The 279,396-nt window shown below is 44.4% G+C and overlaps 1 protein-coding gene across 2 annotated transcripts; it reads right to left on the reverse strand.

Annotated features, from left to right (window-relative positions):
- Positions 1–11,996: 11,996 nt before the first annotated feature.
- ARNT2 (aryl hydrocarbon receptor nuclear translocator 2) lies at positions 11,997–222,882 on the reverse strand. 2 transcript variants are annotated; one of them, XM_033189223.1, is made up of 19 exons: positions 222,555–222,879; positions 174,486–174,600; positions 167,613–167,660; positions 154,517–154,730; positions 149,707–149,920; positions 115,359–115,461; positions 109,638–109,703; positions 109,209–109,294; positions 63,262–63,338; positions 61,746–61,880; positions 59,379–59,453; positions 51,554–51,705; positions 40,225–40,297; positions 39,340–39,463; positions 34,001–34,100; positions 30,394–30,532; positions 29,545–29,710; positions 17,619–17,755; positions 11,997–15,706 (listed from the first exon to the last, which is right to left on the reverse strand). In XM_033189223.1, the coding sequence occupies exons 1-19, from the start codon at positions 222,583–222,585 to the stop codon at positions 15,608–15,610; spliced, it is 2,154 nt and encodes a 717-aa protein (XP_033045114.1). In that variant the 5' UTR covers positions 222,586–222,879; the 3' UTR covers positions 11,997–15,607. The 2 variants fall into 2 exon arrangements, with proteins under 2 accessions (XP_033045114.1, XP_033045115.1); XM_033189224.1 differs by lacking the exons at positions 11,997–15,706; positions 17,619–17,755 and adding an exon at positions 24,897–27,093 and having other exon boundaries at positions 222,555–222,882.
- Positions 222,883–279,396: the final 56,514 nt, after the last annotated feature.

Consider the following 279,396-nt stretch of genomic DNA (forward strand, 5'->3'; position numbering starts at 1 on the left):
CTCAACCCTCAACAAGGCTATGCTCTCTCAACCCTCAACAAGGCTATGCTCCTCTCTCAACCCTCAACAGGCTATGCTCTCTCAACCCTCAACAAGGCTATGCTCTCTCAACCCTCAACAAGGCTATGCTCTCTCAACCCAACAAGGCTATGCTCTCTCAACCCTCAACAAGGCTATGCTCTCTCAACCCTCAACAAGGCTATGCTCTCTCACCCTCAACAAGGCTATGCTCTCTCACCCTCAACAAGGCTATGCTCTCTCAACCCTCAACAAGGCTATGCTCTCTCAACCCTCAACAAGGCTATGCTCCTCTCTCAACCCTCACAAGGCTATGCTCTCTCTCAACCCTCAACAAGGCTATGCTCCTCTCTCAACCCTCAACAAGGCTATGCTCCTCTCTCAACCTCAACAAGGCTATGCTCTCTCAACCCTCAACAAGGCTATGCTCTCTCAACCCTCAACAAGGCTATCTCTCAACCCTCAACAAGGCTATGCTCTCTCAACCCTCAACAAGGCTATGCTCTCTCAACCCTCCAAGGCTATGCTCCTCTCTTAACCCTCAACAAGGCTATGCTCTCTCAACCCTCAACAAGGCTATGCTCTCTCAACCCTCAACAAGGCTATGCTCTCTCAACCCTCAACAAGGCTATGCTCTCTCAACCCTCAACAAGGCTATGCTCTCTCAACCCTCAACAAGGCTATGCTCTCTCAACCCTCAACAAGGCTATGCTCTCTCACCCTCAACAAGGCTATGCTCTCTCAACCCTCAACAAGGCTATGCTCTCTCAACCCTCAACAAGGCTATGCTCTCTCAACCCTCAACAAGGCTATGCTCCTCTGTCAACCCTCAACAAGGCTATGCTCTCTCAACCCTCAACAAGGCTATGCTCTCTCAACCCTCAACAAGGCTATGCTCTCTCAACCCTCAACAAGGCTATGCTCCTCTCTCAACCCTCAACAAGGCTATGCTCTCTCAACCCTCAACAAGGCTATGCTCTCTCACCCTCAACAAGGCTATGCTCCTCTCTCAACCCTCAACAAGGCTATGCTCTCTCAACCCTCAACAAGGCTATGCTCTCTCAACCCTCAACAAGGCTATGCTCTCTCAACCCTCAACAAGGCTATGCTCTCTCAACCCTCAACAAGGCTATGCTCTCTCAACCCTCAACAAGGCTATGCTCCTCTCTCAACCCTCAACAAGGCTATGCTCTCTCAACCCTCAACAAGGCTATGCTCTCTCAACCCTCAACAAGGCTATGCTCTCTCAACCCTCAACAAGGCTATGCTCTCTCAACCCTCAACAAGGCTATGCTCTCTCAACCCTCAACAAGGCTATGCTCTCTCAACCCTCAACAAGGCTATGCTCTCTCAACCTTCCCTGTGTCCTTAACCTCCTCATTAACGTTCAAGGAGGCCCAGGTCCCTTGGATCCTGGATCTGTGGCATCTACAGAATCCTTGGGCCCGATGCAGTGAGAAACCTGTGTTTCCATGTTGGTCCCGGCCATGAAGCCCAGTCCCCTACCTCTCTTCCATTTTTTCTTTATCTACAGGCCATCTGCCTGAGACATGCCATGTTCCCATCAGATGACCCCAGGCATCATACAGGGTCCACTTGCGTGACAGGAATCAGTACTTTACTCATTGCTTTTCAATTCTTCCCATCTGTCATTCATTAGGAATCCTTTTAGAATCCGAGGATTCAAATTAGATGAGATGCCACCTCTCTCTCACTACTCCTGCCAGCCTGTCCCCTTGAGGTCAGCCAATTTTTGTCACAATGAGATGCCAACTGTGTCTCCATCCCAGCTCTCTGCTTCCTTACCATAGACTTGAAATAGACCAGGAATGAAAATACAAGTTTGCATGCTCATAGCCAGCATAGAGTGGGGGTTCTGAGACCTATCTGAAAACTTTTCTGAAGCTGCAACCAGTCTTTGTGAATTCATTATAGATAAAGGCAATTGAGGAATGATGGTGTGACCCAGAGTAAGACGAATTCCTTGGAATTTATTGAACATTAATAGAGTGTCATGTACTGTACAGGGCATAAACCAATGAACAAAAAACCTGAAGTAGCCTTCACTGAACACTTTCTCAGCATCACACTCTAAATCATTTCTCTTTTCTTCTGTCCTGTCTCCAGGGGAGCCAGCACATCTCTTTGTGCTAGCATCCAGGCTTGGACAAAAGTCTTTCCCACCCCAATCTGATGACTAGGAAGAGAACCTACTGTTCTTGAATTAACACTTCATTCTGCCCGTAGATAGTGAGTCTAGGATGACACCAAGCTTCCCGGCATCTTCTTAGCATCTGGGGTCCTGGTTCCTCACAGAGTTGGTAACTAGGCAGCTCTGCGTGCTCTACCACAGGAAGCTCTCAAAACCATGCTTTCCCTAGGAGTAGGTGGGGTCTGAGAGATCACGAGGGTTTCCAGGGACCCCATGTAACATCATCCCTGACACGGCTCTATTCCATGGGCCCAAATGAAACTCATCCTGGCTGCAATGGAAACATGGCTGCCAGTTAAAGGCGTGGAGATTCTGTGAGAAAAATGAGTGGGCACATCTGCACTCAACGAGCCTTGTGAATGAGAAATGCTCACACTCTGATAAATCACTGCGATGAAATGTTGTTTTCTGGCCTCATCAGCCTCAGGCCACGTTCCTTTATTCTTGGCATATATGTTTGACGCTGAGTAAAATGTGTTGAAAGAATTAGTAATTTGGAGGTTGTGGCTGTAGAACTAGAGGCAAGCTGCATTCCAGGCATTTTAATCTGGTGTCCTGCTGAGAGGCTATACCCATTTCATGACTTATAGGGGTCTCGGGCTTGGATTTGGGGGCCTGTTAAGTGATTTCTGCAAAAGCTGAGCCAACAAGTTGTGCGCCCAGTGGGTAGACTCCATCTTCGATGGGCCCCATCTGGGACCTCTTGCTTAAGTCATGCTAGTCACAAACGCATGAGATACTCAGCCCTTCCCGGACTCTCCCTTCCCTCTTTTGTGTTGGTGCAGAATGGGTGACCTCTATCGAAATCCTTAGTACATTCCAGAACATCATATTGCTTGCCTCTCCCCTCAGGATGAGGCAGTCCTCATGAGTGGGGCCTGGGTCTTCCCTGTGTAGCCTCAACCCCAGCACTGTTCATGGAGCTGGTGGTGGGGGCCACACAAATGCTTACTGAGAGAACATGCTTGAGAGGATTTACAGGAGAAAGACGCTCATGATTGTCAGGCTTCAACATGGTAACAGGGGGATAAGCTTATTTTTCTCAGTGGAAAAATAAGTTCTCTCTGGGAGTGGAGGCTGAGAGGGAAGTAAAGTCTAGGTGGCATCATGAGAATGAGTACTAGTTCTTCCGGTGGCTTTGTCCCACTCCCTGAATTCTGAGCAGACATGGTGCTTCCCTCACCCCTGCTCTTGACCTTCTCACCTCTCCCTACTCACTTTTCCCAATCATCAAGAAGAGTGAATTGGGGCCAAATGGGGTGGCTCATGCTTGTAATCACAGTACTTTGGGAGGCCGAGGCAGGAGGATCACCTGAACCCAGGAGATTGAGCCTGCAGTGGGCTGTGATTGTGCTACTGCAGTCTAGCGTGGGCCACAGAGGGAGACCATGTCTCCAAAACAAAAACGGGGCTGGACACAGTGACTCATGCCTGTAATCCCAGCACTTTGGGAGACTGAGGCAGGTGGATCACCTGAGGTCAGGAGTTCGAGACCAGCCTGGCCACCGTGGTGAAACCCCGTCTCTACTAAACAAATGCAAAAATTAGCTGGGCATTGAGGTGAGCACCTGTAATCCCAGCTACTCAGGAGGCTGAGGCAGGAGAATTGCTTGAACCTGGGAGGAGGAGTTTGCAGTGAGCTGAAATCATACCACTGCCCTCCAGCCTGGGCGACAGAGTGAGACTCTATCCAAAAAAAAAAAGAGCAAATTGGAATACAATATTATTGTTCTTCATACTTTTCTATACTCTTCAAAAAGCAATGAGTGTATATCATCAGAAAAATCAGAAGAATAATTATATTGTTCCATCTATGTAAAGGGTCTATTTTTGTTAGCTGTTTTTTGAGGATTGAAAGAGGGACTACAGGGAAAGCACTAGCCTAGGTCGTGGCAGGTCCTTTGGCCTTCATTCAGTGTTTCTTCTCCCCATTGTGCCCTGCAGTCCACTTAGCTTCCCATCTGCCACAGGTGTCTCCAGCTAGAGTGTGTTCTACCATCGCACACGTGCATCCTTCTCTTTCCCACTCCTTGGCATCAAAATTCTGTAGTGGTTCAAGATTTCAAGCTACTGTGGGTAATCATTTATTCTTTTTTTTTTTTCTTTTTTTCTTTTATTTATTTATTTATTTATTTTTTATTTATTATACTTTAAGTTCTAGGGTACATGTGTATAACGTGCAGGTTTGTTACATATGTATACTTATGCCATGTTGGTGTGCTGCACCCATCAACTCATCAGCATCCATCAATTCATCATTTATATCATGTATAACTCCCCAATGCAATCCCTCCCTCCTCCCCCTCCCCATGATAGGCCCCAGTATGTGATGTTCCCCTTCCCGAGTCCAAGTGATCTCATTGTTCAGTTCCCACCTATGAGTGAGAACATGCGGTGTTTGGTTTTCTGTTCTTGTGATAGTTTGCTAAGAATGATGGTTTCCAGCTGCATCCATGTCCCTACAAAGGACGCAAACTCATCCTTTTTTATGGCTGCATAGTATTCCATGGTGTATATGTGCCACATTTTCTTAATCCAGTCTGTCACAGATGGACATTTGGGTTGATTCCAAGTCTTTGCTATTGTGAATAGTGCCGCAATAAACATACGTGTGCATGTGTCTTTGTAGTAGAATAATTTATAATCCTTTGGGTATATACCCAGTAGTGGGATGGCTGGGTCATATGGTACATTTAGTTCTAGATCCTTGAGGAATTGCCATACTGTTTTCCATAATGGTTGAACTAGTTTACAATCCCACCAACAGTGTAAAAGTGTTCCTATTTCTCCACATCCTCTCCAACACCTTTTGTTTCCTGACTTCTTAATGATTGCCATTCTAACTGGTGTGAGATGGTATCTCATTGTGGTTTTGATTTGCATTTCTCTGATGGCAAGTGGTGATGAGCATTTTTTCATGTGTCTGTTGGCTGTATGAATGTCTTCTTTTGAGAAATGTCTGTTCATATCCTTTGCCCACTTTTTGATGGGGTTGTTTGTTTTTTTCTTGTATATTTGTTTGAGTTCTTTGTAGATTCTGGATATTAGCCCTTTGTCAGATGAGTAGGTTGCAAAAATTTTCTCCCATTCTGTAGGTTGCCTGTTCACTCTGATGGTAGTTTCTTTTGCTGTGCAAAAGCTCTTTAGTTTAATTAGATCCCATGTGTCAATTTTGGCTTTTGCTGCTGTTGCTTTTGGTGTTTTAGACATGAAGTCCTTGCCCATGCCTATGTCCTGAATGGTACTACCTAGATTTTCTTCTAGGGTTTTTATGGTATTAGGTCTAACATTTAAGTCTCTAATCCATCTTGAATTAATCTTCGTATAAGGGGTAAGGAAAGGATCCAGTTTCAGCTTTCTACTTATGGCTAGCCAATTTTCCCAGCACCATTTATTGAATAGGGAATCCTTTCCCCATTTCTTGTTTCTCTCAGGTTTGTCAAAGATCAGATGGCTGTAGATGTGTGGTATTATTTCTGAGGACTCTGTTCTGTTCCATTGGTCTATATCTCTGTTTTGGTACCAGTACCATGCTGTTTTGGTTACTGTAGCCTTGTAGTATAGTTTGAAGTCAGGTAGCATGACGCCTCCAGCTTTGTCCTTTTGACTTAGGATTGTCTTGGCAATGCGGGCTCCTTTTTGGTTCCATATGAACTTTAAAGCAGTTTTTTCCAATTCTGTGAAGAAACTCATTGGTAGCTTGATGGGGATGGCATTGAATCTATAAATAACCTTGGGCAGTGGCCATTTTCACGATATTGATTCTTCCTATCCATGAGCATGGTATGTTCTTCCATTTGTTTGTGTCCTCTTTTATTTCACTGAGCAGTGGTTTGTAGTTCTCCTTGAAGAGGTCCTTTACATCCCTTGTAAGCTGGATTCCTAGGTATTTTATTCTCTTTGAAGCAATTGTGAATGGAAGTTCATTCCTGATTTGGCTCTCTGCTTGTCTGTTACTGGTGTATAAGAATGCTTGTGATTTTTGCACATTAATTTTGTATCCTGAGACTTTGCTGAAGTTTCTTATCAGCTTAAGGAGCTTTTGGGCTGAGAGAATGGGGTTTTCTAAATATACAATCATGTCATCTGCAAACAGGGACAGTTTGACTTCTTCTTTTCCTAACTGGATACCCTTGATTTCTTTTTCTTGCCTGATTGCCCTAGCCAGAACTTCCAACACTATGTTGAAAAGGAGTGGTGAGAGAGGGCATCCCTGTCTTGTGCCAGTTTTCAAAGGGAATTTTTCCAGTTTTTGCCCATTCAGTATGATATTAGCTGTGGGTTTGTCATAAATAGCTCTTATTATTTTGAGGTACGTTCCATCAATACCGAATTTATTGAGCGTTTTTAGCATGAAGGGCTGTTGAATTTTGTCAACATTCGCAAATCAATAAACGTAATCCAGCATATAAACAGAACCAAAGACAAGAACCACATGATTATCTCAATAGATGCAGAAAAGGCTTTTGACAAAATCATTTATTCTTTTCTTGTTCTGGCAGGCAATTTGCTTTAGATTACTTTTAATGATTTTATAAGTAATATATATTCTCTGTAGAACAAGTCACATTAAAAGTTACAAGGATGTAAGGGAAATTCACCTCAGATCCCACTAGGTTGAGACTATCATGAAGGGATTTTTATCCATCTGTTACACATATAAAGGCACATGCCTTTTTTTCTTGAGAAATACACAAAATAAATGAATAAATCCATGTGTAAATAGTTTCACATAAATGCAATGTTATTACACTTAACACATTTACTTTAAGTTTTACTTACTTTCTCTGCTTCCTCAATCCTTCCAAATGCAGCTTATTGATGTGAATACAGTATTTTATATTGTATTTCATATTTTCTTTTTTCTGAGACAAGGTTTCACTCTGTCACCTAGACTGTAGAGTGCTGTGGCATGATTATGGCTTATTGCAGTCTCAAACTCCAGGGCTCAAGTGATCCTCCTACCTCAGCCTCCTGAGTACCTAAGATTACTAGGTATGTGCCACCACACCTGGCTAATTACATTTTTTTTTTTTTTTCGTAGAGACAGAGTCTTGCAATGTTGCCCAGGCTGAATATTTTAGACATTTTCTACATGTACATATGTATGTATATATACAACCATGTACTCACACATGAACCTAACTAATGTGCTTTTGGTCATGTTTGTTTTATCAACATGGATCAATTTCATTTATAATTTTCTGATTATTTATTTTATGTACTAATATATTGAAATAATGCTATCTGATAGTTCATGAGATAGGTATTCTCCAATGTAGTCATCCATTCTTCTATCAGTGAGCTTTGCCTTAATTTACAGTTTTCCCCCACTACACAATATGGTGGCAATAAACATTCCTATAAGTATATCTCTCTTCAGCACTCTTATTTCGCTAAGATGGATTATTAGAAGTGGGATAGCTGAGTCAAAGATATAGTTTTGTTTAATAGATATTGTCACACCACTCTCAAAATAAATTGCAAAAATTTCTATTTCTACCAAAAATAACTAAGACAGTCGTTTCACATTCACTCCCACTTTTGTCAGTCCATTGGGGTGAAAAATGTCATGCCATTGTTACTTTAATTTGCATTTCTCTGACTATTTGTGAGATTTAAGTATCTGCTTTTTATGTTTAATTATTAAATATTTCCATTATATATCATTTTGAGAAAAGTATTACAGAATTTTACATGCTCATTACCAAAACGAAACAGCTGCTTAACATTTTGCCATAATTGCCTCAGCTACTTTTCTGTTCCTTTTTAGTCAATACCTCTTTTTCTTTCTCTTTCTTAATCTGTTTTAAGGAATTCAATCATACAAATCATTCTATGTCTTTCTTCCCTCTAAGGATAAACATTATCCAGAATTGTTTTTATCATCGATGAGGTTATTTTTCTTTTATTTCTTTGACTATTATCTACTTATTCACAAAATATGTTAATGTGTTGAGTTATAAAAATATGCACAGCAGTTAAATTCAATGTTATATTTTTACAATTTTTGCACATGCAACAAGATATTTAAGTGCTGCAATATATTCCTTTGTATAACTAAATCACAGTTTATTCATTTATCTACTAAAGGATAGATTATCTTCTTCCACTTTTTCACTCTTACACACAGAGCAATAAATATCTTTTTATCTGTCTTCTTGTGTGTATGTGAGACGTTTTGTAGAATAGAAAGTTGGAATTAGAATCACTGCCATGGGTTTGTACATTTTTACCATTCCAACATGCTGTTGGAAAAATGGCACTGATAAACATCACCTTTTTCAGAGCAAGTATGCTATTTTCTACTAGCTAGGAAATACAATTCCTGTTTCCCCACATCCTCCGTAACAATCATGTTATCAGACTTAGTAAATCTGAGTGACATAAGCATTTATTTTGTTTTAATTTTACCTTTCCCTTAATTACAATGAAGTTCAGCCTCTTCTAATAGATTTAATGCCATTTGAGTTTCTATGAACTCACAACTCAAACTCTGACCATTTTTCTATTGAGTTCTGTTTTTTTAAACTGACTTTTAGGAATCTTTCATATATTCTGAATACTACATTATTGGGTATACAAATTGCAAATATTTTCTACCAGTTAATGGACTGTTAGATTTTTTGAGGCTGATTTTTTAAATTGAGTTAAAATTTATCAAGATTTTACTTCATGGTTTGTTGTCTTTGTGCCAGGTTTAAGAAGTCCTTCCAAGACTTGATTTTTAAAATATATTCTCCTAGACTTTTTCTAAATGTTTTACGAATATTTCCTTTAACATTGCGATGTTTTCATCTGTGTAGAGTTTATTATTTCTATGGGGTGTGAGATGAGAGTATCAAGATTTCTTTTCCTACATGCTTCCCTCAAGCACCATTTATTGGAAGTCCAGCTGGTCCCTGTGATTTGTAATGCTGACTCTTTCAATCTCCTTTCTGAATGTCTGTGAATTTCTAGGTTATTTGTTGTGTTCTATGATCTACTTTTCCATCTCCATGCTAACCTTATACTTTTGTTTTTTTAGACAGAGGGGGTCTCACTCTGTCACTCAGGCAGGAGTGCAGTGGTGCAATCATAGCTCACTGTAGCCTCGAACTCCTGGGCTCAAGCCATCCATCCCCTTTTTTGTAGGGATGGGGCCTCACTATGATGCTGGTTTAGAACTCCTGGGTTCAAGGGATCCTTACCCCTCGGCTTCTCAAAGTGCTGGGATTAGAGGTGTGAGCCACCATGCCCGGCCCAACACCACACTTCTAATGATAATGCTTCCCACTGTCTGATAGGATAAAGACTGGCTCTTTTTTCTCCTTTTCTTCCTCTTTCTCCCTCTTTCTCTTCTTTTTTAGCTCTTATTCAACAAAATTTACTGCCTCTCATTTTTTCTTCCATAGAAACTTTGAAATCAACTTGATAAATTCCACAAGAAACTGCTGTGATTATTTTTACATCAACTTTATTTAAAAACAACCTATGCACAACAGAATTGAATGTACCCATCTTAAATGAAGGATTTGATGAGTTTTGTGATTTGTATACACCTTTGTGACCATCACACAAGAAAGATACAGAACCTTTTCATCATCTCACAAGCTTCCCTTGTGCCTCCTCGCACTTACTCCTCTGGCCAGCAACCAATGATCTGCTTTCTGATTGGGTAAGTCTTATCTAGAGTTTCATATAAGTTCAATCATTGTGTATGTTTGTGCCTGGCTTTTTTTGCTCTGCATAATGTTTTCGAGTTCTGTTCATACTGTTGCTTGTATCTGTGCTTTGTTCTTTTATTGCTGAGTAGTATTCCATTGTGTGTTGGTACCACAATTTGTTTATCCACTCACCTGTTGATGGACATTTAGGTTGTTTTTCCCTCGTGGCTATTACACATGAAACTGCAATGAATATTCCTATTCAAGTCTTTGTTTGGAAATATGTTTTTATTTCTCCAGGACAAATAGCTAGGTATGAAAAAGCTAGGTCATAAGGTGAGTGGATGGATGATTGACTTCCTAAGAAACTGTTACTCAAAGTGGTTATACCATTTTGCCTAAATGAGGGTTCTAGTTGCTCCATATCCTGGGCAACACTTGCTATCATCACCTTTTTACATTTTAGCCAAATATTAGAGTCATTGTGTATTTTAATTTACAGTTCCTTGATGACTACTGATGGTAATCAGTTTTTTCCACATGCTTATTTGCCATCTGTATATTTTCTGTGGTGACGTGCCTGTTCAGATTTTTTGCCTGTTTTGTACTGAGCCATTTGTCTTATTCCATTGTAAGAGTTCTCTACATATTCTAGGTACTAGTCCTTGGTCAGATACATGACTTGTGAATGTTTTCTCCCATCAGTGGCTTATCTTTTCATGCTCTTAGCAGTGTCTTTTGAAAAGCAAATGCCTTTAATATTTATGTAGTCTAATTTGTCAATTTATTCTTTGATGGATCATGCTTTTGGTGTAGTATCTAAGAAGTCTATGTTTAACTCAGGGTCACAGAATTTTATGTATACTTTAAATATGTGCAGTCTACTTTATGTCAATAAGAGATCAATAAAGCTGTAAAAACTAGCAATGCTAGGTGTTTGATGGAAGGGTTTTAAAATGATTTTACTCTGCCATTTTGCTAGAATCCAGAAAGTTCTCTTTAGGCAGAGGAAAAAATAGAATTTGTAAGTAAGTTGACCCTTGAACATCATAGGGATTGGGGATGCCTACTCTTCATGCAGTTGAAAGTCCATGTATAACTTTTGACTCCCCTAAAACTTAGCAACTAATAACCTACCATTGATCAGAATATAAATAACATAAAGATAATTAACACATATTTTATGTTATATGTGTTATACACTGTATTCTTAGAATTAAGTAAGCTAGAGAAAAGGAAATGTTAAGAAAATCATAAGGAAGAGACAATATATTTACCATTCATTAAGTGGAAGTGGCTCTTCACAAAGGTCTCCATCCTCGTCATCTTCAGGTTGAGTAGGCTGAGGAGGAGGAGGAAGAGGAGGTCTTCGTGTCTCAGGGGTGGCAGAGGTGGATGGAAGAAAATCCACATGTAAGTGGACCCGCACAGTTCAAACCCACACTGTTCAAAAGTCAATTTCATTTACTAGAGACATCAGCATATTAAAACACTAACTTAATTTTGTGAGGATTAAAACATAATAGTAAGAGTGTTTAAAGAGGACAATATATACAGGTTTTGGATTGAGACCTGAGTTCAATATGCTGGTTCTGCCATTTCCTTCCTGTGTTTTCTTAACTTTTCTGAGTTCCAGCTTCTCCATCTGTAAACCAGGGAGAGCAACCACATATCAGATTTGTATTAACAAAAATACCATTTGTAAGGAAGCTTCTAGAGAGCCTTGCCTAACACAGATGGTCATGAGTCTCCTTCTATTATTTGTTTATTTATTTTCTGTTGGTTCTAATGCAATATGACTGATACGCCAGTTTCCTTTGTTAGTTTTGTTTTGAGACAGGGTCTTGGTTTGTTGCTAAAGCTCTTCTCAAACCCCTGGGCTCCAGTGATCTTCCCACCTCAGCCTCCCAAAGTGCTGGGATTATAGGCCTGAGCCGTAGCACCCAGCCCTAGTTTACTTTTCTATCCTAAGAAGCTAAACCTCCAAAAGGGTCACTCTTTAGTATAATGTATGTCACATCCTTTACAGATTATGACACAATACAGCCCATAGGAGGGAGTGTAATACAAAGGGCAAGTTCCAAGGATGGTTCAATTACAAACTTGGCCTGGGCCATTCGTTGTTCAGAGCAAAGTCATTTTTATTGTAATGAAATTTTAAAAGGCAGTTACATTAGTTACACATATACACAACCGACTTAATAACTGTTAATCATAGAGAACATTTAAGAAATACAAATGATTTATCCACAGCACAGTTCACATCCATAAGAAGAAAGAGAAATGGTTAAGTGCTTAAACTGTCCACTGACACCAGCTTATGAAATATTTTTCTTTTCTTTTTTTTTTTTTTTTAAAGGAAACAGATTGTTAAGATGAAGCGAGCTGTCCTGTTCCCGCACAGCCTGTGAAAACTCCATTTTGCCACTTTCAAAGTCAGTGCCCCGCAGGCCCTGGCCCGTTGCTGACCATAACACCAGCTTTGGCCACAAAAGCCAGGGACACCAACATGTGGAAATGTGCCTACACCACTGTGTAGTGCCTCCTTAAGTTGCCCCAGACTCCAGACGGTCAAGGAAAAGGTGAATGTCCAAAAGGCTCATGGCTCCTTAGTACAGGGGTTTGGTGGGGAATGACCCCTGGCAGGTTAGGACACAGCAACTTAGGCCAAGCCCATGTATTCTGGTAATATAAAGAACATTTCTATTCTGACTTGTTATTGGCTAGAGCTGTTCCGGTCACTGGCTTCTTCCTGTTTATGTGGCAGGTGAGAACCGTGATGGAGCAAGGTGAGCCCAGAGAGGTGAGTGTTCACGTTCTCGCATAGCTTATGGGCTGCCCAAAGTGCTGCCGGGAGTGGGGAGACCACCATTCATTCCCTGGGACTGGTTTCTCTCTTGGCTAAAGCTAGAAGGACACTGATGTTTGCACGTGTGGCTAATCTGGAGAACACGTAGTCACGTTATTGACACAGAAGAGTAAAGCTCCCCAGTGTAAGTTCCTTAACAACCAGAATCCCCCCAATCTGCAATATTCACTTCTCATTGAAATAACAACAGTGTAGAATTTGGTATGTTGGAGAGGAGAGCAGAATATGGCTATTTGTGATGGCTGTCACTCCCTGAAGCCAAAGCTAAAAATAAAACTGGGGGGAATGACGCATGGGCAGAGTGTTCTAGAGCCATCCTTGGCCATCCTGTTGCCATCACTGACCCAGTCCTGATGGAGCCTTACTGTGGCTGCATCTGTGTCTTTGCTGTGGCCCGGGTTGTCACTGTACAGACCTCTTCTGTAGGAAGCTGTCTGCTTGTCTGGCCTAAGGAAAGTCAGTTGAAAGTCTAGTAGTTCAGACGAAGTGTTCACCTGGGTCTGTGTATGCGCCTAAGAAAAACCCCCAACTCTCCTCCAAGAAACAGAAGGCAAAAACAAACATAAGACTCCCCGCCAAACTTCCAAACCCACAAGCTAAAGGCTATAAAAAGTCTGTTTTCATTTCACTGAGAAACACTTCTTTGATCCTAAACCTATTTCTGTGCCTTTTTTGGGGGAAATTATTATGCCTATGGCCTGGGGCAAGCTCAAGGCTGCTGGAGGCAGAGGTGGCCCCAAGGGCAGGGCAGGCAGAGAAAGGCCCATTCTGGGGCTGGCCCTGGGAAGATGTGCAGGGTTTCAACCATCTGCCATTTCCCAGAAGTAAGAAAGCCTGTGAGGTTGGAGTGAACACTGCATGCATCTACAATGGAGACCCAATCACCATTATGGACAAAAAGCTCTAGAAAATGCAAAGCTGGGATTAATTTAGAGTCTAGGAACTGCAGTCATGCACAGCTGATGACCAGTCAAAGGCGTTTTACTGAGCAGTGTTTGACTTTTGTAGATTCCCCAGCAACACTGAGCACACGGACCTCCCTGGCCAGACAGGGCTGGGGTTTAATGTGGAGCTTTCAATGGATCACAGCAAATACTCGCTCCAAACTCCTTCCTGCAAGCTAGGTTCACTCCATTCTCAGGTTTCTAGAACCAATGCCACTCTTCCTGGTCCCGCAGAATCCATAGGTAGGGATGCACAGGTTGTTTCTGAGTATTTGTACTACCAACCAGCATCTGCGAGGAGCTACCTGAAGGACTCTGGGAGGAACATAAGGGCTTTCCCAGAGGGTGGGTCCCTTCACCTGCCCTGCGGCAGGCACAGTACCTTTTCTACCATATGGGAGTCAGTGGGCTAATGGGCTGGTCATGAGAAACAGGGAGGGGGCATAATGGTCACAAAAGGAAGAAAACACAAGAGGCTGAAGGAGTCCTTACTAGTGTAAGGGGTGTGGGAGAAGGCAGAGGTCCCTGAAAACACGGGGATGGATTCTCACATACTCTTCAAATCCAAGAGAAGCAAAGCAAGCCAGGGATCATGGGCTCAGAGGTCAGCCAGGCAGAAGCTTCTAGAGTCAGCTCTTGTTCCTGTCTTGAGACCACCAGAGAAATATGTGGCAGAACCAGAACTGGAACCCAAGTCTTCTGCCCCTGAGACCTGCACTCTGTGCCTCCCAGAGCTGCTGTTCCTCCAGTCGGGCTGAAGAACAAAGGCTCAGGTGGCCAGGAGGAAAGTGTTTCACAGTGCCCATGTGAGGACACCTGGACATCCTACCCTGCTGTCTACATCTGTAGAGAAGGGACTGGCCTCTGACCTCAAGGCATGCTGTCCTACAGGCTCTGGGCAGCCACAAGGTCTTCCTCTCACCAGTGGGGCAAGGATGAGACATGCTTATGTGGGACCAGGAACACAGCTGTTCAGATCCAATTGGGAGGAGGGTGAGTGCTCCCATGGGGCTCCTGTGAGAGGAAGGGGGTGCTTCCTCTAAGAGGAGGAGCTTGAATCTGCACCAGGGGCTTGGACCAAAGGACTGACCTACCCATGTGAGCACACCCCTAGCTGTGCCTCCCGGTGACCCTGTTGAAGTGCCAGCCTGTTAGCCTAGCTCCCAGACCCTGGGCCGAGCATCCTCTGGTCATGGCCGGCGCTGCTGAGCTTGGGGACAGGGCCACACATTTTGGCTCTCTACATACTCTGGATTCTATACACTCACGCTGGCCACACATGACAGACACAAGGCACAACACATCCATCAGGACAGCAAGTTCATGTCACACAGCACAAATTATATATGTCCCACGGCGCGATGGATGCACAGATAGACCAGTGGAGCTGAGGGGCAGATGCCTCTGTGTCTCTGTGCTTCTTGGTTCCAGCTGGTGGAACAAGGGCTGTGCACTCTGCTTGCCTATTTTTCCAGCATTTCCCCAGAGCCCCACGCATCCATCAGAAGGGAAAAGCAAGACGAAATCTGCTTTCAGCATCCTGGGCAGGCCTACTGGTGCTGCTTGGTCACTCTGGGCACCAGCTGAACTTTCATGGGTATAAATTGTCTATTAAGAGATTATTCACAACCAAATTTAAGGACCCACTAGGCTCACCTCCTGAGCACACACAGATAAAATACAATAAATACAACTGATCCCCTAATGTCTGCCAGGGCCCCTGGTCAGTGGCCGAGCAGCCACGGCTGCAGGGGAGAGTGGAGCAATGACGCGCCTGGGGACACACAGCGGGGGAGATGGCTTCTGGTTTGGGGGGCCCGCAGCAGGGCAAGCAGGGTGAGGGTTAGCCTCGTTCACACGGGCGTCGACATCACAGTATGGGTGGCACTGTACAACAGGAGCCTTGCTCTGCCTGCAGCTACTCAGAAAACGGTGGAAACATGCCCAGGTCGGCAAAGTCTTCGATGTTATAGTTGCCAGTCCCCTGGCTTGGATCTCCCGGCATGGGCAGCATGTCCTGCAGAGGAGAGGAAAAGAGAGCCACAGGGGAGTCAGCTCCTCTGTCCGTACACTGGGCATGTCCCAGAAGCCCCACCTGCACTCACCCTCATGGCCATCCCTAAAGGGGCAGCCCAGAGGTCCTCCCCAGCCTTCTGCAGGATGCTTTGGAGGGGTCCTCAAATGTCTGAGATGCTGGGAAACTGTTCTCCCCAAGGAGCTGTTGTGACAGCAGGTAAATGGCATTAGGACACACCCTTTGTCTATCTAAGGTTGAGTCAGGGACCCAGGGTAGACGAGAGCCTCATTGGCAGGGAGACCCCAGGCTGGCCCCAAGCAAGGTGCACATAGCAGATAGCAGATGGCCAAAATGCAAGAGAAATCCAACGCAGAGTGGAGTGGAAGCAGGATGTGTGTGGAGACCTGGGTGGCCTGTCTTCCATGTTTATCTTAGTGCAGGGACAAATCCCTGAATGGTTAGATTTCAGTTTCAACACATCTTTCAAGTTCTCTGGGCCTCAGATGACCCATCCAGAAAACGGGAATAGCACTATTTCAATGTCTTACAGTCAATTCCTCAATATGTGTTCTGTTGAATTCTCAGCCCATGTGATGCTCTGTGAGAAAAGAATTCTGTGGACAAATAAGTTTGGGAAACAAGGCACACTTTGCCTACCTCCTAGGCATCCATAGTCCTCATTGGTGTAATAAAAGTTCTGATATGTCCTGCAATAAAGAAACTTAATAACTTTGTTTAACCAGTGTTTCTTAAGCTTATTTGGCCAAGAATTCTTTTTAGCATCGTGACTATGAAGATCCATGTCAGGAAATTCTGCCTTACAGGGTTACTGTGGGGCCTCAGAATGGGCAAGGAACAATGCCTTACAGAAGGAGGAAGGAGGAGAGAAGGCTGCAGTCAAGGGAGGCAGGCGAAGGCCTGGGTGAGCGGTTCCCCTGCACATTCACAGAATGCTACGCTGAGTGACATCTGAGTCCCAGGACTTTGTCTGTGAAGACACAGCTGACCCTGGCAGGAGAGGGGCTTGGGATGAGGGTAGGGTCAATGGAGCACTGATTCTTGAGAAGGAGGGGTTGCGATCCTGGGAGTCTCAGAACCCTCCCACAACATGGTTCCTGCCCCCATCATTGCTTTGCAGGGCAGGGCTGGTGCATGCAGGAGGTGCCTGGGTTCCTGTTACAAGGACCTGGAGGGATGAGCTGAGCTCTTGGCTGAGGGGGAGTTAATGGGCTCGTACCTCCATTTGAAGCCTTCCAGTAGGAATGTTTCTGGCTGAAAGTTGAGCCAAGGAAGCCCACAAGGGGCAGGGCCCTGCTCTGTGGGGCTGCAGCGGTGCCATCCCCAGCCACACAGTCTGCCTTAGGCACACGGGATGGTCTAGAAATGTCTCAAATAATGGAGAGTTTCTAGGTGCCCAGGTATCCTCAACCAGGGACTCTCCCTGAGCTTAACCACAGAGGAGAGCAGAGCCAGGGCAAGGCTGGCACTGAGCAAGGGACTGGGTGGGGATGTCCTCCACATCCTGGGGGCTATGGTGGGGAAAAAGAGGGTCAGCAAGTGACAGACAGCCAAGCCTGGGAGTACCTGCAGCTCTGAGGAGAGACCCCCTTCGGCCTTGGTTTTGTGCCTCTCCCTTGGATAGCTCTGGAGTCTGAGAAGCATGTCCAACTGCAGCCTGCCCTATTGTTTGGCTTAGCTCAAAGGCTACCTCGGCCCCTTCTCCTTCCCACATGCACCTGACGTTTCTGGCTGAGTAGGATGGGGCCTTCTACTCCTGGACTCCCTCTAGCCCAGGCTGGGCCAGAACTCACGATGGCTATCGGGCAGGCGGTGGTGCGGCAGAGCCCGAGGGGGAAAGGAAGCAGAGAGAAGGCGCCGGTACCTACGAGAAGGCGGTGCTCGCTCGATTTACCTGGAACACTTCAGTCTGACCGGGCTGCTGGTGGGAGTGCTGCTCACCGCTCTGCTGGCCATGGTGCTGGCTTTGCCACTGCGACCAGACTTCTGAGGGCCGCCCTTGGAACTGCCCGCTACTTTGTCCACTTTCAGCTGAAAGATCCAACATACAGGACACTTCCTTTAAAAGCCATCCCTTGGTTCTGTGAGACCTAAGAACCACTGCGGCTGGAGGGCCTCCTGCTTCTGAAAGGCATGTTCCATCCAGAGCTGGAGGAATGCATTTGCTATCCTCGTCTTTCTCACTGACTGACAGATCATAAATTGAGGGGGATAAGAGACACAGGAGCCCTTTGCCCAATGTGCAGGTACTTGGCCAGAGAGGGTGGCTCTTCCTGAGGTCACCTGCCAGATGACTAGGTGCTTTAAGCCTTGGAGCGCTCCTTGCACTTGGTGACTGTGCACAAAGGCCTCCTGCGGGCATCTGGGGACAAGGGGCATGTCTGTGGCATGCAGAGCGTAGGCTGACAGAGGCTCTGTCCTCGGCAGTATGGTGTTGGCATGAGAAAGAAGACACACCTGCCCCTGCTCCTGACTCCCTCTTGGTCCATCGAATGCTCTTGAAAGGCATCTGGCCCCGCTAGAGGAAAAGCCTCACCTTGGCATTCCCCTGAGAACTGCCAACCTCAGCCTCTGCCTCCTGAGCAACTCCTCGGAAGCCACACACGCATGATACAAGGTCCTCCTACAGGGCCAAGCACCACAGTCTTTTCCGGCCTGGCTCTTTGGCAGAGTGGTTTTTTATTTGCATCAGTTTGTTTGAGGGGGAAGAAATTTGGGCACTGGTCAGAAAAGATAAGGTTCCTCTGTGGGAATCAGCAAATTCATTTATAAATGAGAGCCACTTTGCTTCTGTCTACAGTTTATACAAAAAAATAGCCAATGGAAAAAACAAAAAACAGGAAACATAGGTGGAATTTTTTTTTTTTTTTTTACATATGAGAAAGTCTTACTCCACTGCCCTGGCTGGAGTGCAGTGGTGCAATCATAGCTCACTTCAGCCTTGAAATCCTGGGCTCAAGAAATCCTCCAGCCTCAGCCTTCCAAGTAGCTGGGACCACAGGCTCATGCCACAATGCCTGGCTAATTAAAAAACTTTTTTTTTTTTTTTAGAGATGGGGTCTGGCTATGTTGCCCAGGCTGGTCTCAAACTCCTGGCCTCATGCAATCCCCCTGCTCTGGCCTCCCAAAGCCCTGGGATTACATGAGTGAGCCACTGTGCCTATCCAATAAGTGCAATTTTGTCTAAAAACATTTTTGAGATTCAACCAAAGAGGAGGCTTAAAAAATACCCTTCAAAGAGGATACCTTTAAGGAACATCAAAAATCTTAGAAACTTTTTTTCTTGTTTCAAATCATTCAGTACCATTTTGGAAACAATGGACTCTCTATCAAACTCTGAGTGGCAAGACAAGCTCCATCTTGTCACATACTACTCTTTCCAAAAGTCATGCTGGTCACAGGCAAGACTCAGGCCCTACCCAACCCCCAACCTGGGCACTGCATTAATGAGAGGCCAGGTTAGAAAGCGTTCAGGGAGAAGAATCTCTCTCTTTCCCTCTCTCTCTCTCACCCATCCACCCATATATAATGCCTGAGATGTAAAGGGCTTTAATAAAACACATAAGGTCCCTTTAATGCCTTACCATTGGTGCTTTTCAAACTCTACATGATGACAATAGTTGGTAAAGAATTCTATAAAATTGAGGCAGGGTACAACTCCCTTCCTTAGCGTAAGAGAGATTTAAATCTATTGTGCACACGGGATTCTGTTACGGAAAATTCATCCGCTAATGTGAAATGTCTTCTCCTAATAATCCCACACAAGACCCCGAGGGCCAGGAGGAACTCTTTCATAGAAGCGTGTCCACGGGCCTCATTAACTGGCTTAGCAGAGGGAAGGCTGGGTCCACAACTGTGGCAAAGTTGAAACAGCAGCATCGCCAGCTGGAGCCACAAGGAAATTTCCACCTGACAGGCACCTGTCCCATTCTGGAAGCCTGCAGAGGCTGGGCACAATATTGGGCCTTCAGCGGGTCCATGTTGCTTGGCAGGAGGGTGGAGGGACATAGCCACCGGTGCCGAAGGAAGGGCATGATAGACTGGGGCAATGTCCTAACACATTCAGGGAGCTGACTGCCATGCAGGGTCATCCAGGATGCTGCTGCAATGACGGCTTCCTTGGGGCTTGCCCATCACAAATCAATGCCCTCAGTCCTTCCTCTTTAAGGCACATACCTACCTCTCCTTCCCTTTGCCATCAACATTTACAGCCACCCACACACACAGCATCTTCTCTTTTCCCTCCCTTCTCAACCCTGTGCAATTACTCTACTGCCAGGCCCCATCCAACAGGCATTTGAAGAGTGCCCATTCTTCTCAATCTCTCTTGAGTATCCAACACTCTTTCTCATTCTGTTTGAAACTATCTTGTTGACTTCCAGGACTGAAGTTGATTTTGGTTCTGCTACTTCTTACACTACTCTTTCTCAAGTGCCTCCTGGTCCTTACTTTAAGTGACCCTGTCTCTTAATATATGTTGAAAGCAGGGGTCTGAGTCAGGCCTTCCCTCTCATCAACAAACAAGAAGGAAATAACCTCTTCTAGTCTCATGAACTGACTCATTCATTTATTCACTTGGCAAATATTTCCTTAGCTCCTGCTCTGACGTGAGCTCCATGCTGGTACTGTACATACACTGGAGAATGAGATCGTTTCTCTCTCAACAAGCATACAGCATGGTTGGGAAAGGGAGCAAACAGATGATTCTGCACAGGTGAGAGCTGCTCTAAGAGTCAGAAGAACTAGAATAAAAACGCTTACGAAGGATACCTAACTAATCATGACAAGTAGAAAAGGTTTTTCAGAGATCTCAGATGACACTAGAAGGGGAATTAGTAATTAATCGGGTATAGGGCTTGGAGGTGAGGTTGAAAATAATTCTAGAGGAAAGGGTCAATCTGTTCAAAGGCCTGATGGTGAAAGAGGTCTTGGTTCATCCGGGCATCTACAGGTGGCTCAGGCTGGAAGAGGAACAGAGTGAGATCAGGCAAGTCATAAGAGATAAGGCTGGAGGGTAAGCCAAGGGTCAGGTTCCACACTATCAGTATGACCAACTTTGGGGACAACAGAGAAACACTGAAGGTTTTTAAGCAGAAACAGAAAGCATACAGATGTGGATGGTCCATGGGTAGGTGGACAAAAAGAGAGGGAAAGAGGCCAACTGAGAAAGGAATGGGGTAGACAGGAGGAGAGGGAAGGAGCCAGATAGGAGGAGGCTGCTGTAGCAATCCTTGCAAGAGATGACAGTGGCTCAAAACACGGAACAAAAGCCAGCTACAGAGCAGTGGGTGGATTTGAGATGTGATGGAGAAGGAGGTGCCTAGGCTTGTTGATTGATTACTGGCTGTGCTGAAGGGCGTGAGTGGGAAGAGCTAGGGATGATAAACTCGTGTTTCTGGTGGTATTGACAGTCCCAGCTTCCTAAGCTTTGGCTCCATCCATCCCTGCCATGCCTAAGCAGTATGAAAGACACCTTAAGCTCTCCATGCCTAAAGCAATATCTCACCTCCTCACATAGTCTGGAGGGGAAGAACACAAGCATAGGCTCTTTCCCCTCACTCCCACATCACGTCTAATCAGTGGCTGGGATTGGCTGAGTTCCCACTCCCCTAAATACCATCTCTCAACTCCTACCTGCTTTCCTCTATTCTCACTGCCCCAACCAGTGCTGTGAGTCATGGCCACACCCAATGCCCCCATAACCACACAGCTACTGGTGTGATCTCCCTCCAACAGTAGTCCACTGCTTACAGACTGCTTAGTGGCTGACCACGGTCTATGCAGTAACATTCATGTTCTGGATGTTGGCATAAAGATCCTTCGCAATCTCGATCTATTTTTAGCCTCATCTCCCACTTCATATCTAACTCCAGCCCCTCTTGCCCTAGTCACATGACAATACTTGCATGTCCCCCATGATGCCACACGCAGTTATATCTCTGTGCTACTGCACATGTGTTCTCTCTGTCATGTACATCCTTCCCTTTCTCTGTGCCTAGATAATTCTAGTCAGGTTCAAAGCCCTAATCAAGGTGACCTTGTGTGGCTGACTTCCTCAGTCACTGTCTCCTTTTAGCTTGCCTGTGGCCCATCACACTATATTGATTTACTCCAAATTGTGAGGACTTGAGGCCAAGGACCATATCTATGTCTACCCCAGGCTTTACTGAAAATAGTGCTTGGAATATAGGGGAGTCTTCAACAAGAACTTGCTGAGGGAAGAAGGAAGGAAGGGAGGGAGGGAGGGAGAGAGGGAGGGGAGTGAGAAGGAAGAACATGAACATTCCGTGAAGTTTTATTTCTATTTGCATTTGAGGTTTTCTGGGTATAATGAAATAAGCACACATTCTCTCACCAGTCTTACCTCAGGGATAGCCATAGATGAGGAAGGGTGGAGGGGAATAATGATTAGAGGAAGATTAGCTCTCTATTCATATTTTGGGTACTTGATTCTATTAATTACATACGCCAGATTTCAGAATAAAAATTCTTAATTTCTGCAAGGGGAAAAAAATCAGTTAACAGGATTGCTTTGGAAATAGTCAAGGAAGAATTTTGGGAGTACTGACCATGTGCACATCCTATGACTATATGTTATGAATCATGCTAGGTATTTTACATTATTTCAATTCATCTTTTCTTCACTCTGACTCTAAGAACCATGAGCCCATTATCCACATTTTTCAGATAAGGAAACGGAGACTCAAAGACATCAAGAAATTAGCCCAACTCATTTAGCCTACAAATGCCAGACCCAGGGTTTGAACCTAGATCTTTCTGACACTGATGGCCACGTGCATTCATTTGATACAGTGTTTAAATCGAAGGCCTACTTTATACCTAATACTGAGTAGCATGTTGGTAATGCAGTGATGGTCAAACCTGGCCACTGAGAATGTTACTAGGCAAGCAGAATTGCTATGAGCTCTTACAAGGGAAGTCCAGGCTACCATAGGAGGACCTGGGACTGGGCCCTCACTCAGATTTGAGTCTTTCTAGAGGAAGTTACATCCAAACAGATGACCTGAAGAATGAGTTCACTGGCCATGTGCTGGAAGAGATAAGCGGAAAGTCCTCTTTTCAGCCTCTGCTACTGAAAGTATATTTATTTTTTCTCCTGAACTGTATTGACCACTCTGACCAGATAGTTAGCAAGAACTTCAACGTAATCTCTCCTGGATAACAGAGGATTGTGGGTTCTTAACCTAAATCTGACTGACCTGCTCTGCATATAAATGGCGAGAAGGGGCTTCCCATGGCTCACCCCACAGTGTACCTACAAGCCTCTTTCTGGAAAAACAAACAAACAAACAAACAAACAAACAAAAAAACCCAGTGGTCACCAAAATCCTTGTATTACTTTATTGTTCTAAAGCCACCTACATAGTTACAAACTATGAGCTGAGTTCTAGCCATGCTGTGTTTCTTTCACTCTGGTGGCTTCCTGAGCATGGGCTGGGCTGCTACAGCCCTGGCTGGTGCATGGGCCACCTCTCAGCCCAGAGAGACTGTGTTATGGGCTGATAACACCTGGGCCAGCTGCTTCCAGACCACAGGTCAGAGTCTTGAGGAGCTTGTGGGTTCCTAGGTCATAGAGGAAGGGATGACATTCCTCCTTTTTTAAAAATGTGAAGCTCACTGCTATCATTCTCTTCTCATTAACATTTTTCCTTGTGAGGTTCAGCTGATTTGGAAATTGCCCTAAGACTTAAGGCTCACTCGAAGTCCTCCTTGGAGGTCCTATGTCGTTGGGTTTAGCTCGGTGGTTCCCAATCGAGTGATTTTGCGCAACCCCACCCTGCCACCAAACCAAGGGGGACATTTGGCAATGTCTGGAGACATTTGTCATTATCATAAACAGAGAAATCCTAGTAGGTAGAGGCAGGGAGATGCTGCTGAACCCCCTATAAGGAACAGACAGCTCCCCCCACATCAAAAATTATCCAGCCTAAAATGTCAATAGTGCTGACACTGAGAAACCCTGCTGGATAAAGGAACAAAGTGCACCAAAAGGGCAGCTCATTCTCTTACAAATTGCCTTCTAGGCAGAAGAAAAATGCACCTCACAGCAAGGATTACAGTCTTTCTGAGCCTTCTAGCAAAGGCCTCACCTTTTCAACACTAACTAGTATTAGGGATGGGGAGGTCTACAATTCCCCACAATTCACTAGTAAAAATGTCCGGGACCGAGCTTTGTGGGCAGGAGCTGAGGAGGAAGAGGGTGCATGGTGTCTGCAAACATTTTAGATCAGCGAAATCCTACCGGCTCCCTGCCTGTGCTTAGCCTACCCTGTTCCCCTATTTCAAATTATGCCTTTCGTTTCTTACTCCAGATATTTTTGGAATAATAAATTCTTTTTGTTTGTTTGTTTGTTTGTTTGTTTTAGATGGAGTCTTGCTCTGTCATCCAGGCTGGAGTGCAGTGGTGCAATCTCGGCTGACTGCAACCTCCACCTCCCAGGTTCAAGCAATTCTTCTGCCTCAGTGTGTACCACCATGCCCGGCTAAGTTTTGTATTTTTAGTGGAGACAAGGTTTCCCCATGTTGGCCAGGCTGGTCTCGAACTCCTGGCCTCAAGGGATCAACCTGCCTCGGCCTCCCAAAGTGCTGGGATTACAGGTGTGAGTCACCACACCCAGCCTGGAATAACAAATTCTTTCAATTCCCCTCTCCAAAGTGAATATAGGCTGGGTGGAGCAGGCTGGGATGGACATGGCTCTTTTACGAAAGGGCAATGTGTTCTGGATGTGTTTCTCGATCTTTGTAAAAGACGTTCATCCCCAGAGTTGTTAGTTTATTTACTGTGACCTGATTTAATCTTTATCGACCTGATCTGACTTGTGTCATGCGTGGATGAATTGCTTTAGAGAAGCTGGGAAGCATGTAGGGAACAAGGAGCTATGGACACGCTGGTGCTTGCCAAGACATTGTATCTGGAAGCATGCTGCTAAGAAAATAATGTAACTTAGATCCTATATATGTGTATGCCACACCTGAAGCAAGTCAGGGAATTAAAACCTGATCTGCTACAGCACCTTTGAGCCATTTCTCTTTGAGCAACCTGTGCCTTGGCTCCCTGCATTTCTCCAAGAAACAAGGTAATATCAACAAGCAGATGCCTGGCAGTAGTTGAAATGAAAAGAAACTGAGCAATTTGAGGATTCAGGTCATATACATTCTTGTCAGTTATCAATTTATTGCCTCTTAGCTCTAAATCCATCCTTCTTTGCCCTGTTTTATGATACTGAAACTACACCCTGCAAACAGTTCTCCTTTGTCAGTGAGTGCAGCATTAGGCTTTCTTAACAGAGGACGCTGGAGAGACAAGCAAGGTGTTGCAGCGAAGTGTCTTCTCTTCCTGGATCAGGTGTTTCTTTCCTCCTGCAGTGTGTCTAGCAGCAGTGTGCAGGATGTCAGGGTGCTCCCTCTTCAGCACATTTCTCTACTACCCAGAGGCTGCTTCCTGTGAATCAGTTTTACCTGCGGTCACTCCCTGCGGAAATTCTTGGCCATCTGGTAGGTGGGTGTGTAGAGCATTTCTGGTCCATCTGCACCCCCTACTGAGTGTCTCAGTCAGCTGGCAGGCTGCTTTTACAGACCCACTGCAGTCCAGAGCCTCTGTAGTGTGTTACCAAGACAGATGCACATTCTCCAATAAGGGCTGAACCTCAGGATTTGTGGGGTGGGTTCTCCTCTTCCACGTTCTCAGTTCCTGTCTTGTCTACTTTCCCTTAGCCTTAGAGGTGGAAGTTGCTGCCCACGTTTATTATTCCTGTATTCCTCAGGGTCCTTCTTAATCATCTTTTATTAGTCACAAAATCTTTAAATTTTTCCTGTTCAAATCACTGGCATGGTTTCTGTCTCCTGACTGGGCCCTACAGGCACAACACTTTCCCCACTTACTTTGTTAAGGGAATAAATGCTTGGATTTTTCAGGGCTTACGTAAATGGATTGTGTCGTTTCCTAGTGGATGCTACATTTCAAATGGCTAGGTTTTTGCTGGGACTGGACTCAAAATGAAAATGAAACTAAGACTGGAAACACAAGTATGACAGCAGTAAAGCGCAAGATAACTTGAAAGGCCTGAAATGGAAGAAATGCTTTGACTTGACTCCTGAAGTCTTGTGGAACAAAACCAGCATGTGTTTCACAGAAACGGCTGAGACAGAGGCAGGGCTGTTTTTTCTCATTCAATGTATAAATAGTCTACAAAGCTATCCTGAGGAGTCTGAAACAGTTGAAGAACTGTTCAGAAGTGACATGCTATGCTTGTCACAACTCGATGTCTGCCCCTGGTCCACCAATGGGTGATGTCCGGCAAGTCTGCTCAGCAGGCATTTCAAACCTCTTGCCTGCTCCAGCCAGCCGGAAGCGGGAAGTTGGGATCGACTGTGCTATCTCTCTGGGCTCTGGCCATGGATAATGATCTGAGGCCAGGTACTGTGGGGTGTTGCCATGCCTGGGAACCCATTCGTGTCACACCAATAGGCCCCAGGGCTGCACAGAAGGCACTGGGAAGCCACTCAGATGTGCCCATGCTGGGCTAGGGTGTGTGTCCATTGCAAATGTAAACACTGCCTGTTTTTTAAGCCTGTTTTGTGCTTAATAATTAATGAAACTGACCATTAATGAGGCAGACTGCTCTGTTCCTTCTCCACTCACCGATTCTTACCTGCTTTGTTCTTTCTCCACTCACCCACACTTACCTGCTCTGTTCTCTGCACCCTTTCCCACTGTGCCCTCAGGAGTAACCATCCTCACTAACGAACAACCCTTGGGTCCTCTTCCTAACCACACATCCTCTTTCTTCTGTCCTTAACCAAAGCCTGCCCTCTTCTCCCAGCCAGGACTCCACTTCTTTGAAGCCCTGTGGAGTAAAGGCTGACCCTGTGGTCAGAAGGGGGTCTGGTGTCCACCCATTTTCCAGGGCCCCCCTACACCTCTGATGTGAACCCCAACACCTTATCCTGGGTTCCCTCTGCCTGCACTGGGAGCTTTCCTCCAGCAGCGTACTCATCACAGATGATGACAGCAACCCCTCACCTCGAGGTCTCCCTCTCTCTCCCAAGACTGAGCCTCCCTTCCTGCTCTCCTGCTCAGCTTCATCCCCACTCCATCACCTGCTCACTCCACCACAGCCTGGCTTTCAACACATTCTCCCTGCATCCTATTCCATGCAAACAGCTGTGGCCAAAGGTAACACGTGATGCACTGATGGCAAGGCCATAGGAAACTTCTCAGTCCTTCATTTCTTGATTTTATACTCTTTTTTCATGCTGTCATTGGAAGGGTTCCAGCCCCTTTCTCATGAATGTACATCAAGGGACATCTGCTGGGACATCCAATTCTTGCTTAATTCTGAGGTCCCCTGTGAATGGATTTGAAAATGATGGTAAGCACAGAGTAGTGATGGGAGCACAGTCTCAGACGTACTGCCCAGCTTTGATTCTTGGCTCCAAAGGCATGATTCTGCTATTATCAGCTACAGTAAGTTAGCCTGGGTAAGTTTTCTGACCTCAGTGTGCCTTAGTTTACTTATCTGTGAGATGGGAATAATAATGATATCTCCTTCTTAGGGCTATTGTGGGTACTGAATGAATGCTACATGCTAGCGTATAATAAAATAAGCACCCAGTACGGGCAGGCTGCTATCATTACTATTATTATCACCCGAGTGTGAGATAGCTTGAAGGCAAAGGTAAAAAAATGGTCACCGAACCTGGAGCCCCATCTGTGTTGAGCCTGTTCTTGGCTATCAGTGGTGCAGTATCCTCAGCCCAGGGCTTTGTCCTTCCTGTGTCCCATCTCAATTCATACTTCAGGGCCTGGCATTTGTTTAGTGGAGACTAGACAGAGGCATGGAGCTAAAGGCACTGGATGGTTGGGGCAGGGAAGTGGCCTGCCCACCTGTCTTGTCACGGCCACAGTGGGATGCTCCGAGACCTTGCCAGGGTTACGTGTTAGCTCTGCTCCGAAGCCTCTCTTCACCCCATCAGACATAATGACTCTCCTGGCCTGCAGCCACAAGGGCCCCCACACAGACCATGGCTGCTGCAACTGCAGACTGTCCTGCCTGCCTCCCTTTACCTGTCTATCTCCCCTGCCCCAGTCTCTGGACTGTGTCTTTCTCTGGGTGGGGACCAGGTCTCCTGTCTTCTGCTTTCCAGTGCTGATTTGGGGCCTGACAATGAAGGTTTTTTTGAGTAGATCAGTGCCAGATAGTCCCTGCGCTTCCAGGAAGGACTAGATACCCAGGGGGACTTGAGTCTACGAGGCCCACCTTCAGGAGGAGATGAAGGGGTCTCTCCACACCCAGGTGAGGAACCAGATGTGGAGAAGGATCTCATGTGTGACTGCAGGAAGATGGATGCTGTCCTGAGAAACAGGATTCTGGGCTCAAGATGGTAATTGTGCTGAGTGCCTGGATGACTCGAAAGCAACTGCCATGGGGTTTCTCCTTCCTCAAACGGGGTGCTGTGCTTCTAAACTTGGTTCCAGTGAATTGTGTGGCAAGAATGCTTAACAGGTGAACAGGAGAACACACTGCAAGTAAATGTGACTAAGGCTGGAGGGACAAGCATGGCCTCAGGAAATGCTGTGCCCCAAGACCTTGGGCTGAGTGTGGCAGACATGCTGCTATTAGCAGAGGAGGTGGGGAGGGGTGGGCAGCAGATGACAACTCCCCATTGTGTGCTAGGGGCTCTGCACAGCATTTTTCTTTCTTTTGTCTTTTCAGACAGGGTCTCATTGTGTTGCCCAGGCTGGAGTGCAGGGATGTGATCATGGCTCACTGCAGCCTCAACCTCCTGGGCTCAAAGGATCCTCCTACCTCAGCCTCCTGAGTAGCTAGAACTACAGGCATGCACCACACCTAATTTTTTTTTTTTTTTTTGTAGAGACGGGGTTTTGCTATGTTACCCCGGCTAGTCTCGAACTCCTGGGCTCAGGTGATCTGCCACCTCGACCTTCCAAAGTGCTGGGGTACAGATGTGAGTCACCACGCTCTGCCTGCACAGAATTGTTCATAAGGCTGACAGGCAAGCAGTTCTAATGGAAGCTTTTAACTTGCCACATGGAAATTCAGATGTTTGGGCTCGGCTTCATGCTCATCTGAAGAATCAATTCTGTAGAGAAAAGCTCTACGAGCTGCACTGCTGGGTGTCACCCGGTGACCTCACTGTGAGAAAGCAGGCACCAGCTCGGACTTCTTACAAGGACCATGGGTCTCTTATGAGCCTGTCTTGACGTGGAGCGGAGCCCCAGCCCTGGGAGACATGCTGAGGAGGTTCCTTAAACACGTGGAGAGTGGGCAAGGCCCAGGATCCTGAGAGATGCACAGGACACAGCGGTTCCTTAACCCTCTATGGCCTGAGGTTTTGTTAACAAAGTAAGATACGTGTTTTTAATATTTAAAAGAAAGAGAAAACTTTGCAGGATTATTTATGCAATTGATTGTCTCTATAGCTATTCTCTAGTGTCTTTAAACAAGACTATAAGGTTTTTGAGTTGGGGGACCTGAAAATCCTTGCTAGGGCCATAATGGGTTAAAATGGTATTTAGATCACATCACAGCACAGGAACATCATCCCAGTGCCTTGAAAATGATAAAGCCAAATCACAAAGCCAAGGCCTAAGCATCCAGTCTCTTAGGAACACCATAGGCCTCCTCATAGCCAGAGAGAGAGGAGGTGCTTGGAAACCTCCGGGCCTTGTTTTGGTAGCTGGGAGCCTGGAGCTCAGCCTCCTGAATTCAAGATGTTCAGAAAGCATTTTTGCTTTCTGGCTTTCCCAGAATCTCATTCCCTCATTCCCCACCTACCGAACCCTGGAGTCCTGTTGGCAAGGCTGGAGTAGGCATTCCCACTTGGTGAGGAGGTAGCTGGGCTGGAGAGGGGGCTGTAGGAAGAGGGGTCTGCCGGGTAGGTGTGGCTCGTTCCAATCCCAAAGGGAGATGACTGAGTCTTGCTGGACTGAGATGGGATTTGCTATAATCAGGACAAAGCAAAGAGATGGAAAGCATCAGCAGCAGGCCCCTAACCCCAACCCATGCCCCAGGCTGGTCACAGAGGCAGTGTCTGCTCTGGGTTGATAGTGACTCCCCATGGCCCTCTTGTCTGGCTAGGCACAGGCTTGGGATCAGCATGGTGTGTGAGGGCCCAGAAGCTGCAGAATCTTTGGAGCATGTCTGGTTAAAGTTACTCCTCAGGGCTACAAGGATCCGGGCCCTCTGGCGTCCGGTTACTAAGGCCTTGGCATTATGAACACCCAGAACTCCCTAGGCAACACCCACCCTCACAGTGACTATAAGGGGTCTGGGGGTGTCACAAGGGTGGGTGTTTTAATGTCCTCCTGGCACAGGAACAGCCAGAGGTCCAGAGTAGTGAGGGGCTCATTCTTGATGGGGTGTCTCCACCTGCCCAGCCTTTTTCTGCCAGCTGCCCCAGGGCATGGCTGTAAGGAGAAAAGGCTGCTGAAGTTGCAGGCTGGGCACCGGGCTCTCCAAGGGCCCTGAGGGTGGCCGGTGCTCCTGAGGAGCCAGCTGCCGTGAGGGTGGTTGATTCCAGCTAGGGGCCGACCCATCCTCAGAGCCGCAGTCCGAAGAAAGCACTTCCCAGAATGCTCTGCCTCTCTGGGCACCCAGGGGAGACGCTCTTGCAGACACCCATACCTGTCCTGGAAAGGGCGGACGACTCCCTGTCCACGCCACCTGACTCTGGTTTAGCTGCCGGGAGATTTGGGACATGTTCTGGCCGGTGGAAGAGGAGGACTGAATGTCATTCACTCCAGGCACATGAACCACTGAAGAGCTAGAAAATAGGAAAATGCATTTATCCTGAGGACACACCTGGTTTGCATGAGTCTACCCGCCCAGCCAACCACACAATCCACCCTGGGCCACCTTCCTGGCTCTCTCTCCATGCAGCATGTCACTCGAGAAAATGACTAACACATCACGAGCCTCAAAGCCCCTTGGCTGTCCTCCTCTCCCTTCAGGGCTTTCTCCACACTGCTGAGTAGTCCTGCCATGTCTGGTAGTCTGGTACTTCCTCTCCTCATCCTCCCCAGGGTCTCCCACACACTCCTCGGCCCCTATCCTACGCCTGTACATCCTCTGCTCTCAACAGATGATTTGGATCCCACAAAGAGAGAAGCTTCTTAGAATAAAAATCAGTCCCGGTGTTCACTCACTCTTCTGTGCTCTGGTTAATTTGTTCCTTTGGGGCACCTATGAGGCTTAAGGATTCAGGAAATAGGCTGCAGGCTGTCAGTTTTAAATGAAAAGAAAAGCTTCTCAATGAAAACCTGCTGGATGGGGCCTAGTCCTGCTACCCCGAGTTTATCCCTCCCGCCTTCAGTTCAGCCTTCGAGTTAAGCCTTCGACTTAACTCAATTCATCTTTATTAGGTCCCTGCTGTGTGCTGTGCTCTCTGCATGTCCTTTGCAGGCTAAATCTCTGACCCTGCTTAGCTCCTTGGCAGGCACTGTCTGTATGTATCACCAGGTGCTTCTTCCAGGAGATTTTCCGGGCTATGTCGATTACATGAGAAGCTCATCAAAGACTAAAAGGCTGGGGGCAGACTTTTACTTTGTTTCAGGCCCCTCGTCCTGCCTCCCTGGGACTAGCTCAGCATGCAGGGCAGTGCACTGGGTGCCCATGAATCAGTCAAGTAGGGCAGAATGGGGCTCATCACAGAAGGCTTTTGGTAGAGGTGGATTTTCAGCTCCATGTTAAAAGAAAAGCAGGCTAGAGATCAGTAGAGACTGGGTAAAATTTTACTATTCTATTCTAATAAGTTTCCTATGCTATTTGATCCCTTTTAAAATAGGGAGAAACCAAGAATGTCAGAGACATTCTTGCAATGATCATTGTAAAACAAGTTCAGTCACTTATATAAAGGGGATATCATTCCCATCTTTGTACAATCAATTTCTCATTTAACATAAGGGCTTCTTTCCCATTCTCCTTCCTGATGGAAGTATTGCTTCAGAGGACATTTTCTGGTCACTATGGTCTAGTAGGGCCCTCTCCCACAGACCCTAAGCCCTTGGTGTCCTCCCCAAAACACTGATTGATGAGGGCCGCTATAGCGTAGAAGCCCTCGGAAAGGCACCTTGACTGAAAGGGATGGGCTTCTTGGGGCAAAGAGCCAGCCCTTGTGCACAGTCCTCCCTGGGGGCCTCTGAGCTACAGCTGCCTGCCTTGGTATGGACAGGCAGGGACCAAAACTGGCGGGACCAGAGCGGGAGGACTGCGGGTGAGGATGTACTTCAGGTGCCAGCAACACCATTCTGCAAGAGGCCCAGGGTTCCCTATGGCTGTATTGGGCCCCAGAGTCCTTCATCCCACAGCCTACCCCAACCCAAACCAGTTCAGACCCTTCTGATATATAGGAAATTCTGCACATTCCACAGGCTTTGGCCCCAACAGGCATCCTTTAATTAACTCAGTCATTTATTCATTCATTTTACAGACTAGTACTCAGCAATTGCCTTTTCTATGCCAGGCTCTGCACAGGTGTTCGGACACTCCCTGGATTCCTTCCCCACTGCCAGCTGCCCCAAGCCTGCTTTTCCTTCCCCATCACTCATCACTGCCCTGTGCACCCTACATTTTTGGTTCTATGACAATGGCCTCACCCAGGCTGTGCGCCTCATGTTGGCACTGTCTGCCCCGGGCACTGTCTGCAGCTTCACTCTCCTCCCAAAGGCCATCAGTGACGATGTCCTCCTCCTCACATGGCTCCCACGGCTGCGGCTGCATACAGGGCTCAGGGCAGACAGTCCAGTGTTTGAGGTGCAGAGCCTGGGTGAGGCCACTGTCATAGAACAACGTGGTCATCCTCTGTTTCTCCCATTAGTGAGGCCTCCTTCAACAATGCCTCCTCCGAGGCTTCACTCAGCACACTCCTCAGGCCCTTGCACCACTGCCCTGGTCAGGAGGCAGAACCTGACTTTTGCTTTCAGACCTAGCTGAAGAGTCCGCCAGACCTTCTCTGGCCATGCCACCTTGGGCTATCCTCTTGCCTTTGAACTGCCCCCTCCTTGCCTCCTGCTGCTGTACCCTCCCTGATCCCCTTTGTCCAGAGTGAAGGACAAGCAGCAAGTGTCACAAGGACCCAATGAACATGAGCACCCGGGCAGGGCTGGCACAGGGCTTGGCATAGACCAAGATCAATGCATGCTGAGTAGCTGAGTAACTCAGCCGCCAAGAGAAGTCTGGAGGGCTTGACTATTGCTCAGCAGAGCCGCATGACCTGCAGTGATGATGGTTAGGTACTGCTCACAGAGGACTGCCATCTTGTCTGCTGTCCCCAGACCAGAGCCCCTGCCTGCAGCCAGAGCTCCTCAGAGCCTCAGAGCAGTGTGCAATTCAGCGAGACTCAGCTGCAGGCATGGCCAGAGCCACTGCAGTGTTGCTAATCTGTCTCCAGGAGTTCTGTCCACGAACCAGTGTGGAAGCAAGATCCTCATTCCTTGTGTCTAGGGCAGTCACTTGGCAGGGCCCTCTCTCTGAGTGGCCAGCCCCACCTACCCTCCTGGTCTCTGCCTACATCTGGAAGCTCTGCTTAGGCTCTGGCTAACCTTGCTGGAGGAGCCCTGTCCTGCTGGGCATGAGGAACTTAGGGTGGCCGGTAGGCACAGGTGAGTGCCCACACACCCTCCCCAAGAGCTGCCAGCTGCTTCTCTGACTGTTCTTCCCAGTTTATGCTTCTGTCTCCCCAGAAGTCAGTGGAGCCAAGCCTTGCCTCCAGTGATGATGTCAGGGCTTCCTCAATGACCTACCAGATGCCCTTGATGCTAAGACCAAGCCTTGGGAAGGTTGGACACCCTGCCTGAAGCCTGGAGTGCCCTTTAGGATGAGGCTCAGACATGATGTGCTGAGCTGTCCAGTCTTCCTTGGATTTGGCTGTAGCCTCTGGGTACCAGATGACAGGATACTTCCTGCTACCTTGTCAGCTGTTCCCAGCTCCAGCTTACTTGGGTCCTGGCTAGAGGGAACTCACTCCCTTCTCGCTGGCAATCACTGCTACAGAACACAGTGGCTGGTGCTGTTCACATCCAAGAAAGAGTAACTGACACCAGGAATCTATGGCAACTCATGGAGGGCTCACAGAGCAGAAGCAGAGCCACCAGAATCCTCAGTTTAGCCCAAGGCTGGAGCGCCGGTAACCACTAACTCATGATTACAGCCCACAGAGCTGTGCTCTGAAACTCAGGACTTTCTTGGTGAGGGAGCATCTTCCCAAGCCATTGTCCCCCTCACTGGCACATACCTGAAGGCCTTCCCGGAGTGTCCGGAGGGAAATGGGCTTCCTTGGGAGTAGATCTGCTGGGTTCCTGCAGCAGAGGCTGAGCTCATCATCTTCTTCTCCGCTGGGAAAAGCAGAGCAGGAGTCACACGCGAAGGTTCCCTGCTCTGCAGACCACAGAGGAGGCTGCCCCAAGAACAGGTGCAGGGGTGGGCGCAGGAATGGCAGGATGCGAGTCGGGGCAGCCCACCTGCATGCAATCTCCTCAGCCTTGCCTCTGCCTCCTCATCTCCCCTGGAGCCTCCCTGGCATATGAGGGCACTAGGCTGTTGTTCTTGACCCCTAGGCTAGGCCACAGGCTGCTTGATGGCAAGGCTTTTTTGGAGAGTGGGGAAGATTAAAAGAATGAATGAGGCCAAGTGCGGTGGCTCACACCTGTAATCCCAGCACTTTGGGAGGCTGAGGCAGGCAGATCACTTGAGGTCTGGAGTGCAAAACCAGCCTAGCCAACATGGTGAAACCTTGTCTCCACTAAAAATACAAAAATTAGCCAGGCGTGGTGGCAGCCATCTGTAGTTCCAGCTACTCGGCAGGCTGAGGCAGGAGAATTGCTTGAGCCCAGGAGGCAGAGGCTGCAGTGAGCTGAGATCACGCCACTGCACTCTAGCCTGGGCGACAGAGCAAGACTCTGCCTCAAAAAAAAAAAAAAATTAATGAGACTTCTTTCTCAGACATTATTTTATCCAGTCTTTTCAACCCTGTGGGGTAGGGATTCCAAGTCCTCTGGTTCTGGATGAGGAAGCACAGGGTAACAGTGAAGAGGATGGGCTCTGATCTCAGCTCTCTGGGTCTGAATCCTAGCTCCAAGGTAAGAGGTGCAACCTTGGACTGTTACTTAATCATCCCCTGCCTCAGTTTCCCAACAGAAAAAAGGCGAGAATAAAAGTATCTTCCTCAGAGGGCTGTAGGGGGAATTCAGTGAGTTAACCTAAGTGCTTACGACAGTGCCTGATAACACAGCAAACAGAAACTAAAGTTTGCTATTGTTTGTTACAGATGAAAAAAGTGAGGTGTGGCTTGTCCGAAGTCACCAGCCAGCGAGGGAGGGCCCAGGGCATGAATGCAAGCCCAGTGCTCTCCTACTGCCCTGGAACTCAGCTACCCCTGCCACCCTCGCCCAGCAGGTGCCACAGCCGGTGATGTCCAGGGAACAGCCCCGGACCCGTGTGCCTTGACCTTCCACTAAGGTTTCTTTGAGAGACTGAGCTCCTCTAACACTGAAAACACTCAGCTCCTGGCCAGGAGGTGCAATAATGCATGATTTTCTGCCACCACAGAATGGTGAGCAGAGTTGGCTCACCCACAGGCTCACCCAAAGCTACATGGCTGAAGAAACGGGCTCAAGACCCAGCTGGCTGTTTAGGTCTTACACGAGGGAGAAGGTGCTTTGCATCGTGGTTTGAGAAACAGGAGTGGGAACACGAATGGTGGCAGGGTGCTAGACAGCAGGCTCCAGTTCTCCCTCCTTCGGTCATCGAGGGTGCCCAGGGCTCTCTGAAATGCCCTCCCAGTGCCCCAGAATCTTCAAATGTCTACCTGTCTCATTCCTACAGTCCCTAACATGTTCGCCCACAGAGAGATACTGGAATAATGGAAATAAAGGTTAGTTACATGGTGATTATTTTGTGCCTAGACAGCCCCCACATCTGCTCCCATCTCTGGCTTGCTGGTGGTGATTGGGGGCAGAGTGTGTAGGTCCCTCCGAGTGGCTGTGAGCAGTGATGCGGTGATGGACATTCAGGCTCATGGGCTTGGGGCCCAGAGACCAGGCTGCAGGGACCACATGCTGACTCTCGCACCCATGGAAACAACTTCTGTGAGGCTTTAATAAAAAGGGGCCACTGAGCAGTTTTTATGGTTCACTGCAGTGACAGTTGTAAGACAGTGGGAAATCCTTAAAGGATGGAAGGAGCTCAGGCTCCTGGGTATGTACTTTTAACCTCATCATAACATCTTGAATCTTGGGAATAAAGAGCAAGATTGGTGTGGGAGAGAGATAAGGCTCAAACTTGCAGGAAGAAGGTAGACTTAGGTAGTTCTCTTGACTCTAAACTTAATGCAGGCCAGGCACGGTGGCTCACACCCGTGATCCCAGCACTTTGGGAGGCCAAGGCAGGCAGATCACCTGCGGTCAGAAGTTTGAGACCAGCCTGGCCAACATGGCAAAACCCTGTCTCTACTAAAAATTACAAAAGTTCGCTTGGCATGGTGGCACACACCCGTAATCCCAGCTACTCGGGAGGCTGAAGCAGGGACAATCGTTTGAACCGGGGAGGTGGAGGTTGCAGTGAGCTGAGATCACGCCACTGCACTCCAGCTTGAGTGACAGAGCAAGACACCATCTCAAAACTACAAACAAACAAAATAAAAATATAAATAAAAATAAGATAATAAACTTAATGCAACCCATTTTTTTCCCTCCTGTGTTTAAGGTTTTTGTGGTTTGGGTAAATAAGAAACACATTTTCTTTGTAACTGCTCCAGGACATTTGAAGGGTATAACATTATATATAACAATATGTATTATAATATTATATATAATTGTATTTAAAGATATTTGACTCTAGTTTTCAGTCTTCTATATTTTTCTCCATTTTATTATTTTGATCTATGTGATCTGTTAAAGATGGAGAAAGGCCTACTGAGATCTTCCACTATAATGTGGCTTTATCAGCATCTTCCTGTGATTCTAATTATTTTGGCTTTCACATATTTCAATGCTTATGGCATCTGTGTCTTCATTTTAGGTTACATCTTGTATCTGAATAAATTAAGCCTCTCTGCTCACTGGACAGTTTGAATTTTTCTTTGGCGACACTGATGACCCTACTTTCCTTCTTGGGTTTGCAGAGCATCTCCACCACCCCTTCTTTCAGGTTAAATCATTAATTTCAGTTTGTTTTTGTTATATCATATTTTGGCAGCATATTATTCAGGAGCTATTGATTGGGAGTCAACATATTTAATTATTCTTGATATTCACTGATGATAAATCTGTACCTATTTATAAATACTACACCCATTCCAAAATGAGTCTGGATCTTTGGTGAGGAAATCTTTAAATTTCTTGATTTGAGGTTTTAGACTCTAAGTTTTATTTATTGTTTCTGTCTTTCGTATCTTCTAATAATTTTTACGTTAATTTTCAGTGTTATTAGTTTCGTTTTTCATCCTTACTGCTTTTCCAACCTATCATTTCTGTTCTCATGTTCTATATTTTGATTCATTTCATAAACAAGTACAATTTTACAAGTAGTTTTTTTGCAAGCAGAATATGTAGATAGTGCATGTTTGTGAACGTCTTTCTGTTGTCCTCCAAATAGGAAAGCAGCTTGGCTGGTGGAAAATTTCAGGGTCACACATTCTTCCAAACTCTCTATTTATTCCTGTGTCCACCCTGCCCCCGCTGCCCCCCACCGTGCCACCACCGCCACTTTCCTAAGTCTTCTGGCATTTAATATCTTGGGGAAGGCTAACAAAAGATTTCTCTTTGTAGGTAAGGTAATTTTTTAAATCTCAACATTTGCAGGATTTTTTCTTCCTTTCTTCAAATTTAAAAAAGTAAATACAACAGATCATGTGTAGGTGTGAGTTTCTTTGAAATCTTTGTTTAGTATTCATTGACCTCTTTCACTTGGAAAACCTAAGTTTTTGTATTTTGGGAAAATTCGTGTTTCTTTCTAATTCACTGACTTGGATTTCTGCAACATTAGCCTGTTTTGTACTGATCCAATTTATTAAACATCACTTTCCCCACCTCAAATAACTCATTTTCAGACATGCAGGATGGCCTAGAATCACCTAGAGAAGAGATACTGAAGATTCTCTGAACCTTCTCCTCTTTATCAGAAAAATTCATTTCCAAAGGAGGACATTTGTTCTCGTTCCTTCCCTTGGACCCTTCCCCCCTCTTCTTTTTTCTTATCTGTCTTTTTTTTTTTCTGTTTTGTTAACTTGATGGGAAAGTGTCTATGTTTGGATTTCTCTGGGACGCTGTGGGTCTCTGGTCAAATATTTCAGGCTTATCTGGAGAGAAAAAAACCTTTTAGATGTGCTGTTGTCTCTTCTTACTGGATGAAATGATATTTCTCTAGAAAAGTCGAGGAAATACTGATGTGGGTGGGTGGCCATGGGAACCAAGAGCCGGGAGCTCCCCTGTTGTGCTGAGGGGTCTGGTTTTTGTTGTGTGTTGACAATGGGTCTTGGTGCTGTACTGGCACCTGTTGCCCTAACGGGAGGCAGCTCCAGCACCCAGAGGCTCTGACTTTCCACCAACATGCTGGCATCAGGAGGGCTGAGGTGTGCTCCCTCACCACCTTCCACAGGCCTGTCTGTCCTCGCCTCGGGCCTCACTGTCTTCAGCTTGTTAGCCCCAAGGGGATAGGATTGGGCTTCTCTTCCAGTGACGGAGTTCCCCATGTTTCCTCTTCACAAGCCAACTGGTTTCTCCCTTCAACTCATCCCGACTCCGTTGTATCTTGTGAAAATTCCTTGACCACATGAAAATAGAATCCTTTTTCTGATTTTGGAACCAACAAAGATCTTTCCAAATTTTACATTTTGTTAATCTCAGTGATAATCTGAGTGGGAGGGCGAGGCAGCTGGACTTGCTGGCCCCATGTGATGCCTTAAGTTATAACTGCACCATCTCCTCTAATGGCAGTGCTGACATAGGTAGACAGCCTAATGACTGCCACAAAGGATTAATCACGTGAACTCTACACAACTGACAAAAAAAGATTGTCTAATAATCTGGAAATATGTTCATAATAAACTGTCATGTGAAAAAACTAAGCTACTGTGAGCTCAATTTCCTGTAAAAAAAAAGAATATATATGTGTAGAAAAAGATAGAAAAAACATATTTTAAAAAGTTAAACATGGTTATATTCAGGTGGTAGGATAGAGGATCATTTTTGTTTTTCTTTTTTACTGCGTATTTTGATGTTCAAATGTGGTCCTCTGTGTGTTAGGGATTGAATTTCAACTTTTTACAGAGACATGTCTTTGGCTTAACAAAACTAAACAGCACAATGGAACAATAGAGCTCATTTGTTCCAACTCCTCAAATTTTAATGATGAGATGCCAGACCCCAGGTTGGTTACCCTGGGTAACTGGTATACAAGAGGCAAGGCCAGGAGTAGAGAGAATCCATTCCAACTCATGTATTTTTATACCCTGCAATGGTTACTCTAAACTCACCTTCTGTGGCCCCCTCTTACTAAGAGTAGCTGTCTGTAGATGGCCTGAAAGCAACTGTAAACCCCACACTCTCAAAACCTCAGTGCCATTTGGAAACTTACATGCACTGATTCCTGCAAACATTTCAGCAAACCGAGGATCTCTTTCCTGGGAGAAGATTGCATCCGCCTTTTCCACGGACTTCCCGGCCTCATGAACACCAGCTGATAGGTTGGGGACGGGGACCTGTTTGCACATTAAATAAAACACAAGAGCAACTCATGCGTAAGGCACAGAGTGTGTGTCCCCAGAAGCCACCAGCTGTCCTTCATCAGAGCCCCTCCCTCTGGAATCACTGGCATTTGGGGCTGGAACATTTTATCAGGTGGGAAGCTTTTCTATATGTGAAAGCCAAGAACAGCCGGTGAGGGGGTTGGGGGCAGTGAACTGAAGGTCACAGGAAGGATAACAGAGTCACACTGATTACTTTCTTAGAGTGAGAAATGAACAACAATCAACTTACTCTAAACATCAGGAAAAGTGGACATCATGTGGAGATAGGAGAAGGAAAGGAGACAGAGCCGGTGAAGAGGGAGGTTCAGAGCATGACAGGAAGAGGCACATTGAAGAAGAATGGGACACAGGCAGTGGCAGGGAAATGGCCAAGAAGCCAGGGGGCCCAAGGGGATCAGAAGCTGCTCTTGTTGGTCTCTGAGTACACTCATACTAGAGTTCATGCATGGTCCTCAGAAATGTCCTTCAGCCCTTGGGTTGACTATGGCCCCTGTTTCTTCACCTGGTACTCACACATTCTTCATGGCTCAGTTCTGTAGGGAGGAGTGACAGCAGCAGACCCCCAGGGGACCTGTAGGTCTGCTCTTTCCATTGTAGCGTGTGGAAGGGGCAATCCTTTGGGCTGAGGGGCTCAAGCTCAGGGCTGAATTGAGTCCCCCAGTCCATTGGGCTGGAGACAATTCCAACAGGGAAAGGGTTTTCCAGAAACTCACCTGGGATAAGTCGTATGATGACAATCCATCTCTCTGGTGCACTTCTAATTCTGCCTGCTGTTGCTGAAGTTGCCTGTGAAACAAGAAGACAACAAAGAGGGTCATGAAGAACAGAAGGGTGACAATAGGGCTAAGCCAGGATCCCCACACCTCAGAGGCAGAGTGGGTGATGCCCGATGGATCTCTACATTGTTTTCCATTTTAAATTATTTTATTTTATTTTTAATGCCCTAAATCAAGACTCCAGACATTGCATTTCATGTTTAGGCTACCACACTCAACTATTTAAGAAATCAATTTTGATGTGTGACTTCATTTTATGCAGAGTCAAAAGATACCACAGAACAAATATTTTAAGGCAAATTCAGAAAAGCAGTTGGGTTTAATGCCGAAGGAAGCAGTTGGCTTCCGCTAACACTCAGCCGTAAACGGGCGGGTGTTTACATTATCTCATCCAATCCTCGCACTATGCTTTCACAGTGGTTATTCTACCCTCATATTAAAATTAAGAAACTGAAGTTCAAAGAGGTTAAGTGGTTGTCAAGGTCAGCCAACTGGCAAATGGCTATGACAGAACAGAGCCAGGGTCTGACCTGACACTTCTGACTCCAAGGGACTTTGCTGCCTGCTCCATTTGGGGAAGAAAAAGATTTGCGGCCGGGCGCGGTGGCTCAAGCCTGTAATCCCAGCACTTTGGGAGGCCGAGACGGGCGGATCACGAGGTCAGGAGATCGAGACCATCCTGGCTAACACAGTGAAACCCCGTCTCTACTAAAAATACAAAAACTAGCCGGGCGAGGTGGCGGGCGCCTGTAGTCCCAGCTACTCGGGAGGCTGAGGCAGGAGAATGGCGTAAACCCGGGAGGCGGAGCTTGCAGTGAGCTGAGATCCGGCCACTGCACTCCAGTCCGGGCGACAGAGCGAGACTCTGCCTCAAAAAAAAAAAAAAAGAAAAGAAAAAGATTTGCTGGAGGAAATGGTGGCTTTAAGTTTAAAAACTGGGTTGTTTTCAAGAGAAAGTGAACTCTATAGCTCAGAGCCTAAAAATGGGGCAAATGACCGGATCCTCTTCAATTGTAAATACCATTAAGAAGGACAGGCAAAAAATTATTAGTGGTACTATGCAATTCAAATTACTAACAGACATTACTCCCAGCCCAGCAATCAGTTTAAAGCATATGAACAGACAATTCAAGCAAAATAAATAAATAAATAAAAGGACAAATATATATGTACTATATGTACATATAATAACATATATATAATAGATATAATAAGCAAGTTAGGGAAACATTTTGCCATTAAAATAATCAAAATAAATGTAAATTAAAACACCTTTGAAGTATAATTTTTCAACTGCTAAGTCAATAAAAATATGTTTCACATGGTGGCTTTGCATTGAAACTACCACGGTCACATGGTGTTGGGGAAGTGTTCATGGCACGACCTTTTCGGAAAACTATGGTGACACAGATGAGGGACTGTGGACTTGCTCACACTTTCACACTCTCCCAGGTGGTCATCCTGCTGCTGGTCTGTAGTAAGGAAATTATTCAGTGGAAGGAAGTAAGAGCTACCCATGCAAAGTTGGCAGTAATCGGGAATGACTTTGTAAATCCTGCATATTCATTTCCTGAGTGACTATTCCACAGCACTGACAGCAACCACTGTGAAGATCGTCTAGAAACACAGGAAGGTATGATGAAAGGTATGGAAAAGTTCAAGTGCAGCACAATATATTATGCATGCTGCAAATATGGCCACAAATATTATGTGGTTGAGCAAAATTTAACACCAAGAAAAACAATCTCTCAAGTGTCTGCATTAATTAGGAAGGTTATGTATGGATTTCCGTTGTTTACTTCCAGTGTCTATTTTGAAATAAGAACGATCACAGGGGGTCTCCTCTGACATGTTCATGGTCCCACTTTTATCACCCATGGCTGTGTCCCGGACTGGGTCGTGGGGAACCCCCTGGAGGAACTGCAGACAGGCCACCTCCCTTCATCTGGGTCTGGGATGCAAGGAGGGCTGGCTAGATATTCTGTGGATAGGAAGTGAGGGGAGAGTGGGAAAGGAAGCCTTTGTTATCTATGATGAGGAAGTGGCTGGTGGGGAGGGGCAGGTGTGGAAGGTGCTCCAGCTTCCTGGGGAGGAACCACCAGGAATGCATGGCTAGAACATTGTAACAAAACTGTAAACAAACTGTAACAAAAGCTCTAACAAAATTGTAACTGTCAGCAAAAGCACAGGCTTGGTGAGAATGTGGAGGCCCCCACCCAGGAAGAGGTGGTGTGTTTGGCGACTGTGGACAGAAGGCAGGGGTAACACCTGCACCCGCCCCTGTGCATTTGCCCCGGCCTCCTGCTAGATGCCTGCATTCATCCCAACTCACCTTAGGCTCACAGTCACCTTGGAAGTGGGTTTTCTGTTTTTTTAATTCCCTTTCCGCATGAGGAAACTGAGGCCCAGAGATGCTAGAGGTTTGCAGAAAATAGATGGCACCCTCAAAAGGGATGATTAAAGAAGGTTTAGGGAAGGGGCTACTTAACAGGTATGGCCATAAACGGACAGGTGTTTACATTATCTCATCCAATACCCACACTAAACTTTCAGAGTGGTTACTTTACTCTCATGTTAAAGTTAAGAAACTGAAGTTTAAAGAGGTTAAGCGGTTGTCAAGGTTGGCCAACTGGCAAGGGGCTATCACAGAACGGAGCCAAGTACTGATCTGATACTTCTGATTTCAAGGTGCTTTGCTGTCTGCCCCATTTGGGAAAGAAAAAGCTTTCATAGATGTTATACTAGGATGGTGAAGAGCCCCTAGGCTAGCAACAACAGGAAGCCATCATCATCCCTACGGCCAAAGGGACAGAAGGAGTGAGCAGCTATCAGACCTGTGAGAGCCGTGGTGAGCAAGGCTGCCTAATACCTTTTCCTCTTCTGCTCTTGTTCCTTTGTCTCCAGTCAGTCCCTCCACTGGCCAAACTTAACCAGAACAGAGATCAAGGGATCCCATTTGGCTCTTTCCACAATGGTTAACTTCAATCTTCCTCCCAGGCAAACAGGCAAGGCAGAGGGTGTACCAATTGTGTGTGGTAGAAACACAACCACCAGGCTGGTAAGTGGTGAAGACTGAGCAAGACTAGATTTTCTCATTCCAAGTGTAGGCTGGATTACATAAAAGATGCATTGCTATTTGCTGACTCTTCTCAGCTCCTAAGAAACAAATGCACACAAGTGATCTGGTCCACAGCTCCTCTGATAACAGCAACCCCCGGTACATCATTTCTTTTGACAGGCAACTGGTCAGTCTCTGCTTGACTTTCTCTGCTAGAGAGCTCACTGCATTTGGGGCAGCCTGCTCCATTTGCAGACAAAACTACTTATAAAAAGCATGACCCCTAAAGAACCCAAATGCACCTCCCTATAACTTTCATCTGGGGAACAACTTCTGCCCCTGGAGAAACATAAAATAAGTTGGATTCTGTTTCTAAAGTCTTTTTCTCAGCATTACAAAAGATGTATGATCTGAACACCACTTCCTCCTCTGGCCATGCCTTCTGTGCTGATGGCCCTGGTGTGTGTGTGTCCCCACCATAAAGGAAGGTCTCCTCGATGGGAACCCCAATTGGAGGACCTGGCGAACATTCTGTTTCGAGTCCAGCCCAGAGGAGTCATTCATTCAGTGAACCGTACGGAACTCTATTGCCAGGCACCGGGACAGACCAACGACTTAGAACCCACAAGATCCCTGCCCTCATGGAACTGACAGTCTCCAGGGAAAGACACGCGTAGGCAAGCAATTACAGTGTGGTGAGTTAAGATGACGCCTCAGGACGAACAAGATTCTATCGAAGAGTACAGTCTGCCTCCTAATGTCAGTGTGGGAGCCCAGATAAAAGGAAAAGGATAAAAGCAGAAGCACGTGATCTCCTACCAGGCAGTCTCAGCCCATGCTTGTTAGACCAGCAAAGTGGGAGCACTAGAAATAATTTTCCAAACAAATTGGCATTCCAGAAATTGAAAAAGGAAACAATATTCAACAGAAAAAAAAGCATTCCTTTCTATACCTCCTTATTCTTACTTTATGACTTTTGTTTTGTTTTGCTTTGATTCACACCTTGGGGACACCATCACCTTCCACTGAATGTAGGGCTGATGGCCAGCACTTTGTCAACCTTTTCACATCTCTGCAGTATCCTCATTTCAGAGATAAAGCAACTCAGATGTAACGATGAAAGTGTAGATGTAAGTGTCCAGGGTGTGAACTAAGTGTCCAGAGTAACACGGTTAGAATGTAAATGATGCATCCAGGGTGACATGGCTAGAATGTAATTGATGTGTAAAGGATGGGTGGCATGGCACGAATATGGAACACATAGGACTCAAACCCAAGTCTGTCTGGCTGGAGACCTTGCACAGTTTTTCCTCTGTCCTAAGCTGCTGCCCTAGCCCAAGAGACATACCCATGGCTATAACACAGACAATTATTCCACGTCTCCTATTCCAGTACCTTGGGCATCTTGAGCCATAGGAAAGAGAAAAATCTGTTCCTTGGGACTTTGGTGGGGTTGAAGCAGTGAACTCCCCATTATGGCAGCAATCCATGAACCATTTTCTAACCCTTTCCCAGAGCCCTACCTTCAACTCACAAACATTTTTCCAGGAAATGACAACCACTCCTACCTGCAACTCAGGCTGTGCCCAGCCCAGGCCCAGAATCTCGGAGACAGGATAGGATCACTGTGTGGAGTTGTGTAGCTGTACCGCAGGTGCCTGGCTAAGGGGCAAAGTGGGGCACAAACCCAGCCCTCTCCATTCACACACCTTGGTGCAGGTCTGTGTTTGGGGAGGGCCCATGTTTCTAATGTGCATAAAGGCCGTGATAAGGGGTCTTGGTATTAGGCTGGGGGATTGCTTTCAGTTCTGTTCCTCTTTGGGCTCCTAGACCAGAAAAAGCTCCTTTCACTGGGAAGCAGAAAATCAGGTCACAGGTATGGCTGGCAAATCCCCAGGACCCTAACCACACTGGCTCTGTGGTCGGAACATCAGCATCTCCATCCCACAGCCTTTGGGTTTCTTCTTCCATAGCTGAGCATGTGTGGAAGAGAAAGTGCTGACCTGCAGGCTGCCCCATCCTGAGAAGAGCCCTGGGGAGTTTTCTCAGACATTTCACAGCAATGGTATAAAAATAAACCTTGGTGTGCTTGCAAATTCCAGAGAAGGAGAAAGCAGGGCTGCTCAGAAGAAAACTGACTGACAGCACATGCGAGGGAAGTGGGTTCCTACTGCAGCCAGTGCTGCCCTCCATTAGCTGGGCTACAATGGCTGAGGAGTAGAAAGTGAATGCTTCAAGCTCGGCTTCCTGTCGGCGAGGTGCAAGAGGCTGGGCAGATGCTGTCAATTTTCCCTCATGCTCCCTGGACAGGGGTTTTTACTCAGCCTAAGTGAGTAAGAAGGCATGAAGTGGGCATTCCGAGGTCGCTGGAATCATGTCCCTGGGAGTAACCGGAAGCACGCTGGGAGGCGTCTGGGGATGGAGGCTAATATCCATCCTGGTTGGGCACCATCTGCATGTCTATTGTGAAGCATTCAAAATGCTTATTACAGGGTTTGGAACTGATTTGATCAGGGCCAGAGAGCAGCATGGTCCAGTCATGCATGTGTGTGCATGCACACGTGTGTGTGTTAGAGCTTGCTTCCTGGCCATGTGGATTGGCTCAGCAGGGGCCTGATGGAAGGCAGGGGAGATGGTCAGTAAGACCGATGATCACTTGTGAGGGGGCAAAGGCCTCAACCAAAGCAGTGCCAAAGAGGCAGAGAAGGATATGCGCTAGAGAGAATCCCAGTTGGAACCAGGGGCTCTGGTTCTGTGCCAGGTTGCCTGTTGAGGTGAATGAGAGGGAGGGATCCAGGATAGCTCCCAGATCTAGGGTTTGGTGACTGGGTGTTTCAGGCCCTTACTGCCTCTGTGCTCTGCAGAGAACAGGAATGCAGTCTTTCCTTTGATTTCTTTTGTACCCACCCCTATGCTCCACCACCTGCCTAGGACCAACCAGGTGGCCACTGCTAAGCATGACAAAGGAGACATGATGGTCGGTCGGCTCAAGAGAGACTGAATCGTGATTCTGGGCATGGTGGGGTTTTAAAAACACATGCACGCACACACACACACACACACACGAGCCAACAGGTGTGGTTATGACAACATTGGAACAATGCTATGACAGGAAAGAGAACTTGGCCTGAACAGACGCAAAGAGATAACTTCAGATCACTTCCCTAAAAAGATGTCAGAAATGAAGAAAGCACAGCAGCTAGGTTGTGCCTAAGTAAAAGCACTGAAATGACTCAAGCTAAGAAACAGCCCCAAAAGAGTGTTGGCCCCCAGTGCCAAGGCACATTTCAAAACTGTGGTATGTGACCAGTATGTTAAATCAGTCTGGGTTTTTCTGGACTTTATTCCATATTTGATGGAACAGGAGAAAATGCAAGGGTGATAAAGAGGTCTTCTTTGTAGTAACTTTACACAAATGTTCGACATTAAACACTCAATTTCTCCAGGAAGTTTCTTTTGGATGCTTTTGACTGAAAGCAACCAAGCTTGCAAATTGTCCACACTTCACCCTCGCCATCCCCTTCCCTCAGCACAGAGCATTTAAGGATCTTTCCATAACAAGTCTGCCTACTGCTGGCAAAGTCTCGCCTCACAAATTGGAAAATAGCTAGCCAGTTCACATTCATGGTTGTCACTGCCCTCTACCGTCCACAGTAAACTTTTTCAACCAACTTCACCAATGCAGGACCTTTCAGTTCAGAGACACAGACTGAGGATTCTGGTGTAACTATGTCCTGAGGGGGCATCCTGATCCATGTAACCTCACAAGCTGCAACAGCAACTTTCCGGAGGAACTACGTAGGCCAAACCCTATACAAGATGGCTTTTCTGTTTTCTCAGTGCTGCCCGACTTTCAGGAAAAGAAAGCAAAACCTCAGCCCCAAGGGTGGTTTTCACAGGGGGATATTTACTTTTCTTGCAAGCCCCACTGCAGTGCTACCTCCTGGGGATGCTTTCTCCGAGGCCCGAGGGGAAGTATTTATTCTTTGCCCCCACTGCATTTTACCTGTCCCTCCCGTCTGCCCCTTCTTACGTTCTCCATGTTATTGGAGCTCAAGTCTTAGCTTGGAGTGGCTGGAGCAAAGGGCCATGACAGGAGGCATGAGCCTGGGACAAAGCTGTGGCTTGAACAGATGCTAAGCAGATCCAGGCTGGCATTTAAAGCTATGGCTTGAACAGATGCTAAGCAGATCCAGGCTGGCATTTTCCTCCTCCTCTCCCTTTGGGGCTCCCACTGTCCTGCACCTGGCTCCTTCAGGTCAGTGGGCACACGCTGTTACCCTGTGTCAAGAGCTCCTGAAAGGCCCTTGCCCAGCACCCTCCATAACCCACCTGTTGAACAAAGAAAGCACCATGGAATCCTGAGCCCTGCTTACTTTTACTCCCATTTCTCAAGCGTCCCTATTTTCTTCAAGGCTGGGCCACATATGAGCCTGGCACTGGTGGTACCTCTCTGCTTCCTAAGTAAAGAAGAACCACCCTTTTCCCATGTTGGGAGAAGTGAGGCAATAAAACATCCTTAATTTGGCCAAGCTAACTGAGTTTCACCAGATAAAATCAGAATAGAAAATAGTAAAATAGTATTATCTTTTTGCATACCTGGAACTATGATTTAGTACATTTGTTCCTGCTCTACTTACAACCAAGAAAGTCTTGACTAGAAGGCAAAGGTAAAAAAAAGAATCAGAGCATCAAGTCAGCCAAGGGTGACATTAAGAAAGAGGAGCTGGTTGGACAGAGTTTGGGGAGAATGACCAGTGAGAACAGGTTATTTCATGTGGGTTATCAGAGGCTTCTGGGAAAACAATTTCAACACCTTCAGGGCAAAAGCAAGGCTGTAAGGGGCTAAGAACAGATGAATGGTGAAGAAGGAGGTTCCCACAGACACGTCTGGCAGGGCCAGGTGGGAGGGGAGCTTTGGTGGGTTGGCCTGACAGGGATTCTCCAAGATCAGCAAGTCAGGTGTCTATGTGAAGGCCCGAGAAGGAGCCAACAAGGAGGATGAGACAAGAAGGGAGAGTCATGGGAGTCCAGGGACGTGCAGGGAGATGAAGAAGGTGCAGGGTTTGGCCCTGGAAGGAGGAGGCTTTGCCCCTGCTAGGAGCCGGAAATGGAGGAGGGCATTGAGATAGATACACTCATGAACAGGAAGAGAATCACCAGGAGGGTCCTGGTGTCTCTGGTTGTTGGAAGGCAAGGTGATCTGCCCGGAGTTAGAGGAAGAAGGCAGGCAGGGCATTTAGGAGACCAAACATAATCAAGGGCTGCAGGCAAGAACTGGCCCAAGAAACTGCCAAGCCACTGCAAAGGGTGGCAGGGTTGCGTTGCTGCTGCTGCTGCTGACAATCACAGTGATAGCTACTGCAGACCACATTTACCAGGGCCAACTCAGTCTGCTATCATAGTAGAGTGCTTCATATGCAGTAGCTCCATGCAGAATCTGCAGAATAATTCTATGATTCTGGGCCAGTAGTTCTGTCATTCTCCCCATTTTACAGATGAAGAACTGAGGCTTAGAAAGAGTAGGTGACTTTCCCAGTTGGGAGCTGGGGTTGGAATCCAAGTCATCATCTAATTAAACTAAAGAGCTTCTGCACAGAAAAACAAACAAACACAACAACAACAAAACTATCACTAGAGTAAACAGATAACCTACAGAATGGGAGAAAATATTTGCCAACTATGCATTTGACAAAGAAATAATATCCAGAATCCACAAGGAATTTAAATTAATCAATGAGAAAACAACAAACCCCATTAAAAAGTGGGCAAAAGGCATGAACAAGATACTTCTCAAAAGAAGTCATAGAAGCAGCCAACAAACAGATGAAAAAAATACTCATTGCTAATCACCAGAGAAATGCAAATCAAAACCACAATGAGATACCATCTCACACCAGTTACAATGGCTATTATTAAAAAGTCAAAAAATAACAGATGTTGGCGAGGTTGCAGAGAAAAGAGAATGCTTACACACTGATAATAGGAATGTAAATTAGTTCAGCCACTGTGGAAAGCAGTCTGGAGATTTCTCAAGGAACTAAAAACAGAATTACCAGTCAATCCAGCAATCCCATTACTGCATTGCTGGGTATATACTCAAAGGAAAATAAATTGTTCTACCAAAAAGACGCTTGGACTTGCAGGTTCATTGCAACACTATTCATAATAGCAAAGACAAGGAATAAACCCAGGTGCTCATCAATGGTGGGCTGAATAAAGAAAATGTGGGCTGGGCACGGTGGCTCACACATGTAATCCCAGCACTTTGGGAGGCCAAAGCAGGCAGATTGCCTGATTCCAGGAGTTTGAGACCAGCCTGGGAAACACGGCAAAACCCCATCTCTGCTAAAAATACAAGAAATCAGCTGGGCGTGGTGGTGCGTGCCTATAGTCCCAGCTACTCGGGAGGCTGAGGTGGGAGAATCACCTGAGCTCAGGAAGTTAAGGCTGTAATGAGCCCAGATAGTGCCACTGCACTCCAGCCTAGGTGATGGAGTGAGATTCTGTTTCAAAAAAAAAGAGAAGAAGAAAATGTGGTATATAAATGCCACAAAATATGCAGCCATTAAAAAGAATAAAACCATGTCCTTTGCAGCAACATGGATGCAGCTGGAATCCATTATCCTAAGTGAATTAATGCCGAATCAAAAAACCAAATATCATGTGTTCTCACCTGTAAGTGGGAACTAAACATTGGGTACTCACAGACATAAAGATGGGAATGATAGACACTGGGGGGACTACTAGAGAAGGAGGGTGAGAGGGAGGCAAGGGTTGAAAAACCACCTGTTGGGAACTATGTTCACTCCTTGGGTGATGGATTCAACTGAAGTCCAAGCCTCAGCATCATGCAATATATCCATGTAACAAACCTGCATATGTACCCCCTGAATCTAAAATTTAAAAAAAATTCCAGGTCATTGGCCCCCTGAGGCATCTTGCATGGACTCGTCTGTCCAGCTCTGTGACTGTGACTACCCAGGAGCAGGGTAGAAGCTGAGGACTCAGAGGGTGGTGTTGCCTGGAAAGAAGTTTACTTTGTGGGGCCCAGATGGGAACTCCCAAATCCAAGGGGCTCAGGGACAGCAACAGAGGGCAGAGCCAGGCAAGTTCTGAGAGTGCCAGCAGGCGGTGGTGACCACCTGGAGGCTTCAGAATTCCGGGGAGGCTACCAAGAAGGGATGTCAGCAGATGAGGAAGAGGAGGTGGTAGGGTTGGAAACAGGTCCCCCACCCGAGTGCTGAACCAGGGAAAATGGTGGATGCTGGTGCCACTGACTATGATGGCAAGACATGGGGACAGTTTTCCAGATGCCAGCCTCATCTCACACCCTTGCATGCTACAGTCCTCCCGACACACTGGCCATGGCTTCCACATGCTTGCATTTGCTTGGACATCCTTTTGTCCAAATGCCTTTGTGTTGGTTTCTTGGCCTTGTATATCCTTGAGATTAAATGCAGAGGAGGTATGACCTGTTCAAGGTCATGCTCACTGTGCTGGAAGTTGAACCCAGTGTCTGGCCTGTAGCTTGACTTCATTTAATCTTTACAGCAACCTTAGAGGGAGGTGAAGTGAGGAAGTGACTTGTTCAAGGTTGCACAGCCAGGAAGTGGTGGGGTCAAGGTCTGCTAACATGTATGGAACACAGAAGTGATGACTCCAGCAGAGATCTTGGGCTCCTCAGGCCCTGGGCAGGGAGGAATGCTTCCACAGCTGGGCAGCAGGGAAATCATGTGTCCTTGAGGTGCCTACACCCGGGCCACCTGTCCCATTCCCTAGAGCTGTCAAGAGGCTCAGCCTCACTTCCTCCACCCCCGGCTGCAGCAGGACCAAGAAACCAGGCACAAGCAGGTGCTGCAACAGGGAGCAACACGGGAGGGCCCAGCAGAGCTCCATTTGGCTGGGTTCCATGCTCAGGGGCAAGAAAAGAGGAACAGAAACTGGAGCACCTTGCACTGAAGGGAGGAGAGTGTCATGATCATCACTCATTCTTTTGTTTCTCACAAATCAGGAGGGAAATGAGAAGGAGGAACATGGGAGGGAGACAGTGATGGGGACCTACAGTCTCCTCTGTTCTTAATCCTGCAGGGATTTCCAGCTGCAGGGAGAGCTGGCAGGGAGAAAAGAGCTCCAAATAAAATTGCCAGCTCTGGACCCAAGCAAGCGCATGTGGATTCCAGGAGAGGGAAACAGTGGAGTACATACTTGACGTTGGTGTTGGTGCAGATGATGTACTCAATCTCATCAGAATAGGGATTCTGGAATGTGAAGCTGCTGGTGCGGATCAACATCCACTCCCGGTTCTTGGTGCGAAATCGATACATGACCGACAGTACTTGGCCTTTCAGCTTAACCACCTGAGAAAACATTTGGAGAAGGAAGTCAGCAGGAGGAAGGATGGTGCCAAACGGGAGGAGGGAGAGGCTGCAGGCAGTGGGGTTGTGGCGGGGGACAGCAGGATCTCAGAATAGGGGCATTGTGGCTAAAAGACAGTAAGAGAGGGAGAGCAGTTTTGCAATGGGAACTCCTCCGCCTACCTCCTGGTGAAATGGGGTGCTGCATTTGGGTCATTCTGTAACCACAGTATGAGAAAGCAACCATTCAATTCCTGCTTTATAGTAGGACTTTTAATTTAGCTTTTACAAATCAGATCATGAAAACTCTGCAAGCCAGAGCGTTTTTCTTTTTGCCTTGGTTGCTAGGGTACTCTGGATTTGGTGCTCTCCACTCACCCTCAAGTTATCTCACTCAGGTATGTAGCTACATTGTATTCACGGATTTATTTCTTGCTACCACAACATACGAGATCCTTAACCTCTGCTTAACATTGTAAAATGGAATCAATAGACTCTCTGATAGGAGACATAATGAAATGATCACTTTCTATGGATTATTTATTTATTTATAAGTTTCTATGTATTACACTTTGATGTTGTAATATGATTTCAAATGTATTGCTTCAGAAATAGCCTCACAAGAGTTTGGTAAGATGAGTTTTATTATTTACAGCTGATAATACTGAGACTCAGGGAAATTAAACAAGTCATCCAAGATCAGATAACTTTGGTGGAAAAGCTGGGACAGGAAGCAAGATCTTACTTCCACATCACAAGATTGTCCCTCTGGCTACACAGATCTCCCCTTTTTCTACTGAAAATATGCTCCAGCCTGGCCATCATGGCGAAACCCCGTCTCTACTAAAAATATGAAAACTAGCCACACCCCATGCCTGTAATCCCAGCTACTTGGGAGGCTAAGGCATGAGAATCGCTTGAACCCAGGAGGCAGAGGTTACAGTGAGCAGACATCGTGCCACTGCTGGCCCCTGCCACAACCCCACTGCCTGCAGTCTCCTTATCCAAGGGGGCTACAATCCAAAACCCCCAGTGGATGCCTGAAATTGTGAATAGTACGAAACTCTATGGATGCTATGCTGTTTCCTACATATACATACCTATGATAAAGTTTACAAATTAGAAACAGTAAGAGATTAACAACAACTCATAATAAAATAGAACAATTATACCAATATGCCAGCATCACTATTCTTGCACTTGTTTGGTAACGAACACAATGTGGAAACACTGGCCAAAGGAAGGAATCACGTCCTAAGCTGGACAGAGGGGGAAGGCACAAGATTTCATCATGCTACTCAGAACAGCACACAATATAAAACTGATGAGTTATTTCTGGAATTTTCCATTTAATATTTTTGGACTGTGTTTGACTGCTGGTAACTGCAATTGTTGAAAGCAACACGGCAGCTCTGTACATCATAGGCACATGCAGCAAACCAGACACCAGAATACGCATGCATATGTGCAGAAGGTAGCATTTGGGTGCGGTTCTCATGGTTGAAGCACAAATGGAAGAAGGGATATAAATGACTGGTGGGACTAGGCCTGGGTGTGATTACACCCCCAGCACAAAATATGGCGAGCAGGAGTTCTCCCCTCCACAGGCATGTGCAGACCCCAGATTAGGGCTGGCAAATCTCTGGGCCATGGTAGTCGGGCTTGCTGACTGAGAGATTAGAATGACCACAGATTAGAATGGGGATTTGGTCCCTGCGATCAGGGAAGGCCTGACTCACCCATTCCTCACACCCACCAACTTGTGGTCTATTCTTCGGTGGTGTCTGTCATCTTGGCCAGACTGCACTCAGCATGGGGACAGGGACGTCTTGGTCACCTGTGTCTACTCCATGTCTACCCTCAAGCCCTACAAGGAGCAGGCTCTCAGAGCACACTTCCCACAGGGACTCAATGGTGTGCTGGCCCCATGGCTGGGGATAGCCATCCCTCTTCCACACTGTCCCCGGGGGAAGCCAGACAAGATCTGGGCCTGCGGATGTCAGGTAAGGCTCCCTGCTGGGAAATCCCTGAGTGATAAATAAACTAAACCAAGAGCTCTGGGAGGGTGGGCGGCTGTCCCTGACACCACAGGGGAGGAGGCTGAGCTGTGCAGTAAGTAAGGCCGGGCACGTCTGCGGCCCCAACAGCAACCTGGCTCTTTCCTCGCGGGGCTGGAGGTCAAGGCCATGTGCCTCTCAGGTCAGCATCCAACGGGGACTTCTCTGTGTCTGCTCCAAAAACAGGGGACATAGGGAGTCACTGTCCACATTTTGAAACCCACATCTTCTGCAGTCTGAGGAAGCACAGGAAGGGCGGTCCCTTTTTTTGTTTGTTTCTTCTAACTAGAATGCCTGAGATAGTGTGAAATTTGTTAGCTCCACGCAACTAGCACACAGAAGGCACCACCTTAGGAGCTGTGTAAAGGGAAGCTCAGCCTTAGGAGCTGTGGAAAGAGAACAGAAGAAGGGAGCCGGCAGTTCTGCACCCTCCTGGTTCCAAGTTATAGGCCAAGCACCTTAGACATGTTAGCTCAAGCAGTCCTCACAACAGCATTTCGTGAACCTGGAAACTGAGCCTCAAAGGAGTTGAATACCTTGCCTAAAGCCTTATACCTTAAGCCTAGATCTACCTGGCTCCAAAGCCCTTTACATAAATTCCTATTGCCAATGCACATTCTCTGTCCCCAAAGAGCCTCTCAGCCAGCAGGTGAAGGATCAGTGTGTAGATAACTGTAACCCAGAGAGAGTATGCTTGATGCCACTACAGAAACACAGATGAAATGCCATGGCGTTACCAGGAGGGCGAGGAGAGATGGCCTTCGGTCAGGATCTGAAGACAGCTCCTGGAGAGAAATGGGGTTTCTCTCCAGTTGGAAGAGGGTAAAGTGTTGGCAAGTGAAGATGTGTGGGGAGGGCTCTCCTGGCAGAAGGTACAGCATGGGCAAATGTTGGGAGGCTGGGAAACCTGACATGTGATGGGGGATTGGCTATGCATGGTGCAGGCGCCATGGTCCAGGCCCTCAGACCAGGGCGACGCACGTGGCTGTGCTTAACTCAGGTGCAATGCAGGAGATGGCCAAGGCCAAGCATAAAACCTGGCTTAGCCTGGCTCTTCATGGAAACAGCCCCCTTCATCATCCTCCTAATCATGGAAGGTGCCTGAGCGGAAAGGAGACAGGCGAGACGGGAGCCCGCTTTCACTTTCACGGAGTTCAGCTCTTTTTGACTTATAGGTAAACTGTACTCGGAGAGGGAAACCAAGAGCAGATGCAAGTTTCCTGGTCCCTGGCTGGCTCCCTGTCACCCCCCTCAAACTCAAATTCCTCACAAACAGTCATGTTCTAAGGGCCTCCTGTCCAGACTATTCAAGTACTTTTGTTTAAATCCAGAGTTCAAGAGCTGGCTCTTAGCTGACGTAGCCACCTCCCTGCTTCTGCAAGAAGAAGCCACTTCCCTTTATCAACATTTGACCCTCACCTCAGCTATCAGTGGGGAGACCAAAGAACACAAGCACGGGGCCAAGGCATGGTGTGCTCCAGCATGTCCCTGCAGCTGCTTGGCTGCTGCCCACTGTGCCCTGTGGCCGGGGCTGGGGCTGGGGCTGCCGGCATTACTGTCTCAGCCTCCCCTCCTGCTGGAGGAATGTGGTGGCTGCTCACTGAGTGAGAATTACTTAAGCTGGATATCAGGGTGGGATCAGATGTTAAATTCCTTCTTTGTCTTTTCAAAACCCACCGGGTTCTGACAGTGTCAGCAGTCTGAAGCCTTGGGTGTGCTGTTGGATGGAGAGGCCTGTGTGTGGGGTATGGTGCTGTGATTGGATGCATTGGAGGCAGGCAGGCCTGGGCTCTGCGACCTGGGGCAGGCAACTGCACCTCCCAGTGTCTACTGTGAAAAAAATGAGGAAGACAACACTTACTGTGTAGGTTTGAGGATTACATAAGATAATGAAATGGGTCTGGCCAGTTACTGGGCACAGAATGGAGACCCCCATCACTGTTAAAGCTCCATTTCCATTAACCCAGAAAAATGAAGCCCACCCAACCCAAACCTGACTATGCTAAATGATGCAAAGTTTATCATAATTTCCACATAGTTAGCAAACATATGGCATAAAAAGGCATCCTCTTACAATGTTTAACCATTCCAATTCCACATTTTTCCAAAATGAAAATCAATTGCTATGGGTTTTGATCCATTTAGATTCCTTTGTTAAGAGCCACCCTTGTACAGGGCTCTACACTCAGTGGTGAAGATGAGGATCAAATGCACAGATGAAGGCTGGGCACAGTGGCTCACGCCTGTAATCCTAGCACTTTGGGAGGCCGAGGCAGGCGGATCACTTGGGGTCGGGAGTTTGAGACCAGCCTGGCCAACATGGTGAAACCCCATCTCCACTAAAAATACAAAACCTAGCCAGGCATGATGGCATATGCCTGTAATCTCGGCTACTCAGGAGGCTGAGGCACGAGTATCACTTGAACCCAGAAGGTGGAGGTTGCAGTGAGCTGAGATTGTGCCACTGCACTCCAGCCTGGGTGACAGAGTAAGACCCCATCTCAAAAAAAAAAAAAAAAAAGCACAGACGTAATGAAGTCTGCCCATAGGGAGGTCAGGTTCTGGTAAGGAAGACAAAAAAATAATCCCCCAAACAAGCCAATGGACAAATAAATAAAACTGAAATAGCTGCTGTGAAGGAAAACAAAGGACTTAGAAAGAGGCTGGGGTGACTTTCCTAGGTAGGGTGACCACTGAGGGCATCCCTGAGACAACATGAGTGGAAAGCTGAAGGATAAGATGTCAGTCACGTGAAGAGTGAAGGAAAGGCATTCCCTCAGGGGAACAGCACGTGCAAAGGCCCTGAGGTGGGGAAAAGCATGTTCAAGGAACCAGAAGAAGGCCAGCGTAACTCAAGAGTAGTGTCCACATGAGGATGAGATGGGGCCAGGTATATAGATAGCATGAAGCTATTTATGTCTTCAGAATGGCTTGGAGTAAAGTTAAGAGTAAAAGCAGAGACCAGCAAGAAAATGACTGCAATGGTCAGAATGGGAGATGGGGTGACCTAGTTCAGGGGGAAAGGAAAGAAGAGAGAAAGGAGGGGCTGAATGTATGGAGTTGGACTGAGGGAAGAGCTAAGGATGTTTCTTGGTTTCTGGCCTGGGCAAACAGGTGGATGGTGACGTCAGGAGAACTGGGGGCTGGGAAAGGAGAATCAGGCATTCTGCATTTGAGGGCTGTGGGGCACTGATGTGGCAGTGTGGCATAGCTGCTGGTTGTTACATAGGTGTTTAGCCCAGTACCCAATAGTTATATTTCCCTCCTCCCACTGTCCACCCTCAAGTAGACCCCAGTGGGCTACTACCCCAGCGGGGTAAAAGCAAGTGTGGAGCAGGATGGACGGTGTGGAGCAGGATGGACAGTCTGGGCTGGAGTCGTCCCATGGGTAGGATTATCCAGGCAGACATCACAGGGAGGAGAGAAGGCAGCCAAGGGGAGGGGGGCCTGGGGCATCATCCATGGTGGCTTGTAGAAGAAGGCAGAAGAGGAGAAACCAGCAGAGGAGGCCAGAAATGGGAAGAAAGCCAGGAGTAGGTGATGTTCTGAAAGGAACGAGGAGAGTGTGAAGGAAGGAGCGGAGGTTAAGAGTTCTATCCACATACGTGGCATAAATTTGGAGTCCTATGTCTATTTGCACAAACATAGCAATGCCTTCAATAGGAAGGTTCGGCGGTCAGAGAGGCCCCACTCTTAGATACTTGAAAGGCAGAATGTCAGGCACATGTTTTCTCAGAGGCATGACAAACTATTATTCCCTCTTGAAAAGTAACTCAGGGGCCTCTTTCCTTGAATAGAACACTGCCTGCTCTATTCTTTCCTAGGGCTGAAGCAAGATATGAGAGCCCTGTGGAGAGAGGAGGTGTGTTCTCTCTCTCACCTCAGCTGAACCTGAGTTCAGGAAGCCGCGACTCCTCCATGTGAATCCCGGTTCTCTCATTCATCGCCTGTGTGGCAGGGAGGTACCAAGCCTCACTACACTCACCTGTAACATGAAGATGATGATGCCTACCTCCTCCGACTACTATGCAGATTCAATAGTGCATGGGACAAGGCTTCCCATATGTTTGGCACACAGTAGGTGCTCAATACACAGCAGCTAACAGTCACGATGTGCATGACACTGTTACTAGGGTGGCCACCCTCTCGGGCTCCCGGGTCACCCTAAATCCCTCTCTCCTCACCATGTCTATCCAAAGCATCGGCACTCGTCAAACAACTGTCTCCTCAAGTTGCCCCCTATTTTAAATTTCCACTGCTCCTGCCCACATTCTGGCCACATCACCTCTTACTTGGACAATTTTAAAAGCCTCTTGTCTTTGTTTCCAGTTATTTCCCCCATCTGTCTCTTCTGCATACCTGGGCTACTAAAGTGGTTTTTTGAAACACTGCTCTGCCTAAAATCCTCAAAGTCATCCTTGCTTACCTTTCTTTTTACTGTATGTATGTATGTATGTATGTATGTATGTATGTATGTATGTATTTGAGACAGAGTCTTGCTCTTGTTGCCCAGGCTGGAGTACAATGGCACGATCTTGGCTCACTGCAACCTCTGCCTCCCGGGTTCAAGTGATTCTCTTGCCTCAGTCTCCAGAGTAGCTGGGATTACAGGCACCTGCCCCCACACCTGGCTAATTTTTGTATTTTTAGTAGAGATGGAGTTTTGCCATGTTGGCTAGGCTGGTCTTGAACTCCTGACCTCATGAGCGGCCCACCTTGGCCTCCCAAAGTGCTGGATTATGGGCATGAGCCACCCCACCCGACCGCTTACCTTTTTATTGGTTGATTGATTGATTGAGACAGAGTCTCACTCTGTCACCCAGACCGAAGTGCAGTGGTGCAATCTTCGCACACTGCAACCTCTACCTCCCAGGTTCAAGCTATTCCCCTGCCTCCCAAGTAGCTGGGACTACAGGTGCGTGCCACCATGCCTGGCTAATTTTTGTATTTTTAGTAGAGGCAAGGTTTTGCCACATTGGCCAGGCTGGTCTTGAATTCCTGGCCTCAAGTGATCTGCCCACCTTGGCCTCCCAAAGTGCTGGGATTATAGGAATGAGCTACCGCACCTGGTCTTCATTTACCTTTAAATGACTGAGGAGAGAATCTACGTTCTTTAGCATGGGTTAAGAGGCCTTTCATAACTTGGCTGTACCAGGCTCATTTATCACCACTGCCCACCTCCTCCAAGTCAGCCAGTGCCACTCCAGCCACTAGCAACTGCTTAGGATTCTCCCTTTTGTAACTCTAGGGCTGCCCCTTCAGTCTAGAATGTTCACTTATTTATTCTATGCTCGTCCTTTAAGACCCATCCCAGTTGTTCTCTCCCCCGGAACAATTCCTACCTCTTCCCCATGCAGTTATCCTCTCCAGCCTCTGTGCTCTGCAATCTTTTTCTTCATGACCCTTTAGAGTTCTTCTCCTATTACATAGTACTTATTTACTGATGCGTGTCTGTCTTCCCTACTAGACTGTGAGCGACTTCCTAGCAGGGGCCCTGAGTGAGGCCACAGGTAGCACCTTGCAGCCTGCCTGGCATATAGTAGGACTAATGTCCTGCCAGCCACATCCACAGGTGCCCAGACTATGCACCAGCTTTAAGTGGGCACTGGCAGTATGTACCTGCTGGAAGCTCTCACGCAGATGGCTCTGATCCTCAGGGTGGCAGAATTCCAAAATGTCCTTTCCCAGAAGATCCTAAATAAAAGAGACAAGCTTTAGTAATCCCAGATCCATTTGTAATTATTTGCATACTTACTGTGAGACAACTGTTCATTTCCATCTCCTTTAACATCTCCTTTAACTCATCTCCTTTAGCCTGTCCCACCCAAGATTTGAAAAAAAAGTGAATGCAAAATTTCCCTGGGAGCCATCAAGGAATTGGCTTCTTGGTATTCATTCTAAGTTCCTTTGGCATGATCAATATCAATTTCTAATTTTGCTAAGGCACAATCAGTAGCTTCAGAATGCAATTTTATTTTTGTTTGTCTTGGAGAGGCAAACTGCAATAAACATATTTTAATAACATAAAAAGAAAGCAAAATAATAGCCTGAGGACAGATGTGTTGCTTATGAAAACTGGAATTGTTTAAATGTGGAAATTGTAGCTCTCCTGTGGCTAAAGAAATGAGGTTATCATAAAATAACTGTACTTGTTAAAAGCCTGTTTACTATCTACCATCATTAGTCTATGCTACATTCAAAGGACATAGCATTAGTCCAAAAAAAAGTGTGTTTCACAATGAAACTGATCAGAATAAGATAAACTGTTTACAGAAAACTTCAAAAGTGTTGTAGTAAAGTGGTCCAGTTAAAAGTGTATTTTAAAAATTTATTTTATGTTTTTTATTTTTCGAGATGGAGTTTCACTCTTGTGCCCCAGGCTGGAGTGCAATGGCGTGATCTCGGCTCACTGCAACCTCTGCCTCCCGGGTTCAAGCAATTCTCCTGCCTCAGCCTCCTGAGTAGCTGGGATTACAAGCACCTGCCACCGTGCACAGCTAATTTTTGTATTTTTAGTACAGACAGGGTTTCACCTGTTGGTCAGGCTGGTCTCTAACTCCTGACCTCAAGTGATCCACCCGCCTCAGCCTCCCAAAGTGCTGGGATTACAGGCATGAGCCACCATGCCTGGTCAGGAAGTGTTTTAAACAGCAAAAGATTTAAACTAACTCATTGATCACAATCCAAATCGGCAAATGGCCTAAGTGAATGCTGACACTGGCAGTGGAGGGGAAGTCCTATCTGCGTGCCAAGGAGCAACTGGATGCCCATGGGAGGTGCCACTGGATAAATGGGTCTGGCTGCCATCAGAGGTTGGGGTGAACCTGGAAACAAATCCATTTCTCCCTTTATTCCATCCAAGAATCCCGAGGTTTACATAAATCTAGACATGCAGAATCATATGCAGGGTCTTAATAGTTCTAGTTTGAACTGCTTCTAATCCTAAAATACACATGCCATTAAAATACTCATATATACATATCTCAAAACTTTGTTCCTCAGAATAAACATCTTTTTTCTTTATAAAAAAGCTTTTTTATTTTTAAATAAATTTAAATCTACAAAAAGTTGATATACAACACACTGCTATATATCCTTTATGTATATTCAATAATTATCAATATATTGTCGCATTTGCATTTTTCTTTCTTCATATATATGTATATGTTCATACATAGGCATGTATATACTTAATTTCTTACTGAACCATTTGAAATTAAGTTGTAGACATCATGGCACTTCTCCTCAAAGTACTTTAGCATGTATCTCATAAAAATGAGATTATCTTACAGAACGACAATGTGCTATCATGTGCTATACCAAACCTAAGAAAATCAATAATTATTCAATGACATCACCCAATATTCTGTACATATTAACATTTCAATTGTCTCCCAAATGAATTTTCTATCAATCTGTCTTCAGGCCCAGGACACAATTAAGGCCCTTATGTGGCATATTATTATTTTATCTATTTGGTCTATTTTAATCTGGGACAATTGCTCCTGCCTTTTTGTTCCTCATGACATTGACTTTTTAAAAGAGTCTAGAACACAGACCTAAAGACGTGTCACCTATATAAAAAAAGGTTTCCAAATGCACTTGAGAAACAAGAGGTTAGGCAAAATTAGGCAGGCATCTTTACCAGGCTTTGCAGAGTCTTCCACATTAATGAGCTTTGTAATGAACATTAATTAATAAGAAAGCCCCTTTTAATAGAACATCTTAACTCCAGTTTGTGAAAAATCAACTAGAGAAACATAACAGTGAGGGCAAAGAAGAAAGAGTCCATGTTAAGTGGCACAGGTGTTTACAATGTCCTTTCTTGCCTTGGAAGGATATCTATCATTCTATGCAGGCAGGGTATATCGGTCTTTATGATGTTTCTCCACATGGCCATTGTGTTGTATCTCAAATGAGGTAAGAATGTTTTTAAAGCAATTAAATCTCTAGTCAATTGCCATGAGCTCAAAACTATCTACTGACCTGGGGTTGGTAGCCAATCACACTGATACATCTTGGATCCACAAATGTGATTATTCCATCAGAGTTATGCCGGGATAAGAACTCTGTGGGCACTGACATCCCATTCATGTCCATGCATACAGGAGAGCTGGTCACCTGGGATGGGGAAAATCCACAGTTGAGGTGGTGTTGACAGAGATGAGTTGGAGATGGTGACAGAGACGAGAAGAGTAATCCATGTGCATTTCACTTCAAAGATCTTTCCATGTCAATCAGTACAACGACCCTAAAGTGTTCAAATATCTATCCCTGATCACATCTTTAACTGTAACAGTTGGCCACTTTCTTTACATTTCTGAACTTCAGTTGTCTTATCAACCAATGGGAATAATAAAACCTATAATCTCATAGGGTGTTTGTGAGCCTTAAAAGGGATATTGCATGTTAAACCTTGGCAATTGCTCAAGTTGGTGCTCAATAAATGTTAATCCCCTTCTCTTCCCCCACCTTCCCTTTACTAAGGATGACAAACAAGCCTAAGGAACTAGTTACAATACTTGGAGCATATATATTTGTGAATTGAATTTACCCAAATATTTTCTTCGCCCATGTGCAAGCAATACCCAGCATAGGTCATACATGGATGAAATTGCCTATTCATTTGTCTGAAAATGGTCAGAACTAGGAAACCAGTGACATGAGAGATTAGTGTATCTGAACCAGGTCTAGTATGTCTCTCCTCTTCAGGATGGGGAAGACCCTCAATGTCCTAGGGAGAATAAACAGTCCAGTTGAATGAGTAGTTACTGTGTGTGCCAGACATTGAGCAAATTTAACTTTCACACAATAAAAGACACATTCCCTGGCCTTGAGGAGCTTGCAGGGATGAGCATGCACTCAACTTACTACCTGCAACAGACAGTGAAAGAAGAGTAACTGAGGGTAGAGCTCAGTTCTATGAGAGTAGGGAGGAGAGAAGGATTGATTTAGACTAAGATCAGGGAGACATTTTAGTTGGGTCTTGAAAGAGGAGCAGATAAGGAGGGTAAGGAATATTGAAAGGAGAAGAAGGGGAACAAGGAAATACTAGGCAGAAGAAACAGCCTGTGAACACCCCCAGAGGTGGGGGTTTATGGAAAGGGGAATGGTGCTGTGTGGGAACAAGATGTGAGAGAGGAAGAAGGGAAGGAGATGAGGTTGTAATGATGAGCTTGGACTTTATCCCACAGACCTTGGGGAAACAGTCAAGGGGGTTAAGCAGGGATGTGATGTGAGCAGAATGCAAGTTCATGGCAACTGGCACAAGCATGGGGGATGAACTGATGTGACCCCTCAACTCAGCAAGAACTCTGCTTGCAGCTCACAGTCCCCTTCTCTTCTAGATTTGGCCTCAGCCTCGTCCCACAGAGTGAGACACGAAACCCAACAAATATCAAGAACACAGGTGATCAGAAGAGGCATCCAAACCAACCGTCTTCTGCACTTTGTGGCAATAAGCCTTCATTTAAGATTAAAAAGACTATGAATTTTTTCTTACCTGGAGTCTCCCAATTGCCACGAGGCAATATTTACTGCCTTGTCCCACATCAGCGTCTTCTTCAGGTATGGTCATTCCTGAAATGGGAAATACCAGTGTCATCAACAATATGCCCAAGCTGAATGGGAAAGAAGAAAAGTGTCCACAATTTTATTTAAGCAATCGAAAATACAGTGAGTGTTGGCCATGCAGGGCTGGGAAGCCAGCCAATGAATTAACCAGTTCCTCACGCAGTTCCTGCTTCTCTCTCCGCCTGATGTCTTTTGACAATTTTACGGTACATTATCATCTCCATCTGTGGATGATGCAGAGGAAATTAAGGAAGATGAAATAGAAATAATTCTTCTGTACATCTGTACAACTTGGACAAAACGTTTATTTAGGATATTTCAGTAAGAAGCCGAAATGGGTCTTTCAGCTTATGTAAATATCTCTCTTATCTGCTGACAAAGAATGAAACAAAGACCATCACAGGCAAAAGAAACACAAGTAAAAACCACTGAAGCTGGTTACTAACTTGTCAGGCAAGGGAGCACAACCAGTGTTTCCCCTTGTAGGGGAAAGTCGGGGTTGTTTAAGGGCTAGAAAGGAGACACTGGTGATGGTTATGCTAAGCACTGAAAGCTAGTGCTCCAGATAGAAAGGAACTGGTTAAAACAATCCTCATTGTTCACTGGGGTTAATAAACAGTCGTCTGTTTTGTCCAATGTGGGTCTGGTATCTGGGGTCCCTCACAGTGCAAGGTTCTTGAACATCTGTAGCTGGTTAGAACTGTTGTAGTGAAAACAAGCATTCCTTTTTGATACCTCATAGGCAAATGCTGTTAAGTAGAAAATTTCCTTTTACACTGCATGACACTTAAAGCAAATATTTCCACACTGGGTCGGACCAAGGGTTCACAGTGATAGAGTCACACAAGTACAGTGACAGCCCCTCACTCCAGACACTGATAAAGGCATGTTAAACATTACTATGGTTTTGTGAGCCAGAGAAATGCCACCCTCACTACACTACATTCCTGTCTTCTTTCCATCCTTGTTCCATCCACCCTCTGTAGGTGACCAGTCTCTTTTCATTTCTGGTTTATCCTTACTGCATTTCTTTTGCACAAATGTGCAGATACATGTACATTTTCTCATGTCCTCTTCTTTCTTCTCTGAAGAGCTGTGTACTGTAAATACTCTTGGACTTTGCTTACTTCACTGAACAGTATGTCCTGGAATTCACTCCATATGCATTCATACAGCTCTTCCTTAATTCTTTCTTATAACTGCACAGTGCTTCATCTTATTGAAGTGCCATGGTTTATTCAACCACTAAACACTGGACATTTAGGTGTTCCCAATATTTTGCAATGAGAAACAATGCTGCAATGAATAACCTTGGGCATATGTGTTTTATTATCATCAGAAGTGTATCTTTGGAATGGATCCCTTGAAGTGGGATTGCTGGGTCAAAAGGTAAGCTCATATGTAGTTTTGTTTTGACAAACTTTCTTCCAGAAGGGTTGCACCAATTTGCATTCCCACCAGGAATGTATAGGAAGTCTGCTTCCCCAAAGTCTTGGCCAACATAATGTGCTGTCACGTTATTTAATGTTTGTCAGTCTGACAGGTGATAAATGATTTCTTAGTGTTGTCCTAATTTGCATTTCTCTAATTATGAGTGAGTTTGAACATGACTTCGTATGTTTGAGGACCATTTTTTTATATCTGGTTTTTTAGTGAATTCTCTGCTACTGTCTCTTTCCCATTTTTCTATTTAGATCTTTTGCCTGTCCATTTTTAAGAGTTTCCTGTATTTGGGATATTAAATCCTTGTGGTATATGTTATGAATATGTTATTCCAGATGGTCTCCTGTCTTTTAACTTTGTGGTGATTTAAAAATTTCAAAAATTTTATGTGGTAAGATTTATCAACCTTTTATTACTTCTGGAGTCTGAGTCATAGCTAGAAAGCTATTTCTTACACAAAGCTTAAGGAAAAATTCACCCTTGCTTTCCTCTGACACTTTTATGGTTTTATTTTTCACATTTGGATCCCTAAACCATTTGGAGTTATTCTTTTGGGAGTTATGGGATAGCAATCTAATTTTATCTTTCTTTAAATGGATATCCAGTTGCCCCCTCAACATTTTCTTAAATTGCAGTGATTTGAGATGCTAACTTTATCAAATAATTCCCACACATGTTTGGGTCTAATTTTGGACTGTCTCTTCTATTCCACTGGCCAGTTGTCTGTTCAGGCACTAGTACCATACTATTTTAATTATAGAGGCTTTATTGTATGTTTTAATGTCTGGAAGGACTATTCCTTGTATTTTTTCTTGGCTATTCTTGAAGGTATATTTTTCCACAGGAACTTTGGTAGTACCAACTTATCTGACTCCATAAAACAGCTTGATGATATTTTTATTAGGATTACATTACATTTGTAAATTAACTTCAGGAGAACTGACATCTCCTGAAGTTATAATGTTGAGTTATCCTCCCAAGAACAAAGGATGTTTTCTCATTTGTTTAAACCTACTTTTGTGTCTTTCAGGAGTGTTTTCAAATTTTCCTCATATATACTTGTACTTTGTGTACTTATTAAAATTATTCCTAATTATTTAATCCTCTTTTTACTATTGTCAATGTGGCTTTCTCTACCATTATATCCTCTGCTTATTGTTTATGTATATGAAGGCTATTTTCATATATTAACTTAAATTATTTGTTTCAGTTTTATCACTGATTCACTAGGTTTTTCCAGGTGTACTATTATATAATCTAAAAATAGAGATAGTTTTCCTTTTCCTTTGTGCATTCTTTTGCCTCTAATTTCTCTTATTTAGTTGCATGGGATAATAAGTCTATTATAATTTTGAATAGTAGTAGAGATAGTGGGCATTATTGCCTTGTTTCTGATCTTAGTGGAAATGTCTCAGGGCTTTCTCCATTAAATAGCACCTTTTGGACTAAGATACAACACGCATGCACACACATTTATCACATTAAGTAATCATCCCTCAATTATTGTTTAGCATTTTTCAAATCTCTTTAATGCCTTGGTTAATAATGGACAGCTTGATTCTAGTATCTGCTCTGCACTCAATCTGTTACAATATGTTGTTTTAGTTGAGGTATATGAAGAAAATAGGGCCTCACATAGATATGGAAAAAGGAGAAAAGGGGGAAGCTTTTTCAGAATACTGAGTATATTCTCCTTTGGTATTTTTCCAAGTCTTAAGGGGTAGTTTCCTAAAGGCTAATTGTAATATAAAATCCAAAACTATATGAATGAATTTTTCATACTGTCATATTGTAACATTCAATACAATATTAAAATAGGCTAGTTTGTCTAACACTTTGGATGGATCTTTTACCCATCACATAATTTTACATATTATATATTGGTCATTTGGAAAATAATAGTTCACCATATTATACAGACCTTCTAAATGTTGACACATTGCATTACACAACATTAAAATATTGCGCTCGTTAATACCACTATGTATCTCATCAGAAACATCTCTAGATACTGGTCAACATTATGGTGGTAGACACAAGCTTTCCAAAACTCAAATTTTTATTAGAAAACCTGAATTTTACCACTGACAACAAATACTGTCAACTGTTTTCCTTGAAGTGACAAGTTCAATTTGTTTTTTTTTTGAGAAAATATCTGCCAAATACGTAAGTTGTAATAACCTCCATTTGTTTGTTAGTCATTCTTTCAAGCAAAAACTATGTTCCATGGAAAAAACACCTAGTTCAGCTCACGGCCCAAAGGAAGCCTATGTGCTTTCCCCGACACAATCCCCATGCTTTGGTATGTGAAGAAGTCGCTTTATGCATGTTTTCCATTCAGGGCTTAATACAACTCATAAATTTACTGTCTCAACAGGGACATTCTTAAGTGAAGGTGGCATTTAAACATTTTAAAATTATTTTTTAATTGCAAGTGTGTAGTGATAAAGAGTACAACGACCACCAGGACAACGTGTCTCACTGCCTTGATTCACGCTAAGGCCCAGCAAGTTTACCCACCAATGCTTTTTACGCCATCAGTGCAAATGTTGACACACAGAAAGGGGCAAAAACATCTCAGTGTTATTATGAGAACAGTTTTAACTTTGTGTTCCCTTGAAGACATTTCAGAGATTCCCAGGGTCCATGCACCACACCTTGAGAACTGCTGCTGCTCTACGCATTGCCATTCTCCAGAGTTTTATACCTCATCTCATCTTGTCTCTTTTTATATCGTTTTTCCATCGCCTCTATTTTTTTTTTTTTTTCTGAGACGGTGTTTCAGTTTGTGACCCAGGCTGGAGTGCAATGGTGTGATCTCTGCTCACTGCAACCTCCGCCTCCTGGGTTCAAGCGATTCTCCTGCCTCAACCTCCTGAGTAGCTGGGATTATAGGCACCTGCCACCACACATGTCTAATTTTTGTACTTTTAGTAGAGACAGGGTTCACCATCTTGTTCAGGCTGGTCTTGAGCTCCTGGCCTCGTGATTCACCTGCCTCAGCCTCCCAAAGTGCTGGGATTACAGTCATGAGCCACCGCGCCCAGCCATTGCCTCTATTTCTAACCATACATTTATAAGACCCCAGACTACATCTCCAGTCAAGATGTTCCTTTGTAGCTCTTGCCTTCACTTACCTACTGAAAATGTGTACCTCAGTCTCACAGGTCTTTCAAAATCGTGCCCAAATCTTTCTACCAAAACATCCTCCTCTTTCTACTCTCCATGGAAAAGACCACTAGTGACCCATCTCATTTACATTCTCTCCTTCCATGCTAAGGAACCTTGATTCATTCAGAGTGGCAATGTGCCTGCTCCATTAGAGTTAGAAGGTGTTCAGCTGACATGGCTCTGTCCTATCAGATGGATGCAGAAGTCATGAGCATGACTTTTGGGAACACTCCTTTCCATATGAAACACAGGTATGACCGGGGAGCACTAGCAGCCATCTCGAAAGGCAGGAAAGCCAGGGCCACACAATAAGGATTGTGGAGTGAAAGCTGGCAGAACGAGTCCTTGGTTACATCACAGAGCCATTGTACTAAATCTAGACTGTCTACCTTTGGATATAAAATAGATTTATTTAAGGCCCTGATATTTGGGATTTTCTGTTATATGCAGCAAAACTCAATCATTTACTGGTATGCATCCTAATCTCTATTAGAAGCATCACTACCAGCAGTAACATTTGTCATTTAATTAGACTGACCAGCAGCCAAACCTATGTCTTACTTGAAAGAAATCCTCCTTTGTGAGTGATTATGGTGGAGACAATATACTAGCTTCCACTCTGGAAGTCAAAGAAGCTAGATTTTACCTCCCTGCATCCTTCTGGGGTGAAGGGATGGTTCAAATTCAACAGCAGAACAAAGCACAGTGTCCTGAGCAGGCTGCTGCTACTAACAGATATTCCCTGGGCTTCATGCTTCTTTAACCCATGGACGCTGCCTAGGTTTCTGTTCGTTTTCCAAAGCCGGTCCCCTTTGACTGATGGGAGTCATTAACATTTATCTAAGAATTCTCTTTTTGCTTATGACTTCTAGAGTTGTCTTCTGTTATGTATTAGTGACTGCATATCTCAGGTTAGAAATCTTAGAATCATCCTGCCCTATTCCTTCCTCTCACCAGTTACACATCAATGGACACCAAACCTGTCTGCTTCAACTTCACAGTTAGCTCTCCAATCATCTGCTCTCTGCCCCGTTGTCTATATCACTCCTAGAAGTTGGCCACACCATTTCTCTGCAGGAAATAAACATAAATCAAAAGTCTTCATTCCGGCACACATGGCTCTTCATGACACTTACCGTGTACCTAAAGTTCCTCCAAACACCAAATACCAGTCAGGACTTACATGAACAGCATGCATGTGCCTTTAAGGATGTCCAGTTTCTTGCTCCTCAGGAATTTAAAGAAATCTGCCCTCTTTCAAGAGGACCAGCTGATTCTAGAATGATGAGTTGGGCTTGGCAGCAGCACACTCAGCTGACTAAAGAGCTGGCTCTGAAAGCACAGAACTAACTTACAGTAGCAGCAGCAAAGCAATAAGGAAGCAGGTGTTCTCCTGCTCAGTAGGTGGACAAGGGTCACTGCCCCAAGGTCTGAGATAAAGGAAGATAGGATTCCACATGGCAATGGAGTTTCAGGGTAGGAAGTGTCCTTAGAGGACACTGAGCCCAACACCCTCATGAGACTTCAATCCCATGTCCATCTATTGCTGCTTGAACTCTTCCAGTGCTGGGGTGGTCACTACACCCCCAGACAACTCAGTCTATCTGTCTCCTTGAAGATTTCACCTGCTGGTCCTGGACTTGCCCTTAGAGTCATACATTCTTCTGCTGTGTAGCCCTTTAGACAAGTGAAGAGTATGACTGAGTTTCTGAGTCTTTTCCGTTCTTGGACAAACATCCTTTCATCATTTAAACTGTTCCTCCTACAAAAATAGTCTGCTTCTCTATATTCTTGTCACATTTCTGAATATGTTTCTAATTGCCTCTATTTCCCTAAAATGTGGTGCCCACAATTAGGTATGATAATTACAGAGGTCTTTCACATCCTCTGGTCTGTCAGCCTGGCTTACTGACAGCAAATGAAGTGCATTCAGGAAGCAAGGTGTGAGTTATGCTGACAGTTCCCCATAACCAGAGCACTTTTATTTAGTTGTTGCTTTTTAAATCACAGTGGAGTTATGCTTCTAGCCAAGATGAAATAGCAGATCAGATTTACCTTCTTGTCAGAAACAAACACACAAAAACAAAAGAAAAAAACAAAACAAATACAAGAAATGATGGTTTAGAAGACACTAGAGATCAGGCAATGAACCACAGCAATCCCTGAGAAATGGATAACAAATAAGACAAGCCGGTGACTGCCCCCAGCTCACAGCCGTAAGAGAGTTCTCCATTGTGGTTTTGATTTGCATTTCTCTGATGGCCAGTGATGATGAGCATTTTTTCATGTGTCTGTTGGCTGTATGGATGTCTTCTTTTGAGAAATGTCTGTTCATATCCTTTCCCCACTTTTTGATGGGGTTGTTTGCTTTTTTCTTGTATATTTGTTTGAGTTCTTGGTAGATTCTGGATATTAGCCCTTTGTCAGATGAGTAGGTTGCAAAAATTTTTTCCCATTCTGTAGGTTGCCTGTTCACTCTGATGGTAGTTTCTTTGGCTGTGCAAAAGCTCTTTAGTTAATTAGATCCCATGTGTCAATTTTTGCTTTTGCTGCCGTTGCTTTTGGTGTTTTAGACATGAAGTCCTTGCCCATGCCTATGTCCTGAATGGTACTACCTAGATTTTCTTCTAGGGTTTTTATGGTATTAGGTCTAACATTTAAGTCTCTAATCCATCTTGAATTAATTTTCGTATAAGGGGTAAGGAAAGGATCCAGTTTCAGCTTTCTACTTATGGCTAGCCAATTTTCCCAGCACCATTTATTAAATAGGGAATCCTTTCCCCATTTCTTGTTTCTCTCAGGTTTGTCAAAGATCAGATGGCTGTAGATGTGTGGTATTATTTCTGAGGACTCTGTTCTGTTCCATTGGTCTATATCTCTGTTGTGGTACCAGTACCATGCTGTTTTGGTTACTGTAGCCTTGTAGTATAGTTTGAAGTCAGGTAGCGTGACGCCTCCAGCTTTGTCCTTTTGACTTAGGATTGTCTTGGCAATGCGGGCTCTTTTTAGAATGGCAATCATTAAGAAGTCAGGAAACAACAGGTGTTGGAGAGGATGTGGAGAAATAGGAACACTTTTACACTGTTGGTGGGATTGTAAACTAGTTCAACCATTATGGAAAACAGTATGGCGATTCCTCAAGGATCTAGAACTAGATGTACCATATGACCCAGCCATCCCACTACTGGGTATATACCCAAAGGATATAAATTACTCTACTACAAAGACACATGCACACGTTTGTTTATTGCGGCACTATTCACAATAGCAAAGACTTGGAATCAACCCAAATGTCCATCTGTGACAGACTGGATTAAGAAAATGTGGCACATATACACCATGGAATACTATGCAGCCATCAAAAAGGATGAGTTTGCGTCCTTTGTAGGGACATGGATGCAGCTGGAAACCATCATTCTTAGCAAACTATCACAAGAAGAGAAAACCAAACACCGCATGTTCTCACTCATAGGTGGGAACTGAACAATGAGATCACTTGGACTCAGGAAGGGGAACATCAGACACTGGGGCCTATCATGGGGAGGGGGGAGGAGGGAGGGATTGCATTGGGGAGTTATACATGATATAAACGTCATGCACATGTACCCTAGAACTTAAAGTATAATAAAAAAAAAAAAAATAAAAAATAAAAAAAAAAAAAAAAAAAAAGAAAGTAAAAAAAAAAAAAAAAAAAAAAAAAAAAAAAAAAAGAGAGTTCTCCAGCCAGCAACTTAAATTTCACAATGTCTGGCATCAAATAAAAATTACCAGGCATGCAACAAAGCTGGAAAATACAACCCATAATGAAGAAAAACAGACCAAGCTGCCAAAACATGATGCAGAACTGACACAGATTTTAGAATTAGCAAACAAACACATTAATACAGTTAATATAACTGTATTCCATATGTTCTAACAGTTAAGTAGAGCTATGGAAGAGGCAAAAAGACCCAAAGCAAACTTCTGGAGATGAAAACTACAATGTCTGACATTTAAAAAATGTACTAGATGGGGCTGGGTGTGGTGGCTCACGTCTGTAATTCCAGCACTTTGGGAGGCCGAAGTGGGCAGATCACTTGAGGTCACGAGTTCGAGACTAGCCTGGCCAACATGGTGAAACTCCATTTCTACTAAAAATACAAAAATTAGCTGGGCATGGTGGCACGTGCCTGTAATCCCAGCTACTCAGGAGGCTGAGGCAGGAGAATTGCTTAAACCTGGGAGGCGGAGATTGCAGTGAGCTAAGATCAGGCCACTGTACTCCAGCCTGGGCAGCAAAGCAAGACTCCATCTCAAAAATAAAATAAAATAATAAAAAATTAAAATGTACTAGAGGGTATTAATTGCATATTAGACAAGGTAGATGACATAGTAAACTTGACATAACAATGGAAACAATCCAAAATGAACCATAGAAAGTAGTAAAAAGTTCTTTTTCAATAAAATGAGTATCAGTGATCTCATTGGAAAACTTGAAGTGGCCTAATACACTTAAAGTGTGTGAAGGAGGAGGGGAGGAACATGGAAAAACATTTGAAGAAATAATGGTTGAAAATTTTCCAAATTTGATACAAAGTATAAATCTTTGATAGAAAGTATAAAGTGGACTGACATCCCATCATGATGTGGGATACTGTCAGCTTGAAATGAGAGTGAGCTCACACAGAAATGCCCACTGTGGCAGGGGCTGAAATGAGTTGGGCCACATGGATATGAAAGTGGAAGTGGACACCACAAGGACTTGTTAGAGGGATCTAATCTCTCTGACCCTCTGTTACCTTATACATAAAATGGATATCAGAATGCTCACCTTATGGGATGCTAGAAAGATGTGTGTGGAGCACCCTCCCGAGCCCTGAATGTCAGCTTCCTTCTCATTTACCTGATCTGCTTCCCCAGTTGCTGGTAAACATGTATGTTTATGGGCAAAGAAGGCAAGAGGCACAAATGCACTTTTCTTTTCTTTCTTTCTTTTTTTTTTTTTTTTGACCGGATCTGGCTCTGTTACCCAGGCTGGAGTGCAGTGGCGCGATCTTGGTTCACTGCAGTCTTGACATCCCAGGCTCAAGCCATCCTCCTATGTCTGCCTCCTGAGTAGCTGGGACCACAGGCACGTGCCACTACACTGGCTAATCTTTTTGTATTTGTAGAGATGGGGTTTCACCATGTTGCCCAGGCTGGCACAAATGCACTTTTGCCATACTTAGGAATCAGAAATCAATGCCACAGGTCAGACAGGAAGCAGAGAAAACAGCATAAAGAACCCTCTAATCTAGCTGGCATAAAGAAAATGATGTTCTTCTCAGTCCTATCCTTTGGAGGGATCTTTCAGTATTAGGGTCCAGTTGGCTAAAACTTGAGACCATCTACCTAGAGATAACAAACTCCAGTTCCTTCATTTATTCCTCATTCAGTGAGCATCGATGGAGAACTTCCACAGACTTTTTAAAAATACCCACACATTTTCTTTATATTCCTTCAATCAAGGGTTTAAGTTAGATTCCTTTGCAAATATTTTGTCCAAAAAAATACAGTGGAAGTGACACTATGTGACTTCTAGACTAGCAGCTCAGATATTGAGGAGCAGAAATATGCCATCCTACTGCACCCTGTCTAATTCCTAACACACAAAATCTATGAATATAATAAAATAGTGATGGTTTTATGCAGATCAATAAAAACATAATTCTCAATTGTAAGGTTCATCAGCCTAGAAGTGGATAGAAAGAGACTTGATGGGGGCCCTAAGATACCAGTCCTTTAAGCACATAAGGGAGCTCATTTGTAAGAATGCATTTTAATCAACCCAGTAGAATAATGTTAAAATAACAAGTTGGCTTTACTGAAGTGTAGTGGGAAAGCGGCAACTTATTAAAAAGTTTTGTTTAGTTGTGAATGAGATTCAAGTGTGTGTATGTAAAATTTCCAGAATATCTTCAGTAAATCCAAATTCATTAAAGGAATGAATGCTTTACATGCCTAAATATGATGTTCTCAGGACACCGGGCTCAGCTTCCCTATGGAAGGGATGTCATCTAAGTTAGAACGGCCAGCATTTGTAAAGGAGGCCCTGACACCAACCCTCACCAGCAGCCACAGAGATCCAACTGCCAGTGAACCTGTGGCCATTGCCACTCATGTGACCAGGATCTTGACGGATGACTGCAGGAAGGCAGTAGGGGAGGGCTCTGGCATTAGCAGGTGGAAAAGATTTAGGATTAAGTTCACACATTCTACTTGTGTCAAAATGCCTCTATGACAGGGCAGGACTGTGCAATCTCCATGTTGTCATCTGGATATTGGATGTTTTTCTATCTTCCAAGCATTGCTTGCACAATACCCTCAAACAGTAATGACCTTTAAAAATGGTTTGTACTCTTACTACTCTCAATAATAAAAACACAAATATCCTCAATTTAAAAATGGTCAAGATGGATTAAAGATTTAAATGTAAGACCTAGAAGAAAATCCTAGGAAACACCACTCTGGACATCAGCCTTGGGAAAGAATTTATGACTAAGTTCCAAAAAGCAATTGCAACAAACAAGTTAATAAGTAGGACCTAATTAAAAGAAAGAGTTTTTGCAAAGAAAATGAAACTATCAAGAGTAGGCAGACAGCCTACAGAATGAGAGAAAATATTTGCAAACTATGCATCTAACAAAGGTCTAAGATCCAGAATCTATAAGGAACTTAAACAGTTCAACAAGTAAACACCAAATAACCCCATTAAAAAGTGAGTAAAATATATGAGCAGACATTTCTCAAAAGAAGACATCAAGTGGCCAACAGACACATGAAAAAACACCCAACATCACTAATCATCAGAGAAATACCAAACAAAACCACAGAGATACCATCTCACACCAGTCAGAATGGGTATTATTAAAAAGTCAATAAACAACAGATCCTGGCAAAGCTACAGAGAAAAGGGAATGCTTATACACTGTTGGTGGGAATGTAAATTAGTTCAGCCACTGTGGAAAGCAGCAGTTTGGAGAGTTCTCAAAAAACTTAGAACTACCGTTTGACCCAGCAATCCCATTACTGGGTATATATCCAAAGGAAAATGTAAATGTTCTACCAAAAAGACATGTGCCCTCATCACAGCACTATTCACAATAACAAAGACATAAAATCAATCTAGGTGCCCATCTACAGTGGACCAGACAAAGAAAATGTGGTACATATACACCATGGAATACTACACGGCCATAAAAAAGAATGACATCATGTCCCCTGCAGCAACATGGATGCAACCGAAGGCCATTATTGTAAATGAATTAATGCAGAAACAGAAAGTCGTATACCACATGTTCTCACTTATAACTGGGAACTAAACACTGGGTACTCATGGATATAAAGATGGCAACAATAGACACTGGGATTACTAGATGGGGGAGGGAGGAGGGCAAAGGTTTCAAAACTACCTATTGGGTACTATACTCACTATATGGGTGATGGGATCAACCATACCCTAAACCTCAGCATCAGCAACATACCCAGGCAATAAACTTGCACATGTACCTACTGAACCTAAAATAAAAATTGAAATTACAAAAAAATACAATGAGCAAAGGATCTGAATATTACTCCAAAGGGACATACAGGTGGCTAATAAGCACATGAAAAGATGCTCAATATCATTCGTCGTTAAGGAAACAGAAACCAAAACCACACTGAGATATCCCTTCACGCCCATTAGTATGGCTATCATAATTTACAAAAATGCAATAATGTGTTAGTGAAGATACAAGAAACTGGAACACGGTGGGAATGTAAAATGGTGCGGCTACTTCAGAAAACAGTATAGCAGTTTCTCATGAGGTTAAATGTGGAGCTACCACATGACCCAGCAATTCCATTCCTAGGTCACATCCAAGGGAAATAAAGCTATATGTCTGCATAAAAACTGGACTCTTGACTATTGTGAATTGTGCTGCAATAAACACGGGGGCATAGATGTCTCTTTGATATACTGATTTCCTTTCCTTCGGATAAATACCCAGTAGTGGGATTGCTGGATCATGTGATAGTTCTATTTGTGGTTTTCTGAGGAATTTTCATACTGTTCTCCTTAGTGGTTGTACCAATTTACATTCCCAACAACAGTGTATAAGAGTTTCCTTTTCTCCACATCCTTGCCAACATTTATTATTAATATTTTTTGCCTTTTTGATAACAGCAATCCTAGAAGGGGTGAGATAATACCTCATTGTGATTTTGGTTTGCATTTCCCTGAGGATTAGCAGCACTAAGATAATTTTTTTCATATACTTGAGCATTTTGTTCATACATTTGTTGGCCATTTCATACTCAATCTTTGAAGATATTTTCCAGTGACTGGATTTGGTTTTTCATGTAGATAATCATGATATCTCCAACAATGTAAATTCTGTCTTTCATTTCTTTTCTACCTCTTAAGTAATTATATTTTATTTCCTTACCTTATTGCCTTGGAAATTCCAAAACATTGTTGAATAACAATGAGCATTCCTCTCAGATTCTTCACTTTTCTGAGAACCCTTCTAATATTAGTCACTCTGCATAAGATTTTAATTATGGTTTCAACTGTGTGTTTTATCTATGTTAAGAATATACATTTCTATTATTAGTTTAGAAAGATATTTCTCCATTAAAAATTAATACCTAAACTTATATTTTGTCAATAGTTTTTTTTCTTGAATTATTTACATCAGCAGATTTCCTAATGGCAAACCACCCAAGCATTTTTGTCATTAGTATGTGTTTCTATAACTATTAATTTGATTTGCTAGTATTGTATTTAATATATTTATCCTAATACATGAACCTGGGTTCATAGTTTGTATGTTTTTGTTTCAAAGTTGTGCTAACTTCACAAATGAGTCCACTTTCTAACTTTTCTCATGCTCTGGAAGTGTTTAAATAATTTGCCCATAAAGCTTTCAAGGCCTGGAACCATTTGGGGTGTAGTTCTTTGTCAGTTTTCTCAATTTCTTGCCTAGCTTTGATCTTTTCTCATTAAAAAAAACAAAGAAAAAAAATTTTTAAATTCAAATTTGGTTACATACTTCCTTCCAGGAATTAACTTTCTTTTGAAACGTTTTAACACATAAAAATCTAAGTTACGCACACTATTTGTTCATAAATTTTTAAACTTTGTTAAATTTATTTATTCTTAATATTCATTCTTAACTTTCATTCTTTTCATTCTTAACTTTCATTCTTTTTAAAATTACAATTAAACTTGTCAGGGATTTTCTCTTTTACCAGTCTTGATGAAGAATTATTTATCCATTGGATAATACTTTGGTTTTCTAATTTAATTTTTCTTATTTTTACTTTTTTTATTTTTACTTCTTTCATTAATTCCTTTCTCTCAGTTTGCCTATGGCATTCTATTATTCTTTTTCTATTTTCATTGGTTAATAATTCATAAGTAAAATTTTTAGTTTTCCCACATTTAATAATGAAAACATTTTAAGCCACAGCTTTCCTCTAAACATTGTTTTTGGTCACATCCCGTTGATATGGAGTGGGGCCATGGTTTTAATTACAAAATAGTCCATATTTAGTGTTTTGATTCCCTTCCTTCATCAGAAGTTAGTTGGGACAGTTTCCTTTGTACAACAAATAACTGATTTTTTAAAGTGTAACTTTTTGGTAAGAATTTTTGTATTTATTGCATTGTGATTTCAAAAAATGGGCTTTCCAAGTTCTATAAGTTTGAGATTTATTAAAATTTTGAAAATCCATTATTAAAATGTTAAAATTTGACATTGAATATCTATGCATGTGGAATCAAGATTATTAGCTATATTATACAATCCTCTAAATCCTTATTTACATTTCAATGGCTTCATTTGTCAAAATCTTTAAAAAGTACATTAAAGGTGTAATGCAAAAGGTGGCTTATTTAATTTCTTCTTGTATGTCTAATAGTTTTGCTTCATATATTTAAATATTATACAATTTCATGACTTCTCTGTTTTACTATGAACTCTTTTTGGCAATATAAATATACCTTTCCATTTCCATTAAACACATTCTGTTTCAAATTTACTTAGCTCAACATAAATATTCCTTCATCTTCACATAGTATTCTCCTTGTGTCCCATGTCTGTGTCCAAATTCCCCCTTTTATAAGGACATCAGTCATACCGGATTAGAGACCCACTCTAATAGGTAGGTATGATCTCATCTTAACTAACTATATGCGAAAAGACACTATTTCCAAATATGGTCATATTTTGAAGCACTGATATAGATAATTAGACAGGTATGAGGGGGGAAGGCGAGGAGGGCTCCCCCTACAACCCCTCCTGCCAGGGATGTCAGTGGTAACTCGGGTACCTTCCACCAGTAACCGTACTGGAGATTGGGACTTCAACATAGGAATTTTTGGAGGTACACAAATACTTTATATGTTTATTCTTGCCCTTTTCTCTACCAGGTCAGGCATGGCATGCGTACAGCACAGGAGCTGAGAGAACCTGCGCCTGTATCCATAGCAGGCATCGCGGATTGATCATGGACCTTTTCCCACTAGTTACAGAAGCAGATCCTAAACAATTAATCAAAACATATCATGAAATCAAACCTACTTGTCATTAAAAATATTTAGTGTTTTAATATAAAGTTATATAAATTCTCTCAATAATAATTAGATTAAAATTTTAAGTAGTGAGATTGGTAAACCTGGGTACCTTCTGGTGAGGTACTACAGGGGGTATAACTGGGAGATGCCAAGAGGAATTTAGTTGCCATTCACCAAAATTCCTGCTGTGTTCTAAGCTCTGTGTTCAGGAGTTTAAATAATATGGTCCTTGTCCTCTTGGACTGCCAGGTAAGCAGGGGAGACAAATAGATGCAAAAATGGCCATAATACAAAGTAGGAAGTGAGAAAGTCCATACAAACCAAGTGGCTGGGAAGCTGGTAGCAGAACTGGTGAAGGTTCCTTGGAGCAGGACTCATCAGAATTGGCCTTTGTACACTTGGTGGGACCAGCAGAGCCTGCGGAAAGAGTGCTCTGGGCTGTGGATGAAAGAGTGCTCTAGGTTTAAGGGAGAGGGAGGGGCAGTGTCATGTGATGATGGCTCTGGCACAGTTACAATGAACATCACCCTGAGGCCACCAGCTTGAGACTTTGAGCACCCCTGCAGTCGGGTCAGGGCAGAGGCTCCTCCATAGCCTGTCATGTAAGATAAATGCCCACAAAAGCACTTCATTCATCGGGAAATTACCCCTTTACCAATCTCAGCTGACGAGAACAAGGTCTCTGTGCAGCAGTGACAGATGTCCCAGAGGCCAAGCACTAAAACCTAGATGCTTCACTCAGGAAAGTCTGCTGGTTCCTGACTCACAGCCTGTTTTGCTTCCTTTTACCCATGATGCTGATATAGGAGTTAAGAAGAAATTATTTAGGCAGGTAGCGTGGGTAAGGAAGTCCTCAGTAAGGTTTTCCTTTTAATGAAAAGCAGCTCCCAAATCATTTTCTTTTCTAACAAAGAACAGCCTGTAAAATTGAGCTGCAGACATAGACAAGGAAGCTGGAGGCTTGCACAGGTGAATGCCAGCAGCTGTGTCAATAGGAAACGTGTACCTGGGGGCTAGACATGTCCAATATGGTGGCTCCATCTTCCCTTTTCCTTGTCAACCAGGTGCACAGTAAGGGGCAGGCAACATGGCACTGGCCAAGTAGAGATCCCATTTGCATAATAAAAGATTACAGTGGGGTAGTCATCTTCCTGGCAAGCTATGTAAATGTCACACCTGATCCAATCAATCTTTAGGCCTTGTGTAAAACAGACACTGGCTCCTCAAGCCTGTCTATAAAACCCTGTGCACTCTGCCAGTCCCACTCGGGTGTCCCTCTCTCTCACAGGAGACAGAACTATTCTCCTTTCTCTTTCTTTTGCCTATTAAACCTCTGCTCTTAACCTGACTCCACAGGCCTGTGACCTTGATTTCCTCGGCATGAGACAACAAACCTTGGGTATGTACCCCAGACAACCACGCTGCTTCAATGCCAGCGAGTTGTGCTGTTTGGTTTTCTAGACTATAAAAGGATGTGATTGGATTGAGTCAGTGTAAAAGCAGACACACAGAGAGAAACAAGAAGTGTCAGCTACCAGCAGGAGGTAGGACAGCGAATCCCTACATAGAAAGATATACAAATAACTGAAAAACAAACAACAAACAAAACAACAAACACCACAGGGACATGGCTGAAAAGCTTTATGTACTTGGAAAAACCCCGAGGACATCTCTGAATGGAGAGCTCTGCGTTTGTAATGAGCGCCCTGAGTAAGCAGGGAAAGAGGAAGACGTGTCCAGGGTCTTTTATTTAAGCAGACAAAAAAAATCCTGTGTGATGCAAGACAACATAAGCAAAATTAAAAGACAAAGACAGGTTGAATGAATATCTTTGTAGCACATACAGTAATCAGACAGCTAACCTTCATAATGTTTTAAAGACCTCATAGGAGAAAATCAGAAAAGCACAAATCACACAGTAGGAAAATGGGCACACAGCATGAACAGGCAATTCACTAGGAAATACAAACAGCAAATATATCCAGGGAAGATGCTCAATTTCACTAATGAAGAAAATCTAACTTAAAATATGTCATTCCTCTCCCCCACAAACTATCAGACTGGCAAAACTGACAAAAGAATAAAAACATCTAGAGTTAGTATTGTAACAGTGAAACAGCAAAATAATGAACATAACTGACTCCATTTTTGCTTAAGAGGCCTTTAGCCATTCCTGCCGGTAGGCTAGGAAGATTTTAGAACACTGACATAATGATTGCTTGGTAATCATGTGTTTTATAAAACTAACTCTGGGATTAAAGGAGAAATATGCAAACAACTATGTTTTTGTTAAAGATCTGTAAGAGCACTGTGACCTGATCAAGGACAAAGAAGTTCCCAGATCCTTGCTCCCAGATGTCTGTGGTAGTCCTTTACCTCTTGATCCTACCCACCTCCTCTTCCTCCTGCTCTGAATGTAGAAAGAGCCTAAAATTTGTACTGTCTTCAGATGATACTTTAGGATGCTGATCCACCATCTTCCTGATTTGTTGGCTCTCTTAATAAACCTGCTTTTCCTCCCACTAAATCTTGTCTCTCCTGTATGGCTTTTGAGCAGAGAACAGCTGAACCTGGGTTCAGGTACAGTAGGAGTGTGGGAAAAAAGGTATACCTATCCTGTTTGGCATTTAACTACCAAACTTAACTACATTTAACTACCAAAACTTAAATGTATCATTCCTATAGCCCTTCTTAGCTATCTTCGGAAATACCAGTATTCATGGATAAATATTCACATGTGAGGACGTCCACTGCAGTATCTTTTGCAAGAGCTGCAGACTGAAAACAACATTCATGTTCCCAGTGGAGAATGGTTGGCAGAATATTATGCAGCCATTTAAAGGAACAAGGTAGAATGAATTAATACAAATCTGTATTCATTTGGAAAGGTATTTATGACATCCACAATAAGCTAAAAGACCATGTAATAAAATATATATGAGCTCTATTTTTTAAATACAAAAGTCTAGAATGAGAAGCACTAGGATATTGCCAATTGGTTTTTAAGGGTTGGACTAGGGTAGGAAGGGGGACTATTCATAACCTTTTAAAAATTTAAAAGCAAGTTTACAAGTAATTTTTACTTTATTTTGCACAGTTTTCTATATCTTTCAAGTTTCATTAATGAACATGAACCATATTTGTAATCATTTTCTTAAAAAGACAAAAAAATAAAAGAAGGTAAGCAATGATGTTTTGGTACTTAAAAAGTTACGCTTTGCAGAGCTGGGAAATTTTCTCACGTTGTACCACATTCTCAAACAATGCCAGAAACACGAGTGTGGTGTGCTATTCCGACTCTAGAACCCTGCCCCTCAATGATCAAATTAAGAGATAACATGCCTGATGATGGCAGGAGTTTAATTCTAAAACATTTGGCAGAGTTGCAACATTTCTTTCGAAATTTACTGCCACTAAATCATGGAAATGAACAAGCATCTTCCTTTGCCTAAAGGGGAAGTTGCAAATGAGTATTTTCTGTACAAACTTGGACTTACAAGACACAGCTTCATTTCCAATAAATCAGAATCTGTAAACACAGTGTTTGCTACAGGGCCACAAAAATAAAGACACAGTGAGGTGAAAAGAGAACGTCAGGAAAATGGAATGAGGGGGCACAACAACTGTCCCTTCTGGGGCCTCTTCAGTAAAGACAGAAGTGGGTCAGGAGGCCCCCAGGCTCCTGCCCACTATGTGCTTCTGAGTTAGCTTCATCTTCACTGGCACAGGAGCAGTGGGATTCAGTGGGAACACAGCTGGTCATTTCTTTTTTTTTTTTTTTGAGACGGAGTCTCGCTCTGTCGCCCAGGCTGGAGTGCAGTGGCCCGATCTCAGCTCACTGCAAGCTCCGCCTCCCGGGTTTATGCCATTCTCCTGCCTCAGCCTTCCGAGTAGCTGGGACTACAGGTGCCTGCTACCTCGCCCAGCTAGTTTTTTGTATTTTTTTTAGTAGAGACGGGGTTTCACCGTGTTAGCCAGGCTGGTCTCGATCTCTTGACCTCGTGATCCGCCTGTCTCGGCCTCCCAAAGTGCTGGATTACAGGCTTGAGCCACTGCGCCCGCCTAGCTGGTCATTTCTTTTTTTTTTTTTTTTTTGAGACAGAGTCTCACTCTGTCGCCCAGGCTGGAGTGCAGTGGCCGGATCTCAGCTCACTGCAAGCTCCGCCTCCCGGGTTTACGCCATTCTCCTGCCTCAGCCTCCCAAGTAGCTGGGATTACAGGCGCCCGCCACCTCGCCCAGCTAGTTTTTTGTATTTTTTTTTTTTAGTAGAGACGGGGTTTCACCATGTTCGCCAGGATGGTCTCGATCTCCTGACCTCGTGATCCGCCCGTCTCGGCCTCCCAAAGTGCTGGGATTACAGGCTTGAGCCACCGTGCCCGGCGCTGGTCATTTCTTAAGGGAGGCAGAGGAACCTAGAACCTTGAATGCTTTCCATGCCATGCCTTAGCTGTGGAACTTATTGTTAATTTCAACTTTCAGTTGTAAAAAATTCACAGAAACCATGACATGCTTCATTGGCTGACTTCTCCTCCATGTCCCACTTGTTTGGACAAACGGAGGCAAGATGAGGCAGTTCCGGGTTCTTCACTGTCAACTTTCCCGCGCCTGGGAGAGACACGGGTCAACTGCGCAGGCGTAACCCGACCTCTGACAGAGAGAAACCGGAACCCGCCTAGCCACGCCTATCGACCAGCCCCCGACCCGCCTATGTCCCACCCACTGCCCTCCCACTCCCGGGCCCAGGACATAAAAGCCGCTCCCCCGGGCGCCCGGAGCGAACTTCTTGGGCCCCTCCTCCTGCGTGGGACCCAGGAACCTCGCCCTAGAGCGCCTGAGCGAGCTTCCTTGGCCCCTGCTCCTGTGCGGACCTAGGAACCTCGCCCCAGAACGCCGGAGTGACTTCGTTGGCCTCCACAGCCGGAGGCCGGTGAACCTCGCCCCTCCCTCACATTTGGTTTGTAAATAAAGGTTTTTTTTGCCTTGCCTACTTGCCTTTTCTCTGGCATTTGCTCTGGGGGTCGCATTAAAGCAAATCAGCTGGTGCCGAAACCCGGGAGGAGACCCCTCCTCAGGGCCCCCCCAAGGTCCGAGGAGCCTCCTCCTTCCACACCCCAGACGGACCAGGACCTGGACATCGCTTTCCCCACCTCCAAGTCTCCTAGGGGTGAGTACCTTCTGCCTCCCTCTCATATCCCTTGGCCAGAAGTCCTGCGCAGGCCCAAAGCTTTTTTTCCGGTCACCAGGTGACCCAGGGGAGTTCCCAAAGGCAGAGACGTCTGCCCAAAGGAACTCCATTCCGTTCCGTGGGATACCCGTCCAGGACGGAGACGTCCACCTGGAGGTAATCTCCATTCCAGCTCCAGGAGCCTCTCACTGGTCTCTGGTGGCTCCAAAGGATGCTTTGTAGCCAGGTAGAGTTCGGTTTCCGTTTCCGCCTATTGGCGAGAGGAAGGCAATGGGAAACCCCCAATCCAAAATACCTAGAGACTCCCCTTTAGGGTGTCTTCTAAAAAACCTCAAAACTTTGCAATTAGAACAAGATCTCAGGTGAAAGCGACTGGTGTTCCTCTCCACTGTGGCGTGGCCACAATATAAATTAGACAATCAGTCTCAATGGCCGCCTGAGGGCACTCTAGACCGTAACATTTTAACCGACCTCAGTAGTTTTTGTCAGCACTTAGGCAAGTGGTCCGAAATTAATTATATACAAGGATTTTGGGCCTTGCATTCTCGTCCGGACCTGTGTGGCCGGTGTTCCTTGGCTCAAGTCATGTTGGCTAGGGACGCAGGCCTAACAAAGTCCAAAAAAGAGGAGTCATCTTTCCTGTCTGAGTTGCCCGAAGACCTTACTTCCCCACCCTCCCTTCCACTCCCGCCGTATACCCCACCTCACCCTCCCGCTTCGGCCCTACCTTCTCTTTCTGCTCCACCTCTCCCTCCCGCTCTGGCGGTTGTTCCACCTCCCTCCTCAGCCCCTCCCACTATTGTTGAGGCTACACTTCCCTCCAACCCCTCGGCACTTCCGCCTGATCATCTTAGCTCGCCTATCTCTGCCCATACCCGCTCTAAAGATTGCCTAACTGCCCCCGCTCCTACTCCCACCCTATCCAACAACCCCCCCGCGGTCTTAGCACCCTTGCGTGAGGTGGCCGGAGCAGAGGGCGTAGTTAGAGTTCATGTTCCCTTCTCACTAGCAGATCTTTCAAAGATTGAAAAACGCTTAGGAGATTTTTCTGCCAACCCCACAATTTATACCAAAGAATTTGGATACCTTTGCCAGGCCTACGATTTAACCTGGCATGATCTCCAGGTTATTCTTACCTCTACTCTAAACCCTGAGGAGCAAGAGCGCATCCTAGTGGCCGCCAGGCAGCATGCCAACCAATTACACTTAACAGACCCTGAGTTCCCACTAGGGGAACAAGCAGTCCCCTCTATAGACCCAGACTGGAACTATCAAGTAGGCCAGCCAGGCCGCCGAAAACGAGATATGATGACTCAATGTCTTCTGGCTGGTATGCAGACGGCCTCAAATAAGGTAGTAAATTTCAATAAACTAAAAGAAATTATTCAAGGTCCAGATGAGAACCCAGCCACATTTTTAAACAGGCTAACTGAGGCTTTAATTCAATACACTCGGTTAGACCCAGCTTCCCCAGCTGGGGCCACTATTCTAGCATCATATTTTATTTCACAATCGGCCTCGGATATTCGGAAAAAACTCCAAAAGGCAGAGGATGGACCTCAAACTCCTATTCAAGACCTAGTCAAGTCGGCCTTAAGGTCTATAATTCAAGGGAGGAAACGGCTGAGGCCCAACGACAGGCCCGCCTAAGGCAGAAGGTACAGCTCCAGACTCAAGCCTTAGTTGCTGCTTTGCAGCCTAGCCGTAACCCAAAACTGGAGAGCAAAATCCCCGGAGGCTCAAAGACAATGAAAGGGGCTTGCTATAAATGCGGTAACCCAGGGCATTGGGCTAATAGATGTCCCCAGAGTCCCCAACCGTCTGAGCCAGTGCGGCCGTGCTACAAGTGCGGAGTAGCTGGACACTGGACTAAAAAGTGTCCTAACCCTCGTCTGCCAACAACTCCTTGTCCAGCATGCCATGAAGAAGGGCGCTGGAAGTCTGACTGCCCCACCCTGAGAACGGGCATGGCGCCTCAACGTGATGTCCCTTCTCAGGACCCTGGGAGCTCCTTCCAGCTCTTACATCTGGATGACGCCTGAAGGTGCCGGGACTCGGGGACCCCCATCACCCTCGCCGAGCCGCGGGTAGCTCTCCTGGTAGCGGGTAAGACAATTAATTTTTTAATCGACAGCGGGGCTACCTACTCTGTTTTGCCGTCTTTCGAAGGGCCTAGCCTTCCCTCCAATATTTCTGTTGTAGGAGTCAATGGCTCCCTGTCCAGCCCTCGAAAAACCCCACCCCTTAATTGCTGCCTGGCCAACAACTATTTTGCACACTCGTTCCTCATTATCCCCTCATGCCCCGCTCCCCTACTGGGCCAAGATGTTTTAAGTCAACTGAAAGCCTATATCTCCATCCCTACCAGCGCCCCCCACCCTACCCGCCATCTGCTTCTAGTATTGACTAACTCAAATGACTCCAACAATCCTACTAACCCTTTCCCCGATTTCCCCATTCCTATCGACCCCCAAGTGTGGGACACCTCCACTCCTGTCGTGGCAGACCATCATCCACCAATACTTATAAAACTTAAGAAACCATCTCAGTTTCCAACCCGCCCACAGTTCTCTCTCTCCCCACAGCACTTACGAGGACTAAAACCAATCAGTACTAGGTTACTCAGCCAACACATCCTCATCCCCATTCATTCTCCCTGTAACACCCCAATCCTACCTGTAAAGAAGGCAGATGGAACTTTTCAGTTAGTGCAGGATCTTTGTCTTATCAACGAAGCTGTTTGTCCCACCCATCCGGTAGTTCCCAACCCCTATACCCTTCTTTCTCTCATTCCACCTAATACAACACACTTTACTGTACTAGATCTAAAAGATGCATTTTTCACTATTCCCCTGCACCCAGATTGTCAGTTTCTTTTTGCTTTTACATGGGAAGACCCAGACACCCATACCTCCACCCAACTGACATGGACAGTGCTTCCCCAAGAGTTCCGAGACAGCCTCCATTTCTTTGGGCAGGCCCTAGCAAAAGACTTAGCCTCCTGTCCTCTTACCAATAGTAAAATTCTCTAATATGTAGATGACCTTTTACTCTGTAGTCCCACGGGACAGGACTCTCTTTTAGACACTGCGATCCTCCTTAATCATCTAGGATCCAAAGGTTACCGAATATCCAAACACAAAGCTCAACTCGCACAACAATGTGTCATATATTTAGGTATTGAGATCACTCCTACGACGCGCTCACTTACTACAGACCGCTTAACTCTAATACAAAATCTTTCTCCTCCTCAAGACGCTAAGGAAATTCAATCCTTCCTGGGCCTAGTAGGATTTTTCAGACACTGGATTCCTAATTTCAGAATCTTGGCTAAGCCTCTATATGCAGCTGTCAAGGAGACTCCCCAAGGACCTTTGTCTAACCCAAAGTTAATCTATAAACATTTCACTCACCAAACTCTCCCTCGAGACTCGACAATCGTGGGTAACTCTCCTTCCCCTGGCCCTAACCCGGCTGCGAGCAGCCCCACAGAGTCCAACAGGCCTCAATCCGTTTGAATTAGTTTACGGCCGGTCGCTCACCCTCCAGCAGTTACCCACCCTTTCTTCCCCGCTGGCAACTTATCTCCCATACCTCATCCTCTTGAGACAACTCCTGAGACAATATGCAGAACTAGCATACCCCTCTCCAACAGACAGCTATGGCCCACATCTCTCTCTCAGCCCAGGAGACCAAGTATACTTAAAAGATATCCAAGCCAAAGATCTTCAACCTAGGTGGAAAGGCCCCTATACTGTCCTCCTATCCACATACACAGCAGCCAAACTTCTAGGACACACGCACTGAGTCCATATATCACAATTAAAAAAGGCCCCCACAGAAGATAATCAGTGGACATCTACTAGACTTACCCCTACCCGTCTCAAATTCACCAAACTCTCTCAACCACCACACGTTCCCTGACCCCTTGCGCTTATCCCGATTTCTCGCCATACTCTATATAAACATAACAGAATTCCATATCTTACCCCGGATCCCTACTTGCCTCCAGATAATAGCCCATCACAGTGGTTCTCCCGCTTACCTTTATAGAACATCTTCAGTGACAGGGTGTACCCTGTGATTACACTGAAGATGAAGTACTATTTCATACTTATATTACTATCTTTTTCTTGCATTTCAATCTCTATTACTAACCCAACTTTTATATGGAGATTCTCTATAGTTGAAACTTGGTCACACAAAAATAAACAGCACTCACAGCTACAAGGCACTGCTGACTGCCCCCCTTCAGGCTGCCAACCCCATCTTACTATAAATTTCACCCTATCGTGTTGCAGTGCGGCCGGAGCTAAGGCTCTCTGCTTCCTGCAAGATCAGACACATTACAATTGTAAGCCTTACTGGAAACAAAAGAACCTAGGATGCCCTTATATTTATTGTAAGATCCATTATGCAACCTTGAGACAGACGAAACCCACTGCTCTCTTCACCATTGCGAATCAACGAACCCCCCTTCAATACCAATTAAATATCAAAGACCCATGGGACCCCTGATGGGCAGACGGAGTCAAAGGTGGACGCTACACAGGCTACACAATCCTTAGTTCATATCCCATGGCTACTCTCCTGATAAAAAGAACACTTGTCCAGCAAAAATCCCTTCCTCAAAACATACAAGCCCTACAGAATTTAACCTTAGCCATACAAGCACAAGAACAGGCCTTACAAGATCAATTACACTCCTCCAATAAGGACCCCTTCTCATGGTTAAAACTAGTCCGTCAAGGGTTAAACCTAACACGGGCAGCCAACCTAACAAATCTCTCCCACTGTTTCCTCTGTGCGGCCCTTGAAAGAGCCCCTTTAGTGGCAGTCCCTTTACCTACTGCTTTCAGGGCTACAACTAACTCCATAGGCACCTCCCAAAAACCATTCTTACTCCAAGTCCCACTATACCAAAGCCCAGAAAGTCCAATCCTTCCTTTCTGCTACTCTACCCCAAACACCTCCTGGTGTAACTATACCCAGCCACCCGCTAAGACCCACATGGCTCCCATCGGAGGTTATTTCTGGTGCAACAAAACTCTCTTCAAGGTCCTTAATCACATATCCATTGGTCAATCCCTTTGTGTCCCAGTGTCCCTAGTACCTAGTTTAACCTTATATAGTAAAGCAGAAGTAGCGGAACTCGTCGTACAATTTAACCCTCCTCCTAATGATCTCCAAAAACGGGCTGTCTTCCTTCCCCTAGTCATCGGAGTCTCCCTGGCCGCCTCCTTAGTGGCATCAGGGCTTGGAACTGGGGCACTTGCCCACTTGGTACAGTCTACCCAATCTCTAGCAGCTCAAATCCGAGAGGCCATAGAGGCTTCAGCTGAAAGCCTGGCCTCTCTGCAGCATCAAATTACCTCAGTGGCCCAGGTAGCAGCACTAAATAGGTGAGCATTAGATTTACTTACTGCCGAAAAAGGAGGAACATGTCTCTTCTTAGGAGAAGAATGCTGCTATTACGTAAACGAGTCAGGCCTAGTAGACACTAACATCCAAACCCTACACAGGATTAAAACAGAACTAAAAACCTACAATACCCCCTTCACCCCCGGACCACCGGTATGGCTGCTGCCCATAATACAGCAGATGCTCCCGTTCCTAATTCCCATATTAATCCTCTGTTTTGTCTTATGTCTCACTCCTGTTTTAATCAAATTTCTCCGAGCCAAAGTTCAAGAGATCACGTGCGTCACCTTCAACCAGATGCTTCTTCATCCGTACGTTCAAATACCAACCGTAGACCCCAACCTCAACGACATCCCTTAACAGCAGGAAATAGCCAGACAGACCACGGCACCCCTTATCACTATTATCAATAAAAGGTTGGACTGTTTGGACAAACGGAGGCAAGATGGCGCAGTTCCGGGTTCTTCACTGTCAACTTTCCCGCGCCCGGGAAAGACACGGGTCGACTGCGTAGGCGCAACCCGACCTCTGACAGAGAGAAACCGGAACCCGCCTAGCCACGCCTATCGACCCGCCCCCGACCCGCCTATGTCCCGCCCACTGCCCTCCCACTCCCGGGCCCAGGACATAAAAGCCGCTCCCGGCGGGCGCACAGAGTGAACTTCCTCGGCCCCTCCTCCTGCACGAGACCCAGGAACCTCCTCTGAGAACGCCGGAGCGAGCTTCCTCGGCCCCTCCTCCTGCGTGGGACCCAGGAACCTCGCCCGAGAGCGCCGGAGCGAGCTTCCTTGGCCCTTGCTCCTGTGCGGACCTAGGAACCTCGCCCGAGAACGCCGGAGCGACTTCGTCGGCCTCCACAGCCGGAGGCCGGTGAACCTAGCCCCTCCCTCACATTTGATTTGTAAATAAAGGTTTTTTTTGCCTTGCCTACTTGCCTTTTCTCTGGCATTTGCTCTGGGGGTCGCATTAAAGCAAATCACCACTTCTAGAAGCTAAAAATGCCCCTCAGAGCAGGATGGGCATCTGAAGGGTAGGGCTGTGTTGCAGTCTATCTGCCATCCAACCAGTTTTGGGGCTACAACATTACTCCAAGTTTCTGTTACCATATTTCTGCCTGGGGCACCCTGGGCAGGCTTGTGTTGACCGTTCCTTCATGACTTAAAATTTGCCAACTCATCATCCATCACAGTGGCCTCTCCAGTAGCCCCTGCATCCTTATCCTGCTATCACTTCTCACCGCCATCAGTGTCCTTCCACTTCCTGCTCCACACTCTTCCCCATAAGGATCAGTCTCCACCTGCCCCTGCTCCCCTTTCCCAAATTAACCAGTTCCCAAACGAGTTCCTTCCACTCAGCACCTGGGAACTGTATTCCATCTTCTGTTGGCTGTCTACCTCTTGAGGGCTCTGTGCTCTGGTCTGCCCCCATGGCCTTCCCTGGCTGTCAATCCCCTCCCCAACAGAGGCTGCTCCTTTCTCCAATAGCCCCTGGCCATTGGACCAGGTTGCTCCTCCCTGGTGCTGCCTCCACACAATGCTTCTGTTCTTGGTGTTCAAAAGCCTTTTGTTGCAAGCTCACCTCCACTGTCCACTCTCACCACTCTCTCCTCTTCTGCCTGCTTCTCTCTAACCACTGTCTACCCAGTCTCCACTTTCATCTTGTCAAAGCACAGACTTGACCATATTTGAGCCCCTTTTCAAAAAACATCAAAGGTCCCCCACTGGTTAACAGTTTCACAGCCATTCATTCCATTTGCAAAAATGATTCTAGTGAATACTCCCTTGAAAGCACATATCAGGATCTGTTTTGGTGATCACCTCATCTAAGTAAGAATAGTGACAGTAGGACAGTTATGAAAGGCAAATATTTTTGATAGAAGAATAAAATAACTTTCTGCTACAGAGGGAGGCTGAGTGCTTCTTCCTCTCTCTCCCAACAGCATGTTGGCCACTCACAGGGCCTTTCAGAAAGTGACCTGTGGCCCAAGCACATGGAGCAAAGCACGCATCTGTCCTTTGAACTATTCAGAGCACATCAGCTGAGCTCCTCTTGATACAGGAAGGCACAAATCTTTATATCTGAGATGGTGGTGATAAGATTCTCTGAAGGTCAGGGACATAGGCTACTATTGTGAGGGCCTCACAATGGTACACTGAGTAGCAAAACTGCCTCCAGGAAGGATCCTTTAAAGGGAAAATGGCCATCGTGGCTGACACCAACAATGATGGAAGCAATGGTAGAAGACTGGGGGCAGTGCGGCTTGGGGGTCATGAAAAGCTCAAGCTCTGGAATGACTAAAGAGATGTCCTGACTCAGACATCTCGACTCCACCACGTACTGACTGCAAAAGACTCTGACCTCTCAAGGCTTCAGGAAATGGGAATAATAGCAATTATGTGTGAAATAGGAATAACCATGGTCCTATTCTATAGTGTTGCTGTGGGCATTAGATAAGAAAATACATATTAAGCATTTAGCCTGGCACATGGGGCTCAACACATCCAGTTCTTGTTTTCACTGTGAAGCTGATAAGGCCGTCCTAGCACAAGTCAGAAGAGGTGGAGCCGCCCACTGCCGAGCTGGCTTCTTCTGTGGCTGAGCTCTGCCCTGCTGCAGGCGTCCTTTGTGGGGTGTGGGCTGTGGTCAAGGGCAGGGAAGTGCTGGGGAGCTGAGAGACCTTAGGGTCAGCTGAGATTCAGAACCTCACAGAGCTTCGGGTTCGCCATCTGTAAGAGTGGCAGGGCTGGACTGATCACGCCCCAGGTTCTCTTTGCCTCTGACATTCAATGAGTCCAAACTCCAGGTAAGCGTCTGACACTCGACTACAGACTAAGAGTTTAGCAGTGAATGAGATCCAGCTCCTACTCAAGGATTTCACCAGCTAGTGGGGAAAACAGAGAACCAAATGATGATGCCACATAGTTAGTGTTATGACGGAGAAAAGAACACTCTGCTTTGAGAAGGGGCACATGGCCAAGGCCGGATGCCAGGACCAGAAGGAGCCATGTCAGGAGGGAGAGCTTCCTGGCAGGAATTGCAACATTTATCAAAGTGATTTTTAATATGAACAGGATAATTCCAGCTATTTTAACAGATTTTAATGATTCCTTAATTGGTTTCACAAGGTTATTGTGCCCCACATTAAATTACCTTCTCCTTGGATATACTCTTCCCTCATGCCAGCTCTAAGTAAATCCTGAGTAATATAAACAACACACAAATGAAATTTAACTGGAAACTGCTGTTTGGGGTGAAACTCAGCATTAGCCAGAAATGCTTCTTCATTTCTTCTCAAGGATTGCATTAACCCTGTGCAAACACTCAGGAAACATTGGACAGTTTTTCCATAACACTGGGTGGAGGCTATCCTGGGACTTACATTGTCACATGTGAATTGAAACACATTTTTGCATTCCGCAAAACTCAGGAGGAAAAAACAATCACCTTCTCCTAGGAGCAGAGTTAAGAGTACTTGTTCATGGCATGCATCCAAAGTATTCTCAGAGGAATATTAGTAAGCTTTAGGCAAAAAAAAAGTTTCTTTGGCCAAACACATTTGGGAAACATAGTTTAAACAAAGATAAAGAGATTTCATCACTGTAGAAGTCTAAGAGAATTTAATATGCAACTGTGGAGTATAATTCTCTAGGAGGAGAATACAGACTACAATTTCCCAAATGGATTTACCATGAAATTCTTATATTCATGGTGTATCTATGGGGACTGATTTTGGAAGATATTTTGGGGAATACTTATCTGTAGGTACTTTGCATTTCAGGGTTTCTGCTGGTGACCATAAAGAAATGGATCCCCCACTTTGCAAAGCAAAGCTTTGAAGTATACCAGGGTGCTTTCGGCTCAACAGATTTAACTGATACCACTTGAGTAACTACCCGTCCCTCCCCAATTTACAACAGAAATGACTCAAGTCTGAGATAGGGAGAAATATATACATTAGCCCTGGCCACCAGGGAAGGCTGGCAATGGTGAGAAAACTTTGAAATGTATGGTTCAGGCAAGAATGGGTGGAGGGAAGAGTCGACAAAGCCTGAATTCCCTGCGTATGAGGAAAACGCTCCAGCAAGACCAACTTACGAGCTTACAGCCAACATGGCTGAGATCAGCACAGAACACGGCATGTCGTGAGGGAGAACAGATCTCTTTCCCTCCCTCCCAGTAAGTAAGTCCCAGCAAGCAGTATGGTGGCAGAATGTCTGCACTTGCTACTGGGGGTGTCTGTGACTTTGGTTATCTTCCCACCGTCAGCCTTGGTCATCATGTACAGACAAGTGAACCTTGGTGAGCTGACAGCAAAACTGCAGCAAAGCTAAACATTCCTCTTCTGCCCATGTCAGGGCCTGAAAGATCTTTCTGGAACCCATGTGATCATTGATGGAACCATTCTCAGCTCTCAAAAGTGGACAACCACATAGTGACCTCTCGAAGTTGAGCCACATGGAAAAAAAAAATCACAAGCCTATGAAAAAGAAGATACTGAGTTAAGGAATTAGAGCCAATGTTTCCACTAGAAAAGAAGACTTTCTTAAGAAAAGAGGAAAAAGCCTAAATTCAACTACTCAGTGTGATGTAAGAGGACATAATATTTATGAGAAAGGCACAACCTTAACTCAGCAAAGACAGAATTCAGATGAAGTGTGTACTTGTCAAATTTTTAAGAAAATTAAACAACAATCATGAATAGAAGATTTGGATTGAGAAATTCTCCAAGATTTTGGAGCAAAGACATGATGAGTGAAAATCTAAGTGGCAGGGAAGGCAGATTCGAGAAATCAATACGGAACATCCTAAAATGAAAAGAGCAACTCAGAAGCAGCAGCAACTCCGAAAAACTGCAGATAAATTCTCCTATCGTGAAGAAAGACTTGAATCTGCAAACCAAAACAGCCCATCTGGCAATAATGAAAATGAAGGAAAACTGGCCTATACTACATTTACTTGAGTGAAAACTCTGAATTCTGAGGAAAAGGAAAAAACAACCTAGAAATGTCATAATGGAAAAAAAAGAAAAACGGGCTACCTAGAAAAAAAATTTAAAAAGCTGGTCTCAGACTTCTCTACAAAGCTAATGCTGATCTGTAGGTACTTTGCATTTCAGGGTTTCTGCTAGTGACCCTAAAGAAGCAGATCCCCCACTATGCAATGCAAAGCTTTGAAGTATACTAGGTGCTTTCAGCGCAACAGGGTGAAGTGATACCACTTGAGTAACTACCCATCCCTCTACAATTTACAACAGAAATGACTCAAGTCTGAAATAGGGAGAAATATAAATCAGCAATGGCAACCAGGGCAGGCTAACAATGGCAAGAAAGGGTGGAGGGACCAAGAAGAAACCCTATGACCAAGAATTCAAGAGCAACAGGAAGAACTTCTCAACCTTGCAAGAAGTCATGAAATGAAACACCTGCTCACCTGTCTTGTAAGAAATTATTTTAAAAATCATCCTGGCACAAATAAAATGGAATAAAACAATGGAGGGGGCATGGTGTAGATAAAACGAGGGGTAAGCAATGAAACCAGTGAAACCAACTTGGTGTCAGACTACCTGTAGGTAATGTGGCCAGGGAATTTGTTGCAAATGGCAAACTTGTTTCTTGAAAGAGATTTGTGTCTTAGCCTGTTTTGTTTTGCTATAAAGGAGTAACGGAGGCTGTGTAATTTATAAAGAAAGAGGTTTGATTTGGCTCAGAGTTCTGCAGCATGTATAAAAAGCATCTGCTCCTGGTGAAGGTCTCAGGGTGCTTCTACTCTGGTGGAAGGTGAAGGGGAGCCAGCATGTGCAGAGATCACATAGTGAGAGAGTGGGGAGACACCAGGCTTTTTAACAACCAGCTCTCCTGGGATCTAACAAGAGTGAGAACTCACATACCCCCCACCACCAGGGAGAGTATTCATATATTCATGAGACGTCCACTCCCATGACCCAAACACCTCCCACTAGACACCACTTCCAACACTGAGGATCCAATTTCAACATGAGGTTGTGGGGCGGGGGGGGTGCACAAACAAACTAAACCATAGTAGATAGATAGTTAGATGGATAGATAGATAGTTAGATGGATAGACAGATGTCAATAGATGACAAATAGATAGATGATGGATGGATGGATAGATATAGATAGATAGATAGATAGATAGATAGATAGATAGATAGATGATCAAATATCTAAAATGTAAATCCTGGATGCAAAGCCTCAGATGACTTTCAGCTCCATTGGCAGAGTGAAGGAGGCAGCAAGGGTAATGCTTAAGCATTCAGACTCTGGAATCAGCTTCCCTGGGTTTGGATCCCAGCATCCCCACCCGCCAGCTGTGGTCCTTGCCACCCCCGCCTGTGGCCTACTTCATCCCAGTCATCACACATCTCCCAGCTCTCATAAACTCTCCACACCCCTCCCCATCTGCATGGCTGCTGCCCTAGTTCGGCCTTGCAGCTTCTCCATGGGTTATGGCATAAGTACTCCTCCTTGTGGTCCCTTTGCTTTCAGGCCTGTTCTTGTCTCTCCTCTCCCTTCAATCCAACTTCCAGAAAAATCATTTAAAACCTTCAGTGTAGGAAAGGGTACAAATTCCCAGGAATGTAGGGAAGTGTACAAACTCCCAGGCTTAGCATACAAGGCCCCCTCCCCAAGATCTGATGCTATCTCCCTGTCCAGCCATCTCCCCTAGCAGCCATAGTGAATTACATGTGGTTCTCAACACAGTGTCTCTCTCCCACTCTGAGAAAGCAGAATATTATGGTAGGGGCATCAAAAAGCCTAGTTTTGCAACCCAGCCTTACCAGTTACCAGCTGTGCAAACACAATCCTCTGGTAACTCATCTGTAGAATGGAGATGATAATAGTGACTGTACCTCATTAGGGTTGTTGTGAAAATTCAAATAGTACGATGCATGGAAATAATTTTTCACTAAGCCAGGCACATAGTGATCATTTGCAAATTAAAACTGGAATCATCATTATACCTCCGTTGTTCTTGTCCACACTATTTCCCATGCCTGTAATGCATTTTTTCAACCAGCCAATTCCCACATTTCCTTTGTGTTTATGTTTCAGTTCAAATGTTACTCTCTCTTTGCCTGCTAAGCTTTCAGTAGGGCTTGGCCACAGTGTGTAGCAAGGAGAAGCCAGTCTTGGCACTTGCAATTAATGGCATTTCTCTTCTACATGCATGTTTCCCCTACACGTGTCTCGGTTTGACCCTTGACCTGTGACTTTGCAATGACCTGCTGGCCTACCTGTCTCCTCCACTGGAGGTGGGCTCCTTAAGAACAGGAACTGTGTCAGACTCACCTTAAGATCCCCACGACCTAGCAAAGTGCCTGGTCTGTGGCAAGAGCTCAGAAAGTATTTATGGAACAAAATGTAAGAGTGGCTTTGCCCTGCCTGAGAACAAAGAGGCCAGAAGACTTTGCCAATCATCATTCTCCATCTCATCAGCTAAGGTCATCACGGTTTTGATGCCTGGTGAGGTTCTGAGCAGTAGGCAGAGACCTGATGTACTCATGCCACATGGGCAGGATGGGATGGCTGCGGGCTGGAGAAAGCAGGGGTCCAGCCATTGCCTTGTGAGTTGGTGGCCTCAATACAGACAAGCAGTTTTTGGAAATTTTCAAGTGAAGGGAAAACAAACACAATGATCAACAAGCAAACTGCAAGAAGTGCGAAGTTCTTGTAGATGAGCTCATGGCAAAACTGAGTTGTCTAATGAAGTGACAGCACCAGCCTGACCATAGCAGATTCTAGCCAAAACGCCAAAATAACCTCAGGCCTCTGGCATGCTGTGGCCAAGGCTTACTGAAAGTCTAGCAGCAAAGTGAGGACAGGCATCATTTCACCACTAAGCAAGCACACAAAGGAGCCAACACCCGAACCTCTTCCTGACCCAGATGGTCCTGGTGGGAGGTCACCTGCTCTGGGTCAAGCTCCCTGTCTCCTGAGTCAGACCTTGGCTCTGCTATGCAGACACACTGCCAGTTAAACCTTTTCCATGGTTTGTTAGGTGATGACCCAGGCAGATCCGATGATGGTTACTAGAAAGAAAGTTTTTGTCATAGAAAAGACTTTTGACTCAAAGCTGAATGTCAGTCCATGAAATTCAAGGTGCTGGGTGATAACAATAAGGTAGAGGCAATTCACATCTTCAGGTTTTCAAAGTGTCCTTTGGACTCTGCACGCACCCCACAAAATGGAAAACGCAGTCCATCATGAGTGATTTCTGACAGAATGAACAATTGAAGCATTAGACAAGGGAGTTGATTGTCTTTAGAACTCTTCCTTTTCTTTTAGTCGTATCCCAAATATTTTAAACGAAACCTATTCAGTATAAAACCTGGAGAGGCTAATTGAGAAGGCCACTGTGTAACAGAATGGCCTCTGGAATGTATAAGAATAGAGTGTGGGATTTACATTTAACAGGGAGTTGGCAGGGAGAAAAAAGAACGAGTGTACAACTAACCCTCTTAGGTATAAGCAGACATGTTGCAAGTGGTTTGTCAAATAACCCTTGTTCACTCCACAAAGTCTACCTCTGCTGCCCACCTTTAAACATTTTTCAAAGTTGCCTTTAGATATTTTTAGCAGCTTTGTTGCTCAAGAATCTTCATACTTCCTAACCAAGTTAATGTTGGTAATTAGGGAACTTGAACTCATGAGCAAGCAAGGGAAGCATTCCCCATGAACACTTACAAGGCATCATCCAGTCATTGAGTGAGTTGCTGTCAATGCTGTAATTCCACGACCTTATAATAGGGTAAGAGTGCCACGACCTCATTTCAGCTAGCTCCTTTAAGCTAGATGATTGTCTCTACCATCTTAAAAGATTTCTGGGAAAGCAGATTCTATAAACTTGTTTGGAAATCCTGGTAAGAAATTCTTTCACATTCCCATCCCTCAAAGTGAGTGATTTCGTTGTCTAGGCAAAAACTTCCCTTTTAACTCTCTCCCTCCCTCCTTCCATCCTCCCCTTCTTTCCTTCTTTTTGTCCATCCATCCGACCAGTCTTCATGAAATACATACTATCTGTTAGGTCTGAGCTATGCACTAGAATGAGATGATGAACAAAGCATGCCTCTTGCTCTTGAGGCATCTGAACAGTAAGCACAAAATAGTGTTACATGTGCTAAGAATGTAGTTACAATCAAGAAATAGAGTATTAACAGCCACAGAATAAGGTGGCATAGCTAGGTATCCTGTAGGCACGCTATTATCATCATGTATGGAGATGGTGTTGTTTTCCAGAACCTCTGTCTTGACAGAAACATGACCAACTAAATATAAAAACAAACAAAAATATACAACTTCTAAATTCAGTGCAGACCACTCAATCCAATTGTCTGGAATGCCTCTTTAGAAAATTTAGATTGATTTCTCAAAAATGACATATTCTTTGATTATTAAAGTCATATAAAAATTTGGAAAATACAGAAATGAAAAGAAAAGAAAAAGTAGCCAACAATCTACTCTACAGAGATAACAGTGATTAATATTCTCTGTATAACTTTTCAATGCATAGATATACTGGATTCATTTATAATTTAAAAATAAAATTGGGATCATGAAGTGCATGTTTTATAGCCTGTTATTCTTTTTAATACTTCTTAGCACTTTTTTGTTTTTGTTTGTTTGTTTGTTTTTGTTTGTTTGTTTTGTTTTCTTTTTGAGACAGAGTCTCACTCTGTCGCCCAGGCTGGAGTGCAGTGGCGCGATCTCTGCTCTGCTCACTGCAAGCTCCGCCTCCCAGGTTCACGCCATTCTCCTGCCTCAGCCTCCCGAGTAGCTGGGACTACAGGTGCCCACCATCACACCTGGCTAATTTTTGTATTTTTAGTAGAGACAGGGTTTCATATTAGCCAGGATGGTCTCGATCTCCTGACCTCGTGATCCGCCCGCCTCGGCCTCCCAAAGTGCTAGGATTACAGGCGTCAGCCACTGCACCCGCCAGCACTTTGTTCTTCAATATCCTCTAAAAGCATGCCTGTTTAATTATTATCCAGCATTTTATCGTGTAGATGTCCCATGCTATTTCTAACCAATTCTTTATCACTGAAATGTAATTAATTTGAGGTTTTCACAATTATTATTAATGCTTGAACACACATGCACATATCTCTGATTAATTCCTTGAAATAAGTTCCTAAAAGCATAATTTCTGTATCCCAAGAGGTGCACATTTTAAGATATTTAATACATACTGCCAGGTTATTCTACAAAAGGTTTGTACTAACCTATTTTCTCACCAGCAGTACCTAAAAGTGTCCATTTTTGTTTAACTTTACCAACATTGCGTATTTTGTCTTTTCCACTTTTTGCCTTTTGATAAGTAAGAGGAGATGGTAACAATTGTTTTAATTTGCAGTTCTGATTAATAGTGAGGCTAACTTTTTCCATACGTTTAGTGTCTCTATGTACACATTTTTTTGCACGCTATTCATTGCCTTTGCTCATTTCTCTCTATTAAGTTAAACTCTGCCTTCTGGTAACTTTCCCTTTTTCATCCAAATTGTGCCTTCTGGAACTATCCTAAGTGAGGTTAATTCCTCCTTCATATGACACCCCCTCAAATACTTGAAGACAGAAATCATGTCTCACTTTCTCCAAGATAAACACCCCTGGCTCCTTCCATCATTTCTCATGCAGCAAAGTTTCAAGGGCCATCGTTGAAGACTTAATGCATAACAGTCCCACTGCTCTGTTACCCTGTGCACTCACACTCACAGTCACAGACCTGCATCCAACTTCAGAAAAGCTTATCCTGAATCCTCTTTGCAGGCTCTCTGGATGCAGTCACCTGTCTGCACCTTGGACCTCAGCCTCCTTTCTCACACTCATCCATAAGGACACTAAAAATGAGTCTTTCCATGATCAAGGCATTTACCATGTGATATCAGGGGCCTGGAGCTCAAATAAAGTGGTAAGAAGAAGATCACTTTGAGACTAGAAGCAGGAAGAGAAATTTGCCTGGTATAATTAGAATGATTAACTAACTCAAGTGAAGAAAGCATCAGGAAGAATGAGATGGTCACCTTGGAATGGGGCAGAATTTGTCAGTACCAATCCTGCAGTATTACGGGCTTCCTCCAGGAACCCTGTCCTAACCCCAGGCAAGTTAGGGACCCTTCCTCTGTCCCCCGCAAGGCTGACTGCCCTGCCCACACTCCCTGTAGTCACCTGTACATGCACTGATCTCCCCACCAATCTGTGCAATCCCTGAAGGATGGGTCTGTGTTTGTACCCCTGAGAGAGTGGCTCAACAGCTGCCACCCATGGGGCCAGCACACATGCTCGCTGAACTGGGCCACTCTCAGAAATCTCCCTCTCAGTGGTCCACATCCCTTTACTCTTAATTTCTTCTCAGCAAACAAACTTCTAATACAAATGTGGTTTCTCAAGTACTCAAAACTGATGGGTTCACAAGACATTGGACATGAGCATCCATGCCAGGGACAAGGAGCCCCATGACATTACTGAATCGCACCTGGCTAAAACATTCACTTATGAGAACTCTTTCACGCTCCCTGCCTCTCAGAAATTCTAGAACATTGTCAAGACTTTCTGGATCTACAAAGCCGAGGTCCAGGCTCTGAACACTGGGAAGGTATTGCTTCTTAGGATCGCCACCCTTGAGTCCAGCTGGAGGCCTTTGGCAAACAACATCCTGATATTTCTGTGCATTACGGTCTCAGTAGAAAAAAATTTTTTAATGTGTGTGTATATATATATACACATATATATGTAAACGTCAAACAGAGAGAGATATGTATATACGTGCATATATATGTAGTCATGCAGTCATGCAGTTGTTTTGGTTAACGACAGACTGCATATATGACAGTGGTCCCATAAGATTACAATACCATATTTTTATTACACCTTTTCTATGTTTAGATACATAAATACTCACCATTGTGTTACAACTGCTAACATATTCAGTACAGTAACATGCTGTACAGATTTGCAGCCTAGGAGCAACGGGCTATCCCACATAGCCTAGGTGTGTAGTAGGCTATACCATCTACATCTGTGTAAGTACATGCTATGATGTTCATACAATGATTAAATTGCCTAATGACACATTTCTCAGGATGCATTCTCATTATTAAGCGATGCATGACTCTATATGTATACGTATGTATGTATACACTGATTAAGGGCACAAACTTAAGAATCAAGCTAACTTAAGAATCAATCAAGACATTCTGGCTCCATTAGGTATGCACTAGCTGTATGAGTTTAGGCAGGTTATATCTCTGTGCCTCAGTTTGCTTGTTTATCACATAAAAATAATAGCATCCATTCCATGCAGCTGTTGTGATGATTAAATGAGTTAATGCAGCTAAAACATTTATAATTACATCTGACACATAGTAAGCATTCGGTAAGTATTTATTATTATTATTATTATTTACATTTAAGAACTGCATTAAGGTGCTTACTATATTTGTGAATATAGAAAATTCATTCTTTTTACTTTTTAAACAGTATCTAAAATTATTTTGCTTTCAAATCATCCACATTGTTCATGGAAGGCCTCACATACAAGGTGAGAGGTATAGTCCACTAGAAGACAGCAAGGCTTCACTCTCTATTGACAGAGCATGGTAAGAAGCAAAGGAATGTATGTGACAGGTCTATGAGCTGGACTTGGATCATTCTCCTAATAGTAGAGATTCAATTTTTCACTACCAGAATCCTTTATTAACATAACGCATTGCCCAAAAGAGGCAATGATACATATTAAGTTTAAGCTAGTTTATCTTAGAATTCATAATTTTTTCATTTGCTTGCCAATTACCAACATTCTATAAACATTTTATTTACTCCAAGCATGAAGATGGCATTGGCATTTCTTCAAATGTATTATTTTGCTGTATGCTTTGTGTTCCTGTGTACTAAAATATTTATTTACACAGACTGCAGTGACCCATGTATAGGAATTTAATAAAAATTTACATTTTGTAGCTTGATTTGTAACAATTATTATTGCTATAGCTGCTTTTTCCTTATGTACCTTTTATAAATTGATGCAAATTTATTCAATATCATGATTTATTTGTGTAGTCATGAAATACACTATTGGTATTTGCTTTTATATTACAAAAATATATAGTTGATACATTTTTACCAGTAAATTTGTTGGATTTTGTTGCCAGGATATTTTGTGTACCACAATTTTTTATAGTCTGATTTTTAATTTGTTATGCTTTAACTCTTCTCCTGTTTAGGAAAAAAAAAGTATAACTCGCTGCCAGCCTCATTTAATTTTACATAAACATGCTCTTTGAGTCTGAAGAAAATCTGACTAATTTTCAATGTGAAAATAAAATATACAATCTGTTCTTTGAGTTATTTCTAAACAGAATTAACATCAGAATCATCTGAATCATCAGAATTATCTATCTCAGTAAAATCAGATTCATCAAATGAATCTTTGGCCAACAACTGTTCAAGAACAATGTTACCAACGTGCCTAGGAATGCTACATTTTCTAGGATTTGTATTTTCAGCAATTGAGAATTACTATATTTTGTAAATGGAAATATCATTGCTAAACACAGACTGCTATAACTAGAATGATATCTTTTGTTTCCAAAGCCAATATACTAGAGCAGTGTGACAATAATAAAAGCAAGATACTTTGTGGCAAGGTTATCTTGGGGTGAATGCTGCAGCCACAAGCGCTACAGGCAAGTATTCTCAGGGCAAATGGGAAAAGGGTTAAACATAGGCAAAAATAGAAAATATAACAAACACCCATGTATCCAAACACAGATTTTTTCCCCTAGCTTTACAAAAATATGATCAGTATATGAAAAACTGTACATAATTAACAAATCCAATTTGGTACGTTTGGACATATGTATACACTCACGTTATCATCTCCACAATCAAGGTAGTAAACATACCCATGACCTCCAAAAGTTTCCTTTTGTACATTTGTTGGTATTTATTTATTTATTTTTGTGGTAAGAACACAGCATGAGATCTACTCTCTTAAATGTCTAGGTGCACAGTATCTTATTGTTAACCATAGGCATTATATTGTACAGCAAATCTCTGTAATTTACTCGTCTTGCTTAACTGCCTTCTTCAATATACAAATTTAAAACATGTTAACATTCTGCCACATTTACTTCATGTTATCTTCATATTAGAGAAATAAAAAACATCCAGTGTAATTGGAGGGCTTCCTGATACCATTCTGCTTCCTTTCTCCCCAGAGGTAAACAGAGGTTTACGACTTTAATAACCGTGTGTACACTGATGACTCTTGAGTCTACATCTTCAGCGTGAACTATCTAATATTCTGTATATTTGATTAGTCATCTTGTTTATTGACCACTTTTATCTTCAGAGTACAGAAATGTGTCATTTTGCACATGTGAAAGGAAAATAAATCTCGGGACCCCTAACTCACTAATCCAAAGGGAAAAGACAAACTGAGAACTGGGTCATGCAAACCTACTTCGCATTTGGTTCCTAAATAAGATAGGTACAAAGATTAAAAAAAAAAAAAAAAAAAAACAGCTGGGCATGGTGGCTCACGCCTGTCATCCCAGCACTTTGGGAGGCCACTTTGGGAGGCTGAGGTGGGCAGATCACGAGGTCAGGAGGTCAAGACCATCTTGGCTAACATGGTGAAACCCCATCTCTAGTGAAAAAAAAAAAAAATACAAAAAATTAGCCGGGCGTGGTGGCGGGCGCCTGTAGTCCCAGTTACTCGGGAGGCTGAGGTAGAAGAATGGCATGAACCCGGGAGGCAGAGCTTGCAGTGAACAGAGATTACACCACTGCACTCCAGCCTGGGCAAGAGAGCGAGACTCCAACTCAAAAAAAAAAAAAAAAGCTAAATACCTCCCCACAATTTGCCCATAAGGAAATTCCTTGTGGGCTCCAAATCTTTACCCTAAAATAGTCCTGGTGAATTTCACCCTGGCAATGAAAATTGATAGCTTATCTTCACAGATGTGAGACAAAGGACAGAGCTCAAAGACATCTTTCTGCTCACCTGAGACAAATGCATATCTGATTGCTTCCTCTGCTCTACTGTTGATGTTATCTTATGTGGACATGCAGATTCACTGAGCCAGATGAAGGCATAAGTGACTATTTACCTCCCCCTCACATATAAATTGTATGTTCAGTGAAAGGCTGATCAAAAACTCAAAAGGATGCAAGCATTTTTCTCTTATCTACCTGCACCTTTTAAAAAATTTATTCCTCTTCCCCCAATATCTACCCTTTTCCCTTTAAATATGGAAGCCCTCAAAATCATCTTTGGAGAAAGGCATATACCTATCTCCCAGGCACATTTCCTCAACTTTGGCAAATAAATCTCCTAAAATGATTGAGACTTGCCTTGATCATTTTCACTGATTTACATGCACTACAATATCTACAGTGCCTGGAACAATGCCTCGCACATACATTGTAGGTGGTCAACAATTCATGTTGAATGAATGAATGAAACAATATTTTTAACTTTACTATATGAATGTATTATTAATGTGTTTTAAAATGTACACAGATTGGCCCCCACACTTTCATGGGTTTTACCTCTGGAACCCACCAGGTTCTCACAGTGAAAAACCAAGAAAAATCCCCACCCCCCATCTCCGGTAGCAGGAGATAAAAAGTAACCATTATGAAATATGTCCGAGCATTCTCCATAACAAAGACCTACTCTCCAAGAGAAAAGACTTTACCAGAACCTTATGTCACCTACAGAAAAGGGGACTTACTCAATTCCAGCCCAACTCTATCCTTCCCATATGGCCTAAGGTGAGGGAGAGATAAGAAACACTTGTGAAGGTCACAGCCCCAGGACACAGGCCCATGAGGTTGAATCATAAGATTATAGAACAATTTCTCTCCCCCTCCTCCTCATCCCACATCAGCAGGGCTCAATGCAAGGCATACTCTATTTAAGACTATTTAAGAAAAAGCTCTTTGAGCCAGGAGCCAGGGCTCCTGCCTGTAATCCCAGCATTTTGGGAGGCCAAGGCAGGAGGATCACCAAGTCAGAAGATCGAAACCACCATGGCCAACATGGTGAAACCCCATCTTCACTAAAAATACAAAAATTAGCTGGCCATGGTGGCGCACACCTGTAGTACAGGAGAATTGCTTGAACCTGGGAGGCGGAGGTTGCAGTGAGCTGAGATTGAGCCACTGCACTCAGCCTGGCGACCGAGCAAGACTCCATCTCAAAAAAAAAAGGAACAGAAAAAGAAAAAGCTCTTTGGAAAACCAAAGATAGTAGGGGAGAAAAACAAGGAATTTATAGCCTCTGGAAGCTATAGCTACAATATTTAAAACATTAAACACAGTCCAACTCCCAGGAATGCTAATATAAAACTCCACACCAAAGGCCTAGTTACCTCAGTTCCTATTACCTGATACATCATGTCTGGATTTCAACAAAGAATTACATAGCATACTAACAAGCTAGAAAAAAATCATAATTTGAAGAGACAAAGTGAGCACTGGAACCAGACTCAGGTGGATTTTGAAACTACCAGATGTTTAAAATAATTATGATTAATAACTTATAAACTTTCATGGAAAATGTAAACAATATGCAAGAACAGATGGATAATGTAAAGTAGAGAGATGGAAACTCTAAGAAAGAATAAAAAAGACATGCACAAATTAAAAAACACTGTGACAGAAATGAAGCAGGCCTTTGATAGACTCATCAGTAAACTGAACACAGTCAAGGAAAGTTTTGATAGACTCATCAGTAGGCTGAACACAGCCAAGGAAAGTATCAGTGAACTTGAAAATATATCAATTTGAAACTTTCCAAACTGAAATGCAAAGAGAAAAAAAGAATAAAAAAAAGAACAGAACACTCAAACACTCAAAAATTGTGGTACAATTTCAAAAGATACAATATTTGTGTAACTGGAATACAAAAAGAGAAGGAGAAAATGGACCAGAAGAAATATTTTTTAAAATGATGTCTGAAAAATGTCTAAAGTTAATGAGAGACATCAAACCACAGATCCAGGAGCCTCAGGGAATACCAAGCAGTATTACAAACAAACAAACAAACCCCTCTATATTTAGGCACATTATATTCAAACTGAAGGAGACCAAACATAAAGAGACACTCTTAAAAGAAGCTAGAAAAAATAATCCCACACTACCTATAGAGAACAAGGATAAGAATTATGTGGACTTCTCTTCAGAAACCATGTTAACAAGAAGAGAATGAAGTGAAATATTTAAAGCACTGAAAGAAAGTAGCTGCCAACCCATATTTCTATATCTCATAATTTCAATCCTTCAAATGTGAAGGAGAAATAAAGATTTTCTACAAAAAATCAAAAACAGACTTCATCACCAGCAGAGTGGCCCTGTAAGAAATATTAAAATAAGTTCCTTGGAAGAAGAGCATCAGAGAAGGAATAAAGATATAATAAAACATTTTATTTTTGTTACTTAAAATTGATCTAATAGATACCAGTTTTTTCAAAGTAATAACAGTAACAATGATAGCATACAAATAAGTGACATGAATGAGAGCAACAGTATAAGAAATGAAAACACAGAAGAAGGAAGATTTTATTATAAGTTGCCTGCCCTATACATGAAGGGGCATAATATTTTTTAAACATGGATTTTATATATATATATATATATATATATATTTGTAATTGTATATAATAATTGTAAATGTATGTTGCAAACTTAGGGCAAAGAATAAAAACATTTTTAAAGAAACTAAAAAAGGCAAAAATATAGGAGGCAAATAAACAAAGAATGAGAGAAATGAATAGAAAACATGGTAGCTATCAAACTATATCAATAATCATGCTAAATGTAACTGGTCTAAAAGTATCAATTAAAAGATTATGAGAGTGGATTAAAAAACTAGATCCAGCTATATGTTGCTTACAAGAAACCAACTTTAAATATAAAAACACCGTTAAGTTGTAAGTAAAAGGATAGAGAAAGATGTACCATGCTAACAGAAATTAAAAGAAAGTTGGAGAAACTCTATTAATTTCATACAAAGCAGAATTCAGAGCAAGGAAAATTATCAAGGATAAAAAGGAACAATTTTCTTTGAAAATATAACAATCCCTAACATATGTGCACCAAACAACAGAGCATCAAAACATGTGAGGCAAAAAAAAAAGACCTACAAGGAGAAATAGGAAAATCCACTGTTATAATTGGAGATTTCAACATTCCTCCTTCAGTAATTGCTACATTGAGCAGGCAAAAAAGTCAATACAAACACAGTTGCCCTCAACAGCACTCTCAATCATCTTGATCAAATTGACGTTTAAAGAATACTTCATCTGGCTGGGTGTGGTGGCTCATACCTGTCATCCCAGCACTTTGGGAGGCTGACGCAGGTGGATCACCTGAGGTCAGGAATTCAAGACCAGCCTGGCCAACATGGTAAAACTCCTTCTCTACTAAAAATACAAAAAATTAGTCAGGCGTGGTGGCACATGCCTGTAATCCCAGCTACTCAGGAGGCTGAGGCAGGAGAATTGCTTGAACCTAGGAGGTGGAGGTTGCAGTGAGACCAGATCATGCCATTGCTCTCCAGCCTGGGTAACAAGAGCAAAACTCCATCTCAAAAAAAAAAAAAAAAAAGAATACTTTATCCAACAACAGCAGAATACACATTGTTCTCAAGCTGACATGAAACAGTCAATGAGATATACATACTACATTCCGGGCCATAAAGTGAACAAAAATTGTTTAACATTGTATATATCTTTTCGTTTAAGAACAAATTTATTGATATAAAATTCACATCAGTGGTTTTTAATATAGTTACATAGCAGTGCAACTATTACCACTATGTAATTTTAGAACACCTCTGTCACCCCTAAAAGAACACTGTATCCATTAGCAGTCATTCCTCATTCTTCCCTGCAGTACCAAGAAACCACAAACCTACTTTCTGTCTTCATGAATTTGCCTATTCTGGACATTTTACATAAATGAAATCATATGACATGTGGGCTTTTGTGTCTGACTCTGTTCACTTAGTATGATATTTTTAAGGTTTGTCCATAATATAGCATGTATCAATACTTCATTGCTTTTTATTCCTAAATAATACTCTATTACAAGAATATACCACATTTTATTTATCTATTCATCACTTGGTGTACATTTGAGTTGTTTCCATTTTTTGGACATTATGAATAATGTTGCTATGAACATTTTCAATTCTCTTGGTTGTATATTTAGGAGTGAAAATTGCTGAATTATATGGTAACTCTGTTTTTAGTATTTTCAGGAACTGCCAGACTGTTTTCAAAAGTAGCTATACTCTTTTACATTCCCACCAGCAATGTATGAGGATTCCAGTTGCTCCATATCCTCACCAACATTTGTTGTTACTTGTCTTTTAACCATCTTAGTGAGAATGCGATGTATCTCACTGTGGCTTTTATTTGCAATTCTGTAATGATTTAGATACACTCATCATTTCAAATTGCCACTCTGACTTTATAGAATGCTCTAGGTGACAGAACCTAGAAGTGAGTTGCTAAAACTCCAACCACCTTTGTACAATTAGCCCTTATTTTTTATTTATTTATTTTTTGAGATGGAGTCTCGCTCTGTTACCCAGGCTGGAACGCAGTGGCGAAATCTTGGCTCACTGCAACCTCCGCCTCCTGGGTTCAAGTGATTCTCCTGCCTCAGCCTCCCAAGTAGCTGGGACCACAGGCACGTGCCACCATGCCTGGCTAATTTTTTGTATTTTTAGTAGACACAGGGTTTCACCGTGTTAGCCAGGGTGGTCTCAATCTCCTGATCCCATGATCCGCCCGCCTCAGCCTCCCAAAGTGCTGGGATTACAGGCATGAGCCACTGCACCCAGCTGTACAATTAGCTCTTTATAGAAACCTTTGTTTCAAGTAATAGGATGTTTTCCAATTACAAAGATAATTGTGTTCTAACTACAAAGAAAAATAAGGATATTTTCCCACCTACTCCTATAAGAAGAGTTTTCTAACAGGACACCATGATCAGGTATGAGCAGCACCCAGTTCCCTTGGAATTTATATGCAGGTCTCCTTACCTGCTGGTGGCCAGGCCTTGATGTATCCTGTGCAGTGGACCACAGCATATTGGGCTTCTCCTTCTTTCACAGGGCCAAGACCATTCCTAAAAAAGAACATTTGTGAAATTGTTTTCATCATATGAGGGTGAGACAAGGATGTTGATGACTCCTCTGGCATCTAAGCTACTGGGTTTCTTTGTCTGCCTTTGTAGTTTTGAATCTTGACTCCCCACTATCCTCTGTTCCTTCCTCCCACGTGGTCTGAAAATCAAAACTAAATTCCACCGAACCCCCTGTTTTCTCTCATCTCTGCCACTGCCACCCTGATACCTGGTTCTCTCAGTCCTCATCACACTAAGCCCCTTCTTTAATCTAGGCTGCTTAGCTTAGGGTGTTTACACTATCTACTAGAACAGTCCCATAATACACATCAGAAGAGATACTGACCTGAACCTTTTCCTCATGGTGGTTATTCTGTTTAGAGGAAGGTGGTCCAAAGGAGCATTTCCACACCTGAGATGTGACAAATGTGTTAGAACGAGCAAAGACCCAGGCAAGTTTATTCAGTATATGGTGCTGCTGTCAAGTAGATGAGCCTTAATTCATGCTTACACATTTATTCAGGTGAGGCCTATAGCCAATTTTCTTCAACAGTGCAGAAGCAGACCTCCATGCCTTTGAATGTTTTTTTTCATGCCACTGAAAAAAGGAGAGTGTGACCCACTTTACAACACACACTGAAATTATTTCAGGGCCCAGTCCAGAAGCTGGAGACCTACAGAAAGACTCTAGAAGAAACCTGGCCATGCTCAGTCCTGCAGATCATTTCAGTGGAACTCCATGGCTTTTAGGAAAGAAGGGAAGAGGGTGATGACAGCAATAATGTCCCTTCAGGCCTGAGCAGAGACATCAACTCAAAACAGATGTTGCCAGTTAATGAACAGTAGCATTTTCTCAGGCTTTAGCATCACAGCTGTGGAAACTCTCTCCTCCCATACACTGTTCTGGTTCTAGGGACAACCAGACAGCTGGAAGTCTGCTGATGGCCAAGGAGAGCGTGGGGATGAGAGATAAACAGGTAGAGAATCCGGTCTTTCTGTGGGCCCCTCTCTGTGAGGCAGGGGATGGTAGCATCACACTACACACTCTGGGACAACCTTTTCTGCCTCCCTTTTCAATGACCCTCTCAGCATCTCAGGTGCTGAACACCCAAAGCCTGCAACATGGCCAGGCTCTGATTGCTGCTTGGTATATCTATTTTTTATGTGCATTTCCATTTCCCAACTACATCACAAGTGATATCCTGAATATCTTAATTTCAATACAGCAGAGATAAGAGTCTAATTATACTCTGAGACCTTAGACAGCTGCCAGCACTAGTGTGGCCTTCACAGGAGGCTCACCCCATGTCATTGCTGCCCAGCAATGTTTGGCCCTCTGCCCTTTTCTGGCTGACTGTGCCCAGTGCTTTGCTGAAAGTAAGCTGTTTTATTTGGAGGAAAATGTTATGTTCTCAGTAGATGGCAGTGCTGCCCACCTCTCAGGTAAAGACAGGCAGTACGGACCTGGCACTTCAAAGAGCAACCAATATCACGCTCCCTGGAAGGACACGAGGGCAGGGAAGGGACTGCATGAATTTCATTGACAGGGCAGTGATAGTGGCTTTATAGGCCAATAGAAATGATATACTATGGCACTTTCAATCAATTTATTCATAAGGGAATTGCTTAGATGGTACAATTAAGATTTGTATTGCTGGTGCTCTACTGAATGTCTACTAAGCTAGGATAGGCATTTATTCACCCAAGCACTGCAGGACAAACATGCCATGACTGATTACACTAACTGATGGCATTTCATCCCTAGGTGGACAGCAATGGAAGTGGATCCCACTGCCCAGCTTGCCCCTGCTGCTGAAGGAGGGCATGCAGTCTGTAGGGACCCAGTCCTAAGTTAAATGGAGACAAGCGTGCATTCTGTCATTCCAGCACCATCCTGTGACCTGAGGCAGGTGGTGAAGAGGATTTCATCTGTGCCTTCAAGAAGAATTCCAGAGGCTCAGTCTCAAGAGGAAGAGACTCAGAGAAAAGAACATCCAGGTTCAAATCCCCGAAGGGCCATTTCTTGTAAAACAGAACAAAAGGTCTCTGCCAGCTCTGAGGGCCCAAGGAGCGAGTGAGAGAGGCAGGTCTCCCCTCAACACAGGCAACCTTGGTGATCTGAGGGAGACCAACCAGCCTGTACATAAACAGGTTTTGCTTAAAAAGTGTAGTTGCTTTAAAAGATTAATTTGAATTAGGGAAAATAGACACTCATTTTAAAGCACCTATTGTTTGGAACTTCATAGTATGCAACAGACGTCCCAGTGGCAAGTCATAGATCCTGTGGCAAATCACAGTTCCTGCAGCACGCAATTAGATGAGGGTGACATAAGTAAGTGACTCCGTTGTGCTGCTATGTGCCATATCTCCTACGTGCCGTATCTCCTGCTGATTCTCTCTCTGATGTCCAGTGATGAATCCTCAGTCTTCACATTCAGGGCTCATCAGTAGCCTTTGACCATTGATAACTCCTTTCTTCTAGAAACATCCTTCATCCTCTCTTGTTCCCTTTGCCCTCTCTTCTTCCCCTCCCACCTGCCTCACTGCTCCTTCTCAGTCTCCTTTGCTGGTTCTTCCCCAATCCCCTGAGGCAGAGAAAGTGCCAGGACTCAGTCCTCTGTCTTCTCATCTGTCTACACTCACCTCCCATGTGATTTCACATGCATCTCAGTTTTGAGGCTTTAGATACCATTTTATTGATGTCAATCCCCAGGTCCATATCTTTAGCCCCAACCTCTTCCTTGGATTCCAGAGCTATATGTCCAACTGTCTGCTCATCTTCTCCATCTAGTTGTATGATGGGCATCTTTTTTTTTAACTTTTAAGTTCAGAGGTACAAGTGCGGGTTTGTTACATAGGTAAACTTGTGTCATGGGCTTTGTTGTACAGATTATTTCATCATCCAGATATTAAGCCTAGTACCCATTAGTTATTTTTCCTGATGTTCTTCCTCCTCCCACCCTCCACCCTCCGAAAGTCCCCAGTGTGTGTTGTTCCCTTCCATGTGTCCCTGAGTTCTCATCATTTAGCTCTCACTTGTAAGTGAGAACATGTAGTATTTTGTTTTTTTGTTCCTGTGTTAATTCATCAAGAATAAAGACTTCCAGCTGCATCCACGTCCATGCAAATGACATGATCTTTTTCTTTTTTATGACTGTGTAGTATTCCATGGTGTATATGTACCACATTTTCTTTATCCAGTCTATCATTGATGGCCATTTAGATTGATTCCATGTCTTTGCTGTTGTGAATAGTGCTGCAATAAACATATGCATGCATGTGTCTTTATAATAGAATGATTTATAGCTCTTTGGGTATATACCCAGTAATGGGATTGCTGGGTCAAATGGTATTTCTCTTTTTAGGTGTTTGAGGAATCACCACACTGTCTTCCACAATGGTAGAACTAATTTACACTCCCACCAATACTGAATAAGTGTTCCTTTTTCTCCACAACCTCACCAGCATCTGTTATTTTTTGACATTTTTAATTTTTATTTTTTATTTATTTTTGAGATGGAGTCTCACTCTGTTGCCAGGCTGGAGTGCAGTGGCGTGATCTTGGCTCACCATAACCTCTGCCTCCCGGGTTCAAGGAATTCTCCTGCCTCAGCCTCCCGAGTAGCTGGGACTACAGGCACATGTCACCACAACCAGCTATTCTTTCTATTTTCAGTAGAGATGGGGTTTCATAATGTTGGCCAGAATAGTCTCGATCTCTTGACCTCGTGATCTGCCCACCTTGGCCTCCCAAAATGCTGGGATTACCAGCATGAGCCACCACACCTGGCCCTTTTTGACTTTTTAATAAGAGCTATTCTGACTGGTGTGAGATGGTGTCTCATTGTGGTTTTGATTTGCATTTCTGTAATAATCAGTGATATTGAGCTTTCTTTTTTCATATGATTGTTGGCCACCACATAAGTCTTCTTCTGAAAAGCATCTGCTCATGTCCTTTGCCCACTTTTTTATGGGGTTGCTTGTTTTTCTCTTGTAAATTTGTTCTTACAGATAGGCATCTTATGCTGGAATTCCCCTCGACCCCAAACTACCTCCCCCAACAACTTTTTCCATCTTAGAAAATGACAACTCAATTTTTTCAATTGAGTGGGAAAAAAATTTAGCTGTACCTTTGATTTCTCTCTTTTTCTCACACCCTACCTGAAGGCTGGCTCTATCTGTGAAATACACTCAAAATCTGAGCACTTTCTACCACAATCACATTTCTCACCTGAATCATTACAATAACCTCCTTACTTCTACCCTTCTTCTTCATCCACAGGTTTATTCTCCATAGAAAACCAGAACAGTTTTAAAAAATTTATTCAGAACATGTAACTCTCACTATCAACTTCACTGACCTCTCATCTCATGCAGAGTAAAAGCTGAAGCGATGTAAAGTCAACATGACCTAACATCCACTACCTCTCAACCACATCTCTGCCCATTCCTCCGGCACCATACCCCATTCACTCTGCTTCTGAGACAAGAACGTTCCCACTGTTCCTTGAACATGCCAAGAACATCCCTGCCTCTGGGCCTTTGCCCTTGCTATTCCCTCCACTTGCACTTCTCTTTGCCCAGACATTCCCTTGTTTCATTCACTCACTTTCTTTAGGTCTCTGCTCAAAAGTCACCTTATCAGTGATGTCTTCCCCTCCCACTCTATATAACACAGAAATTAACAACATCTGCTATTTCCTACTCCCACTTAAGTTTGCTTTACGTTTCTTCCATAGCACTCACCACCGTCTGACATTCCATATATTTACTTGGTACTTTTGTCTACTGCGTATCACCCCACGAAAATGAATTCTATGCAGGCAGGGATTTTGTTTGCTTTATTATTATTATTATTATTATTATTATTTTAGTCTCTTTTTTTTTTGAGACAGAGATTCACTCTTTTACCCAGGCTGGAATGCAGTGGTGCGATCTCAGCTCACCGCAGCCTCTGCCTCCTGGGTTCAAGTGATCCTCTCACCTCAGCCTCCTGAGTAGCTGGGATTACAGGTGTGTGCCACCACATCCAGCTAATTTTTGTATTTTTAATAGAGACGGGGTTTCACCATTTTGGCCAGGCTGGTCTCAAACTCCTGACCTCAGGCGATCTGCCCACCTCAGCATCCCAAAGTGCTGGGACTACAGGCACGAGCCACCACACCCGGCCTTTTTTGCTTTACTTAACACTGACTCCCGGCACCTTGAAGAGCACATGACACAGGTGGGCCCTTGACATAAATTTGTTGAATAACTGAATAAATGAATGATAAGTGGCATCTCCTCGTGTCACTGTCTCATGAACTCCACAGCCCAAACAATCTCAATTCCCTGTCCTGCACCTCCCACCTTGCAGTTCGTGCCAACCATCCCTCAGGGGGCACAGGGTTGAAGGTACAAACGGTGCTGAACTGGATTTGAGGATTCAAGATCCCAGCTCTCTCTTCTTCAAGGACATGGCAAAATTCCCCTGATTTCTCCAAATTTCATTCATTCCTGCATTTCTTCAATTATGATTTATAAATCAAATATATGTAGAACACTCTGCTAGATGTAAAGAAGGCTCAGAGAAGTCTAAATCAAAGCCTCCATCCTCAGGACACTATAATTTACTCATGGAACCCAGACATTTACACTTAACACATCAATCAACAATATCATAGAGACCAATTAAACGTGTGAATTGTGACAGGAAATATATGAATAAGTATGAAATCAGGCCATCTTAATATAAAACATGTTGAGAACTACGGAATCTTGGAGAGGTTGGATTGGAGAAGGGTCTTAAAGATGGGCAGGAAGTAGAGTGATACAGTGGACAAGGGGGTGTGAATCTAGGAATGAGAAGAAAATGGTAGGAAATTAGACAAAGTGGGATGGTAGGAGGACAGAGAGAATTCTTCCTAGACCAAGGATCTTGTATATCCACATGCTGAGGTCAAGAAGATGAAGTCCCTGGAGTAAATCCAAGTCGGCATGTGTGACTTCAGCAGAGCTGGTCAAGGCTCTTAACAGTGACAGAGAAAGGAGCAACCACCGTGATAGCCTGCTGCTCCCCCAAACAGACCTCATCCTGCAGATGAAAGACCGCCGCGAGCCCATGCACATCCTCATGGATGACTGCTGCCCTTCTTTCTTGACCGTCCCAGTCTTCAGGTCCAAGATCCGGCCTAAGAGAGATAGAGAAGGACATGTACATAAGCCTTCGGTTGGGAGACAGAGGAGGCAGTTTGGGGGGCGCTTTCTCCAAATGCTCTGCCAAATGAGGACAAGTATGGCTGTGCAAATTGTTTGTGTCTTGGAATTCCCAACATTCTTTGGCAAGAAACTCACATAGTGCTGAAATCCATACAATTCAAAATGCTTTATTTTCTTCAGAGCCATCTACACTTGCTGCCTCTGATTTATTGGATTCCATCGCCTGCAGTCACTCCAATTTGGCTCTCTCCCTCACCACTCCACGGAAAAGGCATTTGCCAAGGTCACCAACTTCCTTACTGCTAAATCCAAAACACGTTTTTCCTTTGTTTGATCCAACTGCTTTGCTGGGCTTTATGCGACTGCGCACTGCTCCCTTCTCAAGTATCTGCCCTCCCCTGGCTTCGGACACAGCACTCCCGATTCCTCTCTCCTCTCTGCTCCTTTCTCCTGGAGGCTCCAGCCTCGGCCTTCTTCTCTTCTCACTGTACATGCCCCCTATGCAATTTTATCTACACCTGGGTTTTGACAGTCACCTTTGGATGCTAATGACCCTACATCTACACCTCTAGCATCAACCCCTTCGTTTCCTTAGCCCCACGGCCATACCATCAGCAGCTGACTATGAACCTCAAAAGCAGCTTCACCCACTCCTCCCCAAACCCTCCCTAAACATCAGCAAGGGCACTGCCATCCACATGGAAATCTAAGTCAGAAACCCAGACATTATCCCCAAGTCCCTCCTCTCCCTCACCGCCTGCACACACATCTCTGTCCCTCCCACTATTCTGCATCCATCCCCCACCTTGCTCTTACCTCAGCGTATTTCTTCTCCCACCCCCCATGGGGTTCTGGACCATCAACTGACCTCCTCCCACATGACTATTTCTATCCTCTCCCCTCCCTACTGTCTACTTCCTTCAGTATTTAAACACCACCAAATATCTTCCACCTTAGGAGAAAACAAACAAGCAAAAGACCTTCTCTGGCCCTGAAGCTCTTATCCTCTCTCTCTGCATCTGCAGTTGGAGGGTTCTGTCCACATTCACTGCCCCCTCTTGATGTCCAGCCCACTGTACCCACTGTATTGGGCCTCCACCCACTACAGCTCCATGGCAGCTGCTCCAGACCAGGCCACAAGGACTCTCTACATGGCCCAATTTAATACACAATCTTCAGCCCCTCTCCACCTTGTCCTTATCCTTGGCCAGTCCCTTGGAACATTCTTGCCCTAGGACACTACCTTCTCCAGCCTGTCCTGGGGGCAGCCCCTTTTCCTCAGTCCAACTCCTCCCCACTCCATGTTGGCATTCCCAAGGCTGGGCCTTAGCCTTCTCTCTCTCACTCTCTCCCAGGCACCCTTGGAGACGTTCAGCTCCACCACCTCTTACATACTGAGGACATCAAGATGCCCATTTCCAGCTGATAAAGCCTCCCGCCTTTGACTGAAACTCCAGTCAGCCCCCTGTAAGTCTTCTGCCTGTCTAGGCCTGACCTTGAGCTTCCCTCTCTGTCCTTGCAGAACCAATTTGAGCAAGAATTCTAACTTAGTTTGGTGAGAATCCCCCACCCTTGGTATCTGACACCTTTGATATCTACCACCCTGCACTGTCCTCAGCAAGGATTCTGTTGATTGAGTCTAACAGGAATCCCCCGACCCCTGATGTTTCCTCTTAGTGATTCTCCACCCACTGCCCCCTGCCACTACCTTGCTTCTTGCTTATAAACCCTCATTTATCCTTGTTGGAATTGGGTCCACTCTCTCCTAGCCTGCAAGACCACAGTGCAGTGATGCCTGCACCTTTTGCCATGGCACGCGTTCAATGGAGTCTTCTTTATAGTTTTTAACAAATTTGGGAATCATTTTTTCTTTAACACAGACCTCTCTTGGAAGCTCCTACATGTACAACTGTCTCTTGGGTATCTCAGTGACATCTTACATTCCTCAGGTCCAAAAGCAAATTCTTCTTCCTGTCCAAAGCTGCCCTTTCTCCACAGTCCCCCATCTTTGCCATTGGCACCACCACTACCCAGTTGCTCAAACTAGAAATCTAGTAGGTAAGAGCATAGACTCTGGAGCTGAACTACCTAGCTTTAAGTCCTGCCTCCTTAGCTCACTGTGTGACCCTGGGCAAGCTACCTAACACCTCTGTGCTTCAGCTTCTTCATTGGTAAAAATGAAGATAATAGTACTTCCTTTAGATAGTTTTTGTGAGCATTAAATGAATTAATATTACAAAGCAACTACAACTATGCTTGGCTCTATAAATGGTTATTGAATAATGAATATGAAAAACTCCAACATTTGATCAGTCACCAATATTCTGTCAATTCTACTTCCTGTGTATCTTTGGCCTGTGTACTTCCTGCCTCTGCACTGCTATCACCTTAGATCTGTCCCCCTCACTGCATTTCTGGATGGATGGCTGCAAAAGGGCAGTCATCCCTTCCTCTGATCTTGTCCCCTTCATTCCAGCCTCTGCATTGCTACCAGAATCCTTTATTTAAAACACAAAAACAATCATGGCTCTATCATTTATGTGACCCCAGTCACTCAGCCTCGCTGGTCCATGGTTTTCTCTATTGCAAAATTAAAGAGCAAGATCTTGCTTTCAAGATTATTGTGACACAACATACATAAAAGTGATTCGCACACAGGAGGCAAGCAACAAATGTGTTTCCTGGCAGGCTTAGACCAAATGACCACGTCACACTCCTCCTTGAGAGCCTTTCATGTTCTCCACTCTTAGTTGCCAGGAAAATCCAAGTCCCGCAGCCCAGTATTAAAGGCCTCCGAGGTCCGGCCCCTGCCCTCCTCTCATACTCCCTCCTCACCCTACGCCATCCCACCGCTCCACACAGGCCTCCACTGCTGCCCAGAAGGACTCACAACTCCCCAGTGTGCCACTCTCTCCTCTCTCACCCCTGGCCCTTCCCAGCCACTTCCCCTCCCTGAGCAATCCCCTTCCCTTTGCCTGATTTCCATTTTTTTTTTTTCTTTGAGACAGGGTCTTGTTCTGTAGCCCAGGCTGGAGTGCAGTGGTGGAATCTCGGCTCACTGCAGCCTTGACCTCTGAGGCTCAAGCAATCCTCCCACCTCAGCCCCCCAAGTAGCTGGGACTACAGACGTGTGCCCCCATGTCCAGCTTATTTTTTTATTTTTTGTGGAGATGAGGACTCGCTATGTTGCCCAGTCAGGTCTTGAACTCTGGGCTGAATCATTCTTCTTGCCTCGGCCTTCCAAAGTGCTGGGACTATAGGCGTGAGCCACTGTGCTTAGCTGACTTCTACTTTTTATCACAACTTATCCAAGGTGTCTTCTCAGTCATCATTTCACAAATATTCATTTAGCCTGGACAATATGTGAGTGACGCTAATGTAAGCACAAAGAATTAAACAGGCAAAGGCCATTATATCCTAGAGGATGAGAGAGCGGACAACAACAACAAAGAGAACAGACTAAAGTAGATGAGAATAGACTCAAACAGAACAGATTATTACATTGAGATAACAGCGAAGAACAATAAAGCCAGGAAGAGTTAGAAAGGGATGAGAGAGCTGCGGCTTTGCAGCAGACAGCGTTTCAAAAGGTTTCTATCATTTGAAATCAAAAGGGCCTTGAAGAAGACACCCTCCCCAAGCCTGGGTCCCACTGCTGCAAATGGAGGAAGGTGTGGGGGAGTGAAAATGCACGCAAGAGAGGGTGGTCACCTTCCTCGCTGCACTCTGCAGCATGCTGTGCTCTCCTTGGGCCGACTCTGTCATGCTGTGTTAGAACTATCCTGCACGCATGGTCTAGGACTGTGCCTGGTCAGCTTGCTCCCCTCAACACTTGCAGCCTTCCCTTTCCACATGGACCAGGGCTCTGCAGACTGCATGACGCTCTACAAAGACCCAGCAATCACCATCATGCTGACTACTGGTACGTACATCTTTAAGCAGGATGTGTAGACCAGAATTCTACTCAGTCGAACGGTCTGACTCAGTGTGCTGAGAGCTCTGGCGCGGCCGGTGCCGGGGAGGCCCTGAGCGTCTGCTGATTCTGCGCTGTCTGCTGCCCCAGGTTTGACACCTGTCTATCTCCTTCACAGACGGCGTCTTTTTACGGCCATGTTAGTGTAAATTGTCACTTGCTTTATCATCTACCAAATGGCAAATGGTTTCAGCTGTGAAGCAGGCCAGCATGGGGGTCTGGCAGATTCCAAAGTGTGCTCTGAAAATAAATTGCAGCTGCATAGCACATGAGCAGTGGAACATAAGGAAATGAAAAAACACATTTCCATGATCTGCTGTCACGACCTTGAGAGACAATGGCTTCAATGTTTATTTCTCCGTGTGCTTCTCCGGTTTCCTTGGACACAATGAAGCTTCTCTTCAGGCTCCTCTGGAATGAAAGCACACCTGACTTCATAGAGTAGGTGTGTTCCTGAGAGGTTGTGTGTAAACTGGATTTTTCACAAGGGTAATAGCAGTTGAGACGTACAGAAGCAGGCGGCCACCGCCCCAGCACTGGGCCGTGAATCCCGGTGTCATGGGATGGCAGTCAACCTCCATCCCACAGGAGACATGGGTGCTGCGTTTGCTTACTATGGGCTCCCAGTAGACAGGCAAACAGATGTCGCTGCCAATTACACTGCTCCTAATCTAATCTTCATTCCTGACCCACAGAAGCCTGGGCCATAGGCCTGGATTCCTTGGGCTGACTCCCAGCAGATCCCTAGAGGCACAATCCATCCAGCCAAGGCTGGCTTCTTCTAGAATCCCTGCTCCCCAGCCTCATCCACTGGTCTGAAGGACTCTCGTTCTTTTGTAATCCTGTCTCTGGGCTGGTCCCATGATGTATTCCATTCTGTTTTCCTTAGCCAGTGCCTAAACAACCAGCCACCCTGGTCACCTCTCCTATGTGTACTCTTCACCCTTGATCCAAATCCCCTGCTCCTTTCCCTCCTAATCCCCCGCCGGGTGCCCTCCAGAATACCCACTTGGAAGTAAGACAACTCCTGTGTACTCAGCTCCTTACAGACACTCCCTGAAATCAACTCAATTCCCTGCCTCAGTAGAGACAAGCCTGCCCTCTGGAGGGTGCCCTCTGGAGAGACGACTCATGCTCCCATGTCCCACATGGCATGGGGTCAAAGGCAGTCTTGCTGTCTTACTCAGTCCCCGAAGCCCTTCCAAACCTGACTCCTGCGTGACATGCTCCTTCCAGACTCATGACAACCACCTCATCCACCTACTACCCCTCCTTTGTTTCTGTTGTCTTCCCACCTCTGGGTCACTCCTCCTCCTTCATTTTAGACTTTCTGCACAGCACCCACAGCCTTTCTCTTTACCCCAAGACCTGCTATCACCCTACATGGTTTCAGCATCCATGTGGAAGGCCCACCTAATATTCCCCTCTCAGGACGTGTCCTCCTCAATTCTGAGCATGCTTTCTTCCTGTCCAGGGCAGCCAGCCATGCCCACTGCCACATGGGGGAACTTGCGGGCACCTATAACTGCTCCATCTGAAATGGTACAATCAAACAGCCCCCAGGACCACAATTAATTTTCTCACTCTGGTTCTCTCACTTTCCCCATTCTTTGAATTCAGGGAGAATCTAGTGTCGGAATTCTTGACATCCTATCAGCATTCTCCTTTTGGTACAGAGCGATGAGCTTCTCTGTGGCTCGGGGACCCAGTTGTTAGAGCACTTGGGCTCAAGTTGCACAATGGCTAGCTTTGTAAGAGGCCCCAGAAATCTTCCAACATAACCAGAAGCTGTGGAAGCAGATATTGTTCTGGGTTTGATGTACAAAGGAGAACTATTAGTGAGCTGATAAATTAGTAATTACGCTATTTTAAATGAAAAAGGCAGCAAGGATGTAAGACATGGCTCCTCCGTATGCTGGTTACGAGAGTTCGTGCAGGTCACTTCATTTCTCGGAGCCTCAGTTTCTCTGACTGGAAAATGGAATCAGGCATTCCTACTTTGAAGGGTTATGTACAGATTTGAAGACCTACACACTAGAGCTCAAGGAACTCCCTTAGAGAATCAGAGTACAAGTGATTGGCAGACTCCCAGCACAGAGAGCCGCAGGAAGGGAGGGTCTCCTGAGACCAGGAGCTAGCCCCTGCCTTCTGGCTGCTGGAGGAAGAGAAGGCATTCAGACCACTCCGGAATAATGCACAGAGCACGGCCTCAGGCTACAAGATTGAATAACTTGCTATTCTTGTTTTTCTCCTTAGTTTTTATTCTAAAACTAACATGGTCGTTTTAGAAAAATCACACACATGAACACTCTCACTAAGTAAAAATCCCAGATAATCTTCTCCAGAGAAAAATACTATTCACATTTAGGTCCGTTTCTGGTCAATCTTTTTCTATGCTTGCCTGCTCTTTATTTTAATTAGCTGAGGCCTCATGGTATATATTTTTCTACTTCATGTCACTTAGCATAAACTCAAGAATTTCATCACAAACCTCATTTTAAAGGCTCTTTTAATATTATTTTGAGTAGTGAATTTACTATTAGACATTTAGGTTTTTCCAGGATTTTTCCACCTGGAAAAACCTGGTGAACATGTACATACAAACAAAAATCCAAACTATCTTAGGATGGATTTCCAAATATGACATTCCTGCATCAAATAAGGAGAATATTTTTAAGACTGTTAATATCAAACCCCAGTCTACCTCTAAAGCTCATAGGGAACTATGTTGTCAATACCTTTACTGAGTCTCAGTTTTTCTACTCCATGAAAAGAGAAATAAGAATTATGACCCACCTCACCTCAAAGTTTTTTTACTGTAATTTTTCTAAGACAGTTGAAAAACATAAAATGCTTTATAACATGAGTCAGCAAAGTACTTCCTGCAGCCCAAATCTGGTCCACCACTTATTTTAGTAAATAAAGTTTTATTGGAAAACAGCCATGCCTGCTCATTTATTTATTGTCTATGGCTACTTTCATATACCATGGCAGACCGGGGGATTGTAACAAACACAACATGGCCCACAAATCCTAAATATTTGCTATGTGTCCCTTCACAAAAAAGCATTCTCTGACTCCTGCTTCAGAAGACCATAAAGATTCCAGAACAGAGCATCTTTTTTGACGGGCAGAGGGCCCTTCTGTAATTGTTTGCAGTAAGCTGATTTGTAAGTATTATTTTGGTCAGTAGTAACTTTTTAAAAAAGAAGAATCTGAAGTTTGTCTTGGATAAGATCACAAAAGAAGGCTTTGTGCACATAAAAATTCTCCCCAGGCTACAAGAGAAATATAAATATAAATTAGAATTATTTCATCAAAAGAATCCTTAAGAAAACTGGAAACATCTTATCTTGGTTCAAAAAGGAGGAACAGTGAGATAGTAAAGGAGGAAAACAAGAGAAAATAATTAGGAACAAAAGCAAAGCAAAACGATGGCCCCATGAAAGACAATATTTGATGTGGTTCCAAAAATGTGTCCCCCTGAAATGGGGGTCCAGAACTGGACGATCCTTTGGTTACTGTTCCAGTGACAGTGTGTTCTCATTCTCAAAAGGTTGACCCCAGCTATTACAGCAGCTGTGCACACAGGAAAAAACACCAGGCCACAGGACAGGGATCCAACCAGTGTGCCTGAGGCCTGCTCCTGAACAAACTCTGGAGCCCAGACTGTGTCAGTGAGCCTGGAAGAGAATGGGCCTTCTACTACTAAAGGTGGGTGCATTTTCCTTAGACTTCATTCTCTCTGGCAGGTGTTTATAAGTGGCTGAGGGCACAAATACATCAATTCACTGGCTGCAGCCAAACCATTTTCTTCCCAAACTAGAAGAGAGAGCTCTGAATGGGCAGTAGTGTTGCATAGGACATCTCTTACTCTATTTACTCATTACCTCCTCTACCACAATGCTTTCTTGAGAAATAGCTCTCATACTAATCCTTCATTATGAAAGTCAAAAAAAGAGCTGCCATCTTATAAGATCCCATCTCCCTCGCCATGGTGATTGGTTGAGGACTATGTACCTGACACACCCTGGGCTAATCATAGTAACTCACCCACCCTCTGTCTATAGTGATTGGTCCCAAGACTAGGATAGAATCCAACCAGGCCAATCAGAGTCCTCTATAGGCAAAATGTGATTTTTGCCACCTTTCCCCCTCCTTTCTCTTTGAGTATCTGAGCATGGCTCTTTCAATGGCAGTGATTCAGCTTCAAGGACAATTGGGTCTAGGAGAACAAAACTGACTCCAAGAAAGTCGTAAAAACATAAAACAGTGAAAAGTTTCTCCCAGTGTTCAAGTCTTTAATACTTGGTTCTGTTCCCTGCAACCAAATAGTTCAGGCTAACACAATGTCCTGTGGCCTTTGACAGAAGAGGAAGGACAAGGGAATTAACTCTTTACTCACTGAGCACTCTACTAAGGGCTAGGTATTCTGAAACGTTTCACATGTGTTACACGACACAACCCTAGGAAGTGGGTCACAGTGGCTGCACACCAAGGCGCAGCGGGGAGAAGGGCCTTAGGGGCAGTTCATTTCAGAGGGGAGAAATATTTGATCATTGATATGTCAAGAATTGCTGGGGCATGATGATAATAAAAAGCAGATTAACTTTCAGGAGGTTCTGTTATTGTTTTTAAATACTCTGTGGACAATGCAGCTCCTACTGCCTGCACAGTGGGCAATGCCCCCTCCTTGGTAGCCCCTGCTAGGCTGTATTTGTCCCACAAAGAAACTGAAGCCCAGAGACATTAAGTAACCAGCCACAGTTGTCTCACAGCTGAGAAGTGTGGAGTCAGGATTTGAAGAGGGCAGCGTGACTTAATGCAGAGCCTGTACTACTTTTCACAGTACAACTGCTCTGGGAAGTCTGGAGACCACTCCCCAAAGCAGAAAATAAGATGGCACCCACCAAACAGAAGCAGATGGGCAGTGAGGGGGCAGGAGGTCAGCCATCTGCAGGGACTGTGGCCAGCTTGTGGCTGTTTCAGGATCAGAAACCCAGACTGGGAACATAAGCCTTTTTATTTTTATTTTTTTGTAGTTCTTCTCTGTGTATTTCTTGATTCCTCTTCAATTTTTCCTTTTGGTTTAGTAGAGAACTTCGGATCATTCCAGCCTGCCTCAGCCATTCCTGGGAGACTCAGGGGAATGGGTTTGCATCCATATTTGGTGGGGTTATAGGAGGTACAGGTCCCCTAATGGCAGGCCTAGTTGCAGTGACCACAATTTCCAGCTTTGACTGGGACAGCCTGGCTTGTTCCTGTTGCTCCAGCATGGTCATTAGCACAGCCTCTTTTCACTCTCCCAGTGTGTGGATTTGGACCATCACCTTTATGCAACACGGTCACTGTTTTTAAAGTGGTAGCAAAGAGGGAATCATGACTAAGAGATGAATCTCACACCCAGGAGGTTGAGAAACAGTTACATTTAAGGCCACGTAGCCCTCCTGCCTGTCACTCAAGCTCTTCTCTCCTTCTAGATAGGTCTACATTGTGTCTTTATGGGTAGGTGGCAACGCTCCAACAGCCCCTCAGAAAAGAATGGTGTGCCATTAGTGCTTCCAGGCAGGAAGGAGGGAGTGCAACTGGAGATGGCTGGTCACTCGGGGTAGAACTCGTTCCAGTTTAGTAACAGGGAGTTAACCCTCAGGTAGAGTCAGAAAGCTCCATTCTTCCAAAGAAATGCTTTCTGAGGGCCCCCGATGGTGCAGCTGGCTGTACGTAATCCTGTTCTGGTCTGAACTTCACCAGGGCCACCACGGCACTAGGAACACAGTAGGAGCCACATGAAGATGTTCAGCTTGTTGCAAACACTTGGAGACTAACATCAAGGTGGAATCACAACATGAAGTGTATTAGAAAGTCCTTCCCTTTCCCCTTCTCTCACATTAAATTCTTGCTCTAGAGGGAAGGCCCTTCTTCCTCACTTGCTGAGTAAAGTGTTTTCCTCAGGAAGAATATACTTATAATTATCTCCTCTGCAACACCGCTCTACCATTTCAAATCTATATCCAGCCATTTAATGGTCATGACAGGCCATGAGCTTCTCAGCTCTCCTGCAGCACAGGGAATGCTACTGCCCTCAACAGTATGGTATCTGCATTAGTTTCTATGGCCATGTAGCAACTCAGCAGCTTAAAACAGCACCCATTTATTACCTCACAATTGACCAGGTTCTCTGTTGAAGGCCTCATAAGGACAAGATCAAGGTGTTGTCTGAGCTGGGCTATTACTTAGAGACCCTGCAGAAGAATCCACTTCTGAGATCATTCCAGGTGTTGGCAGATCCTTGCAGCTGTCAGGTCAGGTGCTCATGCCCTTGCTGGCTATTGGCCAGGTGCCATGTTAGAAGGCTGCTCATAGATCTTGGCTCATGGCCCCTCCAACTTCAAAGCCAGCAAAGGTCTATGGCCTATCAAATCCTTTTTGTGCTTTAAATCTTTCTGACTTTCCAATCTGTTATGAGTCAGAGAAAATTTTCTCCTTTTAAATGGCTTACTTGTTTGGGTCATGCCTACCTGGATAATCTCTGTATTTGATGATCAACTGACTTGGGACTTTAACTACATAGGCAAAATCCCTTTGCAGCCATACTTAGATTAGTGTTTGATTGAATAACCAGGGGATGGAAATCTTAGGGATCCTTTTAGTATATTGCCCACCATGGTCCCCAACATTATTGACACTTAGGCAGATAGCTTGCCTCCCTTCCTGGATTACAAACTTTGTGAAAGCAGCTGTCCAGGGGTTGAATATCACTGTGTCCCCTAGTCCAGGGTGCCTCGCAGACATACACTGGTGTCCAACGGCTCTGTCCTGAATCACAACCACTCACTGGGGAGGCTAAGCTGTCACGACTGCACAGCGGCCCAATTACAACTCCTTACAGGCTCCCATGGATGCCCATGTGTCTCTCTTTTCTTGTTTTCCAAAGAATCCTTGAGGATTTAGAACGAAGGCTTTTCTCTACAAGTAATTCCACCCCTCGAGCCTAACAAAGCATTTTCCTTTGGCAGTAGGAATCCTGAGCAACTTCCAGAAGCCGAGCTCCTGACATCTTCTCAACAACTAGGAGGCTATAAACACAGGTCCTCCCATAGTAACCTGGGCCACTTTTCAACTAATACAGATGTAATACAACTAATACATCTCTTACCTGGTTCTATATGGTTATCCAGGCAGGGAAAGGCTGGTGACAGCCAATGAATGGCAGGCTACATGTATCCCACTGGCAAGTTCAGAACTATTTATCCACTACTTATTCAGAACTTTATGGCACTTGAGCCTGAAGAGGTTTTTAAGAAAGGACACACGGTTTCACAGCAGCGACCAAGTACGGTATCCTTACCAGCTGGAGTTACAGGCTGTGTTAAACTCTACCCACCCAAACAAGCGCTGAGCAAGTTCTCCCATTTCACACAAGATGCTCACAGCTCAAGCTGGGAGCAGGGAGAAGGGTGCTGGGCATGTGGTGAATTCACACAGGAATGGACTATTGGACTATAAAAGACAGCCCCGTCCCACTCCTTGGCATGGGAATAAGTCACAGTGCAATGGATTTTTTTTTTCCAAAATAATATTGTCAAGAGAGGGTGCATGAAAGCTCACAAATGTGCAGAGGCTGGGTAGAGAGCAAGAATCTATAAACTGACTCCATCCAACAGAAATTACAAAGTGCAAGCTGCAGTACTAAGCAAAGTATCTCACAGAGTAGGAGAAGCCAGACACCATTCCTACTTAACTATGAAACCAACTCAGTTGGCACTCGAGGAGATGTCTGTACCAACTGCAAAGGCAGCATAGAGCAGACAGAGAGAGTGCTTCATGTCGGAGAGAGCAGACTGGGTCAGGGAAAGCTTCCTTCCAGAGAAGGTGCTAAAGGAGCCTCAGAGAGATGGAGCGGCAAGGGATAGGATGCCCCAGGTAAAGGGCTCAGAGCAAGGTGTGGGGAAAGTGGAGAGAGGGGTCTGAGAATAGGACAAAGTCCTGTTTGGCTGGAGCTCTACAGGGAGAGGGGCTGGAGAGGTGGGCTGGGGCCCAACCCCAGGGCACAGAGCCCCAGGAAGGCATGAGCAGAAGCAAACAGAGGAGTCAAGCTCTCAAAATGATTCTGCTACCTGTTACACAGGCAGGAAAGCCAGAGACTTGAGAAATGTGCTTCTGACAAACCCATCCAGCCCTTCATGCTGCTAGCAATGAATACTGAGCATGCTTTGCAAAGGCTGCATTCCATTCTAAAAGCAAAACTTCTACCTCCCGAAACTGCTTAGGAAAATTCATATGATTTGCAGTTTAAATATATGAATATCAATAATTTAGATTTTAGGAGCAAAAACTTGTAAGATTAGCATTCACATCCAACATTCAGGGAAAGACAGACACCCCAACTTGGAGCCCGGGTGTCCAGCTGTGTGGGGAGAGCTTTCGTGTACACAAAGAGTGTACTGGGAAGAAGGGAGGGTTGGCAGCAACAATAATGTTCACTGAGCAGAATGGGCTCCTCCTGACCCACAGAGGGAAACTGTTTTCAGATAGTAAGAATAGGTTTCTGGGAACCATCCCCCTCTGGGCCCTCTTGCCCTCCTGAGCAAGGAAGATGGCGGCTGGGGTTTGGGTTAGAACTCAGAGTAGAATCTGTGGCCATGGAATAAAGAGACAAAAAAAGGCTCACAGGGGTGGGGGCGCCTGATTAGGTCTGGCAAAAGGGACTTAGCATTGCGACTAATAGGCCCTGCAGACACTCAGAAGAGCCTTTCTGCCAAGCAGTCTGTTTGCATGTCAATCCCTTTGTCCCTCCACTGTACCATCTGGGGAAGGTGCTAATGAGACACTAACTAAGCAAGCAGCAGGCAGCAGAATGGCACAAGGAGGGCAGCAAAACTCTGCAGAGAACATCCAAGAAATCATCATCTCATGAGCAATGAAAATACCAAGACGGGCACATTTGGGGTCAGTCCATATCAAGGGGCAGAGAACTCCAACATGAATGACAGGCCATACCACCTCTCCCACCTCGACAACTGGGCTCTTGCAGCTCTCTGAAAAGCCCCAGAACTTTACAGCTTCTTCTGCATTCACATCCTCAACATGATGTGGGATCACGGGGCACCACCTGCTGTGGCCTGCTGCTCCGCTATTCATTATAAAATCATCACCCCATGGTCACCTCATGGCCGGCACTTCTTCTGCTATTTAATCTGTAGACAAAAGTACAAATTCTTCATCCTGTTTAGAATATGCTGAAGTGTGATTTAAAGAAATACATTCCTCTTGGGGTATCATGCTACAAAAATGCCAGAAATGCAAGCCTGAGGGGTTTAATTTTAATAGTAAATGATTAACCCTCCTTGGCTGTGGAAAGGCAGCTCAGCATATGCCAGGACACCAGGCTGACATGGAGTTCGAGAAGGCAATTTCAAGTCGTGCCTTCCTTCCTTCACAGTTTGCTAATGAAATGATTTTAAAAATACAAAAATAGCAGGAAAAATCTGCACTCATGAAGAAAAACAGTAGAAGTGGCCTTAAAATAGAGAGACATTGAAATACTTCTGCAAAAAACAGCACAACACACCTGGGATGGTCTGGAAATGAGTATGAGCAGCTCATGTGTCTTAGTTCATTTTGTGTTGCTATAAAGGAATACCCAAGGCTGCGTAATTTGCAAAGAAAAGAAGTTTATTTGGTTCATGGTTCTGCAAGCTGTATAAGAAGCCTGGCGCCAGCATCTGCTTCTGATGAGGACTCCAGGAAGCATCATGGCAGAAAGCAAAGAGGGAGCAGGAGTATCACATGGCAAGAAAAGGCGCAAGTCAGAGAGAGGAGGAGGGGTGCCATGCTCTTTTAAACAAACAGCTCTCAGGTGAACTAAAAGAGTGAGAACTTACTCATTTCCACAGGGAGGGCACCAGGCCATTAGTGAGGGATCTGCCCTCATGATCCAAATATCTCCCACCAGGCCCCACTTCCAACACTGGGGATCAAATCTCAACATGAGATTTGGAGGGGACAGCCATTCCAACTATTTCACCATGGTTCAACAAATATGAGGAAACAACCTGCCTGGGAAGGAAGTGAAAGAGTTCCCTACTAGAAGTTTCCAAATTCCAAGCAGGAGGGAGAACAGGAAATCAGGAAACAGAAGACCAATGGCCTAGGGTATAATCACAGTGAAGCCAGAGGCAGAGCCCTCGTATCACCCTGACTTAAAGCAAACAACCTGCCACATAAAGAGGAAGAAAGGCTGCCGCAGCCTGCTTCTGAAGGGCCGCATATCATGTAAAGGAGCGGGCATGGCCCTACTAACTTCAGATGATGGTGACCAAGGCACAGGGTTGCCTCAGCTGCAGCTCCCAGATAGCTGTACACAGCCATCTTGCAGGAAAAATCAGAGCAAATCCCCCCAACCCCGCCACTTGCTGTGGTTTGAATGTGTCCTCTAAAGCTCATGTGTTGGAAACTTAATCCCCAATGCAAGAGTGTCGAGAGGTGAGACCTTTAAGAGGTGATCAAGTCATAAGAGCTCAGGAAGGCAGAGCCCTCCTGAGGAGCTTAATGTCACTATTTCAGGGATGGGTTTGTTATAAAAGCAAGCTTGGCCCTTCTTGCTTTCCTGCTCTCTTTCTCGTTCTCTCTTGCTTTTGCTCTCTCAGTCTTTTGCCTGAGACACAGCATGAGGGCCCCTGCCAGATGTCAGAGCCATGGTCTTGGACTTCCCAGCTTCCAGAACTGTGAGCCAAATAAGTTTCTGTTCATTATAAATTAATCAATCTGTGGTATTCTCTTATAGCAGCAGTAAACAGATTAAGACATGAAGAAACGGAAAGAACACAATATGTTGAAATGCTAAGTCTTAGTGATATTTGAGAAAATCTTTTATAAATAAAAAGAAAATAACCTGGGACCAAGAAAGATTGCTTTTAGATGAAAAACATGATTTCAGAAATGAACACCCAAATGGAGGCAATAAACAGTGATACTGCTAAAAACTGAACCAATGAATTAAAAGAAACCTTTGGAAAGTCTCTCAGAGGTCACACACACACATACACAAAGCAAAAGGGAAAGGAGGTAAATATAATATGCAAAAGGCTAAGATTCCTAGATAAGAGAGTCAGGCAATCCATCACAGGGATTTGAGGACTGAGCCGATGGAGAAGACAGAGAAGAGGCATTCAAAGAAATTTTCATAAGGACCTCTGCTTCCAACCAAGTAACAGGGGCCAGATTGACTTTCCCTTCTGAAACCATCAAGCACCCAACAAAACCTATAGAACAATAGTTCTTACACATTAGACATCAAGTAGTGAAGGACCCTGAGAGACTGGAAAAGAAGAACAAAGTTGGAGGACTAACATTATCTGATTTGAAGACGATAAAGCTGTAGTAATCAAGACACTCTGAGCCAGCCATGGTGGCTCATGCCTGTAATCCCAGCATTTTGGGAGGCTGAGGCAGGAGGATAGCTTGAGCCTAGGAGTGTGAAATCAGCCTGGGCAACACCAGACCTTGTCTCTACAAAGAATAAAAAATTAGCCAGACATGGTGGCGCATGGCTGTAGTCCCAGTTACTCAGGAGGCTGAGGTGGGAGGATCACTTCAGCCTGAAAGGGCAAGGCTGCTGTGAGCTGTGATGGCGTCACTGCACTCCAGCCTGGGCAACCAAACAAGACTCTGTGTAGAAAAGAAAGAAAGAAAGATGCTCTGCATAAGCAGAATAGCACAGAGTCCAGAAACAGACACACACCTGTGTAGATAATTGGTGTGCAAAGGCAATTCAATAGAGAAAGAACTGTCTTTTCAACGAAGGTGCTGTGATTCAGTTGAGAGATTAAAAAAACAAAACAAAGCAAAAAAACACCAAAAAAACCGAAGGTGCTGGAACAACTGAATATGCCTATACTAAGGAAAAAAAAAATAGGCCTGTCCTGAGAAGTAAATAAGATGTATTTGTGAAGTCACTTCACACAGTATGTAAATATTAGTTTCCTCTCTTCTTGGATCCTCCCAACTCCACCCCCCAAAAAATCCATTTCCCTTCCAGCAACCAGAACAGTCTTTATGTATAAAAATGCAAATTGGATCATGTTAACATGCTTTCAGGGACTGCTTTCTGCACTAAGAGTAAATTCCAAGTGCATAATGGTTCTCTGTGGCTGTCCCTGGCCTGACGTTTCCCTCTCATCTCACTGCATGGGATATGGCTTGGCTGTGTCCCCACTCAAATCTCATCTTGAATAACATGTGTCGTTGGAAGGAGCCGGTGGGAGGTAATTGAATCATGGGAGCAGGTCTTTCCCATGCTGTTCTCCTGATAGTGAATAAGTCTCACAAGATCTGATGGTAATAAAAAGGGGTTCCCCAAACAAGTACTTCTCTCTTTGCCTGCCACCATCCATGTAAGTCGTGACTTGTTCCTCCTTGCCTTCTGCCATGATTGTGAGGCCTCCCCAGCCATGTGGAACTGTAAGGCCATTAAACCTCTTTTTCTTCCCAGTCTCAGGTATGTCTTTATTAGCAGCATGAAAACTAATACAATGGCCTTCCTCACTTCCCCAGAGCCACCAATACTTTCCCTGCCTCAGAGCCTTTTCACATGCTATGCTATTCCCATGGCTGGGAAAATTCTTGGCCCCATTCCCCCTACCACCTCACAAATTGCTAATTCCCATTCATGTCCTTTCGTTTTCCACTTTACAGTCATTTCCTCAGAGGCCTTTCTCTGCTCCACTCTCCCCACCACCTCTAACATGTAAATTAGGGTCCCCTGCCCCTGTCCCATAGCCTCCTGTTCTTTTTCTTCAGAACATGCCACCAATTTAACTCTATATTCATTATATAACTGCCTGTTTGTCCATTTCCTGAGATAAAGCTCCATGATGCATGGTGACCACAGTTTCATGCATTGCTGCATCTTCTGTTTCTAGTGCGGTGACACGTGCTGATAACTATCTGTTGACGTAAACTAAGACATGCAAGTTGCCTCCCATAAAGATGTTTCCCCTTCATCTGTGAAGACCTGGTGGCCAAGTCATAATGGCTGGCCTCAGTCTTGGGCCAGGCCGTGGGTAGCCCCGAGAGGAGACAGGACTGTGGGGTGGGGCCTGCATCCACATGGAGGGGCTCTTTGCATTGTCAGGTTATTTTAAGTAAACCTCAGCTGTGCTGGTGGCCAGCCTTTCTTCCATGGGCTTCAGTAGACACTGCGGATGTCCTGCCCGGATCCCCTGGATCTCATGCACCACTCTGACTGCTGGGTCCTCCCCTAGCTGCTGCAGGTTCTTCAGCTGATGGCTCACACCTGCATCTTCTCCAGAGCCTTCTCCTTGAAGCCACCTGGCCTGAAGTTATCTAGGAGTTACACCCACCCCTCAAGGCCTGTGACCAATGACTAATATGCCTCACAGAGGGACTGCAAAACCCCACACCCTTGCCTCAAAGAGGGACTGACTCTGTGCAAGTTACTCTCCCAAGCTTTGTCCCCGTAGATCAGGTTGAAGCTAGACTCCCCAGAATCATATCTTTGCCTGGCCTCTCTTCTGACCTGTCCTCACCTATCCAGCTTCTCTCTCTCACCACTTTCTCCTGAGAGTGCTCACAAAAGTGTGTGCACGAATCTCTGACCAGGCAGGGATTGAGAATACCTCCCAAGACAAAGCTGCCTACGGTTGGGGGTGGGGGGAAAGATGACAAGCATTTACTGAGTACCCAGGCCATGCCGGGCACTGTCTCGGGCACCATCGTCACACCAACACTGATGAGGAATTGGAGGCTCAGGGAGGATCCCTGTACCCTGTCGAAGATCACCCAACTGGTCAGTGGGGAAACGAGGACTCAAACCCAGGCAGAAAGTCCACGCTCTTAACTCCCCACCATGGCTGTCGGTGAGTCCACCCATCTGCCAATTCAGAGCCCTAGCAAGCAGTGTGAGCTGTGCTGTCTAAGATGAAGGCAGGGGTTAATGGGGTAACTTCAACCTGAGTACAAGTGCACTGTTCAAATGTAGAAAGGGCTATCTTCCGAGGCGGCCAGCTCCGCCACTGCAGGTGTTCAAAAAGAAGCCAGTGGCCCCTTCACAGGCCTGTTATGGAGGAAGCTGTAGAACTGAGAGAAGAGCCAGCCTGTGTGACCCTCATGATGCCGAGCTCTTGTGAGTTCAGGTCCTTAGAATGTGTGCGCTCAGCTCAAGGTTAAAGAATGGCATTGTAAATAGCTCACTGGAGAGTAATTTATGTCATCACCCAAAAGGAGAAAACTGAAAGCCGTCTATCAGATCACTGCCTGAGCAAACGACCGGCCAGGGAGGCTTTGCATTGGAGTAGAAGAAAAGAATCTACAAAAATAAAGGGAAAACTGGATGCAGATGTTTTCCTCAATTAGCTTCTACTAAAAAAGCAATAAACAGGAAAGATCAGTGCTATACGTGCACTTTTATTTAGCCATGTGGCATGAGTCATGACATTTCAGAGAGAAATGTGTCTCTCTTTGGTGAAGCTAAAGGAAACTATTTTATTTTCTTTATCGCTGGAGTTTTTGCAACAAAGCTATTTTTAACCAAAGTATTACAAAATATGACCATCACGTGAGATGATTACTGAAATCTAAATCATACCAGCAAGAAGCAGTGATTCAATTTGTCTTTTCAAACATCCCAAAGTAACTCAAATTAATTATATCTGCCTAAAAAAATACCACTTGTAGGTTATTTCTGTTGTAGTTTCCTGTTATAGAAGGAAGAAAAAAGTCTTTGTCGATTGGCTTTCTGAACATTCAAGTTAGGATAAAAGATACTTCATTAGGAAATCAAGACTCTTTCAAACAGGACTTAAAATGCCAAGTGCTGCACATTTTTCAATTGTGTTGCTGATTACATTTTTAACATTTTGGTTTTCGGTGGTAGTAAATTAAGAAACTATCTTCCTGAAATTTATGTCCTAGATAAAGGACAAATTAGGTTGTATTATTTTATTTACGCGTGGGGGTTTTTGGCAGGGGTCGCATTGGGGAGCAGTAGTTGGTCCACACTGGAATCATCAGGGTAGCTTTTGAAAGACAGATGTCTGAACTTCACCATAGCACAGTCGAGTTCACAGAAATGAAGTGGAGTCTTGGCATCTGAATTTTTAAAAGAATCAACAGAATTCTGATGCACAGTGAGATTGAGAACCACTGTTTTAAGAGCTGGGAATTTTAAAAACTTATCTGCAAAGCTGTAATAAATGTTTTTCAGGCATCACTTGGGTGTGCCTTGTTTCAAGAAAAGCCATAATATGAAAATGCGAATGTAGGAACTTTAGGAGGTGACTTTTAGCATTATAAAGTAGCACACCAGTGTTACATGGTTGAACCTCTGCATGAATTTAAAGCAAGATTTAGCATTCTCAGGTCAATTCACATACATTTTTGGTGGGATGGAAAATACATATGTTAAGCCACTGAAGAGAACTTTAACCTCCTACTCCTTCTTTATCCAGGACAGAGACGCAGTGTTATTGGGAGTTGGGAAAGGCCTGGATCCTGCAGACCACCTCTCCCTGCTTCTCAAACCTAACTTCCTGATTCCCAATAGCCCAGCACAGGCAGAGGCTGGAGAGCTCCCTGGACCACAGAATCTTGTTTAGAGGGAAGCGGCTTGTTCTCTAATGCCAAAGGGGAGAACCCAGTTGGATGTGTACATAAAATGCACATAAGGTTCACAGTGAGGGCTGTTCTACTTGTATCCCTGGCAGCCTCCCTGATTCCCTGTAAGCCCTGTGCTTGGGAGGCTATGTCCTCTCAGTTATTTCTCTTACAAAGAAATATTTACCATGCATGGAAAATCCAGTCATTCAGTGACATTACTGGGCAAGTCTCCTCTTCCAGTCTTGCAATGCCCAGGTATGCTTCCATTTTATATCCCTTCCCTAAGAAGTTGTTGCCATGAACAAAGCATAAGAGGTCTGTATATCTAGAAGACAAGGTCAGGAAGAGGAAGGAGACTGGTGAGGGCGGGTATCCTGGTCTGGTTTCAGGGTCCAATTATAAAGGAAGCCTCTGGAAATGTAGGCACAATGGTCAAGTACCAGCCATCTAAGTCTAACATCTGGGAACTGAGCCTGTACCTTGCAGGCTGTCAGAGCCAGGCCCGAGCGGGCCAGGTGTCACTCACAGACTATGTACTGAGCTGGGGGCCAAACTTCTCAACTCCTGGATGTGCATGGCTTGTTCCCCACTTGGACATTCTGGCCCATCTCCCTGCATGGTCTCCTGCATCAGTTCCTGGCCTGGACCCCTCCATGCGCCCCATCTGAACCCACCCTCAGTGTGGCGATCTGCCAATGCTCTCAGCAAAAAACAGCCCTGACCTCGGCTCTGGATTGTGCCCAGCTTTGCTGCTGTGCACATGGACAGCATGAAGGGGCAGGTCTGGCCCAAGGCATGGGCAGGTGGGCAGGACTCAGGCATGAGAGGATGAATCAGGTCAGGACAAAGGCAGGCGAAGAGAGATGGAAGCCCAGGCTCAGGGCTGGGCAGGATGAGAAGCAGGGAGAAGTACAGCGAGGGGCAGCCCGGAGGACTTCAACTGCCTGCCTGAGTCTGCATGGCGACTGAATTCCAAGCCCTGCCATATCAGGGAGGTGTGGAGAGGAAGAGGGGGAAGTGCTGCTCTGTCCTACCTAGAGTGGCTTCAGCCTACTCCAGATGGATGAGTGGTGAGCATCAGTAGCCCCTTCTGGAAGGAAATGAAGAGGAACAGAGCAGGAAAGTGAAGCAGAGGAATAGATACAGCAAGGCTCAACCTGTATCCACGCTCACATCTGAATGGGCTCCATGCCTACATGATGGGACAAATCAAATCCCACACCACACACAGCCTGGAAGACCATTCCTGAGGCTGTACCTCTGCTGACTCACTGCGTAGGTGATTAATGATTATAAAAAATTAACAGCAGTGAGTATCCCTATCTCCCAGCAGGGCACAATGAGCACATTCTGCATTGCACCCAAGTTTATCTACAAATATAGGCTGGTGGGTCCAAAGGGATCCGTCAGTGAATGCATAAGCATCAAAGGAAGCAGTGGATTTTGTGGCTTGACTCAACATGACAAGTCAGGGATGCTGAGGAGGTGCCTCCTGTCCTCCCCATGGTTAAACTCTTCTAGTAGAAAAGATCTGACAATGAGAACAAGAGGCACCAACGAGGCCACCAAAGACCCTAGACGTCAGCTTTTTTAAAACACTATTTGGGTAAAGAACTAGAGTGAGTGGATAAACTCCCTTTGTTGGTTTCACTGCCTACGTATCTCTTGAATTTAACCACTTCCCTCCATCTCCACTGCTACAATCTATACTGGGTTTTACAGTGTCTCCCACCACCCCCTGCCCAAAATTCATGTCCACTCAGAACCGCATATGTGATCTTATTTGGAAAGAGGGTCTTTGTAGATAGAATCAAGTTAAAATGAGGTCATACTATATTAAGGTGGGCCCTAATCCAACAGACTGGTATTCTTAGAAGAGGGAAACTTGGACCCAGAGACACAAAGTGAAAATACCACATGATGATGGAGACAGAGATTGGACTGATGTGTCTATAAGGAATGGCAAGGACTGTCACCTACCACCAGAGCTAGGAGACAGCCATGGAATAGGTTCTTCCTCAGAGCCTCCAGAAAGAACTGACCTCGTTGCTGACACCTTGATTTTGGACTTCTGGCCTCCAGAACGGCAAGATAATACATTCCCATTGTTTTAAGCTGCCCAGTTTGTAGGAATGTACCATGGCAGCCAGAGGAAACTATACTCTTACGCCACCCCTTGCGTGGATAACTCTAGCATCCTCCTAACCTTGAATATCCCAAAGCTGTCTGGTCGTCCTATGACATGTTCTCCGCTCTGTCGCTAGAGTGAGCGTCTCACATCTAACATGGATCATGGGCTTCCACTGGTTAAAATCCTCAGTGGCCTGCACTGGTCTTGGAGTCAGCATCCACTCTCCCCACCCTTCACCATCTCCTTGCCTGTCTGCCTTCTGCTGCCTTATCAGATTTCACCAAGTATCAGTCACTCACAGGGGCGTTCTCCAACCTGCCCAGATATGTCCCATTCTGTGTTGTTTGTTCTTGTTGCCCTCCTGGCCTTTTTCTCCACAACACCTATCACAGTGTGTTACATGTGATTATGTCTTTAGTGTCTCTTTTCCCCACTAAACTGTAAACTCCCTGAGAGCCAAGCCACATGGGTTTTATTCATCACTAGATCCCCAGCACTTAGTACAGTGTCTTGCACCAAGTTAGTTAGTACTCACTAAATATGTGCTGGATGAATGGAAGAATGAATAGAACAAAAAGAGAGAAAAAAGTAAGTGCCTCTTTTATTCCCTCTCCTCTACCTGAGCCTGCAATGAGGGTTCTCGAGCACATGTCACGCTTTTGTACAGGGGCAAAACTAACAAAGATCAGGGCCTACCCATCTTCCCTTGTCAATGGTACCAAAATCCTAAGACACATTTTAGAGAGCTAAGAAGACAGACAAAGCAGGGCAAGATGGAAAGTTTGGGAAACCACTGATCTATAGTACTGTTTGAGTGGAATTTGCAGTTATCAAAAAAGATGAATGAACTCTCTACAATTCCCAAACACTATCATTAATACTATCCCATATGTCATTGAATGCCTGCTTCAAAGCAGTTTTGTAGGAGATGCATTATTGTCTGCATTTACAAGCGAGAAAACAGGCTCAGGGAGGTGAAGACATTCACCCAAGGTAAAGGCCATGGACTGTAACTGTCACCAGGTTCATCTGACTCCAAGTACAGGGATTCTTCCACTCCCCTGTTGCCTCCCTACACCCCTATGCACCCCCCACCTCCACCACTCCTTAGCACACAGGGCTGGTAGAGCTCACTCTGTGCAAGGAGGCCAGCCTTCCAGCCAGAGTCAGCAATGTGTGCAAAAGCACCACTCTGATTCCTTTTTTTTTTTTTTTTTTGAGACGGAGTCTCGCTCTGCCGCCCAGGCTGGAGTGCAGTGGCCGGGTCTCAGCTCACTGCAAGCTCCGCCTCCTGGGTTTACGCCATTCTCCTGCCTCAGCCTCCCAAGCAGCTGGGACTACAGGCGCCCGCCATGTCGCCCGGCTAGTTTTTTGTATTTTTTTTTAGTAGAGACGGGGTTTCACCATGTTAGCCAGGATGGTCTCGATCTCCTGACCTCGTGATCCGCCCGTCTCGGCCTCCCAAAGTGCTGGGATTACAGGCTTGAGCCACCGCGCCCGGCCCACTCTGATTCCTTTATCTGCTGTGACACAAGAGCGATAATGAACCCAGCAGCATGGGCTGGAAATCTGTCCAGATTCATGGAATATCTTTCAACATAAAATATGAGGAAAAAACACAAACAGTTCAGCAGCATCAGCCATGCTATGCATGTAGTGAAGCAAAACAGGCAGGTTGTATAAATATTTAACAACGAGAAAGAACTGAACTGGCTCCAAAGAAACATCTGGGATAACAGATCTAAGGAGGCTGAGGTTTCCAGTGGGAAAGTCACTGTGAAGATACAAAAAACAACCAGCCGGCAATTCTCAGATTTCATTCTCACGTGCATTTACCAAGCACCTCGGGCAACTTATCCCTAAATGCTTTGTTTTTAAGTGTTTACTACACAACTGGGCAATTTCCAAGAGGCCTAAGTCAAAAAAACATGCTTTTCTTGCCATAAAAATGCTTTATTTCTATTTCAAACAACAGAAACTCAACAACAGTGTTAATAGTTGAGTCGAGATCAAACCAAGTTTTTTGGGGTTTTTTTTGCCATATTTATCTAAGTTACCTAATATAGTAAGAAATGGACTGAATGTGTTCAGGATTCAGATTCTGGCATTAGTCCAAAGACTAAGTTTGGGTATTCCAAAGAAAATAAGCTATATATTTGAAAGTACAGTTTTTATGAAGTTACCTTCATGACTGACACTTGGAAATGGACCATCTTTTTCCAGAACTGATACCCCAGGGGTGGACTGCATAGTTCACAGGACCCCTGTGGGACCAATTATCTGCCTCACATTCTTCCACTGAAGGATTCAACCACATAGCTGAGTTCAACAGTCTGTCCTTGCCCTCTTTTGCAAAGTGTCAGGAAGAAGGCCCAGCTGCCTCGGGTAGGCTGAGGCTGCATGTTGACAACTGGCAGCTATTTTCCCAGGCACACATGTTCCAGGAGGTGCATGCTGTCCCTTGCGGCATCATGTATAACTGGCTTTCTTCCTGCTCTAGCCTGGGTCCTCCCAGGGTGACAGGATGAGCACGCTACCAGCTATTCTCCTCCTATTCCACGGTGGAGGATGCCGCCTGCTGAACCTGCAAACTTCGTGCTGACCCCAGTGGAGAGCAGGGGATGTACGGGCTTGTGTAGCAAGGTTCCCAAGGCTGCTACAGGCTGCTGTGCTGCCATACACATTTCCCGTGCCTAGTCAGCCTCTGCCCTAGATAGCAAGCATAGAGCGGACAGCAAACTCCCAGACCTACACTTCTAGCTGCTCCCCACCAAGGCCTGGTTGCCTGAGAGCTGTGCAAACACAAGTTGGGCAGTTGAGTCATGGGGGCAGATCCCATCACTTCATGCCAGTCCCAGCTGCCAAAGGATGCCCTCGACCCAGGCTGCTGCAAGCAGCCCCGAGCACAATCACTATTTGCTAAATTCTTTAGTTCAGCAGTTCTCAAACTATAATGTGCATCTAAGTATATAAGTTCCTGGGGAATCCTATTAAAATGTACATCCTGATTCAGCAGGCCTGGGGTGGGACCTGCAATTCTGCATCTCTAAGAAGCTCCCTGCACTTCATGGATGCAAGTGCAGCGTACGCATGAAACATACTTAACAGATTTTACCAGGGTTTACCTCCCAAGTAAACTCAAATAAACATGTGCATGGAGTTCTATAATTAATAAGACATTTCACAAAGTCATAGATCCCCCATCTTTCTGAGGAGAAAAGCTAAGCTCAGAGATCAAAGAGCTTGGCAAAGCCAAGAATAACAGTGGACTCAATCCAGATGACTCGATATGAAGTCCCAGGACGGTTTCACTAAGTCAGTGGTTCTCAAACTTTAACATGAATCACGATGACTTGAGAGGTAGATAAAAATACAGATCTCTGGGCCTCCAGGGATTCTGATTCTCATGCATCTGGCCTAAGTACCACACTTTGAGAAGTGCTCCACTAGACTACGCACGATCCTAGAGACCCCTGGACATGTGAGCCTCAGTCTTGGAGTTTTCATACCATTCACCACCATATGCCCAAACCCCACGAAACACTGTCCTGGCTCCTGGTGACCCAGGGGTATTGGGTCATGCCAAGGCTTTTTTGTCTCCAGATGCCCCAAAGGCAATAAGCTTCTTTGGCATTGACTATGAGCTCTACTTTGTAGCAGCCGTTCGGCCTCAGGTGTGTGACCCTGAGAACGTCTCAGTAACTTCAAGCCTCATGCTCCTGACCTGTGAAATGGGGCCAATAATCCCCATGCACAGGACCTTGATGAGGCCCAAATGACAAATGGTTCTCAACCCTTCCTGTGCATCAGAATCACCTGGGAAGGTTTAACAAAACACCAGTGCCTAGCTCCCTTCGCAAACCCTGGGCAAGTGTAGTTATCAAATCTCCCCAGGTGATTGATGCTAATGTGCAACTAGGGTTGATATCCACTGAAATAGGTAAACGTGCTAGAAAAATGCAAGATGGCCAGCTGTGGTGGCTCATGCCTATAATCCTGGCACTTTGGGAGGCTGAGATGGGAGGACCGTTTGAGGCCAGGAGTTGGAGACCAGCCTGAGCAAGATGGCAAGACCTCATCTCTACAAAAAATTAAAAAACTAGCCAAGTGCAGTGACACACACCTGTAGTCTCAGCTACTGGGGAAGGTGAGGTGGGAGAAATGCTTGGGCCCCTCCTAGGCTCAAGAGAGGCTGCAGCAAGCTACGATTGTGCCACTGCACTTGAGCCTGGGTGACAAAGTGAAACCTTGTCTCTACAAAAAAATATTTAAAAATTAGCCAGGCATGGTGGTGCACACCTGTAGTCCCAGCTATGTGGGAGGAGGCTGAAGGATTGCTTGAGGCCAAAAGTTTAAGACCAACCTAGGCAATGTAGTGAGATCCTATATCTAAAAAGAGTAAAATAATTCATTATAGCTATTAATATTTCACTGTTATGGTATTTATTTATTTGTTTATTTGAGACAGGGTCTCACTCTGTCACCCAGGCTGGAATGCAGAGGCACAATCATGGCTCACTGCAACCTGGACCTCTTGGGCTCAAGGGATCCTCCCACTTCAGCCTCCTGAGTAGCTGCGGCTACAGGTGCATGACTCCACACCCGGCTAATTTTTTAAAAAAATTTTTTGTAGAGGTAAGGTCTTGCTATGTTGCTCAGGCTGGTCTCAAAATCCTGGATACAAGCAATCCTCCTGCCTTAGCCTCCCAAAGTGCTCGGAGTACAGGTGTGAGACACCCACACAGCTGTGATGGTTTAATGAGAAGAATAAATGCAACATGCACCGAGTGTTCCACAGGTGTCCTCTCTCCCAGGCAGGGAGACTCTTTGGTGAATGCACCATCTTTAAACTCTCATGGAAATGCAGCCTGATGAAAGGTATATGAGCAGAGCTGCAGAGCTGGCTGAAAATGGTTCCCTGGTGAGCTGTTCTCGTGAGCTGCTATCTGTGCCCAGACCACAGCCTAGCCAAATCCTGTGATCCAAGGCTGAAAATATCTCTGGATTTCCATGAGGCTCTCAGGGAGATAGGAAAGCTTAATCACAGCTGATTGGGACAGTGAATCATGCACAGGAAATTTCCAGCCAGATCCCTTGGGGACCAACCTGGCTCAGGTTCTCTACAAATTATCACAAAGAATCTGGGCTGGAATGGTTGGCAAATGGGGATTCATTCATTCAACAACAGCTGGGGACTCCTACATATAGGAGATAGGGGAAGGAGAGGCTGATCACGAGGTAAGCTGCATCCCACACAACCTTTCTACAGCCATGCAAGGCAGGTACTTGTTGAATGGATGAATAAATGAATAAACTAAGAAGTGCTCAGAGAAAGAAAGAGGGAAGGACGAAGGAGGGGAGAGAGAGAGAAGAAAGGAAGCAAAGAAGGAAGGCAGGCAGGAAGGAAGGATGGAGAGAGGAAGGGAGGGAGGGAGGAATTTGGCCTTTGCTTGCACCCTCTTCTGCTATTGGACAGCTCTATTTTGAAGTCATTTTCTACACTGAACCAAAATGCTGACCCAATTCTCTGAATGCAGGAAGAGTCCAGCAGAAACATAGCCACGGAAGTGTGATACAGGGGAAACAGGCCAAATCAACCTTGTCCGTGGGTTATGCTTGTCCACATCCGCTTCCCAGCCAGGACAGCCAGGCGATCCCCACCCAGGGCAGTGCTTGAGGTCACCCACAAGGCGCCTCCAGTTCTGCTCACGAGGATCAAGGTTCTCCAGAGTTCAACAGCCACAGGAGGGAACCTGGGAAAGGCCACCCGAAGGCACAAAGAATCCGCTCACTCCATGCTCCCTTGGGCGGCCCCTGCCAAGCTGCTTCTGCTGCTCCCTGCTTGCTCTCTGAACCCCACCTCTTGGGCATATCCAGTTACAGTCACAGGCTCTGCTATCACCTGGAATGCCCTGGGCCTCTCCTCAGGTCTTCTCCTTCCCTGCAGAGAGTTGGGGCTCAGGCCACTCAGATATCCAGGATCATTAATTCTGTGGCCCCTCTCTGACACCACTTTCATCTGATTCCGGCACCTCCATGCCTGACATCTGCTCTATCTTCTGCTCAGAATCCTGTAACCCAAACATCCCAGCATTCCTGGTGAGAGGAAAAGGCACTTTCCATTCTGCGGAACACTCATCCTTCCCCATAAGGAGCTCCTCCAATACCACCGAGGCCAGCTCTCCTGGGCCAGCCAGTGCCTGTCTGCTGTCTGCCTGCCCACCATCTCTTCTTTATTTTAGTGACAGACAGCACCTTATTTCCTCCAAGAGGGAATCTTCTCTTTCTGAATCCAAGTGCCTTGGGTGGAGAGGTAGGTTGACCTCACATCCTAGCTCAGAGTCTCCCTGGCCATCAGGATCAGCCAAGAGCAGGGCAGGTGGACCAAAATGAGCCAAGAGACCCAGGCCTAGGATGTCTGCTACAACCACTGGAGGAAGGCATCCTGTTTCTGCTGGTGCTTTGGGAGTCAGGAAATTATAAGCCCAACACATCTAGTAAACACTTTTGTTGTCATGTGAGGAGAGCCTTCCTGAGAATCAATCCTGCACAGAGGAAAGCAAAGCCATAAAAAATAGAGAGAGAGAGAATATATAGTGTGTGTGTGTATATATAGTGTGTGTATATATATAGTGTGTATATATAGTGTGTGTATATATGTACTATATATAGTCTATATATACTATATATAGACTATATATACATAGACTATACATAGTGTATATATAGACTAGCAGACATACATTATATATAGTATACATAGTACATAGAGTATATATGTATACAGTTGGTTCTCATTATTTGAGGTATATGTCCTATAGAGTTCCTGTGAACACTGAATTAGCAAATATGGAGCCACTGCTTCTAGGGGATTCGGTGTGCAAACCTCTTGTTTATACTGTTCTTGTCAACTGATCAATAAGTAATCTTGTTTTATGTGTGTTTCTGTCTAAAGACACCGTATTTAACATATGCTGTTGATTCACTGACATTGAACTCACGGCCAAACAAAGCTCATCTAAAATGCCTGTTTTCTCTGTGAGGCACATCACAGCCATCCTGAGCTGCAGAACACTAGTTTCAGCACACCACTCAGGGGTCATTTTAAACAGTGAAGTAACCAAGAAAAATCCCAAAAATGCAAAAACTGTGGCCCCAACAGAGCATGAAAAGGATACTTGTTCACAGTATGAGCTGAAACAAGGCAGAAGGGGCGTCACCTTGTCCAACCTCAGCTGGAAATCTGTATATCAAGTGATGCAAATTTTTTGCCACTCTGCACATGTCCACAAACTACCACAAAAGCTACATGAGCATTAATGTCTGGGGTCATAGGTAAGTTTTGGCTAGAAGGTGAATTTGTCAGTATAAAATCCACAAACCAAGAAGACTGACTATTCTTTCGTTAGCAGTGTTTCATCACCTGGATCCTTCTATGCCTGAGGCCAGTGGTGCCCCTTTGCACCAATTTCTTTTTCACTCAAGCCAGTTGGGAGGTGGTTTTGTCAGTTAAATCCAGGCTGGTTTTACAGCCTCTCTTTTCTGGAAGCAAGGTCTCCGGAAGATGCTGGCTCCCCTAACTGGCCCTTTGAGGTCCCTAGAATCTTCAGAGTCCTCAACATCCCAATCACCCCTACAAAGGGAAAGTTCGGCCCTCCTCAGGCATTGCTTGTGGAGAAATTTCCCAAGTGTGTATCCAGTTCCTCAGCTTGAGATAGCCAATCCCTTCCGCCTGCCTGTCAAAATAAGTGCTTGAGAAGAGTGAGGTTCCTGTTTTGGCCATCCACAGTAAAAGCACTTAGCGGTGTTCACCTGTAACTATTGCTGATTCGGGTCCTGCGGAAGAGACACGCTTTCTGCATTGCTCTCAAGCTTCCAGATCCAATGCCACCCCTCTTCTGTGTGTGCTGCTCATCACAGTAGAGCAGGTCTCCTGATCAGCGGGCAGTAGGGGCTTGGGCTCATGGCCCTGAGCCTTCGGAATAGGCTCTCTTGGGTTTTTCACCAGTCCCCCTCCTCCAATCTGCCTCTATTTCTTACATTGGTGGATGAGGCCTTGAGCAAAAGAGTAGAATCAGAGCTGGAAGGAGCCTTAGAAACTTCCTGGGTCAAGATGAGGAGAATGAGGGTCAGAGAAGAAAGGAACTTGCCAAGATCACAAAGTGAAAACCAGAACAAAAGCAGGGAGCTTCCAACTCCCTTTCCAGCACTTTTCCACTAGCAGTGTCACTGTTGTATGGTAAGGCTTCACCCATTCTCTCTCCATGTTGACAAATGCTAGTTTTATTCACAGACAAGTCAGATCAGGACACTGACCCACATCACTCCATGATGTTTCTAAGAAGACTGTATATAACTTTTCACCCACTCTTTATCGCCACCTTTCCAGCTAGGAAAAAATTTAATTCAACAAAGAACTCCACCATCACCATCACTCCAGATGCTGCAACTCTTTGCAAGCAAATTGATTTTCTGGGTTCCCTGAGCCAACAGGAGTCTGCAGGCCCCAGTGAAATCAGGTTTCTTGTCCCCTCCCCCCGTGCACATACAAACCTCCACATGTTCAGTACAGGTGACCCTGCAGGTCCAACGAATGAGACATTGAATCACCACTGAGAGAGGCTCAGAGGAGGGAAACTCCACTGGGAAAGGAGGTCAGGCTGCCCTAGTTAAGCCACCCACACTCCAGTAGTCCTCGCCTGGCTCCCTGCCTCGCCTCGACACTCTTCCACCCTGACTCTTCCAAAGTGGACCATGTCACCTCTTACCAGGCCTAAAACCACATGAGTCCAGGGACAGGAGGGTTTGAGAGATTCTAGTCCAATAAATGAAGGCATTATGCCACACCTGAAGTTTTTTAATACAATTTTAAAATTATACCTATGCTTGGGCTGGTTACATACGAAGCCCACTCCAGTCCTGTCCTGAACACCAGGAAAACCCTAAGGCCTGTCTGAGTAGCAGCCCAGTTTCAGAGACCTCCTCCAAGCTCTCCCCCACGGAATCAACAAGGGTTTGTTGTATGTTCTGGGAAAGTTGCATCACACCCTATGACTGTGAAAGAGACGCTGTCTTCTCTTCCATCCTAAGAATAAGAACCCACTTCTCCAGCCTCATCTTGTTCTTCACAAGAGGGGTCTGGCCCATAGGCGAGCGCAGAGGCCTGGCTCTTCACCTTCCACAGGGTCTTCTCTGGCATCCTGGAGGAGGCCCTCCACTGCACCAGTTCTGGCTGCCTTGCCAGTCCAGTGTCCACTCTGAGGACATTTCTGTTCAGATGTGGTTCGCATCACCTGTTTAAACTCTCCCAGACACATTCAGACTTCACATGGACAGAAATGTCCACCCAACTCTGATGAACCAGCTGGCTACACCCTTGGCCAGAGCCTGACCTACCTTGACCATCGCTTCCCTGGCAGCTTCACCAGCTGGGTCTCCTGACTGGGTTTCCAAAAGCCACATCCTCTAGTCACATGTAGAAGTCTGGGAAAGACAGTACTTTCCAGAGAAGGTGATTTCAGCTGTCAAACCAACATTTCCTGGTTGGTTGGTTTCTCCCCTTTTACATCCCTCCCAAATATTTAACTTTATAAGGTGTTTTCCTTAGGATTTCTATATGGAGTTTGCTAATTCAGGCGGGAGAATGGGATAGCAGAGAGTCTTTCTGAGTCTATTTCAGCATTGCTGTTTTACAAGCACATCAAAGCTTACGGCCAGGAGAAAAAGACACTGTCCTTACACCTTAATTCTCTATCCTCTTCCTCCTTTTATACATCTTGGATCATCAGCACTGAGAAAATTACTAATATCCTTCCAAAACAACTGTACACCCCTCACTTTTAGCAACATCTGACTCAGTCTTATCATAAGTGTTATTATAGACGGAATTGTGTTCCCCACTAAAATTGGTATGTTAGAGTCTTAATCCCCAGTACCCCAGAATGTGACTGTATTTGGGAGACAGGACTTTTAAAGAGATCGTTAAGCTTAAATGAGATCATATAGGTGAGCCCTAATTTAGTGACTGGTGTCCTCATAAGAAGAGGGAGAGACACAAAAGATTCATGCACACAGAGGAGAGACCTACACTTAGGCTGGTTATAATTCTTGTGAGAATAAAAGAGGGTGGCCATCTCCAAATCAAAGAGAAGGGCCTTAGGAGACAACAAACCTGCTGACATACTGATCTTGAATGCAATGGACTAAATGCTTATGCTCTCCCCAAATTCATACGCTGAAATTCTAATCTCCCAGATGATGATATTAGGAGATGGAGCCTTTAGGAGGTGATTAGGTACTGTTATAAAACAGATCCCAGACAGATAGCTAGTCCCTTCCACCATGTGAGGACACAGCTAGAAGGCAACATCTATGAACCAGAAAGTAGGCCCTTGCCAGACACCAGGGTGCCTTGATCTTGGACTTCCCAGTCTCTAGAACTGTGAGTGTATTAATCTGTTCTCCCATTGTATAAAGAAATATCTGAGACTCGGTAATTCACAAAGAAAAGAGGCTTAATTTGCTCACCATTCTGCAGGCTGTACAAAAAGCATGATGTTGATATTTGCTTGGCCTCTGGGGAGGCCTCAGGAAACTTATAATCATGGCAGAAGGTGAAGGGAAGCAGGTGTCTTATATGGTAGAAGCAGGAACAAGAGAGAGAGTGGGGAGGTACTATACACAACCAGCTCTTGTGAGAACTCACTTACTATCATGAGAGCAGCACCAAGAGGATGGTACTAAACCATTCAGGTAACCTGCCCCCATGATTCAATCACCTCCTATCAGGGCCCGCCTCCAACATTGGGAATTACAATTGAACATGACATTTGGGTGAGGACACAGATCTAAACCATATCAGTGAGAAATGAATTTCTGTTACTTAAAAGATACTCAGTTTATTGCATTTTGTTATAACAGCCAAAATGGACTAGGACATTGAATGCCCAGCCTCCAGAACTATGAGAAAATACATTTCTGTTATTTAAGTAACCCATTCTGTGGTATTTTGTTATGGCATCCTAGGCTGACCACAATAAACAACACACTCACTAATTCATCAGGCTTCTGCTGAAGGCCTACAATGGGCAAAGCACTGAGTTTAGCACTGTGGGCAGACACAAAAGTAAGTGAGAATACAACAACTCACAATATGATCAGGGAGAATGACAACACAAATATATCTGTCATAGAGCAGAATGCAAATATTTTGGTATAACACTTCTGTAACTCTTGTTTCAACAATGCAAATTTGTTCAATGTAATTGACATATTAAGGAACAATCTGAGCACAATGTAAATTTTGTGTTTGCCTATCTGTAAGAAAAACTAGATGAACATAGAAAGGTTGTGCCTAGCTGAACCGAGCCACATGGAAATACACAAAATTCACATACCTCAGACATCAGTCAGCTCTCTGGGTCCACAGTGTGTTATTAGCCACACTCCTCCACATTTGGAGTTAAAACTCTCTGTCTGATTTCAGGTTACTTTCCTCCTACCACTTCACAATAACATACAAATGATCACACCTTCAGATACCACCTCCATAAACAAACTTTAGGTCATTTTCAAACTCAACTGCCATATGTATGGTAAGATGTATACATTTCTTAACCACTTAATGTTAAAGGTGTGCTACCATTTATAATAGGTTTTTATTTTTGCTTTTATCTGACAAATTGTTGAGTGTTGTGCTTCTAAACCACTTTTTCTCTATAAGCCCTGTAGTTTTTACTGCATGATTGTGTATATTGCAGTGATTTTTAGAAACATGTATGAGTAGAATTGACTGTACTTAAATGTTTCAATAAGGAACTAGATTTCAGGTAACTAAGGCCTGGGTAATGAATGTCTATGGTCAGGATCACAGATAATCACATGCTTACTGCATAAACCTCAAACAGGGCATATGGATCTGGCCAATATATCAACGACAACCTCTAGTGGTAATGTACACTAATTACAGGTAAAATACAGAAAAAGGTGATGTATTAAAAATGGATTTTTAAATGTTATTGAATGAATGAAGTTATCACACAGGCCAAGTCAAATATATTCCCTCACCTTTAAGCAGTTTTTATGGCCTCCAGCTTCCTGGCCTGATTACTGTTTGTTTGTTTGTTTGTTTGTTTATTGATTTATTTATTTATTTTGAGACAGAGTCACACTCTATTCCCCAGGCTGGAATGCAGTGGTGCAATCTCGGCTCACTGCAAGCTCTGCCTCCTGGGTTCACGCCATTCTCCCGCCTCAGCCTCCTCCAGAGTAGCTGGGACTACAGGCGCCCGCCACCACGCCCGGCTAATTTTTTGTTTTTTGTATTTTTAGTAGAGACAGGGTTTCACCGTGTTAGCCAGGATGGTCTCGATCTCCTGACCTCATGATCCGCCCTCCTCAGCCTCTCAAAGTACTGGGATTACAGGCGTGAGCCACCGTGCCTGACCAAGAATTTCCTCTAGAGTCAAACAGCCTCATAAAGGGAGCTCCACTGACCTGTCATTGAGTTTTCTGAGGTGCACAGTTGCTCTCTCAGCTTCTCCACGTCATCAGGATGCACCTGTTCATACAGTGTGCTCCCAAACCATTCTGACTGGGGCTGGTTCAGAACAGGGGTGACGGAGTCAGACACATAAATCACTCGCCCTGTCTCAGCAGCCACCACAAACAGAAATCCATCAGCTGCTTCAAGGATGAGATGCTTCAGTTCCTATAAAGAAAAGATTATGATTGGCACAATACACCGGCAGACCCAGTCTGATTAAACTTTCTTATTGGGAAAGCAACCTTCAGTTTCCTTTATCTGCATATTTATTCTGGTACACGAATAGTTTGGGAAACGAGTGCTTTGTTATTGGAAAATAAGCTAGAAAAATGCACAAAGCTTGCACCACCCCTAAGACACAGCTACTATAAATACAGTTAGCCCTGTCTTCATTAGTCCTTTGTTGGAGAGAGAGAAAATTTCCAGCCTAGGGGGATGGGAGAGCAATGAATGATCACCAGAAGGTGCTAGGCTGCCAGAGGCATGAACAGCTTCGCCACATATTGAAACTGTAGTCATGTCATCGGAGCAGAAGGGCACAACACATAGTGCCTGGCACAAAAGGTGCTAGATAGAAGGAAGGGAAGGGGAAGGGGAAGGTGACAAGGGAGAACGACAGAGACTATGTGTCTCCCCACCCACAGCTTGCCATGCTGAAAGTACACTCTTGTTCCTTTTCTCTTCCTGTATTTCTGAGCTGAATGCTGGCACTGGCTATAAGAGTATCCCCTTACATTTGCATTTCTGTCAGATTTCCAGAACTGACAATAATCACCATCATCTCAAAAGACTCTCAGAGTAACTCTGGGAGGCAGCAGGGAATATATTATCCATATCACCTTACAGTGAGAAGAGGTTAGGAGCATGAACCCTGGGCTCACATTGATTCACTGGGGTCATGACTGTCATTGAAGGCAGGGAGGAAGCTGTTTGGGATCAAGGAAAGGGCAGCAGGAAGCCTTGATATTATCCTCAGAAGGACGTGGATGGGGCAAAATCAACTTTGTTAAAACGAGATGTCTTGTCTTTGTAGTGCCTGAAGGCAGCTCACATGTAGTTGCCCATGCTATTCTCACATCAAGCTCAGGAGCCCTTTGCCACTGAATGAAACGGGCTTTGTGCCTGCCGGAGCCAGGCACTAAGTCTTCCCCAGACACTGTAATCCATGGCCACCCTTCCAACCACTTCAAGTACTGTTCAGACTCCAGAGGACAAAGGTATCCTTCTAGGTCAGCAGCTGGCAAACAGTTTTTGCTGGCAATCTTTTGTTTGAATGTAATCTTACATGAAAACCCCACTGTAAAGCACATGGACAGCCAGCAGAGTGGAGGCAAACGGTGGAGAATCTGGCGTCCCAAATCCCAGTCCCTGAGCAGGGTACAAGGACCCAGAGGCTAGAGAATATTGATGTGCTGATGAGCACAACCCAGGGAGCTTTGTAAATGTGTTTAAGCCCTTGGCTGGGGAGGAATTCTAACATTCTCTGCCTGGGAAACCAGGGCAGAAGCAGTTGGTATAAGCATTTTTTAAGGGTAAGTTTATTTTGCCCATTTCTCTTGCTTTGCACTTCTGCTGTTCTGTGTCACCTAGATGCTTAGTTAGTTCAGGGAATTCGGTCAGCATTTTTATTTTCAGTTTTGGGATGATCTTCCCAACAGAAAGAGCTGTAAGAGAATTAAAAGCGGAAGAGGATGTCTGGGGAAGTACAGAATTCTTTGTCACTGGAGGAGAGGAAGTGGAGGCTGAATGACTTTACTCATGTATTCACATTTTTGTCCAGTTTGCAAAGACTGTGGAGAGGTCTTATGGGATGAAGCCCCACGTGCATCACGGACCCTCTTTTACCACTCTCCTCCCTGATGTTTATTCCCTGGGAGACCATCCATCACTACCAAGTTCCTATGCCCTGAATCCAGAACTAGCCTCTACATTCCAAGAAAACAAACAGTCACGGTTAAAAGCATGTATTCTGGAGTAGAAGAAGACTATCATCTATGGCTCTGCCACTTAGCTGTGCAACTTTTGGCATGTTACTTCACACCCTCAGTAATTTTTTTCAGTGAGCTCTTGCAAGGTTAAATGAGATGCTGTGCGTGAGGACTTAGTAAGGGCCTGGCACACAGTAGGTGCTCCATAAATGTAACCATTATCATCACCATCCAAGCAGCTGAGAGAGGAACAAAGGTACGGCTCATCTGACCTGCATAGCTGCCTTCTCTCTTCATGCCACTTTCATAATCCTCAGTCACTTAAAGATAACAAGATTTATCTCAAACATTGACCCTGCAGGTTTTTTGGTGAGGATTAAAAAAAATAGACAAAAAACTGACTCTAGCAGCTATACAGTGCTTAATAATTTCTGTCTGTTACTTACCAGCTATTCACCCTTCATTATGCCTCAGACCCATGTTCAACAGTCTATGCTTGTTGCCTTCCTCACCACAACCACACAAGCTGGGAGCTATCATGCATTTATTTTTACAGAGGTGGAAATGAGGCTTGAAGCTCCTGCCCTGACCACCACAGTTTGTGTCCTCCAGGTGGCAGATATTACCACTGCTGGACCTTCCTAACATCTGCCAAGGGAGGGCTCCCATGACCACTGGGATGATTTAAAAAGGGATCAAATAGGTAAAGTCCTTGCTAAAGTGTCTAACACAGAACAGACAGTAATAAACGTTAGTTCCTCCTCCCTTGTTCTTTATCTAAACCTAACTTCCATGACATAAATCGAGTCTCGGCTCTAACAGAATAAACCATTCTGTCTCCCAACAAAATTTTTTTCATTCCTGCCTCTGAGATTCTGTGTACACTGTTGCCTTTTTGTGAAATCTCTTCTGCTCCCCTCTTTCTAGGTATTTTTTGTGGCTCCTTTCTATGCCAATACTGTCTCTGTCCTGAGAAGTTCCTCTTGATAATACCAGGACTCTACCACTCTATTTCAGCTTGACCACACGCTGTGTCTTGTTAAATCCTCCATTACTTTTAGGACCCTATATTCTACATACTTTTGCATTTCCTAACTGCATGCCCTGACAACTGTATCATTTCACCTCTCCCGCAATACCCCCCACCCCACTCTGCTGTATACAATGAAGCGCTTTCAAATCCATCATCTCATTTATCCTGCAAAAGCTCTTAGAGACAGGAAAGCAAAACGTTTTATGTTCATTTCACAGGATGAGCACACTGAAGCTTAGAGTATTTGCCAATCTGCCCTATGACCAGCGCATGGAAATACAAAGACCCTGAACACAGGCTTCTGGCTCATGTAAATCCACTTATAAAATATGACCTCACTAGCCATTTTATGTGTTTCTTCTTGCCAACTAGTCAAAGACTAGTGTAGGTGTTAAAAATATGGCTTTGGGGTCCTACCAACCTGTCTTCACTGGACCCAATCTTGGCTCCTCCACTAAGCAGCGGATTAACCCTGAGCAATCTGCTGACTCTTTCTAAGCCTCAGTTTCCTCATCAATAAAACAGAGCTAAATAACTGGCTTCTTCACAGGGCTAGAGTAAGTAGTAAATGAGATATTTCACAGAAACCTATGACTCACACCAGCCCCCAGAAATGCCGGCCAGATAAATGCTCTGATCCCGGCCACTATTATCACTACTGCTGCCATCACTGTCTTTTTCCTTTAACTTTTATTTTAAGTTCACAGGTACACATGCACGTTTGTTACATACTGCCAAGGGAGTAAACTCATGTCATGAGAATTTGTTGTACAAATTATTTCATTATCCAGATCCTAAGCCCAGTACCCATTAGTTATTTTTTCTGATCTCTTCCTCCTCCCAACCTCCACCCTCTAGGAGGCTCCAGCGTGTGTTGTTCCCCTCTCTGTGTCTGTGTGTTCTCATCATTCAGCCCCCACTTACAAGTGGGAACATGCGGTATTTGATTTTCTGTTCCTGCATTAGTTTGCTAAGGATAGTGGCCTCCAGTTCCATTCATGTTCCTGCAAAGGACTTGATCTCATTCTTTTATATGGCTGTGTAGTATTCCATGGTGTATATGTACCACATTTTCTTTATCCAGTCTGTCACTGATGAACGTTTATGTTGAGTCCATGTCTTTGCTATTGTGAATAATGCTGCATTGAACATACATATGCATATGTCTTCATGTAGAACGATTTATATTTCCTTGTATATAAACCCAGTGACGGGATTGCTGGGTCGAATGGTATTTCTGTTTTTAGCTTTTTGAGGAACCTCCACACTGCCTTCCACAATGGCTGAGCTAGTTTACACTTCCACCAGCAGTGTATAAGTGTTCACTTTTCTCTGCAACCTCACTAGCATCTGTTATTTTTTGACTTTTTAGTAATAGCCATTCTGACTAGAGTGAGATGGTATCTCATAGTAGTTTTGATTTGCACTTCTCTAATGATCAGTGATGCGGAGCTTTTTTCATATACCATCACTTTCATAGGCTGATTATATCAGCACGATTCCAGCACACAGTGTTTTTACTAACTTCTTCCTGTGTCAGTGTGCTGAGCACGATGTTCAGATGCTCAATATATTTTTTTGAGTGACATCTCATTAAGGTTATGGGAAACATAAAAGCAGAAGACCCAAAGATCAGACAAACCCTCTGTTGAACACAGTTTCTTGGAGAAAAATGGAAACAAAACATCTTGGCTTCATTCCTTCCTCAACCTTGAGCCCTGGTTCCCCACATAGTTGATTTCATCTTGATGATGCTGGGATTCTCCCCCCTTTCCAATGGTGATGTGATGACCAGGGTACCTGCTCTGTGAGGAAGGAAGGCTTGTAGGCGCCATCGGTGGACTTGTTCCCTGTACCCCTCATGGACTTCATGTGCGAGACGGCCATGCGGAGGATGGTGAGCTTGTCTGGCTTCCGAGCCAATGCGCTGCACGTAGGGACCATGTCGGAGAGCTCCGTGATGTATTGAGTCATCTTGTTCCGTCTGCGCCTTTCAATTTCACTATGATTCTCTCTTTCCAGAAAGCACGAGATCAGAAGAGGGGGAAAAAAGAGAAGTATCAGATTAGGGATTACTATCTAGTGGGATAAAACCATTAACACCAAGTCATCAGGAACTAGGGGCTAACACCTAACAGCTGAGTGCTTTGAATGAATATTGGGCAAGGCGGACCTTTTGAGTCCCCAGCAAGCTCTTACATCTACATGTTGGAAGCACAGACATCTATAGTCTCAATCTCTAAATACATAGCAAAATCTTCTAATTACTCCCATATGCCTGAGGTATTTTTGTAAGCACAAAAAATTGAGACATGAGGGCTGGGCACAGTGGCTCACACCTGTAATCCCAGCACTTTGGGAGGCCGAGGTGTGCAGATCACTTAAAGCCAGAAGTTTGAGACCAGCTTGACCAACGTGGTAAAACCCCATCTCTACTGAAAATACAAAAATTAGCTGGGCGTGGTAGCGCATGCCTGTAATCCCAGCTACTTGGGAGGCTGAAGCATGAGAATTGCTTGAACCTGGGAGGTGGAGGTTGAAGTGCGCTGAGATCACACCACTGCACTCCAACGGGTGCATACATAAATCTGTACATGGATATACACACGTGCACACACACAAATGTGGTTACTGTCTGCTTCAATATGTGGTTTACATGTTTTATCTTTACATATTTATTACATATAATATGTAATATATAAATATAAGTATGTAATAAACATATTATATCTTGCAGTAAGAAGCACTATATAAGTCTTGCCATTCTTTGTGTCACTAAGCAGACCAATAATGCTACAAATTTACTTTAAAGTTGTGAATAAGCCTTTGTTCTATGCCCAACACATTTTCTGCAGCATAGTAATAGAACAGGTACACCCCTGGCTTATGAAACAATAAATAACCAATTTAAAATAAAAACACATTGCAAAGGAATTACTGAATGCAATCTCTGTGATGTGTTACGATAAAAAACTAGCAGAAGGGAGGGTAGAATATTTCCAACCCAGGCTTTTTACCTTTAGGTTTGAAGGAGTCACAGCCAACCCAGTTCAACGACTCTAAGACAAAGCTGTTAGTTGGGATAAAAGAATTATCTAAACATATATCCCATGTCTGCTGCAGGATTTAGGGTTTCACTGGTGTTCAAAGAATGAGAGTGACACTAAGGGCAAGAAAAAAACAACTCAGGCAGGGCTGCCTCCAAACACTGCATGTATTAATGAACTTAATAGCCCATCCTCCCAGACTGGGGAACAGACATGCCAGTCGGCTCTGATGACACCAAGTAGCACGTGTTGAGGGCCTCTGAACACACAGACCAAGGGGAAGTGAGACTGCAGTAGAGGTCACTGCAGAGCAACCTGAGCCGTCCACAGTGCACCTTCCAGATCCCATGAGCAGAGGAGTGGTAGAGAAAACAAGGAATGCCCAACTCTGTCCTCAAGCAGTGGGGGGTTAACTATGAAGATAAAACATACACCTTGCATAGTGGAAATGAAAGGCAGAGTATGATTAAATGCTTCAAAAGGCCACAATAGAGAACAACAGCAAAGAGGAGATGGTGATCCTGGAGCTGAGGGTGCTGGAAGGGGTAGGGAGGAGGAACTGGGAGACAGCTGGGCCTAACCTGTCAGCGAGTAGAGGAGGTCTACTTTGGGGAGGGGTTCAGCAGGATCAAATAAAGGCCTGGAATTGGGAAGAAGCATTTGAGGGTGGTGAGGAGGCAGGCCTAGATGGAAGGGTAGAGATGGGCCCTGGAGGAGAGGGGTCGAGGAGCATGAGAAGCTGGGAAACCTTGCTGGACAACAAAGGGAAAGCTGTCATGCATGCCAAGCTGATAAGAGCCATGATGCTCTCTGCCTCCGTGGCTGGCTTCTCCAGGGAGGTTCAGGCTGGGGGACAAGTTCAGAGTCGGGGAGGAGGAGATGGAGGCTGGGACCAGCAGGGAAATTCCTGAGGCCTGGTGCTCTTCTCCCACCCACAAAGGATAACTCTGCAGCCAACCCACTGGAATGGTGGAAACACCAGTCCCAGCACAAATGCCCTTGGTCCACAGAGCACAGCCACTCTGGTAGGGAGGGGCATATACTCTCCAGGAGAAATGGCTCCTGCATAATCAAGCAGGGCTTGTTGACTGAGGGGTAGATAAAGGTAACCAGAGAAGAATGGGTTGGGGCGGGGCAATCCTAAAGAAAGAAAGCAATGAAAAAGGGGGATTTGGTTACAGATTGTTGAGTTCTTTAGTGCATTCAGGAACCCTTCCCTGGAGGAGATACAGGAATTCTTTTCCTTCTCTCCAAAACTCTGAAGCAGGTAAATGAGTGGTGGCAGCCCACCCTGAACGGGGTCTTCACCAGCATCTCCTGCATTTGACTCCTTAGCCAGGAGCTTGTGAAGAGACAACTAAGGTGCAGCAAGAAAGGTCTGGAGGAGCTCTCAGAGGAGGGCGAGCCCCCCGCCTCACCAGACTACACTTCATCAAGGCCCGATGGGGTTGGTGGAACACAGAGACAGTTGTCTGGGGCTGCTGGCGTTGGAAGATGCTGGGAAGCACCCTGGCTGCTGATGGTAGTACATGCATGAGTTAGGCCTCAGGCTGCACCCACCACCCCGCACTCGCCCGCCAGACACCCTGGAGAACCGGCTTTCCTCCCATACACTCACACCACCTAGCGTCTGCATTCCAACTCTTCAGCCTGACTTCTGGGATCTCCCTCATCAGGCGCCACCCACAGCCCCGTCCTCTATTCCAACCACGTGTCAGCTGCTCCCTACCCCTCAATATCACCAGGCAATAGCCATTCCTACTTATCTTCGATTCAGAACACGGGGAATTGCTCCCTTCCCTCAAAACTCCAACTGTGTCAAAGCTCTTGCAGCTGTTTGCTGGTTCTCTCCCACCTTCTCCATGCTGACTCCTTGCTGTCACCACTTTTCCCCTTGTCACCAACCACCTTTTCCCAGCGTTTTTCTCCACTCTCACCCTCCAGTTTAGCCTTCATGTTGTGGCCAGACTGATGTTTCTCAAAATACAAACCAGAGCCTTCCCTTAAGCCCCTTCCACTGAGCCTCCAAATCCTTCAGCTGGTCACTGTGGCCACTGCTTCAATGCAGGGCTGACGCACACTTGCTTCTGATACTATTATCCAAAGAGCTTGTCCCATAGTGGCACAGACCATCTTGCTTTATAAATATTCTGCAGGCAAAAAAAATTCATGTAATTCTTAAACTGAGATCTAAAGCAATTTCACCACAGTGCTCTGTGAACCCAATCTGTGAGATAAGGTGTGTGAAGAAGATAGCCTTAGTGCAACGGCTTAAAAACTGATTGTATTCATTGCCTAGCCCAGAAAATGCTCCAAGCACTTTATATTTTATGAAATAATACTGAGTTACCAGCAGAATGTCAAAATGACTGACAGCTGCCAATTACTTAGCAACAAGATTTGATAAGTGACATACACATATATATGTACAGTTTCATTTTGAAGCCTTCATCAAGGCAGGCGGGATGATGTCATCTTGTGAATACAGAAGGACGTATCTCCAAGACTATGTTTGCTGGGGCAAGGCCATCTCCTCCCCAGAGTGAGGGGACAATTTGGGGTCTGCCTGGAGGAGCTGTAGGAGTGAGTCTCTGAACCTGGTATCTGTGACTTGCATGTGCCCCACATGCTTGCTTGGCACTGATAGCATCAATAAAGAAATTAACTCCTATGGACAGGGAAGCAGGACCAGGACTCCAGAGAATTGACAGCTGGGGACACAGGTAGAGCTGTCAGCTTCAAAGACACCTCTGCTGTGCTAAGAGGACCCAGAGCTTGGCTCCAGGAGCACAGCTATGGAAATCAAGGCACAGAAAGAAGAGGTTCAACTAACTGCACACTGACTTGTGTTTCTTTTCCAACTCTGCTCCTAATGGGAACCTCCTAAGTTTAATCTGAACAGTGAGGTACCCATCTTAATTAAAGTACACAAAAGGAGAATTTTACAAGATCTCAATAAAGAGCATCCTTTAACTGTTGACAGCAGTTGAGTCTCCTGTCTCCTATGGGAAGGGAACCTTAGACCCGGAGCAAGCAGACTGAATGAGACAGCCCCATTCTGGGAACTCCCTGATCACTGCAGACATGGTACACCTGGAGCATACTTCGAGTCTGGGAGTTACCGCGCTGGGTACTGGAAACGGGTGCAGGACAGGACAGAGAGCCCACAGACAAGCAGGGGCAACAGAGAGTGAGCAGGTACAGACACAATCCCTGTGTGGTTCCCTTGTACACTAAAAGGTCAGAAGAGGATGCTGTGAGTGTGTGATGGGGAGAGCTCCCTGTGAAAAAGTCCTAGGGAAATACTCAGGAACCCTAGGACCTGGTGAGAGGTGACAACATGCTAGCAGCCCTCGCTCTTGGCGCCTCCTCGGCCTCGGCATAGTGGACATGGACGAGGGGGCAGCTTGTTTCTCATTGGACAGTCTTTTTTAAAGTGTCCTAGTAAACCACACTGATAACAAAGCCTACTGGGTGATTGGCCTGCTCCTTTTTCTGTCCTCTCTGAACCACCAAGGTTTGTTTGTCTGAGGGCCATGACTAAGGTTGAGGCCTTTCTCTGATCTTACTTTTCCTTTTGGGCCTGTTCCTCTTGGTCCCTATTATAGAAAACCAAGGTTGCCAGATTTAATAATGCCTCCAAATTTTGTTCAGGGCCCAGGGCTTGCTTTTGGAGCTTTCTCAAGCGCCACCAGAGTGGATGCTGAGGCCGAGGAGGCGCCGAGAGCAAGGGCTGCTAGCATGTTGTCACCTCTCAATGGGACACTGAAAGGCCCCGCACAGGGCCTGGCTGAGAGGAGCCACAACATAAACCTAAGTGCTTCTGCAGCCTCTCTTTGCTCATGTCAGGTTGATCAGGTGTGGGCACCTCAAGGCAGCAGGTAGGCCAATGCAAGATACTATGAGAGATATGACCAACTCTAGCTCTAGCCAGGCCACCTACACCGCCATGGTCCAAATTTGAGAAGTCAGCACTTGAAATAATACGACTGATCACAACTCACTGCCAGCTTCAGAGCTACATGGGTCACATGTGGAATGTCTGTAGAGCAGCCCTGCTACAGATGGCACCAGGACCACATTTCTCCATGATGCCTCAGCTTCCATTTCTACCTCCTGAGGTCCATACCCCTCTCCAGGCCACAGCGGTCCCAACCACAGACCTGCTGAGAATAAACATAAAGCTTCTCCCCAACCTGGAGAAGCATCACCAAGCAGCTGCCACTCTCAAAGCCATCGGGCTTGGAAACAGGCCTCACTCAGGGCAGAATTTGTGCTCATTTCCCCAGATTGCACCAGAACTGGAAGACTGGTCACTAGGAGTTTTTTCCTTTTCAGAATTCACCCAGCACACAGTGATAACCTCTGCTCTTGGACAATTCATCAAACTGTGCATGGCTCAAGTTACTGAACAAACAAGGCTTTCTGCCTGCAATTCCAGTAAATGGCTTCAGCACTTCTCAAGCAAAGGAAGCATCAATCCCCTTCTCCCCCTACTAGGGATTTCTCCGTGAGATTTAACCAGCCAGGGTGGAGTCAGAACTGTAGGAAGAGACCCTTTGCATAGGCTCATACCACCTGGCCTTCAGAGATAGCCCAGGGGAGTCATCAGACCAAGAGTGGCTGCGTGGGGGTCTACACACAAGTCCTGTTCAACTGTCAGCAGCCTCTGGTGCAGTATTAGGCACAGGCTGGCTCTGCCCCACCTCGCTGACACTCGAGAAGGAAGGCTGTGTCTTTCCAGGAATATCCTTCATGGCCGGTGGCTCCTGGGCAACGCTGCAGGGCATTGTAAGAGCCATGAAGGCCAGAGGAAAGCCACTTCAGGAAGCACCATGGAGGTTAGTCAGATACCTGCAGAGAGGGCCCACTGAGGCATATTCAGTAGGGCAGTTTTCCCAGCTTCTGAGGCTGCTCCAGAAAGGGCAGAGGGTTGTTCTCTCCTTGAGAAGGAGGTAGGCATCCTGCTCCCCAGAAGCCATCCAAGGCCCAGGTTTCTGCAAGGCAACTACAAGATATTTGTATGGGTCCAGGCTGAATACAAGACTCACACAAAACACAGGGAGGAGTCTGAGAAGCCCAGATCTTCCCAAGCAGCACCTCTGACAATCCCTGTTCCCAGTGAGACACACATTTTACATGTTTCTATAGCAACTTACGGCTTCCCAAGCACTCTCTCAGCACTGACTACAATCGATCCTTGCAACCCACCCCCACCCGCCAATCAGGAAATACCTCCTTTACCTACAGAGGAGGAAGCTGAGGCTCCAAGGGTCCAACTGACTTACCAGGACTGGGACCAGGCCTGCCAGTCACCTGCTGCCTCTCTCTCACCACCTCTACCCAGCAGAGTACTAACTGGTCCTAGTTCAGAGCTAGAATGCCTGGAGAGACTGGGGAGCAAATATATTTAAAGCTTTATGGGGGAAGAATATGCCTAGCAGCTTCCAAACAGACACAGCTCAGGACTACTTAAGATCCCAGAATTGGTTTCCTCCTCTCTCTCCAAAAAACTCTAGTGTTATTCAGGCACTATCATTTCAAATCAAGGTTAATCTCTCTAGCAGAAAAACTGAAGGGGGTAACATAGCTAAAAATGGTAAGAAACACATCAAGGTGCAGGTCCATCATGTGAGAGCCAAACGTGTTGTATGAAGAAATTACCCTGGCTGGGCACAGTCGCTCACACCTATAATCCCAGCACTTTGGGAGGCCGAGGCAGGCGAATCATCTGAGGTTGGCCAGCCTGGCCAACACGGTGAAACCCTGTCTCTACTAAAAATACAAAAAATTAGCTGGGCATGGTGGTGCACACCTTTAATCCCAGCTACTCGGGAGTCTGAGAATCGGTTGAACCCGGGAGGCAGAGATTTCAGTAAGCCGAGACCGCACCATTGCACTCCAGCTTGGGCAACAAGAGCAAAACTTTGTTTCAAAAAAAAAAAAGGAACTCACCCATTCATATTAGCACGGTGTTAGAAAGCCACTCCCTCCTACAAAATCTTTCATTCCAGTGTGTGCTAACCCTAACCCTAACCCTAACACGGACCATAACCCTAACCCACTAAAGCAACATGGACTTTAGTTGCTCATAGGCAACACTGTACCAGGTTCTACTCAGCTTATCTGCAACTCTTGTCTGGTTCATACAAACTGAGACTGTAGAGGCAGGAGGAGGCATGGGAAGTTTGGAAGGGCTCATCTTGGGGTTTGCTCTGCAACATCTGAAAGGCTTGGCTGAATCTCTTCCTGCTTTACAAGGACCTCACATGCCCATCCAGTGTGTCCCACACATGGTGACTGATAAGATCAGGTCAGATGAAAAAAGGGGCACTCCTTGCTGCTGCCTGGTCATCCTCTCTGCCTTGGAAATACTTTAGGCATCTTCTCACTTGGAAACAGAGTAACCCACTCTCTAGGCTAAGATGCTCAGACTAAGAATTCTGGAAACCCACAGTTTTCTTTTCTTTCTGCCAGGAAAGACCTCTGCAGGACACGCCTACCTTGCATATTTTCCTTATCAACAGAGTTTTGGTCATGATACCTACTCACAAAGCAGGAATGATTAAAACTAAAACATCACCACAACCTGTAAAGCCAGGGGGGGAAGTGCCTACAAGCTTAAATACCACACAAACCAAAAGGGATGTACCAAAAGGGGCGTGATGAGAAACAAAAGGTCAATTCTGCAGAAGCTTTCCTGGATGAATATCTTTACCTTTAGAGGTTCACTGTCTAACTACAAAATATAAGGCATAAGTTTGGACTGGTGCAATTGAGTACTACAATCTCACCAAAGAACAGCCAATGGGGTCACTTACGGCCATTTCTACAAAGGCTAAAGAGAGGCCAGGAAGCCCATTGATAAGGGATTTTGAGTCCAAGCTCTTAGGAGGCTCCAAGCACTGGAGCTGAATCCTCAGTAACAGATACGAGAACTCCTTGGAAGGTCTTTAGGGTCTTTTGAGAAAGGGTGCAGAATGAGTCTGAAGGGAGCAAAAATACACAGATAATACACAGTGACAAGAACTAAAGTTTGAGGAACGCATACTTGTTTGTCCCCAAGTTGTAAATGTAACATAAAAAGACAGTTAGGACTGTTTCCTCTCTTTGTTTTAATGAAACATTATGCATACATTCACACACGTAAGGCACTTGATGAGCAGGTGTATAATTTTGACTCTACAGATGGCAGCTCTGGGATGTTACAGTGCCCTTTGTGAAACAATATTTAAGATGCCTCCACGTACTGGTGGCAGCTGACCCCAGCTGCAGGTACGAGAAGGTATCCTGGAACTCCCTAGAAAATGTTAATCTAAGGGGCCATTAAAGTAGGAAGATGCCCCTGAACCACTCAGAGTGATGAAAAGGCTTTTGGCCTCTGCTTGAGTGTAAGGTTGCAGGACGTGCTGGGCGGGACTGGCATCTGCCTCCCAGGCACACCAAGACCATCCACACAGGCACACGAACCAGGAAGGACTGGTGCTGACCTCACTATAGGAGGGGGCGGCACCACTACCAGCTGCCCAGGAGGATCATCTTTGGAGAAACACTTTCTGGAGTGTAATCAGCATTTTTCCAAAGACACAGGGTTTATCACTACCTGCTGTTAGGATCAGTGACTTGATAACTGGAATTCCAAGAGTGAGGTCAAGCCAAGTGCTCCCAGTGGAGGCTGCTTTCTCAGCTGAGCCCAGGAAGAAAGGCTGGCTCTGCGACTTCACTCCTTTTCACCTCCTTGGCAGAAAGGCCTTCTCTGAAACTCGTGCCATCCATCTTTGCCACCTTCTAGGCTCTTTATCATCATCACCACTGCCCACCCACACAGTCAGCCCCTGCCCCCAGACCACCCCCCACGACAGCCTCTGCAGGGGGTGACGCACACCCATCCATCTGTCTCCCCACGCCTCTGCCCCCAGGACTGACCTCTGCCTCCTCTACTAGACCTCAGCCAGCCTCTCCCATGGTGGTGGCTTCTCACTATTTGACCACAACTTCCTACTTTTCCAGCCCTCTCAAACTCCCACAACATTAGAACTATTCTTGGACTGCATTGCTACTTCCCGTCCCTGGCGTCCTTCATTCTCTTCTCACTCTTCCGGACTCCCAGCTGCCCTTCACTCCCTCTGCCATTGGACCCATAGCTTGGCCTCTTCAACCACCCTCTCATCGATACCTTAACCACCTCGACTCCTGTCCTTCCATGGCACCTGCCCTAATTCTCAACCCTGAGTCTGAGAAAAGCCTGCATCGCCTGTATCCACTACTCTGGGTATTGCTGGAGGGAAACTGCACTTATACACAATGATGCCACCTCACATTGGTGGTCCACAATCTCAAATGGGGTCTAAAGTTTTTACATCTCTGTCTTCGGTTAGCCTCCTTCCTGTGAATTCAACCCAGGGCCACCCCAAACTTCGCTCTCCCACATAATAGCAAACCTCTTCCTACCTGTGGCACACAGCTCCATTTCCTACCTAATCAAGACAATGGAAGCCACGAGAATTAACACCTCCACTTCTGATACACCCACAGCCTCGCACCTGGCCTCACCTGCAGCTCCTTCCTTCTGGCTTGGAGCATGAGTACTCCCTTCTGTGGGCTTGGGTCTCTCTCCTCGTCCTCTGAACCCATCTCTCCCCAGCCTCACTCCTGAGCCTTCCAAATCTCTGACTATCCCATTCTTTCCCCTCCTCACATGGATGCACTCACTGTCTTCCCATCCTTAAAAAGTACCCCTCCCGGAACCCCTTCCTTTTTGATCTACATCCAAACTGCTCAAAGAGTTGTTCTCACATATCTTCATGTCTTCATCTCCCAATCAGTCCTCAGCCCACTGTAATCTGGCTTCTGTCCCCCAGGTCCCTGAGACTTTGTGTGGGGGAAAGGAAACTTTGAATGTAGGCAGAGCCACATTCTGCATATCACAGCTCCCAGAACAGCATGAATCCCATGTGCGAGAAAGAGCTGAGGCCTTGGGATGTGGTGAAGCGGGCCTGAGACCATTTCTGGCACTGGCAGGCGGGATCCTGGAATGCATGTGCACGTATGGGCGTACGCATGTGTGTGCTTGTGTGTGCACCTGAGGTCACATAGCAGTGGCAGCTTCACATCTACTACTTTGTTGCATCTAAGGCCTGCTGTGACGCGCCTGGCTATGCTAAAGTAGGAACCACACCAAATTCCTGTAATTGCGCTCCTTTGTGACTGTGACCATACTTCCCAAATCAAAAATTGAGACATGAGGTCTCATGATAGGCAGGACTTTTAAACTTGGAAGCCCCCTTGCGAAAAGCTGGAAAAGCTGATTGCACACATACATCAAGAGACAGAAACCATGGCACAGCACCCTGCCTAGATTCTGAGTCAGCAAACTACAGTGGGTGCTGGCTCACAGGGCAGCCTCTATCTCTTCCAGGGCCTCACATGAAGGGGCTTCTGTTGTATGATTGTAAGAAGAGAAAACAGGAGAGGCACTGGGGTGTTCCATGCCAATTGGAAGCAGATTCTCCACTCCTCCCCTGGACAGCAGCCACAGTCACAGCAAAGTGGAGGGATGAGGGTGGACTCAGTCATCTCTCCTAGTGCTGAGCAGCTCAGATGTATCCATGGGCCCATTCACTGAGGGCCCAGCAGCTAAGCCTATGTGACATAATAAAGTGGCCTCTGTGGTCCTACAAACTCATTCCTATTAGTAACAGCACATGCTGGAAACACATCCTATCTTCCTTATTTTTCACAAGGGAAGTGATATGGTTCATAGACGCCTGGGTTTGAACCTTGACTGTATAAAAACGAACTCACAGACAGGCTCACGAGATAGTTAACCAGAGTGTAGAGTTTCTGTTTCTTATTTATTGGGCCTAATACAAGAGCTTTTTGTACCCCTGCACTATTATTTCATCACAGACACTGATCTTTCCAACGTTAAACAAACGTCACTCCTCATCTCTCTTCCTCTTTATGTTTTGAGGCCCCAGGAATCATCATTTCCTGAGGTTAGCATGCTATGGAATGTTATCTCAAGGGGAATTTTGATGTGGAGGAATCAAAGTCATTGTTTCCTCATAGAGAGAGGCTGTGTACAGTGAGAGCAAACTGGGGCAGGGAGATATGTGCCCTTCTTTCCATTTCAGCAAGAAAGCACACCCTGCTATTAAAATGTATCCCAAGAAATGGGTGGATGTCCAAGCTGTCATTCTGTCTGCACCAAGGGAAAACAATATATGCTTTTGTTATTGAAACTCATGTCCTGTTTTGATTAGAAACTCCAAGGTCATTAGTGACGAAAATGTTCTCCATCTCCTCTCTACTGTTTCAAGCAAAGCATAAGCTGAAAGAAGGAAGGAAAAGATTTTGGGGAGGAAAGTGTATGGCATGATGAGAGTTTACTACGGACTTGGAGACTCTGGGAATCTGTGGGAAGTAACGAGATGCATGTCCCTCTTGAACTGGTGGAAAAGTGTGCTGAACTCACAATCGCAAGGCAGTTTGTAAAAGGAATCATCACCAAAAATGGCCACCATGAGGGGAGAAAACTAGGGCAACTCAGGGGGCCCAGGACTCAATACGTACGTGGTTCATCCAAAACAACTGAGGCCATCAGCCCAAACTACGGACCATGGACACAGAAGAAAAGTAACCATCACCCATGGCAAGTTTTCAAGTCCATCAATGACCAAGAATTAGGAAGGCTTGGAGGCTTGGCTAGTGGGGAGGAATGTCAAGGCAGTCCCGTCCTTAAGCAAGTGGGTACAGATGTGAATTTTGCTAAGAATGATGGAATGATTTGTGCTCTCCTGTCAACATTGCCAAACTTCCTACCATATCTTAAACACAATGGGAAAAAAAAAAAGAGTCATGGGATTGGGCCTGCCTTATCCTTCATGTATGTAATGTATATAACCCCATGGACATTCGTGATCCAGCAAACTTTCCATGAAGTGGTCTGCACTCAGGATGGCCCCGCAGAGCCGAGATAAAGAGGCTGTCACATGGCCAGAGGGCAACACAGTTTTTAAGAACTGAAAACCCAGTTTTCTATCCTGCATCCAGAATACAGCTGCCCTGGTTTCTCATATCTCTTCTTATTTTCCATGGTAGCAATAAAAGACTTATCTTGACAGTTTTTTCTAAACTTGAACTCTAGGGCTATTCAGCAAGAACGAATTCCTCTGTTTGCTTTATAAGCAATGAAAATAATTTTAATAGATTCCTTTTTAAAAAATAGGACTTTTTTTTTTTTTTTTTTGAGATGGAGTCTCATTCTGTTGCCCAGGCTGGAGTGCAGTGGCGCAATCTTGGCTCACTGCAAGCTCCGCCTCCTGGGTTCAAGCCATTCTCCTGCCTCAGCCTCCCGAGTAGCTGGGACTACAGGGGCCCGCCACCACGCCCGGCTAATTTTTTGTATTTTTAGTAGAGACGGGGTCTCACCATGTTAGCCAGGATGGTCTCCATCTCCTGACCACGTGATCCACCTGCCTCAGCCTCCCAAAGTGCTGAGATTACAGGCGTGAGCCACCACGCCTGGTCTAAAAGTCATAGGACTTTTTAAAAGGCTTTTAAAAATACTTTTTTAAAAGCCTTATTGTCTTTTAAAAGGAATCCTTAAAATTGACATTCATTGCTCATAAAGCAAACAGAGTTAATAACTGGTTACTTACCTTTTGATCATCTATAGCTAGCTGCCACTGGGCCAAATACTGCCACAGAGCGAGGGACTAGGAAGATGGTCAAACTGTAGGCAATGGCTTTTTCAATGACAAAAGAGGTTACATTCTTGTATCTTTCACAAAGGTGATTGCTGGCTATTGGCTTCTTTAAGTCTAAGGAAAATAAAATAAACTTACCTTGAAAATTTACTGGGGCCTTCACCATCTTCATCATCGAAGTCCATTCTGAAAAGTCAAGATCACAAGTGAGCACTGATTATCTGGAGAACATTTTAACTGGTAACAGGAGCTGCTGGAACAAAAGGAGCTTTATTCACTAGGACTGCTATCCATTGGTCCCAACTTTTGGCAGTGCTACAAGCAGTATCTCTACACAGTCATCAAACATGTTCAAGACAAGAAAAGGCAAAATGAAAGGTCTTCAGTCTAAGCACCACTAATTCTATGGCTGGGAATATTCAAGTATCAACTTGTCCCTCCAGAACTCTATACGCCATTCCCTTCTCAGAACTCTTAGCAGCCAGTGGATTGCTCTGGCTACGATGGAAAGGTATATCTTCCTTGTCTCTCACCATCTTTGGGAATACCTGCTCCGCTCGGCATCATCTATTCCACATTAAGACTGTTTTCTTACTTTGTCTTATGGTATATTAACAGCCTGAAAAGGCTCATGGGATTTTGAAAACAGAAGTTGTCAGGGTGAAGGGATCACAAGTGAAAGAGAACATACTACTAGTTGTACTGCTTAAAAATGTGGCTGGTCTCGATGAGTCAAAGTGAAAAGGACATTTAAGACCTTGCCCTATTAAATTCAGGACCAAAAACATGGCTGTTGAGGGGAAAATGGCTGTTTCGGGCCCAAGCTACTCAAATCGGTTGTGCCTATGGAAACTCACCAAGCAATTATTCAGACTCACCTTTTACTGGGCCTCTCAGTGTAAACATAAGACAAAAAGACTCGATAGATATTTGTTGAACTAATATCTTAAACTCTTCTCAAAAAATCATGTCTCTCTAATGGTAATTCACATGATTCTTGAACATGTTAGGGCAGAGGGGGTACTTAATTGGTGTCAAGTGTACCCAGAGTCTTTGGGGAAACAAAATGAAAAATGATACAGATGTCTGAGCTCTCCTGGACATCCAGGGTGAGTGCAGCTCCTTGAAGAGAATGTCTCAGAGCCCCTGCATTCCCCATCTTGTTCTTTGTAGTCCTGGTGGACTGGATGAGGCATAGTTCCCATGGAATTCAAGCAAAAGGAAGGTCAGTCTGCTTGGCAGACTGGACTGAGATATTCCTTGCCTAAACAGTTCAATATCAGAATGGACTGTGTATTAAATGACCACTGCTACAGATTCTAGAGCTGCTGGCCTCCCAGTAAGGGTGACCCATACCCTCAGGCTCTAAGGGCAGGGCTTCAGTGGCTAATGAGTGACTTGGAGAAGGTGCAGGACCCCCAGGTTACCAGTAAGTGGCCAGATTATACAGGGCAAGCCATCCTTGCACGGGCACACCCAAGAAGCTCCCAGCAGGACAAATCCTCGTCTCTAGGGGATTTGGGGCAACTTGAGGGACCTAGGGACTGGAATTAGGTAAGGCAGAGAAGTATTTTCTTCTTAAAATCAGTAACTTTTGTTTTTGTTTTGTTTTATGTACAGCATAGCCGAAGTCCTAATCTTGGCCTTATTTTGTTTGGAATGACTGATAGGATCCCTTGCTAATTTGGAATCTCTGGTTCTCAGACATAAGGGTTATACTAAGTACAAGAACAAAAGGAGTTACATGATCGGAAAAGATGACAGTAATGATAACAGAAATACCTATGCACAAAAAGAACAGGAGATGGGGTAGAAAAGTGATAAGAAAAAAAAAGTACAGTTAAAGGGCCTTACAGACACCACTAAGAGAGACAAACACACAATTCTGCAAGGTAGTTTGGAAAGCCAGGCACCAGGCAGCAGCTGTAGAGTTGCCGATGTTGTGGACAAGTGGGAGCTGAATGCAAGACTTTCTAAATGGATCAAAGCTATCAATATTCTGCATAATTACTTAGTCATCACCCCACCTTTCCCGGAAAATTACATCGGGAAGGTAACCACCAAAAATGCTGTAACCAAATTCTGCAGAACCCGGTGTTCTGCAGAGTCGCAGAACTACGCTGCCATCTAGTGTTCACTATGGGGAAGAGCGATTTTGCCGTCCACGTGAAGGTTATTTAACACCCCGTGCGTGCTGTCAAAAACATTTCAGCGTTAAGAAAAAGAAATAGCAGTTTCAACATTCCAAAGAACTCATGCAAGCATTTAATGAAACCACAGGTGGGTATGAGACATACAGTTATCTTTAAAATTCCTTTTAGATCAAGGTGGTATGAGTGTGATTGTCAGTACTCCTGCAAAATCCAATTTATAAGCCAGCCCTCTGTCCTCAGCCTGCATGATCTTTGGGGTGTTTAGGGTGACCAACCATCCTGATTTTCTCAGTATAGGAGTGAAGATACCTGGGATCTAGGACTTCAGTGCTAAAACTGGAAAAGTCTTGGACACAGCACGATGGTTGGTCACCTTCGTTTTCGCAAAGAGTTCTGTTCTTTACCCAGCCCTTTGTGGGACCAGACAGATAAGGAAGTGAGCCCCGAGGTAAACAATCCCATGTTGGCCAGGTCAACTGTGGCTCAATCAAGCGGAGGGTATGAGAAAGAGATGGCCTTGCTCCAGACCCAGAGTCTTCTGAAGTCCTCTGGGAACTTGGGAACCAGCATTTGTCTGGGAAAATTAGGGGCCAAGATCCTGTGCCTCCCACCTGTGCATGGGTACAGCCATCAGCTCTGGTAATTCAGGGGCAAACCAGGAGATGAATCAGGACACAAATGTTTAAATACTCAGGATGACTCAATCCACCCAAAAACAATCTCGCTGGCTCATCAGCAACATGGAAAACAAGGCAACCCTGGAGGACACGAAGGATCTTTTAGAGCCACACCTGCCAAGATGCTGTTGCTTTGGACCCCTATCACCATCTCAGATTCCCTACTTTACAGAGGACTACCATAAGCTATGCCTAGTTCTTTGCTATAAGTCTAAGTAAATCTTGTTTTATATCTTTTATGTGTCTCTATTATACAGCAGCATCTGGATAATAAAGGAGAGAAATCAAAATACGACTTTTAAGTCCTATTGTACTCACCTTAATTCAGTACAGTGAATGGATGATAGAAGAGTCTTCAAAAAGGGGGCTGAAAATGCATTTTACTGTACTTTTCTGTCAATGAACCTGAATGCCTGCCTCGATGAAAAGCCATGATAGGCATTTCCAAACTTGCAATTAGTTAGGAGTGAGTGATATGAAGCTCCCTAACAGTGACTGTAATCATAATAATGCTTCATCAAATACGAGCCACTAAACAGAAGTCACTTATGCTCTAGTGAGATAAAAGGGTTGGTCCCACAGTGATAGTAAAGGAGAGATCCCAGGCGAACCCAAAGCTTCTGCAAGAAGTGAAGTGTCAAGGGCTGCTGGAAAATGCTTCTCCTTTGGAGCCTGGACTGGCCAGCCCAGACTGCAGCAATGCTAGCACATAAAAGCTCACCAAAAGAAACAGCTGCTTACGGAAATATACCTATAATTTGACCACATTCCAGCAGCTCCCAGGGTTACCTTAGAAGGAGATGCTCATCTCTCGGCTATAAGTAACTTGAAAATAGTTTTTCCTCAATGATGCTATTTTAGAAGTCCAGGATAGGACTCCAAGTGGAAAGGGACTGACACATCCCTGCCCTCAGCCTCCACCCTCCATCCTCATCAAAGGCTAGCTTTGGGATGGGCACAAACCCTAAGTGGTCACCTCTGCTTCCCCCAACTGAATTTGTCCCCGAGGAAGCCCCCCACCCTTCACCACACTGTCACTGAGATCAAGGAGGTTACCACAAACGTGCATTCCAGGTGACTTGCTTCAGCTCATTTCTCCCACGCATGTGGCATCACTTTTGAAAGAATCTGGGACTTCAGAACCTTCACCTTGAATCTCAACTGCTGGGAGGGCAGGCAGCTTGCTAAGACACTTACTGATGAAGGCTGTCAGGGAAGTGGGAAGGAAGTTAAACCATGAAGATCCACAGTGCTGGGCCAGGTGGGAGGCCTGGAGGATCCCAACTGCGAGACGTTGGTTTTACTTGGCTTTGAAACACTAGGATGGGAAGCGGGGTTATCCTGAAAATTTGGGATACTTCCCTCCACCAGAATAATCAGGTCAGAGTGGGAAGACCTAGGCAAGGAATGAGGGTGTGGGAAGGTCCTTGCCAATGCCACTGCCCCCTTCCACCACCCCCATTCCCCTTCTCTCTTCTTTCCCCTCTCTCTCTGAGTCTCTCCACCATGTCCCACATTCTCAGAAGGAAGAAGGAGGTGGAAGAACACCATGCCATCAGTGGGGAGGGCAGTGGGAAATGCGTGCCGTGGCACAGGAGCAGGGGCCTGCCATGGGGTTACCTGCATTTCAGTGAGAGTGAGTGACTTCCATCAGGGTCTCCTTTGTACTTAGCTAAGTGTTTAGGCTGTGGTCGAAGGAGCTATTATCATGAGCTTCTAGAACAGCGGTGAACTCAATCACAGAATTTCAGCAAAACATGTAAAAACATCAGATGCAAGAATTACTATGGAAACAGCCCTGTAAAAACGGAGGTTTCTTTGCTTAGACACAGGATACATCCGTAAGCCACTGAGGCTTGGCAAGTGGAATCATAGTTTGTTTGCCCCCTCCCTCCGTCAGGGAAAAGGAAGTAGGGGTGAGGATGGTGGAGGACAAGCACCCTAGAGAGGTCAAGTTGGTTGATTTGCCTTCCACAGGTCATGCCCTCGCCCCTGGGTGATTTGTCAGCAATTGCTGCTCATCCTCCTTCCTCTCTCTTTGCTTTTCTTGATGTTTCATTCCCTAGGCTTTAAGTGGAATGCTAGGCTCTGTGTCCGCCTGCTCAGGATCCACATCTGCCTCCAGTGCCATGCTGTGTGTGTGACCCGGGAAGGAAAGCACAGTGGGGCAGGACTTCTTCAGAAATGGGACTGAAGCTAGATGCAGTGGCTCATGCCTGTCACCCCAACACTTTGAGAGGCCTAGGTGTGAGGACTGCTTGAGGCCAGGATTTCAAGACTACCCTGGGCAACACAGCGAGACCCTGTCTCTAAAAATAAAATAAAAAGAAATGGAACTGGGTCCCCAGTCAAATCATCAGCTCAGGGAGCAACCACAAATCAGGGTGTGGACACCAGGCTGGGGCCAGAAACATGGAGACCAAGAAGGGAAGTAGCCTCGGCTCACTGCAGCCCAGGCCCTGCGGGAGGGGAAGAGGAAACTCCTGGCAGAGGCTCAGAGGTGACTTCCCAGCACAGAGACAGTTCCTGGTCCTGTAAGTACTAGTCTGGGCCTGAGCATCTCTGCCTGGACTTGGTTCTGACTCAGCCCACCTGCCTCATCACAGAGTCCTGTGCTGGCCTCGTCTGGAAAAGGACTTGGGCAAGCAATGGGGCTCTGTCCTCAGGGAATGCGAGTTAGAGTGCACATAGACATTTAAAATAATTTTAAAAGGCCTGGAATTGGAAAAAGTCAATTAAGTTGATATGGTGACACCTCTTGTCTTCTTTTAGCAACTGCTGAGCTTAGCACCTAGTTAGCAAGAATGGCTGGTTGAAATTGGATGGCTGGGTTTGCAGGAAGCCCCAGAGGTGAGCCACATCATTTATTACAGAGTTGATCTGCAGAGCTTTGCCCCAGGCACCAACACTGCTCTTCATAGCTCTGCTGGTCTCGCTGTAAAGATGGTGGCAGCTGCAGATAGAGAACTGGCTGCATCAGCACCTAGTAAGTGCAGTGAGTGTGCTGAATACAGGGAAAGCTGGCATCACCACTGAGCTCAGTTGCTGGGTTTTTTAACCCCCTGCCTCATCATAAAAACCTCAGGCCCTCCTTTAGAGACTACACAACACACATAACAGTCTTTTTTCCAACCTAAAATTACAAGGCTGAATATGCTTTTGCATTCTAGCCACACTCCATCCCAGATCCTGATATTTCCTATTGCCTCCACCTTTGCTCCCTTTAAGAATCATATTGGACCACCTAAAAACGGGCCTACCCTGTTGGCACTGGGCTATGAGAAGTGGGTTCTGCTGTAACCGGACAGTTGCATTCCGAAGGAGCCGTGTGTTATCAGAAATTGCTTTAAAAGTACAAACTGATTCAACTTCATGAGAAACCTTGTTTATCAAATAGTGCATCGAAAATACAGGAGAAAGGGGCTAGGTGATATATTGAGTCTGAAAATGTCCATCATGTTTTTCCTGCAGGATTTTGGTTGGTTGGATGGTTGGTGGCTAGTTGGTTGGTTGATTGGTTGGTTGGTTGGTTGGTTGGTTGGTTGGTTGGTTTTTTAGGTCTATGTACAGCCACAAACATTATGGATCATTAATAGGTGCAATTTTGGTTCCATCTGCTCAAGACTGATGATATTTCTGGCCCTATCAGAACAAGTACACTTAGAACAATAGTACTTAGTATTATTACCACCTTTACTAGCAGAGCAGCAGACATTGCCAACGGTCTGGCCTTCAGGCACTGAGATTTAGCCAATTCTTTTGAAAGGAATTCCTGCACACCATCTATGAAGGAGGAAAGAATGGACAGCACCAGGGTGGAACCTTTGCAGCCCACAGGGGCTGGAGCTCAGCGCAGCAGTGCTGCCAAATCTGGCTTGGAGGCTCAGGCAGGATAATGGGCGAGCCCTCTCCCTTCAGATGGCCTGAGCCAGGCCCAGCAGGATCACAAAGCACATTCTCACCACAAGGACAAGCAAACAGAAGTCCCCAGCCGAGTGCCGAGGCCCAAAACACTTAGAAGCAAATCATGTGCATATTTAGGAATCTTGCAAAAGCTAAACAGGATGCAAACTGCTAAGCTTCTATTCTACAGGACGGGGAGAAACAATATTCTCCTAACAGGTCAAGAGCATTGCTCAACATTTATTAAGCCAATTCCTGGAAACGCTGAGGTCACTTACCCGGAACGCCGCTTTCCTCCACGGGCAGGCATGGCCCCCGCCATCCTCACCTGTCCGGTAGCCGCCATGGGGGCAACGGGCAATGTCACAGATCCAGGTATGTCTGAAGCCATTTCTGGAATTCAGCAAAGACAAGAGGTTTTGTCAATGCCAGAAAAGCCCAGTAACAGGCAAGAAAAGTTGTCATGCGGTACCAGAAGCACCACCTGCATGGAGAGCCCAGGGGCCTGCATCCGGCAGGCCACTCTGCCATCATCAGCTATGCAACTGGGGCAAGTCTTTCCTCTTCCTCTGGAAAAGAGTATCTCTGGCAGTACTCTCATATTTACTGATCGGAACTGTGGTTAAACAGAATTAAAACAGCTTCGCAGCTTTCATAAAGGACTCCTGTCTCCTGACCACCTGGAGGCAGGTAAGATGCACGGGAATCTTTTGAAAGGAATTCCTACATACTATCTATGAAGGAGGAATGAATGGACAGCACCAGGGTGGAACCTTTGCAGCCCACAGGGGCTGAGCCTCCAAATCTGGCTTGGAGGCTCAGGCAGGATAGCGGATGAGCCCTCTCCCTTCAGATGGCCTGAGCCAGGCTCAGCAGGATCACACTAACACTAAGTTCTACGCAGCATATAGCCAAAGCCTGAGGGAAAGAACCAACTCCTGGTAACCCAGATGGGGCACACTCCCCGAGAGGCAACACCCTGCTGCAGTGCCCGCCGCTGCCCCCTCTGTTGCCCTGGGTTCGTGTTCAAGCAGAAAGGCTGGTTGCCATGCCTACTCTGGACTCAGAAGCCCTGAGTATCTGAGCCCTGCTTGGCCCCTCTGTTCTTGATGAGGACGGTGAGCTCTAGGGTGTTAAAAGCATCACTTCAGGCTACAGCAGGCCAGGCTGATGCTTCCTGGATCTCCAGAGCTGGACCTTTCCAGGAATAAATATTAATTTAAAGAATAAGAAGGTCTGGCACTAAATGAGAGTACCTTTCCTGCACATTGTGGCCAAGACATTATTTCCTATAAGCCAGACACTTTTGGAAGCTCATTAAGGTCATGTTAAGCATCCCTGATTTCAAAGAAACCACACTAAGAAGTCTCTCTTTCCTACCTAATGGAGAGCTCCTAAGCTCAGGCACCCTTTCTCAGACCATTCCGTGGCTCAACAAATATTTCAAATGGCCTCTGTGATTCTGTTTACTGTGGTTGAGAAGGACTTCCACAGTGTTAGCTTTTCTTAGCTCAACTTTTACCCAGGGGAAGAAGGGAAGCAGCAATGTACAAAAATATATTTAAAAAAGATAGGTCAGGATACATAAGGAATCTGAACCCTTCTTAGTGGAGAGAGATGCCTAGTGATGTTGACAGTCCACGGCTGGTGTAGGCTTCTGCCCTGTTTCCTTTCAGCAGAACTCAGGGAGTCCTGTGACAGTTGACCCACAGTTATGCCCCAAAACACTGTATGTTTAATAAACACATTTGAAGCTCTACTTGAACTATCCCACTCAGAACTCTTGAAGAAGAATTTTACAATACACAATACAATTTCACGATAAACAAAATCTTAATTTAGTCACTCTGCTGTGTCCAAAAACTTTGGGAATGACTACACTTTTGTTTTGTTTTTTAAACCAAGGTACACATCGAAAAGTCCTCAAGGGAAAAAAAAACCTCCTCTTAAAGTAATTCTCTCCCCTTTAGACAACTGAGTTTGTGACAGCTAGACAGTATTAAAAGCAATAACCCAACAACCTTATCATCTGCCTGCTTTGATAAAATATTTATAGTTTTCTGAAATGGAGGCTAAAACACATTGAGTCCATTATGTCCCCAAACGGAAGGGCGGAATCACTGTTAGAACAAAGACAGATGACAATGAAAGTCACTACTTTCTAAAATAAGTTCCACAGAACAGCAGCCCCTTAAGATTCTCCAAGAAACAGAGTTCTGTGGCCAAATAACTTAAGAAAAAAGCTGAGCCGGGCGCGGTGGCTCAAGCCTATAATCCCACCATCCTGGCTAACACGGTGAAACCCCGTCTCTACTAAGAAATACAAAAAACTAGCCGGGCGAGATGGCGGGCACCTGTAGTCCCAGCTACTCGGGAGGCTGAGGCAGGAGAATGACGTAAACCCAGGAGGCGGAGCTTGCAGTGAGCTGAGATCCAGCCACTGCACTCCAGCCTGGGCAACAGAGCAAGACTCCGTCTCAAAAAAAAAAAAAAAAAAAAAGGAAAAGAAAAAAGCTATGCACTTACCCCCTTTCCTGGAGATTCCAAAGTCCACTAAAAACATATTGAGAAGTCCTATCTATATAAAGAAGTTTGCTTAGCTTTGGTTATCCCAGTATATCATAAATACCTCTAATTGTGGAAACTTTAAAAACGTATCACCTGCTCAGCTAATGTTCTAAGCAGCACAAGTTTTGGTATTTTAAAGCCATTACCTTGTTCCTGCCTTCCAGTTGAGGAAATTTCAGGCTGGAAGAGATCTTAGCCATTGTTGGTAATCCTAGAAAGGTTGTCATCCCTTCTCTGTTCCAATCACCTGAATTTAATTTGGGTGAAACAAAAATGCCAATAGTTCTGGCAATATAAATTGAAAAAAGTAAAGCTCCTCAAAACCTTGGCTGGTGGGGTAAAGGACAAGGAATACTGAACACCCAGTCATTTCTTTCCTCCAACAGATGAAGGGAGCAAGGCAAAGAGAAATTAGATGACCTGCGTTGGTGCCCACAAGTGACCTTTCTTTTTCTTGTCTTATTTCATGTGTAGTTTCTTTTATTCGTGTCCTATTTCATTGGCCAGAACTTTCAGAGCAATACTGAGTAAAAAATGACCTATCATGAGGTAAAAGAAAGTCACTACTTTGCAGTCAAATATATCTGGTTTCAAATCACAACTCAGACACTTCCCAGCTATGAGTGACGGGGCTACTCTAGGTCAAAGTGTCAGCTGTGAAATGTTCATAATATGTACCTTGAAGGGGCATTTTAAAAATTAAGGACAAGGTATGTGATGAGCCTAATGAAGTGATTGGGAAAACAAAACACTCAAGCAACAATAGTTAAAACGATCATGATTATGCTGACGGTAAGCAGTCTTGCTTGAGCCTTGCATTTAACCGGAATGAGCTGCTGGTTTAAGACAGACATTCTTTCTGTTGTCAAGGAATCTGCTCCTATGCCTACTTTAAAAAGTTTATTTAAGGAACGGATGCCTCATTTTATCAAATGCTATTTTTGGTAACTAAGTGTTCTGGATACTAAATAAGCCAAACAAAATGCAATCAATGAGACTAAAATTGACTTTAAAGATAAAATATTTTCTCTAATGTTGATTTTTAGGAGCCACCCTTAATAAATTCAAACAAAAGTGAGAAAACAAGTCTCTCTCCTCTGCAATCTATGTCCATATCTATAATGTGATCAGCTGTCAGCCTTCCCTGGAAAAGTAACTACCCGCTTCCCAAATCTGGCATCTTTTCTCTGTGACTCAAGTTCAAGCAAGCAAAGCTGGTGGAATGTCCACCCAAAGAAGGTGGCTTAGGAAGGTCCCTGACGAGATTGGAGGTGACAGTCCCAAAGATAAGGCCTGGTATCAATAGATCAAAGAAAGCTAAACCTTCAGATGAAGAGCAGCCCTGTAAGTCAGTTGTTGATTTGCTCCAGGGTTTCTGAATTTCACTCACAGAGAACTGACCACTGCACTGTATAGGAAGGAAATCACACTTCGGATACCTCCAGGGTGACTGCAGCCACCGCCATACCCTGCAGCTGTGGGTGTACATGAGTAGTGCCTTTCCAGAGGAGAGCTGAGCAGTCTGTGTCAACAGACATTAGAATATCCATGCACATGTATACCCCTGACACACAGCAAACACACTCCCCGCTGTCCTGGACCTAACACAAACACAGCTTCTCCCTCGCTGTGATGGGAGATGAGAGGGAGGGTGTGTGTGTGTGTGTGTGTGTGTGTATGTGTATGTGTTATATGCACAGAAAAAAGACTATAAGGCAGATAGAAATACACTAATATGTAAAACTTGGCTATTTGTGTTGTGAGAATTATAGGTGAGTTTTATTTTCTCCTAAAAGCTCTTCCTGTTTTTTTGAATATTCTAGTTTTTTTCCCAATGCATGTGTTAATTTAATGTTAATTTAATGATATGTCAATTGAGTGATCACAAATAGAATAATACTTTTTAAAGGGTTTCATGTGGAAGACACAGAAGAAAGTATACATAACTGGTGAGAACTAGAAGCAATGAATGAATGAGACAGAGATAGAGGAAGGGGAAGCCCTTTTTAAATAGTAAGTGTCCAATAATGGGACGGATTGGTTTAAAGAACAATGATAAAATTTTACCTAAACTAAGATTTATGTTGGGTACCAACTGTGTTCCTGGCACTCTGCCATCTTCTTTGCACAAGTTTTACATCCACCCTATGAGGTAAATGGAAATTCATCCCATTTTACAGATTAGGAAACTTGGCAGAGACCGGTCAGCCCTGATCCCTGTAACACGGCTACTGAAGGGCAGAGCAGGCTCTTATGTGTTTGGCCACCCACTGTGGGGTCCCTGTCCCTTGTGGTGCCCAGGCGGAGGCCAGGTGGCTGGGCAGATCCTTCCCTGGGGCAGCAAGAGATGTGCTAAGACCACAATTCTCCATCACAGGCCCAGATGAAAGTTGTATGGCATGTAGGACATGTTCATGCTTTGGGGTCACTCCATCTAGCCATGGGGTCTGTGGGCAAGCTATTGAACCTAAGCTTCAGACTCCTCCTCTGTAAGATCAGGAAAATACTTACATCACATGGTTATTGTGAGTATTAAGGAAAGCCAATTATTTATGATGTCTAGCAGAAGAAATGTTCCTTCTCCTCTGTTACTTTCCCCTAGAAGAGAATGTCTCTCCAAGCAGACATTCTAAGTGTATGTATGTGTGATTTTTATATAACCCTTGAGCAAATTACTTAGCCTCTCTGTGCCTTGGTTTTCTACCTGTAAAATGGGCAGAGCAATGCACCTCCTGGAGTTATGAGGATTAAAGAAGCTAGTAGTTGTAAAGCACTTAGAATGATGCCTGGCACAGCGTAAGCACATGTAAGTGTTCAATAAAAATACACACAGATGCTAACACCACTTAGAATCATTTCGCTATGGTAAGGACTTGAGTCACTTCTATAATGTTGCTTTTCTGGTTCTAATTCACAGGATTGCAAGAGAGGTCAGAGGGCAGCGGGGGCAAGAAGGCCCTCTGAACACCTCAGCACTCCACTCAAAACACATTCCCGCGTGAAGCTGTGGCCAGAGACAGGAGGAGGAGCTGCAAAACCCCGGCAGCCTGAGATGAGGTGCTCCACCTGTGCCGACCTCCAGCGGTCCCTCTACCCAGAGTCCTGTCTCTACACCAGCTGGTAGGCCCACCCGGATCTCAGGAGGGAGTGCAGACCCCACTCGGGCCTCCCTATGCGGAGCTGACTCCTGAGCTGGAGCCTGCACCCAGTCCATGCTGCACCGGCCTCCTCCATCCTGTCTCCCACCCACACACGTCACACACCACTCACACACACATCACATCAACACACATGCATACCGCTCACACACACCACACACCTCCACACACATCACTCACATCAACACACATACACAACACACACACCACACACACCCCCACCACTCTCAACACATATACACACCTGCACATACCCCACACACTCCACACACACCACTCACATCAACACACATACACACCACACACACACCACCACTCTCAACACATATACACACCTGCACACACCCCACACACACCACTCACATCAACACACATACAAACTTGCACACACCCCACACACATCACTCTTGTCAACACACACACACAACACTCGCACACACCACACACATCACTCACATTAACACACATACACAACACTCCAACCCCACACCTGACACACACCACTCACATCAACACACATACACAGCACTCACACACACCACACACCCCCACACTGCTCTCAACACACATACACAACACACACACCACACACACCCCCACACCACTCTCAACACACATACACAATACCTGCACACACCCCATATCAACACACATACACAACACACACACCCCCACCACTCTCAACACACATACACACCTGCACACACCACACACACTCCACACACACCACTCACATCAACACACATACACAGCACTCACACACACCACACACCCCCACACCACTCTCAACACACATACACAATACCTACACACACCCCATATCAACACACACATCACTCATACACACCCCATCCCTCCACACCACTCTCAACACACATACACAACACTCACACAGCTCACACACCCTGCATACACCACTCACAGCACATATACACACCACTGACACACATCACACACACTCCATACACACCATTCACATCAACATACACAACACTCACATACATCATACACAACCCCACACACCACTCACATCAACACACATACACACCACTCACACACACCACACACACTCCACACACACCACTCACATCAACACACATACACAGCACTCACACACACCACACACACACACCACTCACACACCCCACACACATCACTCTTGTCAACACACACACACACACCCCACACTCCCCCACCATTCACAGCAACATACATACATACCATTCGCAATCACACCAACACACCACACACACCACTCACACCACTCAACACATACACACCATTCACACACACCCCACACATATACCACTCACAACATACATGCACACCATTCACATACACACACCATTCGGACACACCACACACACACCACCCACACCACTCACATCAACACACACACAGCATTCACACACACCACACACACAACTCACACACATCACACATCATTCTCAAACAATACACATTGCTGCACACCACTCATATACATACACCCCCACACAGCACACACACCACAAACCACATATGCACACACCATTCACATCAATAAACACACCATACATACACCACACACATGGACCACTCACAGAAATCTCACCACACAAACCACTAAAACCAACATACACACCACACACAAACCACCAACACACATCACACTACTCACACATACCACAGACACCTCTCTCACACCACACACACACACACCACATACACACCACTCACACGCCACATGCACATCAGTCATCAACACACATGCACAGTATTCACACATACACCACACACACCATTCACACACACCAACACATCACACACCACTCACACACCCCACACTCCCCCACCATTCACAGCAACATACATACATACCATTCGCAATCACACCAACACACCACACACACCACTCACACCACTCAACACATACACACCATTCACACACACCCCACACATATACCACTCACAACATACATGCACACCATTCACATACACACACCATTCGGACACACCACACACACACCACCCACACCACTCACATCAACACACACACAGCATTCACACACACCACACACACAACTCACACACATCACACATCATTCTCAAACAATACACATTGCTGCACACCACTCATATACATACACCCCCACACAGCACACACACCACAAACCACATATGCACACACCATTCACATCAATAAACACACCATACATACACCACACACATGGACCACTCACAGAAATCTCACCACACAAACCACTAAAACCAACATACACACCACACACACACACCACCCACACCACTCACATCACACACATACACAACACACACACCACACACACCACTCACACACCCCACACACACCACTCACACCACTCAACACATACACAACACACACACCACACACACACCACATACACACAAACCACACACACAGCCCACCCCAGACCTGACAGGGAACAGCCTCCTCCTCGCTGGTAGTAAGAGCTTTGCCTGAGTGGGGAAGTGTGCCCCTGCATTTGTCACAGCCCTGGGACCCCACAGCCCTACACACCCTTTGGAAGGAGCCCCAGGGATCCTGGACAAGTCATCCATCCCCTCTTGTTTCCAGTTCACCACGGGCAGCCCAAACAGTGCCTGGCAAGGAGCTCATCTGAAATGGGCGTGAAGAATGGGACTCTCACCTCGATTTCCCTATGCAGCTGAGGGGTTGCCACATTTAGAAAAGACAGGAGTCTGGCGCAGCACAGAAACATGAACACATTCTATAACACACATCAAATTCAAATAAATCTCAAAAGCCAAGGCCAAATTTTCCATTACCCAAGGAAAAGTTTGGAATTGTGGCAAAGTAACCCGCTCCCCTTTATGAAGCAAAGCCACCAAAGAGCTGCTTCACCTTGCCGGTTCCTCCCTCCCATGCTTCCTTCAACCTTCTCCAGTCAGACTCGCCTGTCATCCCACTACAGAGCTGCCATCATCAGGAGGCCACTCTTGTGAAGGCGAACAGTGGCTCTTCTGCCCCTGACCTTCTATGGGGATGTGGCCTCCTGCTCCATCTCAAGCATTTTTGCCTGGTCTTCCAGGCCCACGTCCTTCACCTTCTGCCTCAGGCCCCTCCTCCTAGGCCTCCTGTGCCTGCTCTTCCTCCTCTTCCAGATCTCAGGGCGTCTTGTGCAGCCTCCTATCCTATGCGTCCTCCTAGGTGATCTCATCCAAGCGCCTGGCAGCAGCGCTGCCTCGGCTGCTGCTTCTCCAATCCATCAGCAAGCTCTCTGCTACCTCCGAGAGGTCTCTCCATCTTCTGAGCTCTGCTGCTGGCCTGCCTCAGGACGTCCCTGACCTTCATGTATCCACTCTTGCACTTCCCACTCATTCCACACTCGGAAGCCACATCAGACAAGGCCAGCCCTTGCCTCCGTCCTCTAACACATTTTCTTTCCTCTTAGCCCAAACCTGAAGTTCCCTGCCATGATCAACTTGTTCCCGTGTGGTCAGGCCACTGCCCACCTCTCCAGCCTACCTCTCTGGCTCCAGCAACACTGCCTTATCAGTTCGTTGAACACACTATGTTCCGTTCTGACCCCAGGACCTTTGCATATGCTATGTCCTCTGGCAAGAAAGCTCTCCTCCCTCTCTTCACCTCATTAATTCCTTACAGTCATTTAGATTTTGCCCAAATATCACTCCTCAAGGAGGCCAGTCTCTGAACAACCCCTTCCCTACCCAGTCCAGGTCCGGTCCCTGGTGATTCATTCTTACTGTACCTGGACTTCTCCTGGGAATGAATGAAGGTCACAGCAGTCCAGGTGAGAGATGGCAAGGCCTGAATGATGGAGCCGCAAGGAGGGCATGCCAGAGGAAAGAGATGATGTCACTGCCTCAAAATAGTGTGTCGGCGTCAGATCCCAAAAAGGGAAAATTCTGAAAAACCTTGGTCACCTGATCCTCCTACACTGTATGGGGCAAAAAAAATGTCTAGAGACAGAAGAAAAATATGATTGGGCCGGTTGCTTATTTACAACTACCATGCCACACATGCTCAATACAGGAGGACTTCTGCAGCAAAGTAGAGGCACACATGCTCATGCATTCCTCGGTTCATTGATTCAGGGGACCACACATTCAGTAGCAGCCTACTTCTAGCTCTGGCTTCATCATTATTTGCCTCAGTCTCTCCTCAACTAAGACGTGGAGTTCATCAGGACATTCTTTCCTTTTGCAGAGGTTGCTGTGAGGAAGCGCTCTCTGTTTCAATCATAAGCAGCCTTTGCAAAGCTCTTCTTTGGAGCCGGGGGCTGTGCTAGAAGCTGAACAATGGTCAGGGATGAAAGGACCCAATGCTGCCTCTGACAAGTTCAGTCTTGAATGTGATGGAGGCACAGAGCCCAGTAACTTCACACTGAGAAATACATGCTGTGAGGGATGCTGGATACCATGTGGTGGGGATGGCTGGGAGGATCTGAGAAGGCTTCCTGGAGGACACCACCCCTATGCTAACCTGGCAATGGACTGCAAAAAATGCTCTGGGAGGAACGAAGTACGATAGGAAAGATGCCCTTTCCTAAAAGTGTTCCTTTGACTGCTCCAGAATTTCTGAGCAGATTCCTTTAGTCCCCTCTGAGGGCTATGCTTTCTTGTTCATTTCCAGTCCCTGGAGCTTTCTGGTCTTTTATCCCAACTGCAACTCCCTACAGATCGAGAGTTATTCCCCCACTCAAATGTAACTCTCTCGTCTAGATCTCTGCTCAGGATCCCTGATCATAACCAATGGCAAATGCACAAATAGACAGAAATATCTGTATTCACAGCAGTCTGACTCCAAATGCAAATATCCCCTCAGGAAATTGTTTCCCATTACACACAGAGGGGAAATGACTGTCTGCTCTTAGACAAAGTTGGAATGAGGTTTGGAGCTCATTTAAAAATCAGTACAAGCTAAAGATTTTGTAAGGTTCACCATAACACAGAAAACATATCTGGTTTATAATGCAGCATCTAGCTGTAGACTATTTCACATTTCAGATGCAGACATACTGTGTAGAATTCCTATAATACAGTGTAGGCAGCGAAAACCTGGAAAAAATGTGGAATTCGAGAGCATTACAGATGAAAGGAACAGGAGGAAATGAAAAAAAGACATATTGCTCTCCCCACTATTTCATGTGAATCCAAGTAAGAAAAATATCCCCTGATCTTTACATTGGGAAAAAATTAATTACATGCAAAGTTTCACAACATGACAACATACAATATTTTAATGGCCATTCAAATAAACGAAAAATCAAAAGGCTCTTTCCATGGGTGGGAGTAGGGTGAGGGCAGGCAACTAACCAAAGAAAAATGCTCTTCTCAATATTCATCTCTCTTAAAACAATTCTCTTTACAGAAAGCACATCAAATATCACAGCCCTACCTTTTCAGAGGGATTAAACAAAGATCTTTCTTCCTTGTGACCAACACCTTCTTGGGAGAATCTGTTATCCGTGTAGAAGAAATGTCAGAAACCTCTGGGAGGAAATGTAGCTGCATTTGTATTCTGCTCAGAAAATGTCATCACAGATCTGTTTACCTTAACTGTGGACCATGATTCAGCCGTGACAACTGTCTTGCATACTGATCAATTTATTTGCAGCAAAATTTCTAGCATTAACTGCTTAGGTTCTGAAAAATCGGTTACTTGGATTTCCTGTGCAACCATAACAAATGCACATTTGAAAAATCTAGATTCTTATCCAAACATTTCAGTGAGAGATAATAAAGGATTTTTCTTGAAGTGCAAGCAAGGGAGGGTCCTTCTGACTTCTGGAATGAAGATAGCACACACGATTCCCAAAGGACCTCCATGGGGTAGCACTTTTATAGCACAGTGTGCAGAAAAATCATTAGACTGAGAATCAGAGAACTCTGACTGCAGATCCTTGCTTGGCTTTAACCAGCTGTGAGATCCTGTGTAAGACATTCTTTTCTGATCGGCTGGCTGGACTAGGGTCTCTGCAATAGAGAAGAGGATGGTCACCGGACCCGAGAAAGTAAGAAGAAGCCAGGTCCTGCCTCCTCTGGCTGGTGCTTCCAGCCTGGACGCTGAGCCCTGGATGCCTGCCTAAGCCCCTTCTAGCAGGCAGGCAGGTTTTGGCATTAGGGAATTGAAACCAGTCCCAAGGCAGCCCAGGGAGATGTCCTCCCACCTCAGCTAACAGTGCTGGCTCAGGTAGGGCTCTGGCTCTCCTCTGGAAGAGGGGCACTGCACTACAGCACACTACGGTGTCACTCCCCATGTTCCCACTAGTATCCAAACCCACTAACTCCAGCTTCCTTCTCCACCCTACAGGCTGAAGTCCTATAATCTCTGTGCTGAAATGTGTAAAAGGGGCAAAAATAAAACAGACCCAGCAAGAAGATGGGCAACCAGTAATTCCAGTAGAAGAAATGTAGAGAGGCTACTGTCAAGGTTATGATTCTGGAGCAAGACAACAAGGATGAGTGACCCATTCAACCTGCCCCACTCTGTGCGAGACCATCAGAAGAAAGTGTGTGTCACCAATCACACGGAAGCCAGCCAGAACATCTGGGTTGGAAGGCTTTGTGTCCGTCAGTGGAATGAATGTCCCTAACGAGGTCTTAGAAGGAGTCTCAGTCAAAACCTAGACTCTGGCCTACCAGGACCTGAGTCTAGGGAATCAGGAGCCCAGTGCAGTAAGACAGACCCTGCACAAGAAAGGGCAAGGCATGAGTTGTCGGTGCAATGGCATGGGAGAGTGTGCAGGAGGGCTCAATGCTCTGATTCTCCACATTCAAAAACACCAGAAAGAATCATGGGTTGGTGAAGGGTTCACTGAGGAGGACCTGCCGGTGAGACACAACTTGTCAGCCTGGAGAGTCCTTGAGGCAGAAGGAGGGATAAAACTGTCTTCAAATACCTGTTGGACCTTCCTGCATAAAAGAGAAGAGGCCAGTTCTCAATGACTGCAGAGGCCTCTTCACAGTAGCTAAGGATATGAAAGGTAGCGGAAAAAAATGAATGACCAAGATGCATGTTGACTGTCCAAAGGCAGCTGGAAGTGAACAGAAACCAAATGAACTAACAAGTCTGACATAAGGAGAAAAGCTCATAAATTATGGAACACTTCCAGATAAAAATTACTCAGCCTTTAAATATTATGATTTCAAAGATAATGTTACAGGAAAATGATAAGAGTGAGTTAATAGAGCAGGATACAAAATCATATATGCAAACATATTTATCAGCGATCCATCAAAGTTCAGCTTCAGCTACACTATTTGCCCAAAACCTATTATTTGGCCATGGCTTCTAAATGAATGCCTTGGCCTTTGAAAGGACAAACAGTCAAATACCTATTGCAAGATCATTTCTGGCATCCCTGAACTTGTGCATGATCAATGACCTTACGATACTCAGGTCACCATCATCTCTACATCTACAGCATAACAACATCAATACTACAAATAAGGCATGCCACATGAACTTATTGCTCAAGTCTGCATATTCACTTTCAAATGTAAATCTGCATTCTAGATGTACTCAGATTTAAAAGCTCCTTGTATGTATGATGTATTTTGAACTCTCCCAGTCAGATGGTGTATAAATATAAATATTATTGCAAGAATGAAATGTGCAATAATCTTTGACCATATGGCAAAAGCTATTAATTTTATATGCAAAATTTATGTGCAAATCAATTATTAAGAACTTTACCAAATAGTTACATTTAGTAGGAAGTGAGGAAATAAGACAAATATTAAGAGACAACACTTCGGGAGGCTGAGGTGGGCAGATCATGAGGTCAGGAGTTCGGGACCAGTCTGGCCAACACAGTGAAACCCGTCTCTACTAAAAATACAAAAAATTAGCTAGGTGTGGTGGTACGTGCCTATAATCCCAGCTACTTGGGAGGCTGAGGCAGGAGAATCGCATGAACCCAGGAGGCAGAGATTGTAGTGGGCCGAGATTGTGCCACTGCACTGCAGCCCAGGTGACAGTGTGAGACTCTGTCTCAAAAAAAAAAAAAAGAAGCAACACGCTTGCTACTTTTACAAAGACTGTCATATTCTTTCTGAGACAAGATACGTGCAGAACCATAAATACTACTATAAAACAGAATAAAAGAGATCATTAGTATATATCATAAATCATGTCTTTGTGGAATTGTTTGGTATACTGGCATTCACAATAATAAACAACCTTTAGGATTTTAAATTTTTCTATCTGTTTCTGTTTAGATGCATCTTTCAAGAAAAAGTCTTATTTGGAATCTTCATATCTTTATAAGGACAAATTAATTGCCAACTTTATCAACTGTGCCACCTCAAAAATTCATAAGGGAAAAAAGCCACCCATATCACACCATAACATCTATAGTAAATCATCACCAATCCAGACATAATTAACAGAACCAATGTAGTTCATTCCTCCACCAAACTCAGTTGCAAACAAGTGTCTATATTTAGTATCATAAATTGCAGCATGGTAAGCACAGGAGTATCTAGCAGTGGGCAAGGTCCAGATACGACTGTTTCTGACTTAGAGTTTAACTTTACAATGTGAGGAATCCTAATAAATAAAAATAACATAAGAACAATACCTGCCCGGCGCCGTGGCTCAAGCCTGTAATCCCAGCACTTTGGGAGGCCGAGACGGGCGGATCACGAGGTCAGGAGATCGAGACCATCCTGGCTAACACAGTGAAACCCCATCTGTACTAAAAAATACAGAAAAACTAGCCAGGCGAGGTGGCGGGTGCCTGTAGTCCCAGCTACTCGGGAGGCTGAGGCAGGAGAATGGCGTAAATCTGGGAGGCGGAGCTTGCAGTGAGCCGAGATCTGGCCACTGCACTCCAGCCTGGGTGACAGAGCGAGACTCCGTCTCAAAAAAAAAAAAAAAAAAGAAAAGAAAAAGAACAATACTTATTTTTGTTAGAATGTCATATTTTCATTCAATGATTCAGCATCAGCCTCAATCACAGCCAAACAGAGATGCTCGGCCATTCAGCATTAAGGAAAACTGAATTAGCTCAACACACCTCTAATATACGTATGTCCAGACAGAGAAAGAGACTGTGTGTGTGTGTGTGTGTGTGTGTGTGTGTGTGTGTGTAGGTAAATACTTTCAAAAAAGGAACAAAGCTAATTCTGAGTGGTAAGACTACATAGGATTTTTACTGCCCACTTATCATTTTCCATTATCTCTGTGTTTTAAAAACTTAGAATACAACACTCTTATGATCAGGAAGCAATGCAAGTGATGTAATCGAAGGTAAGTGAAATGCTGGGTTCTGTGGGCAGGCTGCGTGGGAACTGGGAACACAGAGCTGGGGGAGTGGAAGAGAAGCCAGCAGTTGTGAAATGGTTTAGCCACCTCCAGCTGAGCAAACTTCCCTACAGGGATGGGACAAGGGTGATGAAATGGGGAAAAGGTAGAATTCGAGGCTGAAATAACTACTGAGTTCCAGAGAGGTGGCAGGCCCTGAGCAGGCTCATAAATCTGCACAGCAACACTGTGAAAGAAGCATCATTATCACCATGTCCTGGGTGTGATGATATTCAGGGTTTTCTGATTAGTACAGTAGTAAATGTACATGGTAAACAATCTGAAATATTCAAGAAAGAGTAAAAACCGAGGAGATGAGGCCACACAAGAGGAGAGGAGACAAAGACAGGGTAAGAGAGATGGAGAGGGTGAGACTGTGGCAAAGAAAATATTAAAAGATGAGTTATTCAAGGTGGGGGAGACACTACCACAGGCTCTGAAGTCGGGGCAAGAGGTTAACAGTGGCCTGCCGAGCGTGCAGTTCCTCCTGTGGCTCCCTTCGCAACCTCGTGACTTCTTGATGCTGGGAGCAATGAGGAGTGAAGGCTCACTTCTCTCCACAAAGGGTAGACTGAGGTTATTCCACAGCACAGTACAAGGCCCTGAATATACAGAAAGGAAAGATGGAGCCCATCAAGATGGGAGAAGAAGGACCAGCAAACAGCCAGGGACAAGCTGTGTGAAAAGTGACACAGCAGGTAAATCCAGAGAGCTCTGGGAACCAGAGGCACCAAACAGCACAAACCAGGAGAGACAATCAGTGGGATGGATGCAGAAGTCTCTGGAGGAGGCAATAAGTTGGTGGATTCTAAACACTGTTTAACCAGGAAGTAACAGACAAGGTGAGTCAAGCTTGAGTCCTGCCCGCTGGGCTCACAGATACCCTGGCCTTCTCAATTATCACACAAAACCCACACCTTTGAAAGAGAGTGGGACAAATACTAAACCGGATAGCATGCAGAGACGTTAAAATCCCAGGCACAAATGAAGACTGTCCACAAAACCAGGGACATGTGCCCCTTCTCCACGTGTACTGATTGTTGTCCAGCCACAATGAAAGCAGCTACCATCCTTCCTGGTGCCAGGGCCCACACCAGTCATGAAGAAAACACAGACCCCCACCAGTATACCAGACGGCTAATCATCTGGAGGATGTGGGTGTCTTGGGAGTATCACTGCCTACTTTGGACAGTGGACAGCAACCTGTCCTGAACATTTAACTCAAACCCTATGGAGGTGGCACCATGATGGGGACACCTGGATGGATGTGGTGAGGCAACATAACACGGTTACAATCCCTCACTTGCTGAGTGTGTGTTTCTGTTTCCCCAGGTAGGAGGACCTCCCCGAGGTCAGGAAGCAGTGTCTATTCATTTGTCGTATGGAATCACCACACCCTTCAGTGATGGCCATGCTTTCCTTGTCACCTTGTTTGAGATTGAGTGGGCCCCACAGAACTGCGTTCCTGGAAGCCTTGGTAACTGCTCAGATCCCAGCTGCTTTACCTGCCAGCATCCTGAAACTCAGCAAGATCAGAGTCCAGACCTCGTAAGATGTTGAGACTTCACCTATAGCTGCCCCACCCAGGCTAACGAAGCATCAATCCAAGACGAAGGGGCTCATCCCTGAGTCTGTAAGTAAAGGTGGGAGGGAAAAGCTGAATAATGAGGGGAGCTGTGCAGGGAGGGGGAAGGATGAAGGGGGGGATGACTTGGGCTGTAGGAAGTAGAGGCTTCCTGCGCAGTTAGCTGAAGACAGTCTGCTCACAATTGCACATGTGCATGGCATTGTAGCTGGGACGCACTAGCCATTCAACACATTTTTTTTTCCTTTTTTTGCCCATATTTCCTCAAATTCCTTTTACCATCAACACATATTTTTTACACGGATGAATAAATGAGTCAATGAATGGATAAATTTTGCTCTGAGTGCTGCCCTAAGAGGCACATACAAGGTTCTCAGTTATTCAGGTGCAAAATCAGTGCCAAATGATCCACGGCCATTTCAAAGCTGTCTCTGAAGCACACACACCTCCCACTTCTAAGCTGGTAATGGCCTTGGACAGCATAACCTTAGTACTGCCTGCTCCTGTGGACAGAGGGAGGGAGGAAACCTGGCCTCTGAGCCAGAGGAATGCAAGGGGGCTGTGGGGTCAGCAATGTGCACGGGGGGCTCAGCTGTTTGGACTGGGAGGCAAATTGCTCTATGGGAAGGGGTGGAAAAGGGAGGACTGGGGCCCAGGATGAAAGGAAGCCAGTTCAAAGGCCGGGGCAGCCCCTGCTCAGCAGCAACAGACCTTGCTGCTTCTGAAGCAGGGACTGCCCCAATAACAGCTCTTCTCAGGAGGCAGTTACTATGCCCGCAATCCTGGAGGCTCAGGGTTCTTCAAAAGTGAGAACCAAAACTAAAGGGAAGGGTACTCCACACCACCAGCCTCCGTCACCCCAAGAAGGAAAGAGAACCTCGAGCAGAGCTGGCACCTATGGAGGAGGCGATGGGGTGTCCTGGCTGAATAAAGGACGAGGGCAGGAGGTGTGTGGCCAGGTGGCCCTTTGGCAGTGCTGGTTGTTGGCTGTATCTGCAGACACTGAGGGACTGGGGGGCTCCCTGGAAACTGGACTTCAGTGAGCGTGGAGAGTAGTACAGGCGACAATGGGCAGGAGGGGAGAGTGAATCCAGACATCCCAGTGGTTTACCCGCAGGTAAGGATCTAGGTGCTGCCTCTCAGGAGCAGGAGTTGGAAAACATAAAAGGAGAAGGTGACCTCAAACAGCCCCCCTGTTGTATCCATCTCCTACCCACCCTGTGCCCAGGACCTAGCTAAAATTCAGGAAAAACTTCCATGAAAGTACCACTTCTTACCTATCTTAACCCGAGCTCCTGGCTTTATCCTTCTTTCAATCTATTATCCTGCTCCCGGACATCCCCTCTCCTTTTCCCTCTCTCTTCCACTCCCCATTCCTGCCTCTCCTCTGCTCCCGCTCCCTCTCCCGGTCTACCTGTCCCCACTCTTCCTCCACTCAGTTGCTGATTTTCTCTTGATCTCTCCCTCCATCCCTTGCTCTCGGTCCACACTCCTTTGACCCCTCTGGGCATCTCTGAGTCCTACCAACGCTTTGCCTCCCCAACAAAAAGCACAGATGAGCTCACACTCACACCTTCACACAAATGCTTTCTTTCCAAGATCTCTCTTCTCTGGCTTTGTCACTCTGGACTTTGCTTCTGGCTTCAAGTTTCTAGGTGTAGCCACATGCTACTGTTTGACTCTACATGAAGATAAACAGCAATGAAGCAAACGTGCATAAGAAAATCTATGCAGCAAAGGCAATTCTGTTATTCTCAAGTCCATAGATGCCCAGTGTGACACTGTGAACTGGAGAAAAAGGAGCACTTCCTGTTCAGGAAATCTTGTAAAATCATAAATGTTGGGACTCAGTCAACAATATCCCAAAATGAAGGCCTCAGAAGCATCTTCAGAAGAAAAATTTATTTCTCTGATCTTCTCTTGCCTTCCTGTCTCTTAGTGCCATTCTCCCCTGAGGCTAGACACAGACACTAGAATCCCTCTGCCCCAAGGCAGGGCATGGAAGTCAGAAGCCTTTTTCCCCAAAGCCAGCCATAAAACTTAAAGACATCACTCTAACTTTCCCTCTGCCTTTCTGTGTAAAAACTGCCCATAAAGAAACTATCTGCCCTACCTTGTTTGACTGCAGGTCATAAGACCCCCATTCCAGAGAGGGTCCTGGCTCATACTCAGAAGGAAGGAATGCACGTTTAGGAAGGCCAAGAAGAATCTAAACAGATAGGCCTTGCTGGGTTTCCCCACTCAGCCTATTGGCATTGGATTATGCCCTTTTTGTCCAGTCCTATGTCTACATGGCTGTCCATACTTTGTTGAACCTAAGCATAAAAATGGGCAGTTTCCCCTGTATCTTTGGGTCATTCTGAAGGCTCTCATGTACACATTAATAAAATTTATACCAATTTTCTCCAAGTAATCTGCCTTTTGTGAGTTTATTTTTCAGCAAACCTTCAGAAAATGAAGAGGAGGCTTTCCCTTTGTCCCCCCAATAACAAAATGGTATCTCATTCTTTAAATATAATTATTTCTATAAAATGCCTTTTCTAGGCTGGGCACGGTGGCTCACGCCTGTAATTCCAGCACTTTGGGAGGCCTAGGCAGTGGGTGGGTGGATCACTTGAGGCCAGGAGTTTCGAGACCAGCCTGGCCAACATGGCAAAACCCCATCTCTACTAAAAATGCAAAAATTAGCCAGGCATGGTGGTGTGCACCTGTAGACCCAGCTACTCAGGAGGCTAAGCCAGGAGAATCACTTGAACCTGGGAGGCGGAGGTTGCAGTGAGCCTAGATAGCACCACTGCACTCCAGCCTGGGCAACAGAGCAAGACTCTGTCTCAAAAAAAATAAAAATAAATAAAATAAAATAAAGTGTCTTTTCTAAAAAGGAAAAAAAATGTGGGCATACCCACTGTTTACACAACAAATTGATTAAGGAACTCACATATCCTTCCACAGATCTAAAATCCCCTTTAAGAGGTTTTATGAAACAAAGTAGTTTCCTTGTTGAATATATTCCTTGATGAATATATTCATTCATCATTCACCAAAAAAACATTTTGTGTTAAATTTTAAACCATGAATTACTCTACAAATATAAAATATATGCAAAACAGTAAAAATGTTTACACACAAGGCATTAAAATCTGTTTTCTTTTCAAAGCAGTTAAGGTATTATTTTTATGCTATTTGATACTATAAACCAAATGGGATGCTCCTCGATGTCTTAATTTATGCTTGGGACTCCAATGCTTGGAGATAGGGGAGCATGAGCTTCTGGAGAAGAAAGAGGCTGTAGGATTTCCTAGGACAGGAGGCTGAGCTGTGATGGTGAGACCACACCTTCTGGTTATAGAGGAGGACAAGCTCTCTGTTCATGGCAACACTGTTGTGTTTCTTAGAGGCCTCAGCCCAAGCAGAAGATCCACCTCCACCTGCACCATCTAAGCCACAGGTTGGCAAACTTTCTCTGGGAAGGATCAAAGAGTAAATATTTCAGGCTTTGAAGGCCATAAGGTCTCTGTGGCAACTACTCAGTGCTGCAGTTGTGGTACAAAAGCAACCGTAGACACGGTCTGTAAATGAGTGGGTGTGGTTGTGCTTCAATGCATGAGCATTGAGATTTGAATTTCAGATAATTTCCACATGTCATGGAATATTCTTTTCGTGTTTTTTTCCATCCATTTAAAAATGTAAAAACTATTCTCAGCTCATGAGCCATACAAAAACAGGAGGCAGGGCAGATGCAGCCCACTGGCCATAATTTGCCAACCTCTAATCTAAGCATCAGGTCCCAGAAAATTCAAGAAGAGGCGATAAATCTTCTACATCAAATTCAGCTGACCTGATGGGCAAGACACTGCCCTTCCCCCTGTGCCCCAGAGATGCGGGTGAAGGGCTGGTGCTGGTGCACTATTTCCATCCAAGTCCACACTCTCCAGGGACCAGCAGTTGAATGGGAAACAGATGCTGCATTTTTACCTATTGACAGTAGACCCTTAATCTTTGCAGCTGAGCTTTCAGGAGACAGCAGCATCAATTCTCCATGGAGAAAAACCTGCACGAGGATCATGGTCAGTTCCATTGGGCCATTTAGGCTGACATACCTGAGCTTGTCCTGGAGGAAAAGGAGGAGCAGCCCTAGGCAGCGACCATAGAATGGCTGGTTGCTTCAGAGAGCTACTTCAGCTGAGAGTTACTTCAGCTGCTCAGCTTCCTGCTAGGTGCTCCCCACCAGGAAGTCCTGAGAGAGGGCTTCAGCCACCAGAGGATCTTTGAGAAAGCACTGGAGGAACAAAGCCCACCCTCAGCACCAAAATGGAGAGAGCTGGCAGGCCAGTGTCCCCTAATGAGGATTACATGCGAAGAAGTAGAGAGACCTGCAGAAACTGCTGGATAAGTGGGGACAACAACTGGGAGCCTGGAAAAACAGCCAGAAAGGAGGCAGAGACAGGGGCCTGCCCAGGAGGTCCAAGGGAAGAACAGACAATCACGAGAGGAAGGTGGGCCTGTCCGTAAGAACCCCTAATCCAGCCGCTTCAGACTATCTCCCAGCCCACTCCCCTACTACAGCCCATCCTGGAATGGCTTCGGGCCTTGGAGACAGGACAGGCTCAAAGGGAGCTAGGGAGTCCTCTGTGCCCTCTTCAGGACCCTGAAGGGATGCCTCACTGTTACTGCGAAAGGAGCAAAGGGATTTCAGAGGGAAGTGGTTGGCTGGAGCAAGGTCAAGAAAGGACCTGTGCTGTGGAGTGGGAGGGGGAGGATCTGATCTGGCCATAACCTGGGCGTGGCAAGAACAATGATTACAAATGCTGTATATCCCACTGCCACGGTCCCAGTGATACCTCTGCACAGAAGAGCACCAGGCCCTCAAGAAGAACATGCAGAGAGGACAGAGCGGGTGTGCTGTTCACAAGGCCCAAGGCTGCGGCCTCCCCAGGAAAATGTAAGGTTCAGGATTCCGGTTTTGTTGTTGTCTTTATTTTTGGGGAATGGGGTGGTGGAGGCAGGTGGCTACAGGGGTACATGTAAGTACCTGAGTGGTATCCAGTGCTTTGTGGGGGGATCGTGACATTGGATTCCAGGAAGGATATAAATGAAGATGAGCAGACTGACAGCTGGTGGGAAGAAACCCTGGGACAGAGTCTGGGGAAGGAGGGTGCATGATTCATCGCCGTGTACATGCACCACCCAGAACAGGGCCCAGCACAGAGCAGATGCAGGGCACGATCACAGGTTAGTCCACTAAGGGAAGATCAGTGCTGGATTTGCATATCTCTGCCCACTGCTGGCCTGGACAGGCTGCCCAACTGCTGTCAAGGTTCTGTGTATTGTGGGAGAGAGGATAGGAGACTGCATTCCTTCAATCCTACATTTCCCAATTCTGATTACTTCTCTGTCACTAAAGCAAAAAAGACCACTAGAGCAAAGAAAAACCCTGAGGTCACAACCAACACCCGTGAAGAATCAGGCAGATTCCAGCCCTTCAGAGACAGAAGAGTGAGAGTGCGAAGAAGCCAGCACAGAGGGACTGGGGCTATTTGCAGCTCCTATTGAGACTAGACAGTCAGCATCTACAGTCGCTTTGGGCTCTGTTCTTGTGGGATGGTTCCTCCTAGCCCTGGGCTATCCCAAGAGGGAATACATCCAAGGAACTTCCAGGAGAGGAGGAATTTTGACCTAGGAGCTTTGTTATGATCATCTGGTTTGATCTTATGAATGACACATAGATGATCTTCCTGTTTTCCCATGAGGTGAACCTAACTCTGGAGTCTGGAGGAAAAGTGGCCAGCCATGTGTGGAGAACAGGTGAGAGGGGAGGCTGGTTAGACCTATTAAGTCAGGATACCACAGAGATCTCCAACTCAGGATCTCAGACACACAGCCACATGGCCTATTGCATCCAACACAGAGCATGGCCCAAGAAAGCACAAGTTACAGCTGTGGTATCAAGTCAGAAGACCTAGGAAGCTCTGGGTGGCACCAGGAAGTGGGTGCTCATCCTCAGGAGAAGACCTAGAGTGACCTAGGGAAGCCTTCTGAGAGGATAGACAGATCCTGGTAACCACCGGTGGGGCCTCAAGGATGGGCACTTTCATCCCCAGGCTGCCTTGCTGTTATTTCTGTCCCGGGGATGCGACTACCAAAGGAGAGAAGAATGGGGAGAAGAAGGAGGTACCTGGTGGGGTGCCAGGGTCTCTGCCACTTTCCAGGATGGAAGAGGCAGTCATGACGTCTGGTGGTACAGAGCTTAGCTGAGCAGGGGCTTTGTCAGTGGGCATGCTTTTTGCTCACACTAATCAATTCTCCACCTCTCCGGACACCAACTGCATCTCCTACAATTTGATTCAATTCTGATACTAACTACCTGGAGTTGGCACGGATCCCCACAGGTTACGGGCTCAATCCAACACGACTGCCCCACTTCAGATGCCAATCACACATCTGGGCCTCCTACACTTCTCACCAACTGAATATAAATTGGGGATTCCTACAACTCCCCTTCTCAGGTTCGATAACTTGCTATATCAGTTCCCAGAACCACTTACTATTCCCAATGTAGGCTAAAGAATACAATGCAGGAACAACCAAATGAAGACATGCACAGGGCAGGCGATTGTGTGGTGGGGAGGGTGGAGCCTCCATGCCCTCTCCAGGCACTCCACCTTGCCAGTACTTCCATGTGTTCACCAACCAGGAAGTTCCCTAAATCCCAGCATTTAGGGTTTTTTATGTAGGTTCCACTGTGAAGGTACGAGAGATTAAATCATTGGCCACTAGCTTGATCGCTAGCTCCTCTCTCCTTGTCAGAGGTCAGGGGGTGGGGCTGAAAGCTTCAACCCTCTAATCTTGCACAGAACATGGCCCAGCCCCTTCTTGAAGCTGTCTAGGGGCCCAGCCACAAGTCATCTCATTAATACACAAAAGACACTCTTATCACTCTAGAGATTCCAAGGGTTTTTGGAGCTGTTTGTTAGGAAACAGGTGAAGACCAAATACGTATTTCTTATTATCACAATCGAGAATTTCAACTCGATGTAGTATTAGGCCATACCATTCCTTTGTTCAGAAAGGCTGCATCAGTCAAGCTATTTTCTTCTGCCTTTTATTTTAAAGGGGGACTTGGAATACAGAAAGGGGAATCTAATAACAATCTCCTGATGACATATATTGTATCAGATAGATCCTACATCTTTTCCAATCCACTTCCTGGCAGGAAGCATGTGTTGAATGGACATTGAGGAGTCAGTTCATTACACATCGCAAAATTATATTTGTCTATTTCTAGATCCAGAGACCAGACGTGGATATGAGCAGATGACAGAATAAAAGTTGGGAGTTGTATATTAAAAGAGTAATGTTTGCCTTTACCAACAATGGTTCTCTGTTTCCTTCAAAATCCTCATCTCCCCTCCAGAAGAGAACAGAATTAACTCCTTTTAAATTGGAAAAGTCTGCTTCAAAAAAGTCCTGTGCCAGGGACTTGGAAGACTGGCTTAAAATCTCAGTTCTACCAGTTCCTCCTCCCTTGTGATCTTGGCCTTCCTTCGGACACAGTTTCTACATTTATCAACTGAGCACACTTCAGCGGACAGTGGTTTCAAGCAAATGAGATAATTCCTGTACAATTACCGTGTAAGGTTTGACACAACCCTGTGGATAAGAACTCAGGCAGGAGAGCTGAGACCACATCCAGGCTCCTCACTTGCTAGTCCATGAAACTGGGTAACAGTCTGATTCCTCTCCATCTGTAAATTATGCACCACATATATCCATGCCTCATGAGATCATGTCCAAGATGTCTTTGTAAGGTTAAAATTACAATGGACATATGAATATTGATTACACTGTTCCATAATTTCCCTAGAGCCCTTTGGGTCTGTGCATCAACATGGTGAGGGTGAACAATTCCACAGTTCTGCCTCTTTCAGGACTGGAAGAAGGCACTAAATCTTGGCCCTCTGGCCCACACAGAATCTTCCACTCAGTCATTCAGCCAGTATTTTTATTGTGCAAAGAGCAGTGGTGTTCAAGGCACTTCATTAAGCCCACAGATAGCTGCAACAGGCAAATAGAGATCTCCCCTCCACATTATCAGGCCGAGCTGATGAGCAGGTGATCCTGACAGTGAATGCTGGAGAAGACAGTGGAAGGCAGAGAACCTTCAGAGCTGGAGTCAGACAAGCCGAAGGAAACGAGGCCAGATGCAGATGGCCTGATGACAGGTCCATGGACAAGGCAGAATTGTCACAGAGGCAGATTTTGAAGAGTGGCAGACAATTTTCCAAGAGCTGGGACTGTCTAAACACAGAAAACATTACAACTAAACTAAACAGTTGTATGTCCCTAGAAATATACCCAGCAAGGCCTGGGTAAGCATCAGGGTATGGCTTTATCATAAGGATTCCTGCTGTGACTACAGGGTTAAAATAAATGACCCACACCTTTCAAGAGTGTGTGATTCTATCAACTTCAGTGACTTCTTGGCATATGTGTAGCTAGAGATTTCACAGTTAACCAAATTGTACTTAACTATTTTTCTCCCCAAACCATTTGGGAACCTCACATCCATGTTCTCCTTCAGCAGAACCTCCCTTCTTTTCAGTCTTTAGGTTCAAAACTCCCATTTTCCTTTCACTAAGGTTTTCTGGACACCTCTCTTGTATATTAGGTACCATACCAAGAATGGCCCTCATGCTCAAAATGGGGTAGGACAGTCCAATACAGGATTCATTTAAGCTGTGAACTAAGAAACAATCTTAAAATGCATCTCAACAGGCAGATAGGAGACACAAAACTCCTTTGCATAAGTCTCGGAAGAACAAACCCCGCTCACAGAGCCCGAGCCTCAAGGGTCAGGTCCTCCTGCTGACGCCCTTCTTGATGTCTGTCTTTTCTTACCCTTTTTGCTCGAATTTATGACCTTATTGCCCCAAACATGGGTCACTACAATATCATCCAAAAAAAGAATTTCGTGCTGGTGTTAGGGACTGAATCGTGTCCACCCAAAATTCATATGTTGAAGTCCTAACCCCCAATGTGACAATATTTGGGAATGAGGTCTTTGGGAGATAACACGGTTTATATGAGGTCATGAATGAGGGTGGGGCTTCCATGATAGGATGAAAAGAAGATACACCAGACAGCTCACTTCCCCGCTCCTTCTGCCATGTGAGGACATAGCAAGAAGGTGGCAGTCTGCAAGCCAGGAAGAGAGCCCTAACCAGGAATCGAATCAGCTGGCCCCTTGATATTGAACTTCCCAGCCTCCAAACAGTGAGAAGATAAATCTCTGTTGTTTAAACCACCCAGTCAATAGTATTTTGTTAGGGCAGCCTGAGCTGACTAACACAACTGATCCACAGCACCTAACCAGAGGATATTTTTAATTCATGAAATGGGTTCCTCTAAACAAGATAATTTAACCAGGTCAACAGCAGTGAAATCTCCTTTCCTCTTCATGAACTCCAAGAGAGAAACAACCCAGTAACAAACAATCATGCCCTTGCATGAACCAAGCCCCTCCTTCCCTTAGCCCTACCCGCTCCCATGCAGTAGCCTTGGGACACAGGGGCAAATGAGAGGTTGTATTTTGCTACAGATTCTGGTGGCAGCCTGGGGCTGCTGTGATGGCTGCTATATCTATCCTATTAGGTTGATACCCTAAAACTCAGTTCTACTCCCCCAGCTGTGCTCAAAACAAGAAATATGGGGACCAACAGGACCATGGTGTGGTTGAGAAGCTATCAGCAATCCACATTTATCTCAACAACCAGCAGAGATCTCAAGAATCTTCTACTTTGGTCACAGAAGAAGCTAGGCAACCAATCACGTTTCTATCTTTTCTCTTGTATCCATGCATCCAATAAATGGTATTCTCCTCTTTTTTAAATGCCCAGTTCTAAAGAGTACTTAATTCAATTGAGCATTTTACTCCTTCACTGAAATAGCAATAATCGTTGAAAAGAATGAAAAACAAATGTATCATAGATTTTCTTTTCTTTTTTATTTTTTTGTCTCCCTTTGTATTTATTAGATTTTTAAAAACTTATTTCCTTGTAAACTTCCGTAATGAAACAAAGTGAACTGCACTGGAACAAAAGATTTTACAAGAATGGGTGCTCTCAAAGTGGCTATGATCTACCAGGAAAGTAAGTCATGTTCAAGATTTTCTCTTCTCTTCTCTTCTCTTCTCTTCTCTTTTCTTGACAGTCTTCCTCTGTTGCCCACGCTGGAGTGCAGTGACACGACCATAGCTCACTGCAGCCTTGAACTCCTGGGCTCAAGTAATCCTTCTGCCTCAGCCCCCTCACTCTGCACAGTAGTTGGGACCACAGGTGTGAACCACCATGCCCAGCTAATTTTTTAAAGATTTTTATCACAGATGAGGTCTCACTATGTTGCCCAGGTTGGTCTCAGGCACCTGGGCTTCAGTAATCCTCCTGCCTTGGCCTCCCAAAGTGTTGGAATTACAGGCATGAGCCACTGTTCCTGGCCCCCTTCCTATAGATTTTCAAAAAAACACTCCAAAACAGGTGGAGGGTGAGGGGAGGGAAATTAGAAAATGGATCAATCGGTGCAGCAAACCACCATGGCACACACATATGTATGTAACAAACCTGCACGTTCTGCACATGTATCCCTTTTTTTTTTTTTTGGAAGAAATAAAGAAAAAAAGAAGATTGTAATATTTACACATTCAGATATTTCTATCTTTAACATCTGGGTTGAGCATTCAGTCTGCTAAAGTTTCTCAGAATATTTTTATTGATTTAGGTTTATATTTAAATTTTTAATCCAATTGGAATTTTAGTATATGATATTTCTTTTGTCTCAGAAGGATAGCCACTAGTTTCATTATTATTTTTGAAATAAATTATCCTTTCTTCACTCAAAACCCCAAAACAAAAAATGACCACCATTTTGGAGCCATACTTGCAGAAACTATAAATCTTCTGTATATTTCAGAGGTCAAAGATTGCACAACACTCTAGGCCCTCCAAAGGGTATTCTTGTTGTGAGCTACTCAGAGATATGTTTGAGTTTCTGCTCATCTTTCTTGACAGAAACAAGGCTACTGTGAGCAGCCCTTCAATAAAACAAAAACCAATGTGCCAAGACCTGGCCACAGGTGGGTAGATATGACCTATTATCCCAAGTTTGCACAAGCATGTTCATGATATAGTTTTAATAATTTGTTTGTTGACTATCTCATGTGTTCCTTCAGCTTCAACCCCTTTTGCTACAAAAAAAAAAAAAAGGATTTATTTTGCACAAGGAACTAGATAAAATTCACATCATATTCTTAGAAGCAGCCATAGATATAGGCAGCCCCACTTTACTGTCTTCAAAACAAAGATTCCGGGTTTCAATTCCTGCTGGAAGCCTGAACTGGTAAGACAAATTGGAAATCAATTCTCTGTTTGCCTTTTTTTTTTTTTTTTTTTGAGGGCTGTTTTGGAAGAAAACAGTATAAACTGTTTTGTCAACAAACCAAAGAAAAATTATGACTCAGAACTGAAAGGGAAAGGTTCCAGGCAATAGTGAAGCAGTAAGAATATAACCACTTTGACTTTCACCCACAGGTACATTTTTTAATTGATGATTACAGACAACAGAATGTCATAATAAAACCCAGTGGGATATGGGCAATACCACTGCCATGACTGGATTGTGATGGCACTCAGAGAGAGGCAACATCTGACTGGAAGAGCAGCCCATGGAGGGAGGGACCTGACTTTGCCACTTTATCACCCTGCCAAGTGGGCCAGCCTCCAAACACCTTGGATGAGGACATCTTCCCAATAAAAATGGGAATGAAATGTCACAAAATAAAACCTCATGGGAGTGGTGTGCAAACCAGATGAAATCTCCGAAACCTGTGACACAAAAGTACCTTGCCAACGAGGCATCGACATCTGTTGTACTGCCTGTCCTGTCTCCATCTCCCTTCTGGGGACAACCCAGAGAACTCTGCCTGAGGAATGTTCCCTTTCTCACCCACAGTCCTTGAGGCCCAGGTAAGTCTGACCCCATGAGGGTTCCTGGGGTGTATACATGCCCAGATCTGGTCAGTCATAGTGTGGTGTTCCCTGGCAACTGGGCCTGGTTCAGGAATATCATGCAGGGCTAATCTACCTAAGACCCCTGCTGGAGTTTCCACTGGTAAGATGCAACTGGGCCACCACTTGGGTAGAACCTGCCCGAGAATAAAACCAAGACAAGGTGGGGAAAGCTAAGGGACCACAAAGAAGAGAAACAGTGCCTTAAGTAATTGCTAGCACTCTTGGATCTTTACTTAAAGTCAAACACTCGCCTGGATATCCTAGTTTTATGAAGAATTCCTTTATGTATTGTCTAAGAGTTAGTTTGAACTGGGCTGTCTGTCTTTGGAGCTGAAAGAATCTTGACAACATAGTATGACTCTCTCCTTCTCTCTCTCTCTTCCTCCCTCTTTCACACACACACACACAAAATATCATCAGAAGCTTCACTGACCACACTACAAATTCTAGCATATTTGCAGAAAGATCTATCTCACTACTAATAATGGATGGGAATTAGCAATCTCACTTACTAATATGGTTCTTAGCAAATCAAATTCAGTGTATCTTTTAATAACAATATTAGAAGAACCATGCAGTGTTACCATGTGCCCTTTATTCCAGGAAGATACATATAGCTCAACCTCAGGAAATCTATCAATAGTTCAAATAAATATATATACACACATGTTTATCTCAGTAGACACTGAAAAAATACATTAGACATAACTGATTATGTGACTCATACTCACATAATGAGCGTTCCCAGTATAAGCAACATGTTCCTAGGGTTAGGAATTCCTGTGTGTTTCCACACTAACTCCTCAATGCTGCCATTGCTCAGATTCGTTGAGCATCAGTCCTCAACTCTTTGTGGAAATGATCCTCAAGTCCAGGATGATGGTGATGATGACCCGATCATGGTAACAGCTAATGTTTACTGGGCACAGACACCATTAGGTCCTGTACGAAACACATTTCCTGTGTCCTCTCATGTACACACAACTGTTTTATGAGGTGGGTATCATTATTATTATTATTCTCATTTTACAAGAAATCAAAGAGGCTAAGAACCTGCCTGAAGTCACACAGCTAAGTGACAGAGCTGAAATATGCAAACCAACATACATTTGATTTAAAAGCAAATGCTTTTAATTACATAATATAAAATATGATACGTTAAGTTGGGAACACATTTTCTTTTTAATATTTTTATTCTATTATAAATTACAAGACCAATAAAGCTAAGAAATACACTTATACAAAAAGTGATAATCATGGTTAACTTTTTGGCATATATAAATCCAGACTCTTCTCCTTACATACATAAATACAAGTAAGTATAGAAATACTAAATGTGAATAATATCATATGTTGGTGGTTGTACACTCTATATGCCTTAATTACTACTCTAGAAATATTATTATACTTAGTAAAATGTTTAACAGTTCTAAACTACACAGCTTTACCTCTGATCACCTCACAAAGTACGTTATTATTGATAGCCAAAGCATGTTTATCTTTATTCTTGCGTTCATTATTTCCTTCGCTCACCATTCCTCCCTGCATCTGAGAACTTCCATGTGAGGTTACTTACCATCTTCCAGAAGTACACCTTTAGAAGTTCCTTTAGTGAGGTCTCAAATCCTCTCAATTTTCTATCCAAAAATGTTTTTATCTCCTCATTCTTAAAAGATAAATTGTCTAAGTACAGAATTCTAGGTTTATAATTATTTTCAACTAGCATATTAAAATATTGTATTGTCATCTGGCATGCACGATCACTGTTTAGAAGTCATTCATCAATCTGATTGCTGCTCCTGTATAGGTGATATGTCTGCTGTTTGTTACTGCTTCTAAGTTTTTCTCTTTGTTATTTTCTATTTTCCCTACATTTAGTTTAGGTTTGAATATATTTTTATTTATCTCATTTGGAATTTGTTGTTGCTCCTGAATCTGAGGCTCAATGACTTTCATCAGTTCTGAAAAATTATCAGCCTCTTCTCTTTGAATCTTAATACACCTAACTTCCCTGTTCTCTTTACCATCTCTAACTGAAACTCTAACTTATGTAAGAAGGACGAGGTCTCACCTCTCTGTCTCCCAGTCACTCTTTTATATTTTTGAACTCTGATTCTATGCTGAATTCTCTGTAATTTCTTTCATTCTACTTTCTAAGTCATTAATTCTCTATTCATCTGTGTTGAGTAGCTATTTAATTCATCCATGCTTTACTAATTCTGTTGATTTTTCAGTGCTGTAATTCCCTGACAGCCCACTTGGACTAAAGGACTGCCAGCCAGCTGACTTCCTTTAATTGGACCCTGAAACCTGGTAATGAGTATCTCACTAGGAACCACAATTAAAACAAGATCAGAGATTAGCTTCTAATTTTCCTGAGCTGCATAAGGCCCAAGGTGTCATAAATACCCTAGGAAAAAGGTGCACCTTCCTCAAAACAAATGATAAGACTGGATGTTCAAACAGCCAAGCTAGAAGGAATGAGTTGGGTTTAATTTAATGAAGAAAATGCAGCAATAAGATGGGGTCTGCACTCAGCTACCATCAGACAATTCATATCACCTATACAATGTCATTTGGTGCATTGCTTCAAAACTAGTGAACTATGGGTTAAAAATGAGTTTCTTTGTACTATTAATTACTTTTTGACATTTATTTTTATTGATTTTAATACTGTGATGACAGCTTTCCTTCCTTCTTTCTTTTCCTACCTTCCTTCCTTCCTTCCTTCCTTTTCTTTTCTTTCTATTTCAATAGCTTCAGGGGTGCAACTGGTTTTTGGATACATGGATGAATTGTATAGTGATGGCTGAAATTTTAGTGCACTTGTTTCCTAAGTAGTGTGCATTGCACTCAATATATAGTTTTTTAGCCCTCACCCCCTCTGCCCTTCTGAGTCTCCAGTGTCCATTATACTACCCTGTAAGCCCCTGCATATCCATAGCTTAGCTCTCGCTTCTAAGTGAGAACAAATACGGTATTTGGTTTTCCATTCCTGAGTTACTTCACTTAGAATAATGGCCTCCAGCTCCATCCAAGTTGCTCCAAAAGACATTATTGTGTTCTTTTTTATGGTTGAATAGTATTCCATGATGTGTATATACCACATTTTCTTCATCCACTCATCAGTTGATGGGTACTTAGGTCGGTTCCCTATCTTTGCAAGTGTGAACTGTGCTGTAATAAACATATGTGTGCATGTGCTGTTTTGACATAATGACTTCTTTTGCCTTTGGGTAGATACTCAGTAACTGCCAAACCTTTTGCAGTAGTCCCTTGTCATCTTTCACCTTCCATGCTTTCAGTCGCCCCAGGTCAACCATCCCAGGAGTGATTATGTTCTTACCATCTCATCTTACTGACTCTTCTAGGGCAGGTAGTAAGCCACTTTTACTGGAATGAACATCTGTACATACACACACACACACACACACACACACTCCAATTCATTCATTCCAATATATATATTCATTCCAATAAAAATGTATATATATTTTATAAATATATATGTTCACGTATAATTCTTTTTATATGTCCATAATATATATTCATATGTTCATTATATATATTCATACAGATGCTCTCCACTTCTGCTGTGGTTACATTTCAAGAAACCCATAAGCCGGGGACTGTCTGTATAGTCAACACATATATTCATACGTTCATAGGGTCTTTTTATTAAAACTAAAAAGAGGGGCTGATAGAAGAAGAGTTAAAAAACAGATCCAGAATGTGGGTTCTGGTGTGAGATGATAAAATGTGGAGAGAGGCTCAGAGAAATACGTGGATGGCTGGTTGCACGGGGAGGTGAGGTTGCTGTGGCCATCGGTGGCCTATCCTCCCATTGCCCCAGGCTCCCCAACTCAGACGGAGCCCACCACCATCTCCTTCAAGGCTCTTCATGCTCCACCCCTTATCCTAAGGCCCTCTGGTGAGGGCCTTAAACTGCGTTCCAAAGCAAAGTATCCCCTGCTGTTCAAGGCTGACCTGCTGCCAGGCATAGGAAGACCATTTGTGTTTATCTCCCAAATACCATGGAAATTCCCTGAGAACCTATTCAGCTTTTTCTCCCGGGACTTTCCAGAACCCTGCCACATGAGAGGTGCTTTCATGCCAACCCTTCATGTTATAGATAAGAAAACGAAAGCCCAAAGAGAAAAGGAAGGGGTGTCCCAGGGCACCATGTCATGTCAATGCCAGGACTGGGCCACTGATTCCTCTTCCTACCCTCTCACGCTGCTGGATGCCTAGTTAACATCTCTGGTTCATTTCTCTTCAGCGCAGTCCACTCATTAATTATCTTCCCTTCTCCCTCCAGATCACCCAGGGAAAGCCAGTGTGACAGTGGAAAGAAGGTACACTTGGGATCATCCGTGTGTTAGGATCAGCGTTTCAAGGCTCAATTCAACTGCCTTTATTTCCTCACATGTGAAATGGGGCAATTGAGCCCAGCCATCCTGAACCAGGCGAGTTAGCTGGCATTGGACAGTACTGGCTTTGTGAAAACACAAAGTGCTGCCCCTGCCTCAGTGGACCTGAAGGGGATCTGGGCCAGCAGTATCAGCATCACTGGGAACTTGTTAGAAATGCAAATCTCACCCCAGCCCACTCCCACCCCTGAACTACTGACTCCAAAACTGAGATGAGGCAGCACTTTGTGTTTTCACAAGCCCTCCTGGTGATCACTGGGTCATGTTTGCAAATCACTGAGGTATCTATTTGACCACGCCATCTAGTGGCAGACAGACCTAACAGATCCTGAGTTCTAGAAAATGGTTTCTTTCCAGTGCTGGAATATTCAGCTTGGAGGACTCAGGAAGACGCTCCCCTCAAGAAGCCTCTAAACGCATGAAGGCACAGACTATGTCATTCTTTCCACCCAGTGTATTCCCAGCACCTAAGCACTGTGATGAATGAAGGGCAGATATTTAATAAATATTTATTGAATGAATAAATGAGGACAAATGAATGAACTTGAAAAAAGGGGCACAGGTCCTAACTCCTAGTCTGTCCATAAAGTGTTGTACAAAACTTGATTGTCTTGGGACTCAGCCTGAGGCCTAGCAGGGCCAGGTAAGGAGGTACAAGGAGATAAGGGCACCCAGCCAGCCACAGAGGTAAGTTTCAGATGTGCAGGCAGACCAGACACAGCATCCATCCCACAGCACAGCAGCCCTAGCCTCAGACCCAACAGAGGATCCACAGCGGGTGGTCAGATCCCATCTGCTCTGTCCTGAGCATGGGAGGGGCCAAGAGGAAGAACAGTCCTTGGACAGTGGGACCCTCACCCACCTCTGTCAGTGAGGACAGGGAAGGGGGAGTGGGTGATAAGGGCATTGCTGGTCTGCATTCGGCTGCAGAAGTCAGGACAGAATAATGGTCCAGCAAATGGAGAGGGGTGGTGAGAAGACTGTCACAGCACAACAGGGACAAGAGGAAGCAGCCAGATCCAGGAGGTCCAAGGAAGGGACAAATCCAAGGTCGCCGCTGTCCTTCTTCCCAGGGCAGTGCAAGGTAGGGGCAGCAGAGGCAAGGCCTAGAGGCTCTTCCCACAGTGGAACTGGGAATGCCCAGAGCAGGGACAGCTTATGATCCTGCACACACCCAGCAGCCTCAGAGTGCCAGGGAAGATGGAGTTTGCTGTTTCATGAGAGACCCCCTGTCTTCAACAAGCACATCTGGTTTTTGCTCCCCAGCTTTTCACTGCTAGGCTGGAAAGATGCCTTTCAATCCCAAACCCTGTGCCATGTTCCACACTACTGGGGTGGTGCTGAGAGAAACAAGTAGTGCTTACAGAGTACCTACTGTGTGCCAGGTACTATCCCAAACACTGGTAAATAGAACCATGCCACATTCAAATGAGGTGAGCACTGTGATCACCCCCATTTTACATATAAGGCAACAGCAGGAACAAAAGAGCAACCAGCCACCCACACATTATGGTCCCCTGGTCCACCAGGCCATGCAATGCCTTGTCTACTTCTGAATCCCAAGCACACAGAACAGCCCTAGTGCACAGCCAATCCCCAACGAAGGAGCCACCTCATTTCACAGCTGGGAAAATGGATGCGTTTGATGTCTATACTGTCTCCTAGTGGACTGTGTTAACTACTGGGTAGACCAAACATTTGCACCTCATCCTGTTTCTCTGGGTCTTTAAGAAAAAGAGAGGGGGTTGAGGAGAAGGAGGAAAAGAAGGAAGGAAAAAAGGAGCAAGAGAGGGTGAGGAGGGAAGGAGAAGAGAGAGAGAGAAAGAGGGAGAAAGGGAGGGGAGAAGGAGAAAAGAAAAAGGAGAAGGAAGAGAAGGAGGAGGGAGGAGAAGAAGCAGAAGGGGGATGGGAAGGGGAGGGAGAATTCTCAGACTGGAAAATCTGGCAAGTCTCTGCAGACAAATTATAACCTCACAAATTTGATTTTTAAGTCTCTAAGTCAGGCAACAAAAGGTGATCTCTTTTAACGAAGCCACAGTAAAACGCAAAGTTGTTTTCAAGTGAAACTTAAAAGAAATCATAAATTAATTTCCTAAAATGAATGCAAATACACATCTAAGCCTGGATATGCACCAGCAACCAAGAACGGGACAAATCACACACTAATTACTGTTTGAACGAAGATCCAATTGTTAATTGCAGTGTGTTTCAGGCATTCCATGTGAGCAACTTACCTGAAAAGCTTTTCAATTTGCATGTCAGGAAAGTTAGTAATTAAACACTTCAACTCCCTATTGACTTCATTAGAGATATAATAATCTTTGCATAGTTCACTTATAATTATTTTATTTGTCAAATGAAGTTGATACTTAGTTTAGTAAAGTGTTAATGTTATAATCTTTTTTAAAAAAAATCCTGGAACCTATACTCAACAAGAAGCATGTAAAGCTGCCTATACTCGCAAATGGTGTATAGGACCCAAAGATGAGGTTGGCCAAGCATGTAAATGGCATCTTAAATGACTAATCATCTTTCCTTAGTCTTGTCTACACAGGACTTTGACTTCATCAACAGAGAGACTCACTTTTATTTTATTTTATTTTTTTTTTTTTTTTTTTTTTTTTGAGACGGAGTCTTGCTCTGCCGCCCAGGCTGGAGTGCAGTGGCCGGGTCTCAGCTCACTGCAAGCTCCGCCTCCTGGGTTTACGCCATTCTCCTGCCTCAGCCTCCCAAGCAGCTGGGACTACAGGCGCCCGCCATGTCGCCCGGCTAGTTTTTTTTGTATTTTTTAGTAGAGACGGGGTTTCACCATGTTAGCCAGGATGGTCTCGATCTCCTGACCTCGTGATCCGCCCGTCTCGGCCTCCCAAAGTGCTGGGATTACAGGCTTGAGCCACCGCGCCCGGCCGAGACTCACTTTTAAATGATTGTTAAAAGTAACCCTGTGACACAACAGCACTTTTGGGGCATTCTTGCCAAAAAAATAAAAATTTTAGAAAAGCACAATTCCAATGCAATTGTGAGGCAACATCAGACAAAACCAAATTGAGAGATATTTTGCAAAATAACTGGCCTATACTTGGCAAAAATTTTAAGGTCATGAAAGACAAAAAAAAAAAAAAAAAAGACTGAGAAATTATTCCAGAATTAAAGGACACTAAAGAGACATCAGAACTTAACATAACTAATAATCCTGGATTAAACCCTGAACCTGAAAAATCATTTTTTTTTGTTATGTGGAACAACTGGTGAAAACTGAATAAAGGTCTGTGGATTAGACAATGCTATTACATTAATGCCAACTTCCTGATTTTTGTCATAAATTGTAGCTACGTGGGAAAATGTCCTTATTCTCAGGAAATAATATACATTGAAGCATTTAGAGTTAGAAGGCACATTGTGTATGCCACTCATTCTCAAATGGCACAATAAAAGAGAGAGAGAGACAGACAGACAGACAGAGAGAGAGAGGGAAAAAAACTGATAAATCCAATATGGTAAAATAGCAGCACCATGGGGGAATCTGGGGGATGACTATACAAGAGCTTTCTGTATTATTCCTGCAACTTGTCTGTAAACCTGAAATAAGTTGAGCATAAAACATTACCAAAACACAAAACCTTGTGATGGACACATCTCTTTTTATTTGTTTGGGATCTGGAGGATGTGGAGACCAATTCATTCATTCATTCATTATTCAACAAATATTTTTTAAGCACCAAGTATGTGCCAGACCTTACTCAAGGTGTTGGGGACATAGTAGTGGAGCGGGGGCTCGGGGGAAAGCAAAGTTCTGACTCCAGGGAGAAATGAAGCAACTTGGAGGTTTCTGGCAAATCCCCATCTCCTTTGGAGGTCTTGAGCTCAAGGCGCCTTAAACTCAACCAAACTCCTGATCTTCCCCCAACCCCCACCAAAAAGCCCCAAATATCTGGATCTCATCCAGTATTTTCTAGCTGGGGAAATGAAAGCCTATCCACCCAGTGGTCAAATTAGGAACACTATCACTCCCTCTCTCTCTCATCTCTGATGTCTGATCCACCACTTACTCTCTTGGTTCAATTGTTTCTCCTCCTAAGTATCTGAAGGCTCCATTTACTGCTGTCCACGTCCACTGTCACGTGGACCGGGCCCCACCTCCCTCACGTGGACTTCTGAAATGGCCTCCAGGCAGGCCTCCCTCCTCACCAGCCTGCTGCCAATAAGTATGTCCTTCATTCCGCAGCCAGAGAGCTTTTCAGAACCCACCTCCGATCATGTCACGCCCCCACTCACCACACTTCAATGGCCTCCTGTTGCATTTGGAAACAAAGACTCCTTTCTTTCACAATACTTATTATTTAATAAATGGCTGACTCTCCTGCCACACAGGAAAGCTCTGTGAAAGCAGAAATCATGCCTGGGTTTGCACACCACTGTGAGCACACGGTTGGCATTCAATTAATATTTGTTTAATTAGGTGGATAAGCAATTAAAATAATTAATGTCTGGCTTGGGCCAATGAATGGATAGTGGTGCCACTCACTGCCACAGGGGACGTAGCGGGAGGAGGAAATATGTGGGAGAGGTGGGCTTTGCAGAATCTGTGGGACACCACAGACCCGGCAGGCAGCTGGGAATAAGGCCTGCAGTTGGTGGCACTGACTAGGAAAAGGCACGCACTGGTCCTGAAATGTGCTGCATGCCTGGAACACAGTCTTCAGCATCTTTCCTTGCCTGCAGGAAAGAAATGGATGGGGTCTACATTCTCCTCTGTTCACCAATGGTTGGTCAGTCATTTACATAAATTTGCATAAGTGTCCAGTGCTGCCTGTGTTAGAGACTGATGGAACACACACATAGCCAACCTGTTTTATGCCACATCTTTCCAATCCGCCCCAACTGCACCGCCACCACCAGCACTGAGCACAGCACCCTTTGTGTAGGGAATAGAAGTGGTGTTCAGGAAGGTTGGCTGAACTCAATTGGAAGTTTTCTGGTGTGAAATTTTTTCAAAAAAAAAAAAGAGAGAGAGAGAACACAGCTGTGATCCTTGATCACATTCATTCATTTTATTCTTTGGGGGACTTGGAATCCATCAAGCATATCAAATTATGACAAATGATTCCAGACTATGCCTCATTTCAAACTGCTGATGGAATAGAAACATCAATGCTGTTCTAAAAATAATAATAAAATAACTTTTTGCAGTTCTGTTACTTCACATTTAAATTAACTTCCATCGCGGATTTCATAATTATCTCAAAAGCATCATCTTGCTTTTAAAGCTGTCACATTTTCTTGACATGTTTTAAAGGGGCCAGCCCTTTATTATCTGGGGGCCACACACCCTTGTGAAACTCCTGAGGTTTTCTTCTAGTTGCCACTGTCCAGAGACCTACAGAGTTTTGTTCCCATAAACCAGAGTTTCTCAACCTTGGCACGATTGACATTTGAGGCTGGATAAGTTCTTTATTGTGGCGGGCTGCCCTGTGCACAGTACGATGTTTAGCCGCATCCCTGGCTTCTTCCCATAGGTGCCAGTAGCACCCCCACTCCCTGGAGGTGTGGCAACAAAGAATGTCTCCAGACATTGCAAATGCTCCCAGTTGAGAAGCACTGTGTGGATACACCTTTGGCCTCTGTGCCCAGGTTTCTCGCATCTCCTGCCACCCAACTCAGAGGTCTATTGAAGATAAGAAAGACAATACTATTTTGTGTGGCTATTAATTTAAAAATTGATGCACCAATTAACTTTGGCTTCCTGTTGCCTCTAAGTCTGGAACTCAGCTCATCTACTGACATCTATAAAGGGCAATTATGTAACTTTCCTGGCCTCCTTTCAATGATTTAATAATTTCAGTGGCTTTTTTAACTGCTGTTAGGGTAATTGGGCACTCAGCGCCAAAACAGGCAGGAAGTTGCCTTACTCAACAGGCAGAGTATATGGAAGGCCACCCTCCTCTCCTTTGGCCCCACCTCCCTTGCTCAGCCACCAGTAAGGCCTTTAGCTAATCTGTCTCTTGGAAGGCCTGGTTCTACCTGAAGAGCTGGGTTTCCACTCAGGCCAACTCCTTTGGTACTCCCACCCTGGACATGGGACCCCTGAATCTTCCCAGGCTGTCCTACCTCAGAATGTTTCCTTTTGCCACCTGAGCCTGGATACAGAGATGCCCAGCTCCACCTGCAGCTGCTCTCTACTTTTTTAAAGTTGTTGGAAGAAAAGTAGGGATGGCCAAATCAGAAAGAAACACATTTATCCTCAGTTACTAACAACTCCTGAATGTACGTTTGAAACAGGAATAACCACCACAGCCTGTCTAACAGTATCACATGCAGGCAGGAAGGACCAGAAATCACCTCGCTGCATGCTCTCTAAGCCCTGGGACTACCCCATCAGCCAGGTGGTCTGGTTGGAAGTGTGTAGATCAATCCTAGGAGGATGTGCGGACAACAGATGGTGAGCAAAGTTTTCCAGTTAAGCCAGTGGCCCCAGCGTTTGATGAAGGCCATATGGAAGAGGTGAATTGGTAAAGGAGGGTGTGAAGGGAGAACAATGGGGCCTATGATGAGAACCCAGGTTGGCATGGAGACCCCAGTCACTGGGACCCTGCTGTAGCCCCCTGAAGCCATCAGAGGCTCTCTGCCTATTGAGTAAGGCAACTTCCTGCCTGTTTTGACCTGAACAAATTACCTTAACAGCAGTTAATAAAGAAGCCACTGAAATTATTAAATCACTGAAGGGAGGCCAGGAAAGGTACACAGTTGTTCTTTATAGACATCAGCAGACGATCTGAGTTCCAGACTTACAGGCAACAGGGCCTGGCCTGGGTTGCCAGAACCTGCCAAGGATAGGGGGTACAGCATCTGGGTGTAGGACCTGCTCATCCACCTACCTGCTGGGGACTCCAGGTTGAAGTCTCTGAGCCTCTCTGAGCCTCTGGTCTAACATTTGTGGACAGCAGTATAAAACAAAAGTATATAAATCCATTTGACTGTTCAATTCTACTTTAAAGAAGTGACAATAAGGAAAAAATCATGTATGTATATATGCACTCATATACAGGGATGTTCATGACAATGGTGTGTACAATTCTGGCAAACAGAAAAGCACAGCAAATGTTATATGCCCAGATATAAGAAAGTGAGTTAATGAATTATGACACAGCCATACACAGGATATCATGCAGCCTCTCAAATCAGTATCCTTGATAGGATATACCATTAATGAAGGAAAAAAAGGGATGACAAAACAATATGCTCAAAATAATTCTATTTTGTTATATATATATACACACACACACACAATATTTAGAAAAAAAGTCTGTAAGGATATATGCAAAAATGTTAGTTATGGGTGGTAGAATTATCTTAGTGCTTTTACGCATTTTCCAAATTTTTACAATCAGCACAGATCTTTATTGTGGGGGAAAAGTGGTTGTGGTGAAGAAAGCAACCAACTCCTCAGCAGGGGCTAGGAGAAGAGCCCTAAGCTCTGCTGTGTGTGTTCTCACAATGAAACCGAAACAGTAAGAGATGTCCCATGTTTTCATACAATGTACAAAAGCAGGAAGTACCTATCTGTAAACATTTTGGCATTTTTGTAGATTTCCCTGAAAAAAAAAATGGTCAAATTGTTATAGACTTGGTAGCCACAGAGTCTCTGCTTATCTGCAAAGAGCCTCAGCTTCCAACTCTAAAGCCTGCACTATTTAATCAGAGGGCACTGAATGCATTCTTTGACCTTGTTGCTGCCTTCCTGAATGCTGTTAGGGTGGCTGAACCTCAAAGCCAGCCTGGAGTCTGCCTTATCAGTAACTGCTGGTAATTAAGCAAGCCATGTCAACAGTTTCACACAAGACGCAGAAGGCAGTAAACAGGAGGATCCCACTTCCCTTCTGAGAAGACCCTTGTGGGACTGTAACACGGAACCTACCACTACCACCAGCCAGTCTCCAAGCTATCACCTACCCTTCTTCTGGGATGAATGATGAGCTTTGTGTGTCCAAGGTATCAGGTAGGTGTAGGACCTGCTCATCCACCCACCTGCTGGGGACTCGAGGTAAGTCTTTGAGCCTCTCTGAGCCTCTGGTCTAACCTTTGTGGACAGCAGTATAAAATAAAAATATATAAATACATTTGACTGTTCAATTCTGACCTAACCTTCTTCTGGAAAGAATGATGAGCTTTGTGTGTCCAAGGCTCCTTATCATAAAGTCTAGAGGAACTAGTTTGCATAGGAATTATCTTGGTAGGATTTTCAGATCAAAATCAGTTTCCACATATAAAAGTCAGAATCTCAATTAGACATCTCTGGCCTATTTTGTTACAGAGAACCACAAATACAGGATATATGCTTTCTTTCCTTCAAGGGAGTCATTGAAAGGCAGCCACATACAAAATATAAGGAAGTTCCCTGGCATCCCTCCATTTATTCATTAACAAAACCCTACCGGGTATCTATTGTAATGGGAAGCAGTATGGTAGATGCCAGGGCTGCCATACTGTTGGATACATTCCCTGACCTCACAAGGCTTCCAGTCAGGTATCAATCAAATAACTACACAATTTACATGAGGCTAAGTGCTCCAGAAGCAAAGTACAGCCTTATGGGGCCCTGGAAGAATGCATGATAGGTACATTTTACCTGGATAAAGGGATCAGGATAGATTTCCCTAATGGAGTAAGAATTCAAGCTAAGCCCAAAAGAAAAGAAGGAATTGGACGTTGGACAGGAAAATGGTCAGGAGTGAGGAGGGGGTAAGGGTAGGGAAGGAGGGACAGTGCGCAATTAATCATTCCAAGAAGCGGGACAAAACATAAACAAGAACCCTCAAGTAGAAAGGAGCTTGGCTGAAACTGAGAAATAACTTTTCTTCATTGAACAAAGAGTTTCGTGTAGTGAGCTCATCCAATAGCCTGACCTGCCCCACAAAAGGAGGGAAAGAGAAAGAGAGAGAGAGAGAGAGAGATGGTAGACAGATGATAGGTAGGCAGGTAGGTAGGAAGGTAGACAAAAATGAGTGGATTGCTGAATCTGTAAAAGATGCAGAAATAATCTCCCTATGACCTTGTGTCTTAGTGAATCTCAATACAGACAGACAATAGAGCAGTAAATGCAAGCATTGCTTGGGAACTATGGTACTTGGACCAAGAGCTCTATGTTCTGTGAACTAACCCCAAGGAAAGCATTTAGAGAACCTGGTAAATGGCTGGCTAACATCCTTCTTCATTTCTTTCTCCAGCCCAGATCTCTGGGAGCATGTGTCCCACTGCCTCCATGACAGTTCCACTTGCTTGTCTCACAAGCAGCTCAACTCAACTGTCCAATACTGAAGCCTGGAGCACACCCTACAGGCCCCCTGCCTCTCACTAACTTCCTGTCACATCCAACCACCCAGGTGTCAGGACAGCAAGCTGGGAATCATCCTTGACTCTTCCCCTAACTCCTTACCATGAAGTCATGATGATTCTGCCCCAAGGAGGACATGCCCTGCCCAAGGGATGGACAGGGAAGTAACTGGTGTCCCTGGAGTTGTTCAGCATGGCATCCCTGCCCCCAGTACAACTCAAATCCACCTCTCTCTCCATCTCTACTAACAGCCCCTGGCCTAAGTCAGCACCATCTAACTGGAGTCTTGCTTTTCCTCCCACTTCAGTCCAATTGGCTCTCCACACAGCAGCCAGAAGGGGCATTTAAAGGTGCAGGTCAGACCACGTCCCTTGCTCAAACCCCCTTCAGTAGATTTCCAGTGCTTTTAAAATGAAGTCTCAGTCCCTAACCCAAGTTTTGTGGTCTCCCGTGAGCTGGCCTCTACCGCAGCTCCAGCTTCTCACACCACTTTCACCCTTGCTCCCTGTTCTCGAGCTCTTCCCAACTCAGGGCCTTTGAAGGGGCTCTTCCTTGTGCCTGGAATGCTCTTCCTCACATTTCTCTTCATTCCTTGGAGCTTGACTCAAGGGTCAACTCCTCAGAGAGGCTTTCGCTGACTTCAAATGGCCTTTGCTAATCCTCTAATTTAGGTCCCTTGGTTATTTTATCTCAGGGGATCATTTCTTCATAACATTTACACATTTCGTAACTAACCTAATTGTGTTACTCTTTTGTGACTATTTGTCTTGCTAGCAAGCAGCATGATGGTAGGAGGTATACCTAATTTGCTCACCACAGTGACCCCAGATCAGTCCCCAGCACATAGTAGTTACTCAATAAGTATTAGCCCATAGCAGCTTCTTTCGTCATAATTGCCAAAACTTAGAAGCAACCAAGATGTCCTTTAGTAGGTGAATTAATAAATAAACTGTGGTACATCCAGACAATGGAATATTCTTCAGCACCAAAATGAATGAGCTATCAAGTCACTAAAAGATACGGAGAAAATGTAAATACATATTATTAAGTGAAAAATGCCAGTTTGAAAAGGCTACGTAATGCATGAATCCAATTATATGACTTTCTGGAAAAGGCAAAACTATGGAGACAGTAAAAAGATCAGTGGCTGCCAAGAATTCGGAAGTGGGAGGAATGAATAGGTGGAACATGGATAATTTTTAGGACAGTGAAAATACTCTGCATGATATTATAACAGTGGATATAAGTCATATACATTTGTCCAACCCATAGATCGTCTACCATCAAGAGTGAATCCTAATGTGAACTATGGACTTTGGGTGATAATGATGTGTTGTTGTAGGTTCACCAATTGTAACACATATACTACTCTGCTGGGGAATGTTGATCATGGGGGAGGTTGTGCATGTGTGAGGGCAGGGATATATGAGGAATCTCTGTGCCTTCCTTTCAATTTTGCTGTGAACCTAAAACTGCTCTAAAAAAGAGCCTTTAAAAATATTAACTTTTAAAAATTCATTAATTAATTAAAATAAATATATACTGAAGGAATAAATAAACCTCTTTTTTCAGATATCACTTCTTCCTTTTTTTCTTTCTTTTGATGAAGCCAAAATGTCATCAGCTCATTTTTTTCTTATAAGTCCATAAAATAATGATGTGTCCTGCAACTGATAGGTTCATAGATTCAATGAAGGACAGGATATAGAGAAATTGGGCAGAACTGTATGTCCAGTTTGGCTGTTCCAGCCTCACTTAGGGCAGGACAGCTGGCAAGCATAGCGCACATGTCTCAAAGGCTCAAAACCTACGCACATTCTTGAGTGTTCTGCTGAGTCCCCAAGAGCACTGAGGAAGCAAACACTTGACAGTATCCCATATTTTCACAAATCTTGTCTGCCTCACACCCCAGCCATCAGCTCAAAATTCTCTATAAGTCAAAATCTCTCTCTTCAAAAGGCCCACGTTCAGAAGTTACCTCCCGTAAGACTTCCTCTGGCTCCCCATGATGATATGAACACACCTAGTCAACATTCATTTCATTCCACCTGGTGTTACTAAGTTAGTCTACCTGTGCCTCCCCTATTAGACTTAGAACTCCGAGGTCAAGAAATATTCTCCCTCATCTCCGTATTGCTCTATTCCCTGCAGAGAGCTTGGCATATCAAAGACACTCAATCAGTTCAACAAGCTGATTCAAATGTCCCCTCTTCTAAGGCAATTTGTCCAGAGAATCTTCCTGCACTATACAATCAATTCCAAATTGAAATGTCAAAGACCAGAAACCTGGAAGTGGGGGAAAAAAATCCAATAATTGATTTCAGAAAAAAGTAATTTCAGAAAAAAGTGGAATTCCAAATCTCTTAAAACATAATTTTGAAATCCTTTAAAACATACAAGCCTTATTAATTACTCTGCAAATACTCATCTCAGAGAATGTCCACATAATGCTTAATTCCTAATGATTATTGGTCTGAATTTGTAGCTGATTCCCTCATGCTTAAATTACAAAAGATTAAGATGGAACAATGACACTGGGGAAACAATCTCCTTCTTAATTGTGCCATTTCAGCTGCAAATACCCTTTTATGTTATAACTAATTCAAACCTTCACTATTTCCTATAAATCAGAAACACTTAAATGTCATTCAAAAAGATAGCAAAACACACACACACACACACACACACACACACACAGATGGAAGATTCTATGACTTCACTCTCTAGTCTAAAGGATATATGTCATTCCTGACCAGAAAGAAAAGAGAAAATCAGCCAGTACAGCAGTTTCAGTGACCAATGTAAGGACTGGAAATGACCCAGAAGGAGTGGGTACCAGGGGCCATAGGATATGAGAAATACAGCCAGGACTGTCATAGCAAAAGTGATAAGCAGACTATCTGGGAGCCCAATCCTTCCTTCTCCTCTCCCAGAGTAGCTGGTAGAATCTTAACCCAAAACCCTAATGGGGACCTTGAAGGAGCACAGTCGAAATTTGCACCTGGATTATATTCAGAGTAACACGAGTGTGAAGACCCCAACATCATCTGTCACCAACAAGGCCCTAGAGAGTCCCCACTACACATCACAGAAGAGTGTCTTTGTAAACGGTTCTGCTGCTGTGAAGTGGTCAGCTGGGAAAAAAGGAACAAGTGGTGGAGTGGGGAGGTGACTGGCTGTGGCCTTTGTACCTTGGACACAAACTAGCAGCAGAAATAAATCCTAGTGCTTCCCAGTCCATTTGATTCTGTTTACCAAGCTCTTATTCTTTGCAAAGCAACCGTATCTGGGGAAAGGAGGGAGGCAGAAAAAGGAATTCAAAGAAGTGTCACAAGCCCATGTGAGGTAGGTTCTGGGTGACAAGCTCGGGTACCATGGCTCTTTTTGTTGTAAATTGTCTACAGAATCTGAACTCTTCTCTTTGGCTCAAACCCTGAGCCATCTCCCTTGAAATTAAACCCTTTCTCCCAAAGAAGAAGATGGAGATTCACATGGGGCAAGAATAACACATCCCCACGGATCATCCTCAGGGGACCAGTAAAAGAAATGATGGTGAAAGGAAAGGCAATCATCTCAAGGAATTTTCACTTGAGAAATTATCACCATGCTGAAGATCTCCGGTATAGCTGTCAACAGAGAAAAGCATCTGTCAAGCCGGCCAGGTGTTGACTAACAACACAAACAATACCCTGTGCTTGTATCATTCAAGCCTCCCACAGTCCAAGGCACAAACACAGGTTTTCCTGTGCTCCACACCACTGAGCCAGGAGCAACTACTCCATCTTTAGTCCATGTAGCTTATGGAGCAATGTAATGGACAAAACAGTTTTAAATAATGATGTCATAGAAATTATGTAAATTATTCTAGAATAATTTGACTACATAGAAATTGTGTAAATCACCAGGGATTTTATTCCTGTTCCCAGTGTAAACCTATATTGGACTAAAATAGCTTCATTTAACTTCTTTTGGTTTTTCTAATTTCATAACATTTACATCTATCAATTTTCTATTGATTTTGAAGCAGTTGAATGGGTTGAAATTACAGCTTCAGTCGCAGGCAAACTGGCACAGATGTGTTTTCGGACCAGCCATGTTCCTTCTCAGTGTTCTGGACAGAGGCCTCCTTGTCTGTTCTTCCAAGAGTCCCTATTTCTGCTGACGGAACTGCCTTCCTTGGAATTACACAGGCTCTTCACCTTGGTGTCTCCATGGACACCTCCCCTTTGTCTCTCCTTGGCCTCCTCCTTTACTCTTATTCCAAATCTAATCAGTTTCAAATATGGAACTCCTCTACCTGCCCAGTGGTGCATTCCTTCCTCTCTGGTCCAGCCATGGCCACCAATTCTGGCCTCCCCAGCACCTGCCTCATTTCATGCTGGCCTCCCTGTCTCAAGTCTTGTTCCCTCCTTTCTATGTTTCCTAGACATGGCTGACAAATTAATCTTCCAGAAAAAGTGATCATGCGATTTCCTTGTTCAATACCATTGCAGTCTCTCTCTCTCTCTCTCTCTCTCTCTCTCTCTCTCTCTCTCTCTCTCTCTCTTTCTCTGTCTCTCTCTCTCTTTTCTATTTTATTTTATTTTTCTGGATCTTAGGAAGTGTGCAGAGGACTCTCTCCTAATGTGGAGAGAGAAAGTCCATACTCCTCAGTCTGTCCTTTAAAGCCTGATCACATCCAAACAACTCAGTGTTAAACCGCACTGCTGCCTCTTAGATCCCCAGTGCACCAACCACTCACTGACCTCGCACATGCTTAGAACAAGTCCACTGTCATTTACGCCTGCAATGCCCCTCTGCTACTGGCTCTGTATATTCAAACATTCCCGTTTTCAACGTTCAGCCGAAACGTCCAGAAGGCTTCCCTGGCCTCCTTAGATGAAAGGGATCTTTCATTCCTAATTCTATGATGATAGACACTGTTCTTTGCTAAGCATCGCTGTTCCTCCCCCGACCCTCCCTATCTCCAACACATGACCTCCCTTCTCTTGGGAATTTCCTGGGGGCCGCCCTCTGTGACTCTCACAGGGACCTGGCAACCTGCCGTGCCCACAGCAGCCTCTGCACAACACCCAAAAGTTTGTACCAGCTTAGATGTTCACCTTTCTCTTCTCCCACACCCTGCTCATCAGGTAGGGAACTTTCCCAAGGAAAACGGGACTTCTCTACTACAATACCAAAACAGGTAAATGTTGCCACTCCAACAAGAACTCTTCCATTTTTGAAATCTTTCCTAATGAGCTCAGTTGTCACAGACTGCACCCTGCGGACAGGTCAGCCCAGAAAGCAGGGGATGTCACCTGGGCAGGACAGGGGCTGCTTCACGCTGGTGACCATAGGCTGGGTGTTCTGTGTCCCAGAGGGTTAGGACACACAGCAGCCAGTCGCAAAGGGCGCAAAGGACCAGCGCTTGGGGGGCGGGGCGGGCAAGGGAGAGTCCCAAGAGTTGTACCCTGTTGAATCCCAGCTCCAAACTTTTCCCTCCGTCAGCGCGAAGCCCTCCACCAGCCAGGACTGGCTGACGCCGTGATGCCACAAAAGCCGGGACCGGAAGAGAAAAATGCGTGGGATGGGGAAGGCAAAGGCGGTTATTTTCAGAACTTCGGGGGCTCCCGGGCCGGCCCTTCGGGTTCCCGAGGACGCGAGGCCAGCGTCCAGCCGCCCGCGGGTCCGGACCGGCGCCTGCCCGGGACCGGATGGGCAGCGATCGGGATGCAGATGCCGCTCTGGTGCTGATGCTGCAGCTGCCGCGCAGTGACAGCCGCTCCACCACCCACTGCGCCGAGCTGCGGCTCCGCGCCCCCGGGGGCGCCCGGCGCGCCTGATCCGCTCCGGCCCGCTCCGGCCCAGGGCAAGGCCTGCGGGCTGCGGCGGGCGGCGGGGCCCAGGCCGCTACTCACCCGGAGGGTTGACCGCCGCCGGGGTTGCCATCTTGCTCGGAGAGGATAGGCGCGCTCCCGGCAGGGGCGCGGGAGGGGCGGCGCGGAGCCGGGCGCTTAGCCCCGGGGACCCGGTCGGGCCCAGGCGCCGCCGCCGCCACACAAAGGACGGCGCGGGCGGGCGGTGCTCCCTCCGCTCTCCCCGCCGCCGCGGCCGCTCGTCGTCCCCGCCTTTCTCTCCTCCTCCTCCCCCTCCTCGGCCTCCTCCTCCCGGTTCAGCCTTTGTCGCGCGGCGGGGGGCGCCCGGCCCGCGGCTCCCCGGTCAGAGCGGTAGCACCGCGAGACTTGGGGCTGCGGGCGGCGGGACCCCCAAGTTGGGCGCCGGCGACTGGAGGGGACAGAGGGCCAGGCGCTCCCTCCGGCTCGCGCAGGTGCTCGGACCTGGCCGGGCTGGGATCGCAGGCGCTCCTCCCGCGCTCACCTAGCCCGGGCAGCCCCCGCACGCCCACTCCCCAGGTATCCGGGCGCGTATCACCGAGGGGCGCCGTGCCCAGGCCAGGGGGCCAGGGCGGAGCCGGTGGGGGAGAAACCCATTTAGATTCAGAGGGAAGCTGGTCCTGAGAGACGGCCGCGAGAAACAAAGGCGCCCCAGTGCTGCCCACTTAGCATGCCAGAGCCGCGCCGCTCGGCTCCCAGGCCCGGGACACGGCGCGGTGCTAAGCGGAGGGTGACCGACCCCGGGAATTCCTAAGGCCACGGGCACCTCCAAGGCCACCGCCGTACACGGCTTCGGAGGGCACAGTGCACACGCCCAGGCACAGGGAGCCGAGCCCAAAAAATTGTGAATGTCTTGGCTTCGAGTAAGGCGCTCAGCTCTATCTCCTTCTTGCTTTGATAACTGCCGTTGGTTATTACTTGAGGGCGTTGCAAGAGCCTTATTTCCACCGCCAAGTTGAGAATTTTAAAAGATTTTTTAAATAGGTTTATCCGCGTATCCTGGTGAAGTTCGGATGCAGAGAACTTGGAGGGGTTGTTTTCTACCAGACACTAGGATCCCTGTGAGAGATAATGGCCCCTAGGAAGGACACGTCACCATCGTGGTCCCCTGTAAAGATTAAATGGAAGAATAAAGACATCCCAGGTGAACGCTGAGAAGGGCAAGATGGCCCCTAAACGCAGATATGTTTGCAGAAACATCAAACTGCCCTAAATCCTTCCAAAGAAGCATTTTCTGGAGGGTAGAGAGGCAGTGTTTGGGATATGTGTTCAAATAAGCATTCTCTTTGGGGAGTGTTTGTCACTACTAATCTAATAGTCTATCAGTTCTACAAATGTTGAATATCTGCTGTGTGCCAGGCACAAAGCCAGGTGTTGGGCCTAACACGGAAAGAAAGACACAGGGGCTCTGTTCTCCAAGGGCTTCTAGTTTGGGGGGTAGAGTGGGGAGGAGTGAAACAAGGTATCTGCACTCAAGAAGCACACAGATCGTTTGGGGGCTTAGGGCAGAAGCCCTGAAATTGGCATCTCCAGCCTGTAGTCACTAATGAATGAATGAGGGCAGAGAAGAGGAGTGATCAGGGAAAATGAAAATTAGACTTTGAAGATATGAGTAGGACAGGTGGAAAAAGAAGACATTTCAAGTAAAAAATAAAGCAGGTGTGCGCCCAGCCGCAAGATAGGCCAGGCCGAGACAGAGAAACCAGGATATCAGCTATGGCCCGCTCCTATGCCCCTTACCAAAGTTGACTGTTCCTGATTCCAGCATCAAGCCAAATGAGAATTCAGCCTGTCTTTTACATACCCCAAAAAGTAACACACTCAAATACCAACTTAATTAATGTATAACATGTACTGGACTGAAGATTTCTTAAGGAAAGTACAAGAGGAGGCTCTCCTCACTCACCCCACATCAAAAAGGTAAAACTCCATCTCGGATATTTCTGCTACCCAGAGTCCCTTCTAGATCCTTCTCCCCACAGGCGGTTCAATCTCTGGTGGCCCATCTACATAAATAGCACTTGGCATCACTGCCCCCTATCCCAGGCTCTTTTATTCTCCAACTTTCCACACCCCTTAGAAACAAGCAAGTTCCTCTCCTTGGTGTTTATGTATTAGTTTAGCATTTCAGCCAAGACCCATGACTCATTTTGTCTCCAAACACAGTTCTAATATCATCCCTAAAAAATAAAATATGAGTGAACATGACTCTTACGCACACACACATTTAACCATACAGATTTGTTGACAAGTTTTACTTTCTTACTCTGCTGTTGTGTTCTGCCCATTTTTCTAAATGTCACTCGGCTGATATCTTTAAAACTGGATCTTGCATTGGTTCATTGCAATAAAAGACAGGTGACATGTGGACAACTGCTAGACACTTCCCATAGTCTGGAGTCGGCCATACTGTGGTTTTGGTACATAATAAATACGTTTAGATCTTCACAAAGGAAACATTTCATCTTCTCCCCCAGTCACTATTTCAGAGGTAGAAAGGACCTTCGACATCATCCAATTCTGCCCCCGGAGTTTGCAGATAAGGAAACTGAGGCTCAGGGTAGCCAAGGTCATGCAGCTTAATAGCCAGACAAGACTTAGAACTGGGCTACCCACAATACTGGGATTTGGTGGCTTGATTTGGGGAGTGGTTAGGGTGTAGGGGAAGAAATAGAGAAATGGGCGACTCACCTTCTCTCTCATCTCTCAGTATCAAATAGATTAAATGCTCAGAAACATTGATTGTGGATGAAAGCCCCCCCCCCACTTAAGTAAACAATCTAAAATGGAGTGGTTAGTCATTGTTGAATACTGAGTGGCATTTACACAATACAGTGGTCTTGTGCTAATTATGAGACTCAGTAGACTGTGACCAGTTAACGCAGGCTCAGGAATTCCACTCAACCTTTAAACAACCTAGAACTCTTTGAAATTCCAAAAGAGGTTGTTGAATTTGAAGCTGAGATTTGCATTTTTGGAAAGATTAATGCAGATCCACAGGGCCCATAGCGCACGATTCTGGGCACAGCGCTCCCAGAAATGACCGGAGTTGACCAGCTGCTGTGCTAATGCGTACCAGGGTCCACAGCCTTTCTTTCGTTATTCTTTTTTTTTTAACTTGGTGGGAGAAAGCAGCCACCTGAGTTCTGCTTCACATTCCTTTAAGTCCTAACACTAGAGACAAAGGATTCCATTGTATAATATATAAATAATTCAAGGCAATTTTATCTTTTTTTTTTTTTTGAGACGGAATTTTGCTCTTGTTGCCCAGGCTGGAGTGCAATGGCGCAATCTTGGCTCACCGCAACCTCTGCCTCCCAGGTTCAAGCAATTCTTCTGCCTCAGCCTCCCAAGTAGCTGGGATTATAGACATGCACCACCATATCCAGCTAATTTTGTATTTTTAGTAGAGACGGTGTTTCTCCATGTTGGTCAGGCAGGTCTCAAACTCCTGACCTCAGGTAATCCACCCACCTTGGCCTCCCAAAGTGCTGGGATTACAGGCGTGAGCCACCGCACCCAGTCTTTTTGTTGTTGTTGTTGTTTAGATGGAGTCTCGCTCTGTCACCAGGCTGGAGTGCAGTGGCGCAATCTCAGCTCACTGCACCTCCGACTCCCTAGTTCAACCGATTCTCCTGCCTCAGCCTCCCAAGTAGCTGGGATTACAGGTGCCCGCCCCCCTCCCACCACCATGCCCAGCTAATTTCTGTATTTTTGGTAGAGATGGGGTTTCACCATGTTGGCCAGGATGGTCTTGATCTCCTGACCTCGTGGTCTGCCCATCTCAGCCTCCCAAAATGCTGGGATTACAGGCGTGAGCCACCATGCCCGGCTAATTTTATCTTATTTTAACTTCACTTTAAGATACCAAGAGACCAGGAATGAAAGCACAGGCTTCTGCAGAAGGAGAGGCATGGTAGGGCTGCCATGGATATAACCACAGGCTTTCTCTCCGTTTATATGTGTCCTCTCAACCCTTCCTTCCTCCAACATTCTTTTTAACTTCTCTCTCTCTCTTTGCTGGAGATAAAGGCTCATGAGTCTCTGTTATCCCCACTGCTACCTCCTTATCTTTATTTCTGCACAGGTGACAACTGCCCACAGACTGTCTGTCCAGGCACTACCCCCAGCCCCCACCCCTGCCTTCTTCTCTATCAGGCCTCTCCTTTACACCAAGAATCATGGACTTATAACAGATGAAATGTGGATGAGATCTTAGTTTTATACAAAAAGGCATAAGCACCAGCCTTTGAAGCAGAAAGCGTGGTATAGGTTTTTGCTCTGTCACTTCATGAAACTTCTCTAAGTCTCACTTTCCTCACCTGGAAAATGAGGATGATGTTACCTACTGTGCTGAGTTTTGATGAAGATGACATTGAATGAAGTAATGTATGGGCTGTATACACTTTAGAGACTTTAAAATGTATTGTGGTAGTATTGCAGAGGAAAGAAGAAAAATATGGCAAGTCCCCATCCCACAGAGATAGGAAGGGGAAGCTTGTCGTGCTTTACCTTCATGGAGAGTGGGGAGAAGGAAGAAAGGAGGGTGGGAGGGGAAACAGGCAGTCAGTCCCAGGTGCTCTAATTTCCGTGGAAGGTATATGAAGCCAGCTGATGGAATAGCCAAAAGCGGAGGGGTTTCTGGCCACCACCCATGTGGGAGTCTTGGGGAAGATAACACACAGGGTGGTTCTGCAGGGATTGAGGGATGTAGCTGCAAAGCTGGGCCTGATACGGCACTCCTGGCTCCTTGTGGCTCTTTGAGGTATGCTAGGTGTGCCACAGGTGAGGAGACATGAAGGCATTGAGGGTCTAAATTAATGGATATCTGGCTGAGGACTAAAAGGCTATAGTAGGCAAGATTGAATGAACAAGACCCCAAACCAAGGCCACAGATATCAGCCCTCAGTGTGAGGCCTCCTAAAGATATCTTAATGTTCACCAGCCAAATGACCATCCCAGCCCCCCAGAATGGAGGTGGGCAAGGCTCTAAGGCTCCCTTCTCTCCCACCACTCCCTCTATGACCACCTAGACACCAGCTTGAAGGGGAGCTGGGAGTGAAAGGGAAAGGACCTAAGAATGACTATGCATTCACCTGGGTGATGCTGAGCTTTCTAAGAGATAGTATAAAACAAAGAAACACCATGAGCTGTCAAGGTTAAAATTCATTTGGTTCAAATGAGTATGGTATGAGTTAATTTCTAATCCTGCTACAGGGATAAAAAGAGACAACCTAAAGTGAAAAATATAACAGATGGAAACATATCCATGGTGAGAATGTACCATCCATGAACTCTTAGGAATCAAGACCAAATAACATAGTGCTAAAATGTACGCAACAAAAACTACCAGGAATTTAAGGAGAAGCTGACAAAAATCACCTTATCAGTAGAGACTTTAATCAAGATTTTCTAGTTATTGGTAGATGAGATCAACAACAACGCAGGACAAATGTAAAATATGTTGATTTGAGGTTGATTTACTCTTGGCCTGTTGGAGGACTCTGCTCCACTTACCCTCTCCCCACTCTTCCCTGAGCATGGGCCCAAAGCACCCAGCACCAGGAGGAAGGCATGGGGCAATGACTGGATGTGTTTGGAGACAATAATGGGACCACAATGCTACAGGCATAATCTTGCTCCCTGGCTGCATCTTGTCTCTTGGGAGTTGTTCCCTTGCAAACAGAACCCTGTGTCCTGAGGCCTGAACTTCTTTGTGTGTTGAAGAACAGCATGTGCTTGTGCTGATGCTTTTGCTGTGTTCTCTGGCTGTCTCAGGGGATAGCAGCATCTGGACTGGCCTCTTCTACCACACAGAGCCATGACAATATTGCAGTTTAGACTCTAAGCTGCTCTCAGAGCATGGACTTGGAAGCCAGACAGTCCCCTGTTCAAATCTCAACAACTCTACTTACCTACTCAGTGTGAGTTAGACGCCCTGTGCCTCCATTGACTCATCCGTGATCTAGCGATATTAATAGTACTGATCTCATAGGGTTCTTGTTAGAATTCAATGAGTTAGTATTTGTAAAACACTTAGAACATTATCTGGCATGTGGTTCTTATAGGATGTTTATTGATGTTATTATCAGAGAGGTGAGGTAAGTTCAGCCTCCCATCCCCAAAATGAAATGGTACAAATTGAATTAAAACGAAAAAGCAACTGACAATTTGGAAAACAGTATAATGATGACTGTCTGTATCAAAAGCTATGTGCAGAGAAAAATTCACAGCTGCAAGTACTTGATTATTAAACAGAAATGAATGGAAATAAGTGAAATTAGCATTTAGCTCAGAAATCTCAGGGTCAATAAATATTTTGTACCTGAAAACACCCCAACTCAAATTAGCTTATGTATTATTGGTAAGGTGCTAAGGATGCCCAGGTAACCCAAAGGAAGGGTTAACAACCAAAACTCAGACGGGTAGGGATACAGTTAGACTCCAGGAAAACTGGGACCAGGCATCTGGACTTCACAAGGACTCCCTGTGCGTATTTTCCCCTCTTCTTCCCTTCATGTGTCATTCTTTCCTGCTGCACACACCTTCCTCCACGTGGTGAAGACACATCACTCCTGACAGGTAAGATGGAAACCATCTTTGGCTCCCATGATCAGAAAGGGGCACCCTCTCTGGTAGGAATGGCACCTTAGGAAAAGGCTGGGGGAAGCCCTGATTCGAGTCACATGCCTGATCCTAGGCCAACCTTGCCCTGGGGACCATGCTGCCCCAGATGGGGAGAGGAGACAACAATGTGTGGGAAGGAAGCATCCCCTGATAGGACCCAGAGGCTGGAGCTACAGAGAAGCAGAGCTTGAGAGGATGGAGCTATAGACAGGCTGGGAGGACATTTCCACAGATGTCTGCTACAAAGTGGGGGAAAAAATTATAGCAAGGGAAAAATGAATGAAGATAAATGCAGAAACAAATTTAGCAAGCACAAAAAGAGACATTCATAAATCAGTCCAAGGGCAGACGCTCTGGGATGAACCCTTATGTCTCTGATTCTACCTTCCTATCCATTTTTACCTCCATAGTTGCTCCCCATTCACCACCAATTATGCTCCCGTAAGATCCAGCCACACAGTCATTTCCTACATACGCTGTGCTATTCCCTTTGCCCAAAATGCCCCTCTCCCCAGTGAACCTCTCATTCATCAGGAACCACGTGTGGATTGCCTTCTTTCTTCTGGACGGTGTGCTCATGGCTTCTTCTGGGATGGACTTCCAAATTCCTCCTTTCCCCTTATTCTAGCACAAATCTCACTGCACAAGGATTGGTTTTTAAAATAACATCTTATTTGATACATTAGGCTGTGAGCTACTACCTTCATCTTTTTTTTTTTTTTTCTTTCTCTGGTACCCAACTCATAGCCTGAGCCATATGAAGTATTCTAATATTCATGGAGTGAGTGGTTGAGTCTCTTATCAGACATCAGTGATCACATAAGCAGCATGTTTCCATCCCTTTATCTCTTCCATGGCAGCATACATAGAGCTAAATGTTGTGTTTCCCTGCAAAAGCTAACACGTTCCCAGTGTTAGGGAACCCCAGCATCTCTCAATCTTTAATGCTTCTTCTCTGGATTTTTATTTTTAATTTCCTACTTTGATTCTAACTCATATTAAAAGCTACATCAATTACTCTTGGAGAACAAGAGGGAAATAGGGAAAATAAGATATTCTACTCATCAGTTAGTGCCCTATTCATTATAAGTCTTCATGTTTTCCCAGTCCATGGGGAAAATTTCAGTAACTCTATTTACCAGTTGTAGTTATAACAAATTCTCATCTACACCCAGCACCTTCTGACTTTCAAATCATGTTAACACCATTATTTCACTGGTCCGGGCATTTTTTACTTGGTCTTATGAGTGAAGAAGTGCCACATATATGAAAAGTTTCAGATTTTGCCACCTTCCTGTTGTATTAATTCATTTTGGAAGCCACCTGCACAATTGAGAACAATCTTTTTGAGCATAATACGATTATCTGGACGTTTTAGCAAGTAATGCTGAATGTGTGCATCTGATCTTTTCTTATGTTATATACAGAGAAGTAATCTTCACTTAAAAATGCCAAGTGAATTAATGAGGTTGGTTAATGATTAATCTCTCTTTCCAAGTGATACTCAGCATTCTGTTGGCATCCACACTGGTTACTCTGATACAACAGGGCTCGACCAAGTTCATTATCCAACCGACTGGTCTGGGACTGCGCGATCATTAGCATGCAAATTACCACAAACAAAGGACAGGTGACAATGACTTTCCTTCCTGTAGGTCACACTCTTAGAGGGAAATGAAGCATGTTTTTGTTTAAGAAAATTTATTTTGAGAATATTCAGTCTAACTCGTTGAGGAATTAGATTTCGGTGCTTTGAACGTATGGCTATTTCAAACACAGAGTCATAGATTTTTAGAGGTGAACTTTAAAAACCATCTAGTACACAATTTAGAGGTAAACCTAAGAAACTTTCTCATTCTCCCTGTGTATTATACTGTTAGGAAATTAAGGGTAGGGGTGGAAGAGGGAGGTACTGCTTTTGCATCTTGAGCGAAGTGGAGGAGTTGTGGGTTGGAAGTAAGTTGTGGATTGGGCAGAAGGAGAAGCAGTCACAACTACTCCATTCTTGTGTCTTAAAGTATAACACAAATACCCACCACCCCTGCTAGGGAGAACTCCAGTTTTCACAATGTTTCTCACCCCCAGGCCTCTCTGGGCAGGTTGGGGGAGGTCCTCAAGGAAGCTGAATCTCGCACAAACCTGCCTTGGTTGCCTCTTGTCACACCATCATCCACTTCCCTGCCACCTCTACTCCAGACTTCCCTCCTGATCAGCACCCATCTCTTCTGGTGGCCCTGCTTGATTTCTGTTCTCCTGGCACCTCTGCCAACACCATGGCTGCCATCCAGAGTTAGCCTCAGGGCAGGCCTCTGCTCTCCTCCCTTACAAAGGGCCATTCCTGCTCCTTCTTATCATCTGCACGTGGGGTCAGAACCCAGAAGTAGTTCTAGCTATGGCTGCAGTAACTGCTGACTGTTCCAGAAACTCACCATTTCCCTGTGTTGCTAGTTCATCTACCGCTTGCACTGAAAACTAACTTGCTATTAACTGAAAACCAAGCCAAACCAAATCAAAGAGGTGTGTTGGTACCATCTGTCTGGCCTGCCTCTGGGTGCACCCCTCACCACCCCTACACTTTAGCCCTCACTACACCTTAAATCCAGAGCTCCAATTCCTTCCAGCCTCCTTAACAAGGGAGAAGTTCCTTCCTTAGCCAATCCAGAGCCCGCCTCAATTCCTGGCTTAAGATTACCAATTCTCCTAGATGACTGAAAATGAGACACCCATTCCTTCCTGATCTGCCAAGATGGGGGTTTCTCCTCCTGCCCACGTGGTCTCAACAAGACAATGATGAGAGATGGATAATGGTACATTTCTCTAGGTCTGGGCTTCTCAATTTTATACATTATTAAAAGTCAAACCCCTGGCTACAAGGAGAAATCACTGGTAAGATGTGGGATGATGGCAAAGACAGGGCTGGGGTCGTCTCATTCCTACACTACTGTTGTTAAACTCCAACACACTACAGCATTGAGGAAAAGAAAATGCTTAGAGGAAAACACAAATCCTCACCTGGTCTCTATTTCATCAGTTGAGTCTCTAAAATTGTAACATAAACAGAATATTTGTATATCAAATCATATTCAAGTTAAATGATACTTGAATAGGAAAATCCCTGACATTCCCAATATTCATTGTGAAAAGCATTCTGCTTTTGTTCGTGGTGCCTAAGTTGTTTACATAATGCATAAGAATTTGGCTAAATGGAGAGCCAACTGCAGGGCCTTAAAACCCTTGCCGACTGTGACATGTCTCAGAGGCTGTTCATATAACGTGTCTTTGAAACCATCACTTTTTTCTTTTTTTCTGGACCAAAATATATTCCTAACTAGGTGTTTCCCCAGTCATCCTACTCACAGGGCTCAAAAAGAGGAGGAATTTGTTTGCTGAGTTGGTACAATGGTTTCTGAAGCTGTTTCTGAAATTCTGACCATAGCAACAGGAAATTGAAGGCAAGATACTAGAAATAACCACAAATTAGATACAACTGTTTAGGGCAGATGTTGACTTAAAAGAATATCTTTTTTGGGTCAAATGCAAAAAAAAAAAAAGCTACAAAATCTAACAAGACCTGCTAAAGATGAATGTGTATTCGGGGGGGAAAAAAAGAATAAAGACTTCTTACAAGTAACATTTTGGGGAAAAACAAAATTATAAGCAATGATACACAAGAACTTCTTTGTCAATAGCAAGGAATAGTCTATGAGGAACCTTGTCAAGAAACAAGATGTGTCCAGGACGCAAGTTGTTCCCTAATCATGCCGCCAGTTCTTCTCCTTGATGGGGGAACATTAGCCTTTTATGTATGACTCAGTGATATTAGCTACAAGGCCATCTTTCTAATCCCCTGTCACTCCACTTCTGGCCTATACTTCACATGTATACATACACACACCCCACCGTGCCCCAGCAACCTTCAGAGGATAATCTGGCTTCCTAAGGAGACTTTCCTATAAAAGGTAATGAGGGGATCAGCCCACAGGTTCACTCTAGTGTACTTGCCATTTCCGTTCCCTATTAAAAATAAACTGATATTTGATCAGTTCACTCTGTCCCTCAGGACCTGATGAGCTCTGCTTGGGCTAAAAAGAAAAACCAAGGTTCCAGACCAAGGGGAGTAGTCATGCCCCAGGGTGATGCTGAGCAGCCCCTGACCTTTCTAGAGAGCATCTTTGACTCACTGATTTCCAATTTTAATCTGTAAATAAGTATATCATATTTATTTTTATGTGAGTGTTTAGGTCAACATCGATATATATGTGCATATATATATACACACACACACAAACTATGTATGTATCTACAAAGTGTCTAAAATATTGCAAAATTGTTTTATATAGATTTCATTTAACCCTTTAAATTAACTCTTTAATGTAGTTAATATTATTTTCATTCTATAGATCTGGTGACTGGTATTTACAGAGTTAAAGAGGAATTTGCCTAAGGTCACACAGCTGATAAGTGACATTGCTAAATATGTAAACACAGACAAATCTGACTCCAAAATTCTTGCTTAGTCAATCTTAAAGTATTAATTTATGCAAACTAGAGCTCTCTCCACTGATAATGTTATCCCATTTTAACACAGAAACTTGAAATGTAACTTCTCTTGCTAACTTAGTGAAGTAAATTGGAATGAGATTGAGGAGGTTCTCTGTAAATAGGGGAAACAAAAAATAGAGTAAGCAGGTATTCAATATTCACATACAGAGCAAGATATACATTCAAACTTTTGAGAAAGACTTAAGTAAATGAAATAAACAGAAACAGAGGCTTAGAGAGACTCCATAACTTGCCTAAGATCATACAGCTAGTCAAAAACATTGTCAAGACTCAAAATCAGGTCTCTGCATAGACTAACAATGCAGAAGCCAGGAGGCTAACCACTCTGAGAACTTATCATTGTGCTTTCACTGGTAGGTGATTGCACCTTATGATGCTACAGGATGCGAGAACAAGGGGTTGGGATAGGTGAGGTGAGTAGGCTTTTTACAATTAATAACAATACTAGCACTGACACTATTTTTTGTACAATAAAATAAGCATGCGAGGAATTGATAAATAACAAAAATAATAATTCATAACAATAGGAAGGCAGCTAAGCTACCAAGGCCCAGCCAAGTGGTGGGATCCTAAAACGTCCCTAGAAAGTAGCAGGTCTTTGCAGTCTGTCAATGCAGAGATTGTTTACATGAAATAATGTTGAGTTTAAAAGAAAGCAGAAAGAAGGAAGCCAACACTAAGACTATAATTCTATGAGTGCATGCCAATAACAAAAGTGCTCAGAAGGGAATTTAGAATGCCATCATTGGTTCAAAATGAGTTTAATACTCTTCATGTACTTTTTATTTTCTTTGAAGTGGTTTGTTTTCCCAATTATTCATATTTTTTATTTTGAAATAATTTCAGGCTTTCAATAGAGTTGCAGAAATAGTAGAAACAACTATCATAAGCCTTTCACCCCAACTGTTAACATTTTGCCACATTTGCTTTATCATTTCTTCTCTCTCTCTAATAAATATATATATATACACACCAATATTATTGTTTCTGAACCATTTGAGACTAACTGGAGACATTAGAGTCCTTTCTGCTAAATACTTCTGTGTATTTCCTGAGAAAAAGGGCTCTCTCTTATATAGCTGTATTATATTTATCAAACCAAGAAATTATCATTGATATAATTATCTAAGCTATAAACCTTATTCATTTTTTCCCAATTATCCCAAAATTGTCCTGTATAGAAAAAAAGAATCCTAGTTCAGGGTCCAACCCAGGATCACATGTTATATTTCACTGCCATGACTTCATGTCTCTTTAATCTAGAAATGTTTCTGCTTTTAAAAGATATTATTTTAGAGCGGTTTTAGGTTCACAGCAAAATTTAGTGAAAAGTACAACGTTCCCACATACCCCCTACTCCTCCACACACACAGCCTCCTGACTATCAACATGTCCCATCAGAGTAGTACATTTGTTATAGTCAATAAACCTACATTGACACATCATTTTCATCCAGAGTCCATAATTTACATCAGGGTTTACACTTGTGATGTACATTCCATGGGATTGGATAAATGTATAATGATGTGTATCCACTTTTATAGTATCATAAAGAATAGTTTCACTACCCTAAAAATTCTCTGTGCTCCATCTATTCATCCCTCCTTCCCTACCAATCCCTGGAAACCACTAACTTTTTACTATCCCAGGAGTTTTGCCTTTTGTGGGATGTCATATATTTTAGAACCATACAGTATGTAGACTTTTCAGATTAACTTTTTCTTTATTTCTTAAAAAAAAAAAAAAAGCGGGATACAGGTGCAGAACGTACAGGCTTGTTACATAGGTATACATGTGTCATGGTGGTTTGCTGCACCTATTGACCCATCCTCTAAGCTCCCTCCCCTCATCCCCCAACCCCCAACAGGCCCTCGTGTATGTTGTCCCCCTCTCTGCGTACATGTGTTCTCAATATTCAGCTCCCACTTATGAGTGAGAACATGCAGTGTTTGGTTTTCTGTTCCCGTGTTAGTTTGCTGAGGATGATGGCTTCCAGCTTCATCCACGTCCCTGCAAAGGACATGGTCTTATTCCTTTTTATGGCTGCGTAGTATTCCATGGTGTATATGTACCACATTTTCTTTATTCAGTCCATCATTGATGGGCATTTAGGTTGGTTCCACGTCTTTGATGTTGTAAATAGTGTTGCAATAAACATGTGTGCATGTGATTTTCTATTCCTGTGTTAGTTTGCCAAAGATGATGGCTTTCAGCTTCATCCACGTTCCTGCAGAGGACATGATTTCATTCCTTTTTATGGCTGCATAATATTCCATGGTGTATATGTGCCACATTTTCTTTATCCAGTCTATCACTGATGAACACTTAGGTTGGTTCCATGTCTTTGCTATTGTAAATAGTGCTGCAATAGACATACGTGTGCATGTGTCTTTATAGTAGAATGATTTGTATTCCTTTGGGTATATACCCATTAATGGGATTGCTGGGTCAAATAGTATTTCTGTTTCTAGATCCTTGAGGAATCGCCATACTGTCTTCCACAATGGTTGAACTAATTTACATTCCTACCAACAGTGTAAAAGTGATCCTATTTCTCCACAGCCTCTCCAGCATCTATTGTTCCCTGACTTTTTAATAATTGCCATTCTGACTGGCCTGAGATCTCATTGTGGTTTTGATTTGCATTTCTTTGATGATCAGTGATTTGAGCTTTTTTCCATGTGACTGCATAAGTATCTTCTTTTGAGAAGTGCCTGTTCATATCCTTTGCCCACTTTATTTATTTGTTTATTTATTTATTTTATTTATTTATTTATTTTTTTGAGATGGAGTTTCTGTCTCCCAGGCTGGAGTGCAGTGGCGCAATCTCAGCTCACTGCAACCTCTGCCTCCTGGGTTCAAGCGATTCTTCTGCCTCGGCCTCCCAAGTGGCTGGGATTACAGGTGCCCACCACCATGCCAGGCTAATTTTTTAGTTTTTTGTTTGGTTGTTTGTTTTGTTTTGTTTTGATTTGATATGGAGTCTCACTCTGTCACCAGGCCGGAGTGCACTGGCGCAATCTCGGCTTACTGCAACTTCTGCCTCCCAGGTTCAAGTGATTCCCCTGCCGCAGCCTCCCAAGTAGCTGCGACTACTGGCATACGCCACCACCCCGGGCTAATTTCTTTGTATTTTAGTAGAGACGAGGTTTCACAATGTTGACCTGGTTGGTCTCAGATTCCTGACCTCAGGTGATCCGCCCACCTCGGCCTCCCAAAGTGCTGGGATTACAGGTGTGAGCCACTGTGCCCGGCCTCCTTTGCCCACTTTTTGATGGGGTTGTTGTTGTTGTTGTTGTTTTTTATTGCAAATATGTTTAAGCTCCTTGTAAATTCTGGATATTAGACCTTTGTCAGATAGGTAGATTGCAAAATTTTTCTCCCATTCTGTAGGTTGCGTGTTCAAGCTGATGATAGTTTATTTTGCTGTGTAGAAGCTCTTTAGTTCATTAGATCCCATTTGTCAGTTTTGGCTTTTGTTGCAATTGCTTTCAGTGTTTTTGTCATGAAGCCTTTGCCCATGCCCATGTCCTGAATGGTATTGCCTAGGTTTTCTTCTAGGGTTTTTATGGTTTTGGGTTTTACATTTAAGTCTTTAATCCATCTTGAGTTAATTTTTGTTTAAGGTGTAAGGAAGGGGTCCGGTATCAGTTTTCTGCATATGGCTAGCCAGTTTTCCCAGCACCATTTACGGAACAGGAGATCCTTTCCCATTGTTTGAGACCAAACAGGCACACATTCCTAAAATACTGGTATAACTAAAGCCTGGGTATAATTTATTACTCTAATTATTCAATAATTTACATATACAGAGCCATCCCAACAAGTTAGAGTAGCGTTACTGACAGCTATCACTTATTGAATGCTTACTAAGTGCTAGGCACTATTCCAGGATATTTCTCACCATAACCCTAGGAGGAAAGTGATGCTATGGATTTACGTATTTCATGGATTTCAGGGTTCTCTCTAAAATCAGGAGGTGGCTTACAGTCAGTAGCGTTTCACAGTCATTGTCATATTGGCATAATTGCTATTCTCTGCATGCACAACGTAGACTAAAAACCTTTGGATGACCATTCTAATAAGACCAAGAAAGTTCAGCATCGAGACTTGCAGAATGTCCTGGAGGCAGCATTGGGACACATATGAGAAATCCTTCAACATCTACTCCAGAGGATGAAAGTGTGAAGAAAAACATGTACATTGACTCTGAGTTGTAAGTGATTCAGAAGAAAGACTCTGACTATGATCCAATTTTAGGAATAACTTAACGAATATATGCGTGAGTGTTGCATGATAAAAATCTACATCTAAATAAATCTAAAAGAGCTCTTTCAATAACATGAAATTTAAAATTTAAGTATTAATAAAATATTATGTCATAGCTTAATTTGCAAAGGGAAACAATGGACTCTTTTTGTCTCTTTTAAGAATATGCATTATCGAATAGGAGCAGCTCCAGTCTCCAACTCCCAGCGCGAGCGACACAGAAGACCGGTGATTTCTGCGTTTTCAACTGAGGTACTGGGGTCATCTCGCTAGGGAGTGCCGGACAATCGGTGCTGGTCAGCTGCCGCAGCCTGACCAGCGTGAGCTGAAGCAGGGCGAGGCATCGCCTCACCTGGAAGCGCAAGGGGGAAAGGAATCCTTTTTCCTAGCCAGGGGAACTGAGACACACAACACCTGGAAAATCGGGTAACTCCCACCCCAATACTGCGCTTTAAGGAAACAGGCACACCAGGAGAATATATCCCACACCTGGCCGGGAGGGTCCCACGCCCACGGAGCCTCCCTCACTGCTAACACAGCCGTCTGCGGCGATCTATCCGCAAGGCAGCAGCGAGGCTGGGGGAGGGGCGCCCGCCATTGCTGAGGCTTAAGTAGGTAAACAAAGCCGCTGGGAAGCTCGAACTGGGTGGAGCTCACAGCAGCTCAAGGAAGCCTGCCTGTCTCTGTAGACTCTACCTCTGCGGACAGCGCACAGCTGCAGCCCATTAGGGGAAAGAGCGGGGGCGGTGCAGACGCGAAAGACTCTGTCTGACAGCTTTGGGGAGAGCCGTGGATCTCCTAACGCGGAGGTTGAGATCCGAGAACGGACAGACTGCCTGCTCAGGTGGGTCCCTGACCCCTGAGTAGCCTAGCTGGGAGACATCCCCCACTAGGGGCAGTCTGACACCCCACACCTCACAGGGTGGCGTCACCCCTGAGAGGAAACTTCCAAAGAAAGAATCAGACAGGTACACTCGCTGTTCAGCAATATTCTATCTTCGGCAACCTCTGCTGCTGATACCGAGGCAAACAGGGTCTGGAGTGGACCTCAAGCAATCTCCAACAGACCAACAGACAGTCCTTCTGACTGTCAGACGGAAAACTATCAAACAGGAAGGACACCTATACCAAAACCCCATCCGTACGTCACCATCATCAAAGTCCAGAGACAGATAAAGCCACAAAGATGGGGAAGAAGCAGGGCAGAAAAGCTGGAAATTCAAAAAATAAGAGCGCATCTCCCCCTGCAAAGGAGCGCAGCCCATCGCCAGCAACGGATCAAAGCTGGTCAGAGAATGACTTTGACGAGATGAGAGAAGAAGGCTTCACTCCATCAAACCTCTCAGAGCTAAAGGAGGAATTACGTACCCAGCGCAAAGAAACTAAAAATCTTGAAAAAAAAGTGGAAGAATTGACAGCTAGATTAATTAATGCAGAGAAGATCATAAACGAAATGACAGAGATGAAAACCATGACACGAGAAATACGTGACAAATGCACAAGCTTCGGTAACCGACTTGATCAACTGGAAGAAAGAGTATCAGCAATTGAGGATCAAATGAATGAAATGAAGCGAGAAGAGAAACCAAAAGAAAAAAGAAGAAAAAGAAATGAACAAAGCCTGCAAGAAGTATGGGATTATGTAAAAAGACCAAATCTACGTCTGATTGGGGTGCCTGAAAGTGAGGGGGAAAATGGAACCAAGTTGGAAAACACTCTTCAGGATATCATCCAGGAGAACTTCCCCAAGCTAGTAGGGCAGGCCAACATTCAAATCAGGAAATACAGAGAACGCCACAAAGATACTCCTCCAGAAGAGCAACTCCAAGACACATAATTGCCAGATTCACCAAAGTTGAAATGAAGGAAAAAATCTTAAGGGCAGCCAGAGAGAAAGGTCGGGTTACCCACAAAGGGAAGCCCATCAGAATAACAGCAGACCTCTCGGCAGAAACTCTACAAGCCAGAAGAGAGTGGGGGCCAATATTCAACATTCTTAAAGAAAAGAATTTTCAACCCAGAATTTCATATCCAGCCAAACTAAGCTTCATCAGTGAAGGAGAAATAAAATCCTTTACAGATAAGCAAATGCTTAGAGATTTTGTCACCACCAGGCCTGCCTTACAAGAGACCCTGAAGGAAGCCCTAAACATGGAAAGGAACAAGCGGTACCAGCCATTGCAAAAACATGCCAAAATGTAAAGACCATCGAGGCTAGGAAGAAACTGCATCAACTAACGAGCAAAATAACCAGTTAATATCATAATGACAGGATCAAGTTCACACATAACAATATTAACCTTAAATGTCAATGGACTAAATGCTCCAATTAAAAGACACAGACTGGCAAACTGGATCAAGAGTCAAGACCCATCAGTCTGCTGTATTCAGGAGACCCATCTCACATGCAGAGACATACATAGGCTCAAAATAAAGGGATGGAGGAAGATCTACCAAGCAAATGGAGAACAAAAAAAGCAGGGGTTGCAATCCTAGTCTCTGATAAAACAGACTTTAAACCATCAAAGATCAAAAGAGACAAAGAAGGCCATTACATCATGGTAAAGGGATCAATTCAACAGGAAGAGCTAACTCTCCTAAATATATATGCACCCAATACAGGAGCACCCAGATTCATAAAGCAAGTCCTTAGAGACCTACAAAGAGACTTAGACTCCCATACAATAATAATGGGAGACTTCAACACTCCACTGTCAACATTAGACAGATCAACGAGACAGAAAGTTAACAAGGATATCCAGGAATTGAACTCATCTCTGCACCAAGCGGACCTAATAGACATCTATAGAACTCTCCACCCCAAATCAACAGAATATACATTCTTCTCAGCACCACATCGCACTTATTCCAAAATTGACCACATAATTGGAAGTAAAGCACTCCTCAGCAAATGTACAAGAACAGAAATTATAACAAACTGTCTCTCAGACCACAGTGCAATCAAACTAGAACTCAGGACTAAGAAACTCAATCCAAACCGCTCAACTACATGGAAACTGAACAACCTGCTCCTGAATGACTACTGGGTACATAACGAAATGAAAGCAGAAATAAAGATGTTCTTTGAAACCAATGAGAACAAAGATACAACATACCAGAATCTCTGGGACACATTTAAAGCAGTGTGTAGAGGGAAATTTATAGCACTAAATGCCCACAAGAGAAAGCAGGAGAGATCTAAAATTGACACTCTAACATCACAATTAAAAGAACTAGAGAGGCAAGAGCAAACACATTCAAAAGCTAGCAGAAGGCAAGAAATAACTAAGATCAGAGCAGAACTGAAGGAGATAGAGACACAAAAAACCCTCCAAAAAATCAATGAATCCAGGAGTTGGTTTTTTGAAAAGATCAACAAAATTGACAGACCGCTAGCAAGACTAATAAAGAAGAAAAGAGAGAGGAATCAAATAGACGCAATAAAAAATGATAAAGGGGATATCACCACCGACCCCACAGAAATACAAACTACCATCAGAGAATACTATAAACACCTCTACGCAAATCAACTAGAAAATCTAGAAGAAATGGATAATTTCCTGGACACTTACACTCTCCCAAGACTAAACCAGGAAGAAGTTGAATCCCTGAATAGACCAATAGCAGGCTCTGAAATTGAGGCAACAATTAATAGCCTACCCACCAAAAAAAGTCCAGGACCAGATGGATTCACAGCTGAATTCTACCAGAGGTACAAGGTGGAGCTGGTACCATTCCTTCTGAAACTATTCAATCAATAGAAAAAGAGGGAATCCTCCCTAACTCTTTTTATGAGGCCAACATCATCCTGATACCAAAGCCTGGCAGAGACACAACAAAAAGAGAGAATTTTAGACCAATATCCCTGATGAACATCGATGCAAAAATCCTCAATAAAATACTGGCAAACCGGATTCAGCAGCACATCAAAAAGCTTATCCACCATGATCAAGTGGGCTTCATCCCTGGGATGCAAGGCTGGTTCAACATTCGCAAATCAATAACGTAATCCAGCATATAAACAGAACCAAAGACAAGAACCACATGATTATCTCAATAGATGCAGAAAAGGCTTTTGACAAAATTCAACAGCCCTTTATGCTAAAAACGCTCAATAAATTTGGTATTGATGGAACGTACCTCAAAATAATAAGAGCTATTTATGACAAACCCACAGCTAATATCATACTGAATGGGCAAAAACTGGAAAAATTCCCTTTGAAAACTGGCACAAGACAGGGATGCCCTCTCTCACCACTCCTATTCAACATAGTGTTGGAAGTTCTGGCTAGGGCAATCAGGCAAGAGAAAGAAATCAAGGGTATCCAGTTAGGAAAAGAAGAAGTCAAATTGTCCCTGTTTGCAGATGACATGATTGTATATTTAGAAAACCCCATTGTCTCAGCCCAAAATCTGCTTAAGCTGATAAGCAACTTCAGCAAAGTCTCAGGATACAAAATTAATGTGCAAAAATCACAAGCATTCTTATACACCAGTAACAGACAAGCAGAGAGCCAAATCAGGAATGAACTTCCATTCACAATTGCTTCAAAGAGAATAAAATACCTAGGAATCCAGCTTACAAGGGATGTAAAGGACCTCTTCAAGGAGAACTACAAACCACTGCTCAGTGAAATCAAAGAGGACACAAACAAATGGAAGAACATACCATGCTCATGGATAGGAAGAATCAATATCGTGAAAATGGCCATACTGCCCAAGGTGATTTATAGATTCAATGCCATCCCCATCAAGCTACCAATGACTTTCTTCACAGAATTGGAAAAAACGGCTTTAAAGTTCATATGGAACCAAAAAAGAGCCCGCATTGCCAAGACAATCCTAAGTCAAAAGGACAAAGCTGGAGGCGTCACGCTACCTGACTTCAAACTATACTACAAGGCTACAGTAACCAAAGCAGCATGGTACTGGTACCACAACAGAGATATAGACCAATGGAACAGAACAGAGTCCTCAGAAATAATACCACACATCTACAGCCATCTGATCTTTGACAAACCTGAGAGAAACAAGAAATGGGGAAAGGATTCCCTATTTAATAAATGGTGCTGGGAAAATTGGCTAGCCATAAGTAGAAAGCTGAAACTGGATCCTTTCCTTACCCCTTATACGAAAATTAATTCAAGATGGATTAGAGACTTAAATGTTAGACCTAATACTATAAAAACCCTAGAAGAAAATCTAGGTAGTACCATTCAGGACATAGGCATGGGCAAGGACTTCATGTCTAAAACACCAAAAGCAACGGCAGCAAAAGCAAAAATTGACACATGGGATCTAATTAAACTAAAGAGCTTTTGCACAGCCAAAGAAACCACCATCAGAGTGAACAGGCAACCTACAGAATGGGAAAAAATTTTTGCAACCTACTCATCTGACAAAGGGCTAATATCCAGAATCTACCAAGAACTCAAACAAATATACAAGAAAAAAGCAAACAACCCCATCAAAAAGTGGGGAAAGGATATGAACAGACATTTCTCAAAAGAAGACATCCATACAGCCAACAGACACATGAAAAAATGCTCATCATCACGGCCATCAGAGAAATGCAAATCAAAACCACAATGAGATACCATCTCACACCAGTTAGAATGGCAATCATTAAGAAGTCAGGAAACAACAGGTGTTGGAGAGGATGTGGAGAAATAGGAACACTTTTACACTGTTGGTGGGATTGTAAACTAGTTCAACCATTATGGAAAACAGTATGGCGATTCCTCAAGGATCTAGAACTAGATGTACCATATGACCCAGCCATCCCACTACTGGGTATATACCCAAAGGATTATAAATTACTCTACTACAAAGACACATGCACACGTTTGTTTATTGCGGCACTATTCACAATAGCAAAGACTTGGAATCAACCCAAATGTCCATCTGTGACAGACTGGATTAAGAAAATGTGGCACATATACACCATGGAATACTATGCAGCCATCAAAAAGGATGAGTTTGCGTCCTTTGTAGGGACATGGATGCAGCTGGAAACCATCATTCTTAGCAAACTATCACAAGAAGAGAAAACCAAACACCGCATGTTCTCACTCATAGGTGGGAACTGAACAATGAGATCACTTGGACTCGGGAAGGGGAACATCACACACTGGGGCGTATCATGGGGAGGGGGGAGGAGGGAGGGATTGCATTGGGGAGTTATACATGATATAAACGTCATGCACATGTACCCTAGAACTTAAAGTATAATAAAAAAAATATATATATATTAAAAAAAAAAAAAAAAAAAAAAAGAATATGCATTATCACAGACAAGACCTGGGCCCAGGCCTTTTCCTAGAGTTGAAAATCAGAAGGAAAATCAACCTGCAAAATAATGAAAATGTTTGCATAAATTGAGTCAGAAAAAAATAGAACAAGATATAAATTTGAGTTAAAGGTGGCCTTGGGTGAAATATACAAGCAGCATATTCTTGACTTTTGCTCCCTGCAGTGTCCCTCAAAACACTCTGGCTCACATATGAGCACACTCACCATCATTTCAGCTCTAATGGTGAAAGCAAGGCACACTACACAGCTTGAATGCTCTTTTCTATTTGCTTCTTGCACCTCATAAATATGTTCAAGTGTTCACATTTAATTGTATCTAAGGCAGCTCAACCCAAAAGATAATATTTTCTGCTCTCACAGGGCATTTGCCCTATTTATTCCAGACCACATTCAAGGAAAACATATTTCTCTTAGCATTTTCTTATTTTGCTGGAAGCAGAACGTATGCTAAAGGACACCAAACTTAATTAGCGCATTAACATAATCACATCAAGTGTAGACATAGAACTTGACAATAGGAAATTTAGTAAATCAACGTGAATGTTTTCAGTCCCATACTTTATAATTAGGGGAAATAAAAGGATAGGTTAAATGCTGCTGGATGCATTTACTATGGTTGCTTCTAATTTATGAGGTTGGAATTGTTGACACCAAAGAGTGCTTAAATTTATCTTCATATTTAAATGAGACAAAAGTTTAAGCACACATGTTTTTCTATTTAGAGACTTCTTTTTGACCTTCTGTGCTAAATATAGATGCTCTTTTGCTTTCAAAAGCACTTACCAAATCTATAATGCTATGGTGAGAAGTTTTGCAAATGAAAACAGGCAGCCATTGCAATTTCAAGAGCTCAGAACCCAAAAGACATAAAGTAGGCAAACAACAACAACAACAAAACCTGATGCAGGTTTTTTGAGACTTGGCCTGTCTTTTATTTTATATTAGACTTTTTTCAGGAATTGGCATGAATTCGTCACCCTCAGCTCCTTCCCCCAACCAGTGAAGGTGGTCTGGAATTATAAGTTATTTTCTTAGCAGAGGCAGAAAATTACATGTATTGGGTGCTAGTTTTGTGACAATCTATTTGACAAATCAAAGACAGAATACGTGGAGGATAGACACTATAGTAATTGCAGAAACAAGTCTTAGTGCCTCACAAAGCTGCACCTGTGGCGTACTTGCTATGTGCCTCTAAGCGATTTGCTTCACCTAAACCTCAATTTCATCATATGTAAAATATAAATAATGACACCTATTTCATTGCACTATTATGGAAATCATTTCAGGTAACATAGGTAGCACGGTGCCTGGCGCATGGTTAACTGCTCAATAGATGTTAACTAGCCAGAATAAGAATGAGATGCCATTATGGGGTTAGGATGTGAGTGGTTAATTGAAGATGTGCCTGGGAAATGGAGACCAAGTAGCTCCACACAGCCAGTGTCTTGGAAGGACCACAGCATTTCCTATGTACTTCTCACAGGAAAACTTCAGGACAAACTCATTCCAGGTTTTGTTCTGAACTGCTTGCCTCACTTAATTCCTGGCACCTAATTCTGTCTTGCTTTTGGTCTCGGTGGTTACTGCCTGATTATTCCTTAGACTTCTCTTCACTCTTTGAGTCTAGGTTTTTTCCCCCCATCCCTACTGTTACAGGAGGTAGAAAGAAATTATTTAAGCAGATAGTAAGGGCAACAGAGTCCTCGACAGATTTTTCCCTTTTAATAAAAAGCAACCCCCAAATCACTTCTTTTCTAACAAAGAGCAGCCTGAAAACACGAGCTGCAGACATAGATAAGCAAGCTGGAAGCTTGCACATGTGCATGCCGGCAGCTGTGCCAATAGGAAAGGGCTACGGAGGGCCAGGCATGTTCAACATGGAGGCTCCATCTTCCCTTTTCTTTGTCACCACGTGTACAGTAAAGAACCAGGCAGCAAGGCACCAGCCAGGCAGCGAATCCATCTGCATAGTAAAAAATCATAGTGGGGCAGCCAGCTTTTATACGCACTATGCAAATAGCACACCTGGTCCAACCAATCTTTCATGCCTTATGTAAATCAGACACTGCCCCCTCAAGCTCCTCTGTAAAACCTTCTGCATTTCATTGCGGAAGCAGCAACCATTTTGTCTGGGACTCCTCTCTGTAGCAAGAGAGCTCTTCTCTTTCTTTCGGCTATTAAACTTCCACTCTGAACCTCACCCTTTGTGTGTCTGTGTCCTAGTTTTCCTTCGCCGTGAGGCAACGAATCTCAGGTATTTACTCCAGACGATGATGCTGCTTCACTATGCTGGTTGAAACTTTCTTTCAATGCTCAATTGATTTTCATTTCTTCTACAAACATCCCTCTCTTTCCAACCTGAAGCCGAACCTTCTCCCTCTGACCTACCATTTCCATAGCTATGTGTGCTACTTGGGCTATTTACCTTAAGATCAGTCCCAACCCAATGGGAGATGACTCACTTTCCCTGAGAACTTCCCTCACCAGCTGGGTGGGCTGCAGCTGCCTCTTGGTTCCACAAGGCCCAGACCAAGAGCCCTTAGCTGATTGGATTTAGGAAAGACATATTTAGATGCTGTGGGGCAAATGTTTTCTGTGCTTTATCTGGAAAGGCAGAATAGGACAGGTGGAAGAAAAACAAGAATGAAACAGACACAGAGAAACAGAGGTGATGTATGAGGACCGCTCGGATAGCTGCGGGCTTTCTGACTGTGGCTACCTCCCTTGAGAGGTCCTGTCACTTAAGTCTCAAGGCTTCACAAAGCATTCTTGAGTCCATTCCAAATTTTAGTCCTTAAGCCCCTTGAATTGTTCCCCTTTACTTACAACGAAAGAGTTTTTTGAGACAAATGCATATTCAACAGAAGTGTTGACTTCATTGTGAAATAAATGACTTTTATAATGAAATCAGATTTGAGTTGTCAGATAGGTGGCCTCCTCTATCTTTGTATCATTACAAGAACTGTTCTTTCTTCCTGCATCACACAAGCTCGTAACTTGTTGGAGTTCTTTCTGCACTGTGGGATTCAATGCATGCCTGCAGACCTCAGCCCACTGAGAATCCTCGGAGGTGGGAGTCCTGTTGATTCACCTCTGCAACCGCAAGGTCTAGCAAGCATTTAAATGCCTATGGCATGTGGAAGTTCATTTTTCTTTCCTGTAAATGCCAAGTGAGCAAGTCTCCACACTCAGGTTTGCAATGATGTGCCTGATTTTGCCCAAATTGGTGTCCATGGAGAGCCTGCTATAGAAGAAAGTGCTATTCTAGAAACAGCCCTGGAAATTAGAAAGGAAGGGCCTAGTTTCCCATTATTCTGTGCTCTTGGACTTGGAGAATTCTCAAGTACTGTCATCCAGGCAAATATTTTGCTAGTGTTCACCAAAGAAAATAAACAACAGCTTGGCAATATTTAATGAACAATTATTGATAATTAAAAAGTTGTCATTATCACTGATGCAGAATAAGAGATCATCATGTAAATGAGAAAAGTACCATATTGGCATTTTTTTGAATGGGGCACAACACAACCTTTCCACCTTTTTCTAGGCCAAATGTTAGCTGAATTTTTAAGTTTGCCAGCATAGTCTAAAATAGGTTCCAAAACAAAAAAAGGTTGACTCTAAACAACATATATCCATTGTGCTGGATGCATCACACGTATTATTCATTGGAGGAAATGTTATGCTTGTTAGGTAACATCATGGGGGGAAATCTTGAAAACAAGAGTAACCACTTATTGAGCATCCACTCTTCTCCTGGAACTTTATGTTATTTATGAACATTATAGCTAACACTCCTGATTACCTGGAAAAGTATATTTTATTATTGCCTTCTTGCATTTATGGAAATCAAAGTCTGCCCAAGGCCACACAGTTGGTAAAAGGTTTGGGCTGGAATTCATGTGCATCCTATTTCCAAAGTCTGGTCCTTGACACATTTTAGTACAATGAGCAAATAAGGATATTATTTTGCATAAACTCTTTGGGTTGCTATTTTCCTAAAGGATCTCAATAAAAGCCAGCGCTTTTTATTATAAATAGACTAGTAATGTAAACGCTTCACCAAGGCTAGGGTGAGTTGGTGTCAGGCATCCCTTGCACATCACTCTGCTAAAGTAGGCAATAGCAAGTCTCATGCTTCACATGACGAGGTCGGCCAACTCTACCCAGTGCCTTTCCTGTGGGTTGCAACAGTAATATTAATAGATATCACATAAGACCATCTTGAGTCCATCTGGCACGTGTTCCCATTATACTGCCTCAGAACAGAAATTTTAACAGAACAAAAATTCTCTCATAAATCTGCATAAGTATACAATTCTACTGTTGAAGTGTGCCACTATGTTGTTAATAGTTTCTTCAGAAATCATGCCCATCACAGAAAAATACAGGTAGAAGGTGTTCCCTGTCTTCACATATAAGTCAAGTCCAAGGAAAGAATGCCAGGCCACAGGCTTATGGAAGTGGGTCCCAGAAGAGAAATTCATTCTGAATTTAACTTTGAAAAGAAATTCTCATTTCTTCTTTGCATTTTTCAAAAAGGTAACTCTTTTTTATTTATTTATTTATTATTTTTTTTTTTGAGATGGAGTCTCACTCTATCTCCAGGCTGGAGTGCAGTGGCTCAATCTCAGCTCACTGCAACCTCCACCTCCTGGGTTCAAGCGATTCTCCTGCCTCAGCCTCCCGAGTAGCTGGGATTACAGGCAAGCACCACTATGCCCAGCTAATTTTTGTATTTTTAGTAGAGACAGGGTTTCACCATGTTTGCCAGCATGGTCTTGATCTCTTGACATCATGATCTGCCCGCCTCAGCCTCCCAAAGTGCTGGGATTACAGGCGTGAGCCACCGCCCCCGGCGAGAACTCCTGCTTTAATGAGACATGGCAGGACTGTTCCTTTAGGAAGTACTTAGACAAAAAGGAAAGGCTCAGCATGGTCTTGTGTGATATCCATTGATATGAATGCTACAGACCATTGGGAAAACACTAGGCAAAACACTGGGCAAAGCTGGAAATGTTCAATCCTTTAGGCCTCAGTTATACAGAGCACACGGAGCTGGAATTAGCTTTGGAAAACCTGAATTCAAGCCTGGCTCTGATATTTAAAGACTGTTTGTCCTTAGAAAAGTCATTTCATCTCCCTGAGCTTTTATTTTCTTCTCTATACAATGAAGTAAGTCATAGCTGACCGGATTATTTATAACAAGTAAATGATACAATTTAAATGAAAGCTTTAAGCCCCTTCCTAGCTAGGGGCAGGTAGCTAGGGCATTGTAATTATATTTTACCCAAGTGTTTCTCCTCTAGAAACATGAGTTGTTTATGAGTAGGGAAAGTGACTTATTCACTCCTGTTTTTGCAAAGCACAGAGTCCTTGAATAGTTGTGCTCCCTCAGGATAATTGTTCAATGAATGAATGAATCAGTAAATCAGTGGGTGGGTAAATGTTGCAAACTTCACCATGGTACACGGTGTTGAATAATACGTAGGAATCACTAAGGTCCAGAACAAGTCTTTTTTTTAATTTTTAGTTTTTATAGGTACGTATTAGGTGTATATATTTATGTGGTACATGAAATATTTTGATACAGACATACAATGTGTAATAATCACATCAGGGTAAAGGGAGTATCCTTATCTCAAGCATTTATTCTTTCTTTGTGTTACAAATAATCCAATTATACTCCTTTAGCCATTTTTAAATATACAATAAATCATTGTTGTCACTCTGTGTGCTAGCAAATACCAGGTCTTATTCATTCTTTCTAACTATTTTGGACCCATTAACCATTCCCACTTTCTTCCAACCCCCTGCTCCACCCTTCCCAGCCTCTGGTAACCATTGTTCTACTCTCTATCTCCATGAATTCAATTGTTTTGTTTATTTATCTATTTATTTATTGAGACAGAGTCTCACTCTGTCACCCAGGCTGGAGTGCAGTGGCACAATCTCAGCTCACTGCAACCTCCACCTCCCGGGTTTAAGCAATTCTCCTGCCTCTGCCTCCCAAGTACCTGGGATTACAGGCACCCGCCACCACACCCAGCTAATTTTTTGTATTTTTAGTAGTGAGGGAGTTTCATCATGTTGGCCAGGTGGATTTTGAACTCCTGACCTCAAGTGATCCACCCACCTCGGCCTCCCAAAGTGCTAGGATTACAGGTATGAGCGACCCCATCAGGCCCAATGGTTTTAATTTTTAGCTCCCACAAATAAGTAAGAATGTGTAAAGTTAGTCTTTCTGAGCCTGGCTTATTTCGTGCAACATAATGATCTCAAGTTCCATCCATGTTGTTGCAAATGACAGAATATCATTTTTTTTATGGCTCAGTAGGACTCCATGGTGTATACATACCACATTTTCTTTATCCATTAGTCTATTGATGGACACTTAGGTTGCTTACACATCTTAGCTATTGTGAGTAGTGCTGCAATCAACATAAGAGTGCAGATATCTCTTCAATATACTGATTTCCTTTTCTTTGGGCTTACACCCAGCAGTGGGATTGCTAGATCATATGTACAGTAGCTATATCTTCAATTTTTGGAGGAACCTTCAAACTGTTCTCCGTAAGAGTTGTATTAATTTACATTTCCACCAACAGTGTATGACAGTTCCCTTTCCTCCACATCCTTACCAGCATTTGCTGTTGCCTGTCTTTTGGATAAAAGCCATCTTAACTGGGGTGAGACAGTATCTCATTGTAGTTTTGATTTGCAGTTCTCTGATGATCAATGGTATTGAACACCTTTCCATATACATACTTACCATTTGTATGTCTTTTGAGAAGTGTCTATTCAGATCTTTTGCTCATTTTTAAATTGTATTATTACATTTTTTCCTATAGAGTTTTTTGAACTCCCTGTACGTTCTGGTTATTGATACCCAGGTGGGTAGTTTGCAAATATTTTCTTTCATTCTGTGGGTTGTCTCTTCACTTTGTTGATTGTTTTCTTTGCTGTGCAGAAGCTTTTTAACTTAGTATGATCCTATTTGTCCATTTTTGCTTTGGTTGCCTGTGCTTATGGGGTATTACTCAAGAAATCTTTGCCCAGTCCAATGTCCTGGAGAGTTTTCACAATGTTTTCTTGTAGTAGTTTCACAGTTTGAGGTCTTAGATTTAAGACTGTAAACCATTTTGATTTGATTTTTGTATACAGTGAGAGGTAGGGGTTTGGTTTAGTTCTTCTGCACATGGATATCCAGTTTTCCCAGCACCAGTGACTAAAGAAACTGTCCTTTCCCCAATGTATGTTCTTGGCACCTTTGTTGGAAATGAGTTCACAGTAGATGTATGAATTTGTTCCTGGATTATCTATTCTATTCCATTGGTCTGTGTGTCTGTCTTTATCTAGCACAGGTCTTAAATCAGCTCCTCCCCAACCTGGGATCACAAAGCCTGCCAATCCTTTGCATAATTCAAGACTTCATCCTGAACCATTTGCTGGGACATCTTGCACTCCACCTCCCACCATCTCTCCAATCCTCTTAACTGTGACACAGTGATACAGTTTTAAATTTTTGTCTCAATTCACAAATTGGACTCAACTATCATTACCACAACCTAGCCCCATGATTCTCAAAATCAAACAAGCATCAGTATTGCCTGGAGGGCTTGTTAAAACACAGATTTCTGGGTCTTACTCCAAGAGTTTCTGATTCAGCAGGACTGGAGAGGAGCCTGAGAATCTGCATTTCTAACAAGTTCCCAGATCATGTTGCTGCTGCTGGTCTGGAGACCCCACTTTAAGAACTCTAGTCTAGGCTGTGATCACTACTTCTCTTTTATAGGGAGTCCCCACCCAGGGGCTGTGGGGGGCATATGGCAGTTTCCTCTATGATGCTCTTGGGCACAGCCCCTTCAGAGCACAAGGAGGAGAGAAGGGGTGGGGCTAGGCTGCCCAGTTCACTTCTCAAGTTGGATCTCTTAGATCATTGGGATTTCAAGCCACTGGAGCCTAAGAGTTTGGCAGCCAGTAGTGTGCTAGTAAATTTTAACAACTGGCCATTGAGAGCTTCAAGGGGTGTGTAGGCACCCAGATTTGTAGCATTTATCAATTTCTGTAGTATGAATACAATGTAGCCAATTTCCAGCAACCAACCTAATGTCAAGTGGCTCACAAAAATCCTGAAAATATAACAATGGGCTCTCATGAGCCAGTATGAATACGAATAGATTCTAGAACACCACTACTTGGCCACCAGCCTGCTAGATTTCTTATATTCATCCTACTAGCCCTGTTCTCCTGGGTAGCTCCTTCTTCCTTTTATTCTTTGTCCCTCTCTTACAGATGTCTTGAAATTGCCTGACTCAGACACTTCACCATTCTGTTCTGTGCCATCACATCTGTCCCCTGACCCACTGCCCTACAGAGACTCCTTCCTTCAGATTTTATTACTTGGTCTGGCCTGGGCCGGACCTTCTTGGCCTCAGTTTGCTGGTTGCTTCTTCATACAGTCGTTGCTCTGCTCTGATTCCTTCATAATCTTGATGGCTTCCCTGCTTTTCCTCCCCTGCCCAGCCCCCCTTCATGGGCACACATCCTTCTAACATGTGTGAGAAGTTGGCATGGTAAAAAATGGGTAAAATCAGAATGAACTCTTTCCACGTTTTATTCAGGAATGGTATTTCACAGGTTCTCTCTCTTATTGTTTCCAGATGCAAAGGGAGATATCGATCCATGGAAGATGGTTGCTGTTGGAAAATGCCAAGAAGTTTGCACAAGAAATGGAAGCAGAGTTAACCAATGTATCAGGAAGCTTATTTCAAACTGCTGTGCTGGTCTATTAAGACATGCCTAATACCCAAACCTGAGGGGCAAAAGAGGAGAGAATGAAGTTTATGCTTCTGTGTCATAGAGAAAAGCTGCCAAAATGTGAATAAGCTTTTTGAGTTAGAACTTAATAAAAATGCCTTTGCTACCGGTTTCCATGGTTGTCCAGTGAAAAGGGTGAATACATTTATAGGAAACACAAAAGGTGGTTTCAGAGCTTGGACAGGATGGAAGACGTATTTCTTCTACTATTTGCTCCTGTGAGTTTAGTGCCACAGACCTGCTCAGGCGTCTGGGAGATGCCGGTGGGAGTATTTTTCTTCTAAATGCTGAGTAGGTTTGAATTTCTTCCTAAACAGGCAATAAAGACCTTGAGGAAGGAAATAGATCTTGAGGAAGACCCAGCTCCTCACTAATGAACTTACCTACTTTTCTTGGGACAGCTTGCCTTAAAGTAGACAGTGCTCTCATGGCCTTCTGGATCTTAGAAAATGCTTCTCCTTCTAGGGAATTTTGGCCATGGAGACCATCCCACAGCTCTTTTCCCTTCTCCTCTTGGCTGCCATCCCAGTAAACAGGTCCTTCCCAGAACCCACAGAGAAGAAAGGTGTTGGAGAAGTGGTAAAGATCGTTGGCGGGCTAGGTGGCAATGTTAAGTCCTGAAAAACGCTGTGGGTTGGGGAGTTTCTTAGAACACTTGTGTTGCTACAAAGGAGTACTTGAGGCTGGGTAATTTATAAAGAAAGAGGTTACTTTGGCTTGCAGCTCTGCAGGCTGTACAAGAAACAAGGCACCTGAGTTTGCTTCTGGTGATGGCTTCAGGCTGCTTCCACTCATGGTGGAAGAGGAAGGGGCACCAGTATGTGCAAATCACAACAAGGTGAGAGAGGAGGCAGGTGGGGAGATGCCAGGCTCTCTTTTAACAATCAGCTCGCGTGGGAACTAATAGAGTGAAACTCACTTATTGCTATGAGGATGGCACTGAGCCACTCATGAGGGGGTCCACCCTCATGGTCCTAACACCTCCCTTCAGGCCTCACCTCCAATATGGGAGTCCCATCTGTGCCCTTACTGTTTTGGAGTCGGCATCTCAAATAATCACTGCTCTGCTCCAACTGATGTCTCCAATGACTTGACAGGGACAACCTTTATCTTCTTCCACTTGCTCCATTCATGAACCATGTCTTCTTGTCCTGATAGGACCAAAGGATTTCAATTTTCTTAACCTGAGCCTCAGTTTCCTCATCTATAAAATGAGCATAATAGGAGCACGTACCTCAGTTTAAGAGGACTAAGTAGTTTATATGTGAATGCATATTAACTGAACTCATTTCATATTTCCAACCACCTACACAACATCTTTGTGTGTAACAGAATCTTAAGTTTATTGGGCCAGAACAGAAACCTTGATTCTCCACTTCCCAAACCTGCTCTTCCCTGATGGTTCCTCTTACTGGTTAGTGGCACCGTCACTCACCCAGCTACTCTGGCCAAAACCTTTGCCTCTTCTCTTTTGCTCACAACCCACATCCAATCCCACAGGAAACTGGACCTTTTCTCACCTCTCCAACCACAACCCTAGTCCAAGCCAGCAACTGGTCACCTGGATTGTGCACTGGGCCCTTCCACTTTCTCTGCGTCCACCCTTAATCCCTTTACTGCTGCCAGAGGGACACTTTGAAATTACAAGCCAGCCCACGAGCCTCTACTTCCAGTCTTCTAGTGGTCTCCCACCACATTTACAGTAGAATCCACTGTCCTTACCAAGGCCAAAATGTCCCACCTATCTGGCCCCTGGCTGCCTCTCCAGCCTCATCTCTCTCCTCTCTCACCATTGCTTTCTCTGCCTTAGTCACGCTGACCTGACTGTCCTCCAGCTCAGGGGACACCTTGCTGTCTCCACAACCTTGCGCTCCCTGAGCTGGAGGACCTGCTGCAACCCTCATTCTCCTGATATCTGCATACTTCACCCATCTCATTTCTGGTACATCTCTGACACCCTGGACACTTCACCTTAAAATGGTACCACTGGACCCCCTCTGCCATGTTACACTGCTTTAGTTTTCTCATACTTGCTTATTGCTCCTGAAACAGCATTTGTAAATTGTCTCTAGCACCAGACTGTAAGGGCGGTAAGGACAGGGGTTTTGAGTGTCTTGTTCTCTGCTCTGTTCTCAACTCCTAGATGCGTCTCTAACATGCAGTAGGTCCTTAGTAAGTATTTATAGAATGCATGAATGAACCAGTAAGAATAGTGCCTGGCGCATGATTAAGTGTTGAATAAGTGTTAGTAACTATTACAGGCATTACTCACACTGCCGAGCTACTTCGCAAGGTTTTCCCAGGGGTAGGGAACTCCTCATCTCATGGTTTAAATGGAACCTCACTTTATTGAGCTAGTACCATAAGAGGAACTTTAACAACCATTACTTTATTTCATCCACATATCAGCCTTATGAATAAATGTTACTGCTCCCACTTTGCACATGAGAAAAAGAAGGATCAAAATGTCAAATGACCTCCTACTCCATCCAGGATCACGTATACGGTTTGGGTCTGTGTCCCCACCACAATCTCATCTCAGATTGTAATCCCCACGTGTCTTGGGAGGGACCTGATGGGAGATGATTGGATCATGGGGGCAGTTTTCCCCATACTGTTCTCGCAATAGTGAGGGAGTTCTCATGAGATCTGATGGTTTAAAAGTGGCAGTTTCTCCTGCGCTTTCTTTCTCATGTCCCCTTGTGAAAAAGGTGCCTTGCTTCACCTTCTGCCATGATTGTAAGTTTCCTGAGGCCTCCCTAGCCATGCAGAACTGTGGGCCAATTACACCTCTTTTGTGTATAAATTACCCAGTTTCAGGTAGTATCTTTGCAGCAGTGTGAGAACGGACTAATATATTCACAAAGCTGGAGGAGGGAGGGCTGTGAGTTAAACCCATCAGTCCCAAATCCATTTCTCTTTCAACCACACCCAATATTGGTTCCAGGAACCCCAGGCATGGAGCTCTCCTTCCTCAGGATGCCCATAGCACCTGCTTTTCGTATTTGATGAATCTCGCCTTGCACTGTCATCAGGGGTCTCTCCCTCCACTCTATGAGTTCCTTGAGAGCTGAGACCAAATCTTATTCCCAGAGCACAGGGCTGGGAATATAGCAGGAGCTCAGAAACATCTTGACTTGGGCTAGTGTGAGGAGCGGGAGAAAAAAGGGGAGGATTGTGGGTCCCTTGCCTCTTAAAAAAGTATCTACTGCAGCTTGTGCTGAATGTGAGTGTTCTGAATCCTCAGTATGATCAGGGAGGGAACTCAGAGAGAAAGAAGAGCTGGAATGATCTATGTGAGGGTTCCCCATTCAGTGTCACCTGGAGCAAATAGTCTTCCCCAGAGTTTACAAGCATATGGAAGCCCAGGGGAAACAAGAAGCCAAGGTAGCCAAAGTTCACCTACCTGCTATGACAGCCCCCTGGAATGAGTCTTCTCCTCATTTAATAAATTAGGAGGGCTGGATATGCCCTAAAATAATGGTTCTATAACTGCAGAGAAGCTGACTGTAACTCTGCCACCTGTTAGAAACAGGATGTCTCTGTCCTGAAACAGAAGACTGAAAATTAGCCCAAGCTATATATAAATTGGGAGGGTGGTGGCAGGGTGGGGAACTAGGAACATCTTGTTTTGACATTCAGCAATATTTTCAAGGCTCTCTAAAGAACCTTGGAAGAAAAGAATGTAAAAGAGTCCAGGACCTAAAGGGAAATAAGGACCTGATTTTCAATAGCATTTTGACCTGAAAATGAAATAAAAGCCTATATTGTGATGACTTGAGTAGCTTGCTGTCCTACAGCTGTCTTTGCACAATTGAAGTAGTTTCATTTCTGTGAGTACCTTCTGCCACTCACTAGATTCTGGAATTAATCCTCTGCCTGCTAAAAGCAGAAACAGCTATGGATCTAACACTTCCTAGGAAGAAGTCTTTAGCAGAAACAGTGGTGTTCAGTGTGGAGGCATTTTAACACAGGGTTCCGGAAGATTCATTTGCATCCTGCACTGACCCAATGCAGGGTCTGTAATGGTCACAGTGGTTGAATTCCCACCATCTATTTCTTACCAAATAATCAGCCTAAGCCAGTCCCCTCTCCCACTAAGGTGACATTGGCAATATCTAGCAATGTTTTTAGTTGTCATATCTGGGGAGGTGCTACTGGTGTCTCATGGGTAGAAGCCAGGGATGATGTTTAACATCCTACAACGCACAGGAGAGCACTCCAACAAAGACTTACCTGCTCCAAAACGTTAAGAGTGCCGATGCTGAGAACACTTGGTGGTCTATGGGGTTTGATTTGCCAATGTCTGCCTTAAGAATGAGTATAAGACTTCATCCCAGCAAATAGTCTTGAAGCAAAGTCTGTTGGAAGCTATTTGAGAAAAGTTCTCTCATTCTTAAGAAGAAGAATCAGAAGAAACTGTCTCTTTTCTTTTGGTTGTTGTAGTGTTTGAATGTGACTTCTGGACATGTTGTAGCCACTTTGAGTCTCTGAAGGGAACAATTTTGAGAGCAATCCAGCCATATCCAGTAAAGCTGGAAATGTGCATAACTTGCAACCAGCAATTCCACCCATAGACATATGCCCTGGAGAAGTCTTTACGCAAGTGCACCAGAGGACAAGTACACAAGTGTTCCTGGCAACACTGTAATACTGAAAACTCACCAATATCTGTTTGTGAATAGGCAAATGGATAATTAAATTGTTACATAACTATTAAAAATAAATATTTAGCAGTGACAGTAAATAAATTATGCCTGTGGATGCATGTCACAAATATAAAGTTGAGTGAAAAGTACAAATTGAATTTTTCTCCCCTGGGCGCATCTTTGCTGCAAAGGCCCTGGTGGCCGAGACCAAGGCTGGCTGTTTACTGTGAGGCCATCCTTGCAGGTGGGGCAGAGAGGAGGAAATTTTATTGTAAGACCTGGGACAAAGTTGGCTTCTGGAACTCCCACAGACAATAGATTTTTCTGGCAAGGGGCATGCAAGGCAAGGCTTCTTTGATGTGTAACTGATAGCCTCAGAAGGTGTAAGGTTAAATAATGATCTCATCAGTGTAACAGGAGCCGGAGAGTATTAATCAGTGGTCCAATTCAAAATAAAGCCACACACTGCTATAAGCAAAGTAATGAAGGCTTATTGTGACCTGGGGTTCCTTAATGACACAGATTTGATTCCCACTTAATGGGCAACTGAATAATGCAGCTAATAGCCCAGACCAGTGGGGAAGGCAGACCAGAGGGATATAGTAGGCTGCCTGGGATGAGGCATCTAAAGACTCTTATCACATACCACATCATCAGACCTTGAATTTGCTATTAAACAGCAAAAAAGCAAATATGCCACTCACAGAAGACCTGTCCAAACTTTAGGGCATCTACTAAAATTACATTTATCTCTCTTTGATATACCAATTACTCAACTCAAAACCATTTATTTCAGAAATTACTCTACATATTAAATTAATGACTTGACATCCAGATAAGATCTGTCTCCTCTCTCTTCTCCTGGGCCAAGGTGTTGCTCTGAGTTTGTCTTTGCCTCTGAAGTCAACTATTTGGCTCTCCTGGTAGACCTGCTCCTAGGCTCTGTGTTCATGATGCAGCTGAGACTAGGGAAGCTTCAGGAGATCATGATTTTGAAGCAGCTATGCTGTCCAGGGTATATACCCAGGGTTTGTCGTCTTACACCAGGAAAATTTAGGACACAGACACACATGAGAAGTTTAGTAGTGGAGGTTTAATAGGCAGAAGAAAAGAGAAAGAAAAACAGCTGTCTACTGAGGGAGAAGGGTCTTCTGAGCAGGAAAGACCAGCCAGTGGCAGATGTGCTGGATTTTATAGTCAGGCTGGAGGAGGTGTCTGATTTACATAGGGCTCACAGATCGGGTATGAGGTTTACATCACACATGGGGAAGGCTGACTGGCCCATCCTAATCTTATTATGCAAATGAACTTTCCCCTTGGCCGGCACCATCTTGTCTGCTCCTTACTGTATACGTGGCTGACAAAGAGAAGGGAAGATGGAGCTGCCATCTTGAACATGATTGGAATAACTGCTGGTGTCTATGTCTATGTCTACAGCTCGATTTTATAGGTTGCTGTTTGTTGGAAAGGAAAATAATTTGGAGCTGTTTTTCATTAAAAGGAAAACCTTACTGAGGACTTTCATACTCTCACCATCTGCCTAAGTGATTTCTTCTTAATTTCTGTATCATTCTCCCCTCTGGAGTGGTAAACCTCACTGCTGTTAGAGGGTGTTGGATGATGACTCTTTCTGGCTACTTCCTGCTGAAAATGGGCATTGTGTGGGGAGCAGCAGCTAGGTTTCCTCCTGGGGTCAATCTAAGGGTCCTTGGAAGAAAAGTGTGTCCATGCGTGGTTCTGTCTGCAGCACCATTTGGAGTTTGATTGCTGTCAGCCATTCCGATAGGTTATAACACGGGTTTACCTCCACCAGATGTTGCTGAAACATTAATATAAAAGTTTCATTCTTTTTCAGATAAGAGGCATTGGATTTGGATGCCTAGAGTAACGTTAGGGTTAACCTTGGCTAAATCTTTCCTGCAATCATTAATCCCTTCATGATTTCCACAGACCATCTAAGACATGCTTAAATTTTCCGACTTGTCTTAACCTTCTTTTTAAACAACCAACTATTCTCTTTAGGACAAGTATTTACGATACGAGATCCTTTCTTATATAAAATTTCTTCCCTTTATAACCTTCAATGCATAGCCAGGGTGTGACATGTTACCAAACCCAATAAGAAATTCTAGCAGACTCAATGATAGTAAAACTTTCATGCTTCCTTTTTCTTGGTAACTATTATCCCTGCTATAAGGATTAATAATTAAGCTAAACACTACAGCAATGGTAACTCTGTCCAACATTTCAGTTAGAAGGTGCTACTGTGTATAGCTCTACTGCAAATAGTAGAGTGAGTATAGCAGTTTCTACAAGGGTGATGTAGTAGATTATTTCCATCTAAATTTTTCATGAAACATGTCAAATGATCCTGTTTACCTCTTCTCTGGATGTTTTAGGGGCCCTCTGAACCACTTAGAAGGCCAGGCATCAGGAAAGACAATTTTGAAACTTGAAGTTTGATTTTGGGAAGCCTATTAAATGTTAGAGTTTTAAAACACTTGAGGTTATGAAGTAGAATTCCAGATTGCCATAAATTATTTTGCCAAAATAATAACTCAAAAGGCAAAAACCTTTCATTACCCTTTACTATTACATGAAAATCCTGTTTAAAGCCAAATTTTACTCTTGCATTAGTTTATTAATGTTAACCCCAATTTATTTAAATGAAAGCTTATAGATGGTACCATCAAATCTTAACCAATTAAACCATGAAATGAAACCTTTACAAACTTTTAACCCCTTTTGCTAAATGGCAAGTTAGCATCTTAAGACAACCTTGCTGTGCTTTTATTTCAATGCTCAATTTATGAAAAGACCATATAATACCCTTTTGAATTTAGTTAATGCTTAAACATTTTTTGTAAGATTTTTACAATCATTTCATAACTTGCTTAAACCTCTAGCTTTATCTTATCAAATTTAAGATAATCCCTCATTCCTGGGCAGAATTTACATGTCCATGCTTTCTTATAATCTTCTACTGAAACCACATTTCACTGTTTTTATATACCTTGCATGTAAAATGGTTTAGTGATCTCAAATACATGTTGCACTGTTAACTCTTAGCAACTTTTGGTGAAAAACCTGGTTAGTAAGCAATTTTAATTATGTACCAGTTGTGGAGCCTAGGACTGAGACAGAGTTCAGATAAGGTCTGACTCTGTCCACATCTAACTCCATGTGTCCCAGGCCTTACCTATCAGTATAGTAGGCAGTTTACAACATTGAAACATTTAGCAAACCTAGTATCTGACTTGTATGATTTAGATCACCTATTTGCATTTTGACAACATTTGCATTTTACCAATAATCCTTAAGACTACTTTTATTTCTTAAAGACTAAAGTCATGTGAACTAAAAAAAATTTAAGTGTTTATTTTTCATTAAGCCAATCAATTAGAGCTCTTTTTATAGGCATTACACACAACATATATATAGTAATAAAGACAGAAGATTCAGCACTGGTAAGTTTTTTCATTTGCCAGTTTCTTAATTAGATTACTGGATTCAGGGTGGAGCCCTTGGAGGAACAGGGCCAGGATAGCATGCATTTTTAGGGCCTAATGAGCCGACACAGCTGAAGGCAAACAGAGATCCCAAAATTAAAGGTGTCATTTTTTACTGGATTCTGGATCCCCAAAAGGAAGGAAATACTATAGATGTCCCAAAGACAGGACAGTGCTTCTACCATGCATTTCATTGTAAGGCAACCCAAAGCCAAATCAGCCCATTTTGCAATTAGCCCATCCCCCATGGGAGTCTCATCTCTTAAATGGGGGGTGGGGATTTTCCATATCTTCCAGGTGGCTAAGAGCATGTTTCTCTGATTCAAATGTGCAAAGAGTTAAGTATCCCTCCATAACTACTATTAGCCATCCCTTAAAGTATATTTCCTACCTAGTTATTACACACCAAAACTCTCTCATAATGTTAAGTAATTTGATACCTCCAAAACTCAAAAGTGTCAGATAATAAAATGCACAACAAAACAGAGCCTTTTTGATTTTGAGAGAAAACTATTTGCTTTTTATTCCTGGGGTTTCATGAGGAAAAGAGAGGGTATTTTTCCCAAAATGGGGTCTGTGGCACCTCCTCTGCTTTGCCCAAGGAGTCACAGTCTACCAGAAGTTATCTTAGGGTCTCTCATGTGTGCTTTAAGGGTGGCAAGACAGGCCGGGTGTGGTGGCTCACGCCTGTAATTCCAACACTTTGGGAGGCCAAGGTGGGTGGATCACAAGGTCAGGAGATCAAGGCCATCCTGGCCAATATGGTGAAACCCCATCTCTACTGAAAATACAAAATAATTAGCTGGGCGTAGTGGTGCATGCCTGTAATCCCAGCTACTTGGGAGGCTGAGGCAAGAGAATCACTTGAACCTGGGAGGTGGAGGTTGCAGTGAGCCCAGATCACATCACTGCACTCCAGCCTGGGTGACAGAGCTAGACTGTGTGTCAAAAAAAAAAAAAAAAAAAAAAAGTGGCAAGACAAAAAAAAATGGAGAAAAAATAATTCAGTGGACTGAGAAGAAAAAAATCCCTTTTTCAGAAAAACAAAATCCAGGAAGAGAAAAACCATAAAGGCCTTTTCAATATACCTGTGACTTGGATATCCACTTTTAATTAAGCTCATTGCTCTTTAAGAAAATTATTTTAAATTCCTTGTTACTGGACTTTAGCCATGCCAAGCAGTTAAGATTTTTCGCTTTTGAACTTTACAAAAAGTAATCTCACAGGTGAAACCAACAAGTCTTAATGAAGTTATGACTTAACCACGAGGGTACAAGGTATTTGTAAAAGGGTGATAAGCAGATTTTAAAACTGTCATTGCAAAATTGTGACTGAGAAAGTGAAAGAGATCCAACCCAAACAACTCCATTTTGTTTCCAGTCCCCAAGCTGTCCTTGCCCATGCCTGGGCCTAGGGCAAACCAACGTTGGGAGGAGCCTGGTTTATAGTTTACAGTCTAAAACAAAGATGTTCACAGCCCTTTTCTAAAATTTACTTCCCACTTGCCAGGAGACCAGACCAAGAAAATAGCCACAAGATTAGATACCTTGGATTAGGAGTCATAAAGCTGGAAGCCACAAGATTTTGACCTTTCCTAAAGTGCTCTCAAGATCAGTGCTTAACATATTTTGTAAACCCTGCCCTTCACGGATCAACTGGCGCCACCCAGATCAATAAATTGGCTTATCTGACTTTGTGGTCCCCACCCAAGAACTGACTTAGTAAAAGACAGCCACCATTTTAAAATGGCAGAGACTGAAACAAAGTATTGCTATGTGGTTACAGATCATGTTCCCAAGAACATGAGACAAGATGAAGGCCTGCAGTCAAGTTGGTGACTGACCATTTTGTTGGGCTGGATTGAACAGCAGGTTTATGGGGTCCTGGGTCTGCACCCTTACCTATGGTACCCTTTCTTTTGACAGAACCATACAGAAAGAACACAAAAAGCACATCAGATTGGCTACAGCTTAAGACAAACCTCACAAATCCCTTTTCATTAATTAAAACTGTACAGACAATATAAACAATAATCCTTATTATTCCTTTTACCAGTTTGCAAAGGGAGAGGGAAGCCGAAAGCCCAATTGGTAAGAAATTTTTACACTTTTGCCAGCATGTCAGCCTTCTGAGTTCCCTTCCCCATAGCTTAACTCTAAGCCAAGCATTTTAAGGTTTGGAAAATTAACTTTTTCCAGGTTGGAAGAAAATTACAAAAGAAGATATGGGAGCCATTTTAAACCATGAAAGAAGGAAAAACACCATAGAAAAGTCTGGGGATTCCAATTAGGGTTGTCAAGAGGTAAAGCCTCTCTTTCTGTTGGAAATGGAGTTTCCCCTGTTTCTTTGCCTTCTCTATTTTCTCTTTTCCTTTTTGGCATACTATAGGAGATATATTGCTCATCTCTGAAATTCTCTGCTGCCTGCAGAGCTGTCTGTTTTTCAGCTGCAGTTAGGGTTTGACTTAGTAGCAGCATAACATCCCTTCATGAGAGATCAAACACCTGAGTTAAATTTTGCAAGGCTTCTCTATACCTATCAGGGTCATCAGAAAGTTGGCCTAAGTCTTTTTTATTTGCCTAAGGTCCTGCAATTAGAAAGGACCTTGAAGGGGCCCCAAATAAGGGGGATCCTCAGATGGTTCCCCTGGAAGTTGCTTCTCTAATTTTGGGAAATTATTCTCTTTGGGCCTGCCTGATATGATTACTAAAGAGCTGGGTTGGTTTTGTAATGCCTGCAAAAGGTCTGAAAAGAAGGCCATGCCCTTGTGCAAAAGAAAATGAGATGCTTTTTTTTTTAAGGGTCTCAGGGTGAAAGGAGTCCCACTGCTTCAGAATGCACTCCAGGGGAATGCAAGCTAAAGATGGTACCCATCTAGAAAGAGAAACAAGAAAAAGGCATCCCTTCCTTTCCCTGTGACCCAGGGTGGAGAAGAAGACAGTAGGAGTGCCCCTCTGCTGTTTTCCTTCTGTGGTTCCTGAGTCCCAGCACCTTGTTGAACATGCCATCCATGGTTGCAGGCTTGACCCCCAGCCATGGAAGCAGAGGAACTAAGCAACTAGGATTTGTCAGACTCACCCATGCAATTCCAGTCCTCTGCCTGTGATTTCCCTTTGACTTCCTAGACTTCTGTGATCTGCCTGGATCCCTGAAAGTGGATCTCAGGTGAGACTACATCACAGTTGCACTTGAGCTACTGTTGCATTTCCCTCTTTAATGGAGGAAGTATGCTGGTTTGAGCTCTATATCATGCTATTATGGTTCATGCTAAAGCATGTACCCTTAGAGAATGGTTCGAGTTAATGTCTGAACCTAAAATCCCCTTGCTAATTACCATTCTAATTGGAGGCAGAATAGGTGCCTTAAAAGGACATAGGAACCAAATGGCCATTTTCCTGCTGATGAGACAGTATTGAGACTAAAATTTGGTTTTGGTAGACATTTTACTCCTAGTGGTTGAAGGCAGAATTTTCCTGTTCTGCAGGAAATTTCTAGGAGCAGCATAAAGCCTAGTCTCTAGCAGAGGGACACAAAAAGGGAGAATTGGGAAGCTAGTGTGTTTCCATAAAGAACTGACAATGTGCCTCATGGAGAGGGTCCTTATTCAACCAGGTAGCTCTGTTGGCCTTGAAATGCCATGTGCTCTCCAGACCAAGGGCAGAGAGTGATGCTCACTGTGGTGGGAGGGGGGAACCCTCTGTTCCCAGAAAATCACAAAGACTCCTTCCCTTGAGCTATAGCCCCATTTACTATGACATTCCCTGATCTTGCCAAACAAGATTACTTCCTTGGACATCCTACACATTGCATACACAGAGAAGACAGGATATATGGTGGTCACAGATAGGGAAGGAGGAAATTACGACAGGAAAGTTGGAGATCCTGTTGCTGACATCCCATCGGGCAGTCAAAGGCTGGGGTCATTCCAGAAGCCATTGGATAACACCAGGGGGTAGCTCCAGCTAGAAATCCTCAGTTGCTCCAAAACCTCTTCCCGTCCCATGTGATAGCTAAATCCTCCATGAAAGGAAGCTGGTTCAAACATGGCCAACATGCCCAGCAACCTGTGGTTGCTGGGGGATTCTCCATGTTCTCCCCGGTAAGCCCCACATCTAAGTTTTTAAGAGCAGCAGCTACACTAACCACGTTTTTAATTGGCCAATGAATGCCTGTTATTGATTTGATTTGGTCCTAAAATGGAGGCTGAAGGCCCAAAATGAAAGAACAGAGTTGGAGTCCGCTCCTCTACTCACCTTTTTGATGAATGCTGTACCTTGGTATCCCAGACAAGGTCCCCAGTATGAAGTGACTATGTTGTCTGGGGTACATACCCAGGGTTCATCGGTCTTGTGCCAGGAAAATTTAGGACATGGACACACACAAGAAGTTTAGGAGTGGAGGTTTAACAGGCAGAAGAAAAGAGAAAGAAAAACAGCTTTCTATTGAGAGAGAAGAGTCCTCTGAGCGGAAAAGACTGGCCAGTGGCAGATGCACTGGATTTTATAGTCAGGCTTGAGGAGGTGCCTGATTTACATAGGGCTCAAAGATCGATTCGATCAGGTATGATGTTTACATAGCACATGGGGAAGGTTGGCTGGCCCATCATAATCTAATTATGCAAATGAACTTTCCCCTTGGCCAGTGCCATCTTGTCTGCTCCTTACTGTACACGTGACTGACAAAGAGAAGGAAAGATGGAGCCGCCATCTTGAACATGATTGGCACAACTGCCAGCATCTATATCTGCAGGTCGATTTTACAGGCTGCTCTTTGTTAGAAAGGAAAATAATTTGGTGCTGCTTTTCATTAAAAGGAAAACCTTACCAAGGACTTCTGTGCCCTCATTATCCTCTGAAGTAATTTCTTCTTAATTCCTGTATCAGTTTGAATGGAGATATTTTTACAGCAGGAGCTTGATCACCCGCATTCTACTGGTTGCTCTGTGGAGTTCTAAGAGACATAAGGTGAGATCTTTTTTCTCCTTGAGCACCATGCCTGCCTCTGCATTCTGGCAGCTCTTTTTCCTGCCTCTGCAGCTGCTGTGTTTCCTCATCCAACTGCCCCTGGAGCATTTGAGATATTCTTTGCTTTGTTTCCATTTCTGCCACTATAACAACCATTTGGAGATGCTGGCCCATTGGGTCTTTCTTTTTGGGCCTCTAAGACTCTGAAGGAGGCTGCCACTTCTATAGCATCTCCAGTAGAAGACATGGCAGCTGAATCCATCCCTCCAGCTGTGCTCTGCAGGCTTTGCTGCAGCTGCCCAGAAGGGCAACTCATGGCAGCAGGCCATGCAGCAGAAAAAAGCCATGCTTGCAGCTGACTGGTTACTCTGGGTCACCACAAGGGGCCCCTACTTTCCCTCCTGCACCTGCCCAACAGGTTTAAGTGTGCAGGCATTAGGCTACTCCTCAAGAGGCTTCAGCAGGGCTGGCCAGGGACTTGGTATGGTCCGTATTGGGAGGAGGACCAATATTCTGGCTTGAAAGCCCAGCTTCAAAGACTTGAAAAGTGGCCAGGCATAGTGGCTCACGCCTGTAATCCCAGCACTTTGGGAGGCCGAGGCGGGCGGATTGCCTGAGCTCAGGAGTTTGCGACCAGCCTGGGCAACATGGTGAAACCCTGTCTACTGAAAATACAAAAAATTAGCCGGGCATGGTGGTGTGCACCTGTAGTCCCAGCTACTTGGGAGGCTGAGGCAGGAGAATTGCTAGAACCTGGGAGGCAGAGGTCGCAGTGAGCGGAGATCGTGCCACTGCACTCCAGCCTGGGCGACAGAGTGAGATTCCGTCTCTAAATAAACAAATAAGTAAATAAGACTTGGAGGGTATATTTGGTGGGTGAAAACTCAGTGTTTGTTTCCCATTCAACTGCTGCCCCCTTTAGGGTGCCGACTTTCCTGAAATATGCACACCCAATCCAAGGTTCCACTGTTTCTTTGGGGCCAGTCAGATGGCTCATAGCTGGGAGGTGTTGGATCTAAGCTGGAAGATCACTCAGCTACCTGCTGGCTCTTGCTGGAACTGTTGTTGTTGTTGTCGTCGTCGTCGTCGTCGTCATTGTTGTTTTAATTTATTTCTTATTTCTATAGGTTTTGCTCCTGCTTATGAGTGAGAACATACGATGTTTGGTTTTCCGTTGCTGAGTTACTTCACTTAGTCTCTAATTCCATTGAGGTTGGCCCTGTTGTTTTACCAGGTCCAGGCTCAGCTGGGCTTTCCCCTTCTGCCAGGACCGACTCCCATGAGCTTGCTGGGCCCCTACATTGCTACTTAGAAACTGAAGACTTTGTGCTCATGATCCCCAGGTCCTTTCTAGCCAGCCATTCAATTATTCTATGAAATACGATCCGATTCTTTCTCCCAGCTGGTAGCTCAGCATCTCCTACCTTGAAATATTGGTGCCCAGGTAGAAGGTTGGTCAAAGAGGATCAAATTCCCCTTCCTAGTCTACTGTATCCAACAGGATTAAACACAGCCATATCTCACTACCAGAAGTTTTTCATGTGGAGACAATGTTAATACCTTGTATTTGTATATTTTGGTAAAGTTTGAATACTTTAAATCTTTTATATTGCAGTGTGGTTTGGTAGAATGATGACTTGGGGTTTCTCTGACATCTAATATGAATTTTCTTCTTTGGAAACATATAAGTTTTCTCAATAAATTTTTAGTGTAAAATAAAGGGACTATCTACATTTTTAAAGGGGGCAGCCATTTCTCCTGTAAGGAATTACACTTAAAGAATCAGAAGGAGACTCATCAGTTTATTATAGCTTGACCAAGATGTCCTGATTCAGAATTTCCTGCTTTCCCTCTGCATAGTGTAAGTGTTCACATCTAAACCTGAGAAGTACAAAGTGTCTTTTAGTGTATTCTCTCATCAAATATGTTTAATAAACAGCATCCTCTTCAAGCAGAGGGCAAATACATGATGAGTTTATTTAAGAACTTGCCAGAGAACAAGTTCAGTGTAGAGAAAACTCAGACAGAAGGAAAGTGTGTTGTGCTCGCATGCGTGTGTGTGTGTGTGCACGTGTGTGCTGTGTTTATGCTGTAGACTACAGCACCTGCTGCAACAAATCTTTTCTTCTGCAGATCCTCTGGGGCTCTGCATCCTAATTCCACCTCACTCCCAGAATCCCGTGTTTATGGTTTGATTTATAAAATTGCTCAAACACTGAATGAGTTTAGTTTCCATATCCAGTACAGCAATAATGGTGAAGGTAGTGTTTCCCATTGATATCCTAGTTACATTCCCAGATGATATCCACAATTCCAAAACTTTAACTGAAATATGTATAAATATACACATATATAATTTATACAAATATGTGTACACACATATACATATATATATACACACACACCCACACCTCCACAGAAATGGTTTTTGTTTTCAAATTTTTTTTTTCATATTCTGCCATTTGTGCTTTTACTTCACTTTTAAACTTTTGCTGGTTCCCAATTTTTGAGAGTCCTGGGTGTCCACAGTTCCATAGGCCCAGAACACATTGAGGAGCAGCAGGGCCATGGTGGGTGTCCCAACCACAGTCCCAGGCTGACCCCCTACTCTTCCATTTCTTGCTTCTCTCCAGGCAACGTCTCAGTTTCACCCCATCTGCTTCCCCAGGCAGCTGCAGTTCTCTCTCTGCCTTTGGGGGATAGAGACCCTGGAACACCTTCTCCTTTCCTCATTTGCTTCCAATTCTCTGCAAATCATCACACTTTAGCATCTTCCATGGGCCCCAGGATTTAGGATAGAGTAACTGGCTCAGTAAGAGTGGTTCTCCAGCCTATTCGTGCTGGGACAGTAGGGTCCAGGAAGCACAGTCCTTCCTGCTGGCATTTCTCATTCCCCAGACCCTGGTCTTCCATCCTTCTTCAGTCCTCCCTTGTTTTTTCCTGTTACCCCAATTCCTTTGCTAAGCATCAACCTCCTCTTTGGAGACATATGCCAGACCACCTAACCCTCCTCTCACTCTCTTGTCCTGAATCTTCTTCCTTTTACGCCCTCCATCTATGCAATGCTGTTCATAATAAAAATACACCTTTGAAAGCCCACAAAAATAAAAAGGTGGTGTCTCCTCTACAGATATACTTGCAGCTGTTGTCGATCACCATACAGAGACTGAGTGATCTGAGCAACTGAGAAATACATCTTTGTCTATGACCAGCAGATCATCTTAAGACCTTGAGTATTCTTAATCAAGGTAAGATTCAAATATTCGTGTTCCTTTTTACCTCCCTTCCATCATTCCATTTGTTCATTGGGAATGGAAAGATTGTTGAGTGGCTTAGACATCTCGGAAACCACGTTATGATTTTGCCTCAATAAAGTCTTTTCAAAATTATATCTGTATTTTTTCTTTTCTCTATCTGATTCTCTCCCCTTGGAGAGATCAGTTCATTCACCGAACTCCCATTCTTGGAGAAAGATATCTCCCCTCATCTTACTAGAAGAGTTAAGGGTAAGGCTGTTACTCTTGAATTGATGCTTTATTCAATCAGGGAGAACCTGCACCTGGAAGTAAGGTGATTAGCGATGTTCTATGACATCTTGTGGCTCTAGGTAACATTCCAGGAGAAATACTACTTTCTCTAATTTGTTGTGAAATGATAACTAAAGTCACTCTCTCACAGGAAGCTCTTAGAACTGCAATCTCCAACTGGGTATGGAGTGGTCACTAAGGCTTCCAGAAACCTTGTGTGACCTCATTGCTGACATAGCTCAGATTTGTGGATCCAGTTTAAACTAAAGCAATGGTAGCAAGATGAACAAGATGAGGGAGTAAGGAGGAAAATGAACAGAGGTTGGTCCTTGCATTCCTTAGGGAAGAGACACACACAGTGAATAATTCAGGGCTCAGAAAATATTTTCCTCAATCAGCCAGACAGTAAATAGTTTAAAACGGGGATGCAACAAGACTTTTTAGCAGCCACTGAATGAATAAACTGTGAGCCCATTGAGCCAGGCTTCTGAAGGATTTCTTTTATTGGAGACTTCTTTGGCTAAAGAGAGCTCCGTGGTCTCAGTGTCTAGCATGATGTTTAATAGGTAGAGGCTGCTAAGCAGCTGCTGGTTTGGACATATTTAACAGGAGTATGAAGCAGTGACAGTTTCCAGCTGAGACAGGGTGAGGATGGGTCAAATACCGCTGACCACCACAGCAGGAGTGGAAAGCTGGGAGAAAGAGCAGGGGTTTGCACCTGACTTAGGAACCAGAAAATGTATCTTGGTTCTAGCAGCATGTGTTCCACAGTTTAATTTACTGATGGTGAAAAACCACTCCCACTGTGAATATCCTTTCCCTATCCCTTTTCCTGACCCCACTCTTCCCAAACTCTCAAGTATTAGTGTCTGCTCTCCTGTGCGCTCATAGACTGACCAATGAAGAAGGTGCAGTGAGTGTAACCTGGGAGGAGGTGGAGACACAGAGTACCAATCTCCTTCCACTGGCATGTTATCTCAGACCCTTGACAATCTGGCCTCTGTATTAGAGTTCTTGAGAGGGACAGAACCAATTGGATGCAGACACGTATAGAGAGATTTATTTCAAGGACTTGTCTCATGCCATTGTGGGACTGGTAAGTCTAGAATCTGCAGGACAGGCTGGCAAGCTGGAGACCCAGGGAAGAGTTGATGTCGCAGCTGAAGTCTGAAGGCTGTCTGCTAGCAGAATTCCCTCTTCCTTGGCAGCGGGGGGAGTAGGGGGGGCGTTTTGCCTCTTTTTCTTAAGACCATCAACTGATTGGATGCAGCCCACCACATCATGGAGCATATAATAATCTCCTTTACTCAGTGTCTACTGATTTAAATGTTAATTGCACCTTAAAAAAACACATTCACAGCAACATCTAGCCTGGTCTTAGACCAAATGTTTGGGCACCATAGCCTAAACAATTTACACCAATTAACAATCACATGCTCCAAATCAATAGATAACATTTGATTTTTGCTTTTTTTGCCCATGCTTTCTCTTTTAACAGTCAGAACCATCAAAATCCATTGGGATGCATGATATTGACCTAACCACCTAAGGCAACCTATTACTGAGTATTAAGCTATTGGGATGGAAAATTTCCTCTGAAAATTATGTCATGAAAATCTCTTCTTCAGAAAGTAAGAGTGAAGCTGAAGATATTAAGAATGCACCGGTTTGAGAGAGTGCATGAGAGTTAAGTTTTTACATCTTTCAATATGTATTTTAACCTTCTGTTAACTGAACAAATTTGACGTGCTGGCCAGAACCAAGCCAGACTTCTAACAAAGAGTCCATAGAAGTACAGGAAACAAATCGAAAAGTTTTCATGGTATGATCTAGAGGAACACGCTTATTTTTGTTGACTGAGGTTTTGAGAGGAAAAAAGACAGACGACTGAGCCCCGTATACAGAGATGGGCCACAGCAGCCAGGCTTCCCCATGCTCTCTTCTCGGGAGATTCCCAGGGCTCTTGGTGGAGGCATGCTAAGCTGAGCCCATGCCAGACATTTCCACGACCAAGGCCCTCCTGCCAGCCCATCCAGCTCCGAAAACATCCAGCTATGGAGAAGAACTCATCCAGAAGGCAGGAATTAGGGAAAGGCGTTACCTGCTTCCTTCTTTGTTCATTGCATTCCTTCAAAACCAAGACAAAGTTATCATTCCATCCTCCTGTCAGAAATCAAAGATGATTTATTATTTACGATTTAAACAAAGACTTTCTGTGTTTCTGGAGAGATGCCCCACAGGTGTGTGGATGGGACCCCTGCCTGCTGATGTTGTGCAGTGTTGATCATCTGCCAGCCATCCAGAGGGTGGTGGAGGAAGTGCCAAGGGAGCTGCTCTGTAGCTGACGAGTCATGTGCTCCCAGGCCCTTGACTGCAGATATTCTCACCCCTTCTTTGGGAGGCTCATTATTTTAGCTTTTGTGGACCTGGAGAGTTGCAGGTTACAGTGGCTTCTATGCAAACATATGATAGCGTTAGCCCTCCAGTTTCTAGTGAGTAAGGAGAGAGAATTGAAGTCAGCTATTGGCAGGAATTCCATTTACACCAAAAGATATGACAAGAATGCTCATAGCAGCACTATTCACAATAGCCCCAAACTGAAAACAACCATCGTCAACCCAGTGATAAAATGGATCCATAAATTGTGCTGTTTCTATGTAATGCAATAGTAAAGAGAAATAAAAACAAAAGAGTTACAGGTAAATGCCACAACTGGTATGAATCTCACATAAAGTGTATCAAAATGAAAGGTGACAATGTGCTAGCACCCCTCACTCTCAGGGCCTCCTTGCCCTTGGCGTCCACTCTGGCGGTGCTTGAGGAGCCCTTCAGCTCGCCAAGGCACTGTGGGAGCCCCTCTCTGGGCTGGCTGAGGCCGCAGTTGCCTCCCTTTTCTTGGGGGTAGGTGTGGTGGGAACTGGGGCTGCGAGGGGCACTCACGGGCCAGTGCGAGTTCCTGCAGGCGCAGGCGCAGGCTCTGCAGCCCAGCACAGGGAGTGGCCTGCCAGCAAGGGCCCAGAGTAGTGAGGGGCTTAGCACCGGGGCCAGCAGTTGCGGAGGTTGCGCTGGGTCCCCCAGCAGTGCTGGCCCGTGGTGCTGCACTCTAATTCGCTCCCGGCCTTAGCTGCCTCCTGGCAGGGCGGGCTGGGAACCCGCAGCCCGCCATGTCTGAGCTCCCCCTACCCTGTGGTGGGATCCGGCGTGGCCTGTGCCTCCCCGACGAGCGCCATCCCTTGCTCCGTGGTGCCCAGTCCCATGGACAGCCCAAGGGGCTCCGCCTGCAGCCCCGGTGCAGGATCCATTAGGTGAAGCCAGCTGGGCTCCTGAGTCTGGTGGGGACTTGGAGAGCCTTTATGTCTAGCTAAGGGATTGTAAATACACAAATCAGCACTCTGTGTCTAGCTCAGGGTTTGTAAATACACCAATCAGTACTCTGTGTCTAGCTCAAGGTTTGTAAATACACCAATTGGTACTCTGTATCTAGCTAACCTAGTGGAGACTTGGAGGACTAGCACTCTGTGACTCTGTGTCTAGCTCAAGGATTGTAAATGCACCAATCAGCACTCTGTGTCTAGCTCAGGGTTTGTGAATACACCAATCAGTGCTCTGTGTCTAGCTCAAGGTTTGTAAATACACCAATTGGTACTCTGTATCTAGCTGTGTATCTAGCTAACTCTGTGTCTAGTTCAAGGATTGTAAACACACCAATCAGCACTCTGTCAAAACGGACCAATCAGCTCTCTGTAATGGGGCCAGATAAGGGAATAAAAACGGGCTGCCTTAAGTCAGCAGCAACTCCTTTGGGTCCCCTTCCACACTGCAGAAGCTGTGTTCTTTCGGTCTTTGCAATAAATGTTCCTGCTGTCCAGTCTTTGGGTCCAGGCTGCCTTAATGAGCTGTAACAGTCACCGCGAAAGTCCGCAGCTTCTCTCCTGTCAGAAAGACAATGAACCCAGCAGAAAGAAGCTCCAGACACATCTGAATGTGTGAAGGAACGAACTCTGGACATACCACGTTTAAAAACTGTAACACTCACCACGAGGGTCTGCGGCTTCATTCTTCAAGTCCACGAGACCAAGAACCCACCAGTTCAGGACAGAAAAATACACTAATACAAAAGAATACATACTGTTTACTTCCATTAATATAAACCTCAAAAATGTGAACCTGAACCATACAGTCAAAGTCATGGAAAACAGACACAACATAGCACATACAGTATAACTCCATTTATTTAAAGTTAGAAAATATGGGAAACTGAACTCCAGTGCTAGAGGTCAGAATAGCAGTGATCTACTGGGAAGGAAAAAGGATTTGTAATTGAAAGGTGACATGAGGGGAGTTTTTAGGGAACTGGCAAAGGTCTATGCCTTGACCTGGCTGTTAGTTTTATGCAAATTTATTAAAGTCTTTGACATCTTTAAGTATATATGTTGTATTTTAATGTTTCAAAAGTTAAATGATATAGACGTTGAAAATTTAAAAATACATTCCTCAATAAATAATGAAAATTAGAGAATAACTAGAACTATATTTTTGGGGTGTGATTAAAGTACTTAGAGAAAAATTTATAGCATTAAGTATAATTATTAGAGAAGACAAATTTCTCAGTATTAATGAACTATGCATCTAAATAAAGAAGCCAGAAAAAAGCCATAAGAAACTAAATCCAAATATAATAGAAGGCAAAAATAAAGGTAAGAGAAGAAACAAATTAAATAGAAAAAAAAAGGTATCAATAAAGGCAAAAGTTTGTTCTTTGTAAAAATAGATATACAAACCAGTGGGAAGACTGATCTAGATAAAAAAGAAAAAAAAAAGCCACAAGTAAATGCAATTAGGAATGATAAGGGAGTTATAAATATAGAAAGATTAGATGATAATATAAATATATAAATTACCTTACCCAATGAACGTAAATCTTTAGATAATATAATGTAGTAAAGTATGATTTACAAAAAATTCAAATTCACAAAAAATAGGCATGTGAATAGATCATATTCATTAAGTAAATTGAATCAACAGTTTAAAAAAAGAAAACGAATTGTTTTTCTTTATACTCACAACACTTCTGACACCAAATGTGTGGGTTTTCCAAACCAAGCAATTTTCTACTTCCCTGCCAATACTAACTGGCTGTTCTATAATTTAATTCTGATGCTAACAACCCTGAGATGGCGGCAGACTCCCTACCACAGGTTAAGGGTTTAATCCCATAAGAGTGTGCCCCATTTTAGAGGCCAATTGCAAATAATGGGTCCCCAGGTTACCCACAATTTCTGTCTGACTTGGCTACAAACTGGAGGCTCCGAAGACCCCTTCCTTAGGCTGAATAATTTATTAGAAGAAATCACAGAACTCAATAAGACATTTTACTTTTACTGTTTATTGTAAAGAACACAACTCAAGAATGGCCAAATGGAAGAGATGCCCAGGACAAGGTGGGGAGACGCACAGTCAAAGCTTCGGTGCCCTCGCTGGGTGCACCACCCTCCCAGTACCTCAATGTGCTTACCAGCCAGAAGCTCTTCAAGCCCCATAGTTCAGGGGTTTTTACAGAGGCTTCATCACATTGGCATAACCAATTATTAACTCAGTCTCCAGCCCTTTTCCTGTCCCTGGAGGATGGAGGAGGGTGGGGCTAAAATGTCCAAGCTCCTAATCATGCTTGATCTTTCTAATGAATAGCCCCCATCCTAAAACAATCCAGGAGCTCACCAATAGTCATTAAAACCAAAGATGCTCCCATCACCCAGACATTTCAGGATTGAGGAGCTCTGCATCAAAAACTGGGGGCAGAGACCAAATACATATTTTTTTTTTTTTTATTATCACAGTAGCTAAAAACTCCCTGTAGAAACACGAGGCCCAGACGGTTTAGTAGGAGAGTTCTATTAAATATGTACCTTAGATAATCTCTATTGTTTATGGTCCTAAAGAAGAGAACATGGGGAACCGTTCCTCAACTCATTTACTAACACTGTTGATATGGGTTGGCTCTGTGTCCCCACCCAAATCTCACCTTGAATTGTAATAATTCCCATGTGTCATGGGAAGGATCTGGTGGGAGGTAAACATGTCATAAGGGTGGGTTTTTCCTGTGCTGTTCTCATGATAGTGAATCAGTCTCACAAGATCTGATGGTTTTGTAAAGGGGAGTTCCCCTGCATATGCCCTCTTGCCTGCTACCACGTAACACATGACTTTCCTCCTCATTCACCTTCAGTCGTGATTGTGAGGCCTCACCAGTAGTGTGGAACTGTGAGTCAGTTAAACCTCTTTCCTTTATAAATTACCCAGTCTCAGGTATGTCTTTATTAGCAGCATGAGAACAGACTAATACAACTATAAACTTAATATTAAAAGTAGACATGGGAATTATAAGGAAGGCTAACTCATTGTGAACATAGACTTGACAAGCTCACATTTGTAAAAATAGCAAACATAATTCAGGAATGCATACTTTTAATGATGTCCAAGTCGTGTTTATCCTAGGAATACAAGGTTAATTAACATTAGAAAACTCCATTCATGTGACTTAACATATCACTTTATTAAAGGAAAGAACTAATAGTTTTTTTAGTAGATACACAAAATGGATAGAATTCAAGACATTCATGATAAAAACTTTTAGAACATAAACCAGAAGAACGTGTCTGTGCTCTAATAGAGTATCTACTTCCCTCTCAAAATAACCCTATGACAAACTTCATACTTAATGTAGAAAAATATGGAGGATTCTTTTAAATTTGCCATTTTAATATTCGTTATCTCACTTAAGCTATATTTCTCTGTCTCTGTCTCCTTTTATCCCTTTGAATTATTCCGTTTCATCTCCCTTTAGCTAATTAGTTATATACTGTGTTTATACACTTTATTATCCTTGTAGTAGTTAGCCTACTTCCTCAATATGAATAATTGATTTATGGCAGTAGAATTTAGCTAACACTTTCACCAACTTTCAGGACAAAGCATGGGCCTTAGAACACTTTAATTCCATTTACCATCCCTCTCACATTTCATGCTATTGTATTTTCATTTCATGTATATATTTAAACTCCACAATATATGATTTTGATTGCTTCATACGCCAGTATTAATTTTGTTTTACATACGTGTTTATCTTCCCTATTGCCCGTCATTCCTTTATGCATCCCCATGCTTCCATCTGGTTTGATTCTTTTTCAGCGTCTTTGCCTTACTAGTTCCTTTGATGTGACAAGTTCTCTCTTCTGTTCTTTGAAAATGTCTTTATTGAGCCTTCATTTTTTGAAAAGAAATCTTTTGCTTTTAAAATAATTTTAGATTTACAGAAATGTTGAAAAGATAGGACAGAAAGTACTGCCCCTTAATCCAGCTTTCATTAATGGTTCTTAAATAACCATGGTGCATTTTCAGAACTTAGTTTCTTTTTTTTTTTTTAGACGGAGTTTCACTCTTGTTGCCAAGGCTGGAGTGCAATGGTGCAATCTCAGTGCAACCTCCACCTCCTGGGTTCAAGCGATTCTCCTGCCTCAGCCTCCCGAGTGGCTGGGATTACAGGCATGCGCCACCACACCCAACTAATTTTGTATTTTTTAGTAGAGACAGGATTTCTCCATGTTAGTCAGGCTGGTCTCCAACTCCCACCTCAGGTGATCTACCCATCTCACCTCCCAAAGTGCTGGGATTACAGGTGTGAGCCACTGCGCCCAGCCACAACTTAGACATTAACATTGGTGTAATATTACTAACTAAATGGCAGACTTCATTAGGCTTTCAACAGTTTTTCCACAAATATCCCTTTCCTGTTACAGCATCCAAATCAAGATACCACATTGCATTTAGTAACTCTCATTTTTTTAAAGAACATTTTTGGTAGGAATAAAATTCTACACTGGCAATTTTTTCTAAAATTTTAAGGATATTACTTCATCATTTCTCTTAATAAGTCAGTAAGAATCTTACTGTTGCTTCTTTGAAGGCAATGTGTCTTCTTTTCTGATTCTTTTAGAATACTCTCTTTTGCTTTGGCTTCTGTAGTTCTGCTATATGCATTTGAGTGTGTATTGCTGGACATTTGGGTGATCCCGGTATGAGATGAGGCTTTGTGGCGCCTTGGGAAGTGGTATTTTACATGTATGAGGAATGAAAATAAGTTGTAGACAGAGAGTACGTACTGGTGGTTTTATAAATATGTCCACAATTTCTCTGATATACCATCCTTTGGAAGTAGATATTAATTCCCCTGCCCTTGAGTATAGGCTGGATTTAGTGCTTCACTTTTTAAAAATTTTAGATTTAATTAGCATATCATAAAAGACGTCCTTCTAAAGTGTACAATTAAGTGGTTTTAGTATTAAATATATCCACAAAGTAGTGCAAACATTCCCACTATTCTAGAACATTTTTATCTCCCCACCAAAAGAACACCATACATATTAGTATCATTCCACATTATCCCTTCCCCCCAACTCCTGGAAACCACTAATGTACTTCCTGTCCTATAAAATTTGCCTATCCTGGATATTTATGTAGATAGAATCATATAATATGTAGTCTTTCATGACTGGTTTCTTTCACTTAGCATAATTTTTTCAAGCTTCATCCACATTATAGCATGAACCAGTGCTTCATTCCTTGTTATGGCTGAATAGTATTCCATTATATGAACGTATCTCATTTTATTGATTCATTCTTCAGTTCATGGGCGTATTTGTTTCCTGTGGCTGTTGTAACAAATTACCACAAACTTGATGACTTACAACAACAGAAATTCATTATCTCTTAGTTTTGGAAGCCAGAGTCCAGAATCAAGGTGTCAGCAAGGACACGCCCTCTCTGGTGGTTTTAGGGGAGGCTCCATTCCTTGTCTTCCAGTTTCTGGTGGATGCTGGCATTCCTTGATTTGCACCTTCATCTCTTACTGCTCCATCTTCACATTCTCCTTCTCCTCTGGGTCTTTGTGTCTCTTCCTCCTCCCCTTCTGCCTGACTCAGATCTCTTTCTCTACTTTTCTCTTATGAAGTCACTTGTCATTGGATTTAGGGCCCTCCCATTAATCCCTCCCAGGATTATTTCAAGATTTTTACCTTAGTCGTATCTTCAAAGAACCTTTTTCCAAACAAAGTAATATAAACATGTTCCGGGTATTTGGTGTGAATACTATTTGAGGGAGTGGCATATTTCAGCCTACCACAATGGATATTTGGGTTGTTTCTACTCTTTACTGTTGTAAGTAATACTACTCTAAGTTGCAGGACTTCTTTATATATGCTGAATACTAGACATCTAACAGTATATGACTGGAAAATATTTTCTTCCATTCAAGGGGTCAGTTGTCTTTCTGCTTTCTTGATGGAGTCTTTGGAAGCACAAAAGTCTTTAATTTTGATGGCTCTCAACTTTCAAGTCTTTTATTTGGTTGCTTTTTTGTCTAAGAAATTGTTGCATAATTCAAGATCATGAAGCTGTACACCTATATTTTCTTCTAATCATTTAATAATTTTAACTCTTACATTTAAGATTTTGATCCATTTTGAGTTAATTTGTGAATACTGCATGAGGTAGGGGTCCAACTACATTGTATGTAGATATCTAATTGTAGCAGCGTCATTTGCTGAATGACTGTCTTTTCTTATTGAATT

This window comes from Trachypithecus francoisi, unplaced genomic scaffold, assembly GCF_009764315.1.
Source record: "Trachypithecus francoisi isolate TF-2019V2 unplaced genomic scaffold, Tfra_2.0 Lachesis_group3, whole genome shotgun sequence".
Taxonomy (NCBI): Eukaryota; Metazoa; Chordata; class Mammalia; order Primates; family Cercopithecidae; genus Trachypithecus; species Trachypithecus francoisi.

Excerpts from the sequence above, each read along its gene's own strand:
- ARNT2 (XM_033189223.1), bottom strand. The coding sequence starts at position 222,585 with ATGGCAACCCCGGCGGCGGTCAACCCTCCGG. Across the intron at positions 40,298-51,553 it reads TGCACCAACACCAACGTCAA|GCAACTTCAGCAACAGCAGG; the intron begins GTATGTACTCCA and ends CTTGTTTCACAG. Across the intron at positions 30,533-34,000 it reads CACTCCGGGAAGGCCTTCAG|CTCTTCAGTGGTTCATGTGC; the intron begins GTATGTGCCAGT and ends CCTATTTTCTAG.